At 40.6% G+C, this 269085-nt stretch overlaps 5 protein-coding genes and 1 non-coding gene across 12 annotated transcripts in view; 3 read left to right on the top strand and 3 right to left on the bottom strand.

Annotated features, from left to right (window-relative positions):
* Window positions 1-9940: 9940 nt before the first annotated feature.
* Window positions 9941-23990, bottom strand: AHCY (adenosylhomocysteinase). 2 transcript variants are annotated; one of them, XM_019458739.2, is made up of 10 exons: window positions 23854-23990; window positions 18054-18244; window positions 16848-16923; window positions 15236-15385; window positions 14217-14329; window positions 13570-13777; window positions 13391-13478; window positions 13180-13297; window positions 11918-12112; window positions 9941-10888 (listed from the first exon to the last, which is right to left on the bottom strand). In XM_019458739.2, exons 1-10 carry the CDS (start codon window positions 23879-23881, stop codon window positions 10757-10759), a joined length of 1299 nt encoding a protein of 432 aa, XP_019314284.1. In that variant the 5' UTR covers window positions 23882-23990; the 3' UTR covers window positions 9941-10756. The 2 variants fall into 2 exon arrangements, with proteins under 2 accessions (XP_019314284.1, XP_019314285.1); XM_019458740.2 differs by lacking the exon at window positions 23854-23990 and adding an exon at window positions 23372-23494.
* Window positions 23991-47016: 23026 nt separating this feature from the next.
* LOC128773546 (U6 spliceosomal RNA) lies at window positions 47017-47119 on the bottom strand. The gene has a single exon (XR_008417915.1). It is a non-coding gene; the product is annotated as a U6 spliceosomal RNA (small nuclear RNA).
* A 32314-nt stretch (window positions 47120-79433) lies between these two features.
* ITCH (itchy E3 ubiquitin protein ligase) lies at window positions 79434-221387 on the top strand. Of its 4 annotated transcripts, none has more exons than XM_019458734.2 (25): window positions 79434-79559; window positions 83519-83595; window positions 123274-123364; window positions 139868-140009; window positions 145033-145157; window positions 146226-146363; window positions 155775-155820; window positions 170682-170839; window positions 172186-172375; window positions 174912-175007; window positions 176246-176420; window positions 180764-180833; window positions 186056-186140; window positions 190441-190569; window positions 196889-196961; window positions 197854-197925; window positions 201971-202059; window positions 203803-203962; window positions 204202-204335; window positions 204666-204806; window positions 210316-210436; window positions 210888-210992; window positions 213566-213662; window positions 217169-217241; window positions 217941-221387. In XM_019458734.2, the coding sequence occupies exons 3-25, from the start codon at window positions 123295-123297 to the stop codon at window positions 218038-218040; spliced, it is 2589 nt and encodes an 862-aa protein (XP_019314279.1). In that variant the 5' UTR covers window positions 79434-79559; window positions 83519-83595; window positions 123274-123294; the 3' UTR covers window positions 218041-221387. The 4 variants fall into 4 exon arrangements, with proteins under 4 accessions (XP_019314279.1, XP_019314280.1, XP_053746306.1 ...); XM_019458735.2 differs by having other exon boundaries at window positions 123253-123364; XM_053890331.1 differs by lacking the exon at window positions 139868-140009.
* Window positions 221388-223963: 2576 nt separating this feature from the next.
* DYNLRB1 (dynein light chain roadblock-type 1) lies at window positions 223964-243890 on the top strand. 2 transcript variants are annotated; one of them, XM_053890336.1, is made up of 4 exons: window positions 223964-224078; window positions 232128-232203; window positions 238720-238887; window positions 243532-243890. In XM_053890336.1, exons 1-4 carry the CDS (start codon window positions 224076-224078, stop codon window positions 243573-243575), a joined length of 291 nt encoding a protein of 96 aa, XP_053746311.1. In that variant the 5' UTR covers window positions 223964-224075; the 3' UTR covers window positions 243576-243890. The 2 variants fall into 2 exon arrangements, with proteins under 2 accessions (XP_053746311.1, XP_019314277.1); XM_019458732.2 differs by lacking the exon at window positions 223964-224078 and adding an exon at window positions 227263-227325.
* Window positions 243891-261757: 17867 nt separating this feature from the next.
* Window positions 261758-263418, top strand: MAP1LC3A (microtubule associated protein 1 light chain 3 alpha). Its single transcript, XM_053890335.1, has 5 exons — window positions 261758-262001; window positions 262298-262353; window positions 262430-262536; window positions 262800-262969; window positions 263258-263418. Exons 1-4 carry the CDS (start codon window positions 261962-261964, stop codon window positions 262960-262962), a joined length of 366 nt encoding a protein of 121 aa, XP_053746310.1. The 5' UTR covers window positions 261758-261961; the 3' UTR covers window positions 262963-262969; window positions 263258-263418.
* A 227-nt stretch (window positions 263419-263645) lies between these two features.
* The window catches only part of PIGU (phosphatidylinositol glycan anchor biosynthesis class U), an 83492-nt gene continuing 78052 nt past the window's right edge, over window positions 263646-269085 (bottom strand). For both annotated transcript variants that reach the window (XM_019458728.2, XM_019458729.2), the window contains one exon: window positions 263646-264086. In XM_019458728.2, coding sequence (XP_019314273.1) covers window positions 263973-264086 — 114 coding nt within the window. In that variant the 3' untranslated portion in view covers window positions 263646-263972. The remainder of the gene's footprint in view (window positions 264087-269085) is intronic.

Below are 269085 nucleotides of genomic sequence, written 5' to 3'. Positions count from 1 at the left end.
GGAGCTGTCACCTATCAGTGCTCCCCAGCAACTAGAGCTCTTTCCCAAGGAATCATTATAATCAAGAAAGAAGAAGCAGCAAACAATAGTGGCCTAAGAAGATGATTTTTTAAAAGGCCTATGCACAAGAAAGATCCTAGAGAGAGGCTATGAGACAGAATAATGTGGAGCAGTTGCCTCAGTCGGGATAACTACCATGTATCTTTGTCCTTGGATGTGAGGATAGTGGGGCTCAAGGATCAGCACAGGTGAGGCCACCTCCCTGGCCCACTTGTCCATTTGCAATCTTCCATCTTTCAAATTCCTTAAAACTCCCTCCTTTCTGAGGACCTTTTCCCAACTAGAGACCCAGATTGTGCTTGTAGTGACATAGCCAGTATGGAGCAGAGGAAGCAAATCTCAAACCCTTGACTGGATAGAGCAGGAACCACCTGGACAGAGCACAAGAAAAAGGATGGACACTACAGGCAAAATTTTTGACACATTTCTTTGCACTGGGAAAGTCTCTGTGTTTCTCTGGGCTTCCATTTACTTGTGTGTAAAATGGGAAATAATCATTTCTGCTGTTCTCATTATAAATCTGAGATAATGATGCTTCTTATACCTTAAAAAGACAAGAAATACACATACACACAGAGAGAAAAGCTGTCAGTTGCTTGTTTTGTTTTGTCACTTAGGCTACAAACCCACAGGGCAAGAACCTTTTGTTCATTGTACCACAGCTGGCACCGAGTATAAGTCATCAGTAATGAGAACATTGGGAACATATTGCAGTCTCTTCTCCTGTATTTTCCAGACATTGCTCACCACCCAGGCACCATGGTTGCAAGACCAGGGATGCAAAGCCAAAGATCCAGTCCATTAGTGACAAAATCACTTGACCACTACGTGGAAGACCAACCTATTCACTCATTCATCAAATGTGTGTTGAGTACCTACTCTGTGCTAGGCATTGTGCCAAGTGCTGTGAATACTATGGTGAATCCATTGTGGATCCTCTCCTTACAGAGCTTAGGGTCCAGTGGGCCATGACCATTGTCCCTTGTTAGAGGCTAGAACCACTGTTAGCATATATGGTCTATTCCCTCAGATTCTCAGTTCTTGCTTCTAAATCATACAATAGAAACTTTATGGAGGATTTTAACTGAGAGCTAATTTCCATGTGTGAGGGAGACAGGACAGGTAAAATAATAATAATAATAATAATAATAATAATAATAATAATAATGTGATTTTAACTGAATTAACTAAATCATTTGTAGTAAATTTCAAATTAGCCTGAAATAAACTTACTGATCTCTTTCTTCTTCCATGCAACAAATATATTTACCATGGGGTATGAGATATACATGTTGAAGGGGTTGAGAGTGGGGCAGGAATGTTTTATTGATAAAAATCATCAAATGCTATGTTCACTCCAGAAAGCTTTCTAACAACGGCTTGCAGAGACAGTAGCTGTTGCAAGTTCTCCCAACTATGGGAGCTGTAGAATCTGGAAGGTGACACCATAATGATGATGATAATGATTGTGCCTTCTCGTTGGCTGGGGAACCCAGCAAATGGCTTTATTCCTGAAGCTCCTGAAGGTTTTCACACCCTCTAGGACTCCTGTTTAGAATTCCTCGACCCAGTAGCTGCATAAACTGCCAGACCAATAATAAAAACACAACTACTAGAAAAATTAATACAGGACACCTGGGTGGCTCACTCAATTGAGCAACCAACTCTTGATTTTGGCTCAGGTCATAGGATCGAGCCCAGCATGGGTCTCTGCACTGATGGCATGGAGCCTGTTTGGGATTCTCTGTCTCCCTTTCTCTCTGCCCCTTCCCTGCTCGTGCTCTCTCTCTCTAAAATAAATAAGTAAACTTAAAAAAAAAAAAAAAAGAAAAAGAAAAACTAATGATGATGATAAAAATAACTTCCCCAAGTCACTTAATTTGGTGACATCATATTTACAAGTCACTGGGTGAGCTGATGTCTCCCCAAATCAAAAAGTAGAACCTTGTGACTTTGGGGAAAAGTTTTATTTTTCTTCTCTCTCTCTCTTTTTAATAAAAATTTAATCTCAACCCAATTTATTTTTTAATTTAATTTTTTTTTAAATGTTAATTCCAGCATAGTTAACATACAGTGTTCTATTAGCTTCAGGTGTACAATACAGTGATTCAACAATTCTATATATTCCTCAGTGCTTATCAAAATAGGTGTACTCTTAATTCTTTCACCTATTTGATCCATCCTCCCATCCACCTCCCTTCTGGTGACCATCAGTTTGTTCTCTATAGTTAAGAAGCTTTTGGGGGGGGGTTGTCTCTTTTTTATTTGGCTCCTTTGTTTTTGTTTCTTAAATTCCACATATGCATGAAATCATATGGTATTTTTCTTTCTCTGGCTTTAGATCCATCCATGTTCTTGCAAAAGGCAAGATTTCATTCTTTTTTATAGCTGAGTAATATTCTGTTGTATATATTTATTCCATATCTTCTTTATCCATTCATCTATTGATGAACACTTGGGCTGATTCCATAATTTGGCTATTGTGAATCCAATAAATATAGGGGTGCAGTATCCTTTTGAATTAGTGTTTTTGTAGTCTTTGGGTACTCAGCAATGGACTTTTTTTTTTAATGTTTATTTTTTGAGAGAGCGTGAGCAGGGGAGGGACAGAGAGAGAGGGAGACACAGGACCCAACACAGGCTCTGCCCTGTCAGCACAGAGCCCAATGCAGGGCTTGAACCCATGAACTGTGAGACCATGACCTGAGCCAAAGTTGGATGCTTAACCGACTGAGCCACCCAGGCACCCCTTCTATGTTGATTATTTTTGAGGCAGAGAAGAGAGTGAGAGAGCGAGCACACAAATGGGGGAGGGGCAAAGAGAGAGGGAGATACAGAATTCAAAGCAGGCTCCAGACTCTGAGCTGTCAGCACAGAGCCCAAGGCGGGGCTCAAACCAACCAACCATGAGGCCATGATCTGAGCCAAAGCTGGACACAACCTACTAAGCCACCCCAGGTGCCCCTATGTTGAATTTTTTGAGGAACCTCCATACTGTTTTCCACAGTGGCTACACCAGTTTGCATTCCCACCAAAAGTGCGCAAGTGTTTCTTTTTTTCTACATCCTTGCCAATACTTGTTTCTTGTGTTTTTGATTTGAACCATTCTGATAGGTGTGAGGTGGTATCTCCTTGTGGTTTTGATTTGCATTCTCCTGATATGGAGCATCTGTTCATGTGTCTGTTCATGTCTTCTGCCCATTTTTTAAATTGGATTGAGGTTTTTTGGTGTTGAATTGTAGTTATATATTTTGTGGGTTTTTTTAATTTTTTTTTAATTTTTTTTTTTTTTTTAGTGTTTATTTATTCTTGAGAGAGAGAGACAGAGCATGAGAGGGGGAGGGGCAGAGAGAGAGAGGGAGACAGAACTCGAAGCAGGCTCCAGGCCCTGAGCTGTCAGCACAGAGCTTGACGTGGAGCTCAAATCCATGAACTGCAAGATCATGACTTGGGCCAAAGTCGGACACTTAACCAACTAAGCCACCCAGGCACCCCATTTTAATGTTTATTTTTGAGAGAGATAGAGCATACGTGCGCGGGAGCTGGGGAGGGGCAAAGAGAGAGGGAGACAGAATCCCAAGTAGGTTCCACACTGTCAGCACGGAGCCTGACACAGGAATTGAACCCACAAATCATGAGATCATGACCTGAACCGAAATCAAGAGTTGGACGCTCAGCCGACTGAGCCACCCTGACACCCCAGTTCTTTATATATTTTATACTAACCTTTTATAGGATATGTCATTTGCAAATATCTTCTCCCATGCAGTAGGTTGTCTCTTAGTTTTGGTGATTGTTTGCTGTGCAGCTTTTTATTTTGATGTAGTTCTAATAGTTTATTTTTGCTTTTACTTCCCTGCCTCAGGAGACATACCTAGAAAAATGTTGCTATGGCCAATGCCAGAGAAATTACTGCCTGTGCTCTTCTAGGATTTTTATGGTTTCGGGTCTCACATTTAGGTCCTTAATCCATTTAGAGTTTATTTTTGTGTATGGTGTTAGAAAGTGGTCCAGCCTCATTCTTTTGCACATAGCTGTCCAGTTTTTCCAACACCTTTGATGGAGACGGTCTTTTTTCCATTTCATTTTCTTGCCTCCTTTGTTGAAGATTGACCATATAATCATGGGTTTATTCCTGGGCTTTTTATTCTGGTCCATTGATTTATGTGTCTATTTTTGTGCCAGTACCAGTACTACTACAGCTTTGTAATATATCTTGACATCGGGGATTGTGATACCTCCAGTTTTGTTTTGTTTTTTCCAAGACTGCTTTGACTATTTGGCGTCTTTTGTGGTTCCATACTAATTTTAAGATTGCTTGTTTTAGTTCTGTGAAAAATGCTATTGGTACTTTGATAGGGACTGCATTAAATCTGTAGATTGCTTTGGGTAGTATGGACATTTTGACAATATTTGTTCTTCCAATCCATGAGCATAGAATGAATACTTTCCATTTACTTGTGTCATCTGCAATTTCTTTCATCAATGCCTTATAGTTTTCAGAGTACAGTTCTTTTATCTCCTTGGTTAAGTTTATTCCTAGGTATCTTATTCTTTTTGATTCAATTGCCAATGGGGATTGTTTTCTTAATTTCTTTCCGCCTACTTTATTGTTTTTTCTTATTTTTTCTCTATTTATCCCCGTATCTATCAACATCTGGAATTCTGCATATGTATGCATGTCAGAGGTTGCAAAGGAAAAGTAGACATGGGACCTAGGGTGAGGGGACAGACTGCTGCACCTGGGAAACTGGGAAATAAAGGGTGGGGGGAGCCTGATGAGAGGAAAGGAAGAGTCAATTCACTGATGAGCCAAGAGCTGCCCCTTGGGAATCCCAAGGCAGCCTGTTTACCAGTCTTAAATGATTTGGTAATTAGTTGACCTCCATGTGACAGAGCATCACCCCACCCCACCCTGCCCCTGAAGGCCCAATACCCCAAGTAATCTTCAGTAGTTTCACCCAAGCCAGAATCATGGAACCCCTGCACTTGTGAACATCTCTGGAGGGTCTGAGACATGCCTCCTTTCCCCAGGATGCCTCTAAGGTTGTTTCCTGACTTTTGCCACACACCCAAACCTGCTACTCACAGATTGAGGCCCTGTGATCTGCAATTATCATAATATCACGCTAACAGTGACTATTGATTGAGCAGCTACTTCGTGCCTGGATGATACCCAGCTTCCCAAATTCACTTCTTGAGGTAGGTATTGTAAATAAGGGTACTGGAGCTCAGAAAGGCTAAGTATTGTGCCTAGACTTTACACCTCCCTGCTGATTCACCTCCAGCCCACCTTAATCACTAGGCCACTGAAAGCCAGGCATAGAAGGTTCTATCTGCCTAGAGCCAACACTTTACAGCAGACTCAGCCCCAAGGTCTTTCCCCATTTTTAAATTTTCCTGCAACCTGATACCATCTGTCTTCTCTACCTCAGGAGGACTCTTGAAATTGCCAGGGACAGCAACCTAGTTCCAACAGGCTAAAAGAAAAAGGGAACTTTGTTGTTGTTCACATCACTAAAAAGTCCAGAGAGTATTTCTAGTTAGTATAAAGCCTAGATGCTGGTCCTCTGGAATGTGTCACTATGTCTCTCAATTCTGTGTGGTGTCGCCCTCAGGCAGGCTTCCCCTCATGAGGGCAAAGAAGCAGGTCTTGGTTCACATTCCTGCCAATCCTGGTAGCCCCAATGAAGAGGGCTCATTTTCTCCATTTTCAGGGAGTTCTGCAGCTGCCATCTGCTGTGCAACAGGCACAGAGGCAAATTGTATGACTGCTATACAGTGTAGGCATCACCTGGGAACTTGCTAGAAATGCAGATTATAGGGCCCAATCCCAGACCTACTGAATCAGAAGTTCTGGGGGTGGGCCCAGCAATCTGTGTTTTAACAAACTCCCTAGGTGGTTCTGATGCACACTAAGTTTTCTAACTACTGGGTTAAGGAACAGGCGTTAGTGGGGTTACACATGTCAACAGTTAGTAGAAGAGCAGGCACAGGTCCCCACGGAGAGACATGCTGAGGCAGGGGATTCTGTTGGACACACTGTAGGTGTATGTTCCCACCCACCTGTTTCTTTTCCTTGTAATAGGGCACTCACAAGTGTGAGTGTAGGCAGACCATTAGAGTGCTATGCTGGGTAGATTTGGGTACCAACTATATGGGAGTTGTCAGAAAAAGCCCACTGTCTAGCACTTGAGACCTTTGGGACTCTTTTGAGATTGTAACTCTCACAGCCTAGGAGAGGAAGCCAGTTGTCCTGGGGGAATCTGGGTCCAAGCACAGCTTTCACTGTGTCCAGGCAGCCCATGGTAAGATCCAGGGGTCACTGTTGGACAATGCTCTACATTGCACCACACCACATTTCTAGTAAAAGTCCTAAAAAGAGCCCTGCAGTTGAGTCTGGACCTATTTGAGCCATGCACCTGTCCTTGAACCAATCTGGAGAGCTGATAGATGAGGAACTGGATGAAGCTGACCCCTGGCTGCCTCCATCACTGCAAGCAGGTTTCCTAGCCTTATCCCTTAGGGTAGTCCTGAGTGGGTCTCTGGGATAAGAATCTGGATTCCTGAGGTTTCCTGAAAATTCAGTCCTGCCCAAAGCAGAGGTAAACCCTGCCTGCTGCCTCTTGTCGTCCTCACTGGTATCAATAGGCCCCCATGACCTTTCCAAGCTCATTACTTGTCCCCACCAGGACTTGATAAGGATGCCAGCAACTCTAGCCTAGCAGGGCCCTCCCATCACATGGATGTGGGCAGAGGGGCCTGGTATCCAGGAAAGAGCTGACCTGGAGGCAAGCTGGACACCTGAATCTACAGGATGACATTGTGTGTCACTTATGTTCTCTGGGCCTCCACGTGTCCATATACAAATGGTGGATTTGACTCTATAGATGCTCTAAGGCCCTTCCTAGTTCTTTTTTTTTTTTTAATAAATATTTTTTTAATTTTTATTTATTTTTCAGAGAGACAGACAGACAGAGCATGAGTGGGGGAGGGGAAGATAGAGAGGGAGATACAGAATGTGAAGCAGGCTCCAGGCTCTGAGCTGTCAGCACAGAGCCCAACGCGGGGCTCAAACTCACATACCACGAGATCATAACCTGAGCTGAAGTCGGACGCTTAACCAACTGAGCCATCCAGGCGCCCCTAGCCCTTCCTAGTTCTAAGATCCTATTATTTTTAAAGCACTGTCTAATTTTCCAAGTATTCTAAATTCTCTGCCCTCAAAAACAGCTCCCTCACACCCACTGTACTTGACACAGCACTTTAAAACTTGACATGAAACTTTCCATACATGTTACATCATTTGTCCTCAAAACAGCCACATGAGGCAGATAGGCCTATCCCTGCCTCAAGTAACATAGGGGTTAACAGCAGACCCATGTCTCCTCCTTTCAAAGACCATCCCACTGCTCCACAACACCTGCCCCCCTGCCCCCCCCGCCCAAGGGCCTTAACCTCCTTTTTACCTTTCCTGGGGAAAAAAACTTCCAGCCATGGCCAGGCTGGAGATACTACAAAACCCTTAGCCAATTCCTTCTTTAACCCATGAAGCTTTGATGGTAGAGCCCAGACATCAGGAGTGGGGCATGGGGACACATCATCTTTCATTTTGGGTACCTGGTCAGTGTCACACATGTGACAGATTAGCAGACCTGAGATCAGAGGTAAGGCTGAAACCAGATGTGAAAGGAGAGGGTTGTTTTATGGTTTCAGGTTTTGTTTTTTTTTATACAGTCTAGTTTTATTGAGTTTACCTGAGGCCATTCCCACATGCTTCTACACACAAGTATACAAACATTTATATCTTAACAAATGAAAATGTTGAAAGACACATTATACCACAGTGTAGTGTTTTTTTTAAGAACTGACAGGACATCTCCAAAGAGGAAAGGGGGGAGGTGGGGTGAGGGGAAGTCCTGAATAACAGAAACCAGATCTCAAAGGGGATGGGAGGTAGGGGACTGCATGGGATCTCCCAGGAGGGAACATCTGGAAAGGTATTTCCTATGTCTAGAAGGAGACAGACTTGAGGGATGGGAGTGAGCTTACACACAGGCAGGGGCCTCTTGGAGCAGAGCAACTGCCATATGACCTAGAGTGTTTAACCTTCCTGGCTCAGATGAACAGTGGCCTAACCCCTCTTTTCCACTAAGAAGTTATTGTCCCAAAGACTACCATGGCAGAGCTGCTGAGGTGGGTGCTGTAGGCAGTACTTTCTGGTGGAAGTCTTGCCATTAGGTGACCCTCGTAAACCTAAGCCTGTGGGTATGGATTAGGCTTGGATTGGGGACTCAGAATCCTACCCAGTACAAAAGCCAGCTCACTCTCGTGGCCCTTCTCAGAGCCTGTTTCCTGATCTGAAAAACAGGAATTCAAGTCCCTCCCAGGTTATCATGAGGAATAAATAAGCACTTACAGAGCACAATGCCTGACACACAATTAGGTATGCAAGAGACAGTGGTGGGCATGGTAATGGGATCTGTTTTGACCATTGGTATCATGATCAGTTGAGAAGTGGGTCCTATATGATTTGTTATTGGTAATTGTTGAAGTACCAAAATTTGTACAGTTATTTACGGTGGAATCGCATCATATATGCAAGTAACTTATTGTTACATCATCTTGGGTCAGGCTGCTTGGCCCCTCTGAACCTCTGTCCTCATTAGTAACATGGGAAATAATACCACCTCATAGCCAGAGGCCAAAAATACAAAAATGAACAAACCATATTTGTGGAATGTTCAGTCAAATAGGGACATTTCGGGAGTCTGTGCAGCTCAAGGATTAAAACCAGGTCTCATCTTAGTGTTTGAGGCCTATTCTGCCTGTCCCCCAGGCCACCTTTCTAGCCCCTTACCTCATATCTCCCACTATAGTATAGCCAGACAACTCTTCCCTACCCCATCCCCACAACTCACTCTTGCTTAAGCTGTTCTTCTGCCTAGAATGCCCTCACCTTCAATTCCTCCAGTTAAAAATCATCAGTTCTTTCAAAATCCATTTCAAGCATCACCTCTTCTCTGCTGCCTTTCTCCTACTGCTGCCAGAGACTGAATTCTAAAGCTGGGCAGAGAAAAAGAAGTGCCAGGAGATGGCAAAACTCTCTTGTGTGTGCATTCTCCCTCTACCTCGAGATCCCAAAAGGCTAGGGTCAGGTCTCAAACATCCCAGTATCCACAGCAGGCCCTCCATCCAGTGGATGAACCTGAGAATAGTCTCCAGTTACCCTTTCCAGGTGGGTTCTTATTTTGCTTTGATTTCCAAGACCAGCACAGAGTTCAATATATGACCACTTAGGCAAATAGGAAGAAGTTCAATTTCCTTTAAGTGGCCTCTTACAAATTTTAGGAAAGACACTTAACCTCTATGAGTCTTCACTCTTATCTATAAGATTAGGATAACATTATTACTAAGCTTGTTGTGAGAATAAAGAAAATCAACTACAAAATACCCAGCATCCAGTAGGTACTCAATAAATAATAGTCCCTCCCCCACCTACACACAGGAGACAGGAGAGGAGAACTGGATCAACCCAAAGTGTAAATGGGGAGAAAAGGAAATATGAATTGGAACAGAAAAATATAAGGTAGAGGAAAAAATATGAATAGAGATTATAATAAATATAAGTGGGCTAAATTCACCTATTAAATGATAGTCTTTAGGTTAAAAAAAGAGGCTTTTAATAAGAGACATACCTGAAGAGACAGAGTTCTCTCTTCACTTTACTCATTCTTCCAAGCCCAAGAGTTTATCTGCAGCCGTTATCACCCTACACTGCAGAACAACCCCTCGCCTTCATCAGCACAGAACTATTATTACTCCTTACTCATGCCATATATTGTTGGCTGTGGATTACCTATATAATAAAGACTCAAAATTCTTTTAGGCACCAAATTTTTAATTTACCCACTTTCTTGCTCTCTTTTAACATTATAAACATTAATTAAACATTATAAACCAAATTAATATTTTTGATCCAGGGTTGTGATAGGAGCCATCATGTTACAAAGAGGTGGCAGATCTCTGCCTGCTTTTATGATTCTCTGGCCTCTCTCAACTTCTGGCTGTCACATCTCTTGTCCTTTTTTGGTTTTCCTATAACACTATATTCTAACCTCTGTAAAATAGGAACTGAAAGTACTGACCTCACTGTTCTGAGAAACCTCTTAAACAATAGAATGTCCAGCACTAAGCCAGGCTCTCAGGGACAAACTCCCAAGAGTTCCTCCCTGCCCTTTGATATAGTTCATTCTCATCAGTCATGGGCTGAGGAACCAGTGAACCAGTAAATTAGAACATGAATATAAAGGCCATAGGTCAGGGGAGGGCCTAGATGGAAAAGTGCATGGGTTTTGTGACTACCACTGCCAACTTCTAACCTAAGTAAGGACTGACTGAGTGAGCAGTTCCAAAACCCCTCTGCTCATGGCTCCCTACGGTTATCTCCTGTGTACCTCTATCATGACCAGGGCTTCAGAAGGGGCTTCTCAATTCACGATGCCACACTTGAAGCAGTATGCGAGATACAGCAGCAGAGGTTAAAGACTGAGTGACCAGCCCCAGGAAGTCAATGGGGGACATTAGCAAACCTATTTCAAAGTTGGTGCCATTTGCTCTTGATGAAGAGAAGTGGAACCCCAGCAAGGCCAGCACCTTATAGCGAGCAACTATAAGGCAAACTACAGCCTGGTTCTCAGTAGCGGTAATGATCAGGCTTGAAAGGGCCATCACGGGACAAGCCTAGGTACTTGGCCTGCTTCTCAGTCAGCTTGGTCAGCTTCACATTCAGCTTACCCAGGTGGGCTTCAGCTACTGCTTCATCCAGCTGGAGAAAAACACAGGGAAGACCTAGAATCAGTGCCATGCTGTGTGACCCCGTACCTGCATCCAGCTACCAATAGAGACAAGAAGTATTCTGTGGGAGTTATCTGTCATATGTGTTACAAATACTACCTCATTCTATCCTCACAGCCAGTTCAGCGGATGTGTTGTTTTTGGCTGCCCGGCTCCCTTTACTCAAGAGGGAACCATGCTACATACTCCCCTCCAACTATCCCTGGTTGGACCATCAACTACATCTCTTTCCTCACCCTCCACCAACACAAGCAACTAACCAAATGCTCCTCTGGAATATATCTATGGACAGAACATATATTCTATGACAGGTAGAGACAAGGACTGTTCAATTCCTAAAAAGGGAGGGAATCTTAAACAGTGAGAATATCAGTCTCGGCTCACCAGTGGCAAGTCTATTTGACAGATGAAGTGAATGTAAAGAAGAAAACAGTCAAGGCAAAGAGAAAGACGAATCCCTGGATCCAGTGTCTGAATCTTAGACTCCTCCGTTACATAGCCAAGACTTCCTTTTTAGATTAAAATGGTTGTGACTGTTTTAAAATATATCCTTAAGTTCTTTGTCCATAAATTCATAATACCCTTTCCATCACGAGGTAGAGCCCAATTCCTCACCCTTTGAGTAGCTTACTTCTAATGAACAGAATAAAGCAGAAATGATGTCATGGGACTTGGAGACAAGGTCCTAAAAGGCACTTGCAGCTTCCTCCTTTGCTTTTCTGTTTATCATTCACTCTAGGGGGAAGACCAGCTGCCATCTCATCACGACACTTAAGCAACCCTATGCAGATAGACCCATGTGGTGAGGAATTGAGACCTGCCAACATGGACATGAAGTGGATCTTCCAACCCAGTCAAACCTTCAGATGACGACAGCGACTCACTGGGAGTCATACCCTGCTTTGGGCCTCAGTTTCCTCCTCTGTTAAATGTAGAGAATGATTTCTGCCCTGTGGAGGACACTGTGAGGACCTCTAAGAGGGTAGAGATGCAAACCCACCTTCTTGGGCAAGAAGTGGACCCCAACAGGGTACTTGTCAGGGTGAGTCCACAACTCTATCTGTGCCAGCACCTGGTTGGTGAATGAGTTGCTCATCACAAAGCTGGGGTGGCCCATGGCACAGCCCAGGTTGACCAGCCGGCCTTCAGCCAACAGGATGACACGGCGCCCATTTTTCAGCCAGTAGCGATCCACCTGCAAGTGGGCAAAGCAGCAGTGAGGGTTGGTAGGGCACTGTTGCCAATGTCCACCACTGCCTTATCCTACCCTGTTGTTCAGAAAGGCCTTCCTGCCTCCAATAGTGTCTGTGAAGGGCCTGGACTGTCCTAGAACAACCTCCAGCAAGTGGGTGGCACTCACAATTAATAAGAGCTAATATTTATTAAGCAACTCTGAGCTAGAGATCTCATGGGTCTGCTGTGAGAATTTAATGAGCTGAACAAGTAAAGTACTTGACATATGGCTTGGCAGATAGTAAGCGCTTGGTAAGTATTAGCTAATAATTATCATTAATCCCACAGGCTAAGAACATATACTATATGTTATATATACACACACACAAACTATATGTGTGTGTGTGTGTGTGTGTGTGTGTGTGTGTACTTATCACATCTGATTCTAATAACAACCCTATAAGTACTATTATTATCCCCATTTCACAGATAGAGAAACTGAAGTTAAACTAAAGAAGTTAAGAGAAACTAAAGGATTAAGTTGTGGGGCACCTTGGTGGCTCAGTTGGTTAGCATCCATCCGACTCTTGATTTCAGCTCAGATCATGATATCACAGGTCATGAGATTGAGCCCCTACACTAGGCTCAGTGCTGACAGTGCAGAGCCTGCTTGGGATTCTCTCTCCCCCTCCCCCACTCGTGTGAGTGCATGTGTGTGCATGTGCATGTGAGTGCTCTCTCAAAATAAATAAACTTTAAAAAAATCAATAAATAAAGGGTTAAGTTGCTGCAGTTTGAGCCTGGACATTTTAAGGACAGATCCCATGTTCTCAACCACCATGCTAAATAAAAGTTGAATGGAGTGGTGCTCAACATTGGCTGCCCAGCAGAATCATCTTGGGTGCTTTAAAAAATGGGGATATCTTGGTGTCACCCTAAGATTTTAAGTGGCCCTGAAACCGGGCTCTCTTCCTCCCTCATCCCACTGCCCAGGTTGCCACAGCCTGCTCATCTACCCTTCTTGGTGACTAGCCCACAGTCATGTCCCCCCACAGTCTCCCATCTGCCCACCCTGCTAAGGCTTCTCACCTGGGGCTTGATGTTCACCTTCTCCACAGCATTTTCGTTCAGCCACTTGACATCAATCTCTACATCAAAGTGTCCGATGTTACACACAATGGCATCATCTTTCATCTGCTCAAAGTGCCTATTGGGGAGTGCCAACCCATGGAAGACCATCAGGGACAAAGAGCAGCCCTAAGCCTCCTTTGCTCCCTGAGACCCCCAACCTGGCACCTACCGGCCAAGGATGATGTCAGTACAGCCCGTGGTGGTGACAAAAATGTTGCCCTCCTGACAGGCCTCATCCATAGTGGTCACCTCATAGCCTGTGCAGAGATGGTGTCCACGGGTCATCCAGGGTGGCCCTGACCCTCCTCTGGCCCCAGTGGCTGACAGCCAACCCTCGCCCTGTCATACCCTCCATGGCAGCCTGCAGTGCATTGATGGGGTCGATCTCCGTGATGATGACGCGGGCCCCAAAACCCCTCAGGGCCTGGGCACAACCTTTGCCCACATCGCCATAGCCGGCTACCACTGCCACCTTGCCTGCAATCATCACATCTGTGGCCCGCTTGATGCCATCTATAAGAGACTCCCGGCAGCCATACAGGTTGTCAAACTTGCTCTGAAAGAAGAGGGGCAAAGGGGTGATGGGGGCAGGCAAGACCCCTGGGCCTCAGACCTACTCTCAGCATCCTGGCCTAGTGGGTCTTGGACTGATCACTTTTTCCCACCAGCTAATGCACTCATATGCCCCTTGCTCTGATTAGCCCAAGACATTCTCCCTAGCCTATGCCAGTCTAGAAGGCTTCCTAAGGATCAACTGCTAGGAGAGACTTGCTTAGAACCTGCTTCACTTTCAAGCTCTTGGTGCCCAGCCCTAAAACTCACTGTACAGTTCTTTCCCTCTTTAATGGACTTATTACCCTCAGTTGTAACTCCCTTACCCCCCTCAAATGAAGGCTAAGTCCCTAGCCTGCAGCCTTCCCAGGGACCTTTCTTCAGAGGCTACTAAGCTGCAATGGGAACCAACAGCTGAACACGACACTGACGCACGGACTCACCTTGGTGACAGAGTCATTGACGTTGATGGCAGGCACCTTCAACTTCCCGTTAGCCACCATCTTGTATAGGTTGTGGACCCCTGTTGTGGTCTCTTCAGAAATGCCTCGGATGCCTGAAAAAGAACGGAGGGAATGAGCCCAAGGCCAGGAAGGGACTTCCCAAGGGATCAACGGGGTGCCTCTGGGATGAGGCCACAAGAGCCTCAGAAAACCCACACCTCAACTCACCCAAATTCCTCATCTTTACCCCCCAAAGCTGCTCCTCTTTCTGAGTTCCCATTTCCATGACTGATACCATAGTCACCCAATCCTCCAGACTAGCAGGCAAGAAGAGCCATCACCATCATCAGGCCAAAGGATTCCATCTCCCAGCAATCCCAAGCTTTCCATTCCTGCTGCCACTGCCCTAGTCCCCACCACCATCATCTCTTGCATGGTCTCCCAGCCACAACCCATTTTCTACACAGGGGCCAGCAGTCATTTTTAACGTATATATTTTCAGAGAAATCTTTTAAATACCATCCACTCACTTCTCTTTGCTCTCAGGATCAAGCCCAACTCTTCTCTCTTGGTCTGTTGAATCTGATTAAAGTTCCAGCCACATCCTGCAACTCTACCCAGTGAAGGAAGCTGCCATGCTGACTTCCTTTCTGTTTCCTGAATAGTCCATCCTTTCCTGCCTCAGGGCCTTTGCACTCACTACCTCCTCTACATTCCTCCCCACACTGCTTTTAGCAAAACTGACTCCTTCCCAGTTGTTCCCTGCCCTGGCCTATGCTTGCCCTTGAACCAGACCTTAGCCAGGCCTCCCCTCACCCCCCACCCCACCCCACCCACCACCACCTAGCCCCACACCATCAGAAATCAGGAGGCCAGGCCCCAGCATGTCTGCAGGAGCCTGCCATCCTCCCATCTTCCACAGAATCTGCTGCTCGAGGCAGTAGGGAGTCCTGCCAGGCCTGCTGCTTTCTCATGGGCAAGAACGACCAACACCCTGCCCACCCACCTGCCGCACTTACCTGACAGGAGCTGTGGGTACTTGGTGTGAATGAGGTTCGTGAGGTCACCTCCATCATCCAGAATCATGTTGAGGGGCCCGTCCTTGAAGTACAGCGTCTGCTCAATGCACCACAGGTACTCCTCATCTGTTTCACCCTTCCAAGCGTACACTGGAGTTTGAGTGGCACAGCACATCAGGGCCTGGCCTTCCCCACTGGTGCCTGCTCCAGGAAACCACCTGAGCAGGGCCACTGTAACCTACCTAATTCCCACCTCCAGCCCTTCTAAGGACTCAGGCAATGAAAAGAACACAACTTAGAACCAGATAGATCTGAGTGCAAATCTTGGTTCTACACTCATCAGCTGAGTGACTGAGCAAATCACTTCACCTCTGTGAGCCTCAGTTTCCTCACCTCCAATGGTACTGATTAAGTGAGATGGAGGTCAAGATATAGGTATCTGGAAATAATCATTTCCCTCCTACCACTTTCTGTCTGGGCCTCAGCAACTGGGACCTCAACCTAGTGACCAGGGCTCCCACCCACAATGCCTACTGCTGGGATAAAGGTGCTACAGCGTTACTGACCCACACTCAAGTGGACCCATGAGCCAAGGTCCAAGAGTCATTCTGCACTGCCCAGCAGTCTCTGTGGTAGGTTGTCCCAGGCTAAGTCTGGCCAAAAAGTGACAAATAGCAGCTACTATGCATAGAGCACTTTCTCTGTACCAGACATTATTCTGACTGCCTTATACACCATCTAGTTTTTCCTCACAGAAACACTCTGAGGCAGGCATTACTATCACCCATCATTTACAGCTCAGAGAGGAGCAAAGATGTGCCTAGGTCACGCAGCATGGGCATTCCAGAACAGACATCGGAATCCAGGACTCCTGACTGCCAGCCCAGACTGGGACACTGGTATGGGCCTCTCAAGAATCTCCTGTGAGCAAACAACAGTGGCCAAGGAGGCCCAGATGCCACTCCCCCAGACTAAAGCAGACAATGGTCTTGAAAACAAGGCTCTTCCCAAAGAAGGGTCATGGAGCCCAAATAAGGCTGAGGAGCAGGGGAAGACATGACAGTCCAGGGTCTGGAACGGTCCTCCTCCATCCATTTCCTTCTACCTATGGCTGGTTAGAAGGAATTGTGAATGTCCTATTTAATCACCATCAGAGCTAACCACTCCCCTCCCCAAGCCCTGGCAGATGTGTGCCTGTTTCTCTAGCAGCTTGTGATAGTCTTTCCTCAGGTTCCTAGACCATCAGACCCTAGGCAATGGACCTCTGAGGCTCTTTTTCTACCCAGTATCCCTCCCTGATTCTTTTGGAAATAGACCTACATCCTTCCTTTAAGGAACTTCCTCTCTGTAACATCGTGTGGTTCCCAACCATAAGATCCCACCCTTCCTGGTTACATGATTTGAGATGGGCCAGTAAGTGCATTCCATAGGATTTTAGATGATAGTGGGACAAAACAACTCTTTCCTTAAATCACTAGACTAGAATTCTACGACCATGACTTCTCTCCCCTGCCATGGGAAAACCTGCCACAGTAGGAGTCAGTGAACCAAACAGGGAGAAGCAGAGCCCCTTCATGCATTCTCACAACCCCTAGCAACAAACAAGACTCACCAGGAATGCCAGCCTTGGCAATGGCAGCCGCTGCATGGTCCTGGGTAGAGAAGATGTTGCAGCTGGACCACTGCACCTACAACAGCCAACAAGACAGGGCTGCTGGTCACAGACAGCTCAGAAGCACTGGGATCACGGGACAGGGATAAAGCAAAGCCGTGGACAGAGAAGGGAGAGGCTCAGGATCTAGTCCCAGCTGACTCTTCAACCATAGGCTAGGGACAACTGATGAGTAGATGGGAGACAGAGCATTGACAAGACCTGATTTAGGCTTTAAAACATCACGTGGTACTATGTGGAGGGTAAATGGCTCCACCGGGAAGCAAGGAGACAAGTGAAAAAGCTGCTGTAAGAATTCAGCAAGAAACGCAATGGTAGCAGTAGAGGAGAAGGTGGGTACATTCTGAAGGTTGAGAGGACAGAATTTGCTGCAGGATTAGTTGTTGGGGTGAGAGAGAAAGAGGAGTCAGGGATGATCCCAGGTTCTAGAAGGCTGGTGTTTCCATTTACTTACATGAGGAAGACTGAAGGAAGAAGAGGGGAATAGGAAATCATGAGTGTGGCCATGTTGAGGTTAAGAAGTCTACTAGATCTCTAAGTGGAGAGGACTGACACATCAGCTGCCGGATATAGAAGTCTGGAGTTTCAGGGAGAAGTCCAGGCTAACACATATATTTGGGAGTCAGCACCATACAGACAGTATCTAAGGCCACAAAATCACATCACTGGGTGTGAATGTTGAAATAAGAGGTCCAAGGAATGAGCCTTGGTGTACTCAGTTGGTTTTGGCTGCTCTTCCCTGCCCCATCTTGGGAAACCATCTTACTCCAAAACTCCCAGACAGATTGGAAGAGCTGCCAGCTGTTGGTACTTATAACCCAGGCTGAAACAATCAGAGCACACCATCCTTCCGGCACCATGTTTGGTCCATGGCAGGCACATGACCCTGGGAGGGCCAATGAGAACCAGTCCTTAGAGGACTCAGTAGGCCCTTGGTGTTGAGTTTTTCCTACCAGAGCTCCTCAATCAGGAAGATGTGAATTGAGGGAACTCAGAAACTATCTTCCCAGTCAGGGAGGAAATATGCATAACAATAGTCACCACAAAGGGTGGTGGCACTGTGACAAGCTTGGAGCCTCTGCCAACCGGAAGGGACATCACATTGGACTTCCCCTGCCCCCACACCAGAAATGCCAAGGGACTCACCTCAGCACCCAGAGCTACGAGGGTCTCAATGAGGACAGCTGTCTCCACAGTCATGTGTAGACAGCCAGCGATGCGGGCGCCCTTCAGCGGCTTGGAGGCTGAGTACATCTCCCTCATACGCATCAGACCCGGCATTTCATTCTCCGCGATGTCCAGGGCCTTGCGTCCCCAGGCGGCCAGGCTGATGTCGGCTGCAGGGCCAAGGTGGACGGGATTTCCATGAGCCGCCTCATCCCACCAACCACAAAGCACCACCACTCTCACTTATCCACTTGTGGACACAAAACACTAAATTAGGCAGCTCACAGCCTTGTGAGAGAACACATTTAATCAAAGAATCACACAGGTATGTGAAAATTACAACGCAGGTAAGTGTCCCTTAAAAATTAGCTATCGGGGTGCCTGGGTGGCTCAGTTGGTTGAGCGTCTGACTTCAGCTCAGGTCATGATCTCACGGTTCAGGAGTTCCAGCCCCACGTCGGACTCTGCACTGACAGCTCGAGCCTGGAGCCTGCTTTGGATTCTGTGTCTCTCTCTCTCTCTGTTCCTCCCCGGCTCTCACTCTCTCTCTCTCTCTCCCTCTCTCAAAAATAAAGACTTAAAAAAAATTTTTTTTAATTAGCTATCAACCTATACGTACCTCCCACTACCCTTTCTGCTGCCACCTACCAACCTCCTCATTTCCTAAAGACTGTAGCTCCTTGTGCTCCATCTTCCAAGTCATCATTCTCAGTGACTTCCTCCAACGCCTTGGGCTAAACACATTTGCTTCGTTTCCTTGACCATATGAAAATGCTGTTTCCCCAAGACTGATTTCTTTCCACTTGGAGGAAACTCACCTGTGTAACTAACACTGTTGGCCTCTCTGCCCTAAGGGAAGCAGAGTGCCTTGTCTGATTGGTAAACTTGAGAGGAACAAAGGGCATGCTCAGTTCAGCTCTCCCTTCTTCTGCAAGCAAGCAGCAGCCAGCCAGCCTACAGGAAGCAGTTTTTCCATACCTACCTAAGCTCACCTTGCCTGTACCTGGAGAGTAACTACTGAATTTGGCCTTTTGTTAGCAGGATCATCGGACTTCAACCCTAATCTACACCCTTTGGCTTTGATGCTATTAGTTATGAGGGTTAAGTTTTGGCTTCTATCTGCCACCCCAAATGTTTCAAATTTGTCCAAATTCTCAGACAGGAAGAAGGATACTATAATGCTCTCTCACCATCTCAATACTCTTCTAATAATCTCACCCTCTTTCTCTCCCAGCCACACCAACCCATTCTGTAGGTCAGTGGTTGCAAACTTCCCCGATACAGTCATCAGGCATACTTGTAACATCTCCCTGAGGAAAAAAGATTCAATAGGTCTAGGAAGAGAGCTGGGACTCCTGGTGATTTTTATTATTAGGGAAATTCGGATCCTGCCAATCGCCCAAAGAGGTGGTGGGTGGAGGGAAAGGACTGTAGAGAATTTCATAACAAATAATAAAACTAAAACAGTCTGCCCCCTACTGTAGAACTACTGTGCATTCAGAGATGAAATATTCCTCCCCCATGGGAGGGACTTACTCCCACAGTGCCTCAACACACAACCCCCTTCCCCTATCACCCTCTGGCCCCACCCCCACCCATCCACCTTGGCAGGCCATTACCAATGCTACTCTCCTTTGAAAACCTTGATTTCAAGCAAACAACTCTGGCCATGTCCCATCTTTCCAATCCTCTCTCCCTCTGGAGCCCTAACTCCAATAAGAGTACAGTCAGTCAGGTCAGAACCTCTAATGCATTAATCCTACCAATTTCCAGAGTCCCTCACCACACCACCTTCCTATTCTCAACTTCTTCCACAGGTTCAGATTCCACTGTCTCCTCTGAGAACTCCTTGGCAAAACTCCCACCCTGCTTAAACCCAACCTTCCACTGCACCCAAGCCAGAGAGTCCAGCAGGAGGAAAATCACCATATGAAGACCATAAGTCTCACGGGGACACTCCGCAATCCTAACACATTTTCATAGTAAATTCACTCTTCTTTTCCATTCTGTCCAAACCTCTAATGCCTCTCCTTATCAACTAATGACCTCACTTCACAATTCACTGAGAAGAATTCAGAGCTATGCCATGTTTCCTCCATGGAATCCATTGGTCCTCATCTGTAGCTACACACCAAGCATTCTTTTGGTACAAGAGAGTGGTCTCTGCTAGGTGGGGCTTGATCCCATGTACTCTCACCTCCTTGCAGAACTCACTACTCCAGTGAACTGTTCTTCCCAAGGTCGCCCAAAACTGGCCTAATCCTACATCTAATGGTCGACTATCTATGTTCACGTGTCTCCCTGAAGCACTGCTCCCATGAATTTTGCCCTCCTTCTGATATCCTGTCTTTTCTTGGCTTCTATGCCTATCCTTCTGTGGTTTTCTTCCTGCCTTCCAGGCTCCTTTTCCTATAACTCACTGTAATGTTTCCAAGCCCTCAGGGCTCCATCATCTCCCTCTTTCCAGAAGAGCATTACATTACAGGCTTTAAATACCTTCCCTACAGCAATGGCTCCTACCCAAACTTCAAGCCCAAACTTCTCCCCTGAATTTAGGACTCCTATAATCCAACTTATCTACTCACCATCTCTACTTGGATGACCAGCTATATGTATTATGTGTTGGGTTTGAGCCCCTGGGACTCCCGGTCCTCCTTCCCAAACTTTTACTCCCCCAACCTTCCCATTTTAGGAAATGAAACCACCATTCAACCAGCCACCCCAGACAAAACCTTAAGATTTCTTGATTCCTCTTTTCCCCTTTCGCCCCCTTCCAACCCATCTGCAATGTCCCAACACATCTTGCCACGTTGGATCACTGAAGCAGCCTCTTCACTGGTCTCCCTGCTCCCACATGCTATTCTTCCCACAGAAGCCAGAGGAAGAAGCGTTTTAAAATTTAAGTTACATCACCTCCACTCTTCTGCTTAAGTAAAAAACAAATCTCCACTGGTTTGCCCTTACTTTTGAATAAAATCCTAACTACTCACTGCCCACCCTTCTCCCCCACCTCTCCACCCTTTTTCTCCTCACCAGCTGCTCAACCACACGGCCTTCCTTCAGAGAAGCTAAATTCATTCCCACTTAAGGGCTTTAATCCAAGCAATTCTCTTAGCTTGGAAGGCTCTTCCCCAAGCACCTGATATAGTATCTGGCACAGAGTAGATATTCAACAAAAACCTAGAAACAACAAAGAACTTGGTGTATATATTCTTGCTGGAGGAACAGAGAGTGCACCAGGGTGACTCTACTGGTAGAGTGAGTAAGAGGATGAGTCAGGATTTTAGTCCCAGTGAGGTGGGAAGCTCCAAAGTTTTAAGGGGAGTATCATGACCAGATCTGTCTTTTGAAAAGACCCCTTTGGTTGCTGCATGTGTCTATGGAGCAAGAGACCAGAGAGGGAGGAGGAAGACTAGAACTGGGGAGGTGGCCATGCAGACAGATAAATGTGCAGATCTCACAAAACGGAGAAAATACCATGACATTATCCAGATCCATGTCTGTCCTATACTTATCCTCTAGTCACCTTTGTATCTCCAGTGCTCAGCAGGGCCTCGCACAGAGAAAAGCAAACATCTACTAACGATTCCTGGTTGTTAAAAAGGAATAAGAGGGGGGTCCATGAAAGGGGCTGGCACAAGACAGGGGCGGCAAGAAACAAAACAAATGGGAACCCAGTATTTGCATCTACCTATGAAGAAAGAGCCCAGAGAGGGGTTTACCCCAGGTTCCACAGCCAGTCAATGGCAGAGGTGGGGGTGGTGGCCAGGCAGAGGTGTCAGAGCTACAGACAGAGGCCCTTCTCAAGGATCAAAGATCATGGGAGGGGCCCAGCAATAGCAGACAATAGGCTTTGTCCTATCCTGCTAAGCTCCATCCCCTCAGCCACCACAGGTTCCTCCAGCTAAAAATAACTCCTTCACTTGCCCTCATGACAGGCATGCCAGCCCCTGAGTTTTCCATAGATCCTTCAACTCCAAGGGCACGGAGGAGGGTCTAGTGTTCCAAGTTCTGGGTTTTTTTGGTGCCCAGGTTGCTAAGGAATTATAGAAGTTGCAGGAGCACCTATCTAGGGCAAACCAAGAGGAAGAGCCAATACCCCTTCTGAGCCTGTTTCTTCATCTGTAAAATGGAAATAATAATCTCTAACCTTGCTATGAGCCCTGAGGATTAAAGATGTGATGTGGGGAGCACCTGGGTAGATCAGTAGGTTAAGCATCTGACTCTTGATTTCAGCTTGGGTCACGATCTCACGGTTCATGAGTTCAAGCCCTGCATGGGGCTCTGTGCTGGCAGTGTGGAGCCTGCTTAGGATTCTTTCTCCCCCTCTCTGCACCCCCCTGCTCATGTTCTCTCTCTCAAAGTAAATAAACTTAAAAAAGGAAAAAAAAAAAAATGTGATATGGGCAAGGTCTGGCATAAAATGCTTTTCCTGATGGCAGCTTCCTTCCTCCAATTCTATCCACCCAACTCCCCTACTTCCAAATGCAGCCTTACCTCCTCCCACATAACCCAATGCCCTCAACCCTGACCGGCTGATCTCTCCACAGTATGAGGAGCCCACATTCTAGCTCAGGCACTGATGTGCCCTTGACTTAACCTTTCTGTACTTCAGTTTCATGGGAACAACGGTCTATTCTGGCCACTTGATAAGCTACTATTTCTACAGAATCTTTGCAAGTCCATCCTACTAGTGCCTCAGTTTCTTTCTCTGTATAATGGGATAAAGTCCACCTCCAAAGGTTATCTTGTAAACACACAAATCAGCAGATACACTGCAAGTGCTCCATAAATACTGATGCCTTTCTCCAGGTCTAACGGTGTCTTAAATTTACTTTAAAAACTGCTAGCAGCCTGAACAAGTTTGTGCTGAGAGTTCATTAGGTTTGTTCCAGGTGTGTTCACTTATATACAGTGGTGAAAAGGTGTGCTTAGAGGCAAACAAGGCCTACATTCATATCCTGCTAGACCAACTCACAGCTGTAAGATCCTGAGCAAGGTACCTTTATTCCTGTGTCTCAGTATACTCATCGTAAAATGAGAAATAGTCCCTTCTCCAAAAAAGTCGTGAGAACAAAATGAATTAATCTACAATAAAGATAGAAGGTGGTGCCCATCCCACAGTAAACTGCCCGGTGAACATTAACTATCAGTTTAACTGATAAATTGCAAGGATTTTTCTAAGCACTCCAAGTTTTCTTAGAGATTCTCTGCACGGCTGTCACTGTCGGCCAGGAGAGTGACCCTAAAGGTTGAGTAACGAACCCAAAGTCTCCTGTGAGGGGACTAGTGCCGACCTCAGGCTCGCTCTCCAGGCCTCTCCTCCCACGCCTGAGGGACTCCACTGCCCTCGCCTTCCCTACAGGAGGCCCAGAGAGGGGTGGGCACTTGTCCGGGTCCACCCAGCTGCCAGGATCGTGGCCTCCTGGAGTAGGTCCCAGCAGGTGCCAAAGGTCCCAGGCCGTGGCCAGGTGCGCGGTCCCCGCCAGTCCCAGGCTCTTCCGAGCGCAACACGCCGCCAGTTGGCGGCTCCGCAGCCCGCGCTGCTGCACCGGGCCTCGCGCGGCACGCCGGGACTTGCAGTCCGTGGCCGCCTCTGACTACCGCCTCGCTGGGACGTGAGAACTCCAGCCCCCAGGTGGCCTCGCGCGACCACGATCGCGCCGAGCCAGCGATTCAAGGGGTCCTGAGAGCCCCGCGTCGGCCCCGCGGCCGCCTCCCCAACAGGCCCCCAGCGGGCGCGGAGTCGATCCGGCCGGCTGCACTCCTGGAAACTCACCGACTTTGTAGGGCAGTTTGTCTGACATGCTGACAGTGCTTCCGCACAGAATGGTGAACACGGGCGAAAGGGGCCAGGCCTGGGGCTACAGACTCGCACAGGAAGGGCGGCGCTGAGCAGGGACCTGTGTGTGGCGCCGGCGCCTTTAAATATCTTCCTCTAGTTTGCATATTCAGGATCCCGCTAGAGCTGAGTGGTCCGGGGCGGGGCCCAACGCAAGGGGGCGGGGCCGGGACCGGAACAGACTTCGATCCCTGCTAGGGAGAAAAACCGTTTTTTGTCCATGCTGGGTTTGGAAGGGAGCTCAGGGAGAGGCCTGAGAGCAAACCTGAGGCCGTTCTTTCTTTCATTCGTTCAGCTTGGAAATCCGAAGTCAAAACTGAATGGAACTGCCGTTCTAACCAGTTCACTTACCTGAGCCGCAATTTTCTCTTTAGTAAAATGGGCCAAATGACACCACATGGATTATACGTAAAGTTGCAATATGTCAAGTACCTAGCACACCCCAGATCTTCCACCCTGCTCCCCTCCAGGTAACCACTATCCTTAGTTTAGGTAAACTTGTATGCATTTTAGTACTTTAACTACATATGTGTAAATCAAACGTTTCATAGAATTCTTTCTGTATTTGACTTTTATATAAATGGTACCATACTGTACTTAGCCTTCTGCAACTTGCTTTTTTCTGTCAATACTATGTTTGTACAAGTCACGTATATAGCTTAAATGTATTTATTTTTGCTTTTGCTGCCGGATATTATTTCGTTGTACACATGACATGATTAATTTATCTGTTCTATTTGCTCAAGTTATATACAGTCTATCGCTATTGCATACATACTGGAGCAATGGACGTTTCTGTACTTGTTTCTTAGTGCACATGTGTGGGTGTCTCTGGCGCAGAAATGCACCTAGAGCTGGAGTTTATGGGCTGACACATTAGTAACTTTCCTAGATATTGCCAAATTGCTTTCCAAGGTAGTTTCACCGTTTACCCTCCAACTGGCAGTATCTTGAGAGGGCCTGTTTTTCCACATCTCTGTCGTCACTTGTCAGCCTAACAAATTTGTGTTGACCTGATGGGTGTGAAAATGTATCTACTTGTGATTTTAACTGGCCACCTGAAAACCCTTTCACATCTTTCAAGGAACCCCGCTCCCCCCCCCCCCACTCCATTCCCCAGCTGCCATCCATTTTCTTTCTCCCCTTCTCAAACTTTTTCAGAGTTGCCCCTTTCTGGATCTGCACTTCCACACCTCCCACTCATTTCTCAGGTGTGTGGCCTCTACCCCCAGGCCTCTGCTGAAAGTTCTGCAGCTAAGGGCATCAGGGATCCTAGCTGAATCCAACAGATGCGCCTCAGCCTGCATTCCCAGCTCCCAGCAGCACACACAACATGCCCTCGGTTTCCACTTTCCTGTCTCTCCTCCCAGTAGTTATTCTTGTTCACTTAGTTCCTTCTCTGACCTTAGCAACTTCCTTCTTCTCTAGTGCTCTCAAGGGCTGATGTTCCTTTTTCCTCTTACTCTGCTCCTTCTGCCTGTGCCATCTCACCCACACTTAAGGCTGTTGTGACCACTTCTATCAAGTTGGTCCATGTGTCCATAAAACACTGCCTTGCCCTGAAAGCCACCTGTTTCCCTTCTCAATAACAGGCCCCTGCTCCCCACCCCTGGAGTTATTACTACCATGAATTTTGTCTTATTAAATTCCTTTGCTTTTCGTAACGGGTTTTACTACCTATGTGATTATCCCTATACAGCACATTGTTTAGTTTTGACTGTTTTTGCCTTTGTGTAAGTGAAATCATGCTGTATATATTCTTCTGCAACTTGCTTTTCTCTCAACATTGTGTTTGAGTCCTTCACATAGATGCTGTAACTATGGTCTATTTATTTTGTGTATCATCCATTGTATGAATATACCACAATTTACTAATTCATCATTGTTGATGGGTGCGGCACGTGGGTGGCTCAATCGGTTGAGGATCTGACTTCGACTCAGGTCATGATCTAGCGGTTGGTGAGTTCAAGCCCCGCACAGGGCTCTGTGCTGACAGCTCAGAGCCTAGAGCCTGCTTTGGATTCTGTGTCTTCCTCTCTCTGCCCCTCCCACGCTCACATTCTGTCTTTCTCTCAAAAATAAATAAACATTAGGGGCGCCTGGGTGGCTCAGTCGATTAAGCGTCCGACTTCAGCTCAGGTCATGATCTCGCGGTCCGTGAGTTCCAGCCCCGCGTCGGGCTCTGTGCTGACAGCCCAGAGCCTGGAGCCTGTTTCAGATTCTGTGTCTCCCTCTCTCCCTGACCCTTCCCCGTTCATGCTGTCTCTCCCTGTCTCAAAAATAAATAAACGTTAACAAAAACATTAAAAAAATAATAATAAAATAAATTAATAAACATTAAAAATAATAATGAATTGTTGATGAGCATTGAGTTCTAGTTTTTTCTACTCCAAATAATACTGCTCTAACATTCTTCAGATATGCTCATGTCCAACTTAACTAGATAGTATTAATCTGTTTCTCAAAACGGTTGTATTAGTCTGTACTCCCACCAACTTTAGATAAAAATTCTTGTTCTAACTCCTTACCAGCACATCCTATTATAATATTGTTATTTTTTGCCAACCTGGCAGGTACGAAATGATCTCTCATTGTGGTTTTAATTTGTATTTCTGTGACTACTAATGAGGGTGAGCACCTATTCATATGTTATTTATTCATATGAATCCTATCATGATCGTTTCTCTGTAAAAGTTACATTCATGTCTTTGCCATTTTAAAAAAAGATGACTGTTTTTTTCTTTTCAATTAACAGGAAATCTTTGCACATTTTAACCATATGTGTTGCAGGTATCTCTCTCTGGGTTTGTGGTTTGTCTTCTCACCCTCTCTCTGTTGTTTTTTGATAAGTAAGAAATTCTTAGTTTTAATGTAATCAATTTTCTCTTTTCCTTCGGATTAGTGGGAGTTTTTGTCTTGTTCTAGGAAATCTATATGTCCCAAGGTCGTAAAGAATCTCTCCTGTACTGTCTTCCCAAAGTTGTATAATTCAAATATGTATGTAGTAAGAGGTAGAAATTCTGTTTCATTTTTTTCCCCATATGAATAAGCAGTTGTCCCAGCACCACTTATTGAATAGTGCATCTGTCATAGACTCTAAGTCTAAAGTTCTCTTTTGGTCAGCAAAAGAGCAGACGCAGGATTAAAGCAAGAAATGGCTAATGTCCAGGAAAAGACAAGAGGCCCAAACAAAGGTCCTTGCCCCGTTTTTATTAGGATCGGAAGGCTTACAAACATGGCGATGGATGTGCACAAAGAAATAATGAATCTGTGAACATTAACTTGTGGACATGAGGGAAAGGGGATCTTGAGGATATTTGGGGTTAGGGGTTTGGGTTAATAAAAAAAAAAATCCGGGTGCCAGGCAGTAGGGAAGAAGGTTGTTTACGATGGACATGAGGCGGCACCACTGTTTATATTAGAGGAAGAGACGGGGAAATAAGCTTAGGGTTGACAAGGCACGTTTTCTTTTGTTAACCATTTCCACTCTGGGCTCCTTTGCCTGCAGTGCAGCAGTCCATAGCCAATTCACCAATTTACCTAACCTGGCCCTATTCTCCTGTGAAAGCAGCTTTTCTGCTATAGTACTAAATTGGGGGTGCTTCTACCCTGAATATCTAATCTTGTTTTTTTCATATTCCTATGTATTGGGCACCTTTGTGCTATTCCTATTTTAGGCCTTTGCCTCTCCCTTTCTATTCTGGGGGCTCTGCACCCCCCCCTCTATTTTGGAGTGCCTTTGCACCTCCTTATTTCTGGTACCTTTATGCCTCCCTATTTTCGGGGTACCTTTGCACCCCCCTATTCTTGGGGTACCAATCTGGTTTACCCAAACTCAGGTTTGAGCATTTTATGACTTTGTATTTGTTTAAGCCTTGTCCACCCATTGGTGTAAGCCCGGGGGATTCCTAAGCTTATCCCCCACAGTTCCCCCTTTTTGTTTTTCTTGGTTCTTTTAGCTTCATGTTCGGGACCGTCATGATGAGCTCCTGGTCGTTCTTTTGCTTTTGGATGGCTTGGAGGGTGATTCTGCAAAGACATAAAAAGAGACACAGTAAAAGCATTCCGCTTCCCAAAATTATCCAGAATTTTAGATGGGTGCTAGCCATAAGTGAGAAAGGATTTAGGTCGCGCCACATTTCCCAGGAATCAGCCCATTCATTTTTAAGCTGATCCTCTGCATATTGTAGCTGTTGGTGCAATGCCATATCTAAAATATCTAGATCTTCTATATTGTCAGGTGGGAAGAAAAGACACTGCGAAGGTGTGTCTGGACAGCATCCCAAGCCTTTTTCAACAATGCCCACATAAATATGTTTTAACCGTGTGGATATCCATTTGGGGCATACAATGGACTGAGTTTAGTAAAACGACTCCCATGTAGCTTAGTAAAAGCCTTTCAAATATTTTCCATCCCTCGTGTGGCGTAAGCATCCATGCCTCTGCTTAACAGGAATAACACAAATGTGGAGGATTTTGAAGGCTGGCACCAAGAGAATTGCCATAATTTTCCCAGTCTTTGGATCAAAGGAGGAGGCATTTTAATCTTAACCTGTATACTTTTAAAATCCATTTATTTTAACCTTAGTCCGTTTTGACCACACATAAAATTCCTTTTTAAAGATTTTCCTTCAAGAACCTTCTACAACACTTCTTTGTATTTAGATTTTGTCCCAAGCCATTTTTCTCCAAATAACCAGTCTCATTTAGGACAAAATTACTTTATTTTACCTTTAACAATAATATATTTCCATTTCTTGTATCTTTCTTGCCTTTTACTTTCCTACATACAGAGTTGCTTTTTTATTTTTTTTTTTTAGTTTTATTTACATTTAACCAATTGTGAATTGTCTGTTACATTAGAAAAATTTTTAGGTGGTAGACTTATGAATCCATTAAGCATAAAACATGGATTAAAAAAAATTTTTTTTAATGTTTACCTGTTTTTGACAGAGAGAGAGAGACAGAGCATGAGCGGGGGAGGGGCAGAGAGAGAGGGAGATACAGAATCTGAAGCAGTCTCCAGGCTCTGAGCTGTCTGCACAGAGCCCGATGTGGGGCTCAAACCCACAGACCACGAGATCATGATCTGAGCTGAAGTCGGACACTCAACCGACTGAGCCACCCAGGCACCCCAAGCTTGGATTTAAATATTCTTAGTTTTTGTTGCCAAAAGAAGTTAGAAGCATAAACTTATGTCTAGTAAGCCGTGCTTCATCATTCCATCTGATTTAGAAAAGGTCTAAATGTCCAAAGAACTTAATTATTTTTATCATTTAATTTATTAATAAATTGATAATTCAATTTATCATTTAAGCAAAGTGTTAAAGTTTTAGGTTACCAAAGACACTGAAAGCTATCTTAACAATTACCCATGGAAACTATGAGGCAAACAAAGTTAACCATTACTTTAAGTCACCCTTTTGCTAACAAATTGGAACAGAGATAACAGGAACTTATTTGACCTTTAGTAAACCTTAGTAGAATAAAGTTTTATATTTAATACTGATAACTTTAAAGACAGAACCAACAAACTTAAATTAGTATAAACACCGAATATGTTTCATTTACCATTTAAATCCTGGGAAGTTTGTTAAAACCTTAGGAAGTTATTAAGCACATCCTAAATAGGATTACAGATCATTACAAATCTTAAAACTTTATGTATTTATTTAACCAACGTGGCAATAAAAGATCCTAAAGGCGAATGTACAGCATTATATGGTTGTTAGCAAAACCTAGTTCCTTTAACATTGAGAAGTTTTACCTAAGCAATCAAAGACCTGATGAAGATGAAACCTAAAGCCTTGGTTTTCCCACAGACAAAAGAGGAAAAAGACCTTTGTTTACATTGCTTATCAAGAGCAGAACAGTCCAAGAAAACTTTGTCTTGTTGAACAGAGAGAAAAGCAGAATTTTAACCTTATGCCAGTGTACTTTCAAAATTTTATTCATCTCAACTTTAGTAGAATAAAGTTTTATAATTTAAAAGACATGCCTATCTTAATAATATTTTATCTGTGTTTTCTTAAAAGTTTCCCATTGTTAATCTTCTCCCATGGAACCAGTGGGAAAACTTAAAGTTTAAGGAGGCGGGTTTTTGTTGTTGTTGTTGTTGTTGTTGTTGTTGTTTTTGACTTTGGACAGCGTGGGCTGAAGGAGTGCTGTCTGAGGCTTTGAAGAGTCAGATATGCAGGCTGCAGGCGCAGACTGTGCAGAAACCAGAGGAGAGGGGGAGAGAAGGCAGAAAGGGTGAGAAATCTCCAAGAGGCCTGAAGGCGAGGCAGACGGAGCCACAGAGTGCAAAGAAAAGAGTTCACGTGATCCTAAAGCCAGTCAGCTCAGATAGATGAGCAGATACCGATTTTTGTTTTGTTTTGTTTTTGTTTTCCACTAGTGGAATTAGGCAGTCCACGTTGAGAAGACAGGGAAAACAGGGAAGTTCCCTGAAACAAAAGGAGTTTTGGCAGCTGTTTGGGAATATTTCTTAAAATCTCTATCCCGAGCTAGACTAGCCAGAGACAATTGGCTCTAATCATGATAGTTATTAATCCAAGAAATGAATGAGGGAGAAGCCTTCACATATAGTTAGAGTAACCAGAGTGTATAGGAAGAAACCGTGAGAGAGAGTTAAGAGTTCCCTACATTAGGGATGCCCTCTGTAAAATCCACCACACTATTTCAGTGCATTGCTTTGCTGACGATGACGAAGCTGGGCTCGCTGCCTTGGTTGGGAATACTGCCCTGTGTCAGACAGTTGTTTAAAAGACACCGGAACAGCAGCGGCAAAGTTCTGCATAGCACCAGTCACGCAAGCATCATGAAACTCTTGGGCACAGACAGTATACTGGGCTGGGGTCCGAATGATGTTCTTAAGAGAGCCCTAGCCCCAGGCACACATGGAATGAGCGCCATGAATATTTTCTAAAATACCGATTGTAAAAGGGCTGTGATGGACCTACAGCCGAACTGATTTTTGCAATTCTTTTACTATTGGAAAGATCAGGCCTTCATGGCTCCGTTGCCCATTTTGCCTGACAACGGGAAAAAGCTGGAGTTTACTGGCCTTATGGGCTTTTCTAATATACTTTTGCATTGGGGTGAGGACTTTATCAGAGGCAGTTGGTGAGGTTTTTAGAGGCTCGACATTGTCCCACCCTTTTGGGGGAGGAGGAGTATCTTCCGGCTATAAAAGAGCAAGAGTACAGGGGGAGCGAGATTTTTCTTCCTTTTTAGATAACTCTACGTCTTTGTATGCACTGTCCCAGCTCAAGGGGGATGGGGGAATGGACTAGGTGAGGATTACTTTAGTGGGGATTTTAGCCCCTAAAGGGCCTGGCCTTCATTGTTTTTTTTTTCTACTTGTTCCCACACTTCAGGGGTTAGGGAGTGTGTGTGTGTGTGTGTGTGTGTGTGTGTGTGTGTGTGTGTGTGTGTGTGTGTGTGTTTCTTGCTAATTTAGTAGATGAAAATGATATATTGTTGAAATTTCTGTCCCATTGGGATAAAAGGTTCCTGCTCCATAATGAACCTAGTGAGAACATCCCATGGAAAGTTTCTGACAGTCTATCTGATTCTGTGCATTATAGTGTCAGATACTTTATTTTCCAGTTTGTTTCTTCAGAAGTGATTTCCATTCCCCTTTCATATTCATACATCTCTGGTGGTGATAACTTCCACCTGTCCCTGTCTCAACTTTGCCTATCAAGTCTAACACTTCATTGTTGACACTACTGCTATGAACCTGGGGGAGGCATATCACCTTTCTGAGCCTCCTTTTCCTCTACTGTAAAATGAGAATGAGAGTCTCAACTTAGAGGGTTCCTGGGAATCAGAAAGCATTTTACCTTCACATGGATACATCACTTTAGAGGTTACAAAGCACTTAGGAGTCCATTTTCCCACGTTGGAAAATTAGTAACTTTTTTCTGTTAAACAGATACATTATATGGAATGTAAAAAATATAGTAAAGTATAAAAAAGAAACTAAAACTAATTCAGAGAGATGACTATTCAGAGATTATGACTTACCATTTTGATAAATTTCCTTCTGGTCTCTGTTCATTACATATACACATTTTCTATATCTGAAATCATATTGTATATGCTTTCCTTTTTTTTTTTTTTTTTTTTTTTTTTTTTTTTTAAGCAGGCTCCATGCCCAGCATGGAGCCCAAGTTGGGGCTTGAACTCAAGAGTTGGAGTCTTAATTGACTGAGCCACCCAGACACCCCTGTATTGACTTTCTTCTGCCTCTTTTTTTCTACCTAAAATTATCACATGAGCTAGCTTCATAATACTCTCAATTTATGCCTGGTTGTATTCAAAGTCCTTTGTAAATAGTAGCGCATTTAATCCTCATAACACCATTAAGAAGTAGGTTTTCCTCATATTGCAAATGAGGAAACTGGCACAGAGAGGTTAAGTAACTTGCCCTTGTTACACAGTTAACAAGTAAAGTAACTAGAATTTCAACTCAGGTGGTCAGACTCCAGAATCTGTTCCTAATTCCTATATTATGCAGTTTCTCATATTATAGAATATTCCACCCTATGGATATATCACAATTTATGTAACCAAGCCTCTATTGTTTCAGTTTCCCTGTTACAAATAAGACATTAATGTGTCCCACCTCTGATACATTATGGCTTCAGATAAACTCACAGAAATAGAATTGCTTGCTTAAGGAATATCAATATTTGTCAAAGTCTTGATCCAACTTGCCAAATTACCCTCCAGAAATTTGGTTCCTATTTTTGATACTCTCCAAAACTGGGTATAATTATAATATTTCAAATATTTTCTGGAGCAGCTGGATGGCTGTCAGTTAAGCAACTGACTCTTGATTTCAGCTCAGGTCATGATCTCACAGTTTGTGAGTTCAAGCCCCACATTGGACTCTGCACTGACAGAGCAGATCCTGTTTGGGATTCTTCCTCTCTCTCTGCCCCTCCCCCCCTTGGGCTCTCTCTGTCTCTCAGAATAAATAAATAAAAACTTTTAAAAAATACTTTAAAATTTTAATTTAAGAAAAATATATTCTAATTTATTGAGTGAAAAAACTTGGCCATACACTCTCTAACCATAAGCATTATCCCTTTTATTTTTCTATTTTTGAGAGAGAGAGAGAGAGAGAGAGTATGAGCAGAGGAGGGGCAGAGAGAGAGAAGGAGACCCAGAGTCCAAAGCAGGCTCCAGTCTCCCAGCTGTCAACACAGAGCCTGACATGGGACCTGAACCCTTGAGCCATGAAATCATGACCTGAGGCAAAGTCAGACCCTTAACCAACTGAGCCATCCAGGTGTCCCTAGCATTACCCTTTTTTAAATGAACTTTTTATTTATTTTTTATTTTTATTTCTTAATGAACTTTTTATTTTGAGATAGTTGTAGATTCACATGCAGTTGTAAGAAATAATACAAAGAGATCCCATGGTCCCTTTACCCTGTTTCTCCCAATGGTGACATCTTGCAAAACTGTACAAAATCAAAACCAGGATATTGTCATTGATACAGTCAAGATACAGAATTTTTTTAAGTTTATTTATTTATTTTCAGAGAAGAGAGAGAGAGCGCAGGAGCGGTAGAGAGAGAGGGAGAGTGAATCCCAAGCAGGCTCCCACTGCCAGCACGAAGCCCAATGTGGGGCTCTCGAGATCATGACCTGAACCGAAATTAAGAGTCAGACTCTTAACCAACTGAGCCACCCAGGAGCATTTCAATCATCACAAGAATCCCTCATGTTGCCGCTCTATAGCCACATCCACCTCTCTCTTGCTTCTATTCCCCCAACCACTAATCTATAGTCCATTTCTATAATTTTGTCATTTCAAGAATATTATATAAATGGAATCCTATACTATATAACCTATTTGGGTGGCCTTTCCCATTCAGTTTAATTCTTTGGAGATTCATCCAGGTTACTGCATTTATCAATCGTTCATTCCTTTTTATTGCTGAGTGGTATTCCTTGGTATGGATGCACTAGCTGGTTTAACGAGTCACCCATTGAAAGACATCTGGATTGGGGCTCCTGGGTGGCTCAGTCAGTTAAGTGTGCAATGCTTGATTTTGGCTCAGACCATGATCTCAGAGCTCATGAGTTCAAGCCCCACATCGGGCTTTGCACTGTCAGCACAGAGCCTGCTTGGGATTCTCTCTCTCCCTACTCTCTCTGCCTCTACCCTGCTTGTACTTTCTCTGTCTCTCAAATAAATAAACCTGAAGACATTTTTCAAAAAAAAAAAAAAAAAAGACATCTGGGTTATTTCCAGGTTTTTTTTAAAGTTTTTCTTTCTTTATTTTTTTAACGTTTATTTATTTTTGAGACAGAGAGAGACAGAGCATGAACAGGGGAGGGGCGGAGAAACAGGGAGACACAGAATCTGAAATAGGCTCCAGGCTCTGAGTGGTCAGCACAGAGCCCGACGCGGGGCTCGAACTCACGGACCGCGAGATCATGACCTGTGCCGAAGTCGGACGCTTAACCAACTGAGCCACCCAGGCGCCCCTGTTTTTGCACTTTTGTCAAAAATTGGGCACATTTATTTCCATCTATTTCTAAGTTCCCTATTCTGTTCCACTGATCTATGGGTCTGTCCCTCTGCCAGCACTACAGTCTTGATTTCTATAACTCTACAATACGTTTTTTTTTTTTTTTTTTTTTTTTTTAATTTTTTTTTTTTTTTTTTAACGTTTATTTATTTTTGAGACAGGGAGAGACAGCATGAACGGGGGAGAGTCAGAGAGAGAGGGAGACACAGAATCTGCAACAGGCTCTGAGCTGTCAGCACAGAGCCCGACGTGGGGCTCGAACTCACGGACCGCGAGATCACGACCTGAGCCGAAGTCGGACGCTTAACCGACTGAGCCACCCAGGGGCCCCTACAATACGTTTTGAAATCGTATTCCTCTAAACTGATTCCTCTAACTTTTCTTTTTCAAATTTGTTTTAGTTATTGTAGTTTCTTTGTCTTTCCATATAAGTTTCAGAATAATCTTGTCCATATCTAAAAATTTCTTGCAGAGATTTTGATAGGAAATGCATTAAACTGTATATCGACTTGAGAACTTACACCCTTTACTGTGTTGATTCTTCCAGTCCATGAACACAGTATGTTTCTTCATTTATTTAGATCTTCTTTGATTTCCTTCCTTAGGAAGGTGTACCTGTGGTGTTAGATTTATACCTAAGTATTTCTTTCTTGTTTTTCTTTTTCTTCTACCTTCTCTCCTCCTCCTCCTCCTCCTGCTGCTGAATGATACAGCATTTTTAATTTTGGTGTCCTTGTGTTCAGTGCTAATATATAGAAATACAATTGATTTTGTGTGTTTCTTATTTATCTTGTGGATACAAGATTATCCTTGCTGAACTCACATATTATACAAACTTGGGGGTTTTTTGGTGGTTGTTGTTGATTCTTTGGAATTTTCTGTGTAGCCAATCATGTCACCTGCAAATAGGGACAGTTTTATTATTTCTTTCTGGTCTGTGTGCCTTTTATTTCCTTTTCTTGCCTTATTGTACTGCTACAACTTCCAGCACTGTGTTGAAGAAAAATGGTAAGACCAGACATCCTTGTTTTGGTCCTGATTTTAGGCAGAAAGTATTCATTTCAGTCTTTCCCCATTAAGTATGTTAGCCATAGGTTTTTTGTAGATGATTTTTATCAGGTTGAGAACATTCCACTGTATTCCTATTTCTGTTTTGTTTTTTTGTTTTTTGAGACAGATACAGACAGACGGAGTGTGAGCAAGGGAAGCAGCAGATAGTGAGGGAGACACAGAATCAGAAGCAGGCTCCAGGCTCTGAGCTGTCAGCACACAGCCCAATGTGGGACTTGAACCCACGAACCACGAGATCATGACCTGAGCCTAAGATGGATGCTCAACCAACTAAGCCACCCAGGCGCCCCTGTTTTTTTGTTTTTTTTTTTTTAAATTGAACAGATGATGAGTTCTGTCTTGTGCTTTTTCTGGTATTAATTAATATCATGAGATTTTTCTTCTTTAGATTGTTAATGTGGTAGATTACATTAATTGGTATAAAAATATCAAATCAGCTTTGTACCCTTGAAATAAGCCCAACTTGATCATGGTGTACAATTCTTTACAATTATTGCTGAATTATATTTGCTAATAGTTTGTTAAGATTTTGCCAAAAAAAAAGGAATTTTGCATTTATATTCATGAAGGATATTGGGCTGTACTTTTCTTTGTACTGACTTTGTCTAATTTTGGCATCAGGATAATATAGTTTCATAAAATGAATTGGGCTTCCTGTCTTATATTTAGGTCTTTCATCCATTTTGAGTTTATTTTTGTGTATGGTGTAAGAAAGTGGTCCAGGTTCATTTTTCTGCATGTCGCTGTCCAGTTTTCCCAGCAACATTTGCTGAAGAGACTGTCTATTCCACTGAATATTCTTTCCTGCTTTGTCAAAGATTAGTTGGCCATATGTTTGTGGGTCCATTTACAGGTTCTCTATTCTGTTCCATTTATCTGAGTATCTGTTCTTGTGCCAGTACCATACTGTCTTGATGATTACAGCTTTGTAATACAGCTTGAAGTCCGCATAAAATGAATTGGGAAGTATTCCCTAGTCTTTGATTTTCTGGAAGGGAGTGGGTAGAATTGATTTTAATTCTTCTTTAAAACTTTGATAGAATTCTTCAATGAAACCATCTAGTCCTGGAAAGTTCTTTCTTGAGAGTTTTTAAATTATGAATTTAATTTTCTTAATAGCTATAGGGCTATTCAAATGACCTATTCTACATTGAATAAATGTGGTAGTTTGTGTTTTTTGAGGAGTGAGCCATCTTGTTGAAGCTGAATTTACATATATAGTGTTATTTGTAGAATTCCCTTATTATGCTCTTGATGTCTGTATGGTCTGTAGTGATATCGCTGTTTCATTCCTGATATTGGTAATTTGTGTCTTTTCTCTCTTTTTTCTTTGTCTGCCTTCCTAGAGGTTTGTCAATTTTATGAATCTTTTCAAAGAACTGGCTCTTGGTTTCATTGAACTTCTCTATTTCCTGTTTTCAACTCATTTCTGCTCTTTATTATTTCCTTCCTTCTACTTGCTTTGGATTTATTTTGCTCTTCTTTTATGTTCTTGACGTAGGAGTTTAGATTATTGATTTGAGACTTTTCTTCCTTTCTAGTATATGCATTTAGTGCTATAAATTTCCCTCTCAGCAGTGTGTTAGCACAAATTTTAACATGTTATACTTTTATTTTCATTCAGTTCTATTTTTACTTGTTTTTTAATTTACCTTGAGACTTCCTCTTTGACATAAGGACTATTTACAAGCCTGTTATTTAATTTCTAAATGTTTGGCTACCTTCCTATTATCTTTCTGTTATTGATTTCTAAGTTTGATTGCATCGTGATCAGAACACATTCTATAGGATTTCAGTTATTTTAAATTTGTTAAGATTTGTTTTATGACTGAGAATGTAGTCAATCATGGTATGTGTTCTTTGGGCACTGGAAATGAATGTGTGTTCTACTGTTAGGTGCAGTATTCTATAGGCGTCAAGTAGATATTGTGGTTGGTGATGCTGCTGAGGTCTTCTGTGTCCTTGCTGATTTTCTGTCTACTTGTTCCTTCAATTGTTAAGAGGTATATTAAAATCTCCCAATTGCTGCGCCTGGGTGGCTCAGTTGGTTAAGCGTCCAACTTTAGCTCAGGTCGTGGTCTTGCAGTTCACAAGTTCAAGCCCTGCATCCGGCTCTGTGATGACAGCTCAGAGCCTGGAGCCTGCTTCAGATTCTGTGTCTCCCTCTCTCTGCCCATCCCCTGCTCAAGCTCTGTCTCTCTGTCTCTCTCTCAAAAATAAACATTAAAAATTTTTTTTAAATAATAAAATAACATAAAATAAAATCTCCCAACTGTAATTATGGATTTGTTTATTTCTCCTTTCAGTTCTATCAGTTTCATTTTGCATATTTTGCAGCTCTATTGTTTTGTGCGTTTGGATTCAGGACTGCTTTGTCATCTTGATGGACTGACCCCCTCATCATTATATAGTTGGGGAAAAATATTTTTAAAAATCAGGGGGGGTGATTCCTTATTAGTGCCACCTGGAGGTGGAAACTAGGTTTCCCATATGGTTTATGAGGGGAGGGTGTGATCAATTTTCTTTTTACATTTACTATCAGAATGACAAGAATTAAAAAGTGTGTTAACTGTTGGTTATCTTTTGGTGAGGTTATGGGGAAGCAGGCCCCTCATACGTTGCTTTCACTGTGATACATTGGCCCAACTTTCATGGGCAACAAGATTATAAACACACTTGCCTTTGGACCAAACAGTTCCACTTCTTAGAAATTTATCCCAAAGATGTAAGCACACGGTAAGAGCAAAAGATTAGAAACAGTCTAAATGACCTTTAGCAGACTTGTTAAATAAATAATGGACAGTCCAAATGGTGGATTACTGAGATGCCGCTGCTTTTTCAAAGGGAGGTATGGGGGCATCTGGGTGGCTCGGTTAAGTGCCAGACCCTTGATCTCAGCTCGGGTCTTGATCTCAGGGTCTTGAGTTCAAGCCCCACACTGTGTTGTGAAGCATACTTAAAAAAACGGCGAGGGAGGTGTTTATCTATTGATACAGAATAGTCAATCTTCAGGATAACACGTTAAGTGAAGAAAAAAGAAAGCAACATGCAGAACAGTGTGTCTAGTATGTCATTATTTGTTTAAATGAGAAAAAAAAAAAAACCCACAAGTATTTGCCTACATATGTTTAAAAAAAAAAAAAAATCAGGCTGAAAATACAAACAACTAACAGCGCTGCCCAGAGGGTCCCCCACAGATGCCCATTCCACTCAAGGCCACAGTGGGCAAATAATTGCCAGACAGGCCTTCTCTCAGCCCAGGCGCCAGCCTAGGGCTCTGGGAGGCTGCGGGGCACCCTAAATAATAGGCAGAAACAGGCCAGGCCCTGTGGCCATCCACATTGCCTGCCCTTTGAACCTGCCCTTTGAGTGTTTGCTTTTGTAGACACTTAGATTTCCAGCTTGGAGGGCGGAGAGTGGTGGAGAGGGAAGGAGACGGCCCCATTGGTTGAGGGGCCCTCTCAATTGCCCTCATTCCAGAGTCCAGCACTTAGACTCTGAATTAATTTGGAGGCTGCGGGGGGGGGGGGGGGGGGGGGGGCGGGGGGGGGGTGGAGATTGGGGTCCAGATCCTGAAGATGCCAATTGGTGGGGACAGGAAGAGACAGAATAATGCAGTTCTGGGAAGACCCCTCCCACTGCCCCACCCTATCCGGGTATCTCCCCACCTCCCTAACTCCTTTTAGGCCCTCTCAGATTTGTAAATGTCCCTTGGGTCCGCATTGACGTCACTGCTTGGCGTTGAGTACAGAGCTGGAGTATTTCTTGAAGAGCTGGGAATAGGGCTCCCCCAGCACCCCCCACCTCAATCATTTTCATGCTACAATGCTGTGTCAGGGGTGGTGAGGTGGCCTATGAGAGTCCCAGGAGCTGGCTGCACCCACCCGTAAACAGGCTTCTCCCCTTGGAGGAGCCCTCAGACTCAAATTAAGGGTGTGTGCAACTATATATCATTATGTTGAAATCCTCTGGTTATGTGTCTGACTGTCCCACTATTTCCAGGAGGGTCAGGAATATGTTTGTTTTTGCCCAGTGCTGTATTCCCAATGTCTAGCTCAGTGCCTGGCACACAGAAGGCACTCAATATTTATGGAATGAATTAATGCTCTCAGATGTGGTGTCTCTTGGCTTCAGCCCACAGACCTGGCTATCCTTGGGGTGGGGATCAGGAGCTCTGCAAATCCCAGTCTCTAATGTCCCTAGCTGAAGCTGGAGCCTTCCCCCTTGATGTTTTCCTGCATCAAAAAATGTTTTCTTGACTCTCGTGCACTAGAGTCTGGGCTTCCATGATGCTTTCATTCCAGCGTTTACTGAGAGCCTCATCCAGGGGTCCTAGTAATCCAGTGGTCTGGGATGCTGCCACTCCCTTTCATTTCTGAGTCTTTCATTCCTAGAGAGGGAGTCTTTCTGAGTCAAGCTGAGTCTTTCCCTCCTAGAGAGATAGACATTGTCTAAATAATTGCACAGAGGAATGCAAAATGGACACAGTTTGCTCTGAGAACTTGTAATAGGGGTGCCTGGCCCAGTCTGGCCAAGGGTCAGGAAAGCTGTCCTAAAGTGAGATCTGAGGGAGGAGGAGTTCAGACAAAGTGGGGGCTGGGGGTGAGAAGGGGAAGGCAGCTCCTGCTAGCCAGCTGCAAAATCCCCTCCCGACCTGGCTACCCCTCTGCTGGCTCTGCTAGCTGGCATTCCTGACAGCATCTGCCTGAGGTCAGCCTCTTTCTGGAGTAGCCAACCTTTACTCCATACTTCCAGGAGAGGGCACCCCGCTCCTAGGTTTGGCTTCTGCCTACTGCAGTGCTGCTATCTTCTATACGGTTTATTGCTCCCTCTTGTAGAAGAAACTAAGGCTCAGAATTGTGATGGGTATGGTTCATTGCCTGTTGACTTGTTTTGAGGGCTTTTAGTCCATGGAAGCATCCACTCTGTTGATAGTGACATTCACCATAATGATACTTGTTGACGTTTTTTAAGTGCTTCCTATGCTCCACTCTATGTTAGATGCTGCAATGATACCTATTTTACAGATGAAAACCACTGAGGCTTATAGTGGTCAATTGGCCCAAAGTTAGGAAGCACTGATGACATCTGACTCTTGGGCCCCTGCTAGTAAACGCTGTGCTCTTCTGTTTTCCCATCTTGTTCTTCCTTCTACCCAGCCACACACTGGAGAGTGCCAGATGCTGGATGCTAGGAAGACACAAAGAGGAACAGTTCAAAGACCCTTTCCCCTGGGGCTCCAACTTAGTGAACATGTGAGTGTCTACACATGAATGCAGTCATATAAACCCTCACACACATACTCATTCACACATATACGCTTTCCCCACCATCACACACAGACACACACATATTCACACAATGTCACATGCTCACATATATTCAGATACACATGCAATTAGATGTTAGATAAGGATTGATCTGTGCTTTAACTGCCAGAGCCCTGGGACCCAAGGTTTAGCCAGTGATCGTCAGCTGCTTGTAACATCCTGTCCTTCCTCTTCCCCTTTCTTCATTCGGGAAACATTGCTGGCTACCCACTTCAGGGCAGGCTACTGGAGAACACAGATGACTCAGACCTGGCTCCTGCCCTCAAGGAACTTCCTAGCCCTGGGGGAGAAAGACTCACCAAGAACTGCCGCATAGACCATCAATGCCAGGGCACATCTGAGCAGAGTGGAGGGAAGGGATGATGCACAGCCTGGAGTCTGTGGAGGTTTCTCAGAGGAAGAGGCACCCACCTGGGTCTAGAAATAGCCAGGCAGGGAAAGCGGAGAGACCTGCCCTGATGTGGGGACATTTGCAAAGTCATGGCAGAGTAAAAGAGTGGGGGGCAGATAGCAGCTAATATCATGACCTCTTTCAAACCCTCTATGTAGATTATCCTGTTTAACCCCCTCAATGATCCTATGGGATAAAAATCATTATTAACTGCATTCTATAGATAAAAATCATTGTTAACTGCATTCTATAGATAAGGAAACTGAGGGTCAGGAAAACCCAGCTTACAAGCTGCAGAATCAGGATCTGAACCCAGCTACACCTCGTTCTGAGGTGGAGGCTCATGGTCCCACGGCTCTACTGCTTTGGCTGCAGTCATTTCTGCTTCTTACACATATACACCTTTCCTCTCTCTCCTTCTGGCACTAAGGGGGATGATGACAGGTTCAACAACATAGTGTCACCCTCCCAACTCATCTAAGGACACTGGTGCCTCCTTTACCTACTGTGCCATTCTGCCCAAGAACCTCCCAGTAGTGTGCCCTTAGAGACCACGCTCTTTCGTTTTGTTTTTGGCAGACAGCTTTGTAAAGTGTGTTGTATTGCCCCTAAATTCTTCACAGAGGACTGAACGTTCAGAAGGCCTTGACTCCTCCAGGGAAGCCACCAAATCTTGGGTTTCTCCACATCCCAGCCTCCAGCTTCAAGCCTGGTCCAGCTACCTGGTTAAGGTTTTTGCACTGGAATGGTAGTCCTTGGGGTATTTGCCTCGTAGATGATGTTTCTGATATTTTGAATTAGTTGCCCCAAAAAAAGTATTAAGTATGAATTAGTTGCCAATTAAAAAAATTTTTTTATTTTTATTTTTGAGAGGGGATGGGTAGGGGCAGAGAGAGAGGGAGACGATTTGGGCCTTGAACCCACAAACTGCGAGATCATGACCTGACCCTAAGGCGGACGCTCAACCGACTGAGACACCCAGGCACCCCAGTTGCCAATATTTTTTTAATTGGAGGAGTTGAAATGAATATCCACATTTCTAGGTTCTCTTGAAAAAATGATCAGATCTGGCAACTGAGTGTATGTTGTTGTACAGCAATGGGTGGGCAAGCCAGATGTTAACTGCCCTCTTTAGATGGGGTATAAGTTCTCCAGGCCAACATACATTCCCGTTCCTGCCCTCTTCAGTTGTTCTGCTAATCTGATCTCTGACTTACTTTTCTCAATGGTCCAGAATCATCCCAATGAGCATTGGTTGACATTCTTATTTGCATAGTAACCACTGACTTGTTTGCCACTATGCTAGATGTCCCCACATTTCAGGACTTCCTGAATTCTTGTCTTGGTTATGATTTACCTATCTTCTAGTTGCCAACCAGGATCCTAAAATGTAAGCATTAATAATAACTCCTTAGGAGCACCTGGCTGGCTTAGTCTGTAGAGCATACAGCCCTCTCTCTTTTTTTAATGTTTATTTATTTATTTTTGAGAGAGACAGAGCATGCACAAGCAGGGGAGGGAGAGACAGGGAAAGAGAATACCAAGCTCAAATACCTACACGGGGCTCCAACTCACAACCATGAGATCATGACCTGAGCCAAAATCAAGAGTCAGATGCTTAACCAATTGAGCCACCCAGGTGGCCCTAGAGCATGCAACTCTTGATCTCAAGGTTGTGAGTTTGACTCCCACATTGGATATAGAGATTACTTAATAAAATATTTATTTAAAAAATTTATAACCCCTGGGACACCTGGATAGCTCAGTTGGTTGGGCATCTGATTCTTGGTTTCAGCTCAGGTCATGATCTTGTGGTTTGTGGGTGTGAGCCCTGTGTTAGGCTCTGTGCTGTGTGGAGCCTACTTGGGATTCTCTCCCTCCCTCTCCCTCTGCTCCTCCCCTGCTCACATGCACACGTGTGTGCTCTCTCTCTCTCAAAATAAATAAATAAACTTTAAATATATATATAAACTCAAGCTTACAGGATGGATCCTTGTAGTTTTTTTTTTTTTCCTTTTTTATGTTTTATTTATTTCTGAGAGAATACAAGAAGGGGAGGGGCAGAGAGAGAGGGGCGGTGATCCAGAGCAGGCTCTGCACTAACAGCAGTGGAACCTGATGTGGGGGGCTTGAACTCACAAACTGTGAGATAATGACCTGAGCTGAAGTCAGACGCTCAACTGACTGAGCCACCCAGTTGCCCCCTTGTAGCTTCCTTTTGAGGTGGGCAGGCCTGGAATTGTTACGCATTTGACAGAAAAGGAGACGGGGATGAGCGCTTACCTGAAGCATCACAGAGTCAGCCGTGAACAAGTGCCTGGGGCTTGAATAGTTCACACAGACAGGGAGTTTGATGTGCTAGTGGTCATGTGGTATGAGGATCAGATGATGAGGATTGTGCTCTGAGATCCTGGATCTTGGGGGTAGAAGAGGAGGATCCAGGGGGAGGACAAAGAGCTTGGCATCACTTCCCTATGGTGGTGTGAGGCTAAATGTGGATAATTCTCTGCCCTGGCATCCCGTTATCTATCGCTGTGTAACCAATCACCCTGCTTAGTAGCATAAAACAACGATCATTTACTATTATCTTTTGGTTTCAGGGGTTGCTTGAACTAAGCTGGGCAGTTCTTGCTCTTGATCTCTTGTGTAGTTGCAGTTAGACAGTGGCTGGATTGGTGCCATTTTGAAGGCTTCCTCACACACATGGCTGTCAGTTGATGCTGGTTGTCAGGATGAAACCTGCACATGACCTCTCCATGTGTCCTGGGCTTCCTCCTAGCATGGTAGGTGGATTCCAAGGGCAAATGTCCCCAGAGAGAGACAGGTGAAAGTTGTGTCACCTTTTATTTTTTTAACTATTCTTTTTTTTTTTTTTTTAAGTTTATTTTGAGAGAAGAGAGCATGTGAGCGAGCAGAGGAGGGACAGAGAGAGAGGGTGAGAGAGAATCCAAAGCAGGCTCTATGCTTCCTGTGTGGAGCCCAACACAGGGCTCAGTCTCAGGAACCGCGAGACCATGACCTGAGCTGAAATCAAGAGTTGGATGCTTAACCGATTGAGCCACTCAGGTGCCCCAACTATTCTTTAGAAACATTTTTTTTCTAGATTTATGTAGATAAAATTGACATAGAACATTGTTTAAGTTTAAAGTATAATGTGGGGGTGCCTGTCTGGCTCATTTGGAGGAGCATGTGACTCTAGATCTTAGAGTTGTGAGTTTGAGCCCTATGTTGGGTGTAGAGATTACTTACTAAAATTAAATAATAAATAAACTTTAAAAATATGCAAAGTATACAATGTGATGATTTGATATACATATATATTATGAAATGACGACCACAATAATAAGGTTAACCACTAACTATATGGTTACTGTTCACCTCATGTAATTATCAGTTTTTTTGCTATAATGGTAATGGTGGTGATGAGAACCTTTAAGACCTACTCTCTTAAGAGCTTTCAAGTATACAATACAGTATTGATAACTATAGTCACCATCTTGTACATTAAATCCCAGAACTTAGTTCATCTTCTAACTGGAAGTTTGTACCCTTTGACCAACATTTCCCCATTTCCTCAACCCCAGCCCCTGGCAACCACCATTCTACTCATTTTCTATGAGTTTGACTTTTTGACATTCCACATACAAGTAAGACATGCAGTATTTGCCTTTCTCTATCTGACCTATTTCAGTTATAATGCCCTTAAGTCTATACATGTTGTCCCAAGTGGCAGGATTTCCTTCTTTTTATAGCTGAATAATATTCCACTATGTGGGGGAAAGTGGCATATTGTTTCTTTATCCATTCATCCATCTATGGACACTCAGGTGTTTCCATGTCTTGTTTGTATCCTTTTATGATCTAGCCTTGGAATTTATATTGGCATCACTTCCACCATACTGTTATTTGAAGCAATCACAAAGATCCACCCAAGTTCTAGAGAAAGGGCCATAGACTCTACCATTTGATTGGAGAGTGGCAAGGTTCTTTTTTTTTTTTTTTTAATGTTTATTTTATTTTTGAGAGAAAGAGAGAGACAGCTTGAGTGGGGAAGGGGCAGGGAGAGAGGGAGACAGAGAATCTGAAGCAGGCTACGGGCTCTGAGCTGTCAGCACAGGGCCCGACGTGGGGCTCAAACTCACAAACCGTGAGATCATGACCTGAGCTGAAGTCGGATGCTCAACCGACTGAGGAGAGCGGCAAAGCTCTAGAAGAGCAGGAGGGATAGGAGATATTGATGTGATCATTTTTGAAAAATATACTCCTCCACACCAAATAGCTCTGGAGTCAGATGCCTGTGTTAGAATCCCAGTACACTTAATGGCTCTAAGTCTCAGTTTCCTCATCTGTCAAATGGGACTAATAGTAGCACCTATTTCATGTGATTGCTATGAGGATTGAATGAGACAAGATCCCAAAGTGCAGAGTAACTGGCACATGGCCAGTGCTCAGTAGCTCTCGCTATTGTTGGGACAGATCATCATGCTAAGCTCTGATGAGTGTGAGTCACCCTTCCAGGCCACCGCCTGTTTGTGTGTGTGAGGAAGCCTGGAAGTATGTTCAAAGATGTGTGCACAAGTGGGTCTATGTGCACATGCCCAGAGGAGCTGAGTGTGTGTGTGTGTGTGTGTGTGTGTGTGTGTGTGTGTGTCAGTGTGAGTACTTATTGAGATGGGAACTTGGGCGGAATCCTGTCTGTGCACCTGAGGACACATGTAGGGCTGTGGCTGTGTGTGTGTGAGTATGGGGGACAGGGGAGAGAGAATGACTGGGGCTGAGTGTGTGTCCACAGCTGTGCACGACTAGTATTGGATGTGTTAGATGGAACCATGAAAGTCCACAAGAATGTGGGATTTGGCCAAGCCTATGTGTTAGATTGTGTGTATACATGTGCATGAGTGTGTGTGTTTGCTGAAAGGTGTCTGCCCATGCGTGATGCTTGGAAAAAATGAGAAAATGTAGTAACAAAGAACGCTTTCAGACCTTCCCAGGAATGTTTGAATCAAATGAACCCTTGGGGACTGTGACCAGCTGGAAAGACAAGGCACACCAGGTGGAGAGGCGTAGAGAAAGGCTTTTCTGAGGTTCATAATCACACTTGGCTGAGAGCCAGGGGCCCTATTAGGGCCAACAGCTTCCCACACACAGTTGCCTCCTCAGCTTGGAGGACAGCTCCACATCTGGGCCCTCCTCCTCATCATCCCTATTGCTATTAATAGATAATTTGTTAATTCATTCAAAAAATTTGTTTTAGTCAACTAGTTTATTCTTTGTTAAGTTTTTGTTTTATTTTATTTTATTTTTGAGGGGGGAGGGGCGGGGGGGAGAGAGAGAGAGAGAGAGAGAGAGAGAGAGAGAGAGAGAGAATGAATCTTAAGCAGGCTCCACACTTAGTGTAGAACCTGATCTCACAACTGTGAGATCATGACCTGAGCTGAAATCAAGAGTCGATACTTAACTGACTGAGCCATCCAGGCGCCCCTTAAGTTTTTATTTTAATTCCAGTTAGTTAACACACAAAATATGAAACACTTCACAGGGCACCTGGGTGGCTCGGTCCGTTAAGTGTCTGACTTGGGCTCAGGTCATGATCTTGTGGTCCGTGAGCCCGATCCCCGGGTCAGGCTCTGTGCTTACAGCTTAGAGCCTGGAGGCTGCTTCAGATTATGTGTCTCCCTCTCTCTCTCTCTCTGCCCCTCCTCGCTCACACTCTGTCTCTCTCTCTCAAAAATAAGTAAACATTAATTTTTTTTTTCAGAATATGGAACATTTTACAAATTTGCGTGTCATCCTTGTGCAGGGGCCATGCTAGTCCTCTGCGCATCGTTACAACTTTAATATAAGTGCTGCAGGTGCGAGTCATTCATTCAAATATTTATTGAACACCTACTATGGGCCAGGAACTATGCTAGAGGCTGGGGATCAACCCATGAACAAAGCCCTGTCCTAGAGGAGCTCATGTCCTAGTTGGAGGGGGTATTATATCCATAAGCACATATTTCATGGACAAATGTCACATCAAGTGGTGGTAAGTGTCATGAAGAAAAATCAGAGGGATGGGGTGACTTGGGAGGTGGGAGATACTCTAGAAAGGAGGTCAGGGAGGCCTCTCGAGCAGAAAACCAGTGTCTAGGGGACATTTTATTTATTTATTTATTTATTTATTTATTTATCCCTAGATTTTTAAAAATGTTTATTTATTTATTTTCAATTTTATTTTTAATTTTTTTAGAATTGCTAGAAGATAGTAAATATATTTTTTAAGTTTTTATTTTAATTACCCATTGTTCATCACAAGTGCACTCCTTTATCCTTATTACCTATTTAACCCTTTCCCCACCCATTTCCCCTCTATCAGAGTTACCTATATAAAAAGTTCTCTTAGTTAAGAATCTGTTTCTTGGTTTGTCTCTTTTTTTTCCCTTTGCTTGTTTTTTTTTTTTTTATTTCACATATGAGTTAAATCATATGGTATTTGTTTTTCTCTTATTTTGCTTAGCCTTATACCCTCTGGATCCATCCATGTTGTTGCAAATGACAAGATTTCATTCTTTTTATGACTGAGTAATATTCCATTGTTCCATTTTAAAATTTACATCCAAATTAGTTAGTATATAGTGCAACAATGATTTCAGGAGTAGATTCCCCAGTGCCCCTTACCCATTTAGCCCATCCCCCCTCCCACACCCTCTCCAGCAACCCTCAGTTTGTTCTCCATATTTATGAGTCTCTTCTGTTTTGCCCCCCTCCCTGTTTTTATATTATTTTTGTTTCCCTTCCCTTATGTTCATCTGTTTTGTCTCTTAAAGTCCTCATATGAGTGAAGTCATCTGATTTTTGTCTTTCTCTGGCTGACTAATTTCACTTAGCATAATACCCTCCAACTCCATCCACGTAGTTGCAAATGGCAAGATTTCATTCTTTTTGATTGCCAGTAATACTCCATTGTATAGATATACCACATCTTCTTTATCCATTCATCTATCGATGGACATTTGGGCTCTTTCCATACTTTGGCTATTGTTGATAGTGCTGCTATAAACATGGGGGTGCCTGTGTCCCTTCAAAACAGCACATCTGTATCCCGTGGATAAATGCCTAGTAGTGCAATTGCTGGGTCGTAGGGTAGTTCTATTTTTAGTTTTTTGAGGAAACTCCATACTGTTTTCCAGAGTGGCTGTACCAGTTTGCATTCCCAATGTTTATTTATTTTTGAGAGAGAGGGAGACAGAGAGAGACAGAGCATGATTGTGGGAGGAGCAGAGAAAGAGGGAGACATAGAATCCAAAACAGGCTCCGGGCTCAGAGCTGTCAACACAGAGCCCGACACGGGGCCTGAACTCATGAACCACGAGATCTTGACCTAAGCTGAAGTTGGACGCTTAACCGACTGAGCCTCCCAGGCACCCCTAGGGGAAGACATTTTAGGCAGAGGCAACAGCAAGCACCAGGACCTTGGGTGAAACTGTGCCTGGCATATCCCAGGATCAATGAGGAGACCATTGAGGCTGCAGTGAAATGAACTGGGGGCAGAGGGGAGGAAACTGGGTCATAAAGCAGCCAGGAGACTGGGAACCATGAGCTTCAGCAGGGGTGGCTGACTCTCCTTCCTCTCCTTTGCCTTCCCCACCACCCTCATGTGTTCCTTTCCTGCCGCTGCTCTGCCAATTTACCATGGACTGGTGGCCTAAAACAACTGAAATTTATTCTCTCAGAATTATGGAGACCAGAGTCCCAAATCAAAGTGTCAGCAGGGCCACATTTCCCTCAAAGGCTCTAGTGGAGAATCCTTTCTTGCCTCTTCCAGCTTCTGCTGGCTCTGGGAGTTCACTGGTTTATGGCCACATCCCTCCAATCTCTGTCTCCATCTTTGTGTGGCCTCCTCTTCTCCTCTGTCTCTTCCCTCTTCTCTTCTCTTCTCTTCTCTTCTCTCCTCTTCTCAGAGAGCTTGTCATTGGATTTAGGATTTAAGCTCACCTTGAGATCCTTAACTGAATTGCACCTGCAAAGGCCCTTTTCCCAAATAAGGTCACAATCACAGGTTCTGGGGTTAGGATGTGAGTATATCTTTTGAGGGGCCACTGCCCAACCCACTGTACTTCATTTGTCCAGGATCTAAGGCAGAGCCAAGTAGGGCCTCTGTGGGTCTCAGCTTCTACCTTTGTAAAAGTGGACAATAGCATAGTCCTAACAGAGTTCAAGAGGGAAAGATGATGTCATGGATAAAAAAGTGTTCTATAGTGCCCCACATATGTAGGTGCTCAATTTTGAATTATTATTTGGGGGGTGTCCCCCGTGAAATTAGTCACTTTATCAAGTTTCTTGAGCTTCTATTGAGTGCAGAGCCTCTACTAGGCGCCATAGGAGTCAGAAAGGAGGGGGCAGACCCACCATCAGATCCCCCTCCTGAGGCTGCTCTGGTTGACAAAGAATACCTGCCACCCTCACCCTTTGTGATAGTTAATTTTATATGTCAACTTGATTGAGCCACAGGGTGTCCAAATTAAACATTATTTCTGGGTGCCTCTGTGTTTTTCTGGATGAGATTAGGATTTGAATCAGCAGACTCAATAAGGTAGATGGTCCTCCCCAATGTGGGTGGGCACCATCTAATCCATTGAGGGCCTAAATAGAACAAAAGGCAGAGGAAAGGAGGATTTGTTCCCTTCCTGACTTCTTGTTGAGCTGGGACATTGATCTTCTGCCCTTGAACTGAATTACACCTTCAGCTTTCCTGGGTCTCCAGGTTGAAGATCATGAGATCTTCTTAGTCTCCATAATCATGTGAGCCAATTCCTCAAAATAAATTTCTCTCTCTTTTTTAACATGTATGAATCTCAGATACTAAGTTTAATGAAAGAAGCCAAGTAAAAAAGAGCATGTGCTGTATAAGTCCACTTGTATGAAGTTCAAGAACAGGCAAAACTAATTTATGTTTATAGAAATTAGAATAGTTGTTACTTGGGGCACCTGGGTGGCTCTGTTGGTTAAGCGTCTGACTCTGGATTTCAGCTCAGGTCATGATCTCATGGTTCGTGAGTTCGGGCCCTGCATCAGGTTCCACACTGGCAGTGTGGAGACTGCTTAGGATTGTCTCTCTCTCTCTCCCTCTCTTGGCCCCTCCCCAGCACACTCTTTCTCTCTCTCTCTCAAAGTAAGTAAATAAACTTAAAAATTAAAAAAAAAAAAAGAATAGCTGTTAGTTTGGCAGAGGGATTGAGGACTCTCAACTGGGAAGGGACATGAAGGAGCCATTTAGTGGTCTGGAAATAGTCTGGGTAGAGGTTACATGGGTCGAACAAAAGTAAAAATGCAAGAAGCTGGCCACTTAGGTGTGTTTCATTTACTTAACTGTATATCACAATCGCAACTTAACAAGACTGCCAGTACCAGAGTTGACAAGGATGAGGAGTACCAGGACTTCTCATGCTTTGCTAGTAGGGGAGGAGTAAATAGCTATAACCTCTCTGGGGAGCTGTTTGGCAATAACTTGCAAAGTTGAAGTTGTGCGTGCCCTTTGACCCACCAATTCTATTCCCAAGTCTATACCTGAGAAAATATCACATGTGCACAAGAAGACATGTACAATACTGTTTATAGCATCCTTGTTTGTGAATGTGAAATATTAGAGGCAGCCTGAAGTGGGATGCCTGGGTGGTCAGTTGGTTAAGCATCTGACTCTTGGTTTTGGCTCAGGTCATATCTCATGGTTCCTGAGATAGACCCCCGTGTTGGGCTCGGCACTGATAGCACAGAGCCTGCTTGGGATTCCCTCTCTTCACTCTCTCTGCTCCTTCCCTGATTTCTTTCTCTCTCTCTCTCTCAAAATAAATAAATAAACATTTAAAAAACAAAAAAAGAAGCAGCCTGAAGGTTCGTCAACAGAATAATAACATGTGGTGCACTCATGTAATGTAATTATGCATACCAGGTGGGTTAGAGAGAAGACGAGGCAGCAAATCATAGGTAGTAGATTTATAAGGGCCTCAAAGATCAAGTCCAGGGGTGCCTGGGTGACTCAGCTGGTTAAGTGTCCTACTCTTGATTTCGGCTTAGGTCCTGACCTCACAGTTGTGAAATTGAATCCTGTGTCAGGCTCTGTGTAGAGCCTGCTTCGGATTCTCTCTCTCCCTCTTTCTCTGTCCCTCCCCTGTACTCACTTTCACTCTCGTTCTCTCTCTCTCTCTCTTTCAGAATAAATAAATTTTTTTAATAAAGAAATAAGTAAAATGATAGGATTAAAAAAATCAAGTCCGTGCTCTATTTTAGACATAATGAGACTGATGCACAGAGAGGCTGACTGATTTGTCCAAGGTCACACAGCAAATTAATGAACAAGTCAGGTTAGGCCTAGGTTTTCTTATTCCCAATCCAGTACTCATCCCTAGAGGTAGAAAGGATATTAATTATAATCCCTGTTCAGGGAACTAACTTGGGGGACCGAAACAGCCCCAACATGGGGAGGTAAGCACAATCATGTTTTGGGTGTAGGGACACACTGCCCACAGAGATGGCCTATGACCAGCTAAGGTCCAGCTGCCCCATCACAAATCTTACGAAACCTTCACCACTTCTCTGAGATCATGCCAGGGTTTCTCAGGGGCCGTCAGCAAGTGCTATGACCAAAGGGAGTTGGGGTAGAGTGAAGATATTGGTGCCAGACTCTTCCATGAAAACTCTCATCCCATCAGGATCTACCTTTGATTCCCATCCTGGGCCCACCCCTGCCCTGCCTGTAGCCCTCCTGCACTCAGCCACCCCATCATTCCTTGCTGCTTCAGGCTTCCCCATCCTTGGTCCCTGCCACTAAGGTCCCATCTTAGATGTTTCCTCTGTGGCCTCTGAACCTCTTCTTCTATAGAAAGCGTACTTCTTGACCTTCCCAGAATGTTTCCTTTCGGGGCCTCTGTACAAGGGTAAATGAGGGGCCCTGATTTGAGGTTGACTTTACTTGATGGGATGATTCTTTGTAAAATTTGTCCAGAGAGATATCCTAATCTTCACAGAGGTCATTATGGTGGCCTTGTCTCCCCTCCTGAGCCTCCTGAGACTTCCCCTAGAGCCCACTCAAGCAGAGGCCTCTAATTTCCTATCAACTCCATGCATCTTAGAACCTTCTCCACTCCCTAGTGCTCCTTGAACACTGTTGCTTCAATTTAACTGTCTGAGCCTCTCTTTCCTCAGTCGCAGAGTGGAGATGGTGAAGTATTGCCAAAGAATGCTCTTGGTTGCAAGTAATAGAAAACCCAGCCAATAGTAGATTAGGGGACTTTGTCTCACAGGAAGTCTTGACACAGGGAACTGCTTGTGTTCTTTCACTGGCTTAATGATGTCATATCCAGTGTCTCTGTGAGTCTGTTGGCCTTTTCCTCATGTTGCGGCCTCATGGAATATGTTGTTCCATAGATGACATCATTCCATGTTCCAGGTAGAAGTAGAAAGAAAAGTAAAGGAAGAATGAGCAACCTGAGTCTCTTCTTGGAAAGTCAACGTATTCCCAGAAGTTTTATCCAGTGGTCTTTCTCTTCTGTCTCATTGGCCAGAACTATGTCACAGTGCCCCCCCCCCTTAGCTAGAAGCTAGCTAGAGAGGGGAATATCGATGAAGTCAGTCACTAACAAACAGTATTCACACACACATCAACCTCTCAAGGATTACATAAGCATAGTGCCACCAGAACAGCTAAAATGTAAAAGGCTGACAATATCAAGTGTTGATTAGAATGTGGAGCAACTAGAACTCTCATACATTGTTGGTAGGAGAATAAATCGGTACAACCCTTTGGAAAACTATTTGGCGATGCATACTAAAGCTAAATGTCCAAAGTCATGCTGCAAAGGCAGCCTTCAAGCCCAGGTATGGTGACTCTAAATCCTGTGCTTCTTAGAGGAAACAGGATCTCCACCCATGGGAATATAAATTAGAAAAGCCTTCTTAGGGAGATTTGGCAGGATCATTATTAAAAATGTAATGGCCTTTGACTCAGCACGTTCATCATCACAACCTACCCTAGGACACATATCCGTGTGGCTAGAAAGAGGCATGTGCAATTCACTTCAGCATTGTTTGTAACGGGAAAATAGGAAACAATCCAAATATTCCCCAATAGGGTACTGAGGTGAGCCATTGCATTTAGTAAGGCTCTTAAGAGTGCAGTGGGTAAACGTGTGGACTCTCAGTTCAAATGTGGGTTCATTTACTTTGATAATATACTTACCCTCTCTAGGCCTCACTTTCTTCTTATTTATTTATTTACTTATTTATTTATTTGTTTAATACTTTAAAAAAATTTTTTTAATGTTTATTTATTTTTGAGACAGAGAGAGACAGAGCATGAATGGGGGAGGGTCAGAGAGAGGGGGACACAGAATCCGAAACAGGCTCCAGGCTCCGAGTGGTCAGCACAGAGCCCGACGCGGGGCTCGAACTCATGGACCGCGAGATCGTGACCTGAGCTGAAGTCAGCCGCTTAACCGACTGAGCCACCCAGGCGCCCCACTTTTTTTTTTTTAAAGTAAGCTCTACACCCAATGTGAGGCTTGAACTCACGACCCTAAGATCAAGAGTTGCACGCTCTACCGACTGAGCCAGGTGCCCCACATTCTTTCCATTTTAAAGGTAAAGAAAGTGGGGTGCCTGGCTGACTCAGTAGAGCATGTGACTCTTGATCTCAGGGCTGTGAGTTTGAGCCCCAAATTGGGTGTAGAGATTACTTAAGAAAGTGGAATCTTTGGATTCCTGACTGAGGAATCCAAAGTGGACTGAGTGGCTCAGTCAGTTGAGTGTCTGACTCTTGATTTCAGCTCAGGTCACAATCCCACAGTCATGGGATTGAGCCCTGTTTCTGGCTCCACAAAGCCTGCCTGGATTCTCTCTTTCCCTCTCTCTCTGCCCCTCCCCTGCTTCTGTGCGCAAGCATGCACATGCATGTTCTCTGTCTCTCTGTCTCTCAAAATAAATAAAAACTTAAAAAAAATTTTAAATAAATAGATTAATTAATTAATTAATTTTAAAAATGGAAAGAATGCTAGTGACCAGAAGCTGTCAGGTTGAAATAAGATACGCACAGGAAGCACAGGGGGAGGAGGGGCCTGGTCCCTCGGAGACACTTGAGCGTATTTTCACAGCATACACACTGTGGAATACAGGGCAGTGGTTAAAGAGAACTAGGATATCTCTGTGTACTCGTATAGGAAAGAAATTTCTCCTTTTTTTTTTAACGTTTATTTATTTTTGAGAGAAAGACAGAGTGTGACTGGGAGAGGGGCAGAGAGAGAGAGAGAGAGAGAGGGAGACACAGGACTCGAAGCAGGCTCCAGGCTCTGAGCTGTCAGCACAGAGCTCAACATGGGGCTCGAATTCACAAACCATGAGATCATGACCCGAGCTGAAGTCGGATGCTTAACTGACTGAACCACCCAGGTGCCCCAAGGAAAGAAATTTCTAAGTCCTAGGGTGAAGTAGGAAAAACTAGTTGCAGAACAACATGACCCCGTTGGACAGCAAAATTATTTTCTTAAGTTTATTTTTTTATTTTGAGAGAGAGAGAGAGAGAGAAAAAGCAGTCTTGCAAGCTGGGAAGGGGCAGAGAGAGAGAGGGAAAGAGAGAATCCGAAGCAGGTTCCATGCTGTCAGTGCAGAGCCCAATACAGGGCTCCATCTCAGGAACCCATGAGATCATGACCTGAGCCGAAATCAAGAGTCCATTGCTCAACCGACTGAGCCACCCAGGTGCCCCAAAATGATATTTTTCTATATGTTTATGCCACAAATCTATAGAAAACAAATTCTGGCAGTATATGTACCACATGTATGACTGTGTTACCTCTAGGGCAAAGGAAGAATTTTGCTGTTTTACCCCTGGGCTCTGCCACTTACTAGCTATGTGATCTTGGGCAAATTATAGTGCCTCTCTGTGCGTCAGTTTCCCCATCTTTAAAATGGGGATACGCTAGTAGCTACCTGATAAATGGTTGTAAGGATTAAATGAGCAAATACACATGAATCACCTAGAATAGTGCCTGTAACACAGTGTAAGACAACTCTTAGTTTTTACTTATGAAATTAAATTTCTTTTCATTCTTCTGTGCCCTTTCACTGTGCTAAAACTTCTCTGTCTTGGTCAGAAGTGGGGGACAGCTAGCCCCTCACAATTCCTTCAGGGTCTTATGCAGAGGAAAAGCTTGAAAAAGTTTAAAGGGTTGTACTGAAGACACAGGGTTAAGACAAGGACAGCAGGGTAAGGACAGGCCTGTGGGTGGTGGGAAGGAGTGGGCCTGGAGGTGGGGGAGTGGAAGAGGGGACGCAGCAGGGCTCAGCCTCCGAGAACAGGGCCTGATGACCGTATTCATCCAATTTAAGGTCCATCATTGTAATATGCACCATTATTTTATGTCATACTACGTAATTTTTACATGCACCTCAACTATTACATGTATCCCAATTTCAAAGATATTAAAAGGCAAACAGATGTGCATCGTAGAATCATTAAAATATGGGTCCTTAAAGCGCTGAAAGATTATAATGCCCTCACCCCAAATTTTTAATATCCCACTAAACTAAGTATAACAGGATTTTCCCTGTGATGATTACTTTGAAGTTTTTAAGGGGGAAATAGTAAATGTCAAATTCTTTCCTTAAAACGTATCTCATATCTCATCTTTATTCCCCTGCATGGGCTGAGTCAGCCTGTTGGGTGACCCGGGCCTGCCCTGGGGGAGGGAGGGAAGCCACACAACTGAGTTCTTTGAGCCTCCCCCCTGCCCCGAGGGTGGCAGCAGCAGCTGGAAAAGGGCCCAGCTTTATGGGGAACAATGGTGCCAGCCAGCTGCGGGTGAAGCAGGGCTGAGCAGCCTGGCCTAGCCTGGCCTGGGTCCAAAAAAGTGACCTTGCACCTAAGTGGTGCACTTCACTTGGGCAAAGGTCTGAGAGATACAGGGAAAACGGACAGGGGATCCCCTCAACATTCCTAGTGAACAACTATTGTTCCTTCTGACTCATTGAGTCCACTGTCAAGTGATGATTTGTATAATCTTTTATAAACATGCCCAGGTCATGTTGTTTTGACAGTATCTGTCTGACACATCAGATAAAGTGTCTGACCCACCTGATCATTGGAATGAGATCCACATGACTTGAAGTAAGAATATCTCCAGGACAGGGGAGATCTGTGGGCACCTGCCTGCCCCTACTCCTTCAAGCCAATCTTTACCGTGACGTAGTAACTGCGTGGGTTCAAAGCCCACCTCTAACACTTCCCATGTGCGTGATCTTGGGTGAATTACTTTGCCACTGTGGTAGCTAGCCTCCATGATGGCCCTCAGTTGTTTTCACCTCCTGATATCCAATGTGTAGTCAGTCCCCTCCTACAATGACTAGGGCTGACCTGTGTTACCACTAGGGTATTACAGAAATGACAGTGTGACTTCTGAGGCTAAGTCAGAAAACACATTTCAGCTTCCACTTTGCTGGATGGGTTGCTCTAGGAGAAGTCAGCTCCATGTTGTCAGCACACTCAAGCCTCCCAACAGAGAGATCCACAGGCAAATACCTGATATCCCAGGGCAACTGCCAGCCGCTTTGCTAACCCTGTTCCTGAGCCACCTTGGAAATGGATCCTCCAGCCCTAGGCGAGCTTTTAGATGACTGCAGCCCTGGTTCACGGCTTGCCTAGAATCTCCTGGATTGCCCCAGGCTAGAATTAAGAATGCTCTTAAATTCCTGACCCACAGAAAATGTGCGAGATAATAAATGATTATTGTAGTTTTAAGCTGTTAAGCTTTAGAGTAATTTGTTATGCCACAAGTAGATAATGAGTACAGTCCTCCTTTACCTCCCTTTCCTCATTTTTGAAATGAAGATGACAATACTACCTGCTTCAGGGATGCCTGGGTGGCTCAGTCAGTCGAGCGGCTCAGCATCCATCGGACTCTTGATTTCGGCTCAGGTCATGATCTCACCGTTTGTGAAGAGCCCTGCACTGTTAGTGCAGAGCCTGCTTGAGATTTTCTCTCTCTTTCTCTCTCTGCCCCTCCCCTGATCTCTCTCTCTTTCTCTCTCTCTCAAAAATAAATAAAAAAGCATTAAAAAAAAAATAGTACCTGCTTCAGAGAATCACAGTGAGGATTTAAAAGATTGCCAGGGAAGGGTCTGGCTCCTAGCAAACACTCATAGATAGGAGCCAATATTACTGTATTATTTTACAGCCTTTATTAATTGAGAGCAGAGATGAAGTACTGTGAGAGGAAGAGAGCCAGGAGGGAGGATGAAGTAGCAACACCCAGTATCTTCTTGATTTTCTGGGCAATTCAGTTCTACCTCTCCTCACATATCCTCTCTCGAGACAGAGACAGAAGTCCTGTGGGAACCTCAGTCTCCTCAGGAGGCAGAGTGAGGAGCCATTGCTCCTTGGAGCATCCCTCTTACAATCTCAGTCTCCACCTCTGGAGCTTATCAAGTAATTTCTTTCTCATCTGGTAGCGGGCCCTATCAACAGAATTTGCTTTATCTCACCGCTTTCGGGATGTTCCCTTACCACTGGCAGCCACATGGCTAAGGATTGCTTTGTTCTTTAATGGAACTCTGAGAACCAAGTTTAAATTTTAACTCTGCTACTGATTTGCCTTTTGTCAAGCCACTCAACCTCTTGAGGCCCATTTCCTCATCTGCCAAACAGAATTTTGCCTCAGGGCTGTTGGCAGAAGAAAAATGAAGCAAGACGGTGAGATCTGAATGCTTTAAGTGGAAATAATAAACTATAAATGCCCCAAAGTCTGTCAGGTGCTGCCCAGCTCCCCACTCTACCCCATTCTTCCCATAGTCTGGGCCACTGAATTCTCACGTGCAGGCTTTGGTCTTGCTCTGGGCTTGAGACCAACCTTGTTTTTTAATCAGAGGATTTTATTTTGTATTTAAAAATTTTTTTTAAATGTTTATTTATTTTTGAGAGAGAGAGAGAGAGACAGAGTGAGAGCTGGAGAGGGGCAGAGAGAAAGGGGAGACACAGAATCCAAAGCAGGCTCCAGGCTCTGAGCTGTCGGCACAGAACCCGACATGGGGCTCAAACTCACGGACCATGAGATCATGACCTGAGCTGAAGTCAGACGCCCGGATGACTGAGCCACCCAGCTGCCCTTTAATCAGGGGATTTTAAAGAGATTTGATTTCTTTAATCAGGGGCTCAGCTATGAGTTGAAAATGTGCCCGGCACCATGTTTCCTATGTCAAAGACTAGTTCAAAATAAACTCTTTTTAAATCAAAGTAATAAAATCACAGTATAGAATATTGACCTTAAATTTGGATGTGCATTTGAAGCAGCCTGAGCAGTTAAGGTTGACACCTGGACCCACCTCCAGAGTTTAGATTTCGTTATCTAGAGTGGGGCTTGGACATTGGGATTTTTAAAAGCTCCTCTGCCTCACTCCCCTGAATGAAACAATTGTTTTCAAGACACTGGACATCAGGTCATGAAGGACAGTGATCCCCAATAACTGCATCTCAGAACAGAGTTCAAGAATACATATAGAGTTACAAAAATATCTGGCAGCCAACGGGTAATATTCCCGATACCTGGCATTCAGTAGGAGAATGTACCAGTCGTGCCAAGCAGGAAATAATGAGAGGAAAAAAGAATGGAAACTGACTCAGGGGCACCTGGCTGCCTCATTGGGTTGAGAGTCCAACTTCGGCTCAGGTCATGATCACGTGGTTCCTGAGTTAGAGCCCCACACCAGGCTCTCTGCCTGTCAGCACAGAACCCTCTTCAGATTCTCTGTCTCCCTCTCTCTCTGCCCCTCCCTGGCTTGTGCTCTCTCTCTCCCTCTCTCAAAGAATAAATGAACATAAAAAAAATTTTTTTTAAATAATGAACAGAGCATCAGTGAGCTGTGAGGCAACATCAAGCAATCTAATACACATGTAACTGGGGTCTCTGAAGGTGAGACAGAAAAATTACTTGAAGCAATAATGGCTGAAAAGTTTCCAAATATGATGACATAATTGCCAATGTAGAGAAAAAAAAAAAAACAGGGGAATCTGCTTTTTAAAAAACTACTAGAACTAATAAAAAGGTCAATATAAAAAATAAATTGTATTTCTCTATACCAGCAATGAGTAACTAGAAATTGGAATAAAAATATTATTTATAGTAGCATCCAAAACTATGAAATACTTAGGAGTAAGTTTGGTAAAAGATATGAAGTATCTCTGTACTCCAAAAACTATAGAACACTGCTGAGAGACTTAAAGATTTAAATAAAGACTTAAATAAATGGAGAAATATACTGTGTTATGGGTCATAAGACTTAATTCTCCCCAAATTGACCTAGAGATTCAGTGCAATCCCAATTAAAAATTCCAGTGGGCTTTTTGTAGAAATTGACAGGCTGATCTTATTTATTATTATTTTTTATGCTTTTTTTTCATTTGAGAGAGAGAGAATCCCTTGGGGTGGGGCAGAGGGAGAGAGAGAAAAAGAGACAGAGAGAGAGAGAGAGAGAGAGAGAATCTTAGGTATACTCTGTGTTCAGGACAGAGCCTGACGCAGGGCTTGATCTCTTGATGGGTGATCACAACCGGAACTGGAGCTGATATCAAGAGTCTGGTGCTTAACTGATTGAACCATCCAGGTGCTCCTGATTCTTGATAATAACATATTTACGGGGCACCTGGGTGGCTCAGTCGGTTGAGCCTCTGACTTCGGCTCAGGTCATGATCTCACGGTTCGTGGGTTCGAGCCCCGTGTCGGGCTCTGTGCTGACGGCTCGGAGCCTGGAGCCTGCTTCGGATTCTGTGTCTCCCTCTCTCTCTCCCTGCCCTTCCCTCACTTGTGCTCTGTCTCTCTAAAATAAATGAACATGAAAAATTAAAAAAATGTTAAAAAAAATAACATATTTACTTATTTGCTTTATCCTATACTACACATACATTCAGTAGTTCCAAAATTACCATGCCAATATTAATAGTAACAGAATATGGTTCTGAACCAGAACCAGAATATGGTCTTCAGAATATATCTCCTTAAGTGTATAGACTCTCTGTGTTCAGAAGTCACTCTATTATTTCTCATTCATTTTAAGCCCTGGGAATGAATTATATCATTTTGATGGAGAAGAGAACCGGTCCCTGAGGACAACAGTATTTAGATGTCAGGTGAAACAGTTGGCAGGAAGAAAAGCTGGAATTTGAGGTGTCACAGGGACTCAGAGAAGACAGTTTTTCATTACCAATGGAGGGTCCACAATTGTACTGACGGCTGCTTAGAGCTCACACATGACAACGAATATATGTTTATTGGATAGTTATTTATATTCCAGTGTGAAATAATAGAATATATATATAAAAGTTTCTGCCCCGATTCCTGGCACAGAGTTTCTAAAACCCTTGTAATTTTCCAAGTGGTAGAAGCACTAGGAGCATCTTTTGCTCTAATGTTTTGTCTTTGACCCTGGTTCCCAATACAGAGCTCCTAGATCCCTTGGAATTTCCTGAGTGATAGCATCTTTTATTCTAATGAGCCGACTCGTGGTGGGCTCCTGAATAGCTTCCGAATGGGACCAAGCCATGATTAGAGGCTTAGAACTTGCAGCCCCACCCTCCAACCTCAGGGAAGGGAGAGGAGTTGGAGATTGGGTTAATGACCAAGAATCATTAACTAAGAAGAGACATCTGGCTGGCTCAGTTGATGGAGCATGTGCCTCTTGATATCGAGGTTGTAAGTTCAAACCCCATGTTGGGTGTAGAGATTACTTAAAAGTAAAATCTTTAAAAAAAAAAAAAAAGGAAGAATCATTAACTATACTATGTGATGAAACCTCCATAAAAGTCCCAAAAGTTTGGGGTGTGGGGTGCTTCTGAGTTGGAAAGCACATCCATGTGCCAGGACAGTGGTGCACCCCAAGTCCACAGGGCAGATGTTTCTAGAAGTCCACTGTGTGTATCTTCCTCTGGTTGTTCATTTGTATCTTTTCAAATATCCTTGGTAATAAATCAGCGATAGTAAATTGTTCTCCTGGGTTCTGTAAGCCACTCTAGCAAATTACCAAACTTGAGAAGGGGGTCATGGGACCCTCCAATTTGTAGCCAAGTGTGACAGAAGTTACCTTCTGGGTACCCACTCCTTGTGATTGGTGTCTGAAGTCGGTGTCTTATTAGACTGAGGGAGCCCTTAACCTGTGGGAACCATGCTAACTCCAGGCAGTTAGTGTCAGAATTGCTTGGTATGGAAAACCCCCACATCTAGTGTCAGAAATGTTGTGAGTGTGGTAGTTGCAGTGTGACAGTACAGGAAATCAGTGAATTTTTCCTAGACAGCCAGGCACTGTGTTTGGTACCTTACGCACAGCTACCCATTTAATCTTTGTAGTAAGCCTGTGGGGTCAGCATTGTTACCATGTCCATTCTCCACGTGAGGAATTGAGTTATAGAGAGATTAGACAACTTCTCCAAGGTCACACAGCAAGTGAGGAGACTTGATTTCTCACCCAGGCTGTTTACCTCTAATCACGAATGCCCACTGGATTTAGAAACATAGCAGTTGTTGGTGGCCTTAAGAAAAGCAATTTCAGGGGCGCCTGGGTGGCTCAGTCGGTTGAGCGTCCGACTTGGGCTCAGGTCATGATCTCACGGCTCATGAGTTCGAGCCCTGCATCGGGCTCTGTGCTGTGCTGGCAGCTCGGAGCCTGGAGCCTACTTCGGGTTCTGTATCTCCCTCTCTCTCTGCCCCTCTCCTGCTCGCACTCTCTCTCAGAAATAAATGAACATTAAAAAAAAAAAAAAAGCAATTTCAGAGGTGCCTGGGTGGCTCAGTGGGTTAAGTGTCTGACTCTTGATTTCAACTCAGATCATGATCTCATGGTTTCGTGAGTTTGCGCCTCAGGCATCTGTCAGTGCAGAGCCTGCTTGGGACTCTGTCTCTCTCTGCCCCTCCCCTGCTTGCACTCTCTCTGGCCCTCTCAAAATAAATAAACTTAAAATTTTTTTTTTTTTTAAAGCAATTTCAGGGGCACCTGGGTGGCTCAGTTGGTTAAGCGTCCAACTTCAGCTCAGGTCATGAACTCTCAGTTTGTGAGTTCAGGCCCCATGTCGGGCTCTGTGCTTACAGCTCAGAGCCTGGAGCCTGCTTCAGATTCTATGTCTCCCTCTCTCTCTGTTCCTCCCCTGCTCTCTCTCTCTCTCTCTCTCTCTCTCTCAAAAATAAAAGATTTTAAAAAAAAGCAATTTCAGTGGAAAAAAGGGGACAAAAGCTAGACTGGAGTACGGTAAAGAGTAGATGTGGAGGGAGAAAGCAGAGACACCGAATTGAGTTTGTTTTTTGAAGAAGTCTGGCTATGAAAGGGAACAGAGGATAGAAATACAGATAAAGGGGATGCAGAATCAAAGGAGAGTTGCTTACTTATTTTTTGATATGATAGGATCCAAAACATGTTTGTTTGCGGACAGAATAAACCAATAGAGAGGGAGAAACTAGCGAAGCAGAAAAGAGAGTAGAATTGAGAGGATGAAAGGGACTGAGACCCTGAGACCCAGAGCATCAATGGAGGAGATGGTTTTACATAGGGCGAGAGATATCTCTTCATTTGACACAGATGGGAAAGTAAAGAAGTTCTCTTGTCTTCCATTTCTTCAAGGAACTTAAGACAACATTGCCAGCTGAAAGTGGAGAGAGTTCTTGAGAGAGGTTTGAAGGAGAGGAGAATGTATGAAACAGTTGTCTGATAGAGTGAGCCAAAGGTGTTATCCTGTAAGGCTGAGACCCCACTGCAATTTATGTACTTGAATCAAAAGTAAAACAAAGCCAAGATGTATGGTTTTCTCCAGCTGTATTCAACATGGCTGCCAGAGAAGGCAGACAGATGATGGGGCTCATTCTGGGTTGGGAATTACCCAGAGGAGGATGGGGCAAGGAGTTGACCACAGTGACAGAGCAGAGAATCCATGGAAGGCACATGGAAGCAGAGGGGATGTGTGAACAGTGTATCAGGGCCACTGAATTTGTGGTCTCAGTGAGGTCAATGATGTGTAGGGAAGGAAAAACTCTTCCTCTACCCTTCAGGATCTTCCACCTGAACTAAGACGTAAATTTACATTAGACAGATTAGTAGGAAAAAGCCCCAAAGTTTTATTACGTGCACATGGAAGCCCGATGATGAAATTGAGACCTGAACAAATGACCACCACATGCAGTTTTTATACAATTTAGACAAATTGCTCCTTTGCAAACTGTAAGTTTGTAAGGAATTGACAGGATAAAGAAAACAGATGTTTGGGAGCTTTAATTAGTAAGGAATTCTAAGTGGAATTTGTGCTGAGGTAGTAGATTAGTAAAAAAAGTATAAAGGCTTATTTCTATAGCTTTCTGGGCTTTAAAGTTCCTATCTCTGGTGATAAGGATGTCTTTTTACTCCCTAGTACAGGGAGAGTTCCTTTCTTTCTTTCTTTTTTTTTTTAATGTTTATTTTTGTGACAGAGAGAGAGAGAGAGAGAGTGAGCACAAGTGGGGGAGGGGCAGAGAGAGCGAGAGAGAGAGACACAGGATCCAAAGTAGGCTCCAGGATCCGAGCTGTCAGCACAGAGCCAGATGCGGGGCTGGAACTCATGGATCACAAGATCATGATCTGAGCCAAAGTCAGCACTTAACTGACTGAGCCACCCAGGCACCCCGGGAGAGTTTTTTTTTTTTTCATATGGGAGATTTGTTTCCAGATTTCAACAGGACAGAGGAGGGTCTGAGTGTCCTTGCACTGGTCTCTTCCCAAGTAGCTTCAATTCAAAATAATCAGTACGTCATTGTGGTATGTTTTGGGTGGTCTGCCATTGGCCTCTACAGAAGAAAGGAGAGGAGGTGGTAGAGGCAAATCAAGGGTTCAGACTTGGTGTTCAGGTATGACCCTGGAAGACCAAGGTCATTGGAGGTGAGGAGGCCAAGGAAGGCTGTGATGTTGAACCAATCATCCCAGAAGGCTGTCAGGAGTAGAGGTGAGAAGTAAAACAACTAGTCTTTCTGTAGGGGAGGAAATGGAATTTAGAGGTGGTGAGGAGCATTCTTTATTATTGTTTTTTAATGTTTATTTTTGAGAGAGAGCACACACACACATGCAGACACATATATGTGTGAATGGGGGATGGGCAGAGAGAAATGGGGACAGAGGATCTGAAGCAGGTTCCATACCATCAGTGCAGAGCTTGATGTGGGGCTCGAACACACAAACTATGAGATCATGACCTGAGCTGAAGTCAGATGCTAAACTGACTGAGCCACCCAGGCGCCTCAAGGAGCATTCTTAAGGTCACACAGTGATGTTGACAGTGGAGCTGAAATTTGAGGCCAGTTCTGCCTAGCCTTGGAGCCTGGGTCAAACCTCTACTCTGTTGAATCAGCGAGTTCAGCTTCTGAGGCTGGGGGTCCTAAGTGCTTTTGTCTCCTCTCCTGCAGGGCTGGCCTCTGCCAGGCTACCACATGCCAACTGCTGGCTTACCCCAGCCACCTGCCCCATCATCTCTGAATTCTGCATTATGTTCCCTGTCATGGACTTTTTCTCTTCCCCTTTAGCTGTCTCTGTTCCAGAACCTGTTCTACCCTGGAAGGCTGAGTCAATAGCTCCAGATTTTGCTATTCATGCCACACCTTGTCCCATGACTAGGCCTTCTTCTGACATGGACTATAAGAGAAATGATAGCAATAATGAAAATAAGAGCACCTACTTCTGTTACCTTTAACAAGCACCCACTCCGTGCCAAACTTGGCATACGTCCTTTCTCATTTGGGCCTCACGACATCTAATTATTTTATCCATTTTACAGATGAGAACACAAAGGCTCTGAGAGGTAAAGTCAGTTGTCTGTGACCACACAGGCAGGAAGTTGCAGCGCTGGAGACAATCCTGAGAATGGTTAGCTCTCACAGTCCTTGTCCTTTGCGAATTATGAAAGTTAAATGAAATCACGGGCCTCATAGTATAACGCATTTTTATTAAAATAACTTTTAAAAAGAATTGCATGTTTCCTGACCCCCATCAGCCAAAGCAGGCTGGCATTTGCTGTCACATCTCCTGCAAGAATTCCTTGGAAGCTTTGGGGGTGTCTTTCCTGTGTTCCAAAACAAGTCCTGTCAGCTGCCACATGACCTTACCATTGCTAACCCTAATTGAGTAGGTACTTAAAGGGTGCCTGGCATCTGGCCTAGCATTCTATGCACGTGATTTCATGTACATGTCCTAACATACACATATTAAATATAGATAAACTAAATCCATACATTCACACACACATATATAATATATTGATTCTATTTCACAAATGAGGCACAAAGAAGTAAGGGTGGTAGCTATTGGGAGCATCCAGAGCTCAGGGCTGGCAAAGCAAGCTGTAGTATCCATCCCCACAATAGTGATCCTGGCATGTCTCCTGGCCTGAAATCTCGGGGTGATTTCAGGAGTCGTTCCTAATCGTACACCGTCCCCAAGACTGGTGCTCTGGCTCTCATGGACATTCTATGAGCTACCCAACATCCTTTATTGAATTTCTTTCCTAAACAAACTGGAGCGAGTTGGTTTCTTTTATTTGCAACTAAGATTTCTTTTCTTTTCATTTTTCTTTTTTTTGCAACTAAGATTTCTGATTGACACGCTCCATGGCAACTCTATCAGGTATGTGTATTATTTGTATTATTTTGAAAGTATTTTTGAGTTATTTAATCAATGTTTTAAAGTAATTGTATAGGTGCTTGTGAATCCACCATCCCCAAATAAAATGCAGAACCTCACAACCGTTTGCCCTCTTCCACACCCGGCCCTTTCCTGGACCACGTAACCATCCTCTTGAACACTGTGTTCATCATTCCCTCTTTTTTATTCTCAAAAATTTCTTTTGAGTTATAATATACATGTAGTGAAGTGCATAAATACCAAGTGTGCAATTCAAATTTGTATGTGTGTATAGGTTTTTATGGAACCAGATCAATATACAGAATATTACCTATGCCCCAGAAGAGGGCATGACCCCCTCATGACCCCTGCCAGCTAATTCCTGATGCTCCAGAGAAACCAGTATTCTTGCCTCTATTACCTTATGTTTGTTTTGCCTGTTCTTAAATATTAAAAGAAAATGTATACAAGTGTACTTTTTATGGGTGTATGTTCTTTTTTTTTTTTAGCTTCTTTCTTTCTCTTTTAATTTTTCTAAATGTTTTATTTTTGAGAGAGAAAGAGCGTGAGGAGGGGAGGGGCAGAGAGAGAGGGAGACACAGAATCTAAAGCAGGCTCCAGGTTCTGAGCTGTCAGTACAGCCCAATGCAGGGCTTGAACCCAGGAATGGTGAGATGACCTGAGCCAAAGTCGGATGCTTAACTGACTGAGCCACACAGGTGTCCCTTGCTTGCTTGCTTGCTTGCTTGCTTGCTTGCTTTCATGTTTATTTATTTATTTTGAGAGAGAGAGTGTGCACACAAGCAAAAGAGGGGCAGAGAGAGAGGGACAGAGAGAATACCAAGTAGGCTCCACACTATAAGCACAGAGCCCTAGGTGGGGCTCAGTCTCATGAACCGTGAGATCATGACCTGAGCCAAAATCAAGAGTCAGACACTTAACCTACTGAGCCACCCAGGTGCCCTTATTTAGCTTCTTTCGTTTATCATTATGTTTGTGCAAATTCATCTATTTTTTCCCATGTTGTGGTAGTTTGTACTTTTTATTGTTATATGTATTTCATTGTATGACTATGCCATAATTTATTTTATTCATTTTCTTATTGATAACATTTGGGTTGTTCTCTTACTTTCCTTTGTGTGTTGCTTTATTTCATCTATCCGTATTTCTAAAAGGATCATCTCCATGTTTACAACTGTGGAAACTGAGGTTCAGAGAAGTTAGGTGACTTTCCCGAGGTCACACAGCAAATAAGCAGCAGGACCAGGATTGATTCCACATCCTAAGTTCTGCATCTTGGCTATGGAAGAGTGGAAGAAAAGTCCTTCCTCTTTCTACTCTCTGGGATTGCCAGGGTGTCCAAAAGACCCAGGTGGCCTCCCTGGTGGCAGCAGGATTGTGATGAAGCTTGGTATCCGGAAGCTCTGTGTTTGGGACATGAGCTCATTCTTACCCTCTCAGGCAGCAGCCACAGGTTCCTGATAGCTCCTTTCCACATCCATTATATTGGGCAATGTTTGAAAGGCACAAGGTTCAGGTGCCCAGCCCCTGTCCCTCTCCAACACTGGGGCAGGCAGAGCTGGGTGTGGAGCCACCAGGTAGGCAGGCTTAGGCTGGCCACCCTGATGGATGGCCTTGGGTTGGCTCCCAGCTGCACTTGTCATCATGCCGCCTTAGTGGTTTGTCCTTTGCATACACTCTGCAACGTGACTTATTCATATTTTCTTTAAATCAACTCACTTAAAGAATTTTTTTAAATGTTTATTTGTGAGAGAGAGAGACAGAGTGCGAGTGAGCAAGGGGTAGAGAGAGAGAGGGAGACACAGAATCGGAAGCAGGCTCCTGGCTTGGAGCTGTCAGCACAGAGCCCAATGAGGGGCTCGAACACATGGACCGTGAAATCATGACCTGAACCAAAGTTGGATGCTTAACCGACTGAGCCACCCAGATGCCCCCAAATCAACTCACTTTTTAAAAAAAATTTTAGTTATTTTCAAAAGTTCTATTTTTCAAATAGCTAATATAAGTATTTGATACACTATTCAAAAGTATGAAAAGGTATAGAAGGCAAATGTTTTCCTCCCACCCTTATCCCCTAGCCACCCAATTCCTTTTTTTTTTTTAATTTTTTTTTTTTAACGTTTATTTATTTTTGGGACAGAGAGAGACAGAGCATGAACAGGGGAGGGGCAGAGAGAGAGGGAGACATAGAATCGGAAGCAGGCTTCAGGCTCTGAGCCATCAGCCCAGAGCCCGACGCGGGGCTTGAACTCACCAACCGCGAGATCGTGACCTGAGCCGAAGTCGGACGCTCAACCGACTGAGCCACCCAGGCGCCCCGCCACCCAATTCCTTTAAGAGATGTCATCTTTATTAATTTCCTTTGTGTCTTCCAGAGATACTCTATGCAAATACAAGCAAATGGATAGTCTACTTATTTTTATTTTTACTTTTTTTTTTTTTTACCAAACGTTTAGACTTTATTTCCTAAATAAAATAAGTTGGAGTCTATTTCCTATCAGTGTATATAGATCTCCCTTGCTTTTTTTTTTTAAGGTTGCAGAGTTTTCCATTACCATGATTTATCTCATCCCCTAACGATGGACCTTTTTTCCAGTTTTTTCCTAGTACAAACAATGTTGAGATAAATAACAAGATTCAGCTGCTATTTTGCTCATTGCATATTTATCTGTAATTCCTAGAGATGTATCTGCTGGAGCAACTGGCATATGTGGGGTTTTGTGTGTGTGTGTTTTGTTTTTGTTTTTGTTTTTGCATATGTGGTTTTTAAAACAACTTTAAAGACGTATAATTAGGGGCACCTGGGTGGCGCAGTCGGTTAAGCGTCCGACTTCAGCCAGGTCACGATCTCGCGGTCCGTGAGTTCGAGCCCCGCGTCAGGCTCTGGGCTGATGGCTCGGAGCCTGGAGCCTGTTTCCGATTCTGTGTCTCCCTCTCTCTCTGCCCCTCCCCCGTTCATGCTCTGTCTCTCTCTGTCCCAAAAATAAATAAAAACGTTGAAAAAAAAAAAATTAAAAAAAAAAAAAAGACGTATAATTAACATACCGTAAAATTCACCCATTTTAAAGGTACAGTTCAATGATTTGTAGCAAATTTATTGAGCTGTGCAACCATCATCATAATTTCTTTTTAGAATATTTTCATCACTCCAGTAAGATCCCTCATGGGCATTTACAATTAATTTCCATTCTAATACCCCAACCCAGGCAATCACTTATCTGCTCTCTGTTTCTATAGATTTGCTTTTTTCTGGACATTTCATGTACTTACCATGGAGGCATATAAGATGTGATCTCCTGTGTGCAGGGTTTTTCATTTAGCTTAATGTTTTGAGGTTCATTCATGACATAGCATGGCATGTATCAATAAGTTATTCCTTTTTATGACTGAATAGTGTTCCATTGTATGGCTATAACATTTTTTTTATTCATTCACCGATTAATGGACATTTGAATTGTTTCTTTTTATTTTCACTTTTTAGCTATTGTGAATAATGCTCCTGTGAACATTTACATGCAAGTCACTGGTGTTCATATATTTTCATTTTTCTTGGGTAGATACCTAGAAGTGGAATTGTTGGGTCATGTGATAAATTTATATTTAACTTTTTAAGAAACTAAGAAACTGTTTTCCAAAGTGTCTGTACCATTTTACATCCCTACCAGCAATGCATGAGACTTCCTGTTTCTCCACATTCTTGCCACTGTTTGTCATGGTTTGTTTTTTCATTATGATTATTATTCTTATTCTTATAACCATTCTAGTGGGTGTAAAATGGCATGTCATTGTGGTTTTAATTTGCATTTCACTAATGACTAATGATGTTGAGAATCTTTTCATGTGCTTATTAGTCAATCCTGTAGCTTCTTTGGTGAACTGGTAAAAATGCTCATTTTAAAAAATGTTTTATTTATTTTTGAGAAAGAGAGAGTGAGAGAGAGAGAGAGGATCCAAAGTGGACTCTGCGCTGACAGCAGGAAGCCCGATGCAAGGCTCAAACTCACAAACGGAGAGATCGTGACCTGAGCCAAAGTCTGACTCTCAAGCGACTGAGCTACCCAGGCACCCCCTAAAATGCTCATTTTTTAATGGGGTTGTTTATCTTATTATTGAGTTTTGAGAGTTCTTTGTATATTCTGGATACAAATCCTTTATTATTTATGTATTCTGAGAAATATTTTCTCCCAGTCTGTAGCTTATCTTTCATTTTTTTCTTTTCTTTTTTCTTTTTTTTTAAAGAGAGTGTTGACCTATTTTTATAATTTTTTTTTGAGAGAGAGAGCATGAGTGGGGGAGGTACAGAGAGAGAGGAGAAGAGAGGATCTGAAGTGGGATCTGTACTGACAGCAGAGAGCCTGATGCAGGGCTCGAACTCAAGAACCATGAGATTATGACCTGAGCTGAAGTCAGACACTTAACCGCCGAAGCCATCCAGGCACTTCTATTTTATTAATTTTTTTCAAGATTTAATTTTTTAAAGGTGATTTTTTTTTAATTTTTTTTTTTAACGTTTATTTATTTTTGAGACAGAGAGAGACAGAGCACGAACGGGGGAGGGTCAGAGAGAGAGGGAGACACAGAATCTGAAACAGGCTCCAGGCTCTGAGCAGTCAACACAGAGCCCCACGCGGGGCTGGAACTCACGGACCTCGAGATTGTGACCTGAGCCGAAGTCGGAAGCTTAACGGACTGAGCCACCCAGGCGCCCCAAGATTTAATTTTTTAAAGTAATCTCTACATCCAACGTGGGCTTGAACCCCCAACCCCGAGATCAAGAGTCGCACAGTCTACTGACTGAGCCACCCAGGCACCCCTTATATTTATTTTTTTGAGTAGGCTCCACACCTGATGTGGGGCTTGAATTCCTGATCCTGAGATCTTGAGTCATACACTCTACCGACTGAGCCAGCCAGGAACCCCTATCTTTCATTTTCTTCACAGTATCTTTGAAAAATAATTTTTTAAAAAATGTTTATTCATCTTTGAGAGACACGCATAGTGTGAGCAGGTAAAGGGCAGAGAGAGAAGGAGATACAGAATCCAAAGCAGGCTCCAGGCTCTGAGCTGTCAGCAAAGAGCCCAATGCAGGGCTCAAACCCACGAACTGCAGATCATGACCTGAGCCAAAGTTAGGCACTTAACCAAGTGAGCCACCCAGGTGCACAACCCGCCCCCCCCCCCCGGCCTTTTTTTAAGTAAAAAAATTTTTAATGTTTTTTAATGGTATCTTTAAAAAAATTTATTGAGGCAAAATTCACAAAACATAAAATCACCCATTTAACATTAAACAAGATGCTTGGTTGGTGCAGTTGGAAGAACATACAACTCTTGATCTTGGGGTCATGAGCTCAAGCTCCATGTTGGGTGTAGAGATTACATGTATCAGTCAATCAATCAATTTTTTTTGAATTTTTTTTTAACGTTTATTCATTTTTGATAAAGAAAGAGCATGAGTGGGGAGGGGCAGAGAGAGAAGGAGACGTAGAATCCGAAGCAAGCTCCAGGCTCTGGGCTGACAGCACAGAGCCCGACACGGGGGGTCGAACCCACGGACCATGAGATCATGACCTGAGCCGAAGTCCGACGCTTAACCGACGGAGCCACCCAGGCGCCCCAATCAATTAATCTTAAAAAAATAAAATTGAGGGGTGCCTGGGTGGCTCAGTCCGTTAAGCGTCCGACTTCAGCTCAGGTCATGATCTCAAAGTTCCTGGGTTCGAGCCCCATGTCGGGCTCTGTGCTGACAGCCCAGAGCCTGGAGCCTGCTTCAGATTCTGTGTCTCCCTCTCTCTCTGACCCTCCCCCATTCATGCTCTGTCTCTCTCTCTCTCTCAAAAATAAATAAACATTAAACATAATAATAGTAAAAAAAAATTGAACAATTCATTAATGGTGCCTTTTGAAACAAAAATTTTGAATTTTGATGGTCTAGTATATCAAAAATTTTGCATAGATAAATGCTGTTGTGTCATATCTAAGAAATGTTTTCCTAACCCAAGATCTGGAAGATTTTTCTCCAGTGTCTTCTAAGAGTCTTATTGTTTGACTCTTCTTTTTAGGTTTCTGATCCATTTGAGTTATTTTTTGTGTATGGTGTAAAATAGGGGTATAATTTCATCTTTTTACATATGGATATCCTGACATATGTATTTCTAATTTCTATAGATATGGCCAAATTGTCTTCCTAAAACACAACTGGCATCATGCTAACCAGCAGTGAACATGGCTGTTTTCTCACACCCTTGCTATCACAACTGAGATATCAAACTTTTTTTTTTATAAGCAAGTCTAATAATGAAAACATAGCAACTCAGGGCACCTGGGTGGCTCAGTCAGTTAAGCATCTGACTCTTGATTTTGGCTCAGGTCATGATCTCACGGTTTGTGAGTTCGAGCCCCAAATTGGTGCAGAGCCTGCTTGGGATTCTCTCTCTCTGCCCCTCCTTCACACTCACTCTCTCTCTCAAAATAAATAAATAAACTTAAAAAAAAGAAAGCATAGCATCTCATAGCTTTACTTTGCTAAATTTCTACTTCAGCCACATCCTAAGCACTATTGTGAAATATATTAGCTCAATGTATTAGCTATATATTGTTTCAGCATATATTACCATATATTACCACGAAACACAGGTGACTGGACCTGTGGGACCTCCCTTCCTTTCCTCCAACTTTAGAAGGTTCTCAAGGACTGAAAACAGTCACACTCCCCATATATCTAATTGCAACCTTTGCCAGGAGTTTGCATCAATGAAGGCTGAGTTCTAACATTCCCAGGATTGTTTCTGGTCTGATACTTTCCAGCTTGCATAAGGTGACCTGGATGCTTGTTGCCTGACTCTGTCTTTGCCTGAGGAATTGTATGCATGACTTTAATTTTTTGAAAAAGATATAACTTCTGGTTTAAGATAGACATTTCTAGTGAGTACTATAGGCAAGAAATAATTCTGATCTGCAATCTGTAGACATAGGTCAGTAGGGCTTTACTAGGAGGAGAACAAGAAAAGAGAGAACTGGGGATAATAAATAGGAGTAGAAGCTCTGACATGCTGTTTATTACCCAATGTTGTTCTTTAGTCCTGCAATCACTCATCTGAATGTCAGTTCTCCCAAAATTGCAGGAGGAGGTGCTCGGAGCTCCTTATGGGCATTTATTTTTATAACTTTTTCTCCACTTCTATATTCAGTATGGAAAATCTGAAGGACAGAGAAGCACAGAGTCTCTTTTTTACATTGATTCAAGATGAGACAGTTGTCAAGTAGATGAAAGACACAGTCCTAGGTTGAAATATCAGGTCTGTTTCTTGCATTCTCTATGCATTCTGACCTCTGTTTCCACCTCTATAAAATTAGTAATCACAATGCCTTCTACCTCATTGGGGATGAATATTGGCATATCTAGTTCAGGACACACAGTGGGCACTCAGTATGTCTCTGTCTCCTTTAACAATTGACAAATAAATTAATTTTCTTCCAAGCAGTTCCTGAGCATCCTTAAGATGTTATTATATGACAGAGGAAATACAGGGATGGATAAAACCATGCCTTTGTCCTTGAAGAACTTATGGTTGGGAAGAGAGATTAAATGGTCCAGTCTGCTGCCTTTTGATAAAATAGACATGTGACCCCAGTTTTCAGATGTCAGCAGAGGCCCAGAGATCCCAAGAAATACAGCAAGTAAATAGTAGGGAGGGGACTGGAACACAATTAAGAGGAATATTGGTATAGAAGTGATGAGAGAGGAATTTTGGAAATAAAATCATGCCAGTTTGTAGTTCAAAAGAAACAAACAGGGCTGCCTGGCTGGCTCAGTCAGTAGAGCATGTGACTCTTGATCTCAGGGTTGTGAGTTCAAGCTCCAAATTGGACATGGAGCCGATGTAAGAAAGAAAAAAAAAAAAAAAAAGAGGAACAAGTGGGAGATGGAGATGCCTGGGAATGAATCAAGGGTTACATATCTAGCCCTGAAGGTGGACTGCATTTTGTTTGTACAGAATTTTCCCCCACACCATTTTATTATGAAAATTTTCCTTTTTGTTTTTAAGTTTATTTATTTTGAAGAGAGAGCAAGGGGTGGGGAGGTGTAGAAAGAGGGAGAGACAGAATCCCAAGCAGGCTCCACTCTGCCAACACAGAGCCTGACGCTGGGCTTGAATTCACAAACTGTGAGATCATGACCTGAGCTGAGATCAAGAGTCAGGGGTTTTTAACCGACTGAGCCACCCAGATGCTCCTATTATGAAAATTTTCAAACATATAGAACAGTTGAACGAATTGTGCAGTGAACATCCATCTATCCACCACCTAGATTCTATGGTTGTTAACAGCTTGCTATATTTGCTTTGTCTTGTATTTATTTATTCATCTAGCCCTCCATCCATCTATCTTACTCTTTGATGCGATTCAAAGAAGCTGCAGAGTTCATTCTACCTCTACACATTTCAACATGCCTATTGTTAGAGCTCAATATTTGCCTTTGTTTTTAGGTTAATTTTACATACAGTGATATGCATAGATCTCAAGTATACCATCTACTAAATTGTGACAAATGCATACAACCGTGGAATCCACACCCCTAACAAGGTACTGAGAGAACATTTTCAACACCTCCAAAAATTCCCTCCTGCCAGAAGCAACCACTATTGTGATTTTTTCACCATTGATTAGGTTTTACCTATTCTAGAATATTGTACAAATAGAATTATAAATTGTACACTCTTTTATATAAGGCTTCTTTCTTTTTGCATGATGTCTGAGACATCTATTTTGTGTAATTCTTTAATTTCCTAGTAGTATTCCATTGCCATGAATGTCTAAACACAGTTTATCCATTTTCTTGTTGATGGAACACACAAAGTTTTAAACACTTTAAACTGGTTGCCAGTGTTGTAGGCTTGACCTGGCTCTGCTACTTGCTAGATGTGTGACCACGTGCTGGTTACTTTGTGTCCTTGAGACTCAGTTTCCCAGTCTCCATAATGGAAAAAATTATAGCTATTGCTTATTGAGTGCTTGCTATGTGCCTGCTTGGCACTGTTCCAAGTGTTTTACATACTCATTACTCATTTAATCCTCATAATGACCCACAAGATAGGGTATGTTACTACTCCCATTTTATAGATTTGGAAACTGAGCACCCAACCTAGGTTGCTGGGAGTATTCAGTGAGATAGTGCATGTAAAACACTTGGGACTCCATTTGGTAATTACAATGTAGAAAGTAAACATTGGCTGTTATTTTTCATCTTACCTTACTGGCCCTTAGAGGAATTTAAGTTTACTACCCCTAATGGAGAAAGTGTATAAGGCCCTGGAAATAGGCGTTTCCAGATAAAATGGAGATGTCCAGTAAAATCTGAATTTTATTTTATTTTAAAGGTCACTTATTTTGAGAGAGAGCTACTGTGGGCATGTGTGCGCACAGGTGAATGCAAGCGGGGGAAGGGCAGAGAGAGAGGATCCCAAGCAGGCTCCATGCTGTCAGCGCAGAGCCTGATACAGGTCTCAATCCCACAAACTGTGAGCTCATGACCTGAGCCAATATCAGACTCAACCAACTGAGCATCCACCCAGGCACCCCAAATTTGAATTTTAGACAATGAAAATAATTTTAGCATAACTATGTTACAACCAATATTTGTCACATATTAATGCTAAAAAGTTACTCGCTGTTTATCTGAAATTCAAATTTAATTGAGCATCCTAAATTTTTATTTTCTAAATCTGGCAACCCTACTTGGGAGGAAGTGACTAAGGTGACTAGGGGCAGAACTAGTGTACCTCATTTTGCAGATGAGGAAACAGCCTTTTTTTTTTTTTAACGTTTATTTATTTTTGAGACAGAGAGAGACAGAGCATGAACGGGGGAGGGTCAGAGAAAGGGAGACACAGAATCTGAAACAGGCTCCAGGCTCTGAGCTGTCAGCACAGAGCCCGACGCGGGGCTCGAACTCACGGACCGTGAGATCATGGCCTGAGCCGAAGTTGGCCGCCCAACCGACTGAGCCACTCAGGCGCCCCTAGCCTTTTTTTTTTTTTTTTTTAAAGATTTTATTTACTTAATTTTGAGAGAGAGAGAGAGAGAGAGTACACAAGTGAGTGAGGGGCAGAAAGAGAGAGAGAGAATGAGAGAGAGAAGCAGGGCTTACCTGAAGCAGGGCTCAAGCTCAACAGATGTGGGGCTTGAAATCATGAACCCTGAGATCATGACCTGAGCTGAAGTCAGATGCTTACTGATTGAGCCACCTAGGCACCCTTATTAATTAATTAATTAATTAATTTTAATATTTATTTTAAAAATCTCTACCCCCAACATGGGGCTCAAACTCATAACCCCAAGATCAAGAGTCACACACTCAGAAGACTGACTGAGCCAACCCCTAAAGATTTTATTTTTAAGTAATTGCTACACCCAACATGGGACTCGATCTTACAACCCCCAGATCAAGAGGCACATGCTCTACTGACTGAGGCAGCCAGGGGCTATGAGGAAACATTTTTAAAGAGGGCAAATGAGGGAGCCATGACGTCTTAAGTGGATCCAGATCTCAGGCTCACAGAGGCTTCATCTAGTGTCTTCAACACACAGCTCTGCCACTTTTCAAGTCTTCTCCTGCCTTTGGCAGTTGAATGCAGAGTGGCTTCAGGGAAGAGGGGGACAGCAACATGACTCAGTGTTCTGTAGGGAAAGCCAGTAAATGACAGGCGGCATGTGGGCTGCTGGGGTTTCTCTTCCCACTCCTTCCAGCTCTGCATCCTGCTTCCTCCCCTCCTTCTTTCCCCAGAGGCCTGGAAACTCCTTCCCTTGCTGGTAGCGACCTCCTCCAGGCTTCCTACCCCTACCCCAGCGTGGTTGAGTTTTGTCCCAGGCTGACCATGGTGTCCAAGGCAGAAGGAGGGTGTAGGTGGTTCAAGGCTTTATCAACCACAGGGTCTGCATTCTGACCAGGTCTAGACTGATTTCTGGATCAGGGAACCTGGGAACCAGAGCCACATGGCATACGAGATGAGGAAATGGCCAGACTGGGATTTTCTGCCCTCACCAAATCAGCTTCTCCTTGGAGAATCACCAACTACCTACTGTAGATTTCCCAGAATCTTCACATCTTAGGAGGTAGGATCTATTATTTCCGTTTAGAGATTTGGACACTGAGGTTAAAGGACTTGCCTAAGACCTCTAACATAAATTGTTGATAGTCAGGACTAGATTCTTGTTCCATATGCCTTTGAAAAAGCCTAAATTACTAACTACTGCTAGGTACCGGCTTCTAGATCAGAGCTAATCCACCCTGTTGGCATTAGGAAGATAGGATAGCATAGCCCACTGGTTCTCAAAATGTGATCCCTGGGCATCAATATCACCGGGAAACTTGTTAGAAATGCAAATTTTGGGTTAGATAATAGAACTTTCTGACTCAGAAATTCTGGGGCTGATACCTGGCAATCTGAGTTTTAATAAGCCCTCCAGGTGATTCTGATGTACCCTGAAGTTGGAGAATCTTTGGTGTATAGTAGAAAGAGCCATTTTTGGGGAAAAAAAGATACATATTTAAAGCACATTTGCTTTAAGTAAACTTTTATTGATATACAATATAAACAGAAAAATACACAAACCAAAAGTGTACAGCTCAATGAATTTTCACAAAGTGAGCACACTTGTGTAACCAGCACCTAGATCAAGAGACAGAACATTATCACCAACTTGGAGAAGCCCCCTTGTGTCTCCTTCCTGGTGCTACCTCTCCTCAAAGGATAATCCTGACTTCAAACACCACAGATTAGTTTTGCCTAACATTATATACTTTTAAAAATTGTAGATGAAGACAGAATCTGGAGCCAGAGGACTTTGATTGGATCCCTGGTTCTCTATGGAGTGATCTTGGACCAGTCATCTAATTTCCTTGAGACTCATTTCCTTCTCTGTATAATGGTCATAGAAAAATCTCAGACCTTAAAGGGACACTAGCTTTCTCAAACTTGTCTAGTGTTAAGAATCACCTGGGGCACTAGTTTAAAAATTCACATTCCCCAGAGCATACATTTTTAATATGACAAAAATTGGTTGTGGGTAGGAAGATTTTTTTGCTTGCTTATGTAAAAGCACATGTATACATATGATACATTAATAGATATACAGTACATTTGTGATACTGAAATTTCATGGGGATAATTAGGGGAAAATGTCTAAAAATATTCCTTAGATAATTTAAAAAAGGTTGAAAAACACTGTCCTACAGCAGTGATTCTTCAAGTGTGGTCTGTGGTTAAAAATGCAAATTCTCAGATGCCTGGGTGGCTCAGTGGGTTAAATGCCTGATTCTTGGTTTCAGTTCAGGTCATGATCTCACAGTTTTGTGAGTTCGAGCTCACATCTGGCTCTGCACTGACAGTGGGGAGGCTGCTTGGGATTCTCTCACTTTTTCTCTTCCCCTTCCCTGTTCACTTTCTCTGTCTCTTTCTCAAAATACATAAATAAACTAAAATTAAAAAATGCAAATTCTCAGGCCTGACCCCAGACCTACTGAACCAGAAATTCTGGGGGTGGGGCCCTGCAATCTATGGTTTAACAAATCCTTCAAGTGATTCTGATGGGCACTGAAGTTTGAGAACCACTGCCCTGGAGATTCTAAATGGGGTAGGGTCCCGGAATCTGTACCATTAACAAACTCTCCTAAGTCCATTGCAGGAGACACTGACATTCTTTGAACACACTTTGAGAAACAAAAGTGACTTTCCAGATGGTAAAATATCTTCATTAGAAGGAAATAGGGTAAACAATAATAGCGAAGGTCACTAATTACTAAGCACTTAGCTGGGTCTCTGAATCTGCTTGCACAGCCTTTTAATTCTCACAAACTCATGAAGAAGTTAAGCGGATGGACTCTGAAGCTAGACTGCCTGGGTTGGTACCCAGCTTGTGACTTGGTTTATGCATCTGTAAAGTGAGAATAATGTACTTTCTTCAAAGATTTGTTAGAAGGTTTAAAGATGCTTATTGGTCAGCTCTTAGAACACCTGCCACGTTGGCACCACTTACCCGTAACATGTTTTCATCATCCTTAAGCTCACCCTGTTAAAAGGAGGATTTAAACTCAATGTAACTCCCCAGTGTACTTTCTTAAGAACTAAACTATAATGCAGTGTTTTTCAAAGTGTGATTCCCCACCAGTAGCACACCAGAGTTAGAAATGCAAGTAATTAGATCCCGTCCCAGATCTGCTGAAAGAGAAACTTTGGGGGTGGGACCCCAAAGTTTCAACAAGCACTTCAGGTGATTCTGATATACACTGGCGTTTGGAAATCACAGCTACAATCTTTAGCGGTTGGGGGAAGGAGGGTGCTTTAAAAAAAAAAAAAACAAAACAAAACACCCCGAAAAACGCCTAGAGCGGTTGGGAGCAATCCCAGAGTCCCTCCCATCTAGAGGCGAGCAAACTCCGCTGTAGCTGCACTCCGCAGCTCCTGCCAACCCTTCTGGCCGGTGCGCAAGGCCTTCTGGGGCCTGTGGTCCACATCCCTGCCGAGCCGGAGCGCCTGCGCGTTGGCCGCCAACTCGCTCTAGTCGCTGTGGTCGGGGCTCGGGACCGGCTGCCATCTTAGTCGAGGGACTGAGGAGTCGTCGCCGCCCCGAATCCCGGTAAACACCGGCGGGCGGACTGGGGGCAGTTCTGGGTAGAGGGGGTAGCCCGCATGAGAGTGTCCGAGGAGAACCAGGGGTGAAGGAGTGCGGGCGCGCGGGTGGGGTCCTTAGAGCCACCACTGCTCTCACGGAGCCGGTGCCCGTGGGGGGCGCGGGGAGCTCGGGCTAGTGGCCGAGGGGTGGGTTGGCCGGAGGCGCGGAGGAGCCACTGTCTGGCCGGCGGCGTGGGGGAGCCCCTCGCCTTGCTGGCGTCAAGTCGTGAGAGGGCTGGGCCGTGGCGGGCGCCAGCAGGGTCCGGCCCCGCGCCCCTCAGCCCCGCCGGGGGCCACTCTCCCGCGGCCCGGCCTACGCTCGGGCCCGGCGGCAGCGGCCGCTCCGGCCGACGTGGCCCTGTGAGGGGCGGCGGCCGGGCCCACCTGACGCTCGGCTGGCCTTACCGAGACTTTTTGGAGCCCCTAGTCGCGAGGCTGGCCCAGCATAGCGGCTGCCTCCTCTTTCTTCCACTCCCCTCTTCCCTCCATTGTCCCCCATCGTGGTGGTCCCGGCCCCGGCGCCCTTTTCGGCGCCCGCCGCCCCGTCGGCACCTCCCGGCGTCGAGTTTTGCAGACGTGGGAGCTGTCACTGCCCTCCCCCTTGAGTGTCCTTTTCTTTAGCAGAGAAAAGAAAAAAGTAGCTGTGAACGTATTCTAAAGGTCGAAACGTGAGGAGGACGTGACTTAGGGGGAACTAAGCGGGGAACTCAAGTGTTCAGACGCAGTCCAGGGCCACGACTCAAAGAGAAACACAGGGTTTGTGCGCTGAAGGTAGACTTTGGGCCTAAAGAGGTGTAACAAGGTGAACGCGCAAACCACCCGAAATTCACGATTTCCCAGTAACAACTCAACTAGTTTGTTGGTTGTATGCGTATCTTAATCTTGTTACGTTTTCTGCCATGGTTCTACAGCTTCAGTATACCTTTTTGGGAGTGAGTGTTGAGGCAGAAGAGTGGGATTTTTTTTCTTTGAAAATTCATGAGGCACTGGTGCCAGCCACTTATCATTGCACTTAGTTAGGGTCTCCCACATCTATTACTAATATAATTCGATTTTAAGCAAGTGTAAAGGCAGTGTATTTCCACCTTCAAAATCGGCTAAGGATTTCTCAGTTGAAATAAAGTTCTCATGGCAGATTGCTGAGAGCCTGCACTGTGTATTCATAGATGTACTCGAGGTACAGTTACTTCATTCTTAAGATTAGAAATGAAGGTGGAAATTCAGCTGCTGTTTTTAAACAGAGAATGTAAGTTTTTTGGGTGTGAGTCCAAAAATAATTCCTTCATGTTCAGTATATGAATCAAGTCAGAAAGGATATGAAATAAAAAACAAGTGCAAAATACTTTTTCACAGTATTCTAGAGGGAATCATTTCTAAATTCTTTTTAAAAAATTCTTTTCATCTATTGGAAGAGACAAACAAACCAGTAGTTCCCAAATTTGCCCATTAGAATAGGAATTCCAGGATCTCCTTTCCTGAGATTGATTTAGTAGGTCTGCTTTGGCCCTGAAGAATTTTTTTTTTTTTTTTTAAAACATGCCTCAGGAAATTCCATTGATCTTGGGAACCACTGAGGCAAACGGTACTGTGGACCTACCAAGGAATTCTCAAAAAGCTTTGAGACCGAAGAGGAAGTGACCAGTTCTGTCCGGGGTTGGCCGAGGAGGTCACAGGAGGTCACGGGAACTGCTCCTGGTCCTGTTGGGTCTTAGATGATGAATAGGAGTGTGATAAGGGTGGGGAAAAGGATGGATAGGACAGTGGAAACACAATGCTGTGTGTAAATGCAGAAGATTGTAGGAGAAAAAGGGTTCAGGGAGTGGGATGGGGAAGGAGAGCATTGTGGGACATGAGGTCAGAAAGGTAAAAGGAGGTAACCATATGAAAAGTTCTAAGCATGACGCTAAAAAACTCGAATTTTATGTTAGCAGTGGATTCAGATTTTAAACGGGAAAGTGATCTCAGTACGTGTGTTGTAGAAAGATTGCTCTGGTAATGAGAGTAAAAGGATGGAAAATGGCTATTGCAGAAGTCTAGCTGAGAGGTGAAAAGGCTTGATTTTGGAGGGAGGCTGTGGGGATGATCAAGGGATTGGATTTAGTTATTTACTAATGCATTATTGTTGCCATATTTTTGGATGAGGAATTTTTAGGTCCAGACTGGGTAAAAGACTCTTGTTCTGTATAAAGAACCCATTAGCAAATCTGAATAACATTGCCAAGTTATATATATTAATGGTATGAGAACGTATTGTTCATTAGCACTTTTGAAAAGTTAGAACCAGATTGGGTGCAGTTTGGAGGGGAGCTTGGAGATTAGACTGAAATTTATGACTGTCAACACTATTGATCTAAGATTGTTTGAAGTGTTTTTCTCTCGCACTCAGAAACTTGGTATTAGAATTTTAGAGTTGGAAGAGATTGCAGGGACTATTTAGTCCATGGTGGCAAATATATGTTGGTTTATGGACCAACCAAACTTTGAAATAGCTGCCAGAAGCATGGTATTGAGAAGGATTTGGGTCATATGTATTCTCTGGGAAAGTGAGTTATGATTGATTAGTGATGCTTTCTGTGGACACAGTTATCTAGTGGGAGATGTATGTGCCAGGTATATGCCATCCTTAGACTAGTTCAACCTGTTAGTTTTCTGTTTAAAAAAAAAATCCAAAACAGGTTAAATAATTTACCTAAAGTAGTTAAGAGTTAGAGCTAGAAGTAGAACTGAGTTTGTAACTCTTAGTTTGTTATTCTCCAGTGTTATCAAGATGAATGTGTGCTGCTAAAGAGCTTTTGGTATTAGACCGAAAGAAAAAGGGTATTTCTAGCCTGTGCCTCTTGACTGTTTAGGTAAGAGTTTGACAAGGAACTTTGGCCTAGAAGTAAATTTTGTTGTATTTATTCTGACTTAAGACATTTGTTGTTAGTACTGATAGGAAGTAGTCACCTGTTTGTGGTTTTTTTGTTTTCTGCTTTTTTTTTTCACTTCCTTGTTTCTCACCATTCTCTCAGTTTTAGGTTTGGGGATTGGTTTCCTTTATGTGAGTTAAGGCGAAAGTATATAACTGACTTACTTTCTTTTTTCTTTCTTTCTTTCTTTCTTTCTTTCTTTCTTTCTTTCTTTCTTTCTTTCTTTCTTTCTTTCATACTTACAGCATTTCGCCAAATTCTAGGCTCATAATAAGCGCTTAGTAAAGTCATGTTGGTTTTTGTAGCTGTACATGAAGCTAGTTTTGAGTCAATATAAATTAGCAGGTGGGGGATTTGCAGAATTGAATTACAGTATTATCTGGTTAGTAGATCGGCCCTCAGCTAAAAATATTGGGTTGGAAACTAGCCTCACAACTAGTAGTCATTAACTAGGAGCTGTTCTTCCTTCTGTTTAGCAGTGCTCTGTATTTGGAAAAGTGCTGCCACTTCAGCTCTTTTGCATTCAGAACTGACTATACTCTGATCCTTGAAGTGCTTTTTCTTTTCCTATCCCTAGGAGCCTCCCAAGTTGCAGGGATCATCCTTACGGCGACCCCAATAGTTAGAGTATATGCTTATATTGCCATCCTCATTTTGTCATGCAGACATCATAGCCAGGTGGACTTCATCCCCATACTATGTTTGGGTCCTTTTCCCCTTGACTCACTTTATCCTGCCTGCCCTATCAAAAACTATCTATCTCCCCTCCCCCAATGATCTATCCCATGAAACTTTTATTTTATTATTTTTTTCAAGTAATCTCTGTGTCCAACATAGGGCATGAACTCATGACCCCAAGATTAAGAGTCACATGCTCTACCAAATGAGCCAGCCAGGTACCCCTTTTCCATGAAACTTAAAAAGACATTGTGTTGTCAGGTTCCCAAGGTCATTGCTAATCTGATATGTTTAACCATAGGAATAACATGTTAATGGACCCTCCTTCCCCTCTCAGGTAACATGCATTTAACAGTGGCCTTCTGGAGACAACGCCTTAACCCAAAGAAGTGACTCCAGCTGTGAGAACTTCAGGTATGGTGGCAGGCCTGTGAAAGAGATTGGGGGGCAGGAATGGTGCAGAGGGTGAGCTCTGGTCATATAACTGCTGTGGGGAGGGAGGTAGGAGAAAGAGGATGTTGAAGAAATAGGCAGTTTCCACTTGGATCTGAAACCGAGTCTCCTCTATAAGCATTAACCTGTGAGCCACACTTTGCCCTTACTTTAGGTGCTCTGACTTTTTTTTTCTTTTTTAAGTTTATTTATTTGAGAGAGAGAGAGAGAGAGAATGAATTTGCGGGGGAAGGGTAGAGAGAGAGGGAGAGAGAGAATCCCAGGCCTGCTCCAAGCTCTGCACTGAGTGTACTGTGGGGCTTGATCTCATGACCATGATGTCAGATTATGACCTGAGCAGAAATCAAGAGTTGGACATTTAACCGAATGAGCCAAACCAGGCGTCCTTGACTTCTCTGTTTTTCTAGTTTTCTTGAACATATACTTTTCCCACTTAGCGCTGTTTTAACGTTTTATTTATTTTTGAGACAGAGAGACACAGCATGAACGGGGGAGGGGCAGAGAGAGAGGGAGACACAGAATCGGAAGCAGGCTCCAGGCTCTGAGCCATCAGCCCAGAGCCCGACGCGGGGCTCGAACTCACGGACCGTGAGAGTCTACAAGTAGACAAGTCTACAAGTAGTACAAGTCTACTTGTAGACTTGAGTCTACAAGTCATTGGCAGTAATACTGAGAAGGAAAACATGAGAACAGGACAAATTCACTTTAAAGGATCAGGAGAGAGAAAAAGAAGACTACTGGATAAGAAAGAAAAGTAGAGCATGATAACAGTCAAACAGGAAGAGAATAAGGAGTGAATGAAGTAGAACTAATGAATTGGTAGGTGAGAAAGCTGAATAGGACAAAGAGTTGTCCCTTTCACTTGCCTCACTCTAACCTTGCGGCTCTTTGTTATCATTACCACTTCTCTTCATATAAATGTCCTATCCATACTTAGATTCCTTTCTTCACCGTAAACATCAGTGTTTATTCGTACCTCTGTGTGACCCTTTGTGTTTAGTTTATATTTTTGTTAATTGTCCTGTAAATGCTTAAAGACCAAGACTATGATTTGCTTGTTATGGTGTCCATGGCCATTACTATTAAAAAATGTGTGCTTACTCTGTTCTTTTTTATAATTATGGAGAGAAAGGAAGGAGATAGGGGGAGCTTTGTGAAAGATAGTAGGAAAGGAAGTGGCTAAGAGGGAAAGTAGATAAACAAGACATGGTGAGAAGAATTCTCAAAAATAATGAAAGGAAATACATGAAAATGAAAAATACATAGAGCAAAAAAAAAAGGGGGGGGGAAGGAGATGGTGTTATCTGCAGCAAAAGAACAAGGCAGCTTTCATTTCTTTAATGGTGATGTAATACCTCACAAAAAGTTATGTGTTGGGAAAGATCATTCTCCATACCAAGTATCTTTAAAATATTTCCAAAAGTATCCACTGCATCCTGAGCTCACAGAATAGTTCTTTGTGGAAAGAAAACTAGGGCAACATTCAGGAGACCTGGGTTCTATCCTTGGTATTACTTGTTACTTAGTTCTGTAGTCTTGGGCAATTCACTTAAATCCCTGGGCCTCCGCTACCTCACTTGTCTATTAAAGGTATTGAACATGATGATCTCTCAGTTTTCTTCTAGCTCACTCTTTGATTATATTTTGTGTTTCATGGGCTGACTCACTAATTTTTTAGGGCTTTCTTGATATCACAATATAAGATAGGCCTTAGAAATATCTTTTTTTTTTTTTTTTTTAAAGAAATGGAAGTCTTCTTTAAAAATTTTTTATTTTTATTAAAAAATTTTTAAATTTTTATTTTATCTTAGCACAATTTGGGGAGGAGCAGAGAGAGGGAGACACAGAATCCAAAGCAGTCTCCAGGCTCTGAGCTGTCAGCGCAGAGCCCAGCATGGTGCTCAAACCCACAAACCGTGAGATCATGACCTGAGCCAAAGTCAGACGCTTAGCTGACTGAGCCACCCAGGTCCCCCTATTCTTTTTATTTTTTAATGTTTATTTCTTTTTGAGAGGGAGAGAGAGAAAGAGAGAGCAAACAGGGGAGGGGCAGAGAGAGAGAGGGAGACACAGAATCCAAAGCAGGCTCCTGGCTCTGGGCTGTCAGCAGGAACCCATCTACCACGAGATTCTGACCTGAAGGATCGTGACCTGAAGCTTAACAGACTGAGCCACCCAGGGGCCTCACCCAGTCTTTTTTTTTTTTTTTTTTTATGTTTATTTATTTATGGAGGGGAGGGGCGGAGAGAAAGGGAGAGAGAGAGAGAATCTCAAGCCAACTCCACACCCAGCCCAGCACTGAGCCTGACATGGATCCCAGGATTGTGAGATCATGACCTGAGCCGAAGTCAGACGCTTAACCGACTGAGCCACCCAGGTGCTCCTTACGAGTAATTATTATAAAAAGCAAGGTGATAAATACTATAATGAAGATCACACTGCATTGCAGTTTAAAGTGCTAACTTTAGTCTTTTGCTTCCTTTAATATAATTGAATATGTGCTAAGTGCTGCTCTGTGCTGTGTATTGTAGAGACTCATGCTGAAAAAAAAGCAGTCCCTGCCCTCAAGAAAGTTCGAGTATTTTTTCACACCTGGAAACTGCTTACCCTAATTTTCCCTTCTGTCCCAGGAAGTTTTATACTGTATCATCACTTCATGGTTTTAATCTAAGAATTCATTTGCATATTTGAGCTTGCCACACTCCAGAAATGTTTGATAACATACTTGCTTTCTGCGAAAATGTATATTTTATTGGATCTGACGTTTTTTCTGTCAGTGACAGAGAAATTTTTCTTTTAAGATATGGAAAATATCCAAATGCCATCTGGATGGCATGTTTAGGTGGACTTTGGTTTGCTTCTTATTCATTCAGAGAAAGAGTAAGATCTATAATTTAGCCTTGATTAGTTGTTCCAGGGAATCCAGTTAGTCACAGAGGAGAGGATGCTACTCGAAAGGAATCATATTGTAGGGGTTAACAATGTGTACTGGAGTTTGGTTTTGAATTTTGGCTCTACCATGCATTGGAGGATGACTTTGGGCAAGTTCCTCATCTGTAAACTAGGAATAGTAATAGCATATTACTATATATGGTTGTGTGGATTAAATAAGATAATGTATTTTTGCTTGAACAATAGTTGGTTCAAGTATTAGTTGCTACTGTTATTATCATTCCTACCAACCTTGTCTTAAAATTATTGTCTCAATTCATTAATTCATAAAGTAAGCTTATCTAGGGTGAGCATTGTAAATTTAAATGCCTATAAGGGCTAAATGAACATTTTAAATAATAATGATCAGGTTGGGATTAAGTGAACTAGGGAATTCATGTTCCTCTAATGAGGTAGCTGTTAAGTAGCTTTGGCTTACCTTTTAATTTTTTATTTATTTTATTAAAAAATGTGTTTAACATTTACTTATTTTTGAGAGAGAGAGAGAAAGCAGGGGAGGGGCAGAAAGAAAGGGAGACAGAGTCCGAAGTGGGCTCCAGGCTCTGAGCTGTCAGCACAGAGCCTGACACGGGGCTCGAATTCACGGACAGGGAGATCATGACCTGAGCTGAAGTCGGACGCTCAACCGACTGAGCCACCCAGGCACTCCTTTGGTTTATCCTTTTAAAAAGTTAAAGGTAAAATTGACCATTTTAACCAATAAAAAATACATAATTCATGGGGTGCTTGGATGGCTCAGTTGGTTAAGCGTCCAACTTTTTTTTTTTTAAATGTTTGTTTATTTTTGAGAGAGAGAGACAAAGTGTGAGCAGGGGAGGGGCAGACAGAGAGGGAGACACAGAATCTGAAGCAGACTCCAGGCTCTGTGCTGACAGAGCCTGAAGCCTGCTTAGGATTCTCTCTCTTCCTGTCTCTTTGACTCTCCTCTGCTCATGTGTGTGCTCTCTCTCTCTCTCTCTCCCTCCCTCTCAAAATAAATAAATAAACAAACATTTAAAAAAAAGTGTAATTCAGTATCGGCTAACTATTGACCTAGTGGGGAGTACAGGACGACGTGTGGCCTGAATATCTTTTTTTTTCTAAACAGAAGCAGGGAATCTAGGTTTTGTGAGAAACCTTTTATTTATTTACTTTTTTAACATTGGCAACTTTTGAAATCATAATATAAACACTGTGGGCCAAGCAAATCACCACTGTGGGTAGGATTTGTCTTATGGGTTGCCACTTTGCAACCTCTGTTCTGGCGCTTGACTTTTTGCATCATAACCCATGTTCCCTGCCTTCTGGGAAGAAAGTCCTTACCCACATAAAGTTTTAAAACAGTTCATGCAATACCTCAGAGCAGTCTAGGGCTGAATGAGAAGTATGCAGAATAATTATTAAGGCAGAGAGGAGGAGGAAAGTTATTTAAGAGTGGAATTCAGAATGGGCAAAGGTATGGAGACCGGAATGGACTTCAGATGGTAGTAGTACAGTGAGTAGATTAGTTGGAGTTTAGATTAGTTTGAAGAGGCTGTATGTGGGCCTGGTAATACAAGAAAGCTTGGAAAAATTAAAAGACCAGACTTCTTGTTTTGGGATAACCTTAAGTCCTATTGACTGACAGGATAAAATGGTATTTTATGGCAATTTATTAGGTAATATTGAGGTCTACAGAATTTACTAGGGTTGGTAGTTTCTGGAGGCAAGGTGACGAGGCTAGGGAGGCAGGTGATAGTGGGAATGAAAAGGAAAGGACAAAAGATTGTATAAGACACAAAAGCATATATATGGGTCACCCTGTGACAGTGGGACCCTGCAGTAGATAAAGAGGGCCAATTGTGAAAGCTTTTCCCCTATTCATTCTTTTGTAAAGACTGGGATACGTGAAGATAATACTATTATCCCTCCTTTTTCATGTTATGGATCTTGCTTTATCACTCTCTCAGCCTTAGCACCCTCCTTATTGATGGATCACATACATAGTCTTATGATTTCCTGGCTTGCACAAGTAGAATAGATAAAAGAGGAAACAAAGTAGTTTAGCTGCTTATCACATTTCTAGTTTTGGATTTTTGGTGATCTCTGTTAACCTCTATTAAGTTTCATTAGACTTTATACGTGGAATTTTTGTATTTACCAAAGTTTGGAAACACTGACAAATAGCGTGCTCATGGGAAAGATATAGAATTTTGCTGCAGAAACTTGACATGATAATTAATTCATGATCTAGAATGTTTAAAGAAACTGATAAATGTTGTAGAAAGGTGGAATGTGTATCCTGTATAACTTTAGAAAGTGATTTTTAGGATTTTATTTTCACTAGGTCTTTTGGCTTGTTTATAGTTTCTCATGAAAATTTTTGTGACATGTTGCAGGGAAGTTATTCCTTGGCTAAAATGCCAAATGTAGTTATTCTAAGTAGGCTTTTTGGTAAGTAAGCTGAGTAGTATGTTAGATGTAGCCTGAGTATTAAGAATACTTGAGATGCAGCAATATTTCCCTCATTGATGAATAAAAGTACTGAACCGAACCTCTGAAAAGTACAAAAAGTTGCTGTCGTCAGAGAGATGCAGCAGTAGGGTGAATAGATTTGAGCTAAATCTAAGTCTCATTTATGGAGAAGAGATTTTTTTTGTAAGCATGGTCTAACCTAGTTTTTGGAATTCATTTATTCTGAATATTGAAAGGGATTTCCAGGTGATTCATTTAATTATAGATAGCTTTGGAAGTGGGAAGGCAAGGAACACGAGAGAGGGATTAGCTGCATTTGTTTCTGTGGAAAGTCAGTAGTCAAAAGGAAATCCCAGATTATCTTTTTCTGTTCTTAAATTTTTTTTGGAGGAAAGATATTTACTACAGGTCTTAATTAAAAACTGTATTCAATATATATATTGAAATGTGCAGAACTTAGTTACTACGGCTTTTCTTTGTCTAGAGTGTTGCTTTTATCAGCTGTTATCTCCTTGCCCTTTGTCTTTGTCCTTGAGGGTTTTATACTGTATTTCTTTATTTTGTTTTGCTGGTGTTTCAGGAGGGAATGAAACAATGGAGTGCTTATGTTCAGTCAGCCCTGTAAGTTTATTTTACCATATAAATTGATATTTTCATCTGTAGTAACAATGAAAATGATGAACTTATCCGTCCTGATTATTTTTTGTTTGTTTCTTATTGTGGTAAAATATACATGACATAAAATTGACCATTTTAACCATTTACAAAAAAATTTTTTTTAACATTTATTTGAGAGAGAGCATAAATGGGGGAGGGGCGGAGAGAGAGGGAGACACAGAATCCAAAGCAGGCTCCAGGCTGTCAGCACAGAGCCCAACACGGGACTCGAACCCACAGACTGTGAGATCATGACCTGAGCCAAAGTTGGGCGCTTAACCAACTGAGCCACCCAGGCGCCCCAACCATTTTTAAGTGTTTAGTTTAGTGACATTAAGTACATTCACTTTGTTGTGTAGCTATTACCATTGTGCATCCTCAAGAGGTTTTTCATCATCTCACTGAAACTCAGTGCATATTAAAAAATAACTCAACCATTCCCCTTCCTTCAACCCCTGGTAACCACTATGCTACTTTTTGTCTCTGTATAGAATTTGACTATTTTAGGAACCTCATGTAAGTGGAATCATACATTATTTGTCCTTTATGTTTGGCTTGTTTCACTTTGCATGTCTTCAGGTTCATGTGTTAGTATGTGTCAGAATTTCATTCCTTTTTAAGGCTAATATTCCATTTTATGTGTGTACCACATTTTATCCATTCATCTGTTCATGGACATTTAGCTTATTTTCACCTTTTGGCTATTGTGAATAATGATGTTATGAATGTGGGTGCTGTTCTGAGTCAGTATTTTTAGGTATATCCCTAGAAATGGAATTCCGGGATCGTGCGGTAATTCTGTGTTTAATTTTTTGAGGAACCACCATACTGTTTTCCATAGCAGCTATACCATTTTAAATTCCCACTGGCAGTGCACAAGAATTCCTGTTTTCCACACTTAAACCAACATTTGTTATTTTCTGTTTTGTTTTTAAATAATCATCCTAATGAGTGAATAGGTATCTCTTTGTAGTTTTGATTTTCATTTCTCTAATGATTAATGATACTGTCTTTTCATGTACTTACTAGCTGCTAGTATATTTTTTGAGAAATGTCTGCTCAAGTCCTTTGCCCATTTTTTAATTGGATTGTTTGGATTTGGTGTCTTAATTATTTTATAGGCTTCTGTCCATATCTTTTCTGTTTCTGAGTCTACTGCTCTTCTCCTTTCCTGTTGTTGGCAAAGCAACAAGAACCATTCTCTCCAATGTATAGGCCCTTAGTAAATGTTTGATGATAAAAGGTTAAAAGTAGGGCTTTCTGGAAAGGTAAAGGTTGATTGGGGCAAAGCCTTCATTATAGTTTTGGAGTTCTGTATTCTCTTTTAACAACTTACTTGGTGGGGTAAACATTTATGAAAGATTATGCTTTTAGGCAAAGAAGTCCCTGTGTTACTTAAATTTCATTTTAGAGGGGCGCCTGGGTGGCTCAGTTGGTTGAGCGTCATGACTCTGTTTCATCTCAGGTCATGATCTCACGATTTGTGAGCTTGAGCCCCTTGTGTAGCAGGCACTGCTTGGAATTCTCTCTCTCCCTCTGCCCTTCCCCCACTCACATCATTGCAGATGTGTGTGTTCTCTTTCACTCTCAAAATATAGACGTTAAAAAATTTTTCATTTTAGAGAAGGAAAATTTCTTATTAAAAGAACTTTGATTTTTGTCTAAGAGGCTTGCTGTTACTGTTTGCCTAAAAAAATACAAGTAAGCTTGAGGTATCCAAAGAAGGGTTTTACTTTTTGTAATTCCTGTTTTCATCATTTCAATCTCATTCACCTTTTAAAAAGTAACCTCCATACCCAACGTGGAGCTCGAACTCACAACCCCAAGATTGAGAGTTGCTTGCTCTACTTACTGAGCCAGCCAGGTGCCCCTCAGTGATTCTTTTTTTTTTTTTTTTTTTTTTTAAATATTTTATTTTTAAGTAATCTCTGCACCCAATGCAGAGCTTGAACTCACAACCCTGACCCAGATCAAGAGTCACATGCTCCAACAACTGAGCCAGCCAGGCACCTCTCACTTCTTAACTTTTTGTTATGTAATGATTTGGGATTACTTACTTTGAGACTGCTATTTATTAGGGTTTTTTGTTTTTGTTTTAGACAAGAGGAGGTTAGGAGTGATCCTAGACTTGATATAGATCTTAATTTTGAAAAGGACAAACCTGAGTAAGTTCAAGTGTAGCAATGACATAAGTATATTTTGTTTTCCTGTTATCTTTTTGGCACCTTTAAGGAACCATGGTTTCATTTTTATTTATTTTTTAAATGCTTATTCTGAGAGAGAGAGAGGGACAGAAACAGGGAGAGGGAGAACCCCAAGCAGGCTCCATGCTGACAACGCGGGCTTGATCTCATGAACTGTGAGAACATGACCTAAGCCCAAATCAGTAGTTGAAATCAAGAGTTGGTCACTTAACTGAGCCACCCAGGTGCCCTGGAACCATGGTTTTAAATCATGAACACTGAACAAAGCTAGAGATCTCTGGTTTGGGCCACATCTTTTGTTCTGACTTTGGACAGTCTATTTTTATTGGATTGTTGTTATTGAGTTTTAAGAGTTTTATGTAAATTCTGGATATATCCTCTCTCAGATATGTATTTTACAAATATGTTCTCCCAGCTTTTGCTTATCTTGTCATTATCTTAATAGTGTCTTTTGAAAAGTAGAAGTTCCTAATTTTGATGAGGCTTAATTTTTTTAAATTTATCGATTTATTTTTTTAAATTTACATCCAAATTAGTAAGCATCTAGTGCCACAATGATTTCAGGAGTAGATTCCCCAGTGCCCCTTACCCACTTAGCCCATCCCCCCTCCCACAACCCCTCCAGCAACCCTCAGTTTGTTTTGCATATTTATGAGTCTCCTCTGTTTTGTCCCCCTCCCTGTTTTTATATTATTTTTGTTTCCCTTCCCTTATGTTCATCTGTTTTGTCTCTTAAAGTCCTCATATGAGTGAAGTCATCTGATTTTTGTCTTTCTCTGACTAATTTCACTTAGCATAGTACCCTCCAACTCCATCCACGTAGTTGCAAATGGCAAGATTTCATTCTTTTTGATTGCCAAGTAATACTCCATTGTATAGATATACCACATCTTCTTTATCCATTCATCCATCAATGGACATTTGGGCTCTTTCCATACTTTGGCTATTGTTGATAGTGCTGCTATAAACATGGGGGTGCATGTGTCCCTTCGAAACAGCACACCTGTATCCCGTGGATAAATGCCTGGTAGTGCAATTGCTGGGTCATAGGGTAGCTCTATTTTTAGTTTTTTGAGGAATCTTACTGTTTTCCAGAGTGGCTACACCAGCTTGCATTCCCATGATGAGGCTTAATTTTTCAATTTTTTCTTTTATGGGTGGTACTTTTGTTGTCACATGTAAGAAATCTTTGCCTGACTGGGCAATCCATTTAACTTTCTTGGATTTCCATTTGCTTACTTACAAGAACAAATAAGATGTGTTTGATATTTTGACTTCTTTGAAATAGTAGTTTTATTTAGCATCTTTTTGGAGTCAAAATAGAGGCGGTAGTCTTTGGATAGAATACTAAGGTGAAAACCTACAGACCCAAATTGGAGTATAGAATTGGCTCTGCTTTTATAATTCTATTTATTTACTAATGGGTAAATGATAGTTTTCTCTTCTCCCCTCCCCCCACAATTACTTATGGCCCTTGGATGTAAATGATTCTATGTGATTTTTTTCTGGGTTTTTGATACAATTTGAGTAACAATGCTTTTTGGCTCCTTTAAATAAAAATGTGTATAAATTTGTTTATAGTGTATACATACATAATACTCAGTAACTCATTAATATTGCCTCTAGTTTACTTGATAGTTCTTAGATTATGTTTAGAAATGATCTGAGAAAGGTTTGTTGGAAGGATGAGGGATGGTGGCTATCAGGATCTTGTATTTTGAGGGCAATTCATGGGTGTTAAGAGATGGTCAGAAACCAGAGTTTCCTGGGAGCCAGGAAGTTCAACCTTATATGTAATTAGGTTGTATAATTTCACACAAGCATTGTTTGCAAAAGAGAGCAGTATTTATTGTAGCACAATGGTAGTTATATTTATTGTGGCATATCAAATCATGAAACTCTAGCAGTAGATAGTCAAAAACAGGAAATAACTTGTGATAGTAGTTAATATTAAAATATTTGTTAGCTGTTTGAGAGAACAGAGGGAAAATCACCTAAAGTAGTGGGTACAGAGTTCAAACCAGCAAATAAATGCTAAAAGTTTGATTCTGGTGCCAGTTTCCTTAGATTCTGTTGTCATACTATTGAACCTTGGAAGTTATACCTTTGGGGGTGCCTGGGTGGCTCAGTCAGTTAAGTGTCCGACTTCAGCTCAGATCATGATCTCACGGTCCGTGAGTTCAAGCCCCGCGTTGGGCTCTGTGCTGTCAGTTCAGAGCCTGGAACTTGCTTTAGATTCTGTGTCTCCCTCTCTCTCTGCCCCTCCCCTACTCACACCCTCTCTATCAAAAAATGAATAAACGTTAAAAAAAAATTTTTTTTTAAAGGAAAGTTATACCTTTGTGTTTTCTCTTTGAATAAGATAATCATCTTTTGATGCATATGCTTTAGATCCACACCCATACACTTGGTTGGAAAATGGGAAGGGAGCTTTCATTTATCTGAGATCATTCACATGATGTTCAGAGCCAAGGTGTCACTTTTGAGAGGGAGAGGGAATGGTTTACATCTCTCTCTGCTAACGTAACTTTTTCCAGTAAATAAGAAGGCAACTTTTCCCCATCATGCGTGGGTTTGAGTTCATTCCCACTTACTGAGAATGTTATGGAAATGAGTATATACCTTTTAGCCCAACCCAAAGAACTCTTACCCCCCTCTAACAATTCCTTCAGGAACTCATACACCAAGTTCAGTTCCTTTGCTATCATTAGTGGAGAATGGGTTCTAAACATTGTTCCTTCTAGTTAGTCCCTGCTACAGTGACTGCAGAGAGCAGGATCTAGTTTTCAATCCAGCTGGGTGGTGTGGCTACTGGTTGCATGCACAGGAACCATTACCACCTCCATGTTCCACTTTCAACGGAATTGAGGCTCCATTCTTCACAGTAGTGGATGGCAAATGAATACAGAATTTTTAAAACCCATGCTTTGAAACATAGCTCTTTCACTTGAGTGGTGATTTGAGAACATGGTCAAGTGGCCTTGTCCAAAGGAGACTACTCAGTATTTACAGTTGCAGTGTATACTTCTGTATTTTATTTTATGAAAAAAATTTTTTTGATGTTTATTTATTTTTGAGAGAGAGAGAAGGAGGAGGAGGAGGAGGAAAAGAGAGAGAGACACAGAGAGAGAGAGAGAGAGAGAGAGAGAGAGAGAGTGAGAGAGAGAATCTGAAAAAGGCTCCAGGCTCTGAGCTGTCAGCACAGAGCCCGAGGCGGGGCTCCAACCCATGAACCCTGAGATCATGACCTGAGTTGAAGTCGGTCACTTAACCGACTGAACCACCCAGGCACGCCTATACTTGTGTACTTCAGTAAGGCTGTTTGAGAGTTAGACTTCATTAGGTTTTAGTTCTCTGAATACCCCTGTGTACTTTAGCTCTTTGTACTTGTGCTTCAACAAGCAGTTTTTCTCCTTACTGGCTTAGTACGTTTTCTGAAATGTCTTTTTGGTGGCTTCTTTTAAGAATGATACGTCCATATAAATTATTGGAAAGTTTTCTAGGTCAAAATAGATGTGACCTATAAAAATAACTGATTATGTTGGATATGTTATTTCTGAAAACAAGCAAATTTCATAATATCCTGACTAATTATTTTTCTTTAATTAGGATACATGGTTTAAAATAAGGCTAGTTTGCTGTTTGTTGCCTATGGGACAAGATCTACTGAAATGATCTTGTGAAGTGTGCCTTTCTCCATATTTTTATTTCTACTGCCTTTCAGGAAGATGTTAAGGTTAGTTTTCACCTCTGGCAATGTTTTAACACCTCTTTTCTACATTAGACATTCTGTCACATTTTTCTAGTGTGATAGTAAACATTACTCAAATAATATAAAAGCTGACCCTATTTTAAGTTTTTTTTTTGTAACTGACAGACTAAGAGGTAATAGATAATTTTAATATTGTACTGTATCTTAGATTCAAACTGATATCTTCAGTGGTTCAAGTCACAGTGTTTTACCAGGTGAAGATATCCACATCACTGTACTTGATTGTGAAAGCTTTTTCAAAATCATGTAAAAAGTCAGTTATTTTTGATAGGAAGTTAAAGCAGAGGTATCCATCTTGTCTCTATATCTTATGAATGTTAAAGCTGTAGATAGAGGCAAAGTTGAAGATGTTTTAAAAATTGAGTGTTAGGAGAAGGAAGAGGGGGTTAACGAAGGATAGATTATAAAATAAAAGGGACATTAAAAAAGATAAGTTAATTTAGCAGTGAGATATGAAGGTAGAAGGGAGGTACTGGAAAGGAAGAATGGGTCCTCGAGAGATCTCCCCAAGATACATAGGAGAGCTAGAGTCATTTTTTTCCCCTTTATATTGTGGAAACTAGATTAGCATTTTTTTGTCATTCACAGAATACTTTTTTATTTTTTTTTTAGTTAAGTTTATTGAGATGTAACTTGCACATAGTAAAATTAATCCTTTTCTAGTAGTGTACAGGTCTTTGAATTTTGACAGACATTTGCAGTCTTGTAGTCCTTTGTGTTTGTTTGTTTGTTTGTTTGAGAGAGAGAGAGAGCGCGCGCGCGAGCAAGAGCTGGGAAGAGGGGCAGGGTGGGGGAAGAGAGAGTCTTAAGCAGGCTTCAAGCCCAGCTTGGAGCCTGATGTGGGGCACAATCCCATAACTCTGGGATCATGACCTGAGCCAAAATCAAGAATCGGACGCCCAACTGATTGAGTCACCCAGGTGCCCATATTTTTTTTTTTTTTTTTTTTTTTAAGTAGACTTCATTCCCAGCGCAGAGCCCAACATGGGGCTTAAACTCAGGACCCTGAGGTCAAGACCTGAGCTGAGATCAAGAGTCAGATGCTTAACCCACTGAGCCACCCATGCATCCCTCTAGGAAGCACTGATGTTTTCTGTCCCAACAGTTTTTCCTTTTCTAGAATGTCATTTAAATAGAGTCATAGGATGTAGCAGTTCCCTAGAATTGCTCTAACAAGTTATACACACTGGCTAGTTTTTAAAACAATGGAACCTTATTCTATCACAGTATTGGAGTCTAAAAGACCAAAATAAGGGGTCAGCAGGATTGGAATTTATCAGAAGGGAGAATCTATGCTGTGCCTCTCATAGCTTCTGATGGATGTTGGTGATCCTTGCATTCTTTGGCTTTGTATATGCTTCTTTCCAATCTCTGCCTCTGTCTTCATGTGGTATTCTGTGTGTCATCACCTTATCTTTATTCTGTGCATGTCTCTATGTCCAAATTTTCTTCTTATAAGGTCACAAGTCATTGAAATAAGGTTCTCCTCATCTTAACTTGATTACATCTGCAAAGACCCTATAAGACCAAGTAAGGTCACATTCTGAGGTTTCAGGTAGACAAATTTTGGGGGAGACACTTCTCAACATAGTACATTGGTTATGTACCCTTTTTTCTTTTTTTTTTTTTTTTTAATGTTTGAAATGTTACTTAAAAAAACAACAACATCATATAGGGGTATCTGGGTGGTTCAGTTGGTTAAGTGTCTGACTCTTGATTTCAGCTCAGGTCATGATCTCAGGGTTGGTGAGATCGAGACCCACATAGGGCTCTGTGCTGACAGTGCGGAGCCTACTTGGGATTCTCTCTCTGCCCCTCCACTGTTCATTTATACACAGGTATGCTTGCATGCTCTGTCTTTCAAAATAAATAAACTTAATAAAAATCTTAAAAAAATAATTATACAGTAAAATTGGCTTTTGTGTGTGTATGTGTACAGTTGTATGAACTTTAACATATGTGTAGGTTTTTGCAACACCACAGTCAGGATACAGAATAGTTCCATCATGCCAGAAACCTCCCTTGTACTTCATTTTGTAGTCCTATCCACCCTCCACTCTTCACAGCCACAGATTTGTTATCTATCCCTATTATTTTGTCTTTGGGAGACTGTCACATAAATGGAGTAATACATATGTAACTTTTTGAGACTTGGTTTCAATCAGTATGATTGGTGCCTTCCAGATTCATCCAAGTTGTTGCACGTATCAGTAGTTTGTTTCTTTTTGTTGCTGAGTAGTATTCCAGGGTATGAATGCACCAGTTTATCAGTTTACCTGTTGAGGGATATTGGGTTGTCTGACATTTTTTGGCAATTATGAGCAGAGTTACTATAAACATTCCTATATAAGTTTTTTAATTTTTTTTTTTTTTTTTTTTTTTTTTACTTTCGAGAGAGTGTACCCCTCCCATACAGATTTTAAGTGAATAAGTGAATATTGCTTTTATTTCTTTTGGCAGGGTTTCTTTCTTTCTTTCTTTCTTTCTTTCTTTCTTTCTTTTTAGTGTTTATTTTTGAGAGAGAGACAGAATGAGAGTGGGGAAGGGGTAGAGAGAGAGGGAAACACAGAATCTGAAGCAGGCTTTAGGCTCTGAGCTGTCAGGACAGAGCCTGACGCGGGGCTCAAACTCACAAACCATGAGATTATGACCAGAGCTGAAGTCGAACACTTAAATGACAGCTATCCAGGTGCCCCTAGGCAGTGTTTCTTAATCTTGGTGCTATGATATGTTGGGCTGGATCGTTCTTTGTTGTGGAGTGCTGCATTGTAGGATTTTCAGTAACATCCATTGCTTCTACCCACTGTTGTAGAAAACAAAACAAAACAAAACAGATCTCTGCATTATAGTAGTATACTTTTCCCTTCTGCAATTGGTAAGTAAAATGTGGGATAATACTTTGAGACCATACAAATATCCTATTTTCCAATAGCCTTTTATCCAGTGGTTTCTCTATTAGTGCATAACAAATTATCCCAAAATTTAGCAGTTAAAACAAATATTTTTTATCTGTATGGTTTCTGTGGGATAGAAATTCAGAAGTGGCTTAGCTGGATGGCTTTGACTCTGAGTTTCATTAAGACACAGTCAAGATGTTGGTTGAGGCTGCAGTTCTCTGAAGGCTTGAGTGGGGGCTGGAGGATCAGTGTCCAAGGTGTCTCACTGCTATGGTTGGTGGGTTGGTGCTAGCTGTTGGTGGGAGGCCTCAGGTCCTTGCAACATACACCTTTTTCTAGGGCTGCTGGAGTCTCCTCACAAATTGGCAGCTGGCTTCCCTGGAGCAAGTGACCTGAGAGCAAGTGGTGTCATCCTTTTTTTTTTTTTTTTTTTCAATTGTGGTACAATGTGTATAACAGTAAATTTCCCATCAAAACCATTTTCAGGGGCGTCTGTGTGGCTCAGTCAGTTGAGCGCCGACTCTTGATTTTGGCTTAGGTTATGGTCCCAAGGTTGTGGGATTGTGCCCTACATCAGGATCCTTGCTTAGTGTGGAGCCTGCTTGAGATTCTCACTCTCTCTGCCCTTCTCCCCTGCTTGCATATGTCTTCTCTCTCTCAAATAAAAAATAAAAAACCCATTTTTAAGTGTATGATTCAGTGGTACTAAGTACTAATTCATATCACTGTGCCGTCATCACCACCGTCCATCTCTAGAATTCTTTTCTTCTTGCATAGTTGAAACTCTGTATCCCATTAAGCAATAACTTCACATTCCCTCCTCCCAGAGTCCTTGGTAACTATGGCTCTACTTTCTGTCTCTGATTTGACTGCTGTAGGTACCTCACATAAGTGGAATCACCTTTTTTTTTTTTTTTTTTTAAGTTTATTTTTGAGAGAGAGAGAGTGAGAGCGGGGGAGGGGCAGAGAGAGAGGGGGACAGAGGATCCGAAGTAGCCTCTGTGCTGACAGCTGAGAGCTGATCTGATGCAGGGCTGAAAGTCACGAACTGTGAGATCATGACCTAAGCCGAAGTGAGATGCTTAACCAACTGAGCCACTCAGGCGCCCCAATGTGGAATCATCTTTTTGTGACTGGCTTATTTCATTTAGCATGTTCTCAAGGTCCATCCATGTTATAGCATGTGTCAGAATTTCCTTCCTTTTAATTTCCTTCCTAATATTATTCTATTGTGTGTATATACCACATTTTGCTTATCCATTCAACCATTGATGGACACTTGGGTTACTTCTACATTTTAGCTATTGTGAATAATGGTGCTATGAACTTGTGTGTACAGATACTTTTTTTAGATCCTACTTTCAATTGTTTTGGATATATAACAACAAGTAGAATTACTGGATCATATTGTAACTCTTTAGTTTTGAGGACCTACTATACTGCTTCCCACAGTAGCTGTATCCTTTTACATTCTTACATTAGTGCACAAGTGTTCTAATTTCTTCATATCCCTGACAACTTTTTTTTTATAGTAACCATCTTAATGGGCGTAAGTTGGTATTTCATTGTGGGTTTTTATTTGCATTTCCTTAATGATTAGGGGGGATTAAGTGTTTTTATGTACTTACTGGCCATTCTTTGGAGAAATGCCTGTCATTTCTTTGGAGAAATGTGTTCATGCACTTTGTCCTTTTTTTTTTTTTTTTTTTTTTTTTTACATTTATTTATTTATTTTGAGAGAGAGAGTGTGCCTGTGCAGACATGTGTGTGCAGAAGAGGAGCAGAGAGAGAGAATCCCAAGCAGGCTCCACACTGTTAGTGAGGCGTAGGGTTCAAACACACGAACCAGTTAGATCATTACCTGAGCCAAATTCAAGAGTCAGACAATTAACCAACTGAGCCACCCAGGCACCCCTCCATTTTTGAGTTAAGATTTTTATTGTTGTTGAGTTTTAGAAATTCTCTGTATCCTGGATATTAATCCTTTAGATGAATGATTTGCAAATATTTCCTCCCATTTTGTAGGTTGCCTTTCATTCTGTTGATAGCATCTTTTGCATAAAATTTAAAATTTTTGTGAAGTCCAGTTTGTCTATTTTTTCTTTTGTTGCCTGTATCTTTGGTGTCATATGCAAGGAATCATTGCTAAATCCAGTGTTGTGAAGCGTTTGTCCTATTTTCCTCTAAGAGTTTTTATTTTTAGTTCTTAACATTTAGGTCTTTGATCCATTTTTAATTTTTGTAAATGGTGTTAGGTAAGGGTCCAACTTTATTCTTTTGCAGGTGGATATCTGGTTTTCCCAACACCATTTATTGAGAGGACTGTCCTTTCTCCATTGAATGGTCTTGACACCCTTGTCAAAAAACATTTTACTTTATTTGTAAGAGTTTATTTTGGGGCTTTCTTTTTAGTCCAGTAGAATAAGTTTGTATGTCTTTATGCCATTATCACAGAGTTTTTGTTTTTTTTTTTTTTTTTTTTAGAAATTTTTATTGATCTATAAGCATTCTTTTTTTTTTTTTAATTTTTTTTTTTCAGCGTTTTTTATTTATTTTTGGGACAGAGAGAGACAGAGCATGAACGGGGGAGGGGCAGAAAGAGAGGGAGACACAGAATCGGAAACAGGCTCCAGGCTCTGAGCCATCAGCCCAGAGCCTGACGCGGGGCTCGAACTCACGGACTGCGAGATCGTGACCTGGCTGAAGTCGGACGCTTAACCGACTGCGCCACCCAGGCGCCCCATCACAGAGTTTTTATTATTGCAGCTTTGTATTGAATTTTGAAATCAGGAAATACAAGTCCTCTAAATTTGTTCTTTTTCAAGATTGTTTTGGTTATTTAAGGTCCCTGGAGATTTTTTTTTTTTAAGTTTATTTATTTTGTGAGGGAGAACACGTGCGTGTGCACACACACGCAGGGTAGGGGACAGAAAGAGAATCCCAAGCAGGCTCCACACTGTCAGCGCAGAGCCCAACTTGGGGCTCCATCCTGCAAACCACAAGGTAATGACCTAAACTGAAATCAAGTGTCAGAAGTTTAACCAACTGAGCCACCCAGATGCCCAAGGTCCCTGGAGATTCTATATGAATTTTAGGATGGATTTTCTATTTCTGCAAGAAACATTGGGATTTTGATAGGAGTTGCATTGACTCTGTAGACTGCTTTAGGTAGTATTAACATCTTAACAGTATTAAGACTTCTAATCCATAAACATAGGATGTCTTTCCATTTATTTGTGTCTTCTTTAATTTCTTTCAGCAATGTTTTATAGTTTTACAAGTCTTTGACTCCATTGGTTAATTCCTAAGTATCTTGCTATTTTTGATGTTATACATAAATGGGTTTGTTTTCTTAATTTCCTGTTTAGATTGTTGATTGTTTTTAATTTTTTTTTTTTTAACGTTTATTCATCTTTGAGAGACAGATCACAAGTCAGGGTGGGGCAGAGAGAGAGGAAGACAGAGAATCCAAAGCAGGCTCCAGGCTCTGAGTTGTCAGCACAGAGCCCAACATGGAGCTTGAACTCACAAACTGTGAGATCATGACCTGAGCCAAGGTCGGACACTTAACTGACTGAGCCACTCAGGCACTCCTTAGATTGTTCATTTTTAATGAATACAAATGCATTGGATTTGTGTGTGTTAATTTTTGTGTTTTGTTAATTTGCTGAATTTGTTTTAGTTTTAATAGTTTTTTTGTGTGTGTGGAATCTCTCGGGTTTTTTATATATACAATCATATCTTCAAACAGAATTCTACTTCTTCCTCTCCAATTTGGATGCCTTTTATTTATTTTTTTCTTGCCTAATTGCTTTTTTTTGGGCTTCTAGTTCTATGTTGAATGGAAATGGTGAGAATGGCCATCCTTGCTTATTGCTGATCTTCGACAAAAAGCTTTTATTTTTTCACCATTGAATGTGATGTCAGTTGGGAGTTTTTCATATATGGCCTTTATTAACATAGAGGTGGTTCCCTTCTAGTTCTACTGTGTTGAATGTTTTTATCATGAAGGGTATTAAATTTTTTCAGATGCTTTTTCTCTATCAATTGAAATAATCGTGTGTTTTTCCCCCCTTCATTCTGTTAATATGGTACGTTACATTGATGAATTTTTATTGTTGAACCATCCTTACATTCCAGGATTAAATCCCACTTGGTATACAATCCTTTCTGTAAGCTGAGAAATGTCTGTTTCTCCCTTCAAACATGTCAGTTTTTGCTTTATATGTTTTGATGATCTGTTATTAGCTGGGTAAATGTTTATAGTTGAATCTTCTTGCTGTTTCACACCTTTTATTAATATTGTAACATCTTTTGTCTTGTAACTTTTTTTTAACTTTTATTTATTTATTTTTATTGCTTTTTATTTATTTATTTTTTAACGTTTATTTATTTTTGAGACAGAGAGAGACAGAGCATGAATGGGGGAGGGGCAGAGAGAGAGGGAGATACAGAATCTGAAGCAGGCTCCAGGCTCTGAGCCATCAGCCCAGAGCCCGACGCGGGGCTCGAACTCACGGACCGTGAGATCGTGACCTGAGCCGAAGTCAGACACTTAACCGACTGAGCCACCCAGGCGCCCCTTATTTATTTATTTTTAAATGTCTACACCCAATATAGGGCTTGAAATCATTACCCCAAGATCAAGACTCTTCTGATTAAGCCAGCCAGGCGCCCCATCCGTTTTTGATTTAAAGTCTATTTTGTGTGACATTAGGATAGTCACATGGAGTATCTTTTTCTATCCTTTCACTTTTGGCCTATTTGTGTCTTTGGATCTAGACTGAGTCTCTTGTAGACAGCATATAGATGATGTTTTAAGCCATTCTGTCATTTTCTGTCTTTTGATTGGAGAGTTTAATCTTGTTTCATGTAAAGTAATTACTGGTAAAGAGGGACTTCCTCATTTTACTATTTATTTTCCATATGTCTTACAGTTTTTTCTGTCATTCGTTTCTTCATTACTGTCATTGTGTTTAGTTGATATTTTGTAGTGAAACATTTTTATTGCCTTCTTATTTCCTTTTGTGTATATTCTGTAACCATTTTCTTTGTGGTTACCACAGGGATTACATTTAAAGTCCGAAAGTTATAATACTCTAATTTGAATTTATAACACTTAATTTCAGTAACATACAAAAACTGTTCTTTTACAGCTTTGTCACCACCCATTGCAGTTATTGGTGTCACAAAATTGCATCTTTATACATTGTTGTGGCATTGCCTCTTATAACCTAGCCTTGGATGTCACATACTGCCCTTTCCTGCCACATTCTATTCAGTAGAAGAGAGTAAATCTGGCCTACATTCAAGAGGTGGGATATTAGTTTCCATCTTTTGAAGGGAGCTTGTGGATATATTTTAAAATGCCATCATCTTGGGGCGCCTGGGGGCTCAGTCGGTTAAGTGTCTGACTTTGGCTCAGGTCATGATGATCTTACGGTTCGTGAGTTCAAGCCCCACATCAAACTGTGTGCTGACAGCTCAGAACCTGGAGCCTGCTTTGGGTTCTGTCTCCCTCTCTCTCTGCCCCTCCCCTGCTCATGCTCTGTCTCTCTCAAAAATAAATAAACATTAAAAAAAAATTTGTTAAAGTGCCATCATCTGTTGATTCTTGCCTGACTCAGTTATTACATTAGGTTGCAGAATAATGATTCTTTCATTTCTTCTTCATTTATTAAGCTCAGCTAAATTTTGAGGGGAAATTCCATCCCCGTGACCAGCCTCCAAATATTACTTCCGAACCAGCTTTTTTATTACATTTTAATATTTTTTATTCTTATCCCCCAGATTTCTGGTTTATTAGATAACATTTCTGTGTTTGTCTCATCATTGGTAAAAAAGGTTGTAGTATCTACGTCACAGGGAGTGTATTCATTTCTTGTGACTGCTGTAACAAATTACCTCAAACTTGGTGACTTTATTAAAATACTTATTTTCTCACAGTCCTAGAGGCCAGAATTCTGAAGTCAAGATGTCAGAAGAGCTGCATTTGCTCTGAAAACTCTAGGGAGAATCCTTACTTACCTTTTCTAATTTCTGCTGGATGCCCGTGTTCCTTGGCTTGTGGGCTGCATAATTTCAATCTCTACCTGTCTTCACATTGCCTTTTTTTCTTCTCTCCTCTGTAGGTCTTTTAACAGGACAATTGTTGTTGGATTTTAGGTCTACCTGGATAATCCAGGATGATGTTATCTTGAAATTCTTAATTTTATCTGTAAAGATCCTTTTTCCAAGTAAGGTCATGTTTGTAGGTTTCAAAGAATAGGATGTGGATGTATCATTTTGGGAGCCACTATTCAACCCATCACAAGGAGATTGCATTAAATGAATTACTGCATGTAGAATTCTTTAAAAGTTCTCAGCACGTGACTATTCACCAAATTAGTTATTTTTTATTATGGTGATGCTTGTGTTTTATAGCAGCCTCCTAAATTTAGTATTTTATCTCTTATACCACCTTATTTTAGCAATATAAATTTCCATACCTAGCATCCATAATTAGGGTGGCTTTATGTTATGCTTTGCCTGGTATAGTTCTGGTTTATTTCCATTGACACAGTGTTCTATCATGTCCCTGTTCATACTCAAAAATAATCCAATTTGGATGAAAAATTAAATGGTTACTCTCCCATAATTCATCCTATCCTTTATTTTGCTGTTTGAGAAAAATCATTACTGAATGTAAAATAAGTATATACCCTTCTATTTGAATTGTAAGAACTTCAGGATAGATTCTAAACATGTTAGGTTAGTACTTCAGTGTAAGTTTTCTTGTTCATGTACTTTATAGCAAAGATCTTACTTTACCTTATCACTTAGCCAAAATGATACCTTGGCTTCTCTGTTAGTTTTCTGTTGCTGTGCAGTGAATTATCCCAAGGTTCAGTGGCTTAAAATAACAGTAATGTATTATCTTCTGCAGTTTCTGCAGGTGAGAAATTTGGGAGCAGCTTGGCTGAGCAGTTGTGGCTCAGGGTCTCTCTTGATATTGCAGTTAGATATCAGGCAAGTCTGCATTCATCTATAGCCTTGACTGGGACTAGAAGATCTACTTCCAAGGTGACTCACTCATGGTTAGCAAATTGGTGATGGCTCTTGGTAGGAAGCTTCATTTCCTTTTCACCTGGGCCTCTCCATAGGACCACTTGAATGTCTACATAGTATAGTGGCTGGCTTCTCCCAGAATAAGCAATCCCAGAGATCAAGGCAAAAATTGTAATGCCTTTTATGACCTAGCTTTGGATGTAATACACTGTTGTTTCTACCATATTCTGTAGAATATGTAGATACAGGCCAACTCTGTATCACTGTGTCAGGAGAATTACACAGGAGTTTTGAATATCCGGAGGTAAGGATTATTGGAGGGCATTTTTGAGGCTGGCTGCCACAGCGTCTAGACTTCTAACTGGCCAAGAATTCAAATGTTTTTATATTCTAAACTTTTAATATTTATTTATTTGTTTACAGCAAGCATGAGTGGGGGAGAGGGACAGAGGGAGAGAGAGGATCTTAAGGAGGCTCCATATTCATGGACTGAGCTACCCAGGCACCCTTTTATTTTTATTTATTCTTTTCAGATCTTTTTATATATTCTTTCTCTCTTAATTCATCTGAATTCCAAGGGTGCCAACCCAGGTTTTGTTGTTGTTGTTGTTGTTGTTTTCATTTTCTCGTGTTACCTTGTTATGAATGTTTTATGTTCACATGTTTGTATAGTTACCCCAAAATAGTTGGCTTTAAAAACATTTTTTACTTTTTTCACTTAAAGGTTTTCTGCTTTTCACTTGGTCCATGATACTGGTCAGTTTTCTAGGTTATTAGGTGTATTATGTAGAGTCTTTTGAGTTTTCTAGGAAGACATTCACACTGCTTGTGAATTATGTTTTGTTTCTTTCTACTATTTATAACAACAGAGCCCAGTTCATTGATTTTTGTAGTCCATTCTTTTTCTGTTGTATCATTTTCCCCTTTGTCCTTTGTTGGCCAATTTAAGCACATCTCCTGTTCTCTTCCTATTTTCCTTTTCATCCATAAGTGTTTCTCTTCTGTGGTGTCTTGTCCAAATTTTCCCTCCCTACAAAGTCAAAATTTATTACTACAACCTGTATTTCCTTACTTACGTTATTTGCACAGGGAGCACAGTGTCAATTTTCTATAATTCTAATTATTTATATTTGGCTCTCCCTTACATTTTAAGTTCTAGGAGGGCAGAAGCCTTATCTTTGTAAATCTGTGGTGTTTACTATTATGATGGGAAACTTTCTGCAGTGTGTGTTCATTGGTTGCTTTTGTATTGTTATTATGAACCTAAGAACAAAAACACCCTTTGTAACCTCACTTATTTACAAATAGAGGCTCTTTTGTACAGGTTACAAGTGCCCCCATTTATTTGGAAAAATGTTAGACAGTGGTGAGTCCTTTGGATCATAATAGATATTTTTAAAACTTTTAAAGATATCATAATTTCAAGTTCTTCTGAAGTGTCATAGAAAAGTACACCTTGAGTAACTTTTTCATATTTATTGATCAATTCAACAGGTATTTGAAGGTGTACTATTAATATGCTTCAGGCATTACATCTGGCTTTTCATGTAAAGATGAATGGCCCCTGATCTTAAGAAAACAGTTTGAAGGAGGAGACAGATTTGCCACAGATATTAAGGGACAGCTATTGAACACTTGTTAGCTTTAAGACTGTCTTATAGCACTTCGTGGTATTATCTCATTCTTCAAAACTATAATAAAATTGTCCCTGTTTTATGGATGAAGAAGGAATGGTTCATAGATTAAGTAATTTGTTCATGTTTGCCACAGTAAGTTACAGTGTTAGTTTGTGGATCTAAATCTGTCTGATTCCAAAGCCTGCACATTTAATTACTGTGTTGTAATATCTCCTGGATAACATGCAGCAGGGTTGATGAGAAGAACTTCATTATTTCTGCTTGGGAGTCGAGGGAGAGCTACCAGATGAAATGCTTGAGTAGAATGTTGAAGGATAAGAGAAGACCAGATGAATAGGAAGTTAAGGAAGGAGCAGAGCAAAGTTTGAACAGAAGGAACAAGTAAACCACAGAAATATTAAACAGATGGCATGGTGAGGTAGGATGAGTAATTCTATATGGTTAAAGCATGGGGTATGTATGAGAGAGTGGAAGATGAGTTAAGAGAATAGGCAAGTGAGGATCATCAGAGATGTAGGGGATTCATTTTAAAAATCCTTCTGACAACATTGTATATATGGACAGATTGAGGCTAGACAAGGACAAATGTTGAAATTAGTATGGTAGTGTAAGGAGAGCCAAATGAAGGGAGTAGTGATGGGGATAAAGAGGGAACTGTAAAAATAAATAAATAATAATTACAAGATTTTTCACTCATATCCAACTGTTTTATTTTAATGTCTCAAGGAATTTTGCCTCTTTCACATTTCCCTTTTTTTAGCCATAATGGTGATGTATGTAGGTTCTTAAATAGTACCTAGTTTTTTCACTTTGATACTTAAGAGCAGGGGGGTTAGCAAAATCATGGCCCATGGAAGCAATCTGGCTTTCTGTCTGTTTGTGTAAATAGTTTTTCTGGTACACAGTCTCATTCATTCATTTTATGTGTTGTCTATGGCTGCTGTCACACTACAAGGGAGTTGAGTAGTTGTGACAGAGATCATATGGTCTACAAGGTTTAAAATATTTACTCCCTGGCCCTTTACAGAAAAACTCCCTATTTCAGAGCATCAGATTGAAGACATTCTATTATTTAATAACTAAAGTGAATGTAATAGAGCTTACTTAATGTTATGTACTGGTCATTATTAATTAGGTGACATTGACCACATTTGTCATTCAGAATCTACATTACTTCCTTAATGTATTTGGAAATCATATTAGTTAACCTCTCCCAAATTGCAAAGTTTCTTAGGTAAAGGGGGTTTAAATGTAAAGAGATTTATGAAAATAAAGAATGGAAAACTCTTTTGTACAGTTGAGTTTTGTTAGTCCAACAAGGACCAAAAAATAGTTTAAAGCTACAAGATGATTTAAGACTACATCATACTCTGGCAACCAAATTATTTTGTCAGTCTGGCAGCAGTAGGTATTGTTTGATCCCTATTCTAGTGTTCTGACAATCTATGTACAGAGCTTGCAATTTTAGACTACTTGAGCTGACTAAAATTGGTGTAGCCTGTCTCCACAGTATAGGCTGTTCCTACTGGGGACTGTTTTCATGCAAATTCCTTTTTTTCCCTGAATGTTCCTTCTTTTCTTTTCTTTCTTTTTTTTTAATGGCATCCTATTTTTGTTTCATGCATGTAGTATCTTTTCATCTCTCTGAAGATGTTAATACATTTTAAAAAGTGTTCTTTGTTTTTCTTTGGCATTACTTCATGATAGGAGCTTCTCACATTGCCTGCTAGTATTTTATTATGTTTAAAGAGGGGAGACTAAAAATCAGGCTGGGAGCTCTGAGTGTGCATGTATGGAGGAGAAGCTTGTTAACAGAGAACCTCGCTATAGGATTTTCTGGTGGATAACCTTTTAAGAAGTTGGAGGACTTCATAAAAAGACTCATCCTATCCACTGCCTGTTTGGTTCCTTTAATTCTCCTGTTTTTGATATTGTCCATCCTTTAACTGTGGCTGGCATCTCCCATTCTAGAGATGCTCTATTTTACTGTCTCTAGAAGGAAAACCCCCAAGTCTTGTGTGAAGTAGGGGATTTAGGAATCACAGGCAGCTTTCAGGCCATCCTGCTTATATGTCTTAAATTTACTCCCTACTTCCAGAATTACCTGCTGTGTCTTGAAGACACTTCAGTGTAAAACAACTTAGTTCTTGGCTTTTCCCTATTACCAACATAGGAACTGACTTTCTTGAGTGTGCTGTTACTTAGCATTGCTCTGTTTTGTAGTTGACTGTAGTTAGTTGCTTGCTGTTACCTCCACTTCTATTTTTCCTGACATTTACTATAGTTACTTTTTTAATTTTTAAAATTTCTTTGGTAGATTTGAAAGGGGAATTTGAAAGGGGATTCAGATGTGCATGTGTAATCTATCATCTTTTTGTAAAAGACCTTTTTCCACATATTTACTTTTTGTTTACATTCTACAGCCTTTTGGGTTCACACATTTTTTTTTCTCTCAAATATTTTTTCTCCATACTGGTTTGGAATTTGTTCATTCTGTTTTTAATTTTTTACTGCTTCCCATTGAAATTTTAACTTGCATATTAACCTCACTGAAGTTAATCAGTATCTTTGCCTTGCTTAGCAATACAAAGATCTTGGAACTTGACTCCAGCTATCTCCATTCCTGATTTTAATTCTGTTATTCAGTATTTTAGCTTTATACATATATTTTTAATTTTTTAAATTTTTCTAATGTTTATTTGAGGGAGAGAGAGTCAGTGTCAGTGGGGGAGGGTCAGAGAGACACAGAACTTGAAGCAGGCTCCAGGCTCTGAGCTGTCAGCTGTCGTTGACTTGAACCCACAAACTGTGAGATCATGACCTGAGCCGAAGTCGGAAGCTTAACCAACTGAGCCACCCAGAGCCCCCTATACGTATATTTTTAAATGTTTATTTATTTTGAGGGGAGTGAGTGTGTGCCTGTATGTGCACTTGCACGCTTGCACAGGTTGGGGAGGGGCAGAGAGAGAGTCCCAAGCTCTTCACTGACAGATGCAGGGCTCCATCTCACAAACTGTGAGATCATGACCTGAGCCAAAATCAGGAGTTGGACGTTTAACTGACTGAGCTACCCATATGCCCTTAGCTTTATATTTTTAAATGCCCAAGTTAGACATTCTTTCATGTATTTTGTATTTATCTAATTTTACCACTTTCTTAGTCACTTTCGTATCTTGAGTTGCAGAACTTTCTTTCACAATCATTGTCTTTATTCCTGAAATATATCCTTTGGAATTTCCCCTAGTGATGGTCCATTGATAGTAAAATATTTTAGCTTAAAAATAAAAAATGTCCCCTAATTTTTTTGTCTTAAAGAGGTTTGTTGATATGTAGTTCACATCCCATACAGTATACCCATTTAAAATGTACAATTCAATGGCTTTTAGTATATTCAGTGTTGTGCAATGATCACAACATTCAGTTTTAAAACATCATTACCCCAAAAATCGCTCTGTCAGTGAATTCTCACCCCAAATCCCACATCTGCTCAGCCCTAGGCAACCAATAATCAATTTACTGTCTCTATAGATCAGTTTACTCTGACATTTCATGCATATGGAATCATACAATATCTGGTCCTTTATGACTGGCTTCTGAGATTTAGCATAGTATTTTCAGGGTTTATCCACGATACAGGTTTTACCAGTGCTTCATTTCTTTTTATTGCCGAACAATAGTCGATTGTATGGATACACCACATTTAAAAAATCCATTTATTAGTTTATGGGCATTTGGGTTGTTTCTATTTTCTGACTATTACGAATAATGCCGTTGTGAATCATGTTCAGGTTTTTGTGTGGACATATGTTTTCATTTCTCTTGGGTATATACCTAGAGAAGAATTGCTGTATCATATGGTAATTCAGTGTTTAACTTTTTGAGGGACCACAAAATGTATTCCATTGTAGCTGTACCGTTTTACATTCCCATTAGCAATCTATGAAGGTTCTAGCTTCTCTATATCCTCATTAATACTTGTTATCAGTCATTTTGATAATACCCATCCTAGTAGGTGTGAAGTGGTATCTCATTTTGGTTTTGATTTGCATGCCCCAGATGATTAATGATGTTGAGTATCTTTTCATGTGTTTATTGGCCATTTGTGTATCTTCTTTGGAGAAATGTCTAGGTATTTTGCCAATTTTTCAGTCATTGTCTTTTTGTGTTGTGAGAGTTTTTTTTATATATTCTGGATACTTTTATCAGATATACATGATTTACAGAAATTTTATTGCATTTTGTGGGTTGACTTCTCACTTCTTGATGGTGTTTTTGAAGCACCAAAGTTTTAGCTTTTGATTTATATCCACTTTATTTCGCTTTTGCTTTTGGTGTTATATCTGATTCTATTTGAATTTTAGGGGTTTTTTTCCTTTTTAAAAAAAATGCCATTAGGATTTTGATAGGGATTGCTCTGAATCTGTAAATCTTCCAACCCATGAAAATGGATATCTTTCCATTTATTTGTGTCTTCTTTAATTTCTTTCAGCCGTGTTTTGTAGTTTTCATCTCCTTGGTTAAGTTTATTCCTAAGTATTTTATTCTTTTTGATGCTATTGTAAGTGGGATTGTTTTATTTATTTATTTTTTTCTGACTTGATTGCTCTGGCTAGTACTGTAGTACTGTGTTGAATAGAAGTGGTGGGAGTTGGCATTCTGTCTTATTCCTAGTATTAGAGGAAAAGCTTTCAATTTTTCACCATTGAGTGTGATATTAGTTGTGGGCTTTTCATATATACTCTTTATTTTGTTGAGGTAATTTTCTTCTATTCCTAGTTTGACAGTTTTTATCATGAAAGACTATTGAATTTCTTCAAATGCTTTTTTTTTTTTTTAAACATCTATAGTGGTGATAATGTGATTTTAGCCTTAATTCTTTTAATGTATAATGCATTGATTTCCATATGTTGATCCATCTTTGCAACCCAGGGATAAATCCCACTTGGTCATAGTGTATTAAGTCTTTTAATGTGCTGTTGAATTTGGTTTGCTAGTATGAAAAACTGAAAATTTTGAATTGTTAAAATGTGGCAACTCTGGAAATCAGATTCTTCTTCCACTTCATGGTTTCTTATTGCTACTCATTATGGTGGTTGTTTGCTTGTTTGGTGACATTTCCAAACTAATTTTTTGTGTAGTCTGTATTCTTTGTCATGTATGGCCACTGTCTTAGACTTCACTTCCTGCTTGCGTGGAGCCTGAAGGTCAACCAGAGTTAAGAGCCAGGATCTTCTGTCCTTCCTGAACAAGCATCCACACCTGGGCATGTTCCTGGACTTCTAGATTTAACATAATACCCAGGAGTTTTTCAAAGCTCTCATTCCCCCAAATGTCTCCTTCTCCAGTCTCTTCCTTCCCAGTCTTTTCTAAATTTTTTTTTTAACATGTATTTATTTTTGAGACAGAGAGAGACAGAGCATGAACGGGGGAGGGCCAGAGAGAGGGAGACACAGAATCTGAAACAGGCTCCAGGCTCTGAGCTGTCAGCACAGAGCCCGACGCGGGGCTCAAACTCACGGACTGCGAGATCATGACCTGAGCCGAAGTCGGCCGCTTAACCGACTGAGCCACCCAGGTGCCCCCTTCCCAGTCTTTTCAATATATCTGTTGTGTGTCCCATCTATTATCCCTTGCCCCAAGTGGCAGTGGTTAATATATTTGATTTTAAATGCTTTTGACAGGCACTGCCTGGGAAAGTATCTCAGCCCCAAGGAGGCTCCCTGGCAGGGAAAACAAAGGCAAGAGAAGTTCTGAGCCAATCCTTCATGTAACTTACAGACAGTTAAAACATGCGCCGACGGTTCTTTTGTAGGGGTCTAACTTAATTTTTTTTTACATATGGTTGTGCAGTTGTTCCAGCACCATTTGTTGAAGAGATAGCAATTGATGAGGGAAACAAAGGCAAAAGAAAAAAAATTAAATTTCCCTATTACTTAGAGCCCATTGACAAGTCCTTGAAACAGGCAGAATGACCTTCCTCTGGTAGCTCAGTGGCCTCAATGTTGACACTTTGCTAAGGACAAAAGGCAGTCTTAGCCTGACCCCCTAGGAACCTGTAAGTCTACTTTAACATATAAAAATTCCTATTGAAACTCCTTTTTCTCTACCTCCCCTCCCCCTGCCAAGATACATGTTGGTAATCATACTCCAAGCTCATGGCCCACTGATAATACATCTGAAGGGTCTTTTGACTGAGGAGTTATTAGACAGTAGTAAATGACGTTTACCTAACAATAGCTAGGCACCTCAAGGTCTTGGAAATCTTGCTTCCAAAATTCCTTAGAGACTTAGGCTATCCCTAACCCCCTCCCAACTTGAAAGTCACAACCCCATGCAGCTTTTTCTGCCCATGGCTTGTCCCTCCCCCCCCCCCCCCCCCCCCCCGTGCTTAAAACAAACAAACAAAACCAAAAAACAAAAAAAACCCTTTTTGCACTGAAGATGTTTCAAGAATTCTTTCTTGGCTGTTGGCTCTGAACCCCAACATTTTCTATATCAGCAATGGTTACTATTTATTTATTGCATATTTTTATTTATTAAAGTAATTTCTACACCAAGTGTGGTGCTCGACCGCACACTGCCGCTCACCAGCGGAGCCGCCTTGGTGCTCCAGCAATGAGTGACACCAAAAGATTTGACATAGTTAGATATGACACCAAAATACAATCCATGAAAGACAAAATTAGAAATTGGACTTTATTAAAGTTAAATCCCTTGGTTCACAAAGGCACTATTTATTTATTTTTTAATGTCTTTATTTTTGAGAGAGAGATAGAAAGAGAGTGCAAGTGGGGGAGGGGCAGAGAGAGAGGGAGACACAGAATCTGAAACAGGCTCCAGGCTCTGAGCTGTCAGTACAGAGTACGACATGGGGCTCAAACTCATGAACTGTGAGATCCTGACCTGAGCTGTGTAGTTGGACGCTTAACCGACTAAGCCACCCAGGTGCCCTGTACAATCTACCAATTAAGCCACCCAGGTGCCCTGTACAATCTGGTTTTCGATCCTATTCCTGGCACAATGCTCCTAAAACCCTTGAAATTTTCTAAGTGATGAGAATGATAAAGGTGTCTTTTGTTATATTATTGAGGTAACTTTTAGACCTTGTCTTAAGAATGGAGACTGGTTGCTAGTGGAGCCAACCATGTGATTGGAGGTTGTAACTTTCAGTCTTACCCCCCAAAACCTCTGGAGAGGGGAGGGGGGCTGGAGATGGAGTTCAGTTGCTAATGACTAATGATTTAATCATCCACACCTGTGTAATAGCGTCCATTAAAAAATGTAAAAGGATGAGTTTCAGAGAGTTTCCAGGTTGCTGAATGCAGGAGGATTTGGGGAGAGTGGTACGCTGGCTGAGGACATGGAAGCTTCACACCTTTTCCCCATACCTTGCCCTATGCACCTCTTTCATCTGGCTGTTACTGAGTGATATCCTTTTATAATAAACCAGTAACCTAGGAGATGATAATAATAAGTTTGAGTTCTGTGAGCCACTCTAGCAAATTAATCAAACCCAAGTAGATAATCATTGGAACCTCCAATCTATAGCTGGTTAGTCAGAAGCACAAGGGACAACCTGGACTTGCATATAGCATTTGAAGTGTGGTGGGGAGCTTGTAGAACTGATCATTTAACCTGTGGGATCTGACACTATCTCTGAAGTTGTAGGACACCCAGCTGGTGTCAGAGAATTGCTTGTTGGTGTGAATGATGCGGTTTGAAGTGTTGCAACGGGTGTGGAGTCCACGGCCAAGAAAGAATTCTTGAGATGTTTTTGGTGCAAAAAGGTGTTTTTATTATAGCATAGGGACGGGACCCATGGGCAGAAACACCTGCAATGGGGTTGTGAGGAGTGACTGATTATATAAGATCTTCTATCCTATGGAGGGTAGGGTGATGTTAAGTTTCCAGAAAATTGAGTCTATAGGTTTCTGGAGATTATGTTTTTCTTATGAATCATTAAGACCGTTGCAAAATGATGTAGACACATGTCCTGCATAACTGTGATCTCTTTTAGTTAACCATTTGTTTTTCCCTTTTCTTTGTTCTTGGGTAGCCCTGAGTGCCTGAGGAATGTCACATATCCCTTGATGGGGAAGTGTTGCGGGGGTGTTAGCTTGTGCTTTGCCCTCAGCTTGCCTTTTGCTCCCGCATTATGAGGAAACCATAATGGAGGGAATTATGGGAAACCATGTGGGAGGAAACCATCCCCCACGTAACACCCACATTTTGGACCCTCTGCACTGTTAAGAGAGTGAAAAGAGAAGCCATAGTTTGCAAGAAAATATTTGTGAAACACATATCTGGTAAAAGACTTGATTCTAAAATACATAAAGAACTCTTAAAATGTAATAATGTGAAAACAAGTAAAAAGTGAGTAAAAGATCTGAAGAAATACCTTACCATATGTCAGATAAGCATGTGAAAAGATGCTCAACATCATGTCATATGGGAATTGCAAATTAAACCATCAGTGACATATCACTGTACATCTGTTAGATTGGCAAAATTCTGAAAAGCTAATAATACCAAATGCTGGTGAAGGTATGGAACAAAAAGAATTCTCCTTCAATCCTAGTAGGAATGCAAAATGGTGCACAACTTTGGAAGACCGTTTGGCAGTTTCTTACTGGGTTAAAACTCAATTGAATTGAAAACCTAAGGCCACAAATAACTTATACATGAATATTTATAGCAGCTTTTTTCATAATTGTCCCAGACTGGAAGCAAGCAAAATGTCCTTTAATAGGAGAATGGATAAACTGTGGTACAAACACACAATTGATATTATTCAGCAATTAAAAAAAAAAATAGGGGCACCTGGGTGGCTCAGTTGGTTAAGCGTCCAACTCTTGATTTTGGCTCATGTCATGATTTCATGTTCATGAGTTCCAGCCCTGCATAGGGCTCTGTGTTGGCAGTGTGGAGGCTGCTTGGGATTCTCCTCCCATCCCCCCACCCCCCCACCACGCCCCTCCTCAGCTTGCATGCACTGTCTCTCTCTCAGTAAATAAATAAGCTTTAAAAAAAAAAAAAAAAAGCTGTCAAGCCATGAAAAAGTATGGAAGAACCTTAATAGTATTGCTAAATGAAAGAAGCCAATCTGAAAAGGCCTCAAATTGTATGATTCCACCTACCTGACATTCTGGAGGAGAGAAAAACTACAGATAAAAAGATCAGTGGTCATCAGGGGGTTCTCAGTGTGGAGGGAGGAATGGATAGGTAAAGCTTGGATGGTGAGATTATTCTGTGTGAAACTAATCGTGGACCCATGGCGTTATGCATTTGTCAAAATCCATAGAACTGTACAACACAAAGAGTGGATGTGAATATAAATTGTGGGGCTTGAGCTTACAATCCCCAAATGCCTACTGACTGCTCAAGCATGTTCTACCAACTGAGCCAGTCAGGCCTCCCTGAATTTTATTTGTGTATCTATTTTTAATTTTTTAAACATTTTATTAATTTTTTAAAAAAGATTTTATTTTTAAGTAATTCCTACACCCAACGTGAAGCTCAAACTCACAACCCTGAGATCAAGAATTGCATGCTTAGGGGTGCCTAGGTGGCTCAGTTGGTTGAACATCCGACTGCGGCTCAGGACATGAGCTCACAGTCCGTGAGTTCAAGCCCCGCATTGGGCCCTGTGCTGACAGCTTGGAGCCTGGAGGCTGCTTCAGATTCTGTGTTTCCCTCTCTCTTTGCCCTTCCCCCACTCATGCTCTGTCTCTCTCACTCTCAAAAATGAATAAATGTTAAAAAAAAAAAAAAGAATTGCATGCTTTACCAACTGAGGAAGCTGGGCCCCCCGGGCTTTTAATTTTTTTTTTTTTTCAATTGAAATGTAGTTGACACACAATGTTACATTTGTTTCAGGTAAACAACATAGAGATTTGACAGCTCTACATACTATGTTATGCACACCACAAGTGTAGTTGCCATCTGTCACCATACATCACTATTAAATTACCATTGACTGTGTTCCCTGTGCTGTACCTTTCATCCCCATGACTTATTCATTCCATATCTGGAAGTCTCCCACTTCTCTTCACCCATTTTACCTCTTTACCCCTCCCTTTTGGCAATCACCAGTTTGTTCTCTGTATATATTGGTCTGTTACACTTTGTTCATTTGTTTTGTGTTTTAGATTACATATAAGTGAAATCATATGGTATTTGTCTTTCTCTGTCTGATTTATTTCACTTAGCATAATACCCTGTAGGACCATCCATGCTGTTATAAATGACAAGATCTTATTATTTTTTTTTTATGGCTAATACTCCATTGTATTTTTATATACCACATCTTTATCCATTCATCTACCGGTGAGCATTTAGGTTGTTTCCATATTTTATCTGTTGTAAATGCTGCAATAAACATAAGGGTGCATATATATTTTCAAGTTAATATTCTCAGTTTTCTTGGGGAAATATTCAGTGGTGGAATTACTGGATCATATGGTATTTCTATTTTTAATATTTTTTTTTAATTTTTTTTAACGTTTTATTTATTTTTGAGACAGGGAGAGACAGAGCATGAACAGGGGAGGGTCAGAGAGAGGGAGACACAGAATCTGAAACAGGCTCCAGGCTCTGAGCTGTCAGCACAGAGCCCGACGCGGGGCTCAAACTCACGGACCACGAGATCATGACCTGAGCCGAAGTTGGCCGCTTAACCGACTGAGCCACCCAGGCACCCCTATTTTTAATATTTTGAGGAACCTCCATACTGCCTTCCACAGTGGCTGCACCAATTTATATTCTCATTAACAATGCACAAAGGTTCCCTTTTCTCCACATCCTTGCCAATACTTGTTATTTCTTGGCTTTTTAAAAAATGTTTATTTTGAGAGAGAGGGAAAGCATATGCGTATAGGAAAGGGGCAGAGAGGGAGAAAGAGAATCCCAAGCAGGCTCACGCTGTCAGTGCAGAGCCTAATGTGGGTCTTGATCCTAGGAACTGTGAGCTCAAGACCTGAGCTGATATGAAGAATCTGGATGCTCAACGGCTGAGCCACCTAGGCACCCCACTTGTCTTTTTGATATTAGGTATTTTGACAGTTGAAATTGTAGACTTAAAAAAAAACAATAAAAAACTTCCAGTGTATTCCTCGCACTGATTAACAAGGTGGATAAAGTGCCTACTTTTGTGGACTTTAGAGTCAATAAATCAGAAAATTTTCAGTGATGTCATAGAAAGTAATAGGATGGTTAACTTCAGATTGGATAAGTCTGGACAGATCTCTGAGGAGGTGATATTTAACTGAGGCCTGACTACAAGAACATGTTAGCTATTTAAAGATACAGAAAAAAGCATTCTTAGCAGAGGGAACAGTTAGTACAAAAGCTGTAAGGCTAGGATGAAATAGTGTGTTTGAGAAATAGAAAGCAAGCTAGAATGGGTGAAGGGAAGAATGATAAGAGGTAAAGTCAGAGAGTTAGCATGGGTAGTATGGACTTGGGGGCATCTATAAGCCAGGGTAAGGAGTTTGGATTCTATTTTAACTGAGATAGGAGGTTATTGAGTATTTAAGCAGAGTAGAGTATGATCTAATTTTTATTTTTCAAAGAGGACTCCAGTTGCTGTGTGGAGGATGATGGGAGGGAGAAGGAGCCAGGAGCAAGTACAGAAGCAGGGAGACCAGTTTAATGACTTCTAGTAATTTGTTGTCAGGGAAGGGATGGATGTTTGTAGCTTAGACTAGGATGGTTAAGAGAAGGAGTAATGTGGCTATATAGTAGGGTATGTTTTACAGGTAGAATCATTAGAACTTGTTGAGGGAAAGATCATGCCCATATGTTTGGCTTGAGCAGCTGGGTGGATGGTGGTGCCGTTGAGGCCAAGATGAGTGTGTCCAGGTATAGAGAGTTTTAATTTAGTCATTTTAACTGTGTACGTAGGCAGTTGTAAGTAATGGTCAAGATGAAAAGTGTGGAGCTCAGGAGAAAACATGGGACTGGAAGTATAGGTTATCTATTATATCTAGTCTCTTGCCTGTTTTTTATTTTGTTTATTTATTTATGTATTTATTTAGAGAGCACATATGAGCAGGAGAGGGAGGGAGAGAGAGAGAGAGACAGAGAGAGAGACATTATCCCAAGCAGCTCCACACTGTTAGCGCAGAGCCCGATGCAGGGCTCAAACCCGTGAACTGTGAGATCATGACCTGAGCCAAAACCAAGAGTCAGATGCTCAACCAGCCAAGCCACCCAGGTGTCCTCTTGCCTGTTTTTTAACTTGTACAAATCATCAATGATAAATGTTTTCTTTTAAAAACCTCAAACAATACATATAAAACCAAAGTTCCCCATGACCACCTTCTTTACTATATATACTCCTCTCCTCCACAAAGTTAACCACTGTGACCAGTGTCAGATGTGTACTTTTCCCTGCATTTATTTATATGTATCTATAGGAATAGATAGTTTACTTTTGTTTGCAAAAATGACATCATAATGTATATATTGTATAACTTAAATGTTCTTGGAATCATTTCATTTTGGTCATTAGTAAGTTACTTGTTTTAATGTCTGCATTGTATTCTGTTCTATGCTATGAATGTTACTTATTTAACTGGTTACCAATTGATACTTACGTGGTTTCTTTAGTTTTTCTTTTTTTACTATTATACATAACAGTAATTTTTTATTCTTCTTAAGAATTTAAAGTATTTAGAGATATATAAAAGTAATATGTGTAAGTACATGCATTATTACAATTACCAGCATGTTTTTGCAGAGCAACTCATTCTACCACAGTGATTATCTGTAATTATCTGGAGAGAATCACTGTTCCTAAAAATGTGTTTAATCCGTACGTTCATTAGTCTTTTCTATATGAAGTTAATTTGAAATTTAAAATATATTTTATTTCTATAGAGATCTTTATTTACTTTGTAACTTTGTAATTAATGCTAATTTAGAATAATAATGTACACTATACTATTAAAAAGGTTATTTTTCCAGCAATAAATTGTTGATATAGATCAGCAGCTAGAATAGTACCTTATCATGCATAATAAGATCAGCACGGGATATTCGCTTGCTCTCTCTTGATTTACTTGTCTTGATGTCATAGTACTGTTGCATACAGTCTTTTGGGTGTTGAGGAGAAGGTAATAACTATACAGAATGTGGTAATGATGTCTTTGGAAGGCCCTTTGTATAACAAGCACTTTGAACCAGAATATCCTGTACAAAACAGTGTTAAGGCTTTTGTGTTATAATTCATTTCTTTTATATTTTGGGTGACTACTAATGACATTATTTATGGTGTATGCCTTCCCTGTTTAAAATAAAAGGTCTCTTTTAATAAATTGTAGGTTATAAAACATCTGAAGTGGGCAATTTAAATAAAGAAGATGAAGTGGGAAAAATGCACACACTGACACACACACTCACTCACCCGCACACATACACATACCAGGCCACAGAGAACGAGCTAGTTTCTATAGTGAAGACCAAAATTTTAGCTTTGAGCGTTTTCATAAGGCAAGGAATAAAACATTAGATTTTGTAGAGTTGGTCTCAGTGGGAATTATTGTTCCATTTCATTTTGGCAGATTTGAGAAGATACCAGAATTGTTTGATACTAAATTAAAAAAATTCCGTGAACAGGGGAGAGGGGCAGAGGGAGAGAGAGAGAATCCCAAGCAGGCTCCATGCTCAATGTGGAGCCCGACGTAGGGCTTGACCCCACAACCCTGGGATCGTGACTTGAGCCGAAATCAAGAGTTGGATGCTCAACTGAGTGAGCCACTCAGGTGCCCCTGATATTTAAAAATTTTAATGGAAGTCTAAAATTGTATGAAAATTTAAGACAATAGGTACAGTATCAAGATATTTTGTCTTACTGTATATTATGGTTCTTACATAGTACTTGGTAAAAAAGTGCTAAGTAAATTTCATTTCACTTTAATCTTTACATTGACCCAGTTGAAATATTTCTAATATTGTTATCCAGTCCCCAAAAGCCTAAGAACAGATTTTTATTGTAAAGATATTTAAACACTATTAATGATAAATAACATTTACAGAGCATTTTTTAAATATACATAATCATCTTTGCAACAACTCTGTGAGGTAGACGTGGTGTTATACTCATTTTTCTGATAGAAAACTGGGACCTAGAGAGGTTATATAACTTAAGTAGTATCATATAAGTGTCATAGACAGGAATTGAGCCCAAATGTTCTGACTTTGTTATAATATCTTTGTTATATTAATCATGCTGTTTCCACATGGGGTTACCTTTTCCATGATTGGAGACTGAAGAAGATATGTGAGACTTAATCATTTAGTGTAGTTCGAAGTCTTTGTTGTTGTTGTTGTTAAATTTATTTTGAGAGAGAAGACTGTGAGCAGGGGTGGGGCAGAGAGTGAAAGAGGGAGAGAGAAGATCCCAAGCAGGCTCATCGCTGTCAGCACAGAGCCCAGTGCAGGGCTCAGACTCATGAAATTGAGATCATGACCTGAGCCAAAATTAAGAGGTGGACTGCTCACCCGACTGAGCCACCCAGGTGCCCCTCAAAAGCCATTTTTTAATTCATTTCATCAAACAGATATTTAAGTGTTTGCTATGTGTCAGGCACTATTTTTGGGCTTCTGGCTTTTATCAATGAACAAAACAAAGATCCCTGCTCACATGGAGTTTATATTCTAGCCTAGAGATTCAAAACAATAAATATGGGGCGCCTGGGTGGCTCAGTCGGTTGAACGTTCAACTTCGGCTCAGGTCATGATCTTGTGGTTTGTGAGTTCAAGCCCCACGTCGAGCTCTGACAACTCAGAACTTGGAGGCTGCTTTGGATTCTGTGTCTCCCTCTCTCTCTGCCCCTCCCATGCTCCTGCTCATGCTCTGTCTCTCAATAATAAATAAATGTTAAAAAAAATCCACTTGGATATGAAAAAAAACAATAAACATAATTACCAAGTGAATTACTTAGTATGTCAGAAGGTGATCTGTTCTGTAGAAGAAAAAAAAAATGACCAGGGAATTGGAGCAGACTGTAATATTGTCAAGAGAACAAGTAAGATGAAAGTCCTAGTGCTAGAATGTGCTAGCATATTTGATGTATAACAGGGAGGTAGGTACTTGAGTAGATTAGGAGAATAGAAGGAGATAAGATCAGGAAGTTGGGAGCATGCATCTTATATAGTCTTTTAAGGTCATGGTATGGATCTAAGCTTTTACCCTGAGTAAAATGGGAAGCTTTTGCAGGATTTTGAACACTTTAAAAGTCATCCTGATTGTGTTCAGAATAGGCACTGAAGCCAGACACAGCTAGAAACAGGGAGACCTAATCCAGGGGGGAAAAAGGTGGCTCTGAACAGATTGATAGTAGAGGTGGTGAGAAATGGTTGGATTCTGGACATATTTTGCAAATGGAGACAACAGAATTTGCTGGCAGATAGTAAGGAAAATAAAAAAAGGCAGGATGACTTCAAGGTTTTTAGCCTGAGCGTCTGAAAGGATGGAGTTGTTACCAACTGAGATAATTTACAGGGAAAATCAGGAGTTCAGTTTGATTTGTTAAGTTTGGGGGTTTTTTCACATACCCCCAAGTAAAGTTGTTCAGAGTTTAGGAATGAAGTCTGGGATAGAAATATAAAGTTGGGACTCATTGGTATATAGATGACATTTAAAGTCACAACACTGAATGATATCTTTGAGGAAATGTGTACAGAGAGATAAGAGAGAACTGAACCCTAGGATACTCCCAACATTAAGAGGGGAGAAAACAGAAGAGATTGTCAAAGGAGCCTAAGAACAATCAGTGAGGTAGGACTTAAACCTAGAGAATGTTCCTTGGGAGCCCAAGGAAAGAAAGTAAACCATGGAAGATAGAATGATTAGCCATGTAATTTTGCTGACAGGTTAGGCAGGATGAATACTAGAATTAAAAATTTAATTTAGCAATATGAAGGCCACTGTTATTGTGCAGTCTTCAGTGAGATATGAAAATGGCCTGGTTAGCACCATACATATTTTTTTTAATGGGACTTTTTGATGTTTACAGTGTGTCCTTTGCCATGTTCAGGTTTGCCGTCCTGTTGGTGGTATGTCTGGCAGTGGATCGCAGCTTGGTTCAATGGGTAGCCTGACCATGAAATCACAACTTCAGATCACTGGTAAGTCTTAAACAGATCTACTAGTATACTTTTTTTTTCTTCCTAAGATAAAAAATATAATCCTTTTTTTTTTTTTTTTTTTTTTTTGAGGGAGAGAGAGAGAGAGAGAGAGGGCACAAGTGAGTAAAGGGCAGAGAGAGTGAGAATCCCATAAGGGGCAGAGAGAGAGAGAGAGAGAGAGAGAGAGAAGGAGGTAGGGAGAGAGAGAGAGAAGCGGGACTCACCCAAAGTGGGGCTTGAGCTCATCTTATACGGGGCTTGTACTCACCTGAAGTGGGGCTCTAGCTTACCTGATGTGGACTTGAACTCCCAAACTGTGAGATCGTGACCTGAGCCCAAGTCAGATGCTTCGCTACTGAGCCACCCAAGCACCCCAAAAAATAATCTTAAGAGAAGAAAATCTTCAGTGGCTATTATATATCAGGTGCTGTTTGAAGTAATATTTGCCTAATGAATGAAAGAACAGATGGTTAGATGTATAAAAATTACATTTTTATTTCAGGATATTCTTGGGTATTCTGTAGGGTTTTTTTCCCCCTCTCCCATTAAACATTGGTGTCTGGGGCAGTTGCTATTGTTTTTTGTTTTGTATTACATTAACAGCCTTGAGAGATAATTCACATACACACAGTTTACCCATTAAGAGGTCAATGATTGTTAGTATATTCACAGTGTTGTACAGTTGTCAACACTGTCAGTTTTAGAAAACCTCTACCCATTAGTAGAAGACTTTCCATGTCCCCCAGCCACCATCAACCCTGGGCAATCACTAATCTACTTCCTGTCTGTAGGTTTTTCTATTCTGGATATCTCATATAAATGGGATCCTAAAATGTGTATGGCTTTTTGTTTCTGACTTTTTCTACTTGGCATGTTTTCAAGGTTCATTCTTATTGTAGCATGCATTAGTATTTCATTTTATTGCCAAATAATATTGCAGGCATGAACATGCCACATTTTCTTTATCCTTTTATCAGTTGATGTATGTTTGAGTTGTTTCTACTTTTGGCTATTAGGAATAATGCTATGAACATTTGTGTACAAGTTTTTGTAAAGATGTGTGTTTTCACTTCTCTTGAGTACCTACCTAGGAGTGGAGTCACTGGTCATATATATGTTTCACTTTGTGAGGAATTCCAAATTGCTTTTCATTTTTTAAATTTTTTTATTTTTCATTTTTTTAAATGTTTATTTTTGAGAGAGAGAGGGAGAGGGAGATGGTGAGCAGGGTAGGGGCAGAGAGAGAGGGAGATGGAGAACTCCAAGCAGGCTCTGCACTGCCAGTACAGAGCCTGATATGAGTTTGAACTCACAAACCACAAATTATGACCTGAGCCTAAGTCAAGAGTCAGATGATTAACCGACTAAGCCCCCCATGCGCCTCTCCAAATTGTTTTTCAAAGCATTCACACTATTTGTATTCCCATCAGCCATGTATGAGGGTTCCACTTTCTCCACATCCTTGACAGTGCGTGTTGTCTTTTTGATTATAGACATCCTAGTGGGTGTGAAGTGGTATGTCATTGTGGGTTTGATTTGCATTTCTCTGGTGGTTAATGATGTTGAACATCTTTTCATGTGCTAAATGGCCATTTGTATATATCTTTTTTGGAGAAATGTCTATTTAAATCCTTTGGTTGCTATTATTATTTAACTACTATCTCTGTCTTTCTCTCTCTAACCATATGAACCAAGTATATCACTTTCAGATTGATATTCCTAATGTTCTAATATGCCACTTACGTTACATTCCTGCTCAAAAATCTTTAATGCTTCTGTTTGGCTATAGTTTGGAATTTCGTTAGCCGGGGCTGAGAGCTTTCACAGTCTGGCTCCATATGGTCTTTTTGTAGATATTTATACATGAACTATTTGGTGAGTCACTGGATTTTCTTCAGATATGCATGTGTCTGTATCACACAGTGAAACCTCAGTCTCTAACCTTTTAATGGCATTTATTTCTTCTAGAACAATTACCATCCTCTGTATGGTATTTTATCTTTTATTACACCTATCTCACATCCACCTCTAGATGATGACTATTAGGCTACAAACCATGTCCTTATTATTATCTTCCTCAAAACCTAAAAATGATTGAATTATATTTAAAAAACACTTTCATAATGTGACAGCATCTTAGAATTTATTTTTGGAAATTCCTTCACTATAGTCTCTTTCCTTAGCAATGTCTGATTCTCAATGAAAGATACTGATATTTCTTTGTTAAGCAAGATTCTGATTATTTTCCTCTGCTCCCCATCCTGAAGCTAGCCTGAGTAGCTGATTTAAATTGAGCCAGCTTCTTAGGACTTTTTCTGGGCTGCTTAACATTAAACCTTTGATTGGAGTAATCTTTAAAAAAATCTTTACTTTTTCAGGTTATATAAGTAATACACATGTTTTTTATTTTTAAAAACGTAGTAAAATAGGGGTGCCTGGGTGGCTCAATCAGTTAAGTGTCTTACTCTTCATCTCAGCTCAGGTCTTGATCTCAGGGCTGTGAGTTCAAGCCCCACACTGGGCTCTGTGCTGGGCATGGAGCCTACTTACAAAAACAAACAATAACCAAAAAAAAACTTTAAAAAAACCTCAGTAAAAGAATGAAGTGAAGGGTCCTATTTATCATCTCAATCCTGAGAGGTGATACTGTTATTCCTTTAGGTTTAGGTTTATATTCCTTTATACTTTTTTCTGTGCATAAACCACTTATCTTGTTTGCTACCATCATTATTCTTACAGTAAGAAAAGAAAAATATTTGATAAATGCCTAAATGCATCTCAAGAAGACATAATTCTTGCCATGTTTAAGTTTTTAATCTTGGTTCTAATAATTCTGAGACTGCACAAATACAAGGCAAAAGCAATTTAATAAAAACAAATACCATGAATAATGGATAAAAGTTATATATTTAGCAAATATATTATTATATATGAGACAAATGGAAAGCATAAGTTTATAAAGAGTAAAGTGCCAAGTTGAGTAGAATCAAATGCCTTTCATAATTCATTGTTTACTTCTATGCTTTTGATGCTAGAAACCTAACTAAGCTTTTTGCACAATTTCCTTTAATGACATTGTATTTTTTATTCTATGTTAATGGATCAGTTATAGTATTGGTTGCTTTTATTATTTTTTTGTAAGCTGCCTCAACATCTTTCTAGATAGAATCAAGATGGGCATAAAAATTGAAGTGTAAAAAATAAATGCCATTGTATATGGTAACGGCAAAAAGAGATAACAACTTTGGTTGGGAAAGCAAGATCAGTGTTTGACCAGAGCTTCTGTGAAAGGAAGTGGTACTTGAAGCATTGTTACCATTTAAATATAGGAAATTATTTAAAAAATATATAGGGAAGTAGAAAGGATCCTTTTAGGAGAGAATACGAGCAGAACACTTGAAGCAGAGAAACGAACAAGGCTTTGCTAAAACCCCTGTGGGCCACTGCTGCAGAGTTGGAACCTTGAGAACTTAATGGGAGTGGGTCATCTCCTTCAGGTGTGTGTCAGGGCTACAAAAATATCATTGCTGGCAGACATGGAAAGAAATCAGGGCTTTTAACAAAGAACAGTCAATTTTACTTTTTAGAAAGTTAGTATGAAAGACCAATAGGAGAATTGAGTGTCAAAAGTTAAAAAATCCTACTCTGTGGTTTTACTCAAATTTCTTGTCTTTAAAAAAATTTTAAAGTAGTAAGTTAATTTTGAGAGAGAGTGGGGGAGGAGCAGAGAGAGAGAGAGAGAGAGAGAGAGAGAGAGAGAGAGAACCCCAAGCAGGGTCCGTGCTGTCAGCGCAGAGCCCAACATGTGGCTTCATCTCCTGAACTATGAGATCATGACCTGAGCCAAAATCAAGAGTTGGACGCTTAACCCACTGAGCCACCCAGGCACCTCTTGTCTTTTGTTTTGTTTAAATTTTTTTAGTATTTATTTATTTTGGAGCGAGACAGAGAGTGAGTGGGGGAGGAGCAGAAAGAGGGAGACACAGACTCTGAAGCAGGCTCCAGGCTCTGAGCTGTCAGCACAGAGCCCAACATGGGGCTCAAACTCACAAACTGTGAGATCGTGACCTGAACCAAAGTCGGACACTTAACCGACTGAGCCACCCAGGAGCCCCTACCCCTTGTCTTTTTTTGTTTGTTTGTGTTTTCAATCCAGTTATTCCAGCAGCATTTCCTGAAAAGACTGTTTTTTTATCCATTGAATTTTCTTGGTTCCTTTGTCAAATATTAGTTGACCTTATATGTTTGGGTTTATTTCTGGGCTCTCAATTCTGTTCCATTGATCTATTTGTCAGTTTTTATGTCAGTACAATACTGTTTTGATTACTATAGCTTTATAGGATAGCTTGAAATCAGGAAGTACAATGCCTCCTGCATTGATTTCTTTGGATATTGGGGTCTTGTGGTTCCATATAAATTTTAGGAGTGTTTTTCCTACTTTAATCAAAAATGCCCGTGGAATCTTGATAGGTAGTGCATTGAACATGCAGATGGCTTCTTACCCTCTTGTTATTTTCTTACCTCTTTCATATTTATTTGTTTGTTTGTTTATTTACCATTTTTTAAGTAGGCTCCACAACCATCATGGGGCTTGAACCCATGACCCTGAGATCCAGAGTCTCATTCTCTATCACCTGAGCCAGCCAGGTGCCCCTATTTTCTTACCTCCTTCTATCATACATACAGAGACAGACATACATTCCTGTTAATTATTCATTTACAGTGTATATTGGCTAATTGATTTCCTTACCCGATTAAGTGAGGGCAAATAGAAAATTTATTTCAGAGAAATGGTACCTTTTGTAAGCTGTAGCAAAAAAGTTTAAAAAAATAATTCATAGTGCGGTTTGTTGATAATTGGATTGTTTAGAGAACTTGGATGTATGTTTTAATTTCACTGAATCCTTTTTTTTTTTTTAATTTAACTTAATTTACTTTTTTTTTTATTTTAGAGAGAGAGTGAGCAGGAAAGGGGCAGAGGGAGAGAGAATCTTAAGCAGGCACCATGCTCAGTGTAAAGCCTTTTGAGGAGCTCAGTTCCACTACCCTGGGATCATGACCTGAGCCAAAATCAAGACTCAACCAGTGGAGCTACCCAGGTGCCTCTCACTGAGTTCTTTATAAGAGTATCAAAGGAGGGATGCCTGGGTGGCTCTATCAGTTAAGTGAATGGCTCTTGATTTTGGCTCAGGTCATGATCCTCACAGTTCATGAGTTTGAGCCCCGCATTAGTCTCTGTGCTGACAGTGCCAAGCCTGCTTGGGATTCTCTCTCCCTTCTCTCTGCCCCTCCCCTGCTTGCACTCTTTCTCTCAAAATAAATAAATAAAGTTAAAAAAAAAAAAGTATCAAAGGAAAGGCAACGTCACCTTTCCTTTTCAGCATTTACATAAAATAAAAAAGTATACTGCTGGTGTATTAGTTATATTTTCTTTCTTTCTTTCTTTCTTTCTTTCTTTCTTTCTTTCTTTCTTTCTTTCTATATAATATCAGGTTAGCTAACACACAGTGTATATACAGTGTGCTCTTGGTTTTGGGGGTAGATTCCCGTGATTCATCACTTACATACAACACCCAGTGCTCATCCCAATAAGTGCTCTTCTCATTGCCCATCACCCATTTCCCTTCACCTGTGCCCACCTATCAACCCTTAGTTTGTTCTGTGTATTTAAGAGTCTTTTATGGTTTGCTCCCTCTTTGTTTGAAATTATATTTTCCCCTTCCCTTCCCCTATGGTCTTCTGTTAAGCTTCTCAAGTTCCACATATGAGTGAAAACATATTCTCTCTTTGATTGACTTATTTAACTTAGTATAATACTCTCCACTTCCATCCACATTGTTGCAAAATGGCAGGATTTCATTCTTTCTCATTGCCAAGTAGTGTTCCATTGTATATATAAACCACATCTTTATCCATTCATCAGTTGATGGACATTTCATTTGGGCTCTTTCCATAATTTGGCTACTGTCCAAAGCGCTGCTATAAACATTGGGGTACATGTGCCCCTTCAAATCAGCACTCCTTTATCCTTTGGATAAATTCCTAGTAGTGCTATTGCTGGGTCATAGGGTAGTTCTATTTTTAGTTTTTTGAGGAACCTCCATACTGTCTTCCAGAGTGGCTGCACCAGTTTGTATTCCCACCAGCAGTGCAAAAGGGTTCCTCTTTCTCTGATCCTCGCCAACATCTGTTGTTTCCTAAGTTGTTAATTTTAGCCACTCTGACTGGTGTGAGGTAGTATCTCATTGTGGGTTTTCATTTATATTTCCCTGATGATGAGCGATGTTGAGCGTTTTTTCATGTGTCTGTTGGCCATCTGGACGTTTTCTTTGGAAAAGTGTCTTTTGAAGTGTCTAATTTCTTCACTGAATTATTTGTTTTTTGGGTGTTGAGTTTGGTAAGTTCTTTATAGATCTTGGATGCTAACCCTTTACCTGATATGTCATTCGCACATATCTTCTCCCATTTCATTGGTCGCCTTTTAATTTTGTTGATTGTTTCTTTTGCAGTGCAGAAGCTTTTTATCTTGATAAGGTCCCAATAGTTCATTTTTGCTTTTATTTCCCTTTCCTTCGGAGACATGCCAAGCAAGAAATTGCTGCTGCTGAAGTCAAAGAGGTTGTTGCCTGTTTTCTCCACTAGGGTTTTGATGGTTTCCTGTCTCACATGTAGGTCTTTCATCCATTTTGAGTTTATTTTTGTGTATGGTGTAAGAAAGTGGTCCAGTTTCATTCTTCTGCATGTTTCTGTCCAGTTCTTCCAGCACCATTTGCTAAAGAGACTGTCTTTTTTCCATTGGATACTCTTTCCTGCTTTGTCAGAGATTAGTTGGCCATACATTTGTGGGTCCAATTCTGGGTTCTCTATTCTATTCCATTGGTCTATGTGTCTGTTTTTGTGCCAATACCATACTGTCTTGATTACAACCTTGTAGTAGAGGCTGAAGTTTGGGATTATGATGCCTTTCGCTTTGGTTTTCTTTTTCAATGTAACTTTGATTATTTGGGGTCTTTTGTGGTTCTATACACATTTTAGGATTGTTTATTCTAGCTTTGAGAAGAATGCCGATACAATTTTGATTGGGATTGCATTGAATGTATAGATTGCTTTGGGTAGTATTGACATTTTAACAATATTTATCCTTCCAATCCATGAGCATGGAATGTTTTTCCATTTCTTTGTGTCTTCTTCAATTTCCTTCATAAATTTTCTATAGTTTTTGGCGTACATATCTTTTACATCTTTGGTTAGGTTTAATCCAAGGTATGGTTCTTGGCGTAATTGTAAATGGGATTGATTTCTTGATTTCTCTTTCTGTTGTTTCATTATTGGTGTACAGAAATGCAACTGATTTCTATACATTTATTTTGTATCCTGCGACTTACCTGAATTCATGTTATCAGTTCTAGCAGCTTTTGGGTGGAGTCTTTTGGGTTTTCCATGTAGAGTATCATGTCGTCTGCAAAAAGTGAAAGTTTGACTTATTCTTTGCCAGTTTTGGATGCCTTTTATTTCGTTTTGTTGTCTGATTGCTGAGGCTGGGACTTCCAACACTATGTTAAACAACAGTGGTGTCAGTGGACATCCCTGCTGTGTTCCTGATCTCATGGGGAAAGCTCTCAGTTTTTTCCCATTGAGGATGATATCAGCTGTGGGCTTTTCATATATGGCTTTTATGGTGTTAAGTTATGTTCCTTCTATTCCGACTTTCTTGGGGGTTCTTATTAAGAAAGGATGCTGCTGTATTTTGTCAAATGCTTCTTCTGCATTTATTGACAGGATCATATGGTTCTTATCCTTTCTTCTATTAATGGGATGTATTACATTGATTGATTTGCGAATATTGAACTAGCCCTGCAGCCCAGGAATGAATCCTACTTGATCGTGGTGAATAATTCTTTTGATATACTGTTGAATTCAATTTGCTAGTATCTTGTTGAGAATTTTTGCATCTGTGTTCATCAGGGATATTTCACCTTTTTAGGTAAATTATCAAAAAGGTAATTGTCCTTTTTAGTGGGGTCACTGTCTGGTTTGGGAATCAAGTTAATGTTGGCTTCATAGAGGGGCGCCTGAGTGGCTCAGTCGGTTGAGCATCCGACTTCGGCTCAGGTCATGATCTCAGGGTCTGTGAGTTCAAGCCCTGCGTTGGGCTCTGTGCCGACAGCTCAGAGCCTGGAGCCTGTTTCGGATTCTGTGTCTCCCTCTCTCTCTGACCCTCCCCCATTCATGCTCTGTCTCAAAAAAATAAATAAAGGTTAAAAAAAAAATGGAAAAAAAAATGTTGGCTTCATAGAATGAATCTGGAATCTTTATTTCTGTTTCTGTTTTTTGGAACAGGTTGAGAAGAATAGGTATTAACTCTGCTTTAAATGTCTGTTAGAATTCCCCTGGGAAGCCATCTGGCCCAGGACTCTTATTTGTTGGGAGATTTTTGATAACTGTGATTCAATTTCTTCACTGGTTATGGGTCTGTTCAATTTTCTGTTTCTTCCCATTTGAGTTTTGATAGTGTGTGGGTGTCTAGGAATTTGTCCATTTCCTCCAGGTTGTCTAGTTTGTTGGCATATAATTTTTCATAGTATTCTCTGATAATTGTTTATATTTCTGTGATACTGGTTGTGGTCTGTCCTCTTTCATTTGTGATTTTATTTATTTGGGTCCTTTCTCTTTTTGAGAAGTCTGGCTAGCAGTTTAAAAATTTTGTTTTATTTTTTCAAAAAAATAGCTCTTAGATTCATTGATCTGTTCTGGGTTTTTTGTTTTTGTTTTTTAATTCTATATTATTTCTGCTCTGATCTTTATTATTTCTCTTCTGCTGCTGGTTTTGGGATTTCTTTGCTGTTCTGCTTCTAATTCCTTTAGATGTGCTGTTAGATTTTGTATTTGGGATTTTTCTTGGTTTTTGAGATAGGCCCGGATTGCATTGTGTTTCCCCTTAGGACTGCCTTTGCTGCATCCCAAAGGATTTGGACTGTCACGTTTTCATTTTCATTTGCTTCCATGTATCTTTTAATTTCTTCTTTAATTGCCTGGTTGACCCGTTCATTCTTTATTAGAATGTTCTTTAACTTCTGTGCATTTGGAAGCTTTCCAAATTTTTTTCTTCTGGTTGATTTCAAGTTTCATAGCATTGTGATTAGAAAATATGCATGGTATGATCTCAATCCTTTTATATTTATTGAGGGCTGTTTCATGACCCAGTATGTGATCCATCTTAGAGAATGTTCCATGTACACTCAAAAAGAATGTGTATTCTGCTTTTGGATGAAAAGTTCTGAATGTATCTATCATGTCCATCTGGTCCAGTGTATCATTCAAGGCCCTTGTATCTTTATTGATATTTTGCCCAGATGATCTGTCAATTGTTGTGAGTATTAAAGTCCCCTGCAATTACAGTATTCCTGTCAGTAAGATTGCTTATGTTTGTGATTAATTGACTTATGTATTTGGGTGCTACCAAGTTGGGAGTGTAAGCATTTACAATTGTTAGCTCTTCTTGATGGATAGACCTCGTAATTGTGACATACTGCCCTTCTTCATCCCTTGTTACAGCCTTTAGTTTAAAATCTAGTTTGTCTGATATAAGTATGGCTACTCCAGCTTTCTTTTGACTTCCAGTAGCATGATAGGTGGTTCTTCATCCCCTTACCTTCAATCTGAAAGTGCCGTCAGGTCTAAAATGGGTCTTTGGTAGACAGCATATAGATGGATCTTGTTTTTTGTTTTTGTTTTTGTTTTTTAATCCATTCTGATACCCTATGTCTTTTGATTAGAGCATTTAGTCCATGTACATTCAGAGTTATTGAAAGATATGGATTTAGTGTCGTTGTGTTATCTGTAGATGTCATGCTTGTGCTTATGTCTCTGGTGCTTTTTAGTGTTTGCAGCATTCCACTCACAGAGTCCCCCTTTAGGATCTCTTGCAGGGCTGGTTTAGTGGTGATGAACTCCTTCAGTTTTTGTTTGGGAAAGCCTTTATCTCTCCTTCTATTCTGAATGACAATCTTGCTAGATAAAAAGTCTTCTTAGCTGCATATTTTTCCTGTTCAGCACATTGAATATTTCCTGTCATTCCCTTCTGGCTTGCCAAGTTTCAGTGGACAGGTCTGCTGCTACCCTTATATGTCTATCTTGTAGGTTAAGGCCCATTTGTCTCTAGCTGCTTTCAGAATTCTGTATCTTTGTATTTTGCCAGTTTCATAATGATATGCCATGGAGAAGATCTATTCTTGTTAAATCTAAAGGGAGTTCTCTGAGCCTCCTGGATTTGGATGTCTATTTCCTTCCCCAGATTAGGGAAGTTCTCAGCTATAATTTGTTCAAGTAAACCTCTGCCTCTTTCTCCTTCTTCTGGAGCTCGTATGATATGGATATTATTACATTTCCATCAAGTCACTTAGTTCTGTAATTCTCCCCTTGTGGTCTAATATTTTCTTACCTCTCTTTTTCTAAGCTTCATTATTTTCCATAATTTTATCTTCTATTTCACTTAATCTCCCCTCTGCCTCTTCCATCCTTGCTGTCAATGCATCTAGTTTATTTAGCACCTCATTTCTTAATTTGTTGTGACTGTTTCTTAGTTCCTTGATCTCTGCAGCAGTAGATTCTCTGCCATCTTCTAAGCTTTTTTTCTTCCTTCTATGCTTTTTTCCAAGCCCAGCTATTAATCTTATGACTATTATTCTAAATTCTTGCTCAGTTATATTGTTCATTTCTGTTCTGAGCAATTCTCTAGCTGTCATTCCTTCCTGGAATTTCTTTTGAGGAGAATTCTTCTATTTTGTCATACTGGCTTGTTTTCTGTCCCTTATGTGTTTTAATAGGTTGTTATGAGTCTTGCTGCTGTGAGCACTATTATATTAAAAAGGGGTCATAACACTGTCCAGGGCCTGGCCCTTCAGGAGGTGTTTTTGGAGTGTGTTTCATGCTCTCTGTTGTTGAGGCTCTGGTTGCTTTATCTCCCTACTCATAGTGGTGGTTTGGATCTTTCACTAGGTGTGCTTTGATTTGTTCGTTGAAGTGTCCCTGGAAAAAATTTTAAAAAGGGGTGTGTATGGTGGTGGAAGAGGCCTTATCCCATAGAGAGAGAGAAGTGATGGGTGGGGAAAAGGAAAAGAAAAAAAAATTGACCAGGCAGAGAATCAGAGAAACTATACAGCTTAGTCCAGAGACCGGGGGGTGGGGGGGGTGGGGGGGGGGTAAAGGAGAGACAGAAGAGATGTAAAAAGAATAGATTGAAAATGTGTGCTTAAACCAACAACCAGAATAACCAGACTAGAGAAGGGAAGAAATAAGAGGGAGAAAAGGGGGGATATATATATCCCCCCACACACACACAAAATAAGAATTGATCAAGAATCAAATCAAAGAATACAAAAACCACTGGACCAATATCTGATGGGGCCTTGGAACCAGTGCCTGCAATGATCTGGAAGAGGGACTGTTTGGTTAAGTCAGTGTCAATCTTGCTCTGTTACATATGCAGTTACCAGGTACAGAGGGATGTGGTTTGGTGTATGTGGGTCCCACCTCCACTGTGGGCCCGTTGTCTGTTCCCTGAAACCCCACCTTGTTGGTGATGGGGAGAAAACTGGCAACACCCCAGCCTCTCCTCCGTGGACCAGGTGTCCCAAACCACTTTGTTCAGGCCATCCTGACAGTGCCACACGGGCGCGAGCAGGCCACTTTGTTCTGCTCCACAGTCTCCGGCACCTTCCAGGTGCTTGGGTGGGATTAAAACCCGGATCCTGCTCCACGCACCCTGGTTCCTGGGAAGTGCCACTCCACCCAGCCTGTCAACTGAGGGCCTCTGGCTCCTCACAGTGCTGAGTGGGTGCGAGTGCAAGCAGCCACCTATGTCCCCCTCCACCATCTCCTGTGCCTTCCAGGCACGTGGCTGGGATTCAAACCCCAATGTCTTACAGGATCCCTTGTCCCAGTTCCTGGATACTGTCACTCTGGGGTACTGTCAGGTACAAAGGACCTCTGGCTGGTGCGGGGGAGGGGGGGGGCAAGGGGTTCATGGGCCTACAGGGTCTTTTGTCCTTGGAATGGCTATTTGTCTTCTCATAGCACTCAAGGGAAAGGGTTGTTCTCTCTGCTCCTGAGAGGTAGCTACCTAGCTCAGGGCTGGCTCCCCACCTCCCACAGTTAGAAATTGGTTCTTTCTCCATTTTTTTCCATTCCCCGGTCCATGGTTTTTCTCTTATCCAAATACAGTCCTACATTTCCACAGCCTGTCTTTCTCTTCCTTTTGTCTCTTCACAGAAGGGGATCCCTCCCTTCTGTTCCTATGCCACCTGTTTTATCTCTCCCAGTTTGCAGTCATGCACCTATGGCCTGCTACGTTGTCCCTGTGGGCCCCTGGAGATGTTTCTGTCACTCTGTAACCCGGATTCCTAGAATTCCAAGTCTTCTGGCCTCAATACTGCTGTGTTTGAGGGACACGGGAACTTCGGGTCCCCCTGCTTCTCCACCATGTTGACCACTCTCCAGTAACATTTTCTGTAATTTGAATCTAATTTATGGAAATAACTTGAGTAGCCATTTAGCTTCAAGTTTGAGTTGAATAAGAAAGGTTGTCTTTTGTGCTACTCTTTCACATAGATCTAGATAATTCATTGAAGCAGTTGCTTTGGGAATTTCTGTTGGCATTTAACTGATTTGTTCACATTTTACTGGAATATTGTTAGTGAATGTCCCTGTATTTTTCATATTGGGCAATAACTTTCTTGTATAGTTTATCAGATAGATGCAAAAATTATAGTAGAAAATAATAAATACTGTCAAATGTTTTGACCTGTGTACCATTAAAGTTTCTATCGTTAAACTCTTGGGGAGGTCATTTCGCCCCTGACCCCAAGTTTTAGTTAAGAAATGTATATTAGACTAATGATTCCCATCTCCAGAGAAGCTAATGTCTGGTCTTGGTTCTGATACTTAGTAGTTATGTAACCTTGTGCATGTCACTAATACCTTTGAGCCTCAGTTTCCTTAGCTGTGAACTGAGGTAAACAACAATGTGAAATGCCCAGAAGAGTTTAAATTTCATCATGCAGGCATTAGAGAAGTATTTGAAAAGTACTGACATGAGCACATCTGTTTTAGGAAGATAATCCTAGAAGTTGAGGGGTTGCTGAAGTGAGGTTAAAAACAATTGTTGGAGACCTTTGCGGTAGCCCAGGTGATGTGATACTGAGATTTTTCAGTTTCCTGTCTTACAGTTTACCATTTTTATTCTTTTAATTTACTATAGTAAATTAAGTTTCAGGAAGTAGTGCAGTGATCTATTTTTTAATATTGGGACTGTAACAAAAGTTTTATGCAATGTAAACTAAGATTTGAGCACTTAATTTCTCCTGTTCAGGCTTCGCAAGTGACCCTCATGCAAACTTTTAAGTTCTGTTGAATTTGTCTTTTTATGTATAAAAATTAAGATGATAATTCCTATCTCACAGGATAGTCTTTTGAGTATTAAAATGAAAATGTTTTGGGGTGCCTGGGGGCTTGGTTAAGCATCCGACTTCCACTCAGGTCATGATCTCATGGCTCATGAGTTGGAGCCCTGTGTCAGGCTCTGCTGACAGCTCAGACCCTGGGGCCTGCTTGGGATTCTGTGTGTCCCTCTTTCTCTGCCCCTCCCTTGCCTCACGCTCTCTGTCTCTTTCTCTCAAAAAATAAACATTAGAAAAAAAAATTTTTTAATGAAAATGTTTATGTAGCAGACACATAGCCAACACTAACTGTTAGTGTTAGTTTCACTTACCTCTTTTATTTCCACATTTAAAGTTTCCTACAATGTCTCTAGTGGGGTTGGGTGGGATTATACGGCAAAATAACTTTGAAAAGTTTGAATCCTGAAATGCCACTGAGGGCAGATGGTTTCCTTCCTGTCAGGCCTACGTTGCTTTGTTCTAGATTTAATCAGTTTCAGAGGTCCATAAGAGCCTCTGAAGTACAATGGTGGTCTTTGCAAAATTGTTTAGGCTTTTTTCACCTTTTCTCAGGCCAGAAATGTGTTAAAAATAAGGGTTTTATATTTTTCTGTGGCAATCCTGTGATTAAATATTGCTCTGTATTAAGTACTTGAGCTTTATCGTACATATTAATCAGAGATAGGTCTGTGCCCCGCTTGATTGTTTTCTTTTCTGAAAAAGACTTTTTAGTGTTTACACTTAGATGTCTCACAAACATCTCAAATTTTATACATTCATTATAATACTCTTGATTTCCTGCCTATGCCACCCCCCCTCAGGCTTTTATCCCAGATCTTTCCATCTTACTAAATGGCATATTCTTCCATTCAGTTATTCATACCGAAAACCTGTGAATTATCCTTGCTTCTTCTTTTTTCCAACTTCCTCATGTAATCTAATCATGTTGGTTCTCCTTAGAAAATATTTATCCCCCCCCGTATTCATGTTCACCATCCAAACCACTGTCATCTCTTGATTAGATGACTCTAGTAGTCTCTTAACCCCCACTTTTGTCTCCCTATCAATTTATTTTTCCCACAGCAGAATTATCTTTGAGTATTAATCTGATTATCACTGTATTCTCAGTGCCCCAAATAATATCTGATATATATAGTAGGCACTCAGTAAATTTGTTGAATAGCACTCTTTTTTTTTTAAATGTTTGTTTATTTATTTTTGAGAGAGAGAGAGCGCGTGTGAGTGGGCTGTGTAGGGGCATAAAGAGAGGGAGACACAGAATCAGAAGTAGGCTCCAGGTTCCAACCTGTCAGCACAGAGCCAGACACGAGGACTCCAACTCACGAACCACGAGATCATGAGCTGAACTAAAGTTGGACGCTCAACCCAGGTGCCCCAGAATAGCACTCTTACTTAAAGTTCCTCAGAGGCTCCTTGTTGCCTACTTCAGTAACATCTCTTGCAGTTTTTTTTTTTCTTTCTTTGACAGATACTTTTTTTGATACTGCATATTGATATGAAATCTCATCAAACTTTATTATACCAAATGTTCCAAAATAATGATGAAGTTTTGGTTTATAGAATGTGCATACATTGTTGGGAGTACTAACCCAGCAGCTGGCTTGCATGCTACCAAAAAGGCATATAAGTATCAAAGGAAAGAAGTGATGTTTGTGAAGTCAGGCGATTCATAGCTGCCACCTGGGACTGGACCTGCTAGGATGCCCAGACTGTGTATGCTTTGGACTGTATATTGAGTTTCTTGGGTAGCTGCTATACAGACTCGTGTAGCAATACCAAACGTCCCTTAATCTTGGTGGGCACTGACATTCTCTGTGCTTAGCTGCTAGAATAGATATTTAGGTAGTAGAATGTTTCCATGGCTGTGATCACCTCATTTATAGGGGAGCAACGAGTTGTCAACTTGTGGGAACCATTATTAGGTGCTCTACTAGATTTGAATCTACTTGTTGCACCTTCCAAGGGTCTTGGACAAGGCTATTTTTTGGCAAAGGTAACTAACTCAAGGGTGAAGATGAAGGAATCAGTCAGTATCTTAAGATGTACTTTGTAGGAAGCTCTTGCTAATAAGAGATAGGAGACGCTAAAAACAATCCTAGTTTGCAACTGTCTTCCTCTGGTGACTTTCCAGCATGCTTAGAATAAAATCCAAATTCCTTATCTGGGCTTGTAAAGCTGAATGTGATCTCACCTCATTTACCATTCTTCCCTGTTTGCTATATTTCCTCCAGATATGCCAAGCCTTTTTGCTTCTCTACAGATGCTCTCTTCCCACTTCCAATCTTCTCAGAGCAAACTCCCTGTCATTTAGATGTTTGCTTAAAACTGTTTCTTCAGAGATTACCAAATTATATTCTGCCACATTAGCCTGTTTTTCAGCACAAGGACTTATCTCTAACTAGGGTATTATCTCCCTGAGAGTCAGGGCCTTTTCTATACTGTAAACTGCACTATTTACAGTTGAGAGCAATTACCTGGTACATGTTAGGGATTCAAATATTTGTTGACTGAGTTTGTTGATGTGCTTTATAAAAAAAAAAAATTAGAGCACGAGAGCATGTGAGTGAGGGCAGAAGGGGAGAGACAGAGAGAGAAAGAGAAGGAGAGAGAAAGAGAGAAAAAGAATATCCCAAGCAAGCTCCATGCTCAGCACAGAGCCCAATGCTGGGGTCATTTCCACAACCCTGGGATCATGACCTGATCTGAAATCAAGAGTCAGATGCTCAACTGACTGAGCCATCCAGATGCCCCTGATGGTGTATTTTTTAATTGACTTCAGAGTACTGAGACTATTGATACTGACATTGGGGAGTCTATTAATAGTAATTTGGGTGAGTGATGTGGGGGAAGTCCTATGTTCATTTACTAGGATGGAAGGAAATACAAAGGTTATGAGTGAATAAAATTAGTAAGTATTTTAGACTAAAACTTATGTTTCTCTGAGTAAAAGTAATAATGTTCTATGTAACCTTTATGAAATTAAATGGATTTGAAGGATGAACTAACATCTCAAATATTTAAATATTTTCTCCTTTATTTTGCCTAGTCATTTCAGCAAAACTTAAAGAAAATAAAAAGAATTGGTTTGGACCAAGTCCTTATGTGGAAGTCACAGTTGATGGACAGTCAAAGAAGACAGAAAAATGCAACAATACGAACAGTCCCAAATGGAAGCAACCCCTTACAGTGTAGGTTTGAAAGTATTTTCTACAGTGTATTTAGTTTAATAAGTGAATAGCAGTGAAGCTTTAAAAGTTTCTCACTTGTTTTCTTTGCTCCTCTTCTCATGTTTTTGTTTTTCTTTCTCATCTATTCCTAGGACTCCTTTCTCTAGTCCCTTTTTTGTTTCTCTTTAGATATTTCTGTTTTTCCAATCTCTCCTTTACCTTCTCCAGTTTAATTGATGGTGGTATCATTATTGCTACCGAACAGCATCTGGAGAGCCCGTGGTTATGGGCCTAGAAAGATTCTTAACAGCTCTTTCCTTAAATTAGGGTTGAAGTACAGGGCTATGAATAATTTTTAAAAATAATTTTTTTGATGTGTGTTTGTCTTGTCCTTTTTCTCCTCCTCCTCCTCCTCCTCCTCCTCCTCTTCCTCCTCCTCCTCCTCTTCCTCCTCCTCCTCCTCTTCCTCCTCCTCTTCCTCCTCCTCCTCCTCCTCCTCTTCCTCCTCCTCTTCCTCCTCCTCCTCCTCCTCCTCCTCCTCCTCCTCCTCCTCCTCCTCCTCCTCCTCCTCTTCCTCCTCCTCCTCTTCCTCCTCCTCTTCCTCCTCCTCCTCCTCTTCCTCCTCCTCCTCCTCTTCCTCCTCCTCCTCTTCCTCCTCCTCCTCCTCTTCCTCCTCCTCCTCCTCTTCCTCCTCCTCCTCCTCTTCCTCCTCCTCCTCCTCTTCCTCCTCCTCCTCCTCTTCCTCCTCCTCCTCCTCTTCCTCCTCCTCCTCCTCTTCCTCCTCCTCCTCCTCTTCCTCCTCCTCCTCCTCTTCCTCCTCCTCCTCCTCTTCCTCCTCCTCCTCCTCTTCCTCCTCCTCCTCCTCTTCCTCCTCCTCCTCCTCTTCCTCCTCCTCCTCCTCTTCCTCCTCCTCCTCCTCCTCCTCCTCCTCCTCCTCCTCCTCCTCTCTTCCTCCTCCTCCTCCTCTTCCTCCTCCTCCTCCTCTTCCTCCTCCTCCTCCTCCTCCTCCTCCTCCTCCTCCTCCTCCTCCTCCTCTTCCTCCTCCTCCTCCTCTTCCTCCTCCTCCTCCTCTCTCCTCCTCCTTCTCCTCTTCCTCCTCCTTCTCCTCTTCCTCCTCCTTCTCCTCTTCCTCCTCCTCCTCCTTCTCCTCCTCCTCCTCCTTCTCCTCCTCCCTCCTCCTCCTCCTCCTCCTCCTCCTCCTCCTCCTCCTCCTCCTCCTCCTCCTCCCTCCTCCTCCTCCTCCTCCTCCTCCTCCTCTTCCTCTTCCTCTTCCTCTTCCTTTTCCTTTTCCTTTTCCTTTTCCTTTTCCTTTTCCTTTTTGTTTCTTTTTCAAGTAGGTTGCATGCCCAGCCTGGGGCCCAGCATGGGGCTTGACCTCATCACTGTGAAATCAAAACCTGAGCTGAGATCAAGAGTTGGATGCTTAACCAACTGAGCTACCCAGGCAGCCCTTGTTTTTGTGTTTTTAATCATGATGCCCACACAGAACCTACACAGGGGTTTTCTTCCTTTAAAAAAAATTCTGTAACTCTGTTTTTATGTATGTATGTATGTATGTATGTATGTATGTATGTTTATTTTTGAGAGCGAAAGAGAGAGAGCTAGCAAGGAAGGGGCAGAGAGAGAGAGAGGGAGACACAGAATCTGAAGCAGGCTCCAGGCTCCGAGCTGCCAGCACAGACCCCCACGCAGGGCTCGAACTCACAAGCCGTGAGATCATGACCTGAGCCTAAGTCAGACACTTAACCAACTGTGCCACCCAGGTGCCCTATAACTCTGTTTTTATACTTTACATAGCATGGTTATCTCTCTAGCTGCATACATATAGATCTAGCATACCTTATATAGTTTAATAATATCCCTTAATATGAATGGACTATCGTGTAGTTTATAAGTTCCCTGTAAATCCGTTGGTTTCTTGAAGTTTATTTATTTTTGAGAGAGAGAAAGTACAAGTGGGGTTGGGGCAGAGAGAAGGAAAGAGTGAGAATCCCAAGCAGGCTCCATACTGTCAGCACGGAGCTTGATGCAGGGCTTGAACCCATGAACCGTGAGATCATGACCTGAGCTGAAGTCGTACCTTAACCTACTGAGCCACCCAGGTGCCCCTAATTAGTTGGTTTCTAATGTTGTGTTATTACGCAGCATTGCAGTATATACATCCATGTGCCTGTCTATATGTTGGTGTTATTTATTTTTTTTAATTTTTAAAAAATATTTATTTTGAGAGAGAGAGCAGGGAAGGGGCAGAGAGTGAGAATCCTAAGCAGGCTCCGTACTGTCAGCACAGAACCCCAAATGGGGATTGAACTCACAAACTGTGAGATCATGACCTGAGCTGAAACCAAGAGTCATGCACTATATGTTGGTGTTTTTATCTGTAGGATGAATTCATAGAAGTAGCATATAGCTCATTTTTAACACTAAATGACAAATCACCACATGTTGGTACTGAGCACTCATTGAAGACAATTATAGATTAATTTTAGTGTTTTTACTAAAATGGAAGAGAACATGATTTATCAACAAATGGATTTCAAGATAATATAGCATATTTAGTTTGGGGACCAAATGTATATTAAAATGGAGCTCAAAATATAACTGGTTGTCACCACATCAAATATACAAAAATTCTTTTTATTACATAACATTTGGAATTCTTTTTTTTCATTTTTAAATTTTTTAAAACATTCTTTTTTTTCTTAAGTTTATTTTTAAGAGAGAGAGAGAGAGTATGAATAGAGAGAGTGTGAGTGGGGCAGGGGCAGAGAAAGAGGGGGACAGAGGATCTGAAGCAGGCTCTTGACTGGCAGCTGAGAGCCCAATGTGGGGCTTGAACTAGTGAACTGTGAGATCATGACCTGAGCCAAAGGCAGACACTTAACCGACTGAGCCACATAGGCGCCTCCTAACATTTGGAATTCTTGAATTTTCTTCCCTTAGAGAAATAAACCAGTGACTAAGGAAAAGTTTCATTTCTAAATGGTGAGATATTTGAAACTATAAGCTGTTCACATAGTACATGCTGATGTGTATTGTATTTATTCCTAATAAATGACAAAACAAATTGGATATACCTAAATTGTTTTTTAACATGACTTTTATTTTTATTTTTTTAACATGACTTTTGGATTTCTAGGGTATCTGGATGTACTTTATGATGATTTTGAGCAAATAAGTGAAATTTGAGAAGTATCCTAATGCTTATCTGTATTTATTTCAACAAAGTTTCTTAGACTTTGTTTTTAATTAGAGGTCTATTAGAGATTGAATCTACATTTAAAAATATATGAGCAGATGTTTTTTTAAAGCAAATGAAATCTGTAAAAGATCACCAGTCTCTGTAATGATGAGAGATATTTAGCAGAATAACTGAGTATTGACTGAATACTCATCAAGTTTCTCCCAACTGCTGGCTCTGCTCACTAGATGTGCACCTTGAGGCTCTTTAAGCTGATAATGATATGAACTCCTTAGTGGTTTAAAAGTTAAGAAAAAAGAAACATCTCCTTGTAGCCTCTTAAGGTAATACTATTGTTGATCCTAGATGTTTGGGGGAACTCAGCTCAAGTTCTGAATTTTTAAGTTGTAGCAGATTGGTCTGCAATGTTTACATGGCTTGTGTTGTGGGCATTCTCTCTAGAATTGAATTAATTTCGATAAGACCATCTTTGAGAGTATACTTTATCCTCTTTCAAATGAAAGTAAAATTAATAATTCCTTACATTCCATCCCCATTTAGTTTGTTTAAACTTAAAATGGTGGTGAAAATATGATAATGAGGGTAATAGACATAGGTAGCCTTCTGAGAAAGAGTTTATTTGTCCCCCCAAATTTCATCACCTTTTAGAATGAAGTATAGAGAAATTCAAATATTTCTAGAATTTTTCTTTCATTTTCAATTTTTTAAAATGTTTTATTTATTTTTGAGAGAGAGAGACAGAAGGTGTACAAGTGGGGGAGGAGCAGAGAGAGAGAGGGAGACAGAATCCAAAATAGGCTCCCAGTTCTGAGCTGTCTGCACAGAGCCCAACATGGGGCTTGAACCCACAAACCGTGAGATCATGACCTGAGCTGAAGTTGGATGCTTACCTGACAGAGCCACCCAGGCGTCCCTAGAATTTTTCTTTATAGCATTGAACCATACCATGGCAGATAATAACAGTGTTCCTGTTTTTCTAATTGGTGACTTTGAGAACACTTTGTATGCAGTTTAGTGCAAGTTCAGATTTCCCAAAATTTGTTTTGGAAATTACCATTACAGATAGTATTCTTCTCCTCCTCCTCCTCCTCCTCCTCCTCCTCCTCCTCCTCCTCCCCCCCCCTCCCCCCTCCTCCCCCCTCCTCCTCCTCCTCCCCCTCCTCCCCCCTCCTCCTCCCCCCTCCCCCTTCCTCCTCCCCCCTCCTCCTTCCTCCTCCCCCCCTCCTCCTTCCTCCTCCCCCCTCCTCCCCCTCTCCTCCTCCTCCTCCTCCTCCTCCTCCTCCTCCTCCTCCTCCTCCTCTTCCTCCTCCTCCTCTGTTTTCAGACCTTTGTTCAAATTACAGCCTGCCACTCACTAGCTGTGGAATGCTGGGCAACTTGCTTAATTAACTTCTCTGAATAGTGGTTTCTATATCTGAAGATGCGGGTGGTAATTCCCATCTCTTAGGGTTGCCATGAAGATGAAATGAAATCACCTCAGGCTCACTATACTACCTGACATAAAGTAAAGATTTAATTTATAAATTAACTTTTTATACTACTAAAGTAAGACAAGTTTTCTAACAGTTTGTAGCATGATGAGCAGTTTTACTTGTGTTGGTGATATATGCATGAAGTTGCCCCTGTAGTTCAGCCACAAATGAAAATGACAATGTAAGCATGTAGCATTCAGATGTTTTCTGTAAGATTACAAAATAGGGGCAATATTGATTGTACAATAAACTGTAAGAGATACAGTCAGAAGATTTTAGACATTAAAATTTAATTGTAATTTATTTAGAATCCCACTGTGATATTTTAATGAAAATAATAATTTTTTTTTTAACCTTTCTTCACTTTTAGTATTGTCACCCCTGTGAGTAAATTGCATTTTCGCGTGTGGAGTCATCAGACACTGAAATCTGATGTTTTGTTGGGAACTGCAGCATTGGATATCTTTGAAACCTTAAAGTCAAACAACATGAAACGTATGTATGTAAAAGTAACAGAAATTGTGTTAGGCTATTTGTTTTTCTGCAAGAAATACATGTGCAAGACGTGCAGAATGACTATGTTCACTATTTGTTTTTAAGTTTGCTTGGTTATAATATTAATGAGGAGAACAATCTTTAGCTTTTTTAAAATGTATGTTTATTTATTTTGAGAGAGAAAGAGAGAACCAATGTGTGCATGCGTGTGCACTTGCAAGCCTGAGTAGGGGAGGGGCAGAGAGAATCCCAAGCAAGCTTTGCATTCTGAGCCCTTGAGATCATGACCTGAGCTGAAATCAAAGGTCAGATGTTTAACTGAACCACCCAGGTGCCTCGAATTTTGAATTATTTAAAGCATTCTGAGCAACCTTGGTTTAGCCATTCATTTTTGACCCAATATTTTTTAGTAAATTTAGTAAATAGGTACTTATTAAAATATTATAACTCAATTATGGAAAACTAAAGAATATAGAGATGAAAAATGTAATTCTATTTCAAAGACATATATGATTAATATTTTGACATTGTCTTTTCAAATGCTTTTTTTAAATTTCCTAATTTTAGATGGCTGTGGTTTTATTTGCATGTATATATATTTATATGAAGATATATAAAAACTTGAAACGTGCTTGTTTTGATTAATATATCATGATTTTAAAACATAGATGTTTTTCTACCCCTTGACTGTCTAAAACATACTTTCTAAATCTCATTTAGGATTTAAGAGATGCAGTCCATTCTTAACTTATATGTTTTCACTCAGTAAAATTCAGGCATATATTGCTGAATAATCCCGCTGGCTTATTTTCTGCAAGGATGGAATGAATATAACAAATGAGATGATTGAGCTATTTAGTATTTTACATTATGGATATTAAACATTAGCAAATTTTGTTGTTTTTTTAAATGTTTGTGTCAAAAGTCCTGAAACCTCAGAGAAGTATACTAAAAACAATTTATATACACAAAAATGTAAATTTTTTCTGACATTCATTGTTTTTAACAGTTAAGATGGCTTAAAGAAAAAAAAGTGACTATTTGTTCTGTAATTATATTCTCTTACAGTTGAGGAAGTAGTTGTGACTTTACAGCTTGTAGGTGACAAAGAGCCAACAGAGACAATGGGAGACTTGTCAGTTTGTCTTGATGGGCTGCAGTTAGAGTCTGAAGTTGTTACCAATGGTGAAACTACATGTTCAGAAAGTAAGTAATCACTTTTTATATAGGCTCTTTAATGATTCTTTCTAATGTTAGCCACCATAGATGCTGTATGTAATTATTGCTATTCTTTTTCACCTTAAAGAAATTATTTCTTTTTTTAAAAAGAGACATTGAGGGGCGCCTGGGTGGCGCAGTCGGTTAAGCGTCCGACTTCAGCCAGGTCACGATCTCGCGGTCCGTGAGTTCGAGCCCCGCGTCGGGCTCTGGGCTGATGGCTCGGAGCCTGGAGCCTGTTTCCGATTCTGTGTCTCCCTCTCTCTCTGCCCCTCCCCCGTTCATGCTCTGTCTCTCTCTGTCCCAAAAATAAATAAAAAACGTTGAAAAAAAATAATAATAATAAAAATAAAAAGAGACATTGATTATTTTAAACATTTTCCTTTTAGTGCATTGTTTCTATGAATAAAACATTTTTCTATAAGTTGAAAAGTTGCAAATCAAAGTTGAATCACAGTTGATTCTGTGTAATGAATTGATTTGTAAACTATTTATTTTGTAGACCAATGATGATAATTATTATGGCAAATGATGCCATACCCTCTCCATTGCCAATGGCAGACATAGTTTGTCTGTAGTAGTATCTAGTTGAGTTTAAATTTGACTTGAAATCCTTCTTAGTACTGTATTAGCCTACCAATACAAGCTGAAATCCATTTGTCATTCCTTTTCCATTTCTGTAGGCTACATTTACAGAGGTATCTTTGTGTTATAATAATGACAAAACCAATTCATTATACGTATACCAGCATAGCTTACAATTTATGACCCACTAGTTTTTGTTAAAGGAAATAATAAACATGAACTAATTGAAAGAAGTTTGGCACCCGGATTAGTGCCTATATAGCTAGCATGCTTAATAAAAGTACTTCTTAGTGGATTCCTTTTAGATTTTTCCATTACTTACAAATGTGCTAAGCAAATTTTCACTTGAAATGTCGATTTAAGAGTCCCCAAGACAAAGAGCAGATTAGTGGTTTTCTTGATTAGTCTGACAAAGTTCTTTTTGTTTACTTAGAAACTACATTATGAAACCTTTTGCAGTTGTCAGATGCTATTCTTCTGTTTCTGCTTTGGAAGACTTCCTACTTCCTCTTTAACTCATGATCTTTTTTAATAGCAGGACCTTCAACACAGTCCTGGTGTATCTTCCAGATTGTTTCTTTGAGGTTAGTGAGGGTGGAGAGAAATTTCTGAAATGGTCATACTGCTTCAGAGTTGACAAGTTCATTTTAATTGACTACTATTCATAGGAACTCTGTAATAGTCAAATTTTTCCATAAATTGAAATACTAGAAAATAATACACAAGTTAAATTTCATTTTTATATTGCTCTACACTCTGCATTTATCGCTGCTAAAGTTTTTTACCCCCTACAAGTTGAAACTGTTACTAATGAAAAATACTTAATAATTAACAAAGCATATCCATTTTCATATTTTAAAGTAGAATCTAAATTGTATATTTATACTTACAACTTTATTGTTTATTGCCCACAAAAGTGAGTATTTCTGTTACCAGTTTTCCACTCAGGTAAGAAAATAATTGATAGAATTTAACATAATTATTTGAAGTAGAGATTTTAATTGGAAAGTCACAGTGTATTTTAGGATTGGAGTTGCCAGATAAAATAGCTGCCATTTTTTTAATGCTTGCCATGTGCCAGCCACTATGGCGATGTGTTTACATATATACTCATTTAACCATCGTAGCTTTAGTAAGGCACAACTTGCATTTTGCATATAAGGAAATTGAGACTCTGATAATTGAAATAATAAGTCCAATATCACACCAATTAGTATCATGCAGAGTCAAGATTGAAATACAAATATTTGTTGATGTTTCCTATTCTTTCCAATTGATTCACACTTAGAAACCGAGAAACTTTGAATCAAGTCATGAGTTGTAAGCGGACAAAATCTGGTCTAGTTCACAAGCATGCATGATGGGAACTACACTTAGATTGTTCTTTGGTTCCATTTCTGTAACTTTAATTGTAAACCAGAAATGAAAATAAGAGTTTACCACTAAAATTGAATTTCTAGCACCTGGCATAGGTTGGTTGGATAAGAACTGGGGAGGTAGGGGGGGTGAGGGGGATTGCTTTTGTATTTTAATAATTTTCTACTGTTAAAGATTTTTAGATTATTTTTTTCCCCTGAGAATGTTAGAGGTAATGTTTTGTTTTAAAAAATTTTTTTAAGATTTTGTTCTTAAGTAATCTCTATACCCAACGTGGGGCTCAAACTTACAACCCCAAGATCACACATGTTCTACTTACTGAGCCAGCCGGGCATCCCAGTCAAGTTTTTTTGTGGAAGAACATGTAGAATGGTTCTTAGAAGAAATTTGTTCTTGTAGACTTAAATATTTTTGGTTAATTTTTAAATAATGTTTATGAAAAGAAATCACTGAATTTTAGTATTAAAAGTCACCAAATAATAGCTTGCTATAAATGTAGATTTAGTGGGAATGTTGGATTTTCCTGATGAGACAGTATTATCTCTTTGGGTACTTAGACATTTTTGGCTCATTGTTTTTGGTGGATAAATTTTTTTTAAATGACAGTTAAATAAGTAAACCTTTTTCAAGTGAAACAAAATTTACTCAACGTGTTTGTTTTTTCTTCATGCTTATCTTCAGGCTTTATTTGAAAACTAGAGAGCTTTATATCCTCACCCCCACCTTCCCAACCCCATGCTGGCTCAGAGAACAAGTTTAATATGCAACTGAGCATCTTAGTTGTAGTTGTCACATTTTCTTTGATATTCTTTCTTACTTCTCTGATTTAGAAAATAACTTCATAATTTGTCCTGGTGTTTTCCTCTCTTTAAGTACAGAGTTGCCTTTTATGAATCTCTAGGAAGAATCCTTTATTTAATTAGTTACACAGATTTACTGCTTTAGCACTCAGATCTAAAGTCAGTCAACAAATCGAGTGTGGGCAGTTCATATCTGCAAGAACTTCCCATTCATCTGTTTTTACCTCTTGGGCTGCTGGTAGTGGTAGATCATTAGTTTAATACCTGTCTTCCTAAATATGACCTCCAGTAGGAAACACTGAAAACCATTACTGTCAAAGACATTTTTACTAAAGACAAATAAAAATCTATTTTACTTTTAAATTTATGATTATAAAATAAGAACATATTCTTGTAAAGATCTTTATTCTTTACCATGCATACTCTGGATGTATTTAAAATTAAATTGGAGATAGGTTTTGGCATATGTGACCTTTGGTTCTTAATATGTATGTTCCATTCCATTTTGACTGTATCTCATTCTTTCTTTCATTAGACTCTAGTTTTTGTGGTTCCTTTTAATTTTAATGTAAATCGCCATTTTATATGAATGTATCTATAATGTTTTCTTATCAGTATAATAAACTCTAAGAAACTAGCTTAAATTTTTTGCTTTACCAAATATTACTTGAAATTACTGATATCAACTGGATCTGGGTACCAACTAATTATTTTATGGAGATAAACTTATTTGACTTATCTTTGAATGTTTTTGTATATATGTTCAAATATTAACTAGTTTACCCTCCTCAAAAAGCCAGGAAAACTTTATTTCCACTAGTTCTACTTTAAAAATCCAAATATTAAGGCTGTAATACAGTCATTGGTTTAGAGTAAGACTTTGCTGAATTCTTCATCCATTTATACAATTTACAAAGTATTTTGACTTATATTCTCATATATATTATATATATTCTTATATTTAACATGTGTAATACATAAACCAGCATAAATTATTCACCCATAACTGCTACACACCTTAGAAATTAGAGCATTAACAATCATTATATACTCCTGTATTTTCCTCCCTAGAAATCTGTGTCTTTCCCCTACAGATAATCACTACTCTAAATTTTGAATTTATCATTTCCTTGCTTAAACATTTTTTTATCACCTGTGCATGTCCCTAAGCAGTCTGTTACTTGCACTTTTTCTTGAGCTCTATGAAAATAGATTTTTGCCTTTTAAAATTTATCCATAGTACTTCTCTGTAATTCATTTATTTTTGTTGCTATATGATAATCTGTTAGGTGAATATACCACAGTTTATCCATTTTTATGTCAAAAGACAATCTGATTTCTTTTCAGGTTTTGCCATTAAGAACATACAGTCATAATTGAATATTTTTGCGTTTAGTCATTTATATGTCTCCTGGTACAGTTTGAAGAGTCTATGTGGGATATATACTTGAGAATGGAATTTCTCCTATATATTGATATGATGCACTTTCAGTTTTACAGCATTTATTGTTTCTCAAATATGTCCTTTTTTGTTGTGATTCTTTTGAGGTACAATTTACATAACATACAACTAACCTTATAAAGTGTACAATTCAGTGGCATTTAGTATATACATAATGATAGTATCTACCACCTCTGATTTCAAAACATTTTCATCACCCCAGAAAAACAAACCATTGTCCATTATATAATCACTCCCCATTCCCCACCCCCAACCCTTGGTAATCTCTAATATGCTTTTTGCCTTTAGGGATTTGCCTATTCTGGATATATCATAAAAAAGGAATCATATAGTACATGACCTTTTGTGTCTGGATTCTTGGCATATTGTTTTCGAGGTTTATCAAAGTTGAAGCATGTATCAGTACTTCCTTTTTTGTGGCTGAATAATATTCCACTGTATGATTCTGCCACAGTTTGTTTATGCATTCATCTTCTGGTGGACACATGACTTACTTTCCCACCTTTTGGTTATTAATGAATCACAAATAATGCTGCTACAAACATTTGTGTGCAAGTTTCTTTGTGCACATGTTTTTAATTTATCTTGGGTATATTCCTAGGAATGCAATTGCTGGAGCTTATTTGATAATTTCTTGTTTTTTCTTGTTCATTTTCTTTTGATAAGTTTTTTTAATATTCCCCATTTGAAAATTTCAATATCAAACAAAAAAGGAAAATTCCAATATCAGAGATCTTTGGGGGTATATTTTTATTTTTTATTTTTATTTAAAAAATTTTTTTAATGTTTATTTATTTTTGAGAGAGAGACACACATAAAGAGCGTGAGCAGGGAAGAGGCAAAGAGATGAAGACACAGAATCCAAAGCTGACTCCAGGCTCTGAGCTGTCAGCAGAGAGCCTGATGTGGAAAGTGAATCCACAAGCCGTGAGATTATGACCTGAGCCAAAGTCGGATGCTTAGCTGACTGAGCCACCCAGATGCCCCCGGGGATATATTTTTATGTCTGTCCTTCATTGAGACTTGTTTTCTTATGTGTTTGCTGCTCTTTGATTGCCAGTTTATTTTTAATCATAGTCTGTGGGAATTTTAGGGGCCTAAATTGGGGATTAATTGTCTAAGAGAAAGTTTCTTTTGCTTCTGCTAGTGTAGGGTGTGCCACATACCTAGAAACACCTCATCTCCTTTCAAGTCCCTAGCCTAATGTGGCTATCTCTGGTTCAGTTCTTTCACTTGGTGCTAACCCAAGCCTTCTTTTCTGATTCATCTTAGAGCTGATAATAGCCATCAGGATAACCTTTTTTTTTTTTTTTTTTTTTCAAATTTGCTTCACCTTGTTCCTGCTCTAGTATCAGTTCACTTGTTTGTTTTGCTTTGAGATTGCTAGGCACCAGGAAATAGAACAGTGTGTTAAATTGCTTCATCTACCAGTTAGTTATTTTATGGCAGGGAACCCCTTTTGAGTAGTTCACTGAATAGAAGAGATCTTTATAGATCTTCCAAAGGGTCCTGTGGGTAAAATGTGTGCATTTAGAAATCTGATCATTTTTTCTTACGGAAATTGGCAGTAGGAATACTTCTAAAGAACAATACATTTATAAAATGCAAACTTTAAGATCACTGTTCTCTTCTTGGACATTCATTGTATAAGTATCAGATATTTTGTGCCTTTTTTAAAAACTATTCTCTGGAAGCACAGAATTAGGTCTGTATAATTTATGCCATTGAGGCACCTGGGTGGCTCAGTTGGTTACGCGTCCAATTTCAGCTCAGGTCATGATCTCTCAGTTTGTGAGTTTGAGCCCCATGTTGGACTCTGTGCTGACAGCTCAGAACCTGGAGCCTGCTTCAGATTCCATGTCTCCCTCTCTCTCTGCCCCTCCCCCACTCTGACTCTGTCTCTCTCCCTCTCTCAAAAAATGAATAAACATTTAAAAAAATTTCAGTCATGACCTCACCTCTGTATTGAGTGGATGAAAATGGCCTTTGTACTTATAAATGAAATGTAATTTTGAGAAACAGTAATAGCTAATATTCATGGAGTGCTTATGTGCTGGGCACTGTTCTAAATCTTTATGTGTAATCCTCACAACTATTCTGTGAAGTAGGTATCATTATTGTCCCCATTTTATAAGTGGTAAAAGGCACAGGAAAGGCAAGTGTAGTTTTCTGAAGTCACAATGTTAGTACATGATGAAGCTACAATATAAAGTCAGGCAGTTTGGCCTCAGAGTCTGTGATTAAATACTGTGCTTTTTGTAATAAATGAAAAAGTTTAGAAGTGTCACTTATTGGTAGATTTAAATGGAATGTTCCAGATTTTTTTTTTAAGTTTATTTATTTATTTTGAGAGAGAGCATGAGAGCATGAGCATGTGCATGCTGGGCAGGGGAGATGGAGAATCCCAAGCAGGCTTTGTGCTGTCAGCACAGAGCCCAGTGCAGGGCTCGATTTCACAAACCATGGTATCATGACCTGAGCCAAAACCAAGAGTTGGATGCTTAAGCAACTGAGCCACTCTGATGCACTCCCCCTGAAAGTGGTTTTCTTAATTTTTGAGAAAAGTGGGATACTAATTGATTAATTTTAGTAACTTGTGCTGGATTTTTAAATTTCATTTCCTGATTTCATTTATGTCTCATCAGCTATTTGAGGCAATATATTCCATATAAAAATAATTCTTGTAGGGGCTCCTGGGTAGCTCGGCCAGTTAAGCGTCTGACTTTGGCTCAGGTCATGATCTCGTGGTTAGTGGAATCGAGCCCCGCATCAGGCTCTGTGCTGACAGCTCAGGGTCTGGAGCCTGCTTCATATTCTGTCTCCTGGTCTCTTAGCCCCTTCCCTGCTCATGCTCTGTCTCTCTCTGTCTCTCTCTCTTTTGTTTCTTTCTCTCTCTCCCAAAATAAATAAACATTAAAAAATTAAAAATTCTTGTAAAACTGAAATGTACTCTTTTCAGGGGTGCCTGTGTGGCTGTCAGTTAAATGTTCGACTCTTGATTTCAGCTCAGGTCATGTTCAGCTTAGGTCATGATCTCACAGTTGGTGGGATTGAGCCCACAAGTCAGGCTCTGCACTGATAGTATGGAACCTGCTTGGGATTCTCTCTCTCCCTCTCTTTCTCTACCCCTTCCCCACTTGTGCTCTTTCTCTCTTTCAAAAATAAACATTAAAAAAATTTTTTTAGGGACTCCTGGGTGGCTCAGTCAGCTAAGTGGCCGACTTTGGCTCAGGTCATGATCTCACAGCTCATGGGTTTGAGCCATTTTTAACAGCTTTATTGAGATTTATATTTCATAAAATTCACTCATTGCTAATATCCAGTTTAATACTTCTTAGTAATTTAACTGAGTGACCTAACCATTACTGTAAATCAGGATTAGAACATTTTCATCCCCCTGGTAAGATCCTCTTATTTACAGGAAATTCTATTCCCACCTCTAGCCCTTGGCAACCACTAATCTATTTTTTTTTTCCAAAAATTTGTGTTTTCTGGACATTTCCTATAAATGGGAATGGTACAATGTGTGCGGTCTTTTGTGTCAGACTTCTTTTACTTATTAGCACAGGGTTTTTCGGGTTCATCCACGACATAGCACGATTCAGTTATTTGTTCCTTTTTATTACTGATAGTTTCCCATTGCATACGTATACCATATTGTCTGGTTATCCACTTGTACTTTTTTTTTTTTGGTAAACTTTTTGTTTTAATTGAAGGATTGTTGATGCACAAAGTTACATTAGTTTCAGGTGTACAACCTATTGATTGGACAAATCTGTATATTATGCTTTGCTCACTGCAAGTATAGCTACAGTCAGTCACCAAACAACACTATTAAAATATTATTGACTATATTCCTTATGCTGTACCTTTTATGCCCCCTACTTTTTTTAATGTAATATTTTTAGACAAGATGATATTCCTGGCAACCTTGCTGAGTATGGTATAGTGTAGTCGTGATTCAGCATTTTTTAAATGAAATTAATCTGTTAATTATGGTTTGGAGTAATGTAGTGATGATTTTACTGTTTAAAACTATGTATTTGGGGACTTAAAAAAAATTTTTTTTTACATTTATTTATTTTTGAGAAACAGTGAGACAAAGCGTGAGTGGGGGAGGGGCAGAGAGAGGAGACACAGAATCTGAAGCAGGCTCCAGGCTCTGAGCAAGCGGTCAGCACAGAGCCTGATGTGGAGCTCGAACCCACGAACTGTGAGATCATGACCTGAGCTGAAGTCGGACGCTCAACCGACTGAGCCACCCAGGTGCCCCGGAGCCTTTTTTTTTTTAATGTTTATTTTTGAGAGAGAGAGACAGACAGACAGAGCACGAGTGGGGGAAGGGCAGAGAGAGAGGGAGACACAGAAGCAGGCTCCGGGCTTTGAGCTGTCAACACAGAGCCCAATGTAGGGCTTGAACCCATGAACCATGAGATCATGACCTGAGCTAAAGTCAGATGCTTAACTGACTGAGCCACCCAGACGCCCTAGGGACTATTTATTATTCTTTAACTAACTTAAAATAGACTGATAAACTGGAGTTCTTGTTTCTGCATTTTACAGTATTTCCTTCTCTGTCTGCTATTTTTGCTGCAATCAGTGTGCCTACCGTCTAATGTTTTTATAGTGCACAGGCCCTTACTGAATCCTCAGGTTATTTTGCATGAATGAAATTTGAAGAAAGTGTGAAATTTGTGGCATTAATTTGCCACTTGAGATTAGTTGGTACCTTTCCTTTTCTTGAAGTTATTTGCCAAGCCCTTGCATAAGAGAGATGTTACTGGTTTTTCTGTTTTCAGAATCTGTTTTATTCCTTATCCTGCTGGTTATCAGTATTTTGTGTGAGGTATTTGGAATATAAAAGATGGCTAAAATATTAGATTTGAATTAGAACCAAGCACATATATATTTTAAAAGGCAGAAGTAGGACATCAGTAATAATACCTTGACTAATTAGCATCTCCTAGACCTAAAAAGCATTTGCACAAAATTTTGGTAAACATTTTTTAATTTCAATCATATGAACATTTTATCACATTTTTCCTTTAAATATCATGTTGGAATTTAAGTTATAGTGTGTTCTACAAGATTTAATAAAATGCTTTGCCTGTTAGGAAAAAGGTGAAAATCACTTTTTGAAACTCATTTTCTGTGTAAATTTTATTGACGTTCAAGGTGCTTCACAGAATGATGATGGCTCTAGACCCAAGGATGAAGCAAGGTAAGATTTCACTTGTTCACCAAAGAATATAAGAAGAGACCAGGGAGAATAAATAACCATTTTAGTCAGAACTTTAGTTTGACTAAAGCAAAAGTTTAGACTGATACAAGAATAAAGAAATGTCAAAAAAATTTAGGGTTCACAAATGTCCATCGGCGGATGAATGGATAAAGAAGATGTGGTATATATATATACAATGGAGTGTTACTCGGCAATCAAAAAGAATGAAGTCTTGCCATTTGCAACTATGTGGATTGAACCAGAGGGTATTTATGCGAAGCGAAATTAGAGAAAGATGAATATCCTATGACATCACTCATATGAGGACTTTAAGACACAGAACACATGAACACAAGGGAAGGGAAGCAATATAAAAACAGGGAGGGGGACAAAACAGAAGAGACTCTTAAATATGGAGAACAAACAGAGGGTTACTGGAGGGGTTGTGGGAGGGGGGGGTGGGCTAAATGGGTAAGGGGCACTAAGGAATCTACTGAAATCATTGTTGCACTATATGCTAACTAATTTGGATGTAAATTAAAAAAAAAAAAAATTCAGGACTCAGTGGCACCTGGCTGGCTCGGTTGGTGGAGCATACAACTCTGGATCGTGGGGTTGTGAGTTTGAGCCCATGTTGGGTATAGAGATTACTTAAATAATAAAATCTTTAAAAAGAAATTTAGGGCTCAAGGTAAGAAAGGAAATATTTATGAATGTTTCAAAATACTTAGCTTATTTGACTGCAGTTCTTTGGAGTAGCCCAGGGATACCCAAATTGCTAATATTTCCTTCAGCTTGTTGAAAGTGAATATATTTGCACTTTTTCAAAGACAAGGAGTTCAGAATCCCAGGGCCATCACTGGACTGTTAAATTTTTTTTTCTAGAAAAGCTGGGTTATAAGCTTTGGGTATATGGGAAGATCGTCACCATCTATGGTATCTTCTGAGCCTTTGTTGAAAGGAGCAGTGATTTGTACCAGTTGTTCACTCTAACCCTAGATTCAGCACTTTTTTTTTTTTTTAAGTTTATTTATTTCTTTTAGTTATCTCTATACCCAGTGTGGGGCTCAGACTCACAATCCTGAGATCAAGAGTCATATACTCTTCTGACTGAGGCAGCCAGGTGCCAGTGGATTCACCACTTTCATGGGCTTATCTGCCTTGACATCTAGGGCCTAAAAAGTGTTGAATGCCTTGAGTGTTAACTGATTTAAACATTTAGGTGTTTAGTGTTATGCTAGAAAACTGGTAATGAGAGATAAATTTAGAAAAGGAGATGTTCCTAGTCTTAAGGCAGTAAGTAACATATCTTAGAGAGTTACAAAATCCCATTGGATTCCTCCTTTTTCCCAAACTGAGTAAACAGTGGGTAGGAAAATGATGAACCACAGAAGTAATGATCAGAAGAGGAGAAGTGTAGAAGTATCACAGGACATAAGGGAAAATACCCTGAAAGATGGGGTATTACCGTGTTAGGTGGTGGCAGGAGAGGAGAGGTGGAGCAAGTAGAACAAAATGTTAATGGTTGTTGAAACTGAGTTGATAGGGTATTTGTGCTACTAGTTTGTCTACTTTTGTGATTTATGGAAAATTTTATAATAAAGTTAAAGACAACTCACCAAGATCTTTGGGAAAATTAAAGTGTGTAAAGCTATTCTCTTTTATCTAATAGAGATCTCCTTTCAGAGTCACTCCTGTGACAAAAACTCATCTCTTATACTAATCTCTGAAGAGGTGGAATATTAAGGACTAGTAACATCTTGTCCACGGAATAATAACTGCTTTTATTCTCAGTGTGATTAAAAAGCAATAGAAAAGAAATATACATATCTCTGTAGACGGGGAGACAACTCTAGCCTCTTGTGCCTCCCCTTAGTTTTATGTTTAATTAGAGTTTTGAATTCCTGAAATTTTCTCCATAATGTTTTAATATTTCAGTTTGTGTTCATCAGGTAACTCCTATTTTATATAATAAACCCATATTTTTCCATTAATAAGTGAGAATGTCATAGAATTTTGTATGCTCATTGAAAGGTTCAGTTAAGGAGCGCCTGGGTGGCTCAGTTGGCTGACTCTTGATTTCAGCTCAGGTCATGATCTCACGGTTTATGGGATCAAGTCCTGCCTTGTTGCGCTCCATGCTGACAGTATTGAACCTGTTTGGGATTTTCTCTCCCTCTCTCTCTTCTCTCCCTCTCTCCCTCCCTTTCCCTCCCTCCCTCCCTCCCTCCCTCCCTCCCTCCCTCCCTCTCTCTCTCTTGTTCTCTCAAAATAAATACAATTTAAAAACAAGAAAGGTTCATTTAAGTCACTATTTTTACAAATCTCATTATTTTTAATTTTTCTATTTTTTTTTTTTTTAAAGTACTCTCTATACCCAACGTGGGGCTCAAACTTAGAATCCCAAGATCAAGAGTCGCATGCTCTACTGACTGAGCTAGCTAGTTACTCCTACAAGTCTCATTCTTAAAGTGCTTTATGAAACCACTCTAGTCAACTGTAAATGTCTTACAAAGGCATTCCTGGAGCCCTAGCTTCATGCCATTTATTTAATCAATGCTTCTACCCAAGTGAAGTAGTAATCTGAGGAATAGTGTCTTTTAGGTTTCTGAGACTGCCAGAATAATCTTTAAGCATGTCTTTTGTGTTAAGTATGAATTCCTTTATGTTAGCTTTTACTCCAGAGAGTGTATCTCTGAGATGATGGGTTTGAAAAGCATTTTGTAAACTGTCAAATGCTGTTAAATGTTACTACACAATGATCATGGCCATGACTGGCTTTTTCCCTTTGCTTTTATTTGCTTACTTCATAACTATAAGACTAAAAAGCAGGGCAGTATATACCCAGTGAACAAGGGTTTTGTGCCCCTCCCCTCCAATTTCTTGCCCAGTTATCATTTAGGAAGAATACTAAACAACTTTAGGTTACATTACCTTTTTGTCCTAATTCAGGCCCTGTTGTATACTGTGAATATAGTCTTGTTAGTCTGCTTTCCTCTGTAGCATGTCTGGATGTCCTATATTATTCAACATTGTCTTCTGTCATTTTTATGAAGTTCAAGATGATTGGCACCTAGTATTTAAGATTTTGTTGTTAGAAGTACTTTATTGGCTGTTAGGACCTTACTGTATTAGCATCTTGGTTCTCCAGGGTTCTTTATCCTGTCCATAAACATCTGGGCTTATGTATAAGTTAGATATATATGCATGGTGAGATAAGCAGAGGTTTATAAGAATGTGGAGCAGAGGAACAAAGCCATAGTAGCATGTAATTAGTAGCTAATTCCTTTTAAAGATAATGGAGGTGGTGAGTTCACACTGACAATTCTATACAGTGTATAGGTTTCCATGTTTTCAAAATCCATTTCAAGTTTTAGTTTCACACCCATTTACTAAAAGAACTAAAACCACCAGTGCTCTTTTAGTATGGCTATGTTTTTCAAACTTCAGAGTGTATCAGAATCACTTGGAAGACTCGTTCAACCACAGATTATGGTCTTATCTCCAGTTCCTAATTTGTTAGGTCTACGTTTGGGCCTAAGATTGGCACTTCTCAGAAGTTTCCAGGTGATGCCTATAGTGTTAGATCACGCCATACACTTTGAGAAACACTATGGTTAGACTTACAGGTATTTCTTAGATTACAACAAACTGTTTTGGGAAATTTTTTCAGTTATATAATGAAGTCTATTTCTTGAAAATCTAGGCTTACAGAATTGTCATTCTGCCTTAATCTCATACTCTTTTACTTCAGAACTAGTTTGAATTTTGTTTCTTCTCGAACTGTTTTTATTATTAGAAAATAATACATGATGGTTTTAAAAAATGTAAATCAGGGGGCGCCTGGGTGGCTCATTTGGTTGAGCATCCGACTTCAGCTCAGGTCATGATCTCACAGTCTGTGAGTTCGAGCCCCACGTCGGGCTCTGTGCTGATAGCTCAGAGCCTGGAGCCTGCTTTGGATTCTGTGTCCCCCTCTCTCTCTGCCCCTCCCCTGCTCATGCTCTGTCTCTCTCTGTCTCAAAAATAAATAAAATTTTTTAAAAAATGTAAATCAGTATATAAACCAAAATTATAAAAGCTTCATGGAAGAAATAGCATTTGACCTAAGACCATAAAGCGTAGTTGTAATTTGGTTTTGCATGCCTTGGGAAATTGGACGGGAAGGGGTTCTAGGTGGAAGGAAGAAAAACAGTTATAGAGATGGGGAACAACATAGGGTGTGTTGTTAGAAATCTTCACTCACAGTGTCTAGCTAAAAATAGGGTAATTGAAAGGGGAAAATGGTAGGTGGTGAATTTGAGAGTAGAATCCATTAGTTAATATTTATTGTCTCTTCTGTGTCAGGCAGTATGAGCATGTTTCCTGTCATTTCACTTAAACACTTTTGTGAGGTAGGTAGGTATGGATCATTTTTATGGGTGATAAGAAAACTAAGCCTAAGAAAGGGAAAGGAACTTGCCTGAGTTAATAGTATAGTGGCACAGTTGAACCTGCAATTGCCTTACCTTCAGAGCCTGAACTCATAATTGTCATGCTTTACTGTGACCTAAAGTGTTAGTTATTTTTAGTGTTACATAGTTTGGGGCCAGATGGAGGTTTTGGTTTGTAAATATAGGTATCCCTCATTTTGTGCTTTGCAGATACTTTGATTTTTTTTTTTTAAACAAACTAAAGGTTTGTGGGAACCGTGCATTGAGCAAATCTGTCAGTGCCGTTATTTTTAATAACATTCACTTGTGTCTCTCTCACATTTTGGTAATTCTTGCTCTGTTTCAAACTTTGTCATTATTGTGTTTGTAATGGTAATCTGTGGTCAGTGATCTTTGATGTTACTATTGTAATTGTTTGGGGGCATCACAGACTCTGCCCATATACAACAGTGAACTTAATTGATAAATGTTGTGGGTGTTTTAACTGCTCCACTGATAGGCTGTTCCCCATCCCTCTCCTTGGGCCTCCTTGTTCCCTGAGTCACAACCGTTAGGCCAGTTAATAACCCTACAGTGGTCTTTAAGTGCTCAAGTGAAAGGAAGAATAGTATGTCTCTCACTTGAAATGAAAAGCTAGAAATGATTAATCTTAGTGAGGAAAGCATGTTGAGAGCCTAGATAGGCCAGAAGCTAGGCTTCTTGTGCCAAACAGCTAGCCAAGTTGTGAGTACAAAGGAAAAGTTCTTGAAATTTAAAGTGCTATTTCAGTGAACACACAAATGGTAAGAAAGCAAAACAGACTTACTGTTGATATGGAGACTGTTTCAGTGGTCTGGATAGAAGATCAAACCAGCTACAACATTCCCTTAAGCCAAAACCTAATCCAGAGCAAGACTCTAATTCTCTTCAATTCTGTGAAGGCTGAGAGAGGTGAGGAAACTGCAGAAGAAAAGTTTGAAGCCAGTAGTGGTTGGTTCATGAGGTTTAAGGAAGGAAACAATCTCCGTTTACATAAAAGCACAAGATGAAGCAGCAAGTTATTCAGAAGATGTAGCTAATTAATGAAGGTGGCTACACTAAACAACAGATTTTCAGTGTAGATGAAACAGCCTTCTATTGGAAGAAGATGCCATCTAAGACTTTCATAGCTGGAGAGGAGAAGGTTAATGCCTGGCTTCAAAGGATAGGCTGACTGGCTTGCTAGGGCCTATTGCAGCTGCTGACTTTAAGTTGAAGCCAGTGCTCAGTGACCATTCCAGAAATCCTAGGGCCCTTAAGAATTATGCTAAATCTACTCTGCCTGTGCTCTGTAAACAGAACGACAAAGCCTGGATGATAGCACATCTGTTTACAAGGTTTATTGAATATTTTAAGCCCCCTGTTGAGACTTACTACTCAGAAAAAAGATTCTTGGAAATGTTACTGCTAATTGGCAATGCGTCTGGTCACCTAGAGCTCTGATGCTGATGTGTAACAAGGTTAAGGTTTTCATGCCTGCTAATACAGCATCCATTCTGCAGCCCATGGATCAAGGGATAATTTTGTCTCTCAAGTTTTATTATTTAAGAAATACATTTCTTAAGGCTATGATTGCTGTAGGTAGTGATTTCTCTCATGGATCTGGGCAAAGTAATAACTTTCTGGAAAGGATTAACCATTCTAGATGCCATTAAGAGCATTTGTGATTCATGGGAGGAGGTCACAATATCAACATTATCAGGAGTTGGAAAAAAATTTTTTCCAGTTCTCATGGATGACTTTGAGGGGTTTGAGACTTCAGTGGAGGAAGTAATTGCAGATGTGGCAAAAATAGCGAGAGCCAGAATTAGTGGAACCTGAAGATATGACTGAATTGCTGCAATCTCATGTCAAAACTTAAATGGATGAGGAGTTGTTTCTTATGGATGAGTTCAAGAAAGGGGTTTCTTAGGATCAAATCTATTCCTAGTAAAGAAGCTGTGCAGATTGTCGAAATGACAAAAAGGATTTGGAATATTACACAAACTCAATTGATTAAACAGCAGCAGGTTTTAGGAGAATGGACTCCAATTTTGAAAGAAGTTCTACTTCAGTAAAATGCTATCAAACAGCATTGCTACAGAGAAATCTTTTGTGAAAGGAGGAATCAGTTGTTGTGGCTGACTTCATTGTTTTCTTAAGAAATTGCCACAGCCACCCCAACCTTCAGCAACCACCACCACCCTGATCAGTCGGCAGCCATCAATATCAAGGCAAGACCCTCCACTAGCAAGGAGATTAAGACTTGAATCTCATTCAGTGTGGACGATGGGTAGGATTTTTTTAGTAACAAAGTATTTTTACATTAAGGTAAGTAAAAATTTTTTTAAACATAATGCTATTGCACATTTAATAGACTGCAGTATAGTGTAAACATAACTTATATGCACTGGGAAACAAAAATATTGACTTTATTGCAGTGGTCTAGAACTGATACTGCTGAGGTATGCCTGTATAGGCTCATAGAATCCTTCTGTGGAGAGGAAGATCTCTAAAAGTATTTGGGGCATTGGCATGATCAAAACTCCATAGGAAAAAGTATTTTATTTTATTTGGTAATCGTGTATAGCTTGTATTATCTGGTGGTGAGTGAAGGTGGGGGAGACCTATGTGGGAAGTTGTTAATAGTAATACAGTGAGAGATAAGGAGGGTTAGAACTGGGGCAATGGTGGTAGAAGAGTAGGGAGAGAATGTGGAAGTGAAATCAGTGAGACTTAGGTATTAAGCGTCAAGAGGAACAGGAGAGAAGGAAAGTCAAGTTGCCTGGGAGGATAGCAGTGCCACCCATAGAATCAGACCATGAGAGGAATACTAGCCTTACAACTGGAGAGTTATTCTAGATCTCCTGCATTCAGTTGATAATTTGGTACCAGAGGATGGGAATGCAACAAGGATAAGTGATTCGATTTGGGAACTATTTTAGAGATGATCTTTGAAATCATAAAATTTGAGACTCTAGGGAAAAATTCAGAACAGAACCATAGGAACCTATATTTAGTGAATGGGAGGAAGAAGACAAATTGAAGAAGAGATGGTTAGAAGTGGGCATACAAGATTAACTCAAAGAAGTTAAGAGAAAATGGTTTTAAAAGATGAGGTAATTGGGGCACCTGGGTGGCTCAGTTGGTTAAGCTTCTGACTCTTGATTTTGGCTCAGGTCATGATCTCACAGTTCGTGAGAGAGAGCCTCACAATGGACTCTGTGCAGACAGCTCTGAATCTGCTTGGAATTCTCTCTGCCCCTCTCTTTCTCTGCCCCTTCCCCCCTTGCACACGCACTCTCCCAAAATAAGTAAACCATCTTAAAAGATGGAGTATTTAATGCTGTCAAATACTGCAGAAGAGAATGAGATACTAGACTAATTAAGCCAAGGAAAACTGGCTATATATGGAAAAAGAAAAAATCAAGTTAGAGCTTTATCTTGTCCAAGATCAGAGTAGATTCCAGGTTGACTTTAAAATTGAGTTCAGGGTTGCCTGGGTGGCTCAGTCAGTTAAGTGCCCAGCTCGTGGTTTTGGCTCAGGTCATGATCTCACGGCTTCATGGGTTTGAGCCCCACATCGGGCTCTGTGCTGACAGCGCGGAACCAGCTTGGGATTCTCTCTCGCTGCCCCTCCCCCCACTCATGCTGTCTCTGTCTCAAAATAAACTTAAAAAATTTAAAAGAAAATTGAGTTCAAAAAAATTAAATTATAAAACCTTTAGGAGAAAATGTGAATAGTGAACTTATTTCTGAATAAATTTGATTATATAGGAATATAAAACTTCTGTGCATTTTATGTCCCAGTATGTGATCTATTCTGGAGAATGTTCCATGTGCACAGAAGAAGAATGTGTATTTTGCTGCTTTAGGATGAAATGTTCTGTATATATCTGTTAAGTCCATCCAGTCCAGTGTGTCATTCAAAGCCATTGTTTCCTTGTTGATTTTCATTTAGATGATCTGTCCATTGCTCTAAGTGGGGTGTTGAAGTCCCCTACTATTATGGTGTTATTATCAATGAGTTTCTTTATGTTTGTGATTAATTGATGTATATATTTGGGTGCTTTCACATTTGGAGCATAAATGTTTACAATTGTTACATCTTGTTGGATAGACCCCTTAATTATGATATAATTCCCTTTTTCATCTCTTGTTAACAGCCTTTGTTTTAAAACCTAGATTGTCTGATATAAGTATGGCTACTCCGGCTTTCTTTTGGCGACCATTAGCATGATAGATGGTTCTCTATCCCCTTACTTTCAATCTGAAGGTGTCTTTAGGTCTAAAATGGGTCTCTTGTAAACAGCGTATAGATGGATCTTGTTTTCTTTTCCGTTTTATTACCCTGTGTCTTTTGATTGGAGCATTTAGTCCATTGACATTTAGAGTGAGTACTGAAAGGTATGAATTTATTGCCATTACGTTGCCTGTAGAGTTAGAGTTTCTGGTGGTGGTCTCTGGTCCTTTCTAGTCTTTGTTGCTTTTGGTCTTTTTAGGGTTTTTTTTGTTTTTTTTTTCTCCAATCTTTACTACCCTGAGAGAATCCCTGTTAAAATTTCTTGCAGAGCTGGTTTAGTGGTCATGAACTCATTTAGTTTTTGTTTGTCTGGGAAACTTTTATCTCTCCTATTTTGAATGACAGTCTTGCTGGGTAAAGAATTCTTGGCTGCACATTTTCCCAATTCAGCATATTGAATATATCCTACCACTCCTTTCTGGGCTGCCAAGTTTCTGTGGATAGGTCTGCTGTGAACCTGATCTGTCTTCTCTTGTAGGTTAAGGACTTTTTTTCCCTTGCTGCTTTCATGATTCTTTTCCTTTTCCTGTTTTGTGAATTTGACTATAATATGCCTTGATGATAGTCGGTTTTTGTTGAATCTAATGGGAGTTCTCTGTGTCTCCTGGGTTTTGATGTCTGTGTCTTTTCCCAAGTTAGGAAAGTTTTCCACTATGATTTGCTCACATAAACCATCTACCCCTTTTTCTCTCTCTTCATCTTCTGGGACTCTTATGATTCTGATGTTATTCTTTCTTAATGAGTCACTAAATTCCCTAATTCTTATATCATCCTCTTTTGCCTTAGTCTCCCTCTTTTTTTCTGCTTCATTATTCTCCATAAGTTTGTCCTCCATATCACTGATTCGCTGCTCTGCTTCATCCATCCTTCCCACCATGGCATCCATTCAAGATTGCAGCTCAGTTACAGTATTTTTAATTTCATCCTGACTAGCTTTTACTTCTTTTGTCTCCACAGAAAGGGATTCTAATCTGTTTTCAACCCCAGCTAGTTCTTCTGTGTATTTTCAAATATAGAATTAGAAGCGGATGACAGATACTTAACCAATATGAAAAGCGATAAATTGATATCCTCAGATTATAAAAGGATCTTACAAATAATAAGTAGAACTATTCTCTTATAACAGAAAAATGTATAAAAGATGTATACAATTCATGGAAGAAGAAACTCTAATGGCTTATAAATGAAATATTGTTGAACATAACATTTTTATTTACCAAATTAGTAAAGACTTCAAAATATTTAAATACTTTATGGTGAAGTGGACATTTTCATAACTAGCTGATGGGAGAACAGATTAATTATTATCTTTGAAAATATTTTTAGTAATATTAAATTAAATATTAAATATTAAAATATCTTCAAGATATTTGTATACTTTAACCCCGGTGTTCTATTCTGACTTTCTATAGGAAATAGCAATTACCTCCTCTTCCCCCACCAAAAGAAAAGAAAATGACTAGATGGTATTTCTATGTATTAGAATTTTCTATATTCATTAGATATTATAAATGTTTTTTAATAATTTGGGGGAAATGCCCAGTATATAATGAGTAATAAAACAAACATTTGCTCAAGATAGGAAACATTGTATGGTTACATACAGAGCCGGTGAAATAGGACTGGCAAGAGATAGTCCCATGTCTTAATGGTAATGATCTCCAGAAGGCAGGACTGAAGGTGATTTTTATTTTATGATTAGAAGTTGTTTTTCACTTTGAAAAGTGAAAGTCTTTGAAAAACTAAAATATACTAAGTTCTTTAATAGCATAAATACAAAAAGTTATAATGAAGAAAAAGAGAAAGAACTGTTTTGAAGAGCAGTTAGGATTGAGGAAGTGTTTTAGGTTGAGGGGTTTGATTGTGTTTATGAACCAAGAGAAAAGATCTGGAAGAAGGAAGATGATGGAAGATAGAAGAAAGGTGTTAAATGATGATGGAAAGTCCTAGAAGATACAGGCTGAAATCAAAAACACAAAGACAAATTAGCCTTGAAGTAGTGAAGAGACATTTTTCCCCCAAGAGGGGAAACAAATAAATGAAGATGATAAGAGCACAGAGAAATTTTTTTTGATTGATTTTTCCTTTTTTTAATGAAAGTTTATTCTTAAATGTACAATAGGAACTAAGACAGCACTTCATCCTAGCTATAGTTGGCAATAGATGCTGTAACAGACAGGGAATTCAGATGTTTAAACAGGAATAGTATTAAGGAACACCATTGCCTCAGGCACAAGAACAGGTTACTTTTTGTCAGGTTTCTTTCTTTCCTTTTTTTCCCTTTTTTGTTTAAGACAGTTCAGGCAGGGGAGAAGGTTGTGGGGGGGAGGGAAGGAAGGCGGAAGGATCTCAAGCAGGCTTCACGCTGAGCGTGGAGTCCTATATGGGGCTCAATCCCACAACCCTGTGATCATTGACCTGAGCCAAAATCAGGAGTTGGAACTCAACTGACTAAGCCATTCAGGCTTAGAAATCTTTTCAGATTTCTTAATTCCTCCTGTAGGCCCTTCCCTGCAGCCTTTGATGTTAGTTCCTTGAGTTTCTTTTCTTCTTCCTGTTTCTGCTTGAGTGTTTTATCTTCCTTGTTCATCTTCTTGGGCTGTTTCAGGGGCTTCTGCCACCTTCTCAGCTGGACATGGCACCTACCTCCCCTTTGAAACAGAGAAAGCTTAAGGTAGATGAGACAATTGAAGGATTGCAGATAATCATCATATTAGGGAAGAGGCAGGATGACGGTCATCTACAGATTGGAAATGTGGTCAAAAGTAGATTTAATATGTAGAAAATTGTTGATTTCCAAGCAGTATGTATAGTCCAGTTGAAGTTGTTAAATAAGGTCAACTGTAGCTTTTGTCTCAGTCTCTAAAATGAGCAAGCTTTAGGAAACTGATGCCTGCCAGTATAAAAAGATGGAGACTGAAGAAACACAGTTTTAATTTCTTTTTGTCTTTTGCCTAAGTCTCTTTAATTGTACAGCACCTAGTAAAAGTCCTTTGCCCTACCAAATTACTATTAATTTTTATTAGTATTAATTTTAATATTAATACACCAATCCCAATGAACCTGTGGCCTAGGCTGTCATAGTCCTCTGTCATTTCTAGTTTTTTAGCTCCTAAGAGATTTGAGCTGTGATTTCTTCTTTTTAACAGGAAAAAAGGTGCTCACTTTGGCAGCACATACACTAACAGGAGGGAAGTAAAGACTTTATCTTATTAGACATTGGTAGTGAAAATCTACAGACTTTTCTTTCTTTCTTTCTTTTTTTTTTTTTTTATTTTTTAATGTTTACTCAGTTTTGAGAGACAGAGAGCAAGCAGGGGTGGGGCAGAGAGAGAGAGGGAGATACAGAATCTGAAGCAGGCTCCAGGCTCCGAGCTGTCAGCACAGAGCCCGATGCAGGGCTTGAACTCACAAGCTGTGAGATCATGACCTGAGCCAAAGTCAGATGCCTAACTGACTGAGCCACCCAGGCACCCCTACAGACTTTTCTTTATTGGGCACAGTGGGAAATTTATGAGGACCTTTTATAGAACAGTCTACCCCTTTAATTTGGTATTTTACCTAGTTTATTTACTCTGCTAAAATAGACCTGATTTTGCACCTGGAACATTATTTATTATTACTTGTTGGCCCCTGAGAATAGTAGTAGAAAAAGTAAATGAAGGATTAGTTGCAATGATTGCTTGGGGTTAGGGGATGTTGGACTATAGTGAAGGAATGAAAGGTACTAGGAGAAGTAGTACCCTGGGATGGAACCCAAGTGGGACTTGAAGGGAGCTGATGGACTGTGAATATAGAGTGGGTTAAAGGCCATGATGAGACTGAATCAAAGATACGGTGGGAGGCAGGTAGAAGTAGAACGTTGTAGGTAGAGAGATTTGTGAGTTTAAGACCTAGGAAGGAGGAACAATTTCTAAGTATCAAGGACATTTAAGGAGTCATCCTACTACCCAGATTGTCAGATAACTATATTGAGAAACTGAGGCCAAGGTGTTAGAAGAGTAAACAGCATGGATGTTGAAATCTCCAAAATTTTAATCCTCAACCCCAGGATATTGCATTTTTGAATCCAGTTTCTGGATTTCCCCTTTGTCATAGCAGATTTACCTCATGTCCCGAATGTTTCTCCTTCCTCACATACACCTGAAACTTGACTAGCACTGACGTGCATGGAGATTTAAGTACCTTTTCTTTGGTCAAATAACTTCTTAATAGCAGAGCCAGAGCTAGAAACCTCAATTTCCCACTTTTGGTCCATTCTGCCATTTGTTGTGTACCTTCTAAAAGGCATTAAGAACCTTAATTAGTTCTTAATATTTTTTAAGAACTAACTAGTAAAGTGTTGAAATAGTATGGAGAGGCAATACTCAGAGTCTTAAAGGGGTATGCTACTCAAAAATGGGTTTGGAACTCAGCACCTAGGGGTAGAGGAGCAGTGTCAAAGCTGACTCTTCCTGCATTCAGTTCATATTCTGGGGTGACTTGGCCTTCCTGTAGGAGTCAACACTAACCAGGTGCTGACTGCCAGTTACTGAGCTGTTCCTTTTATTCAAAATAAGCATTTGAGGCACCCGCAAGGCAGTCTTGTCATATCTTACTATTCACACAGATCGCCTGGGGATCTTATTAAAATTCTAGTTCTGATATAGTGGCTCCTGGGAGAGGAGTGCAAGATTGTGTATTTCTTTTTTTTTTTTTTTTAACGTTTTTGAAATGTTTATTTATTTTGAGAGAGAGAGAGAGAGAGAGAGAGAGTGAAGAGGGGCAAAGAAAGAAGAGAAAGAATCCCAAGCAGGCTCCTCACTGTCAGCATGAGCCCGATGCAGGGCTTGATCCCACAAGACATGAGGTCATGACCTGAGCCAAAATCAAGAGTCAGTCACCCAACCAGCTGAGCCACCTGGGCACCTCAAGATTGTGCTTTTCTCATAAGCCTCCTGTGTATTGCCTTTGCTTCTTTTCCATATTTTGAGTTCCATACTTTGAGTAGAAAAACCCTAAAGAACTTTAGGGGAGGGACACCTGGGTGGCTCAGTCAGTTAAGCAACCGACTTCTCAGGTCATGATCTTGCGGTTCGTGAGTTTGAGCCCCGCATCGGGCTCTGTGCTGACAGCTCAGACCCTGGAGCCTGCTTTGGATTCTGTGTCTCCCTCTCTCTCTGCCTCTCCCCTGGTTGCGCTCTCTCTCTCTCTCTCTCTCTCTCTCTCTCTCTCAGGAAATGAATCAACATTAAAAAATTAAAAAAACTTTAGGGGAACATAGTTTGAATATGATTTAATATGTGGTCATGCCTCTCAATATTAATTTCTTGAATTGATTAGATATTACTTTGTTCAGGCTTATTCTGAATAATTAATACTGTAGTATGGATTGATACTGCATAGTGGTTTGCTGCTTACCAGATAGTAGATAGCAGAGCCTTAGCTGAAGCTTCTTCAAACTGTCTAAACTAACGCTGTGCTGTCTAATTCATGGCTAGGTTTCCCTGGGAAAAGTAATCAAGTATATTTAGCTGACAGTGGTAAAAACTTTCAATCTGACATTACTGTCCTCCCCTCTCTCTTCTTTCTTTCAATTTATGTCATTGCTTTGAAGAAATAACACCTCCCTTTTAAAAAAGGTCTGATCTAATCGCTAATTTTCAACATTTTGTATACCGTTTTCTGGGATGGAAAGAAAACACCTTGTCTCTGGAAAATAAGTATACTTCTTTCTTCTGCCATAAAACAGTCAACCCTACCCTAAAACTGAAGAATATTAAGGGCCAATGGAAACCAGGAAAATTATGGTGACATTATCTGGGCTTGAAATAAAATAGTGCCCTTTCTAAGGCATTGGGATTTTGAGAATTTGACTCTGTTCCTGCTTATACAGGGCCTCCAAAGACTTAATTTGAAATCTGAACCAGCATACCTAATAGTTTTGAAGAGTCCCACATGTTTCTGTTGCCCTTAGGCAACTCCTCACTCTTGCTGCTGGGTGGGCTCTGAGGGTTACATATAAGACTCTACCCAAGGGCTATTCACATACTTGATAAGGCCGGCCAGAAATTTTAAGTTTTGGTCTTGTTTTTTATTAAATTCAGTGAACATTAATTTTCCCCTCCCTTTCCCCGCTTCTTACCCAGAACAAATCCAAATGGATCAGATGAACCTGAGGATTCAGGGGCTGGTGAAAATAGGAAGGTCAATGGGAATAATTCTCCATCACTCTCAAATGGCGGTTTTAAACCTTCTAGGCCTCCAAGACCTTCACGACCACCTCCACCTACCCCACGTAGACCAGGTGTGTATTCCAGCCACACACTAGGGATGTAACTGTCAGTACTGTGATTATAAATAACGTTCTGTTTGGGAATTGATCCTCAGATAAGAATCAGGAGACTCTTTCAGGTTGGTTTTCTAGCAGTATTTTTATATTTAAGATTTTGGCCCAGAATGATCTTTCTGTAGGTAGACAAAGGTATGCTTTTCCATAAGTTTTTTCTCTAGGGAAAATCTATTGAGGCAAGTGGTTTATTGAAAATGAGAAATAAAATGAGAACCCTATGTGCATTATTCATATTGTCAGGGATCTGGTTGCTTTTCTCATTGTATCCTTTAAAAAGACAATTAGTAAATGGTGAGTAACCCAACAATGCTAAATGATATTCAGATTTTGAAGCAAAAATTATACAACCAATGAACACATTTTGTGTAGTAAAAATGTTAACAGCTCTAGGTAGAATATCCACTTTCCCTGATTAGCCAGAATAGAATCTTTAATCATTTATTATTTCCCTCTGCTAGTATGTGGACAGGGAATGTATAAAAAATTAAACCAAATATTATTAAAAAGTAAATTAGTTGTCTACAAATAATTTTCTTTTTAATGTTTATTTATTTTTGAGAGAGAGACAGAGCATTAGTTGGGGAGGGGCAGAGAGAGAGGGAGACACAGAATCAGAAGCAGGCTGCAGGCTCTGAGCTGTCAGCACAGAGCCCAATATGGGGCTCGAACTCATGAAATGCGAGATCATGACCTGAGCCAAAGTCAGATGCTCAACTGACTGAGCCACCCAGGTGCCCCTACAAATCATTTTATTAAAAACTTTGTTTTTAATTATACATCTTCCCCTGTTTGGGGTAAAAAATGTGTTAATAATATATTCCCAGTCTTTAAAATCATATACTACTTTGTCAAAATATTGGTGACTTCTCCCGGAAATTGTTTTGTCAGGTATTTCTTGAAGATGTACTATGTACAGTGCTATTGCTTAATAGTCATAACATCAAAAATTGGTCTTTGATATGTCTTTTCATAGAAAAGACAGTTTTAAGTATCTGAAAAATTACTAAATGAATTTATAACACCAAGGGATACCAATGCTTTCCTATTCTAAAAGTTTTTATTTCTGTGGCATCAGGAAATCAGAATTTGCATGTGCTTCATAATTAGTAAAGAGACATGGAGTAGATAGAACCCAAAAAGTTATTTTTAAAAGTTGATTTTATTTAAGTTATTTTTACCTACATGTCCACATCTTAAATTTTCTGTGTCATCTGCCTTTTAATTTTTTTTAAGTTAAAATTCTATCCTGAATTTAGATTTCTGAAAATAAAAGATTGTTGTTTTCCACAAATCTTTTATAGCATCTGTCAATGGTTCACCATCTGCTACTTCTGAAAGTGATGGATCCAGTACAGGCTCTCTGCCACCAACAAATATAAATTCAAATACATCTGAAGGAGCAACATCTGGATTAATAATTCCTCTTACTATATCTGGAGGCTCAGGCCCTAGGCCATTAAATACTGTACCTCAAGCTCCCCTACCACCTGGGTAAGTAGCTGTTTTTTGTTAACATTTGTTTGCTTTAGGCTTCTGCATATACTTATTAATAAGGAACATAATACTGAACTTCATTCTTTAAAAAAGCATCTTCAAGCAGTGGTAACTGGTTTTGGTGGGTGGGGGGTTATATCTAGAGTCAGACTGGACAAAAAAACCTCACCACATTAGCAGTCATCCTCCTCCTCATTTCCAAGGCATACTTTTTTATTTTTATTATATTTTTTTTATTGAAGGACTCTAAACCATAGAAAGTTAACTAGTGCCAAGTAATAGTCCCCAAATTCAGATTGCTTTCTCTTTGACAGGGGAAAAAAAACCCACTTCTTAAAATACTTTTCGACCATCATAAAGTCATTATGGCAAAGTAGTAATAATTTAGGAAACTGATGGGAATACAAGCTGGTGCAGCCACTCTGGAAAACAGTATGGAGGTTCCTCAAACTAAAAATAGAACTACCCTACTACCCAGCAATTGTACTACTAGGCATTTATCCAAGGGATACAGGTGTGCGTTTTGAAGGGACACATGCACCCCCCCCATGTTTATAGCAGCACTGTCAACAGTAGCCAAAGTATGGAAAGAGCCCAAATGTCCATCAGTGGATGAATGGATAAAGAAGACATGGTGTACCTATACAATGGAGTATTACTCAGCAATCAAAAAGAATGAAATCTTGCCACTTGCAACTACGTGGATGGAGCTGGAGGGTATTATGCTAAGTGAAATTAGTCAGAGAGAGACAAAAATCATATGACTTCACTCATATGAGGACTTTAAAAGACAAAACAGATGAACATAAGGGAAGGGAAACAAAAATAATATAACAACAGGGAGGGGGACAAAACAGGAGACTCATAAATATGGAGAACAAACTGAGGGTTACTGGAGGGGTTGTGGGAGGGGAGATGGGCTAAATAGGTAAGGGGCACTAAGGAATCTACTCCTGAGATCACTGTTGCACTATATGCTAACTAATTTGGATGTAAATTTTAAAAAATAAAAAATAAAATTTCAAAGTAAATAAATAAATGGCTTATGGAAAAAAATAATTTAGGAAACTGATAAAATTAGTACTCAACCCCATTTTAATCTCCACTAATTATTTGACTTTTTTTATAATTTTTTTTTTTTTAACGTTTATTTATTTTTGAGACAGAGAGAGAGCATGAACGGGGGAGGGGCAGAGAGAGAGGGAGACACAGAATCGGAAGCAGGCTCCAGGCTCTGAGCCATCAGCCCAGAGCCCGACGCGGGGCTCGAACTCACAGACCGCGAGATCGTGACCTGAGCTGAAGTCGGATGCTTAACCGACTGAGCCACCCAGGCGCCCCACCACTAATTATTTTAAAAATTAATAATACTCTAGTAATTTACGTACATATATACATTGTGACATTCACATTAATCCAGAGCTTGGAATCTAATTAAAATTAATTGGCTGATAAATTAATAAACCCTTATGAAATTTTTAATTGCTAAACATATTATTTGTCTGCATAGTTGGGCCATTTTCCTTTTGCAAAACCTACACGGGAAGCCAAATTAGAAAGTTATTTGTGCAAGGGATTACCATACAGAAACTGGTACTCTCCAAAGTAATTGGTACTTTTTTTTTTCCTTTTAAGTTTATTTATTTTGAGTGTGCACACTTAAGCAGAAGAGGGGCAGAGAGAGTGGAAGAAAGAATCCCAAGCAGGCTCCATGCTGTCAGCCTAAACCAAGAGTTGGACACTTAACCAACTGAGCCATCGAGGTGCCCCTAATGTGATTGGTACTTCTAAGCTGTGATGGCTTATTCCTGTCTTCCTCACTTTGGGGATTAACATACCAAGGAGACTAGAATACCCAGATTGACTTTGTCTGTTAAACTATGCAGAGATATATCTGATAAAGTCTTAGTTTTTGATTTCAGTTCTTCTGGAATGCAAATAGTGCTTTGCCCTTGGCTCAGTCTTTCTTCAGATTTCATAACATTAATTACAAGCATTTTTCCCCACTAAGTTTTGCACATGCCATGATCAGATTGAGATAGACTTTATCTCCTGAGTGCATCTACCTCAGACCTCTTTAGAAATACAAGAATATGGGGCGTCTGGGTGGCTCAGTCGGTTAAGCATCCGGCTTCAGCTCATGTCATGATCTCGCGGTCTGTGGGTTCGAGCCCCACGTCAGGCTCTGTGCTGACAGCTCAGAGCCTGGAGCCTGTTTCAGATTCTATGTCTCCCTCTTCCTTGACCCTCCCCTGTTCATGCTCTCTCTCTCTCTGTCTCAAAAATAAATAAATGTTAAAAAAAAATTTTTTTTTTAAAGAAATACAAGGAATATCTTGAGCAGATACTTCTGCAGAAGAAAGCTTACTTACTCTGTCATCCTCAGGATACCAGTCTTGCCTTTATTCATAAATTCTTTTGGTATCTTCTTTATATATTGACATACTTATTTTTCTCAGTTCTTTAATGTGGTCATATAAGAGAAAAAAGCAAAGACAAGTGCTATAGCAGCCTTTTAAATTTTGTGCTTAAGTTGGGAGCAGAGAGTGGACCAGCATGGGCGAGTTTACTACGTAGATCATATTGAAAAAAGAACAACGTGGGACAGACCAGAACCTCTACCTCCTGGGTAAGTATCTGAATTAAGGAAGAAGAAAAGTATTTATTTAGAACTATGGATATATCTGTGCAAAATCTTCCTTGTATTCCTACTTTTCCTCTTCCTTTCAGCCTTTTCTGTATCCTCTTTGTGTTGTGGTAGGTGCAACTAGAAAGAAGAGAGAGAATTGACTGAGCATGATGATGGGCAATGAATTGATTTTCATTCATTTCTGACCTCAAGATTCTATAGGTCTTGCTATTTCCAAGTTTTCCTTTCTATACTTCATTCAAATCACAGGGTTTTAGAATTAGTTTCATCAAGAGTAATTATTTAACTGAATAAGAATTATATCCCCTATCATATATATGAAGATAAAGTCTATTAGTACATAATAGTGAAGTAATTGTAGAATAGTTGGAGCAATAAAAGGATATATTAATACATGATGTTAAGCATTTATCATTTACATTCTAGAAAGTGGAAGAAAATACTTGTGTTCAAGGGAAGTCAGTAGCAAACTTGGGGACATGTTTAATCTTGCTAGTAATCTCAAGTACACACATGAAAGGTATTGTTTCACTTGTTAAATTAGCAGATAGTATCCAGTATTGATGAGATTGTAGAGAAACTTTACCACATAACATTGCGAGTGGTAGTATAAATTAGTTACAACTCTTGCAGGAGGTATCTATAACTATAGTAATGGACTATAGTAATCCTCTCCAGGAAATTTATCCTAAGAGGTAAATGCAAGGAAGAAAAAAAATTGGTGTATTAAACATATTTATTATTTTACTTTTTGTAATATGAGAATATTAGAAACAACCATAAATAACAAAGTAGAAATCACCAAGTTATTGTATTAATGTTTACTTAATATTATGCACCCATTTGAAATGATCAGTAGTTGTAATCTTATAGAAAAAGTTGTGTCCCTATTAGAATTGCAACAGTGAGAAGAACATTGGAAAGAAAATGAGAACTTTTTTCTTAATTACTGTTTGAGACTTACTCACTGAATATACATTGTTGTTTTTAAAACCTGGTACATATTAAGAACTTTTAAGAGAAATTTTTAGAAACTTCCTTTTATATTCACTTAAAGACCATTAAAAATATATATAAAATAAAAGAGTTCAGGTAAATGAAAAGTAGTTTAAGGTAAAATCTTACCAATCCTGCACCAGGGCCAAGATGAAGTCCTGTTCAGTTCATATCTGTATCACAAATAATTGTTGAATTAGGTTGTTTTTGTCCTGATTTAGCTGGGAACGGCGGGTTGACAACATGGGACGTATTTATTATGTTGACCATTTCACAAGAACAACAACGTGGCAGAGGCCGACATTGGAATCTGTCCGGAACTATGAACAGTGGCAACTCCAACGTAGTCAGCTTCAAGGAGCAATGCAGCAGTTTAACCAGAGATTCATTTATGGGGTAAGCAGCCTGCTACACTATAAATTTAAGAGTACTAGACTTTAACCTTTCTTTTTTTCTTCATATGAAATGTTAAGTACTAAAAAGACAAGTAAGATGGCACCCAGTTGTTGCTGTTGATAAATATATATTTAGACCTTGTCTCGAGTATTCTGTGCCTGTGATCTATTCTTACCTCTTTGAAACTTCTGAAATTCAACTTCCTTTGCTTTGTTAATATCAAAACTAAAAAGTAATTAGGAAAACTTAAAATTCATGGATAAAAGAATAATAAAAATAAACCCAAGCAGTGTGAAGAGAATTAAAACAGTTTTAAATTTCATATTGCCTCGCTTATCAGAATATTTGAAGGTTTTGCCTCTAAGAGCACTTGACTGTTAAGTGGCTATATAGAACTGATGACAGAATTGAATCATTTTGTAACATATGAAAATAAAGTTAACCTAATACATTGGTGCTCTAGGAGACTAAAGAAATTGGATTCCTTGTATGATTATTCTAAATACATTTTTCTGGTTTCAAAATTGTATTAACTTTCGTATGCAAACATCTCCTTTCTGGAAATGGTTTAAGTTTTACATATTTTCCTTTAGAGTAATATTGCAATAATAGCAAAAAGTTCACCAAAGTGTATTAACATTTTATTACGTAGTCTTTGATGCTAGGAATTTTATAGTCTCTCAAATCATAAAGTATTACAGATCTTTTCTCTGAAGAAAGGAAAATGGTTCTTGGAGAAATTTGATTCTGTGTGCCAAACAAGAAGGATTTATTTGAGTAATACATAGAACTTAAACAGGAGAAAATCTCTCCAAGAGTTCAGGAGAAGCTGACCTCCTCCGTTACCATTTCTTCCCTTTCACCAACATTGGTAGCATCCCTGTTAGAATACATCAGAGTAAAAGCCTGTCCTCTGTAGGCATTATTTTTCCCTCTTTTCTCCATATTCCTATCTATTTCTTGGACCTCATCACCATAATAGTTTTCATTCACTGATAGAGACAAATTCATCTTTTTTTTTTTTTTAATGTTTATTTATTTATTTTGAGAGAAAGAGAGAGACAGCACAAGTGGGGCAGGGGCAGAGGGAGAGGGGGAGAGAGAATCCCAAGCAGGCTCCATGCTGTCAGCGCAGAGCCCGACATGAGTCTTGATCTCACAAACTGTGACATCATGACCTGAGCTGAAATCAAGAGTCGGATGCTTAACCAACCGACTGAGCAACCCAGGTGCTCAGACAAATTCATCTTTATCAGCAGCCTTCCCTTCGCTACCTGGTTTTGATTAAGATACTTTATCTCATATGACAATTTTTCCTTCCACCTTCTATAGGCAACTGTTACTGTATTTCTCCCCAGTGGTTTTAGATGTGAAATTAATTTGTCTTTTGTCTACCTTACCCTTTTCATTTTTTTTTTTCCCTGTACTGTTTTACATCTTCCTTTCTTTCTAAATTATAATCACCTTTGGTATGCCTGGCCGAATTTCTTCTAGGTTTGAATGCCTAGCTTGCCTGCCTTCTTTAAAGCAATTTTCCACATGGGTGTCCAGTGGAAAGAGCATGGGCTTCAGAGTCAGACATATGGGTTCGAATCCTGGTTCCACAGTTACTTTCTCTATATGACTTTGAGTAAGTTACTTAATCTCATCAAGACTCATTTACTTTATTAATGTATGAAGATACTTCAGAGGGTTTTTTTGTTTTTTTGAGGTTTCTGTAAAATAAGGTTCCTAATATGGTTAGGACATATTAGATGCATAAAAATGTTAGTTTTCATTTTTTCTTTCCCTCATATCCACATTGTATATGTGTGCTTTAGCTTACTTTTACAGTACTTCATCTTTTTTTTTTTTTTTTAAGTTTATTTATTTTGAGAGAGAGAGAGTATGAGCAGGGGAGGGGCAGATAGAGGGGGAGAATTTCAAACAGACTCCAGGCTGTCAGCTCAGAGTCCAATGCAGGTCTTGAACCCACAAAAACTGTGAGATCATGACCTGAGCCGAAATCAAGAGTCAGATGATCAACCAGTGAGCCACCCAGGTGCCCCAACAGTACATGATCTTTTAAGACATTCTTTTTAGAGACTGATTTAGCATATTTCCAGAACACCAACAATGTACATTGCTTCATTGTAAACTTCACCAGTTTGATACTTGGAATCTTTGGAACTTTTCTTGAATTGCATCTTTTACCTCATTGTGCATGTTCTATTTTTTTTCTTTTCTTTTTCCCCCCTCTTATCCAAAAGAATCTGACCATCTTCCTGAAATTTTCCTCTTGTTACAGAATACTTTTAAATCCTAACTTAAACAGCCTATTTTAGTTACCCTTAACATAGCTAGCAGTAACTGAATAGCTAGCAGTAACTGAATTGAATGAATTGAACATTCTTAATATCAACTACTTAAAAAGGGGTGGGGTGATTGGTGACATATTGCTGAGAAAGTCTGTTTTATTAAATGGCCTTTGTTCCAGGTCAATAGACTGTTATACACCTAGCTTCTTTTTTTTTTTTTTTTTTTTTTTTTTTGAGAGAGAGAGAGAGAGAGAGAGAGAGAATGTGTGAGCGGAGGGGTCTCAGGGAGGGGAGAGAATCTTAACCAGGCTTCACACTCACTGGAGAGCCCAACATGGTGCTCAATCCCGTGACCCTGGGATCATGACCTGAAACTGAAATTAAGAGTCAGAATCTCAACTGACTGAGCCACCCAGACACTCTGCATTTTTTTAAAAGTAGGCTGCACACCCAACTCATTACCCCAAGATCAAGAGTCACACGCTCTACTGACTGAGCCAGCCAGGCATGCCCCTACACCTAGTATGTTTAACCTCAGAATGGAAATGATTGATGATGGAACATTGTATAATGGCTCTTCCTGGCCACAGGTTTCTTCCTGGCCTGTGGTTTCAACATGTATGTCCCCAACTTATTTAACCAGGGAGAGCCAGTGGAATGGGCTAGGGTCTTAGAAAGTTATCAAAATAGTTTGTCATATGCCAGACTTTTCAGACATGTTCCATAACCAGGGTTCAGACCTTTTATGGTGTTTCTTCCTGGCCTCTCTGCGCTCACCCCTTTTCGTAATTGTGTCTGTCTGGAGGAGCAAGGCCAATTCTTGACAGGTCTGTCTTCCAAGAGCTATTAAATCAGAAATAGAGTATCTCATGTGCTTTAAAACTTTGACAGTTAATCCAGTTTCTATAATAAGTCAATGACAAGGAGAAAAAAAAAAAAAAAACAGACAGTAGGGGGAACTGCTATAGATCAAGACTTAAGAGATTTGGCCAAATGTAATGTGAGGACTTAATTAGTGATTGGGTATTAGAAAATAAAATTAACATAAATTCTTTGTTAGGTGTGATAAAAATATTATGGTATGTAAGATGTCCACAAATTTTAGAAAGACATAGGGGTAAAATGACTCAATGATTCAGCAAAGAAGAGAGGGATAAAAAGAAAATTTGGCAAAGTCTTGATAGTTGTTGAATCTTCATGCTGGACATATGGGGTTCACTTTCCTTATTTTACTTGTATATTTTTTTCTATTAATAATTTTTGTTTGAAAAGCAGTCTATTTGCTTTTATCTTACTAAAGGAGAAAGGTTTTAACCAAATCTTCCTCTGAGAGACCATATATTATCTTCACTTTATTATACATTTAAACCAGAACATACCCATTAACCCTGCATAGAGTCACTATGGCTTTGGCTTCTCTCTTACCAGTGGTTGACTCCTTTTTCCATATAATTTCCTTTTATCTAACCAAACTTCTCTGTCTCCACCAATGTGGTCATTGGAAATAGAAATTTAAGAAGTCTTCTATACAGATCTAGGCTTGTTGACTTTCAAACTGGAATTCTTTCTTTTTACTCATCTGACAGCTTGTTCTTCCTGCTCCCCGACTCCCATGGTATATGCAAATATACCATGTTTTGTATTTAATTCTGAGTTAGAAATACAAGGTTATTGTCAGCCATCCAGTGATTCTGAGTACTGTTTATAAATGACTCTTTGGGGATTTATATATTTCTCTAATTACTCATTTGTAGCTGAAGAAGAAGAAAATGGTCCTTTGGGGTTGAGGATTATGTATTTGTAATATTTAAATTTCAAGTAATTTCAAGTATTAATGTTTGCAAAGATTTTCTTTCTTTACCAGAGTGTATTGGCATTTATCCACTGACCATGTGACACATCTCTTAAGATGTGAACTCTGTAAGAGTGTGTTATGTTACATATGGCCGGAGAAGGACATACTAGAACTCATAACCTTGCTTTCAGGTTATCTGATTAAGTTGTTCATTATTTCACCTTTTTGTTGTTGTTGTTATTCTTTTTTAGAATCAGGATTTGTTTACTACATCGCAAAATAAAGAATTTGATCCCCTTGGTCCCCTGCCTCCTGGATGGGGTAAGTGACATGATTCTTTTTAATTGCATTTGGTCATTTTAAAAATCAGGTATTTATGGATGGTAGCCTGTTCTTGCCTGAATGAATGTCTGGAGGCTTTTTGGGTGTGTTAGTTTAATTCAGAGTGCCAAGTGGGTATTAAATTGCCCAAAAAGGCATTAAAGTTCAAGTTGACTTTCTTATTATAATTAACTTATATTGGAATTCAGAATTATTTTACTCTTTTAAAGGTTAAAAATATTTTGCTCACTTAGCAATAAAAAGAAATGGATTATTGATACAGCAATCTGAATGGACCTCAAAGGCATTATGCTTAGTGAAAAAAACTCAATCTTAAAAGATTACATACTGTATGATTCATTTTATGTAATATTTTCAAAATGGCAAAATTACACAAGTGGAAAGCAGATTAGTAGTTGTCAGGAGCAAGAGCCAGTTGTAGGTGGGTGCAAATATAGGAGTTAATAATATAAGTAGTTCTTACGTGGTGGTGAAATAGTTCTGTATCTTAATCGTGGTAGTAATTACACGAGTCTATATATATGGGTTAAAAGTGCACAGAACTATACATTCGTATTAATGAATTCAGCTTAAAAATTGGTGAAAATGGAATAAAGTCTAGAGTTAACAGTAACATACCAGTGTCAGTTGCCTGATTTCAATACCGTACTATGGTTATATAAGATATTACCATGGGGAAAAACTGGTGAAGGATCTGTGAGATTCTTGGAATGATTTATGCAACATCCTGTAATAATTATCTCAAAATAAAAAGCTTAAATATTTTGACCACATTTATGCTTCTAAAACACTGTTCATGGGTGCCTGGGTGGCTCAGTCTGTTGAGCGTCCGACTCTTCATTTCAGCTCAGGTCATGATCTCATGATGGTATCAAGCCCCTGCACTGACAGCAGGGAGTCTGCTTGGGATTCTCTCTCCCCCACCTGTGTGTGCGTGTGTGTGCATGCACGCATGTGCTTTCTCTCTTTCTCAAAATAAATAAACTAAAAAAATAAAAACACTGTTCAGAGTGGGTGAGTTGATGTAATCTTGAAAGAAAGTGAAAAAGGGAACATCTTATGCTGGTGACATTGTGCCTTGCACTGGTGGACATGGCATGTTCTATTAATTCAACTTTGTTAATAGATTTTAAGATGGGCCTACTCTACCAATTTTGTTTTATAGTATTATATAAGTCATAGCATAGTAGCAAGGTTCCAGAATAAACATGGCTTCATAGTTTTGCATGGAAGCTGAAGAGAGTTTAGAAAGTAGAAAACAGCAAACCCATTTATGGAACTACTTGAAGTTTTATCTTTAAGAGCCACAGATATTTCATAATTTGGGGGCTAAATTCCAAAATTAATATTTCTAGATAGTCTTGTTGGGAGGCACTGGCCTTTAAAATACATTGCTCTAGCATTACTTTATTGAGGAATGGAGAAAAAAAATAATGTGTCAACATCACATGAATCTGGACAGTAAATGATACTGAATACTGTGAGAAGCCCCATTGCTCTTAGAGTTATTTATCTTTAACACTCTTGTGAGACAGATAAAAAATGTAATAGATCATACTTATAACTGTTATTGCTATTATCGTGTAACAAAGGGAGGGCATATGAAAGTGAACTGTGAATTTCTGTTTCACCAAAGCCTGGCAGTATGATAAGGAGTCTTGTGTGTGAGTTTCAGAGTGGAGAATACATGGTTGGTATGAAGTACTTTAGAAAAGGGGATGTTGCCTTTATGAAGCATATTGAACTAGACCTGTCAGATTGCATTCCTACACATGGATGATTTTCCCAGCTTTATTTCTAGAATTGTCATATGTCCATGTTACAGAGGAGAAATTGATGCACTGAAAGGATATATCTGAAGGTCGTGTGTTATCCTCTTGATTTTATTGCAAATAAACCATGACCCAATTAGCTTTTGTCAGAAGCACAGACCATTTTACTCCTTCTCCAGAGCAGCTGTAGGAAAAAATGGCCCGTTGCCCATAGAAGCATGAATTGTTGGCTATGTTGCCTTTATTCAAAAAAGCTTTTCCTGCAGGTTGGTGCCTTTTGTATTTATTATCTTCATCACTAGGATCTTTCTCATTTTCACTTTAGCCAACAACACTTCCCTAAAATACTGCCTCTAAAGACCCAATCCCAGGTTACCCAAGTTATCAGAATCTTGGCTTGCTTATTTTACATTCTGCTTATTTTTATGTTTCACACTTCAGAAATTGAGGTATACCCCTCCTCCTAAATGAGTTTATGATCACCCTGTTACTTAGAACACTGCTTCATGACTCTCTGCCTTTGGGGCACATGCCTTATTTGTGGAACCAGTGACAACATTGGTATATTGTAACAGATGAAACTCTACCTGACATATCCTCAGGAGTGACCTAGGAAATAAAACCCCAACTTACAGCCTGTGTTTACATTCTGAAATTGACAGCATTATTTTTGTGACACAACATGTATTTTATTTTATTTTACTTTTTTAATTATTTTATCTTGAGAGAGCGAGCAAGGTGCCCCGACATAATATGTATTTGAAATCCAGCCTCCTCACCCTTTCAGACTTTTTTGTGCTTGGACTAGACATTACTGCCTCACAAGCTGACAGTGAAGAATTTTTAATACATGCAAACTAAAGAGGCTGGAGTACAAAGAATGCTTTGGTTCAACAATGTAGTCTAATAGGGCTTTGTATAACTGGTTTTACCCATCAAGTCTAAAGATATTTTCTTATTTTGAGACTTGCTGTGGAAGAATATGTAGAACAGCAATAAGCTTCTGTTTTTTACTATTTTATTCAAGTCAAGAAGTACTCTGATCTGCATTCAGGTTTGATGTTCAGTAATCTCACTATTGTTTATCATGTGACTTCTTTCAACAAAGGAAGAAATCAACTCTGTAGCCCAGTACTCTCATTAAAAGCAGATGAGCCTTCAGTTTGCAAGTACATCCACCTTTTTGAATTTTGTTTTTCACAGTTTGTTCCAAGAATTGCTGGTATCAGCAGTGTATACTTAGAACATAGAAAATCAGTTTTCTATTAAATTTATCCTGCCTCATGTTAACTTTTGAAGAGAAAATTGCTCATCCTGAAATCTGAACTTATATGGCAGCTATACATTTAGGGTATTACTTTTAGATTTAAAAAAATTACTTCAAAATTATATGAATACAAAAAAGTACAGATTTTGCAAATATATTTAAAATTTTTAAATTTAATATGTCTGCCAAGAATATTAACTAATATTATCGTGTAGCCAGCTATAGCACTGTGGATGCTTCTTTTTGCTTCAGAGACAGACTTAAAGTTGGTTACATTTTACACTGAAAATGCCATGAGCAGCAAGGCCAGTATTAATATTCACAATGTATCACAAGATGCAGAATCCCGTTTGTCTGTATATTATGCACACTTGGGGTTCTATTTCCATTTTAGGCTCAAATGATGTAGAAAGTACCTGAGATGTCAGGATGGGGTTCATGATACTCACCAGCATACCCCTTCTAACCTCACATATCCTTACTCTACTCAAAATCATGAAATTAGTGCTGGAGATATAGTTAAAAGTTACCAAATACTAACTTGACATAGCTGTATAATTTGGCCTAAGATTTGTCCTGCAATAACTTGCTTAGAGAATGATTCAAGGGACCTAAATGTTACTTGAAAAATAGATATCAATTTTTCAAACCATATGAAATTAAAAATGGCTTTATCAGCTTGGGATTAACCTTAAAATTTTGTTTGAAATTGTTAACTTTTAGAAACTATGTTTTTTTAATGTTGGAATCCATTCTATATTCTTTACTACTTCACTTAATTCATTTTGAGACATCAAAAAAAAATTCAGGTACAGGAATTATCTTTTGATGAAGAATTAATTAGTAATAGAACAGAGAAGTCAATAGTTCAAAACAACAGAGCTTAAAAATTTTTAAACTATTTGGTTATTAAAAGAGAAAATGATATCTGCATGTCTTCTAAGCCCTAATGAGAAAGCTCAGGGATACAGGGAAAATTTTGTAGGACGGGATAAGAAAACAAGAAGAATCCTAAATAAAGCAAGAGGCAGACAGGGAAAGAAGTAGCAGTTTCAAAGTCAATATATTAAAGAACTGAGCACTCTGTCCAGCCTTTGTGTAGACAGTAGGATTTGGAAACTGAGTGTATTAACGAACAGAGTATATTTTGGAACACTGTCTTCCCTAGTTGAATAATGCCTAGCAATTAACAAAGAAACAAGTTGTGTCCCCCAACCATTATTATTTTAAGAATGAGTTGATGGGGTATGCAAAAAAAATCCCTGAATAGAGACCTGAGTTTCCATTCTCTCACTGCTACTTAGTTCTGAGATTTGGGGCAGATCACTTAACCTATCCAAGTTTCCTTATCTTCCAGATAAACTGAAACCGTCTACTCCTGGGACTGTTAAGGATAAAATGAGGTCATGTATGAAAAGTTAAAACGTTAATTATTCTTGCTGCCTTTGGTTAGATTGAACAGAAAGGTCCTGGGGGCAGGACATTGTGAATCAAATCTATTCAGTTTCTAGACTGTAATGATATTTTTATGACTCTAGCAAGTATATGAATTTAATACTCAAAGAATAAATCAAATCTTTTAAAGTTGTTATTTAAAAACTGCAGGGGCCCCTGGGTGGCTTAGTCAGTTAAGTGTCCATCCAACTTTTGGTTTCAGCTCAGGTCATGATCTCACAGTTTGTGAGTTAGAGCCCTATGTCCAGCTCTGTGCTGAGTGTGGAGCCTGCTTGGGATTCTTTCTCTCTGCCCCTTCCCTTCTTTCGTACTTTCTCTCAAAAATAAACAAACATTAAAAATTAAAAAAAAAATTTTTTTTTAATGCTTATTTATTTTTGAGAGAGAGAGACAGAGCATGAGCAGGGGAGGGGCAGAGACACACACACACACACACACACACACACAATCTGAAGCAGGCTCCAGGCTCTCAGCTGTCATCACAGAATCTGACACGGGGCTTGAACTCACGAGCTGTGAGATCATGACCTGAGCCAGACCTGAGCCTGAAGTCAGACGCTTTACCGACTGAGCCACCCAGGTGCCTCCCCGCCCCCATTTAAACTACAAAATCCATGCAATGACAAATGGGCAAATTCAGCACATTTTATTTTACTTTGTAGAAGACTATGCCAACTCTAACACTCGCTTTTTTTTTTTTTTTTAAGAGAAGAGAACAGACAGCAATGGTAGAGTATATTTTGTCAACCACAACACTCGTATTACACAATGGGAGGACCCCAGAAGTCAAGGGTAAGAAACTTTCAGTTACTAGTATATAGATAACCTCTTAAATATCGTACCGTTTCTGACTCAGTTATGAGAAAAATCAAGTTATGTGTTCTTTCCTCAAAGTTCTTAAACATTGCTCACCCATATACTTTAGAAAGAGAAAAAATTATATGATTTCATGTAATGAATGTGGCTTTCTTGAGAGTAGGGGAAAGAGCTTTCTGGTATATATAAATATACTGTGTATTCAAAGATTCTTATTTATAATTAGTAAGACTAGATTACTAATTCTAAAGCAGGGTTTTGCAACCTGGGATCACTGGACAGAATTCAGGGAATATGTGACTTAGGAGGGAATAAATACAGATTCAGTTTTACTAACCTTTACCTGAAATCAAGTGTTTCCTTCTGTTGTGATTGTAAACTGTAACCCTAGTAGAATTAGCAATGCCTAGGATTTTGCCATCATAGAAATCCTAGGTTTTTAATACCATATTGCAGTTGTTATAGTTATCTCAGAATACTGTTTACATAGATCATTGCAGGAACTTGCTAGTCAATATAGTAATGAAGAGACACATACTATTATTACAAGTTTGTCTTCTGTTATTGAAGTACGGTTGACATAAAATATTCTCTTAGTTTCAGGTGTAGAACATAGTCATTTGACATTTATATACATTATGAAATTATTACCACAATAAATCTCGTTATCCTCCTTCACCATACAAAGTTATTACGACATTACTGACTATATTCCCTTTGCTGTACTTGACATCCCTGTGACTTATTTTATAACTGGAAATTTGTATCTCAAAGATGAATTTCTTTTTAAAGTTTTGGTAACTGTGTATATACTTGCTTTTTTCTTTGTAGCATTATGTAACAGTATACGTATTAGTTTGCTAGAGCTGCCTTAACAAAGTACCACAAATTAAGTGGCTTCAACAATAGAAGTTAGTATCATAGTCCAGGAAGCAGGGTGTAGGCAGAGCTTTCCTCCCTCTGAAGGTACTAGAGAAGGATTTGTTCCAGACCCTTCTCCTAGTTTCTGATAGTTTGGTTTGTGGCAGCACAGCTGGAGTTTTCACATAGCATTCTTCAGGTCTGCATGTTTCAGTGTCCAAATTTCCCCTTTTTATAAGGATACCAGCCGTATTGGATAATGGCCCACTGTACTCCAGTATGATCTCATCTTAACTAATTATGTCTGCGATGACCCTGTTTCCAAATAAGGTCACATTCTGAGGTACTGAGGGTTAGTACTTCAATGTAGGAATTTGCAGGTGGACACAGTTCAGCTTATAATAAAATCTAATGTGCATTTATCAGACCACCTGAGGGTTCCACTCTGCAAGGAATGGAGGTTCTATAAATGGAACTTCTATAAAGTCAGAGAGCAGTCTCCACAAGATTGTTCTTACTTCACACCAACCGGGTACGAATTCAGGGGTTCCCACAACCACTTTCAGGTTTGATAACTCACTTGAGAGACTAGAACTCACTGAAGCTTGTTATACTCACAGGTACATTTATTGCAGGGAAAGGGTACAAATTACAGCCAACAGAAGGAAGAGATATAAGGGCAGAATGGGAGAGGATTCCAAACACCCAGAATTGATGTGAAACAGTATGCATGGAGTATTGCCAACCAGGGAATCTGAGTCTCTGATATCCAGAGTTTTTATTGGGACTCCCATCACATACTGCCTGCTTAGCTAACCTTTAGTCTCCAGCCCTTCCCCAGAGTTTGAGCTAATATAGTATCTTCGGTTTCTAGTTACTCCAGAGGTTGGAACTGATAAGGGGTGTCCCAAAGCCTCCATCATAAATCACATTGTTGACGGTCTGGTGTTCACAGTTCCCAAGCAAACAAAGATACTCATGACAGGCAGGACATTCCAGAGGCCTGGAGATCACCAGTAGTGGAGCACAGAGGCCAGATCTCTCTTTTGGTCTAATTTATTCTTCACACATTCTCTTCCTGAAAGTTTTAAGAAAAACTATTTCTGGATACTAACAAATCAACATTTTTTTATATTGTTGTGATATTTAACTTAAATATTTCAATTTCCCAAAAAGGAATAATTAAGAATTTCAAAGGTAACATTTTAAATTGCTCTTTAAAATTCTCTCTTGAAGGACAGAATAGACCATGTAACCTTTCTGTAATTTGCTACCATATTTTGTTCTTCCTTGGACCTTTAAAATTTTAGAACTAAAGTGAGAATCATATTTTAATAAATAATACAAATGACCCAGTTCTATCCAGCTTGTTTTGTTTTCAAGACAACTTGTTACTGAGCCTATCTTGCAAATATAATTCTAACAAATAAGTGTTACCTTTAAAAAATTCTTGGTAGTCTATTTTATCTGACATTTCTATTCAGTTCTGTGAATAAAGCGAAATGTTCTTAACCCTTTGACATAGTTTACAAAATACTGTTCTAGAGAGTGGTTCTCGGCCTTTGTTTTTCTGAAGTACACTTGATGAAAATGACAGTCCTGCAGTAATAGTGGCTCTCTAAAACCAGTCAGCTTAAATACTTCCAACCCCTCCCTTTCTTCCTTTCTGATGAGAAGTTGAACATTTCTAGTTTTTTCTCTCTCACTAAACCCAACAGATGAGAAAATTGGAGCTATTACATCTAACTAGCAAAAAAGACTGGCTGCCATTAGGACAATACACAAACAACAAAGGAAGTGTTCACTAGTTCCCTACCCATTGTAGTGTAATATTAAAATTTTTTTCAATGTTTTTTTTTTATTTTAGAGACAGAGCATGAGCAGGAGATGGGCAGAGAGAGAGAGAGAGAGGGAGACACAGAATCTGAGGCAGGTGACAGGCTCTCAGCTGTCAGCACAGAGCCCAACACAGGGCTCAAACCCATGAACCATGAGATCATGACCTGAGCTGAAATTGGATGCTTAACCGACTGAGCCACCCAGGCGCCCCTAGTATAATACTTTAAAATGTAAACATTTCTGGGGTGCCTTGGTGGCTCAATTGGTTGGGTGTATGACTCTTGATTTCGGCTTAGGTCATCATCCTAGGGTCGTGGGATCAAGCCCCGCATTGGGCTTCATGCTGAGGGTAGAGCCTCCTTGGGTTCTATCTCCCTCTGCCCCTCTCCCCTACTCACGTGCTTGCTCTCTCCAAAAAATAAGAATGTAAAAATTTCTTAGGTTCACTAGTAAGCAGTTTTGAATATTTATGCTAATGGCTTGATTATTTTAATGTGTAACAAATAAAAATTCACTGTTGCCTTCTAATCTGGTTTCTGTTTTAAAACATGTGGTATTGCAGGGTGGGAAGTTGTTACCAGACACATAAACTGAAAAAGTTGATAAATGCTATGCTAGCAGTATGAAGGAAGTACTTTGAGAGACCCAAAGATAATGAGTAGTATATAGTAAGAGGAATACTCATAGTTAACAATTTGAAGGCTTACTATGTGCCAACACTTTTTACTTGTATTGTCTCATTTATTCCTCTTACAGTCTTATTACACAGACGTTCTTAACAAACTGAAGTTTAGACAGATTAAGCGAAGTCTAATGATAGGTATCAAAGAAGTGGTTAGAAATACTTAAAGAACAGTTGAGTTGCCTTAACAAAGGGATAATTAAGATATTCTGGACAAGGGGAAAGGCTTCACTTGGAGGTGTGACTGATCATGTCTTATTTAGGGAAATGGTGCATAGCACTACACTGAAATCACAGGGTTTGTGAAAGGGAGTTGGAGGTAGAATGCAGGGTTAAACCTGAAAGGGAATGTTGAGGGCCGAGTGAGTGCCAGGTGGAGTTCAGGGCTCCTTGCTAGTGGTGAACAATGGATATAACTTTAAGGAGAGAACTAATTTGATCGGATCTCTGTTTTAGTATTCTGTCAGCAATATGAAGTATGTGTAGGACCAGAGTGAGACTAGAGGCAGGAAAACCAGTTTGGTGGCTACTGTGAAAGTTGAGAAGAGAGATGAATAATGCCGAGATAAGGATGTTCTTGGGGATTGAAAACAGTAATGAATATGAGGCTTCAAAAGCAGAATGGGCAGAACTTGGCTACCAAAAGATGTTTAGGTGGCTTATTGGAATATAGGCTAATTAGATAGCTGAAAACTGAGTAGTGGTTCCATGAACCCATTGACAGGTTTAACATGCTTGTAGGATATCTAGATAGAGAAGTCTAGTAAACTACGGGGAACACTGGACTAAATGATCTGAATGATGCTCCATTTATGGATAATTTTTGTTTTGTGTACTTGAGAAACAAACAGCTCTTCAACACTTTTTATTTGTATTTTTTCCTACGTTTTGTAGTCAATTAAATGAAAAGCCCTTACCTGAAGGCTGGGAAATGAGATTCACAGTAGATGGAATTCCATATTTTGTGGACCACAATAGAAGAACAACCACCTATATTGATCCCCGCACTGGAAAATCTGCTCTGTAAGTTTTCTAAACATCGTAGATTAAAAGTAAAACTGATTACTGAGATTTTGTTGTAAAGATTTTAATTAGCAAGGAGCGCAGATCTTACTGTTTCTTGAGTTGGCTTGCCCACAGGCCATTGTCCACTAAATATTTTGTATTTTTATTGTCCTCTTGAATAATTTCTCCTAGAGACCTTTCATATTTGTTATCGGTTCACACAGCACTAAAAAGACTATTTAAAAATTATCAGTACAATACTGCTCACCAATTAATCCCTGATATCTGATGCCTGCTTTCTTTCATTTCCATTACCTCTAACTTAAAAGTTCCTGTTACTTTGTTCTTTTCTTTTCCTTTTTTGAAAAGTAACTTTGTGTTTAGTTCTGCTTAATGTGTTTTGTTTAAGGTATTTTTGTGTGTGTGGCAAAGTACATTCACTTTGTTGCACAACCATCAATACCGTCCACCTCCAGAACATTTTTATTACTCCATACTGGAACTCTGTACCCATTAAACCATAACTTTCCCGTCTTCTTCGTCCCTCAGCCCCTGATAACTCCTGTTATACTTTCTGCCTCTATGAATTTGACTACTCATATAAGTGGAATCATGGTATACGTGCTTTGTGACTGACTTATTTCACTTAGTATTGTCTCCAGGGTTCATCTGCGTTACCGTTTGTATCAGAATTTCACTACTTTTTAATGCAGAATAATATTTTATTATGTGTGTATACCACATTTTATTTATCCATCTGTTCATGGACTTTTGGGTTGTTTCCATCTTTTGACAATGTGAGTAATGCAGCAATGAATGTGAGTGTACAAATAATCTGTTCAGTTTATTGCTTTCACTTCTTTTGTGTATATATTCAGAAGTGGAATTACTGGGTCAATGGTAATTCTGGGTTTTTGTTTGTTTGTTTTTGATTTTGGGTTTTTTTTTTTCTTTTGAGGCACTTCCAGACTGTTTTCCAAAGTGGGTACACCATTTTGCATTGCCACCAAAAGTGCACACAGGTTCCAGTTTTTCCACATCCACACCAACAGTTGTTACTTTCTGTTTGCTTGATTTTTAAAAATGTCAACTTCAGGGAATGAAGTAGCTCATGTGCTGATTGACCAAATATTTGTGTATCTTCTTTGAAGAAATGTCTATTCAACTTCTTTGCCCATTTTTTGAATCCGGTTGTTTGGTTTTTTTATTGTTGCATTTCAGAAGTTCTTTATATTCTGGCTATTAATCCCTTGTCACATATATCATTTGCAAATATTTTCCCTATTCTGTGCATTCACTAAAGTGTTAGCTCTTAGATGTAGGTTTTGGGTCCATTTTTAGTTAATTTTTATTCATGGTGTTAGCAAAGGGTCTGACTTCTCTTTTTTAGCAAGTAGATATCCAATTTTCCCAACACCATTTGTTGAAAAGACCATCTTTTTCCCCATTGAATGGTCTTGGCACCCTTGTCAAGAATCTTTTGCCATGTATACGCAAACGTTTATTTCTGGACTTTCTATTCCATTGGTCAGTATGTCTGTCTTTATCCTAGTACCATATTGTTTTGATTACTATAGGTTTTACTAAATTTTGAACTCATCCAAATTCTTTTTTGATACTGCTTTGGCTTTTCAGGATCCCTTTAGATTTCATATGATTTTAGGATAGATTTTTCTGTTGTTGCAAAAAAAATGTCACTGTGATTGAGATTGCATTGAATTTGTAGTTCTCTTGGGTTTGTTTTGACATCTTAACAGTAGTACATCTTCTAAGCCATGAACATAGGGTGTCTTCACATTTATTTGTTTTCTTTAATTTCTTTCACCAATGTTTTTGTAGTTTTCCAGTGTCCAAGTCTTTTACCTCCTAGGTTTAGTTTATTTGTGAGTGAGTTGTTTTTTTTTTTTATGCTATTTGTAAATGGAATGGTTTTCTTAACTTTCTTTTCAGATTATTGATAGGGTATAGAAATGCAACTGATTTTTGTGTTGTTTTGTATTCTACTTTGCTCAGTGTACCTACTCTAGTAGTTTTTTTTTTTGTCTGGAATCTTTAGATTTTCTTAATATAAGATTATACAATCTTCAAACAAAGATAATTTTTACTTCTTCCTTTACAATTTGGATGTCTTTTGTTTCTTTTTCTTGCCTTTCTTCAGGGCAAGAAACTCTGGCTAGAACTTCTAATATTATGTTGAATGGAAGGGAAAGCAGGCATCCTTGCCTTGTTCCTGACCTTTGAGGGAAAGCTTTCATTTGATGTCAACTGTGGGATTTTCATATATGGCCCTTATATTGAGGTAGTTTCCTTCTAGTCCTAGTTTGTTGAGTATTTTTTACCATAAAAGGATGTTAATTTTTGTCAAATGATTTTTGGAGTTTTTTTTGCCTCGAGATGATCATGTGAGGTTTTTTTTTTTTTTTTTTTTTTGGTGTTTGTTACTAATGTATGCTGTATAGGATTGATTTTTCACATGTTGAACCATCCTTGCATCCCAAGAGCAAATCCCACTTGGTCAAAGAGATTAAAATATTAATCCTTTTAATATACTAGTGAATTCAGTTCGGTAATATTTTGTTGAGGACTCTTACATCAGTGTTTGTAAGAAGTACTGGTCAGTAGTTTTCTTGTAGTGTCTCTGGGCACAGTTAGTCTCTCATTACTTCTTAATTTTATAATTTTTGCTTATTAAAAACCTTCATGTTTAAAGCAAAAACCAGAAATTCAGGCCAATTGGGTATTAACAAAATTGAAATTTATTTAGATATGTTAAGTAAATAATAGATACTTTTTGTATCATTCATTTTTAGTTTCAGTTAAGTTTGGGTACATATAACAAAAGCATAAAACCATAGTGTTTTATTTAGGATAGAAATATTTCTTTCCATCATTAAGCACACTGTTAATAATCCATGGCTCAATGAAGTCATGAGAAATTAGAAAACATATTGTACTTAATGATAATAAAAACACAACATATCACAATTGATGGGGTTTAAAAAAATCATCCTCAGGGCACCTGGGTGGCTTAGTCAGTTAAGCATCCGACTTCAGCTCAGTTCATGATCTCACACTCCGTGAGTTCGAGCCGTGCATCAGGCTCCGTGCTGACAGCTCAAAGCCTGGAGCCTGCTTCGGATTCTGTGTCTCCCTCTCTCTCTGCCCCTCCCCTGCTCATGCTCTGTCTCTCTCTGTCTCAAAAATAAAAAATAAAAACATTTAAAAAAAAAATCATCCTCAGAGGAAAATATATTGCTTTATATAGGATTAGATTATAAATAAGAAAGGTATAAAATCAGTGATCACTGCTTTCACCTTAAGAAACTAGAAAAAAAAATTAAGCCCCAAATAAGCACAAGAAAGGAAATAAGCATAAAAGCAGATATTAATGAAATGAAAACGAAACAGTAGAGAAGTCAAAGCTACAAGTTGGATCTTGGAGAAGATTAATAATAATCCCAGGATGCCTGCGTGGCTCAGTTGGTTGGGTGTCCAACTCTTGGTTTCTGCTCAGGTCATAATCTCATGGTTCATGAGTGTGAGCCACGTGTTCAGGCTCTGTACTGACAGCAGAGAGCCTGCTTGGGATTCTCTCTCCCTCTCTCTCTGCTCCTCCCCTACTTTCTCAAATAAATATATAAACATTAAAAAATAATATCAGTAACCCCTAGTACACCTGAGGATGAAAAAAAAAACACAAATTACTAATATGAAAGTGAAAGGACGTCACTACCTATCCTACACACATTGAAAGATAACTAAGTGTGTACTTGAACAACTTTATGCCAAGAAATTAGATATTTTAGGTCAAATGGGCAAATTCCTGGAAAGATACAAGTTACCAAAATGAACACAAGAAGAAATAGTAAATCTAAATAACCCTATATCTAGTAAAGAAATTGAATTCATAATTAAACAGTTTCCCACAAAGAAAGGTCTGAGCTAGATGGCTTCTACTGGTAAGTTTTATCAAAACTATGAGTAATAAATAATATCAATCCTATTCAAATTTTTTTCATAAAATATAAGCAATTGGAACACTTCCCAACTCATTTTATGAGGCTCCTATAAGTCCTGATGGCAAAATCAAACAAGAATAGTATAAAAAAATTACTGGCTAATATTTCTATGAACATAGGTATAAAAATCTTTAACAAAATAATGGCAAATTAAATCCAGCAAACTATAAAAAGGATATTACATTATCATCATATCAGATTTATTCCAGGATAGCAAGATTGGTTTAATATACAAAAACCAATTGATATAATTCACTACATAAACATATTAAAGGAGAAAAATCATCATTTCAAGAAAGCACTTGAGAAAATAAAATACCAGTTTATGATAAACTCTCAGCTGCCTTGGAAACTTTGATACATCATCTCAATGATAAAATACCTCTTAAGAGCAAGAATAAGACAATAGCTACTGTCACTACTTCTTTCACCATTGAATTGGTAGTTCTATGAATTAAGAGAAAGAAATACAAGATAGATTGGGGGCACCTGGATGGCTTAGGTAAGCATCTGACTTGATTTTGGCTCATTGAGCCTGGTGTCGTGCTCTGCACTGAGTGGGGAGCCTGCCTGGGATTCTCTCCCTCTCTCTCTCTTCCCCCCACCCCCGAAAATACATAAGTAAACCTTTTTTTTAATAATTTTTTTTAAAGTTTATTTATTTATTTTGAGAGAGTGCACACGTGAGCAGGGTTGGGGCAGAGAGAGAGAATCCCAAGCAGGCTCCATACTGTCAGCGCAGAGCCCAGTTGGGGCTCGAACTCATAAACCCTGAGATCATGACATGAGGTGAAATCAAGAGTCGGATGCTTTACCAACTGAGCCACCCAGGCGCCCCATATAAGTAAAATTTTGGGGGGGGGGTGCGCCTGGGTGGCTCAGTCAGTTGGGTGTCCGACTTTGGCTTAGGTCATGATCTCGCAGCTGGTGAGTTCGAGCCCCATGTCGGGCTCTGTGCTGACAGCTCAGAGCCTGGAGCCTGCTTTGGATTCTGTGTCTCCCTCTCTCTCTGCTCCTCCCCCACTCGTTCTCTGTCTCTCAAAAATAAGTAAACATTTTTAAAAAATTTTTTAAATAAGTAAATATATATTTTTTAAAGATAGATAGGGGGCACCTAGGTGGCTCACTCAGTTGAGTGTCCAACTTCAGCTAAGGTCATGATCTCGCAGTTCATGAGTTTGAGCCCACGTCAGGCTCTGTGCTGACAGCTCAGAGCCTGGAGCCTACTTTGGATTCTATGTCTCCCTCTCTCTCTCTGCCCCTCCCCCATTCATGCTCTGCCCCTATGTCTCTCAAAAATAAACGTTAAAAAACAATTTTTTTTAAGATATATAGATTAGAAAGGAAGAAGTAAAGCTATTTTTTTTCATAGAGATAGCATAACTGTGTACCTAGAAAATCATAAGGAATCTAGAAAAAACTAGTAGAACTAGTAAGTGAATTTAATAGTGTTACTGGATACAAAGTCAATAGACAAAATCAGTTGCATTTTTTTTTAAGATTTTATTTTTAGGTAATGTTATACCTAGTGCGGGGATCAAACTCACAACCCCAAGATCAAAAGTCACATGCTCTACCAACTGAGCCATCAGGTGCCCCTAGAATCAAGTATTTCTACATTGAACATTTAGAAAATGAAATTAAAAGAATTCTAGGGCTTGCTTGGAAGCTCCATGGTGTCATTAGTGATCTAGGCTTCTTTCTTTGTGTTCTACCATTCCACACCGTGGGCTCTTTTCTCAAGGTTACCTCATAGTGTGTGATAGCTGCTAAAACTTCAGCTATCATAGTCGCACTGCAGCCTGGAATATGGAGGAAGAACAAACTGGAGCAAGAAAAAAATCCCTTTCCAGCTTTCTTTGCTCTCTGTAAAAGAGCCTTCCTAGAAGTCCTATATAACATTTACAGTTCTTTAGCCATGGTTAAGTCACACAACCATTCTGGGAAATGTGTCTTTATTCTAGGTAGCAGTCTGCCCAGGTAGATACCAGGAGTCTGATTTAAGGACAAAGGAAAGAAGGGATTTGGGGATAGGCAACTTTCCCAGATACAACCTCCTTTATTTAGTCCTGTTGGATTTTTCTCTATATTAAAGAAAATCCCACAACAATGTCTTTAAAAAGATCTGAATTTCTGTCTCTTTCTTAAAACTAGTCCTGGGAAATTTTTTTTTTTTTTTAAGGTGGTGTTAAGAGTATGCTGTGCTACGTTATTTTTATATTTGACTCAGTACTGAAGGGGTGTGGTATTTTGCTTTCCTTCAATATATCATCTTACAGGCTGCTATATATGTATGTCATATTAACATTCCTCCTCAGAGACAATGGACCACAGATAGCCTACGTACGGGACTTCAAGGCAAAGGTTCAGTATTTCCGGTTCTGGTGTCAGGTTAGTTTCAGAACTTTTCTATACCCCCTTTTCTTTGTTATGTTGCTTACATTACACAGTGATTGTGAAAATAATTAACTCCTAGAAGAACTGGGAAAATAGAAAGCATTGGAATCTCTCTTCTCTATTTTTAGGGCAAAGAAATAGATTTATCAGATTATTTGTGGCTTCTGTTGTCCAGAAGAATAAATTTGAAATAGTTTGAGTAAAAAAACTGTTCTCCTTTCAGTATCCATAATTTTCAGATGGCAGCAATCTTCAAACAAATGAGTTAAAACATTTTGTGATTTATAGATTGTAACCATCCCCTTTCATATTTAACATTTGGTATAAATGATTTTGATATATATAATTAAGAGGGGAGAAGACTTTGTTTTTTTGTTTTTTAATTTTAATTTTTTTAATTTATATCCAAATTAGTTGGCATATAGTGCAACAATGATTTCATTACATTCTATTTCGTTACATTCTATTTTTCCTGGGTATGGTCAATTATTTCTGATATATAAATAAATACTTGCTGAATTAATGATTTCTTTATGGGCTCTTAAAATGTACTAGTCAAAGTGTTACTATAATGAATATTTATAAACTTCAAACTTGTAATTAACAGGGCCCATACAAGCAAGAATAATCTAAATTAGCTTTTTGAAAATATTTATTTGACCCATTAAGCACTGCATCTGAGATCTTTTCTTTTATTTCTTATTAAATGATCTTAATTAGCATGAATGCTCACAAATGCATGGTTAAACATTATTGAAATAAATTCATATTCATAGTCTACTTTTTTCTGTAAACAAAGATAAAAAGTAAATAAAACTTTACCCTTTTAGTTTTTCAACAGGCCATTTTAAGGTGAGAGTTGACTTAAGTCATTCTTATGTTTCAGCAACTGGCAATGCCACAGCACATAAAGATTACAGTGACAAGAAAAACATTGTTTGAAGATTCCTTTCAGCAGGTACTTTTTGTTTGTTTGTTTGTTCATTTTTAAATTGTTTAATGTTTATTTTTGAGAGAGACAGAGAGAAAGTGCAATCAGGGGAGGGACAGGGAGAGGGGGAGACACAGAATCCGAAGCAGGCTCCAGGCTCTGAGCTGTCAGCACAGAGCCCAATGTCGGGCTTGAACTCATAACCCATGAGATCATGACCTGAGTCAAAGTCGGTCGCTTAACCAACTGAGCCACCCAGGTGCCCCTACAGGTACTGGTTTTTATCCACTCGAGGGTTTGCCCCATGGCTGCCAGCCCAGAGCCACTTTTGGTTCCAAATCTAAACAGTTTGAACTTTTTGAATTGGAGTCCTTAAATTAAGTATTGCCAGCTGCATTAGTACTTAAGATTTAGGAACATGTAGATAGATCTGTATGTGTATATGTCCTGTACTTTTGAAATGTCAGAGTAATTTTTTTTTTTTTTAACATTTATTTATTTTTGAGAGACAGAGTGAGACAAAGCGTGAGCAGGGGAGGGGCAGAGAGAGAAGGAGACACAGAATCCGAAGCAGGCTCCAGGCTCTGAGCAAGCAGTTAGCACAGAGCCTGACACGGGGCTCGAACCGACAAACTGTGAGATCATGACCTGAGCTGAAGTCGGACACTCAACCGACTGAGCCACCCAGGCACCCCAATATTTAATGTTTATTTATTTTTGAGAGAGAGAGCAGGGGAGGGGCAGAGAGGTAAGGAGACATAGAATCCGAAGCAGGCTCCAGGCTCTGAGCTGTCAGCACAGAGCCCAGGTGGGGTTTGAACTCATGAACCATGAGATCATGACCTGAGTCAAAGTTCAATGCTTAACCACTGAGCCACCCAGGCGCCCCCGAAATGTCAGAGTAATTACAAGCGATGAGTTTCAGGTCTTTAAGCTATGTGTTTGGTTTGAAATAGATATTTGAGTAAGAAAATAGGCTTTTGGTAGACAAAAAGTCTGGAAATATCCATATGAACATTATCGGATGGGTAGAAAGGAAGAGGGGAGAAGACTTTGTTTTTTTGTTTTTTTAATTTTAATTTTTTAAATTTATATCCAAATTAGTTAGTATATAGTGCAACAATGATTTCAGGAGTAGATTCCTTAATTCCCCTTACCCATTTAGCCCCTCCTCCCTCCTACAACCCCTCCAGTAACCCTCTGTTTGTTCTCCATATTTAAGAGTTTCTTATGTTTTTGTCCCCTTCGCCATTTTTATATTATTTTTGCTTCCCTTCCCTTATGTTCATCTGTTTTGTATATTTTTACAATACCCATTTGTTATTCACAATTAAAAAACATTTTTTATGTAGGAAAGAAATTGGTCTTTGGTTACAATACCAAAATAAAAAGTATTTTTTCAGAAGTAGTCAACAAATTTTTTTATTGCCCTCAGAACCCAAGTCAGTTTACTCTTACCTTTATCTTGCAACTTAACACCAACTGCAAATAAATGTTAAGTGATTTGGTTGTAAGGAAGATTAAAATGACTAATGAAAAACTATCTTAAAACACAAACATCTACTTAGTCCTAATTTTATAGCCAGATATGGATGTGATTTTTTTAATGTTTATTTATTTATTTTGAGAGGAGAGAGAGCAAGCTAGTGAGCACAAGTGAGGGAGGGGCAGAGAGAAAGGGAGAGAGAGATTTCCAAGCAAGCTCCATGCTGTCAGTACAGAACACAACACAGGGCTCAAACTCACAGACCATGAGTTCATGACCTGAGCCGAAATCCAGAGTCAAGTGCTTAACCGACTGAGCCATCCTGGCACTCCTGGACATAATTTTTTATTATCAAGCCCATGTGATAATTGTGGCAGTTACAGCTTCAAAATGAATGCAGAGGGAAAAGAGATTATCTGAGATGGTTGACAGATTGGCTGAGGTACCTGGCTACTTGGTTTCAGAAACAGTAATGTACATTTCCTAATGGAACCTCAATAATTATCATTGAAGGGTAAAGCCAATTGGCATACTCCTAAGTGGGAACAGATAACTTTTTAGCAGCAGAGCTTGACTAAGAGCATTTTGAGAATTATGAATGATTCTCTTGATCTGATGTAGGTTTCCAAGGCCATTCCCCACCCTAGTCATTACCTACTTCTGATTTTCATATTCATAACAACTGTGTAGTCAATCTCTGGTGGGCTGGTTTCTTGTAACATAACTTACTATTGTAGTGTTAAAAAGATGCAAAACGTCTTTAAATGTTTTAAATGATTAAATGTCCCTTAATTTTTTGACTTTTGAAACCTAAAGACTATTGCAGAATGACAGACCAGGTGGTACTAAACAGTTGTTTAAAATTGTCACTATAGGAACACCTGAGTGGCTCAGTCGGTTAAGCATCCAACTTTTGATTTCGGTTCAGGTCAGGATCTCATGGTACATGTGTTCAGGCTCCACACAGAGCTCTGCACTGGCAGCATGGAGCCTGCTTAGGATCTCTCTCCCTCTCTCTCTGCCCCTCCGCTGCTCATGCTCTCTCTGTCTCTCAAAATAAATAAACATTTAAAAATAAAATTGTCACCCTAGATTTGACATCCATCAAATAAATGTCCAAAGTTTGGGAAAAATTTGATTGCTTTGGAAGAAAGACAAATCTGATAGCAAAATTAGCATCAAATGTTCTTTCTAAGTGGTAAAGTTGTTTTGCAGTAGTGTTTTTGCTCATGGGGGAAAATTTTTTTACTTAAAAAATTTTTTTAATATCAGTCATTTATTAAAAGTTACTACTTAAAAGTAGTTTTTCCAGGGAACAGCAAGTCTTCAGGTATCAGACACAGGACAAAAAGAACAACCAGAATTTCCAGGGGAACAGTCTCAGATTTGGGGGAATAACAAGAGAAATCAGTAACAGCCATAGGTTTGGGGGAGCAGCCACAGGGACAAGGAATAGCCCAAGGGACCAAGAAACAAACAAACCAATAAAAAGAAATGTTTTAACCTTTAATATCTTTCATTTGCAGTGCTATATAGCTAATATACTATTTGTAGAATATTTGTCATAAGCATTGAATTTTTTTTGCTACATCAGGGATTTTTTTTTTTTTTTAGTGGGATATGAATTCATGTAACTAATGTATATGTTTTGTGGGAACTGAGCCCTGGCATAAGCAGGTTACTTACTGAGCCTCTCTGGATATTTAAATGTAAGAGTTCATTCTACTTTCATAAAATAGAGATATTAAATCCTCTTTTTGTCCAGGTCCGGTTACTTTTATTCTAAGAGTAATACTTATAATGTTCTGTTGGCCCAATTTTAGTCAAGTAATTACATAGTTTTACAAAGAAAAAACCCAAATGATCTATCTATTCATTATAGTTCAGTAATGGTGCTGCCCTTCAAATATGAAGATGATCTTATTAACCACTATAGTAGGACACAGAATTTGAGTATTTTTCCAGGTATTTATAAGTTTCCATTTCCAAAGTTAACTATATTCTTTCTTCAGCCACTGGTTTTCATTTCCAGGTTAGCCAGTTGCTAACATGTGTACCTTTTAGCTGTAAAACAAACCCAAACTTAACCAAACCAAGTGGTTTTTCCACTTGGACCATGCCCATGGTTACTCTGCTCTAAGCAAGTGACAGAAGCAACTTTGTAAGTCAAAAGTAAGATTTTTTAGGGGAGCCTGGGTGGCTCAGTCGGTTAAGCATCTGACTTTGGCCCAGGTCATGATCTTGCAGTCCGTGGGTTCGAGCCCCACATCGGGCTCTGTGCTGACAACTCAGAGCCTGGAGCCTGCTTCAGATTTTGTGTCTCCCTCTTTCTTTGTCCCTCCCCCACTTACCTGTGCGTTCATGCTCTGTATCTATAAAGTATATTAAAGTATAGAGGTGTATAATACATAAAACATAAAACTTTAATTTATTTTCTGTATATGTGGTATTGACTAAACCACAAACATCCTTCTATGTCGTGGGGAATTTAAGTTACCTATAATGAAGAACATTTCAAACCTGGAAGTGGTAGAATGGTGTGTCAACAACTGCTTTTACCAATTCTTTTACTTTATTGTTTTGTAGATAATGAGCTTCAATCCCCAAGATCTGCGAAGACGTTTGTGGGTGATTTTTCCAGGAGAAGAAGGTTTAGATTATGGAGGTGTAGCAAGGTAGTGATAATATGAATACTCAGAACTTAGTTCCTTTCTTCCAAAGGTATCATTACACTTTGCTTGCAAGTATTTTCTCAATCTTGTATTTCAGGAAAACGAAATGTAGCAAATTATTGTACCTTTATTATGCTGTAGCTATAGAATTTCAGCAAATGCTAATTCAGCACTTTCTAAGGTGCTGCAAGTTGATTTCCCCCACATCATTCATTTTAATCCTCAGGATAACCCTGTGAGATAGACTTTTACAAGTAATAATGAAGTTTAGAGACTCACCTAAGGCATATAACTAAGCTCTAGAACCTGGATGTAAGCTTTGAATCATCAAACCAGAAGCCAGTGTTCAGTCTAGCACTTCGTGTCTGTTCCACAGAGCATACAAGGTCCTGTAGCAATCAGGTTATTTTCCCCATCACAGATTACTGATACAGATAATGGCCCTTCAATTCCCAACTGAGATTAATATATTTGTTTTAAGAATACAGAGGGCTATGTAAAATAGTTAAAATTTTTAAATTCAGCTCTCTTAATATTGGAGCTTCTAATCAAACCCTAGAAGATTGACTCAAGTAAGAAATTCCTTTGCTTATTCATAACATAACAATCTAGCACATCAGGTTAAATATCTGTATAGCAGTGGCAGTGTGGAAAGCAAGGACTTGGAGTCAAAACTGGATTTGAATCCTTTTTCTGCACTTAGTAGTACAACCTAGGGCAAGTATCTTCATCTGTAAAATGAGAATAGTCATATCTACTTTTCTAGGATTATTGTGAAGAGTAAAAATAGTGTTTATTAATGACTTAGTTCAGACCCTCTGTTTTTGTATGTTTACTGAATGATGGCTACATTTTAGTAGTTCTTATTTATGAATATATTAAAGTTCACATTTAAGAATGTGTGAAGTAATCACTGGGAAATAATAAATGAGTAGAAACATTTAATTTTGTACAAGTTAAAGCTATTTCAGGAGGAGGGCAATCATTTATTCTTAATTAGAAAATCAAATAGTGTTAATAAGTAGAAGTAGCATTATCATCAGAGGCCATGAACTTTCCTACAGGAAAAGAAATCTCAGACACACCTGTATTGTCCCAAATCGATTCTGCCTACTGTTATATTAGGCCCATCCAAGTTACATAGTCACTATAATCTTACGTTAATATCGGTTGGTATTTTCACAACACTTGAATTAGAGCTTCTCAGAGCATTTTTCTAACGAATGAGTGTCTTGAATTAAGTGTTTTATTGTCTTTGTGAAATTGGAAGTTTTTCCGTATTTATCTAAGATTTAGAGAGCTGTGGCACTTGAGGAACACCATGAGGTTTAGGAACAGGTGGGAGTACTATTAGACTTCTTTCAGCTGCTCCAACGACATGGATTAATAGTGAATTTTAAACTTGACTCTGTATAGTATTTCATTGATTCTAAGACTAACATTTTCAGATTTAATGTCTCTGACATTGGGCTGTGTAATACAATTATAATTAGAAAAATTTTTAGTGGTTCATCAAGTAATGATGTCTTTTAAGTCGATGATGTCTTAGATTCTTTGAAATATAATAATATGCAGTGTGTAAATATCCTCTCTCTAAAATGGTTGTTTGAACTGAAGCAGTAAAAATCAACAAGGAATTAGGAAACTGTCACCAGCTGAGGAATGTAGATTCCTGAGAACTTTGTAGCTCTGCTCTTTGATTTCTTGGCATGGTTTTTTTCACCCTAAATTTTCTTTTGTTTTCAGAGAATGGTTCTTTCTTTTGTCACACGAGGTGTTGAACCCCATGTATTGCCTGTTTGAATATGCAGGAAAGGATAACTACTGCCTGCAGATTAATCCTGCTTCTTACATCAATCCAGATCACCTGAAATATTTTCGTTTTATTGGCAGGTTTATTGCCATGGTAAGTACAGATAGAGAACTGTGCTTACTTTGCTAATTCAACAATACTAAAGCATTATTTCTTTAACTCTCTCATTTGGAATTTTCTCATCACTAAGACATTTTTTAAGATTAGTTTGTTACATTTGCCCTTTTCCCAAAAATGTGCCCTAATAGATGACAAGGGAGCTTTAAGTGAAGAATTAATCTAACGTTCTATTATAAAATTATCATAAATGGTATTATTTTCTTCTTATATAGGCTTTGTTCCATGGGAAATTCATAGACACAGGTTTTTCTTTGCCATTCTATAAGCGTATATTGAACAAACCAGTTGGACTCAAGGATTTAGAATCTATTGATCCAGAATTTTACAATTCTCTCATCTGGGTTAAGTAAGTTTGTTTCCATTTAATTTATCAAAATAGAGTCTATATGCTTTCATTATGGTGCTGATAACTTACCTCAACTGAAAGCTTGTAATTGGTTTATTGAATTTAAATAATCTGTATTAGACTTGTCTCATTATTCAATATGATAAATTTTGCAGAATGTACCCAAGATCTTAGGCAAAAATGTGATGATTTAGAGCATAATCTTTCCAGTTTTCTTATTATTTTGATGGTATAGTTTTATAGTGATTATTGAAGAACACAATCCTTTACTTAAATACTTTTTATATGATTGAATTTGTATAACAAATAATGTTAATTTCATTTGTGCAGAGAAAACAATATTGAGGAATGTGGTTTGGAAATGTACTTCTCTGTCGATAAAGAAATTTTAGGTGAAATCAAGAGTCATGATTTGAAACCTAATGGTGGCAATATTCTTGTGACAGAAGAAAATAAAGAGGAATATATCAGGTGAGAGAGAATGTTCCTTTTGATATAATGTAGCCTTTCTGTTGGGCTACAGCACATTGATAATTGCCTAGTGGTACTAATGGACAGTATTTCAAAAAATATTGTTGGCCTTTTTACTAATCATTAAGAGAACTGATCATGTATAATTAAGGACATGATTGATCACTTTCTACCTTACGAGTATGTTGAGAGAGGAATAAGAAAAGTGCTGTAGTAAGTCAAAGGAGGGAGACATCATTTCATCTGGTTGTAACCATGGAGGTTGGGGAACCTTGAAGGTTGGGGAAGATTGAGTTGTGCAGAAATTAGAACAAGTTAAGAACAGAGATATGAAGGCTGGAAAGCACAAGTCACAAATAGTAAAAAGGGAAGCATGACGTGTGGTGGTGCTGTCAGGCAGCTCAGAGTTGATATCCCATTCTGCCATATCCTGCATTTCAGAGGCCAAGGAAAATAAGGAATCTTTAAAAGATGTGGAGGCTAATAAATTTAATAACCCTTAAGACAACAGTTAGAACTACATCCACGTGGTAGATACAGAAGCCAGATTACAAGAAATTAAGGACCAAATTCAGTAGACAATCAATCTAAATTTCTCTTTTAACAAGTCTAGCAGCAAAATAATGAGAGAACAGATTCTTATGGAGGCAGCAGAGTAGAGAGACTATCCTGCAGGTTAACTCAAACTGAACTTTACACAGAATTAATCTAATGGATACTGATAGGTTTTATACCCACTTTCTTGGTATATTTTCAGTTTAGCCACAATTTTTAATATTTATAAAGTGATAGAAAAAAATTTTGGTCATATAGAACTTTTACTTTTTCTCCAAAAGTGGGAGTTTTAAGGGTAGAAATAGTGCTAGATCTCTTTTAAATACCGGTTCTATAACCACTATGCTATCTAACACCAAGTCATTGAAAATAATCTCCAGTTTATATGCAGATATGTTTGTGGGGAATATTGTAAGATCAGATAAAATTTATAAGTAAAATAATTTATTATGTATCCTCTTATGCTTTGCATTCATTCATACTTTAGTCTCAAGGGTCATTAGTTTATCCACATATTCTCAACACCAGTTATGTCACATCAGGATTAGTTTTGACCTATCTGCTGCTTCTTGAGTGCCAGCTTCTGTCTCTTGCTTGCTTTTCTACTTTTTAAATATTAACATATTCACTCCAGCCTTCTGTGATTAGTATTTGCATAACAGATCTTCCTCTCTCCTTTACTTTTCAGTCCTGTCTGTGTCTGTGTTTAAAGTGTGTTTCTCGGGATGCCTGGGTAGCTCAGTCAGTTAAGAATCCAGCTTCAGCTCAGGTCATGGTCTCACAGTTTGTGAGTTCAAGCACCACATCAGGCTCTGCGCTGACCGTGTGGAGCCTGCTTGAGATTCTCTCTCTCTCTCCTTCTCTCTCTGTCCCTCCCCCACTCATGCTTTCTATCAAAATAAATAAGGGGCGCCTGGGTGGCTTGGTCGGTTAAGCGTCCGACTTCGGCTCAGGTCATGATCTCACGGTCTGTGAGTTCAAGCCCCGCATCGGGCTCTGTGCTGACAGCTCAGAGCCTGGAGCCTGCTTCCGATTCTGTGTCTCCCTCTCTCTCTGACCCTCCCCCATTCATGCTCTGTCTCTCTCTGTCTCAAAAATAAATAAACGTTAAAATAAATAAATAAATAAAAATAAATAAATAATAAACTTAAAAAAAATAAAGTATTTCTTACAAGCAGCATATTCTTGGGTCTTAACTATTGTTATCCAGTCTGATAATCTTTGCTTTTTAAATGCAGTGTTTAGTGTATTTACATTTAATATGATTACTGATATGGTTGGACTTAAGTCTGTCACCTTGCTATATGTTTCTTATTTATCCTAATTTCCTTTGTTCCTCCTTTCCTGCCTTTAATAGAGTAAATTTTAGGTTTTATAATCTGTTCTGTTGGATTTTTTTTTTTAAGCTATCCCTCTTTAATTTTTTTAGTGACTGCTCTGATTATAATCTATATCCTGAATTTCTCACTTAAGACTATATAACTTATGATTGATATTATATTACTACTTGTATAATGTAAAAGGCTTATAATAGTGTAATTTTAGTTATCTCTAGCCGTTTGTGCAATTGTTGTCATATTTCTTACCTTACAAACCACATAATACTTTATTACCTCTTGCTTTAAGCAATTACTCTATTTTTTTTAGTTTTTATTTAAATTCCAGTTAGTTAACATACAATGTAATATTACAGTTTAGTGATTCACCACTTCCATACAACACCCAATGTTTCTCACAAGTGTACTCCTTAATACCCATCACTTGTTTCACCCATTCCCACACCCAGCTCCCCTCTGGTAACCATCAATTTGTTCTCTGTAGTTAAGAGTCTATTTCTTGGTTTGCCTCTCTTTTTCCCCTCCATGGTTTGTTTTTTTTTTTTTTTAAGTCCACATATGAGTGAAATCATGTAGGTATTTTGTCTTTCTCTGACTTATTTCACTTAGCATTATATACTCTCTTAGTTCCACCTACATCATTGCACAATTACTAGATTTTTTTTTAATGTTATTTATTTATTTTGAGAGAGAGAGTATGAGCAGGGGAGGGTTACAGAGAGAGAAGGAGAGAGAGAATCCCAAGCAGGCTCTGTTCATTGTCAGCGTAGAGCCCAATGTGGGGCTTGATCCTACAAACTGCAAGATCATGACCTGAGATGAAGTCTGTTTAACCAACTGAGCTACCCAGGTACCCCCAATTACTAGATTTTTTTAAGAAATTAAGAAAAAGTAGTCTTTTACATTACTCACATTATCATTTCTGGTTGTCTTCATTTCTTCCCACAGATCTATTTTTCCATCTGGGATCAGTTTTAAAAACTTTCTGTATAATTTTTCTCTGTGCAATCGCTGGCAATAAATTCTTTCAGCTTTTATCTGAAGGCATCTTTATACCACTTTCAGTTTTAAAGGATATTTTCATCAGATTTAGAATTCTAAGTTTATAGGGGTTTTTTTTCCCTTATTTTTAGCACTTTCTTTCAATAATGTCATTCTGTTATTTCTATTATTTTTGATATGTGAGCCATTGGGGTTTTTTTTTTTATGTTTTTTTCTGAATGTCTGTTTTCTATGGTTTTTCAAAGCATTTCTCTTTAATTTTGCTTTTTTGCATTTGACTCTGCTGTACCTAATTATGATTGCTTTTATATTTATCCTACTTGGCATTTGCTGAGCTTCCTGTATCTGTGATTGATGCCATTTAGGCCATTTTGGAAAATTCAGGGACTTGATCTTTATGGATGTTCCTTTTGCTTCATTCCTTCTCTACACACTTCAGACTTCACTTAGATGCATGTTTAACCTTTGATACCATCCCATGGTTCTCAGATACTCTATATATTTTTTATCTTTTTTTCTGCCCTTTTAGTTTGCACCATTTTGATTGACCTACTTTTGAATTCACTGCTCGTAAGTCCATTCAATAAAATTTTCGTTACAGACAGATATTTTGTAATTTTCGTTTGGTTCTTTTAAGAGTTTCTTTGATGAGAATCCCCATCTCTTTACCCATTTTGTCCATCTTATCCTATAAATTTTTTAATACATATTTTAATAGCCTTTTAAAAGTCTCTGGTGGGGCACCTGGATGGCTCAGTTGGTTGAGCGTCTGATTCTTGATTTTGGCTCAGGCCATCATCATCCCATGGTCATTGGATAGATCCCTGCATCAGGCTCCCCAATGAGCATGGAGCCTGCTTGGGATTCTCTCTCTCTCCCTCTGCCTCTCCCTTGCTCAACTCTCAAAAAACAAAAAGAAAAAAGTCTCTGCTAACTTCAACATTAGGCTGTCTGTGGGCCTAATTCTATAAACTTTTTTCTTTTATTATTCACATTTTCCTGCTTCTTTGCAGGCTTTTTTTTTTTTTTTTTTTTTTTTTTAATTGTGGATGATACATGGTAGACTCTGGATTCTTTTTTCTTCCTCTGAAGAATATTGACTGTTTTGACAGGCAGTTAAATGAAGGACAGATCACATTGATCCTTTGGAAGCTTGCTAGAGCTGGTCTATTTCCATTTTCCCTTTATTCCTAAAACATGGTCCTTACTTCTTACAAGGAAAAGCCTAAAGTGTTTACCATGTAACTTTGTGAGATGTAAACTCTAACATTCTATCTCTCTGGTACTATGTAACTGCTGAAATTTCTGCTTGGGTCTTTGGCTTTTCGGTTTTTGCTTTGCACAGGGTTCCTTGGAGTCTCATCATGCTACACACGTGTATTTAACAATCAGCTAAGGATTTGAAGTAAATTCCTGTGCAGATTTGGATGGGAGTGCCTTCTCTTTGTGTTCTTTCTTTCTGGGATTTTTACGTAACTGTTGACAGCTTGAAGCTCCCATCCTCAGGTTTCCTCAGCCCAATAAGACTGTTGCCTTTTATTTGAGCTTCATTCTCTTGTGCTCCAGGTAAACTGGGAAGTGCCCTCAGGAGAAAAGCCTATTCATAATGCAAATCCTTCAAGAATCTAATCCCCAGCAATTTTTGCCTGCCTTTGATTTCTCTCTGATGCTTTCAAATAGTTGTTCTATTATAATATGCCCAGAGTTTATCATTATAATCACCAGGCACATTAATCCACTACAGCCTATACTGCCATTTCCCAAAATTTCAGAGGCTTCACAGTAAACTTTAGGACTTTAGTTATCATAAGTTATCATCAAGTGATCAAATGCCTAAAATACCCATATTTGTTTGCTCATTAAAATTGTTAAAAAAGGGGGCACCTGGGTGGCTCAGTTGGTTAAGCATCCAACTTTGGCTCAGGTCATGATCTGGTTCATGGGCTCAAGCCCCGTGTCAGGCTCTGCTGACAGCTCAGGGCCTGGAGCCTGCTTCAGAATGTCTCCCTCTCTCTCTGCCCCTCCCTCGCTTGCATTCTCTCTCTCTCTCCCTCTCCCTCCCTCTCTCTCTCTCTCAAAAATAAATGTTAAAAAAATTTTTTTTTAAGTAAGTTGAAATCTAGAGTATCTACTAGAGAATTTTCATTAAAAAGTATTTTCATTGAAAAAAATTGCAAAGGGAAAACCTCTAAAAGAAGCTTAAGAGATGTTTGCAATGTATGAACCCTTTTTAGATTTTGATTGAAGCAGTATGTTAAAAAAAAAAAAAACTGAGTCAGTCAGAATTTGAGCACCGAATACTTGGCTATAAAAGAATTACTATTCACTTTTTTGTATGATAATAGAATTGTAGTTATTTTCAAAAAGAGACTTATAGAGATACGTGCTGAATTATTTGTGTTTAAAATGAAAGTATAGGATATCTAGGGTATGGGTAGGGGCATGATGAAATAATATTGGTGGCGTGTTGAAGCTGGGATATAGGGTTCATTATATCCTACTTTTATAAATATTTGAAATTTTTCATAATAAAGTTTATAAAAACTATTTTTACACTCGGAATTCAAAGGTAAAATCTAAACTTCCTGATAGCTCTTTTAATATTTATTCACCAGAATGGTAGCTGAATGGAGGTTGTCTCGAGGTGTTGAAGAACAGACACAAGCTTTCTTTGAGGGCTTTAATGAAATTCTTCCCCAGCAGTATTTGCAATACTTTGATGCAAAGGAATTAGAGGTAATGAGTTTTTCTTACTTCCTCTGCAGCATGCTGGTAAATAATGCCTTCAGGTGTCTGCTTTCAGCTCACTTTCTCATCTTTGTGTTAGAAGTAGTATTTTTTATGCTGGCAGGATGTTTTGAAGCTCGCTGGTGGTTAAAAAAGTCCATAATTTATCCAAGTATATGAAAGTGTTACCCCCAAGAAAAGTATTGCTATCAAAACCTCTCTACAGTGAGTGACTAATTTACCAGAGTATGTATATATATAACACCATCTGTGGAAACTTAACCTTCATAAGCAATGTCAACAGCATTCCTGACGCACAGGTTATAAGCTAAAGCTTCCTGATTAATTTTTTGAGAGTTGCTGAATAGTAGTCTTTTCTTCTATATATCAAGAATTTTTATATAGGTTTGTACAGTTACCTAAAGAAATCTTTTTTTTTTTTTTTTTTTAATCTCCAAAGGTCCTTTTATGTGGAATGCAAGAGATTGATTTGAATGACTGGCAAAGACATGCCATCTACCGTCATTACACTAGGACAAGCAAACAAATCATGTGGTTTTGGCAGGTTTGTCTCAGTTTATTTCTGTTGGCAGACACATTATAATTTTTTAGAAATTGCTTACCACGTATGGAAAAAGTCACAAAACAAAATGTCTTACTGTATTCAGGCCCTCATTCCATCCTATGCATTATAGTAAATGAATATATTACATAATAGCCAAATTATGGAAGCAGCCCAAGTGTCCACTGATAGATGAATGGATAAAGAAAAAATTTGTGTGTGTATGTGTGTGTGCATATATATGTGGAATATTACTCAGCCATGAAAAGAATGAAATCTTAAAAAAATGAAATCTTGCCGTTTGCAACAACATGGATGGATCTAGAGGGTGTAATACTAAGTGAAATAAGTCGTTCTGAGAAAGACAAATACCATATAATTTCACTCATGGAATTTAAGAAACAAATGGACAAAGAAAAAGATAACCCCAAAAACAGACTCTTAACTAGAGAAAACAAACTGATGGGTACCAGAGGGGAGATGGATGGGATATGAGTGAAAGAAGTGAAGGGGTTTAAGTATACACTTATCGTGATGAGTACTGAGTAATGTATAGAATTGAATCACATATTGTACACCTGAAACTAATATAACACTGTATGTTGATTATACTGGAATTAAAATTAAAAAAAAAAAAAAAAAAAGATTACAACAGCATTTTTAAAAGACTATTTCTGAGTAAGCAACACACACTTTGCACCTTTGCCCAGAGTATAAGACCTCTCTGTATGATGGTTCCCCCGCATTTGATCTAAATGCTTTTGGAATGTTCTAGAACAGCCTAAAGTATGATTTTCATCATTCATACCTTATTAAGAATTATATAATTCAGAAGGCAAAACTTAAGAGGGTGAACTGGTTTGGAATCGTAATGGTGTCTTCAAAAGTCTGCTATAAGGACATGAGAAGATGCTCAAATCACTAATCATTAGGGAAGTGCAAGTCAAAAGCATAATGAAGTACCATTTCATATCCATTACTAGCATGGCTATTATCAGAAAATAGAAAATAATCATCCTTGTTGAGGATGTTGAGAGATTGGAACTCTTACATATTGCTGATGGGAATGTAAAATGGCGCTCCACTTTGGAAAACATTTTAATGGCTCTTTGAAAAGTTAAACATAGAAATTAACATGACTGGCAGTTCTCCTAAGTATACCCAAAGAAGTGAAAGCAAGGACTCAAATACTTATATACCTATGGCCACAACAGCATTATTCACAATGGCCAAAAGGTGAAAGCAACTTAAGTGTCCATCAACAGATGAATGGATAAACAAAATGTGATATACATATACAATGGAATGTTATCCAGTCTTAAAGAAAAAGGAAATTCTGGCAGGTTACAACAGAGTGACCCTTAAGGATATAATGCTGAGTGAAATAAGCCAATCACAAAAGGACAAATACTGTATGATTCCAAGATTCCATTTATATGAGGTATCTAAAATAGGCAAATTCATAGAGATACAAAGTAGAATAGAGGTTAACAGAGGCTGTTGGGGTTGGGCAGAATGAGGAGGTAACAGTTTTTGTTAAGGATGATAAAGTTCTAGAAATTGTGGGAGTGGTTACACAACAGTGTGAACATACTTAATGCCATTGAATTCTTGCTTAAAATGATAAATTTTGTGTTATATATACTTTACCACATTAAAAAAAATGCCTCAGGGGCACCTGGGTGGCTCAGTCAGTTAAGCATCCGACTTCGGCTCAGGTCATGATCTAACGGTTTGTGAGTTCAAGCCCTGCGTTGGGCTCTGTGCTGACAGCTCAGAGCCTGGAGCCTGCTTCAGATTCTGTATCTCCTTCTGTCTGCCCCTCCGCCACTTGCACTCTGTCTCTCGCATTGTCTTAAAAATAAGTAAGCGCTAAAAAAAAAATTTTTTTAAATGCCTCTTACTTATGTAAAGAAATTCCTAAGAAACTCAAATGAACCAAACTTCTATAGCAAATAGGATTAGAATTTTAAAATATTTGACAAAAAAAATATCTACAAAAAAAATAATTTGGACCAAAATACTTGTGCTACAGGCTAGAAAGCATCCTCCAGAAACCTAATGTTTTGAGTCAGAGTTGCAGGAGTTGAAAGGCACCTGATTGTGGCAGTGTATAGCTGCACCAAAACCTAGAGAACATTGAGAGAGAGAGGTTATTGGGAAATATCTGGGTCAGAATTCTATGAACTTGATTTCATTTGTTCATAAAACCAAAAAGCTCATACTGACTCAGGCTCTGTGTCCTTATGTAACCACATGAATATCCTATAGGACAGATCTGTGGGGAAAAAGAACGGGCTGCTCTGGAAGAGCTAATCTTGAGACTTCATGAGTAGGGAACTCTTAGACCCAGGGCACCTTTCTTTTTCCTATCTCCTTAAAAGGATGTGGTCCTAAGATTTATATAGGGGAAAGTTGATAGGGCTTTGACAAACATGGACACGGTAGTGGGTATAGTCATTATCTAGTGCATCTAACACTGGGAGTTCATTTGAAATGATTGTTTTTCATTCTTGTGTATGCTAAATGTAACATAAGACCTATATATCTCTTTACATGTGTGTTTTTTGAAACAGTTTGTTAAAGAAATTGATAATGAGAAGAGAATGAGACTTCTGCAGTTTGTTACTGGAACTTGTCGATTGCCAGTTGGAGGATTTGCTGACCTCATGGGTATGTGAGACAGGATCACTTTTCCTATACAGACAATTGTTTATCACACTGCTGTTACATTCAGATCAGTGTGGATAGCTCAGGAATAACAAAGAAAAGAATAGCCCTTTTCCTAACTAGTCATAGTTAACCTGTATTTGTGTAAACTTTTAAATCACTTTGTAATCCTTACCTTTAGAAGTTTTTTATCTTAAGACTAGATCCCACATTTTAACTTCATAGAATAGTGATCTTACTGATCTTCTATATGTAAATCTGTTTGGTCATTCAGTCATTTGGCAAACATTTTAGTGTCTCCTATGAGCCTGGCACTGTTGGTTGTACTATACTATATTTTAATGATGTGTTTAACATTCTTCTCTATTATACCTGGAGCTCCATGAGATACAGAGCTCTATCTTTTTATTTCTGGTGTCTTGCATAGTGCTTGTCACATAGTAGTTACTGATCAAAATGTATGTTGTTTGGAAATGAATGACCATGGAAATACTTTTGTGACTGATAATAACTTAAGTAAATTCAAATCTTTAACACCAGCATAATGCCACGTACCATAGGAGAAAAGAAGTTGTGATCCCTAAGCCTGCTTCAGCTGAAGCAGAGAGTCAGAATTGAAGAACTAAGTAGGCAGCGTTGGATACAGTTACTTTAAAAGCTAGACCAGAAGAATTTGGACATTATTCTGAGGGTATTGGAAGCTATGAAACTTTTTGAAGAGCAGAAAACTTGCTGAAGCTGCATATTATGAAAATTTGATAGCAAGGTATACCATGCATAGGAAGAAAATATTGGAGCAATGGTGAGAACCTGATCTTAGGAGATGGAAATAGAGATGGAAAAGAAGGGATAAATGCTAGAGAGGTTCCAAAGTTAGAAAAGGACTTGAACAGAAGATGAGCTAATAAAGGAAGAATGTCCAGGATAAAACCATGTTTTGAAAAATGAAGAAATAGAGTTGTGAAGTGTAAAGAACATGGTTTAGAGGTATTGAGGGAGGATAATGATTGGCTTAGAACCTCTTGAGTTCAAAGCAACTGCCAGACAACCAAGTGGAAAACCAGGGAGCAGAGGGGCAGTTTAACAGGTGTTGCTCATATGAGTTTAGAGGTAAAAGTAGAGAAGGAAAGTAGAGTCATGGGAGCAGTGATGCTTGAAGCTATTAGAATAAGTTGGTTTATGCAGAAATCGAATTCAGAGATGCTTAGAAACACCTGTGTTTAGGGATGAGCTAGAAATAGCCTAGAGGCAAACTTAAAGGCGAGTCCAGAGAGTGAAGAGGAGAAAGAAATATTCTGGTTTCTCAGAAGCAATATGGAAGAAGGTTTTTAATCCAGTGCTAGCAAGGTCTCAGAGAAGGATTATTACTAAGTAAGTTTTTGGAGAGGGGCACCTTTGAGAATGGTCTCTAGATTGAAAAAGAAAAACCATGTTGGTGGTTGGGGAAGTAAGGTAATGACCAAAATAAGGAGAAAATTGGTACCAGTTTCAGTGTAAGCTAGATTTAATCATTAAAGAGATGAGAACTAGGTCTGCTCTTAGAAGTAATATTTGGAGTTAGGTGGAGCTGTTTAAAACAACATAGGAGGATACCTGTGGAAGGCAGAGACGAGATTGTGCTTCATACAATTTTAGAGGTCATCTGGTTGAATCTTCCATTCAGTGTAGGAAGAGAAAGTTGTAAGAGTAAAGTATATAATTTAATGTGATAGTTCTCAACCCTTGCCAGATCTGACATCCCATTTCTACAACAAATATTTATAATCTCCTCTTTAATATTCTGGAATGAAATTGGTAGGTATGAAATAAAAGTGTCTACAATCTCTAAAAAATATACATAAACTTAAGCACCAACTAAAATTTTTAAAAAGTGACTCATAATGAAATAATATTTATTTTGATACATATGTATTTGGGAACAACTGTTAGAAGACACTAATTAGTAAATACTTGTTCCTACTTAAAAAGACTTGGGTTTAAGATAAGATCAGAGAAACCTTTCTGTATAAGAAACACTAGAATATGAAAAAAGAGAACAAGAAATAATTGACTTAAATAAATATGATAAGAAAAAGAGGGAAATAATCTAAATGGAATAAGGATAATAGACCTGCCAAAATAAATTACAGATGATCAAAGTGGAGAAAAATGAGGTAGTGTCTGTGATGAGGTTCCACCACAGGCCAAGGCTCTGATTGATTAAAAAGTCCTCAGAGATCATACTATTTGAAAGTAGAAATGGGTTGAAAATAGGAACATAGGTACAAGAGTCCACATAGAACTTGTTTGGTTTAGGGACAGTGTTAGAAGAAGATTGAAAACAACAGGCAACCCAAAATAATTTCAGTGTATATAATGTATACAACTTGATGTCTTAACATTCCATAAAGTTTTAGAAACTTTCAGGATGATATGACATATTTGTAAAATAGCCTTTATTAGTGAAATTCACTAAAATTCCTTCATTTGCTATTTCTCTGTTTTAATTTTTGACTCTGTGTCTATTGAATGTAATCTGGACTCTTCTGTTAAGTATTAATTAGTACTATTAAAACATTCCATCTTTGTGGTTAGAAATGCTGTAGTATATCGAAAAGAGAAGGTTTAGAGTAAATTAACATAATTTTGAGGTTAATTATTGAATAATTTTAACAGCCTTTTGCACAATAACCATTTCTTATCTTTACTAGGCTTTTAGCATAACTGTGCAAACACTTTGATACTATAAATCAAAAGTACTGCCAATTCATATATGTACTGGGTTTAGTTGAGTGGGTCATAAGAAAATTCATTGAGTATGACTGTCTCACACATTATAGAACATTTATTTTGCCTGGCACCCTATAATTAAAGAAGTCGAGTAGCACCACTAATCATTGTGACTACAAATGATTATTTCTAGGGCTTGGTAGTGACCTTTTAGAAAACCAGCGCTTATAAGGTCCCCATTCACTCTGTCTACAACAAAAGATAAATGAGAGGCAAGAACTGAGTGTAAGTTTGTAAGGGTATGTTCTATAGGACCTATAAGCACAAGCATTGTTAATACTGAATTAACTAGGTTGTTTACATTTTATAAAGTTTTAACAATTTAATGTTTAAACCAAGTTTTATTGTGTAAGACAGTGGATTGTAGTTTCCCTGTTGTGTTTAAAGCTAAAATTGAGCTTTTTAGGTGTTCTGTTATTATTTATAGCATTCTATTATTCTGGCAAAAGAAAGCTAGATAAAATTGCAATTTCTTTTAAAAAAAACTGCATTTTCTTCTCTTGGGCATACATTGACAAATTGGTTCTCAAACATTAGCACTCATCAGAATCATCTGGAAGCTTGTTCAGACACACACTGCTGAGCCTTATCCCAAAGTTTCTGATTCCATTTAGTAGGCTTTGGGTGGGGCCTATGGATTTGTGGTTCTAATAACTTCCCTGGTGATGCTGATGCTGCTGAACGGAGAAGGTCACAATTTGAACCACTTGAGTATCAGACTGTTGATTTCACTGTTTTAGGGAGCAATGGACCACAGAAATTCTGCATTGAAAAAGTTGGGAAAGAAAACTGGTTACCCAGAAGTCATACCTGGTAAGTAAAATCAGAAAGAGTTGAAAAAATAGCCTTTTCCCAGTTACCTTGTAGATATTAAAGCCTCTTGGAAATTGGAAATGAAATATTTTCCCCATGGTGTTGAGTTATTTTTAACAGCTTTATCAAGGTATAATTTATATACCATAAAACTACTAAAGATTATAAGGTTATTCATTTAAACTCAGTGATATTTAGTAGATTTACAGAGTAGTAACAGTTAACCAGTTTTAAGTTATTTGTCACTCCAAAATGATCCCTTATGCCCACTTGCAGTCAGTCCCATTTCCCACCCCTGAATTTTGTTTGTTTGTTTGTTTATTTTTGAGAGAGAAACAGGGCTCGAGCAGGGGAGGGGCAGAGAGAGAGAGAGAGAGAGAGAGAGACACACACACACAGAATCCGAAGCAGGCTCCAGGCTCTGAGCTGTCAGCACAGACCCTGAAGTACTTGGCCATGTGTTGTACGTATACTTGTTACTCTGTCCCTCTACCCTGAAGAGTAAATATTGTTATTCCCAAGTTATCAAAGAAGAATCCAAAATTCAGAAAGGTAAAAGCACTTGTTCAAAGCCCAATGACAGAGCTGGGATTTGAACCCAGTTTTGCTTTACTTTAAAACCAGTGGTGTTATATGCTATACTGGTCATATGATTCTTTATATATTTCCTTTTCTCAAGCTAACAATTCTTACTTTTAGTTTTAACCGCCTGGACCTGCCACCCTACAAGAGCTATGAGCAACTGAAGGAAAAGCTGTTATTTGCCATTGAAGAAACAGAAGGATTTGGACAAGAGTAACTTCCAAGAACTTGTGCCACCAAAGGACAAGAACTTATTTACAATGTTTGTCCTTTTCCTTCTCTGCTTGTTGCACATCTTGTTGTAAAATTGGGCTGTGACTGTTTAGAGAGTTATTTGAGTATAAGTAAGTTAATGTTATCATGAGATTTATCTCCCAGTGATTCTGGATTTCTACTCCATGTTTCCAGAAATCAGATTGCAAATGACTAGTCGAACCTTACTTAACATGAGATTTAACAGCAATGAAATCTGCCTTGTCTTATTCCACTAGATTGTTACTTTAACAACAGTTTTGTATACATGTGTCAAAAGTCTCGCTTGGGAGTAGATTTTTTCTTTTAGAGACTTCTGCAGATATGCAGGGAAGTCCCTTGGTAAATGAAATATGTAAGATCTTCCTATTAAGCCTCTTGGTAAGAGGTATTGGTTAAAAGTGCAAACTTAACCCAGCTTCTGGGGATGTGAGCAAACTTCTGGCTTGTGCTCTCCCTCTCATTTCAGCCTGGCCTGACTGTTTTTTCTTCCCAGAGCATGAATCCATGCATCATTTTGCTGTTATCCCTGGAAAGTGATGCAAAACTCTTGCATCTCTCTACAAAGTAGTTTTGTTCATTTGAATTCAGGGAGAAGTTGGTCCCAGCCTGCAAATGTCCATATAACTCTCTTCATTTGGAAGTTTGATTGTTTTAATCGCCTTGCAAATACTAAACTTTATAAAAAATATTAACACTGTGCTTCCTTCACGGTGGTAGCTAAATTCATCAAAGGCCATCATTGGCAATTTTTGTATGTTATTATATATAAATTCCATCTATAATTTTATCATAATCCAACAACTTCAGTTTATTAGTTATTGCTAGGGAGTTCAAGTTGTAACTAGAGTACTTTCCAGTCCAAAGAGGGAGGTCAGTGAAACATCCTCTACATTACATTTACATAGGGAGGGAGAGCTGTGGTACTGGCTAAAAAGATGGGAGTAGTACATTTAATAGCAATACATTTCTAGTAATCACAGAAATGTATTCTGTGTGTGGATTAAAAGTCTTCAAATTTAATCATTTCTCTGACACCTTGGAGTAATCTTTTCCATTCTTTACATTGTCCTGAGTTGGATATCCTCTTCACTCATAAAGTTTTAACAGGTTTTTCCTTGTTTTCCCATGACTATTTAATTTCAGACTGCTCCATTAGTATCTGATTAAATGCACTTTGAATGTCTCTGTAGTTAATTCTTTCAACTTGGCCTAGCTTAGACTCTGTCAGGGTGGCTGCTGTCAGAGGTTTGACTTTATGGACAGTGGGATGAAGCCTCAGCCAGCTGAGTGCCTATCACACACAGCTGAACCCTGAGGACAGCCTCATATAATTCATGAAACAGGGCTTTGGTAGGTTTTGGTAGCATAGCAGGAACAAGTAGTACTGAGCCAAAAATAAGCAGAGAGTAGCAAACCCCTGGTCCATATGGAAAGAAAATGGTTTTTTCTTTGTCCCTAACTATTTGTCCTTTCACATCCTGGAAGCAACAAAAACATTTTAAAACTTGTGTATCTGTACTCTAAAACACTGCCATCATAAAGCAGACCTAAGTGAGTAAAAGGGTTGCCTCATCTAGAAATTGTTAGTGTAAAGGTGGGGGAAATTAGGTTCTCCCCAACCCTATCTTTGTTTTTTTATTCCATATACTCCAGGAAATGTATGATCTCTAAAAGCCCTGGTTTCCAAAGTAGGGACTCTGCCTTTTTGTTGGTAGGGGGGAAAATGCTATTGCTTTGTCTTACAGAGCGAATGTCTGCCAACTATCCATTCATTATATAAATCTGAACTTTGGTAATATATGGCTGTGGAGATTAAGCCTTCTATAAAGACTTACTATTGAGGCGAATTCTCATTAAAATGTAGTTATCTACAATATTTACTAGAGATTTATAAGATTAAATTAAATAATGTAAGAAAGTAGACTTGTTTTTGTTCTACGTAATGCTTGATGATTCATTTAGGGACCTAGAAATATTGTGTGAAAATGTATAAATATCACCCAAAAGGCTTTCTGCCCTATATTTTTAAAATACAGAATAGTTATATTTGAAGTAGCCCTGGCCCTAGTTCTATAGGGCTTGGCTATTTAATATTTTTATGGAAGAAACGTTTAGTTCTGGAAAAGGTAAATGCTTGTATATATTTTTGCAGCCTGGGATCTCCCTTACTCCATTTCTTCCTTTAATTTAAGTGGCCACATGTATATGTCTTCCCTGCTGTGTTAGGAAAATGGGGGCTGGATATCCCAAGAATCAGAGGTTATATAAAAATACTACAAATAAGCAGCAGACATAATTTACCTGCCAAATGCTATTTTAAATTTTGGTCCAAACTGAACATTTGGAAATAGATTTATTGTAAGTGTTCAATTAGAGCAATTTCTTAAATCTGAACTAAATTGCTTTTAGAGTCCTTTTTCTTTGTAAGCATTGTAAATGCTAATAAATCCTGGTTTTTTGGGGGTTTTTTTGTTTTTGTTTTGTTTTTTTTTTACTGCATGTTATGTTGAAATAAAAACAAAGTAAAATGAGCAATTGCCTTATTCTTCTGCTCTTTTGGGAGATTGGGGAAGGCAGCATTTCACAGCCTGGGTCAGGAGGGAAGGACCTCACTTGTTTCAGATAGAGTGGTTTAAAACTGATCCAGCAGCTCATAATAATGAATTCCTGCTCTTTTATGAACTTAAATCAGAGTGCAGAAGAATCTAATTTCATAAGACTTACAATAACTCTATTTAAAATTCAGGTACTAATTTTTCATCAAGAGATTGACATACCAATGTCAAATCATCAGAAATTTAAGTGAAAAATGACTCACTTGCTCACAAAGATTGCATCCTAAATGAACTATTTCAGTCAAGCCCACTCTGCCACTTTTTATTTATCTGATTAATAATCTAAAATGTTAAAAGGGATGACTCATGGAATTAGACTTCTCTATTTCTATATCCCTCCTTGTTTTGGCTGTAACTGTATCTGAACTTCTTTAGGTTTATTACTTCTACTTAATATTGTTGGTATCTCCAGCCCCCTTATTTTTTGTTTTTCTTTTAGAGTTATTTACAAAATGGTCTGTATATATGCTATGCTTTCATTTACTAAAAACAGAGAATGGCAGCACTGGATTGTATATTACTGTATTGGAGTTCCTTTGTTTTCTTGAACTGTAATTTCAAATACTCAGGTAACTCTACAAATATCACAGGGAGTCAAGTGCTCTTACAAAGGTCCTTCAGGGGGCTGCCTCACTTGCATTTCCTTAAAAGATGTAAGACTGTGTTTATAATTAAACTCTTTTGGTCCTTTGCACACTGCTATGTTAGTCTTGAGTAAGAAGGTTTTCCTCACCTGCAGCAAAAAAAAAAGCCTTCTTTCTGTGTGAGTTGTATAGATTTCTGCCTCTCTGTCTTTGTAAGTGCACAAGTTGTAGCTGGTCTGTACTGTGGAGTAGGTAGAAAAAAAATGGAAAGACCCACTGAGGTGAGATTGGATTTGTTGCCTATGTTAAAAAGAACCAAGATGAAGACCTCTCCTTTTCTAAAACAAGTAAAGGTGCTCTAAGACAGGACCCAAGCATGGGTGCTGAATAGAAAACCACCAGCTAGTTATCAAGACTGACCTCAATGAGTTATCCTGCTCAATAGATTCAGTAGACTCTTTTCTTATTAGGAAACCAGGTGATCATACTCTCATTTAAAATAGAACCAGTGGCGAGAGGCTAAGAGGAATGGGATTTTAATATTTTTAAGAAATATTTGTTTATTTTGAAAGAGAGAGCAGGAGAGGGGCAGAGAGGGAGAGAGAGAATCCCAAGCAGGCTGTGTGCTGTCAGTGCAGAGCCAGATGCAGGGCTTGTACTCATGAACCATAAGATCATGACCTGAGCCAAGATGAAGAGTCAGACGCTTGACTGATTGAGCCACACAGGAGTCCCAGGATTTTTTTTATTTTTTTTATTTTTTTTTTTTAAATAATTCTGAACTGGCAGGGACTAGAGGACAGAAACTGCAGGTCCCTTCCAGGTCCTGAGAAGTAGACACTATCCTGTTCATTGTTTCATACAAGCAGCTAGAAAGATCTAGCTTCAGTGTGACTAAGAAAAAGGGAGACCTGTCCCTCCCAGCATGAGGAAATCTTCTATGGGAAGTTAATTGTTCTTAACCATTTGGCTTACTGGCCCCAATCCCTACAAAGAACATCAAACAAAACTCAGCTGTGGCTGATGGGCTGCTGTTATCTGGACTTTTAAGAAATGTCTCCTAGTGTGTAATTCTAGAACAGAAATTGCTGTCACTCCCAGCCTATTTCAGTTATCAGTGTTTGTAAAGCTCCTTTGTCGGGGTTGACAAGGAGAGGAGGGTCTTCAGTGGAGACCTCAGAAGGACAATGTTGGTCCCTTACTAACAGATTCCCATTAAGCAAAGCTGCTGTGGGCAAGAGGGTTTCCTCAAGGCACCCTACAGGGCAGGCAGGACCTTGAGAATTTGTGGTTATACCTACAGATCTGAAAACCTCCATACTGTTCCTTTTCATCATTTCTAATTAAGACCTGCTCTTCTATTTGTCTTCCCTATCCTAGCAACCAATACCATACCTACATTCACTTAGTCCCAGGACAACTATCATTTATTACTATGTCCCAAACATTGTTGGATATGCCACATGCAACTGTCATTTTGTCTTCCTGGCCACTCTCAGGGATGATTTCTATTTTACAGATAATAAAATGAAGGCTTAAAGTGATTAACTTGAGGTTATTCAGTGGCAAGAGTGCAAACTGGAAAGGACTGACTCCAAAGCCTGTGTTTACCTAAACGTTTATATCCCATTACTAGTAACGTTAACCTTGATCCTCTGATTAAGATGTTGTCTGCCCAGTTTCCTCACTGTAAAGGCACTATCCGATCCTCTTAACATGCAGACACCCCTGAAAGGAGCACCAAATCCTTTCCCAGTTAAGAGAGGCTACAGTGGAATGAAAAATTGAAATTAGGTTATCTGTGTTGAATTGAGCACCTTCCCCAAGTATGTTACCTTTTACTGGTCAACATGGAATTTCCCAGTGAATACTGGGAAATTTACTAATAGGCCCCCTCCTCTTCCCTTAGGAGGGCCTAAACAATTCGTTCCTTGCGAATAAATTGTTTTCTTCTCTCTCTCTTTTTATTCCCTCTCTATGTAAAATCTTTGTATAGCTCGGTAGAGCTTCCCTCTACTTGTTTATGTGGGATGTTGACCCATTCATGACTCGTGTAATAAAACCAATTAGATCTTCAAATTTATTCCATCGAATGTTTTCTAATAAAGGCTAAAGAACAGAAAATAGGACAAACGTAGGGCTCTGCAAAGAAGGCTCCCCCCTTATAAAGGTGAGAAAATGAGAAAACAGAGATGTAAAGTGGCTTCTCCAAGGTAACCCAGGGGGTGGGGCTGAGCTTGGAGTCCTAAACCTGCATACTCCCAGCTCAGCCCTGACCACTCCATCTGAGAACCTGCCTGGAATATTTCCAAGGGGGTCGCTCTGAAGACCCCAAAGACACCTGACTCCAGTCCCACTCCCCGACTTTACCATGCGTTGGGCGCATTTTGGCTCAGCGACTCACTTTGCCTTAATCAGGGCACAAATGAGGTCTCAGCAACACCCCTTCCTTGCCTTCACACTCGCCGACAACCGTCCACCCAGGATTTCCGGCGCCATCTCAGACCTCGGTGGAGAGTTGAAAACCTCTTCTGACACCACTAAACAGCATCTTTCGGCACAGGAGTTGGGAATTTTCCACAGCTGAAGCGTTCCTCTGCTTTTCACTATGGGACAGGGCCTGGCAAATTCCTTATGAGCCCTGGGGGAGCTGACTAGACCCGCCCGGCCGTCAGTCCCACGCTGGGTCCTGGTAGGCTCTCGGAGCTGTCCGTTTTGACAGGGTGCTGTGCGCAGGCGCGAAAGGTGCCGGGACTGGGCTGAGTGCTGGGGTCGCAGAGCTACTGGATCGGTCGGAGATGGTGAGTGTCCGCCTGGAGCTTGTGGTTGGTGGCCGCAGGGTGGTCGAGTACGACCGCCCACCACCCTGCGTCTAGCCTTCCATTCTCCGGGGTCGTCTCGGAGTGCCGGGCTGGGAATCCGCGGGCCGGGGCGGGGCCGGACCCCAACTGACTGGAGGACGGAACCCGGGCAGCGCGGGCCTCGAGACCCGGACTGGGGACCGAGGGGACCGAGGCGGGGCCACCGGTCTCGCAGGCCCTTGACCGGAAGCGGGAGCTCGGACCTCGGCAAGGGTCTGAGAGAGAGGGGGAGGCCGGCCGAGAGGCCCTTACAGTTTAGAGTCCTGGGCCTTGTAGCGCGATAACAATAACGATAAGGTTTCCTGGAAGCTTAATTTGTGTTCGGCGCTGCTCAGCGCTTTACGTATTTTGGCTTTCCTCCCACCACCGTTCTGTGAGGTAGGTACGACCATTATCCCCATTTGACATACTTGAAAGCTAAAGCCGAGTGAAACTAAATGCCTTCTCTTAGGAAATGGCGGAGGTTGATTTGAACCCCAGAAGCTTGATTGACACCTTTCTGTCCCTGTGGTTCTTTCGAGCGTCTGGGATTTGGTGCGTGAATCAGAAACCGGCGGGGTCCACCCTTGGGCATCCCAAAGCGTTGCTGGCGGGAACTGTGTGGGCTCTTTATGCCTTTATTGGTTTGTTTTCTCGTGTTTTTAATCCTCCCGACTTGGGGAAACTTGAAAAGACTTATTAAATGTGAAATCAAAAATCTTATTTAAAAACCGTAAAACCCACAGGAAAAATTGAAAAGGAGAAAAGAACAGTGCCAGGACCTAAAGGCAAGCACTTATAACTAGACATATTCTAGTCTTCCCGTCTTCAGCTTTCCTTTAATATAGTTTAGCTCCTACTAAATATACAGTTGTGGTCTCGGCTTTTTTCATTTATTATTACACCACAAAGAATATGATTACATCACTAAAAACATGTAATGTTTCAAACATCTGTAACTTTAAAACTGTAAAGAAAAATTTTAACAGATAATACCCGCAACACAGTAAAAACAATAATCTGGAAGGATCTAACTGAAAAATAAATCTTCCACCCAACCCTGACCCCTAGCCTTTGTCTCCAGAGTTGAAAGTTCTTTATATATCAACAGGCATGTATATGCTCCCTCTTTTTCTGACACAAATGGTGGCTTACTGCAACCTGTACCATGCTATTGTGTGTTTATACTCATGAAAACAAAACATATTTAGATGCACATTTTAACCAATTCAGGCGTATCAAGTATATTGAAGCATGTACTGCAAAAAGTACGTGAAGTACCTATCTCACACCCCTATGATGTGTGCCAACAACTGTTGACATTTGGCTGTTTTCTTCTAGGTTTGATTAGTGCATAACCACATGTACATATAAGCTTGTTTATCACATGAAACTGGAACATACATGTTTCTACATATTAAGTTTACTTTAGGCTGTATAGAGAGAGAGCTCCTGCAGCTTACTCTGTTCACTTAAAAATATCAAACATTTTTCCATGGCAATATATATAAATCTTTATTCTTTTTAAGGATTGTATGATATTCCATTGCAGTATATATACATTTAGGTGATTTACAGTTTTCCACTCTAGACAGTTTTGCAGTAACTATTGTCTTTTTGTGTATGTGTGTGTGCTCATGCTAGTGTTTTATGGAGGATATAGGGTAGATTCCTAGAAGTGCTACTTCTGGCATCCATAGTTTAGTTTGGTAGAAACTGCCAAATTGCCCTTTTTATGGTGATATAAAAGTCATCCATAATTCTCTCTAGTCTTACTCCACCACACAACTATTTTCAACTCTGTATGTTCTCCTTCCTCTTGGTTCACATACGCATATTTTTCAAGATGTACATTCTATTCTTTTTTGTTTTAGTATCCAAAGACATTGAACCTTGTTGCTACATCATCTTTGTGATGAATTCTTTTTAGTGACTGCATAATAGTAAAATAGTTGTACCATAATTTGACAAACCATTCCCCCTGGCATATGTTTGGGTTGCTTCTGACTCTTCATTAGTAGAGGTAATGATGTGATGAGTACTTCTGTATATGTAGAGTTTTTCTTATTTTATTTTATTTTATTTTATTTTATTTTATTTTATTTTATTTTATTTTATTTTTATTTATGTTATGTTATTTTAGAGAGCACAAGGCAGGGGAGGGGCAGAGGGGTAGAGAGAATCTTAAGCAGGCTCCACATTCCAACATGGAGCCAGATGGATGGCTTGATCCCACAACCCTGCGATGGGGACCTGAGCCGAAATCAAGAGTCAGACACTTAAATGACTGAGTCACCCAGGTGCCCCTATTTTTCTTTTTGAAAAATTTAGATTATTTCCTTAGGAGAAATTCTCAGGAAAAGAATTTCTGCGGCCACTGGACCAACACACTTACGGGTCTTGCAGTAGTGTTGTCCTGTGGCTTTACCAAAAGGTCAGATTGCCTTTGTACCAGGTTTGCCATAACTGCCAGCATTTAAAAAGATACTTCAGCATTGCTATAATTTTTCATTTTTTTATTTATAGGAAACAGTGAATATTTTTCTGTATGGTTGTATTTTCTCTTAGGTGTATTTTTTACTAGTATCCTTTTGGCCCACTTAACTTTTAACAACACCCAGTGCTCATCACAAGTGCCCACTTAACTTTTAGACTTTTTTTTTTTTTTTCAGCTTATTTATTTACTGTGAGAGAGAGAGAGCATGAGCAGGGGAGGGGCAGAGAAAGAGCGAGAGAGGGAATCCCAAGCAGATAGTGCAGAGCCCTATACAGAGCTCAATCTCATGAACCATGAGACCATGACCTGAGCCGAGATCGAGTCGATGCTCAACTGACCGAGCCATCCAGGCGCTAGACTTTCTATTTTTCTTAGTCATTTTGTATGATATTTTGGAATTACTCTTTTGTTATATCAGATGCACATGTTTTTCTGTCCTTTTGATTCACTTTTGTTTTATACAAATTAAAATGTTTATGCTTAGTAGTCAGATTGGTCACGGTTTCTTTGTTAACTATTTGCTTCAGATAGTTATTGCTACCATGCTGAACTAACAAGTAATCCTGGAGTTTTACTGCTATTTGTTTTTCCATCTGTCAGCAACATGCACCTGGGAACTAAAGAACATACAGACACCCATGTTAGTAGTACCTACTACCCAGGATGCTGAGGATACCAGTTGGGCTCTCTCTAGGACAGGAAGTTGGAGATGTAAGTCAACCCTGGGGGACTGCATATCCAATCAGATATTTCTGATACCAGTTGGCTAGCTCTGCAGAAACAACAAACTTTGAGCTAGAGGTGGCATGACTGGGATGCCTGCCTAGGACTATCCTTTCACATCTGTAAATGTCCCTGTTTCTGCTTGTGGCTTTGGGGCATCATTTGTTTTTCTTCTTCGCTCTTTTAGGGGTGAACTTGTGGTGTGTTTTAAGCAGTTTCTCCTGAACCCAGGTAGGTAGTTGGTACCCTTTGTCTCCTGGAGACCCCTCTAGACCTCATGGTCCCCACACATCCAGGCCTAGCCCCATCCTGGTGGTTGGGGTCAAGTTGGAAAAGCTTTTCTCTAGTCTTACAGAAAACTATTTTTATTTAATTTGACTAGGTAAAAATTTTTAAACTTCTGATTATTGAAGAAAATCAGAAGATTAAGTGAAAAAGGGAGGGAAGTGTAATTTATGTGATGGACAAAAGTCTAATGTTTCTAACATACGAAGTTTTTGAAAATCAGTAGAAATGTGGAAAAAATCAGAAGACTCAAAATGGAGAGATGTAAACAGTAAAGTTCATTTCAACTTCACTGATAATTCTTAAAAATGAAAATAAGTTGACTTTCTGTTATATGATTTGTGCATATCAGATTAGTAAAGAGTCAGAAAACATTGGCAATACCAGTCCTCTCTATTCCTTGAACGTGCCAAACTTGTTCCCTGCACTGCTTTTGCTTTCAGTCCTTTGCCTGGAGTGCTCTTCTTTCTCATCATTTAGTTCTTGGCTTAAAGATTACATCCTCAGGTGTTCCTGGTACTAGCCAAAGTAGCATTCTCCTGCACCCTGCCCAGCCCTGTCCCTCTACCCTGCAGTAATCTTGGTTACTTGTTTTTTGAACATCTTTTCGCCAGAATGTGAGCTCCCTGAGGGCAAGGACCTTATCAGTTGTGGTCAGTGGTATATTCAGCTCTTCTCTTGACCTGCTACAGATCTTTGGGCAAAACTCTTCTTTCTGAATCTCCATTTCCTCATTGTAAAATGAAGATCATACTAACCACGAAAGGTTCAGATGAGAGAGGTGTCTGAAAACATTTATCCCAGTATCTGACCTACTGAGCAGGTCAATGCATAATTGGTGTGTTTACTTTTTAAAAAGCCAGATCCCAGTGGCAGGTTCTCATTAAACTTAGGACCACCTAAACCCTAGCTCTTGTTTACCTTGGGTACTGTAAGGCCATGTCTCCCCTCCTATACTTAAAAAGGTTGATTTTTGTAAAACGTAGTTGTAGAAGTGATTTTTATTTGCTCATTAAGTATTTATTGAGTCTTTATGGTGCTGAATAGTGGGATTATAAAGTCTAGGTCCCTGTTCCTGGGGTGCTTTGGGTTTAGCACATAGATAGTTACATCCCATTGTGGTAAGTGCTGTGAAGGTGGGGTGCCAAGGGTGCCCAGAAGAGGGGCAGGAGGCTCATGAGTCCAGAGAGCTGGGAGTTAGTTACATCAAGCAGTGAGTCAGGGAGAAAAGGTTGCTTCCTTCAGAGAGAGCAGCACAGGCCAGGGCCCAGACAGGCCGTGCTTGCCCCCTGCAGTCTTTTCTCCACATAGCAACCGGAGCCATTCTTTTGAAACAGATCTTATCATTCCTCATGTCAGAGCCTGCTATTGGCTCCCCATATCATCCTCATTAAAAACCATTCATTGCTGTGGTCTACCAAGCCCACTGAAATCTAATCTGACCATGGCTACCTCTCTGATCTCTCTCATCTGGTCACCTGCCGCTCACTGCACTTCAGCCACACTGGTTCCTTTGAGCCCTGGAACATGCTATCTCAGGGCTCTTGTATTTGCTCTTCACATTGCCTGGAACACTCTCCCTAGAAATCCACATTAGCTCCCTCATTTTCTTCAGATCTCAACTATCACCTTAGTGAGGACTTTGCTGACACTTATTTAAAATTGCCATCAGTCCTTGCATTCCAGATGCCCCTTCCCTACTATATCTGACATTTATACTTCACTTATTTCTTTGTTTAATGTCTGCTCTTCCCTCCATGTCAGCTTCATGAAGGCATCAGTTTTTGTTAGATTTTGTTCACTACAGCATCCCCAGACCTAAAACAATGTCTAGCACATGGAAGGTACCCATATACCTGAGGTGGGGCTGAAGTATAACAGTCATGAAATAATTCATCTTTTTCATTTCAGCCCCACTTTGTAGTCTCCAGGGGATATTTCAGACCTCTATTCTGACATCTTTGATTTTAGCTTTCTTTGCGTTCTCTAGGTTGATTGAAGATTGGCTGGGCTGTCAATGTTGAGTATGTCAGAGCCCTGTGGTCTCCATGTTAGAGATCTCTTTCTTGGATGCACGGAGAAGGGTTAAAAACTGTTTTTAAGTAGAAACAACATATTAGAAGAAAAAGAGTCTGTTTTGAAAAAAAAAAAGAAGAAAGAAAGAAAACCTTATCTATAATTTCCTGCTCTCAATGTGGCTCTTATTTTTTTCAAAGTCCTAACTCTCTGATTTTTTTTAATGTTTTTGTTTATTTTTGAGAGAAAGAGAACGAGCTAGGGAGGGGCAGAGAGAGAGAGGGAGACACAGAATCCAAAGCAGGCTCCAGGCTCTGAGCTGTCAGCACAGAGCCCAACGTGGGGCTTGAACTCACGAATGGTGAGATGACAACTTGAGCCGAAGTCGGACGTTTAACCAACTGAGCCACCCAGGCGCCCCCTAACTCTCTTATTTTCATATGGTTGCCATCATCAAGCACTTCATTTTTGCATTTTAGCTGCTTTCACTTAATGTTATGTCATACTTTTGTGGTGGTATAAATATTCTGATCACCATTGTTATTTTTGTGTGTTAAATTCGTATGAATGGACATTCCATTGTTTATTTGGCTTTTTTTCCTAATGATTGGGCATTTCTGGCTCTTTCTACTTTTTGCTACTGCAAGGTGTCACTGCAGTATTGTTGTATTCTTCCTTTAAGTTATTTCCTTAGGATGAATTTCAGGAAAGTTACCAGGTCAGGTTGAGTACTGTGTAATATTTACCACTATCACACTTTACCCCTCCTCTCCAGAATAGCACTTAATAGGAGCTCAGTGAAAGTCTGTTGAATGAATTATGACCTCATACATGCATGACCCATTACATTGTACTCAAATCCACAGAGCTAGCCCTGTCCTTTTACCCAGGCTCCAGATTTATGAGGCTTCAGGCTATTTGCCATTTTGTAGGAAGAACTTGTTTGCCCTTCTCTCCAGCATTTGAGTATTCTTATATCATTGGGGAGTGGGTGGTAGTGACTGGATTGTCAGTCTTATGCCTACTAGAAAAACAATACTTCATTGTGCTATGTCCATCTACTGTTTAGAAGCTCCTCTCTTCAGGCCAACCCATTAGCCCTTGGGGGTGGGGAACCACTTTTTTTAGGCGGATGGAGCCTGTTTTCAACATAGTCCCAACTCAGCCTTTGAGTAGCTTCTGACTGGATTCTGGACCTGTCTGGAAGGAGCCTCCTAAAAACAAGCACACTTGAAGGCCTGTTTCCATCCACAGAAACAGGCGCGCAGTTCAGTTAAGCAGCTGTTTATTGAGCACCTAACTCTGCAGAGCATTGTAGAAACTCTAAGTAAACCAGTACCTAACGCATTTCTAGTCAAGAGCTTGGGGAGTCAGAAATGGGCAGACTCCCCTGAGTTGAGGATCAGTAAAAGCTTCATGGATGAGGTGATGTCTTAAATGGCCTAGAAGAATTCGTTGGATTTCTTTGTTAGGGTAAAAAAGATGTAGAGATAGGTATGGGAATGGAGATGGAGAGTTGAAAGAAGGGTAAAAGAGATAGGAGTGATCATATAGAAGGCCTGGCATGGCAGGGTGAAGACCCAAATGCCATGTGCTAGTTTCTGGAGAATCAGGATTAATGAGCCCCTTCCCCAGGCTGTGTGCCATGTGTTACACTCTCAGATGCTAGCTTATTAAGTCACTGAATTTATCCTCATGGTGTTAGAGCAAATACTTGGTGCCCTGGAAGAGACAAGCGACATGCGCTCAGGGAATCAGAAAAGACTGTTTATTTCGCACCGGTGCCAGCCCAGCAGAGTCACCTCCAAAGCCTGAGCCCTGAACTTTGGCATCGGCCTTCTTTTATTGTTGGGATGGTAGGAGGTTGAGAGACAAAAGAAAAAGGGGAGGGGGCACTTATCAGTGGTGCTCTGCAGGCAGTTGGTGGAGGCAGAAGGCAAGTAAGATCATGGAAGCCAAAAGCATGCAAAGGGAGTATCCAGCCACAGACATCTGACTGGCCCTTTGTATCTTGTTTTTACTAGCTTTTCTTCTCAATGGAGTCACTTTTCTTCTTTAGAATGTTTTCAGTTGTGCTGTTTGGGCCACAAGTGACAACTTAGTCCTCTTCCTGTTAAGACACCACTGTTTGGGTTTTTTTTCAAATCATCAGAGTCCTTTCCTAAGGTGTACCAAATATGTGAGTCATGGATGCCTCTATACTCCAAGAATGGTATTTATATTCTGCTCCCAAACAGCTAAGCAGGGAGGGAAAATAGTGCCTGGTAGGCAAAGGGCCTGGAGTAGCCCCGCCCCATGCTGGGGTTTAAGTGCTGGAAATGGCCTAGGGACCACTCCGAACAAGCCTGAGGGCTTTGAGGAGGTGCCTAGTGCCTGGGTGTTGTTTGTTATTGGAAGACAAATATATGATTCATTTGCCAGGAGTGTGAGGGAATTATTAATCCAGTCTTACTGGCCCTTCTTAACTTTGGTCTTGTTCTCTCTGGCAGGCAGAGGTGGAAGAGACACTGAAGCGACTTCAGAGCCAGAAGGGAGTACAGGGAATCATCGTGGTGAACACAGAAGGTACCCCCTCCCTTTGGCTATGACCTGCACGCAGGCAGACCCCCAGAAAACAGCCCAAATAACAGCCTGACACTGTTTACTAAGCCCCTTCATATATGGGATCTAATTTTTACCCTTTTAAAACATTTCCAGTGTCCCAGCACTATAGTTGGAATTCCAAAGTTTAAAAAAGTAAAAATTTACTCAGTCCCACTGCCCTAACAGATCATACTTTTTAATGTGCCATGCTTTTTTTTAGCCCTTGTACAGGTATGTCTTCTCTTACTCTTTTGCATGTTTATTCATGAGGTTGTTTTTTGGCTTTTTTCCTTCATGATTTACATGACCAAATTTTTTAACTACCAGTTCAATGTTTATCAGACATCCCCCATTTATATTGTTTCTACTTTTTAAAAAAGTTTTTTATTTATTTTGTGTGTGAGAGACAGAGAAAAAAAACACAAGTTGAGGAGGGGCAGAGAGGGAGAGAGAAAATCCCAAGCAGTCTCTGCACCATCAGCACAGAGATAGATGTGGGGCTCGAACCCACAAAAACTGTGAGATCATGACCTGAGCCGAAATCAAGAGTCGGATGCTCAACCAACTGAGCCATTTAAGTGCCAGGCGCCCCACTACTTTTTTTTTTTTTTTTTTTTTTTTTTTAAGTAAACTCTACCCATAGTGTGGGGCTCAAACTCATGACCCAGAGATCAAGGGTCACATGCTCTACCGACTGAGCCAGCCAGGCACCCCTGTTTCTGCTTTTTTGCTAGATAATACTCTGGCCTATAGCTTTTCCCTCCTCTTCTATAGCATTTTTTTTTAAACATCCCAAAGAGTACAGTTACTAATTTTCCCATGCTACGATGGACTAACATTTATCACACATTTGTTTCATGCCAGGCCACAGGCTGGTGCTTTATAAACATATTGTTTCATTTGTTCCGTAAGGCAGCCCTGTTGTCTCCATTTTGTAGTGGAGAACATGGAGTCTAGACATTTAATTGATTTGCCTGCCATTACAGAGCCAAGGTTTCATTCCAAGTCTGTCTGAATGTACTTGCATTCTCACACACTGTACTGTGAAGGATCAGAGTAGCTGCTGGTCTGTGGCCCAGGCCATGCCCAGGGTCAGCCCAGCTGGGCTCCCCCGATCAGCGTTTAGTCAACTCTGATTTGTTTGGGACTTCTTGAGAGCCCTGCGTGGATACGTTATCATTCTAGGCCTTGTTTTTACAAAGGGGAGAATTCTCAATAATGCCTACGTAATAGAGCAAAATGAAAGTCATCAAGAATGAAAAAGTGAAAGTGGCATGTCCTCAGTTAGAATATTGTTTTCCAGGGGTGTCTGGGTGGCTCAGTTGGTTAGGTGTCCAACTTCGGCTCAGGTCATGGTCTCGCGATTTGTGGGTTCGAGCCCTACATGAGGCTCTGTGCTGACAGTTCAGAGCCTGGAGCCTGCTTTGGATTCTCTCTCTCTCTCTCTCTCTCTCTCCGCTCTCGCTCTCTCTCTCTCAAAAATTAATAAACACTAAAAATTAAAAAAAGAAAATAAAAGAATATTGTTTTCCAGGGTACCTGGGTGGCTCAGTTGGTTGAGGATCTGACTCTTGATTTCGGCTCAGGTCATGATCCCAGGGTTGTCGTATCGAGCCCCGCCTCATGCTCCATGCTGCTCGTGGAGCCTGCTTTGGGGTTCTCTCTCTCCCTCTGCCCCTCTCCCCCACTCACACTCAGGCTTCTGTGTTCTTTTTCTCTAAAATAAAAGTTAAAAAAAAAAAAAAAGAATGTTGTTTTCCAAGTTGTCAGACCCTGGCCAGCCTAGAACTAGGCATTACATGCTCTCCAGCTTTGTCAGATTCTAATTACACCCTGCAATCGAAGCAGGCAGCATGGTGGGAGCCCTCAGGACATTGTGGAAGCAGGTGCAGGTCCCAGTTCAAGTTTGCCACTGATCAGCTGGAGGACCTGGCACTTCCTCTTCCCCTCTTCAGACCTCAACTGCCATAAGTGGAATGGTTGATCCAGGTAGTTTCTTCTGGGTGTTTCTTACTCTAAGACCTAAAAGACCATTTGTGTATCACCCAGAGAGAGACTTTCTTCTTTCTTGGACTGGACATTTTTTTTAAGTTTACTTATTTTTGCGAAAGAGAGCGAGAGCGAACATGCACGCTCAGTGGCAGGGCAGAGAGAGGAGACAGAGGATCCAAAGCAGGCTCCATGCTGACAGCAGAGATCCCAATTCAGGGCTCAAACTCACGAACCATGAGATCATGACCTGAGCCAAAGGCAGACACTTAACTGACTGAGCCTCCCAGGTGCCCCTTGGACTGGACATTTTTGACCCCAAATGGGTAGGGAACAGCTCCCGGGGTTGTTCCCCAAATGGGGAGGGAACAGGCCTCCATCAGTATTTGCAAACCACAACCTTCATTCTTACCTTAAAATGGTCTCAAAACTTGAGCTTTTTCATTGGGAAAATAGAGCCTCAACTGCTTACCTTTTGGATACTAATGAGCACTTCTTTTTCATAAACGAATGTGGCAGTATTGCCTAGTGACTAAGAATATAGAACATAGAACCAGACTGCCTAGGTTTGAATCCTGACTCTACTTATCAGATGTGTGATCTTGGGCTAGTCATTTAACCTTTCTGTTCCAGTTTCCTCATCTGTAAAATGTGGATAATTATACTACCTTCCAGGGAAGCTTTTAGAACAGTACCTGATGTATAGTAAATGCCATATAAATGTTAAAATTATCATGTGTATGTATTTATTTATTTTTAATTTGTGTCCCATTCACAGAGCTCCCACTTTAGTCCTCATTTACATTTCACACAGTGCCCCTGCTAGGCAGGGGTATTGCCCATTTTTCATATGAGAAACCCAGAGCTGATGACCTGCCCAAGGTCAGCCAACTGTGAATGGAGATGGTCAGAACTCACTGCTCTATAGAGCCTTTAAGCTTTCTGGAAGCTTCCATTAAGGATGATTAGTTAGGGGGGTGTCTGGGTAGCTCAGTCAGTTGAGCATCTGACTTCAGCTCAGGTCATGATCTCGCCGATCCCAAGTTCGAGCCCCGCGTTGGGCTCTGTGCTGACAGCTCAGAGCCTGGAGCCTGTTTCGGATTCTGTCTCTCTCTCTCTCAAAAATAAACAGTTAAAAAAAAAAAAAAAAAAAAAAAAGGATGATTAGTTAGGGATTCCTATTATCCCCTGTAGGGTTTTCCTACCCCCATAATTCAACTCAGGGGCCTCTTGCAGGATGCCTTTCCTGATCACTCCAGTCCAGACTGATTGCTTTTGGCCCTGAACTCATGACACACCCTTATCCTAGTCACTTGCCAAACACCTGCCACTACCTTTTGACTTCTCTGAGTTGGCCATATTTAACTGTTTCACAATAAAAGTGTGAATTTAAGCAAAATTGCCAAGAACTTAAGGAATATTTCATTCCCTTTGTACCTGGTCAGACCACCTGCCATCTTCTGCTGCTACCCACACGGGGCAACATAAAAGACTCAAATGTATAAGCTTCATGAGGTTAGAAATTTGTCTCTTGTGTTCACTACTGTATCCCCAGCACCTAGAACAATGTTGACATGTAGTTGGTGCTTAATAAATAGTAGTCCCCCCACACACCTTGTCTGTGGTTGGGGGGGGTACATTCCAAAACCCCCAGTGGATGCCTAAAACCGGGATAGTACCCAACCCTATGTACACTGTGGTTTTTTCCTACATGTACACACTTGTGATAAAGTTAAATTAGTAAATTAGGCACAGTAAGAGGTTAACAATAACTAATAGTAAACAACTATAACACTATACTGTAATAAAATTTAGGTGAATATGGTCTCTCTCAAAATATCGTATTATACTGTATTCACCCTTCTTGGGATGATGTGAGATGATAAAATTGCCTACGTGATGAAGTGAAGTCAGGTGAATGACATACAGGCATTGTGACGTAGTGGTAGGCCACTGTTGACCTGATCAGGAGAATCATCTGCTTTCAGACCAGAGTTGATGCAGGTAACCAAAACCATGGAAAGTGATACCGCAGATAAGGTGAGGGGCTACTGCCTCTGTTAAATATTGTTAATGTTCTTTATTGTTGATTGATGAGGCTGGGTTTGGTGGGAATATCTGGTTATACAACTTTGGTCTTGACAGATCTGAGCCCCAGGTTAGAAATCCTGCTCCCTTGTGACCAGCTACTTCTGCAGAGTGCACAGTCCCAATTTGTAAAGGAAGAAGCTTGAAGCAGGCGACCTAATCATTAGGCTATCTTTGAGATGTCCGCAGTTCTGACACTGTCTGAATCTGGACTTAATCTCTTATCCTTATTTGAAATTCTCCCCAGTTTTGGTCCCTGTTCTGCCCCCTCACCACCTCTAATGTTTTCTTTTGTTTTTAAAGTGAGCCATCAAGTAGTTAGTTTCTTGTCTCCTTCATACACCTCTCACTTAGTAGAAATGTGATAAAAATCATGACGGTATTTGAATTGCTGAAAGAAGCCCTTGAGAGCACTCATTTGTCACCAGCAATAAATGCTTAATGGAGTCTCTTTAAGGACAATGGTGAGTGTAGCAGACCTGGTCCTGACCCCCAGGAAGCTTATAGTCATAATGATCACTTCCATAATGGTGAGGTGTCAAACTCCAAAGAAAACTGCTCCAAAGGAAAATCATGTGGGGATGGTAAAATGGGGGCATTGACCACATCTGGGGCTGGGTAGATACACCAGAAAATGGAAACCTGAGGAATCAGTGGGAATCACAAAAGAATGAGGAAGGAAGGAAAGTTCCAGGCAGAGAAACCTGAAAGAAGGTGGCCTTGTGGTATATAAGAAGAGAAGGATAAGAGGTTTGATCATGCAGACTTTGCCAGGCCTTGATACAGGCCCTTCAAGTACCCTGGGTGGGGATGGGATTTATTGTGTGGTGATATTGATAACAAATCAGCATTTATTACATTCATACTCTCTTTCCTAAATATTCTTAAATGAATTAGCCATATTTAATCCTCACAGCACAAGTATCATTTTACAGATGAAGAAATAGAGGTTTAGGTTAAGTCACATGTCTGAGGCCACATAGCTATGAAGAGACAGAGCCCAGGGTATTTGTCCAGGTCAGAGTTTCTACTCAGTCATCACCGTAGCTGCTCATAGGCCATCCTCAGGAAAGTCTGCTATGAAGTGAGGTCTCCAGGTGCCCTGGTGGGCACATTGTTGTCATCCAGGATCCAGTAGCAGCTCTAGTGATCTAGTCCTCTTGTCCCTTAGCATACGTGCTGCCGAAGCAAGCACCCTCTCATCCCTTAAAGGCAAGTGATCACTATGGTCTGTCTTCATGATTTCACTTCGCTCAAAGCAGTCTCTCTGACTCAGCTGCCTCTCTTGCCACTATGTCCTCTTCTGCCCAATCTCGTGTTCCTGCTCCCTAAGAAGAAAAGATTGGGCCAGTTTCTTGCCACCTGTGAGAAGGCCTGAGGGTGATTGCCTTTGGCCAGTCTTTAAGCTGGTCACTTGTGGGCCAGATCAGCAGGGTTGTCAGCCCCCAAATCTAGCCACTTACATGTGAGGAGCCACTTGTGCCATATTTCCCACAAGTGCCTGTCAGCTGTGGGTACATAAGGCCTCTTCATTGGAACCTGCTAATATGTCACGGTGATTCACAGATACCTGATGATTTAGTTGTGTCCTGAGGTGGCTCAGGCTGAGCCTGATTCTTCACCTCCATGACAATAGGCACTGTCTAGTAAGAGAGGTCCATTTAATAGTTCATTGCAAGGAAACAATCCTTAAAACAGAAAAGGCTTCGTACACAATGGTGTTCACTGCTTAGTAATTAAGTAAAAAAATCCAGCCTACGTACCAACAATAGAGGAATGATTAACTCTGTGGAAGGTCCATTTGTGGGCTCTTTGAAAGCAATAGCAATGCTGTTTTACAAGTGTATATGCAGACAGAGAAACAGGATTAAATTTGAGGGGCACAATCATGTGTATAGACAATGTGTTTACAACTGGGCCCAAAGCCTCCATTGGTGGGAACTGGATCAAAACACTAGAGATGGTAATGTCTTGGCACAAGCTGACCTTTTTCTTCTTCCTACTTTCCAATATTTACCAATTTGTAAGAGCTGCCCTCCTTGTTCAGGTTCTAAATGTTTGAATGATAGTCTCTCCTTTTATTGCTAGAAGCCAGTCAAGACAGTGCCAAGAAAAGAGGAACCCAGCAGCAGAGCCCACAGGCCTACATTTGAATCCTAGCCCCACTGCTTATCTGCTGTGTGACCGCTCAAAGCTTCTGTTGCTTCATTGGCGAGTGAAGATGGTGATACCACCCCCAGAGTAGTTCTGGGGACTGGCACTGCCATAGTTAAAGTGCTCAGCACTGTGCCTGTCAAGCCCTCAGTAAATAGTGGCATTGATTGTTAACTGTCAGTCCAGTACTCTTGAATTAAGGGTGCAGTGTTGGGAGCTGGGCAGAAAAGGGCTTCAACATCCTGTTCAGTCTCTGCTCTCCCTCAGGCATTCCCATCAAGAGCACCATGGACAATCCCACCACCACACAGTATGCCAACCTCATGCACAACTTCATCTTGAAGGCCCGGAGCACCGTGCGTGAAATCGACCCCCAGAATGACCTCACCTTTCTTCGAATTCGCTCCAAGAAAAATGAAATTATGGTTGCACCAGGTGAGAGGTCTTCCGTATTCCCACTTGGGAGCAGACTGTCACAGCATATTCTGTGCCGCTTATCAGGAAGGCTTGGCACATTGGTGTCTCCACAGGTGCCATGGAAAGGACTGAAGAGTTGAAGGTTCAGAGGTAATATGCCTCACTGCCTGGCCAGTCTCTGGTTGGCATCCCCAACAAATACTTATTCACTGTGACTCTAGACCAGACCCTGTACTAGATTCTAGGACACAGAGGGGAATCATGATCTCATGAAACATAGAGGAAGGTATGATTAGGTCTTCCCAGAAGAGGGAACATTCGAGCTAAATCTAGAAGGCACAAGAAAGAGTGTAAGCAAGTTGGAGGGGTGGGAAAGCTGTGTTTGAAGGAAAAAGAATTTAGTGATTTAAAATTCAAAGCATAAGGTAAAAATACATACAGTCATTTTATCCTTGAAAAAAAGTTAAATTGCCCACTTCTAAAGTATAGTCCTAGGATGCCAGGGTGGCTCAGTAGGTTAAGCATCGACTTTGGCTCAGGTCATGATCTCACGGTTCATGAGTTCAAGCCCTGCATCGCGCTCCCTGCTGTCAGCACAGAGCCTGCTTTGGATCCTCTGTCTCCCTCTCTTTCTGCCCCTCCCCCTCTCTTGCTCACTCTTTCTCAAAAATAAACATTAAATAAAGTCAGTCCATCCGTCAGTCCTGTCTCTCTGGGCCCCGTATGGTCAGCTTTTCCCCCAGCATTGGAACAGATTGCTGCTTTTGTTTCTCATGCAGTGCTTGGTCTGCATTTAGGAGCTGTGCGTACAAACAGTACCTGTGCCTTGAGGATCATTTGCACATGATGAGATGCTCCTCCTGGGAGAAGCCCACAAGGACTGGGACCGCAGGAGGGAATATCAGGGCCACCTGTCCTGGCCTACATCACCTCACTCACATTTACAGACTGGGGTGGTAGACAGATTGATTTTCCAGAACTATTTTTATATTGTTTCTTCTCTCCCTCCCTCTGTCTTTTTTGGGTGAGCCACATAGTTGTGAGTGTGCAGGAGTTAGGTGTGCACGTGATGATGCTTGTATAGCTCATCTAGGCCATCAGTATATGTGTAGGAAGAAAGAGAGGTAGGACATTTGGTCAAAAGGTGTCAAACACCAAACTCAGCTGTGTGGACTTGACCCTGTGAGAGTTCTAAAGGCAAGAAGGTGGTATGATTGTGACTGGGTTCTAGATGAAAGAGGGAAATAGGGAGGCTAGGGATGCTGAAGGTCCTTGGGCTTGGCTTGGCAACACAGGTGGCAGGGAGGCTGGCTGCAGAATTCTGGAGTAACTTGATGTGGGGTCAGCCACCCAAGTAGTAGAGCAATGTTGGTTCTGTTCCCAAGCCTGTTCTGGCCCAGTTCTGCTACTTGAAAGGATACAAAGGAGAGAACCATTGACCGAGTCACAGGGGCCCACAGTCTCCCTGGGACCCTCCCTAGAGGGGTGGGGACAGAGCTGGTTTATAACAGAGAACATAAGATCACTTCAGTGGCATTTATTCCAAAAACATGCCATACACTGTGTATCAGTTTAATCAGTGTCTAATGCATCACTTGCCAACCTATTATGATGCTCTGGTTCTGTGAGGAAAACCAGATTGCAGCAGACAGAAGCTATTTCCCCTTGAGTGTGACTTTACATCAACCAAAGTCTGAACCCCGATTTCCACATCTGTAAAGCATCAAGTAGAGTATTATACTGCTCTCGTCCCCTGAGACACCCCATTGATTGAGGGGTCGGCTTTGGGTGAGGCAGAAAGGCTCAGAAATATTTGAACTCAGATCCGTCCCAAGATTTCATGTTGTATGGCTACACAAACCTCCACATCCCTAAAAGTTAGGCTAGGAATGGTCTCTGTTGACCCTGTGTGTCAGAGGAGACTTTGTGCCCACATGAGGGCACACGTTGTGAGGCAAAGACAAATGATGTGGTTTCCAAATTCGATTCTCCATGGACAATTTCTCTTGACTTAAAGCTTCTGAGAATGTCTCCTCTGGACCCACAGAGTCATCTGGAAGCTCCTGACTGTCCATTCTCAGCTTGGCTGCAAAGGCATCTTCAACTTGCCCTTAAGGACCCAAAGGCATTCAGAGTTAACGGGTGTAGTTGCTACTTGAGTCCAGGGTTGCAACTCCCACGTTAGAGGTTCTTCTTGGGGTTCACAGGCCCAGAAGCCTCTCAGCCCTGTCAGTGGAGGTGAGGATGGAGTGGCTGGACCCTTCCTAAGCGACACACAGAGGCCTGCAGGGAGGATGCGCACACCCTCTCACTCTCACTTGCTCGCTCACTCTGTCTGACACTCACACTCTGACAGTGCCTCACATTCCTTTATACTGGAGAGGTGTGTGACTTCTTAAGGTTGCCTTAAACACAGTGAAAGTTCCTTCTGAACACCCTCACCACCTCTCCAGCCGTCCTGCTGCTCCCAGTGCTCCATCTTGCCTTTTCATTTAGCCAACCAGCCTGCTTATCTGTATTTTAAGTCTGTCTCCCCGCCTACACAGTTCCAAGAGGACAGAGATTTGTAAGCACATAGTATACATTTAACACATATTTGATTAATAAATATATGAATGACTCCCTAGATCTCCCTCCATTGTTGACATCCCACTGTGGGAGTAAGAGGTGGGGTCACCAGTGGGGGATGAGGGTCAGGAATGTCTGTGGGACATGGTCTTTAGGATGAAAACCAATGATTTGATACCTTGACACACCCACTTTGATATGGCAAAAATACGTGGGGGGGAGGGCAGGGCAGGAGCCTCTAAAGCATTAGGGCCAGATTGCCTTAGGATTTCCGCAGAGCACAAGCCCCACAGGGACAGCCCCCAGCCTAGAACAGGCCTAGTTGCCGCATGTTTGAGGTGGGTCCTTCTGAGACTGTAATTAGCACCCCACCCCACACCTTGGGAACAACTTAGAGGAGCACTGCCCAGGAAGGAAGTACACTATCCCCTTCTTCCACCTCATCTTTCTCGTTGATCAGACTGAGAAGCTGCCTCCCAGACCACAAATAGCAGAGATAGTTGCAGACCGTCTGGCCCTCCATATGTGTACCAAATTTCATCCCATCCTGGCCAAGAATAGCCCATGTGAAAAGACTAAAAAAACAGACTTTGGTTTTCATTTATTAACCTCACTAATATAAAGCCGAGTTAATGCAGCATAATCAAGCTTTAACACTCTGCTTCCCACAAAGCTCTTATAGTGATAGTATTGAATTTAGAGTTTGATTATTTGGAAAAAAGACTCTAGTATTGCTAATTGTGTCTCTTTCTCTTGGTGACTTGTTAATTATTTCTGTTTATATTTTAAGTGATTTAACTTATACAGATTACTTAGACATGAAATTATTAATCTTGTAAAATCTGTTTCCTCCTATCTGCAACAGTCTGTTGTCATGGGAAGAAGCAAACTTTAGGCTTGAATCAGCACACACAAAGCAAACAAGGCCAAGGTCCTGCCATTTCTCCCTTGTTCATTCAGCAGAGGGCAGATCAGAAGCGTTCAGTGTTATCTGGGTCAAACCCAGCTAGCTACCTAGCTACCCAGCTCTGCATTGTTGCCTTGGCTTGGGCAAGTCATTTCACTCTCTGAGCCTCAGTGAAATGGAAAACACTAGTATCTGTCTCACAGAGTGAATTACTGAGGTACCATATGAGAAGGGGTTGGCCTGGGGCTAGGCACATGGAAGCCTTAGTAAATGTTTGTGGTTTGGTTAAGTGGGCAATGTTGAAACACCCTGCTTCTCCAATTTTTGTTTCTATGATATGAAGAGCAGTCAGGCTCACCCCTGAGAGCTTGGACTAGCTGTGATTTCATGTGGACATTCTTCCTTGCCGGGCTGGATCCCCAGAACTAGAATTGAGATACCTTTGGCTCCATTTGACCTGGTGCCCTTGAAATTTTCCTCATCCAGAAGACTCTTGAAGGCCAGCAGCTGAGCTTGTGACAGAACTGACATTAACCCAAAACCAGTAGGGTTGAGTTTGGAATTCCATTTTTGACACTAACTAGCTGCGTATTCTTAAACCAGTGGTTGTCCCAGAACTTGCGGCATCAGCATCACCTGGGAACTTGTTAAAAATGCAAATTATTTTAACCATCCTGTAATTAAAATTAAAAACCTAATTAAAATTAAAAACCTAATTAAAAATGCAAATTCTTGGGCTCCACTCCAGATCTACTGAATCCAAAGGGCTAGGGATGGGGCCCAGCCCTGCCAGTGATTCAGATGCCCTTTCTTTTGAGAACCACTGCCATAAGCAATTCATTTAGTCTTTGAACCTGAGTTTTCCTACCCAGAAAACAGAGGTGATAATCCTACCTCCCTGTCAGTACTGTGAAGATTAGAAAAGAGAATACACTGCAAGGCCCTGCTGCCAGGTAGGAGGAGGGGCTTGCTCTCCAGCAGCCACACCTACCGGAGCCCTACCCCCACCCTCAGGGAAACTTGCAAGTTCATCTTCTGTTTTCCCAGCAGTTGGAAGTAGCCTGAGCATTGATGCTTTTTATTGTTCCCCTCCCCTTTTATGGTTGGTGATTGGATGATTTCCTTTCTAGTGTGTTTTCTCCCATTTTACATTTAGTGACTTATTTTTTCATTTTTCTCTTTTGCAGATAAAGACTATTTCCTGATTGTGATTCAGAATCCAACTGAATAAGCCACTCTCTTGGCTCCGTGCATCATTCCTTAATTTAATAGCCCCCAAGAATAATAATGTTAAGCATGTCAACCAACTGGCAGGTGGAAATCACCTTCGAGCCTACTTAGACCAGTCCAGTGACCAAAGTCATCAAAGTCGTCCCTCTGCTGGCCAGTCACCCTTGAGTTCTTGGGTGGGCCTTCTTTCCTCATCTCCAGATTTTGGAGCAAGAGCTTTGAGCAGTCCACACCCTGCTTCCTTCTGACCTTCAGCTCACTTTGTCACCCTTGGAAAAGGCTGTTTTTCTTTAACTAAAAATAACTGAAATGCTTACCTGCTGTGTGTCTTTAAACACTGGGTTGAAAAGGCCTCTCTGCCTCTCTCTTCCTGTGTAATCACGTGGTCTAATTGCTGAGCCCCAGTGCTGCCTCTAGCCTCGATGGCAGATTGTGCCCATGGTTCAGAGAGACCTGCTCCTTACTGCACCTGTGGCCACACATGCTGAACTGAGTCTTGTTTATAACTGGTACCCTGGTTTCTGGGCCTCTTGTCCTTAGCCATCCCTCTCAACATTTCCCACTGCCACCAATGTTTTAAAAGATTATTTTTTTCTACTATACTGGGGATAGGAAAGGAGTGATATTTGTTGAGTACCCAGAATGCACCAGGTATGTTACATACCTTGGCTTATATCATCCTCACAAAACGCTACAGACAGTGTGAAAGCCATATTAAAGATGAGGAAATTGGGGTCTAGAGAATGACTTGCCTTAGGTCTCACAACTGTGACAGAGTCTCAGACTCCAGAAACTGTTTTTTCTGCACCTTCTTCCCAGAAATCCCCACTGGTCCTGTTTACCTGAGTGACCACATCCTGGGTAGATGTGTGCCTTCCCTCAGACTCGTGTGTGGGTCCCAGAACATGCCTGCTACTCTGTGAGGCTCTGGGCCCCATCATCCAGTAGCACTCTGGGATTTTTCCCCCCAGAAACCACATGTATTTATTTTTTATTAGGTTTTTCTTTTTGTCTTTTTTGTTACCTTGGAAACAAGAGGGAAAAGATTGATAACTGTGTAGTATAAACTTTGAAATCCCCCTTCATTGTCCTTCATTCACCAAAAGTAACCTTTGTCTACAGTGGGTTCTTCCATCTAGCAAAAATATCTCTCTGAATTTTCCAGTGAAGTTTCCTTAATGGTGTCAGGGGAGTAAAAGAGGTACCCTTGGGAGCCCAGGGGTGTAGTTCATAAGGGTTCAGCAAAATTTCTTCAGACACTCCCTTTTTAGTGAAAGATAACAGGGATTTTCCACTCCATAATATATCCATATTTGTCTTAATACGGCAGTAATCCTTTCAGATAGTTTTCCCCAAATCTCCAAGGAAAACTGATTTTCTAGGAAACCACCGCATGTTTGCCCTGTCCCTGTGGACTATGGAAGAACACCTGAGGAGAGGGTGATTATAGGACCAGAGCAAAATGACCTTGGATCAGTATTGATTGATTTAAAGAAAGTGAGGTATAGTCACTGGTATCTTCTCTTTGTTCTCAGGCTTTTTTAGGCTGGAATTTAAGTCTAAGTTTCCTGTGTCCTGGCTTGAGTTTCTCCAAAAAGGATAATGGGGAAGACGGTCTGGTCAACTTAGATTATCCAGTGGCACAGTCTGATTTCTAGAAGAGGGAAGGGGCCCTGTCCCTAGGGAAGGAGGTGGTCTGGCTCCAGAGCAGGTCTTGAAGACCTCCTCCTCCTTTCTTCCCTTAGTCCTTCTCACACACCCTCTTGTTTGCCTTAAAGGATCCCCCAAGATCCTAAGGAAGGTTTAGGCTCAGTCTGGCTTTAGGGAAAACAAGATGACTCATGAACATAAAGATACTCTGCCTCTGAGTCCCCTCGGCAATGGGATTTCTTTACACATGGGAAGCCTGCATTGGATGCACTCCAGTTTGTGATAACAATGTGTAGAACTCCCTGAACTCATCTTAAGATGTAAAAACTCTGATTTTTAATTAAAAATTTAAATGATGGTGGGGGCGCCTGGGTGGCTCAGTCGGTTAAGCATCTGACTCGGTTTCAGCTCAGGTCATGATCTCATGGTTCATGGTTTTGAGCCCCTCGTCAGGCTCTGCACTGATGGTATGGAGCCTACTTGGGATTCTCTCTCCCTCTCTCCCTCCCCCTCCCCCACCCATGCTAAATAAATAAACAAACTTAAGAAAAAAAAATTTTTTTTAAATGATGGTAGAACATATGTAAATAGCCTGGAGTTTCTGTACTTAAAGTAGCAAGTGTATGGGAATATAATACCTACTAAGGTTGGAAACTGACAACTACCCTGGGTGTGGAGGGAAGAACATCACTTCTGGGTTTCAGAAGTACATTGGCCAGTATAATATATGGATGTGCCCACTGCTAGCATTATGATTTTCAAAGATACAGAGAAGTTGAAATAATTATATACCTCCATTTAATTCTACAATTAACATTCTGCTACATTTCTATTATAACTACCCATTCCTTTATTCATCCTATTTTTTGATGCATTTCAAAGGACAGCGGCAGACAGTACACACTCCTAAACACTTCAACGTGTGTGCCAGTAACCAGTTTACCTTTTCTGGAGGGGGGGTAAGATTTACTTACAGTAAACGGCATATGACAAGGGCTTACACCAGCCAGCTGAGCCCCCTATTCGAGATCACCTCACCCTGAATGCTGTCCTGCTTCCCAGCCAGTCTCCACCCCTACTCCCCAGAGGCAACCCCTGTTCAGACTCCTTCAGGTATGATCTTCACGCTCCAAGGTGCAGCTCCATCCATCATTCAACCATCCACCTCAGCACTTGGCACTGTGCCTGGAAATTCTGATGTTCCTCTGTGAGCCAGTATTGCCTTTCTCCAAAAATGTGTTTTTAAAGCACTGCAGGAATTACAGGCTTTCTCCTGTTAACGTATGTTGGACTCAAACCAACTACTTTTGTACATTTTTTCACTGAGAATCCCAAACCATCTTTCCACACCAAATTCAGTTTCCGGTGAATTACCAGAGGGTGAAAAGAGAAATGCAGATCTCATAAATTCAATCATTACGGCAGGTAGAAATCATGAAGTTGCCAAACATGTCAAATCAGTAGAGCCACAATCCAGTGTCCATGAACTTAAACTGATCAATCATATTCAACTGAGAAGGAAAGTAACACCAAACACAAAGTGCTAGTTTGTTCAACTGTTGTGTTAAACAAGCTCAGTTGGATCAAAAGGCAACTTTATTATGGTCTCCCACTGTCTTTACATTGATTCTCTGGGGCTTGTGCTTCCCTTGCCCCTGGATGGGATGTCAGGCAAGTCTCGAGGCTTCTCCTCATTCCCAGGGCCTTGAAGGCCCACTGGAGATGATGTGCCCAGTCTGGTGTGACGACAAAATTTTGAACCGAATATGGAGATGGAGACTGCCCCTCACCTACCAGGTGCTTGACCCTGTTTCCCCACTTGATGCTGTCCCCTCTTTGGCCCCATGTTGCCATAAGGAGAGTGAGATGGAAAGTGTGTACTTTACCAGGACTGTTGTGAACGAGTTCTGGCTCTCTAAGCCTGGAGTGTGTTTAAAGCTGAAATTTGTCCTTCTGGCTCATCTGTCGTTAGTTTTCAAGACCTGTCTTGTCCTACCTGCCACTCCCTTACTTTGGACGATGCGCTCTCCCTGGCTGGCCCCTCATAACTGTGCTTTTGGCCTCTGGTTCTCAGGATCCCCTCTACACACTTTCCATCTGTCGACTCAAGATGAAGCAGAAGCTTCCACCTCTTTTACAGGCAGAAGTCTGGACTCACTTTGGGGCCCCTTGTTTTGCAGTCCTGCACTGGTCCTGCTCCTCTCCTCAGCATAGGCCACTATTGCCTTGGGGCTTCAGCAGAAACAGATGAAAATTATTAGACTTTAACTTCCTAGTTCACAAGAAATATGTTATTAAAAACTTGTCTAAAAGGCAAGAAGAAATAGGAATTTCATGATTTTTTAAAACCTCTGGATTTCAAATACTTTTTTTGTCCTACAAGACTTGTTTGGTTTTCATGTATTATTAGGTTTTCAAATATATTTAGAGAAAACATTATAGACAAAGTAGCATATTGCCTGGAATTTGTTCTTATTTTACAATCTTCCTTTACAAAGCAGTACTTTGTTCATTCATTCAGCAGTTATTTAGTGGTGCCTACTATGCGCCAGGCCCGTCTAGACGTAAAGGAATAGTAACAGCTTATTTCTAGTGGAGATGAGACAACAGTTAAAAAAAATAAAACAAAATTGTGTTTGGGATCCATCTTTGGATCAATTAAAGCGTAATCCCTGAACATCATTAGTTTGTAAAAGCTTCCCAGGTTTTTTGACATGCACCTAGAGTGGAAAAACACCGACCTATACAGCCTTACACATACATACCAGGGTTGTGAGTTCAAGAGGCTATAACAATATCCAGAGACAAGGAAAAACTCTTGAAAGATTAAAAATATGAGGGGAATAATTTCAACAGAAGAGTTGCAAGATAAAGTTGAGGAAATCTCCCTAAAAGTGGAAAAAAGGAAGAGAAAATGGAAAAGTTAAGAAAATTAAGGGATTGGTCTGGGATATTCAACATCTGATTAACAGTTCCAGAAAGAGAAAACAGAGGGTTGAAAATACCAGCAAGAGACTGTAAGAAAAGTTTCCAAGACTAAGGACCTAAGTTTCCAGATCAAAAGATCTGAATGTCCAGAGTAATTAATTTTATTTTTTTTTAATTTTTTTAATTTATTTTTTATTTTTTCATAGTGATTTTATTTTTTAAATTTTTTTTAACGTTTATTTATTTTTGAGACAGAGAGAGACAGAGCATGAACGGGGGAGGATCAGAGAGAGGGAGACACAGAATCGGAAGCAGGCTTCAGGCTCTGAGCCATCAGCCCAGAGCCCGACGCGGGGCTCGAACTCACGGACCGAACTCACGGACAGTGAGATCGTGACCCGAGCTGAAGTTGGACGCTTAACCGACTGAGCCACCCAGGCGCCCCCAGAGTAATTAATTTTAAAAAGACCCACGCCAGGCCCCATCATCATGAGATCTCAGAACATTTTGGACAGACACAATCCAGAGAGAGAAGAAACCATGTACGAAGGATTAGAAATTACAACAGCATTGGACCCATAGCATCACTAGAAACAAAGAGAGTGCAGCAATGCCTTTAAAATTTTGCTTAAAAAAATTGTTTACAACCTAAAGTCCTATTCCAGCCAAACTATTAGTTAAGTGTGAGAGTAAGGTAAATATTTTCTGACATATAAGGTCACATATTTTTCCACCACGCACCCTTCCTCAGGAAGCTATGGAAGAATATACATCAAAACAAGGGCATGGAGCAAAGAAAGTAAGACATGGGGTTCGGGCAACTTGAGACTCCAACACAAGAAAGACAAAAGGGATATCTCAGGATAATGGTGAAGGGCCTGGGGCAGTAAACCTAGAGAGAAGTCCTAAACAGGAGAAGGATGTTCCCAAAAAGAAAAGAACTGCTAGAGTATTATATGTATTTGAATGGATTCAGAGAGATTTTTAGTTGTGCAAAAAAATTTAGGGATAATCTAATATTGGGGCACGAAAAACAAAATGAAAACTTAAGCCCAAACCCCAGAAAATAAAAAAATTGTACAATAAAAAGCAAATCTAGGACATATCGTGTGGCTCAGCTATGCATAGTTTTGTAGGCAAAATACAATACACCCTAAATGGTGCTATAGCTGCTGGACGTTGGGAAGGGTGAGGGAGGCAAGAGTCAAATCCCCTTCTGTGGTAAGAACTACAGAAATAACAGGACAACTATAGTGTTTAGAAACATGAAGGCAGGGGCACCCAGGTGGCTCAGTCGGCTGAACATCCAACTTTGGCTCAGATCATGATTTCATGGTTCATGAGTTCATGTGGTCCAGGATGGAATGGTGGCTCCACAAAGTCATCAGGGACCCAGGCTCTTGAAACTTTCTGCCCCACCATTCCCAGGGTGTAGCCCTTGTCCTTATGATCCAAGATTAGCTACTAGAGCCCCAGCTGTCACAAGTTTCAGGCACCTGATGGAGGGCGGGGCTGCAGAAGGATGTCCTCTTTCCCTTTAAGGAGATTTCCCACAAGTCCCATCGAGCACTTTCCACTTTTTTTCCCCCCTCAGAGCAGCCTGTGCCTTTATAACAGCTAAGCAGGCTACTTGAGGGGGATGAACTCGCCCAGGTGGCGACTGAGCATCTCAGACTTGATTTCCACCCGGTTGAAGGTCTTGCTGTTTTCGACACCCACCGTGTCCTGTAGGATGATCTTGTCCCATAACACTTATGTTTTACTGACAAAAGTGTAGTCGTCTTGCCACTTTTAGCTGGAGTGGAAGCTGGGAAATCAAGCTGGGTGCATGGCTGCCCTAAGAGACATTCAGGGTTCTGTTCCACGGGGGGAGAGCACAATTGTTGCTGAAGGTAACAACAGTCTCCACCACAGAAGGCAAGAGAAGAAAGAATTTCAAGGAGAAAGTGGTCATAGCAGGTGGGCTGTGAAGGAAGAAGTTGGGTGGGAGATGGAGGGGGGTGCGAGTTACCAGAACGTGACTGTTTGCTGGTGAGAGACGAGGGGCCTCCTGGAGGAGCAAACAAGGGGAAGGGTGGCCCGGGGCACAGAGTGAAGGGCTGGCTGAGGCTAGAGCAGGGCCCGCTGGTCCACTGCACCTGAGGGAAGGCGGGGTGAGGGCCCAGAGGACGACGAGGGAAGGCGAGCCGGAGCTGCCCGGAGAGGAGGACTGGAGCTTGCCAGGTAAGTGACTCGGGATGGGTGGGCAGGGCCCAGCTGAGCTGTGTTGCAATCAGCAATTTTGCATCATATTTGCAGCCAGGGGCGCAGCTGCGAAACAAGCTGTCAGCTGGCTTTAACCAGGACTGGGATGTTCCCAGGTTAATTCAGCAGAATGAGGGAGTTCTGCACTTTGGGAAGAATTGTGGTGGGCTGTGGAATGTGTGCTGGGCAAGAGGAAGTGGAGACAGGTAGGGACTGGCAACCGAAGAGGGCGAAGCAGAAACCTTGTCTTGTTAGAAGGGTGGTGGTGAAGTGTGGTCTAGGCTGAGACCTGGGAAGTGGGAGGCAAAGCTGGCCTGGTGGAGTGACAGAGGGAGGGTTGGGAGAGGACAGATGGGTCTGAGAGCGACTTGGGGTGGACCTGAGAGGACTCAGACAGTGACTGGATCGGTAGCAAAGGGGAGAGCCCAGCTGAAGCCTGGGTCAGGCTGGAGTGATGGGACGTGAGGGGAGAAGCTGGAGCTGCAGGTATTAGGGAAGATGGGGCTTCACTTGCACGTGTTGAGTTTGAGAAGCCTAAACATTCTGAGGCAAACTGTTCAGGAGGCAGGACTCAGACCTGAGGCTGACGTTGAAGGCACTGATGGATGTGAACGGGCCGAGCAGGCTGAGGAGAGCTGGGGCCCATGGCAGGATGAGATCTTTTAGGCACAGCCAGAGGCTGGAAAGGCCAAGGGGAGGCAACCTCGCCAGGTGACTGGCCAGCTCTGAGGGCCAGGGTCTAGGAGGGCAGGGACCGTGAGGACATAGGAGGGAGGGTAAGAGGGTAGCAACCTGGGCCTTGTCATTCAGGGAGGCGGGTGGTTAGGGGTGAGCATGCCCCTGGTTAGAGGGAAAGGAGGGAACAGAGGGAGTGAGGCCCCATATGGGCAGTGGGTTTGATGGTCATGGCCTATACTTCCCAGTGAAGCCAGAGAGACTTTGAAGAGCGAGGGTGGGGTGCCCCAGCCAGAGGCTAGGGGACCCCTGGGAAGATTTCAGTCCTTCCAGTCTTTGGGAAAATTCCAATTGGAGTCTATAAACAGGAACAACCAATCCTTACTCAGAGATAATGACCCTGACTCAGACTGCATTCCTCCTGGGTCCTCCCAAAGTGAGGCCCATTTTACAAGTGAGCTCATTGCCTTAAATAAGATGGGTGCTGAATGAAGTTCCAGGCCCTGTTCCCCCAGAACTCCATGCCCTCCTGGTCATTCACTGATGCTGATCCTTGACCTCAGAGGTAGGTTCTGTTACTGGCTCCAGGGGGAAAGAATTTGTTCAAAGGTATCCAGTAAGTAGTAAAGCTACTTTAAAATTTTTTATAATATTTATTTATTTTTGAGAGAGAGACAGACTGCGAGCAGGGGAGGGGCAGAGAGAGAGGAAGACACAGAATCCGAAGCAGCTCCAGGCTCTGAGCTGTCAGCACAGAGCCCGATGCGGGGCTCGAACTTGGGATCGGCGGGATCATGACCTGAGCCGAAGTCGGACATTTAACCAACCGAGCCACCCAGGCACCCCATTAGTAAAGCTACTTTGGACCCAACATCTGTCTGCCACTGTGTAAGGGAGCAGACAGAGGCTCCGAGAAGGAACCTGCCGTGGTCACACAGTAATTGGTGGCCATTCAGGCAGGGTTGCTCCACTTTGATGTGATGGGCCAGTCAAGGCCAGTTCTCTGCCTTTTCTGAGGCCTATGAGTCCTAGTCAGAAGAGGGCACCTCTTCTCAGATGGGCAGTCCACACATTCCAGAGAAATGACACTGTGAAGGTCCAGAGGACAGGTCCTCATCCAGCAAATATTTACTGAGCACCTGCCATGTGCCACACTCTATCTAGGTGCTGGGATAGAGAAATAAAATAATTTTTATAACAATTATATATCATATTAAATTTAAACCCACAATTAGATCCCACTGTATACCCACCAGAGTGGCTAAAATTAAAATTTGGCATCACCAAATACTGGCAAGGATACAGAGCTACAGGAGCTCCCACACACAGATGTGTGTACAGCGTTGACAGGAATCTAAAATGGAACCACTACTTTAGAAAAAGATCCAGGGTGTCTGGGTGGCTCAGTCAGTTAAGCACGCGACCTAATTTCAGCTCCGGTCATGATCTCACAGTTTGTGAGTTCAAGCCCCACATCAGGCTCCTCACACTGACAGTGCGGAGCCTGCTTGGGATTCTTGCTCTCTGCCTCTCTCTTTGCCCCTCCTGCACACACACTCTCTCTCAAAATAACTAAACTTAAAGGAGAAAAAAAATCAGTAATTTCTTCTAAAACCAAACACACATCTACTCTATAAGCCAGCAATTCCACTCCTAGGTATTTGTCCAAGTGAAATAAAATGAGTGTGTCCACACAAAGACTGTTACAGGAATATTCATGGCATCTTTATTTACAATCGCCAAAACCTGGACCACCCAGGTGTCCATCAGTAGAAGAATGGATAACCAAACTGTGGTTCACCCATCCAATGGAAGCTCTCTACAACATAAAGAAATGGTCTACTGATATCTGCAAGAACGTGAACTTCAAAATGCTTATACTGAAGTAAAGAAGCCAGAAACAAAAGCATGTACTGTGTGTGGTTCTATTTATATGACGTTCTAGATGAGCTCATATTAATCTATGGTGAAAATCTCAGAATGGTGGTTGCCTCTGGAGGTGAGGGTGGATATGGACTGAGAAGGGGCAAGAGGGAACTTTCTAAAGAGGTGATGGTAGTGTTCTGTATCTTGGTAGGAGTTTGGATTACACAGGTGTGTGTACTTGTGAAAATTCATCAGACACACGCTTAACATCTATGCTTAGTTATATGTAAATTTTATCCCTGTAAAAAAATTAAAAACAAATATTGATATGGATATAAAGGGTTTGAGGATAAAGTGAATTGATGTCTGCAACTTACTGTTTTTTTTTTCCTCTTTTTATTGAGACATAATTGACATATAACATGTTAGTTTTGGGTGTACAACATAATGATTCAATATTTGTATATATTGTGAAATGATCGCCGCAATAAGTCTGATTAAAAACCATCAGCATACATAGTTACAAAATTTTTTTTCTTTTAAGATCTACTCTTTAGCAACATTTAAATATATACTACAACATTACTAATCATAGTCACCATGCTGTACATTACATCCCCTTGACTTATTTATAACTGAAACTTTGTGATTTTTAACCCCTTTCACTCATTTTGCCCCACCCCACTCTCTAGCCTATGGCAACCATCAATCTGTTCTCTGTATCTCTGAGCTTGTTTGTTTTTTAGATTCCACATATCAGTGAGATCATGGCCCATCCATGTTGTCACAAATGGCAAGGTTCCATTCTTTATGGACTAATAATATTCCATATCGTGTGTGTGTGCATGCACATGTGTGTGTGTGACATTTTCTTTATCCATTCATTTACCAGTGGTCACTTAGATTGTTTCCATATCTTGGCTATTGTAAATAATGCTGCAATAAACATAGGGGTACATATATCTTTTCTAGAGATTTCGTTTCCTTCAAATAAATATTCAGAGGTGGAATTGCTAGATTTCTATCTTTAATTTTTGGAGGAACCTCCATACTGTTTTCCACAGCAGCAGAACAAATTCACATTACCACTGTTAGTGGGTTCCCTTTTCTCCACATCCTTGTCAATACTTGTTATTTCTTGTCATGCTGGTGATAGATAGCCAGGTGTGAGGTGATATCTCATTGTGGTTTTGATTTATATTTCCCTGATGATTAGTAATGTTGAGCATCTTTTCATTTGTCTGTTGGCCATCTGTACATCTTCTATCTTCTATGGAAAAATGTCTGTTCAGGTCTTCTAATGATTTTTTAATCAGATTGGTTGGGTTTTTTTGTTTGTTTGTTTTGTTTGCTATTGAGTTGTAGGAGTTCTTTATATACTTTGGATATTAACCCCTTATCAAATATATGACTTGCAAATATTTTAATTCATTGTCTTTTCATCGTGCCGGTGGTTTCCTTTGTTGTGCAGAAGCTTTTTAGTTCAATGTGGTCCCACTTGTTTGTTTTTACTGTTGTTGTCTTTGCTTTTGGTATCAAATCCCCAAATCATCACCAACACCAATGTCAAGGAGCTTACCACATATGCTTTCTTATAGGAGTTTTATGGTTTCGGGTCTTGCATTCAGTCTTCAATCCATTTTGAATTAGTTTTCATTATGGTATAAGTCATGGTCCAGTTTCCCCAAAATCATTTACTGAAGAGACTGTCCTTTCTGCCACTGTGTATTCTTGGCTTCTTGATTATAAATTAATTGATCATATATGCATGGGTTTATTTCTGGGATCTCTATTCTCCACTGATTTTTTTTTTAAGTTTATTTATTCTGAGAGAGCAAGCACGTGCATGGGAGGGCAGAGAGAGAGAGAGTGGGAGAGAGAATCTCAAGTAGGCTCCACACTGGCAGTGTGGAGCCCAATGCAGGGCTTGAACCCACTGAGCCACCCAGGCACCCATGATCTTTGTGTTTTTATGCTAATGCCATACTATTTTGATTACTATAACTTTGTGATATAGTTTGCCTCCAGCTTTGTTCTTTCTCAAGGCTGCTTTGGCTTTTCCAGATAATTTGTGGTGCCATACAAATTTTAGGATCATTTGTTCTATTTCTGTGAAAAATGCCATTGGAATTTTAATAGGGATTGCATTGAATCTGTAGATTGCTTTGGGTATAGAGACATTTTAACAATATTAATTCTTCCAGTTCATGAGTACAGAATATCCATTTATTCGTGTCTTCAATTTCTTTCATCAATGTCTTACGGTTTTAGTATACAAGACTTTCCCCTCCTTTGTTAAATGTATTCCTAGGTATCTTATTCATTTTGATGCAATTTTTTTTTTTTTTTTTTTTTTTTTTTTTTTTTTTAGAGAGTAGGGCAGAGGCAGAGGGAGAGAGAGAATCTCAAGCAGGCTCCATGATATCAGGGCACAGCCTAATTTGGGGCTCGATCCCATGACCTTGATCATGACCTGAGCCGAAATCAAGAGTCAGATTCAACCAACTAAGCCACACAGGTGCCCCTTATTTTTTATTTTTATTTATTTTTTTAGAGAGTGCAGGGGAGTGATGCAATTTTAAATGGTATTTTAATTGCTTTTTTAAAATAATTTTTTAAGCTCATTTATTTATTTTTGAGAGAGAGAGAGAGTGAGTGGGGGAGCAGCAGAGAGAGAATCCCCATTGTCAGCACAGAGCCCAATGTGGGGCTCAAGCCCACAAAACTGTGAGATCATGACCTGAGCTGAAACCGAGTGAGACACTTAACCAACTGAGCCACCCAGGCGTCCCTTAATTTCTCTTTCTGATAGTTCATTATTAGCATATAGAAACACAACAGATTTGGGGCACCTGGGTGCCTCAGTCAGTTTAGTGTGCCACTATCTTGATCTCAATTCAGGTCTTAATCTCAGCTCAGGTCTTGATCTCAAGGTCATGAATTCAAGCCCTGTGTTGGGCCCCACACTGGGCATGGAGCCTACTTAAAAAAAAAACAAAAAAACAAAAAAACAAAAAAAAAAACAGGGTGCTCAGGTGGCTCAGTCAGTTAAGCATCAGACCCTTGACTTTGGCTCACATCATGATCTCAAGGTTCGTGAGATTGAGCCCTGCATCAGAATCTGCGCTGAGTGTGGAGCCTGCTTGGGATTCTCCCTCTCTCTGTCCCTCCCCTGCTTGCTCACTCACTCTCAAAAATAAATTAATTGAAAAAAAAAAAAAAAACCCAGACTTTTGTATATTGATTTTGTATCTTGCAACTTTACCGAATTTATGAGTTCTAACAGTTTTTTGGTGGAGTCTTTAGGGTTTCTATAATATCCTGTCATCTGCAAACAGCGACAGTTTTACTTCTTCCTTTCCAATTAAAATTTTTTTTTTAACGTTTATTTATTATTGAGAGACAGAAACAGAGATGAGCATGGGAGGGGCAGAGAGAGGAGGAGACACAGAATCTGAAGGAGGCTCCAGGCTCTGAGCTGTTAGCACAGAGCCCAACGCGGGGCTCGAACTCACAAACCCAGCGAGATCCTGACCTGAGCGGAAGTCAGACGCTTAACCGACTGAGCCACCTTCATCTTCCTTTCCAATTTAGATGCCTTTTATTTCTTGCCTAATTGCTCTGGCTAGAATTTCCAAGATGGTGTTGAATAAAAATGGCAAGAGGGGGCATCTTTGTCTTGTTCCTGATCTTAAAGGAAAAGCTTTCAACTTTTTATTATTGAGTATGTTAGCTGTCGGCTTGTCATACATGTGGCCTTTATTATGTTGGGATAGGTTTCCTCTATACCCATTTTGTTGAGAGTTTTTATCACAAATGGATATTGGAGGGGCAACTGGGTGGCTCAGTTGGTTGAGCATCTCTGACTTCTCCTCACGTCATGATCTTGTGGTTTGTGAGTTCAAGCCCCACATGGGGGCTTACTGCTGTCAGCCTGTCAGCGCAAAGCCTACTTCAGATCCTCTGTTCCCCTCTCTCTGCCCAAGCCCTGCTTGCACTCTCCCAAAATAAACATTTTTTTAAGTTAATAAAAATAAATGCATATTGGATTGCAATTGAAATGTATAAAAAAGATTGGGTGGGTGGATGTACAGATGATAAAGCAAATAGGGCAAGCATTAAGTATAGAATGTAACTGGTGTGTATATTGGTGATTGCTGAACAATCATTTCAAGTGTTCTGTATGCCTGAAGATTTTTGTAATGCTTAGAAAAATTATATAGTATATTAGAAGGGGCTAACTATTCTGTCAAAAAAATAAGGCACTGGAGGGAGGATAGGGAGTAACCGGGGTGGGGACTGCAACATTAAATAAGATCATTCAGGAAAGCCTCCCTGAGGAGACCTGAGAGCCACACAGAGATCTTGAGGAAGAACGCTCCAGGCAAAGGGGAGAGTAAGTACTGAAAGGCCCTGGGGCACAAGTGTGTCTGATTCTGGAAGAGTGAGAAGATCAGTGTAGCTGAAGCCTAGGGGGCAAGGAGTAGATGAGGCCAGGAGAGAGTAGGAGAGAGTAAGAAGCAAGATCTCACAAGCCTCTTGGGCCACTGTTCAGCCTTTGACTTTTGCTCTGAACGTGTGGGGTACAGAATCAGCTGACCCGACTTCCGTGCACAGGAAAGCTGCTGTCAGCGTAGTGGGACCCAAATGAGGCGGGCAAAGCCAAAGAGAGGAGACCAGATGGGAGATGCTGACAGTAGTCAGGCAAGAGATGATGGCAGCTCTGGCCCGAGGGCAGTGGTGGAAGTGGTAAGAATTGGTTAGATTGTCGAGGTATTTTGAAATGTGAACCAGCAGGGTTTGGGCATGGACTGGATATGTGGGTGGTGAAGGAAAGAAAGGGGTCCAAGATGACACGGATGGAGACAGGGAAGATTACAACTGGTGCACATTTTAGGGAAAGAGCATGGGTTGATTTGGGGGAAGCTAAATTTCAAATGTCTGCTAGGCTTTCAAGTAGAGACACGGAGTAGACCGGGCCTTGGATTCTGTGGAGATGAGGGAAAGGAGGAACAGTGGGAGAGAAACCAGAGCTGGAGGTGGAGTGTCAGTCCTGCTGACTGGTCAGGTAAGAGCAAGAGTGAGCACAGACCTTGGGATTTGGGGGATGGGCCCTCCCCCACCATAGCCTCAGCCTAGGGCTTAGTGGAGCAAGGAGAGGTGTAACAACTTCCCCCAAGGCCTTGGCCGACCTAGTTCTTTCAGCTGCGCTTAATGGCTCTGATTATACTCTGCTGCAACTTTGTGTTTGTGAGATTTGTCCATTTTGACACAGCTCTAGATCAAGAGTCAGCAAATTAAAGCCTCAGGCCAAATCTGTTTTAGCAAATAAAGTTTTATTGGGATACAACCATGCCCTTTCGGGGTAAGGGCTGCTTCCACAAGCCAACAGCAACAAAGGAGTAGTTGCAGAGAGCCATTTGGCCTGAAAGCCAAACCTATTTACTGTCTGGCCTTTTAAAGGGAAAGTTTGCTGAGCCCTTCTCTCACCATGTGTTGCTATGTTATAGGAATACCCAACATCTTCAGTAGGACATATAGGTGGTCCCAATTTTTTGCTGTTAGGAAAATGCTCCAATGAACATACTTAACTGTGTTCCCTTGAGCTCACATGGGACACAGCAAGTGGGATTCCTGGTTTGTAGGATATGGGCATCTTCAGTTTGGGTAGATTCTGCCAAATCACTCTTCAGTATGGCTGAAAGGCTTTACACTCCCTTCAGCAGTGTAGAGAGTTCCCATTTCCCATTTCCCATCTTCCTCTAAAACATGGTATGCTGTGTTGTCAGACTTCATGTTAGTTAGCAGTCTTCTATTGTTTGTGGATTCCTCTGCATCTTCTTGCTGTGAGTGGTAGTTATGCTCCTGCTGCTTCTTGGCCTGGTGTTCTGGCTGGGACCTCAATACAATGTTGCATTATATTCAGTGAATTCATTTCACTGAAATGAATATACCATAGAATTCACCATACCATAGAGTATGGTGTTTTACCATTAAGTACGATGTTTGTTGCAGGTTTGTTTTCGTTTGTTTGGTTGGTCTTGGGGTGGCAGGGAGAACTCCCCTCAAAAACCCTCTGGATCAATTTTTTGAGGTATATTGCTACTCACTTTGTCTATTTCTTTTTGAAATAGTTTTGGCAAATTTCTTTTTCTAGAAAATTGTCCATCTTATCTAAGTTTTAAATTTACTGGCATAAAGTTTATAACATTCTTATTTTTATCATTTCTGCTAGAAATGATAGCAGGTCTATTTGGCACATTAATGTTTATTCTGTGTGTCTTTTCAAAGATCCAGCTTTGCTTTGTGGTCTATCTTAGTATTTTTGTTTTCTATTTCATCAATTTCTGCTCTTCTTTCCACTTTCTTTGGGTTGACCCTGTTACTTTTTTATAATTCTTTAATACTCTGCTTGTAGATTTTCTGTACTTCTTACCTACTATAATTAATAAGGCTATAAATCTTCTATAGGCTGCTTTAGTTGTATTCCCCCAACCCTGAGTTTTTAAGTGTATTCTCATTTTTTTTGATCTAAATAGTTTTCATTTCAATAGGATTTCATCTTTGAGTAAAATGTTTTTTAGATGTTTATGTGTCCAAACATTTAGAATTTATTTGGGTCTGGTCTGTGGTCACAGAATATGGTCTTTATGAAACTATTCGATACCTGTTGAGATTCAAGTTGGGGCCATTTTTTATGTCATTTTTTGGTAAATGTTTCTTGTGTGCTTGAAAGTAGCAATACTGGGTTCAGGGTTCCATCAGGGTTCATTGATCAGGATTATTAATATCTTTCTATATCTTTTTTTGGCTGTTGGGTCTATCAGTTACTGAAAGAAGTCTTAAATCTCTCACTATGATGGAAGATCTGGCCATTTCTCCTTGTATCCTATCACTTTTGTTTTATACATTCAGCCTTTTAGACCTCTAACTTGTATGTTTTATAAGAATTGTTGTCTTCCTACAAGTTGTACTTTTCATCATTTATTGGTCATCCTCTGGATCTCTAATGATGCTTTTTACCTTAAGGCCTTTTCTGTCTGATTTTGCTATAGCTATACCTTCTGGTTAGCTTTTCTCTAGTATACCTTTTCCCATCATTTTACTTTTGGTGCCCTTAAGTTTTAAATGTCCTCTTGTAAACAGCATATAGAGCTGCATTTATTTTTCTTGGCCAGTCTGATCATGTTTTATTTATTTATTTTTAATTTTTTTAATGTTCTTTATTTTTTTAATGTTTTTATTTATTTTTGAGACAGAGACAGAGCATGAGCAGGGGAGGGGCAGAGAGAGAGGGAGACACAGAATCCAAAGCAGGCTCCAGGCTCTGAGCTGTCAGCACAGAGCCTGACGCAGGGCTCAAACTCACGGACTGTGAGATCATGACCTGAGCTGAAGCCGGACACTTAACCAACTGAGCCACCCAGGCGCCCCAATGTTATTTATTTTTGAGACAGAGAGAGAGCATGAGCCAGGAGACAGGCAGAGAGAGGGGAAGACACGGAATCTGAAGCAGGCTCCAGGCTCTGAGCTGTCAGCACAGAGCCCAAGGTGGGGCTCGTGTGTGAGTATGAGATCATGACCTGAGCTGAAGTCAGACGCTCAACCGACTGAGCCACCCAGGCGCCCCTGATCATGTTTTTAATAAGTGAATGTAAAACATTTTTACTCATGTTTTACATTTACTCTGGTTTTGCATCATTTATATACCATTCTTTTTACTTTTTTTTCTCCTTTTCTCTATTGGCAGTTACACTTGCTATTCTTTTAGTGATCCCTTGTAAGTGTCTGAAATACACACTTCCTGAATTCACAATGCTTTGTAAATTATCAGTATCTTTATCCTGTGCCCCTCAAATATATCAAGCCTCTTAGAACACTTGAACTGATTACTCTCTCCAGTCTTCCGGTTGTGTCCTGTGCTCCTTTTGTAACTCCCCAGATTAATCATCACTGTTCATGTTCCACTGTTTATTTACCTACATGTTTACCAGCTTAGTTGCTCACCATTTTTCTTCTTCTCTTTAGAGTTCTGCAAACTCATTACAAAGTGCCACGATGCTACTTTTATTTATCCTGCTCTGGATTTTATGTAAGGATCCTGGTCTTTAATCAAGTCTGGAAGCTCTTCAAGAACTGCCTCTCCCACTTCTTTTTTCTCCTTTTGGAATTCTGACTGGACCTGTGGGTCTTCTCACGTCCCTATTCCTATCACCTCCCCTTTTAGAAGGTCTATCACCTTGTTTCTCTGGTTGCTTCCTTTCAATCCTCCAGTTGCGTGACTTATCTTCTGCTGTGTCCCATCTACTTTCTTGCCTGATCCTTTCAGACTTGAATTTCAAATAGCTTTTTCAATTCTAGAAATTCCTTTGAAAACCTGTGTTCCTTTTTAGCATCTTGTTTTCAAGTTGTAATCCCCCCGACCCTAGCTTTCTTTCTCTAACCATGAGCTCCATGGAGGCGAGGTTTTTGGGTTTACTGCCATCGTCACCTCCAGCGCCTCACACCATCGCTTGAAGGGAACGGCCTCCCAGTGTGCTGTGGGATGACTTAGCACCAGGGGGAACGGAAAATGCTGAGCCCCAGACTGGCCCGCGCGCTCTCCCGCTGTCAGAGCTGCGAGTCAGCTCTCTCAACTCCCGGCAGGCTTGCCAGTCTCTCAGCCCCTGCCTCGGGGAGATGGGCCGGCAGCTCATGACGTCACAGGACTGTGACGCGACCTGGGAGCCCCGCCCCACCCCTCCGCGGTGCTGGCTTGGAGCCCAGCTCTCTGCGCCATGACGTCACAGGCCCAGGCGGGCGGGTTTTGCGTCGGCCCAATGGGAGCAGTGCGCCGGCCTCCCCTTTAAGGAATGTTGTGACCTGACGTCACCCGGGCGAGTTACCTCCCCGAGCCACCGCCGCCAGGCTCAGCTCGAGAACCGGAGCCCTTGAGCGCGAGGCGCGGAGCCCCCGAATCTCAGCCAGAGCCCCCAAGCCGCGCGTCCCGGAGCCCCGGCCTGCGCGCCCCGCCGGGCCCGCGCGATGCCCTCAGACCGGCCTTTCAAGCAGCGGCGGACCTTCGGTGAGGCCCTGCGGGCAGTCTGCGGGTGTGGAGCGGGGACACGGGGTGGGGGGGAGGTGGGAACCACGACTGACCCTGACTGCCGCAGGCGACGTCAGCCCCGTGACGTCAGACTCAGGCTGGACCCCCTGGGCCGGGAGGCAGGTTCTGGCCTGGGCCGGGGCCTCGCCTCCCAGTCCAGCCGGTGCCAGGCCCTGGGGCCTGACGGCCCCGGGGGCGGGAGCCTGGGGGGCGGGGCCGGCGACGGGCGGGGCAAGCGGGACCTCTTGGCCTTACTGCCTGTCTCCTGTCCGCAGCCGACCGCTGTAAGGAGGTGCAGCAGATCCGCGACCAGCACCCCAGCAAGATCCCGGTGAGTCCCACCGCCCCCTCCCATCCCTGTGGCTCCAGGCCCCGCCCATCTCACGCATCCCCTGCCCCACCCCTAGGTGATCATCGAGCGCTACAAGGGTGAGAAGCAGCTGCCAGTCCTGGACAAGACCAAGTTCCTGGTGCCAGACCATGTCAACATGAGCGAGTTGGTCAAGATCATCCGGTGCGTGGGCAGCAGCAGTCAGAAGGGGCTTGGGGCCTTCTGGGGGAGGGTGGGACTTGGGCCCGGGCTTTGGATCCCAGTCCTAGGTAGGTTGGGAAAGGTCAGGGCTGGGGTCTATGTCAGGTCAGAGGTGAGTGCCTCCAGAAAGGGCTGGGATGTTTGTGGTCTCAGAATCATTGGGGATGGGGCGGGGGGTGTGGTCAGGGCACCACCCACCCAGGAGCCTGGCCCCTCACAGTTGACATGCCCTTCTGCCACCCCAGGCGCCGCCTGCAGCTGAACCCCACGCAGGCCTTCTTCCTGCTGGTGAACCAGCACAGCATGGTGAGCGTGTCTACACCCATCGCCGACATCTACGAGCAGGAGAAGGATGACGATGGCTTCCTCTACATGGTCTACGCCTCCCAGGAAACCTTCGGCTTCTGAAGCAGCAGTAGGGGGGGGGAGGGGTTGGCCTGGGAATGGGGGAGGGGGGGGGGCCCTGTCAGGCTCTACCCAGGGAGCTCCTGGCTCCTGAACTTAACGGTCTCTGCCCTGGGTGGGCTGGGCAGGGATGCCGCCTCCTAGCCAGGGCGCACCAACCATACCTACTCTGCCCTTGGGTGGGTCCTGGGCCAGTCATTGTTAGGGTTACCCCTCTGGGTGCTGGCTGGGATGCGGGAGGATAGGGAAGAGCTCCCAGCACCCCTGCTCCTTGTGGTTTGTCTTTTTCTTTTTTTAGGCCCCTGCCCATCTGCCCCTCCCTCACCTGAGGCGCTGCCCCCCTGCCTGGACCTGCCCACCCCTGAAAGACTGGCCCCTGGCTCACCTGGTCTTGACAAGGTGTACGGATCTGTGGTCATTGTCCCTCTGCAGAATAAAGATTGCTCAGGCCTGCCTGGCCCTTTGCCTCCAGCTGCTTGGGGAATGGGGGGGGTGGGAGCTGCTGGCGGGTGGGGTGGGAGTAGGCTGCCCTACAGCAGTCTCAGCTGGCCAGGGCACAAACTTGTGTGTTGTGGACTTGGGGCTCATTCTAGAAACCCACACCAGTATGTAGTATACCTGTAGTATACCACGGTGGTGTTAGGGGCCAAGCCCACCCCTTCCAGGAGTGCAGTGTGGGCCCAGGATCGATTTCTTTGTAACAAAAAAACCATTTATTAAGTAGTCACAACCTAACAAACCCTGCTCACCTGCTTCTTCCCCTTTCGAGCCTCGGAGGGGGCTCCCCGGTGTGCAGAACCACAAAGTGGGGGTCCAAGTGGAGGAGCTCCTGGCTATTCCCCATTGGCCTTGCTGCCAGCCATGGCTCCTCTCTGGTGCCAGAGATTTGTAACCCTGGACTCGAACCTCATCTGCCGGAGGCCTCCTCTGCTGGCAACTCTGGCTAGGGGGCTTGGCCCAGCTTCTGACCCTTCCACCCCCTGAAGTCCATGCAGCCCTGTGCCCAGCCAGGCCTACTTGAGCACAAGCATGGCCTCCGTGCCGTCCTTGGCAGTCAAGTAGAGACCATGTGTGAGGTAGTACTCCCGCCGCAGGAAGGCATAGAAGTAATCAGAGATGAGCAGGATCTGGGGGGAGAGAGAAGGTGTGAGAAGCTCTGCGGAACCTACCCCTGAACCTTGGGTCTCTGAGAGGGTAGGCGGGTGTTGGGGTGACCCTGCCCAGGGACTCCTACCTCAGGGCCTAAACTGACCCCACAAGGTCTTGCATTGCCCCTCTCCACCCCTGTGCCCCTGTATTGCCCCTCTCCACCCCTGTGGGGTTCACGCCACCTTCCCAGGCCCTGGCCTCTGCACTCCAGAATGTACCTCTGCAGCCAGTGGCCCTTCCAACCTCACCTCTTGGGTGCCCACAGGCTCCTCCATGGTACAGCTGAGCCCCCGGTCAAAGCTGCTGCTCCCATGGTGAACCCATGCCCCCATCTTCCCTCCAGGTTCTTAGGCCACAGAATAACCTGATACTTCTCCTGGACACAAGGCCACTAAGTCCTGGCAGTTTTATCTCCCAAACTCTCAGATCCACCCATTTCTACCTGTTCTTACAGCTACCACCCTGGACGAAGCCACTGTCATCGAAACAACAGCAATCTCTGCTCTGGGCTCCTTGGTCTCAGGCCTCCCGCACCCTTGACCCCACCAATCCATTCTCCCTCGCAGCCAGAGGTTGCTTTTCAAAATAAATCTAGGCCTATTACTTCCCAGCTAAAAGTCCTCCAAAGGCTTCCTGGGGCTCCTAGGATGAAGATCAGACTCTTTTGGGGCTCTGAGGCCTTGTACCTGGTCCCTGCCCCATGTGCATGCCTCACCCTCTCACCTGCTCCACCTCACTCAGCTCCAGCCACGCTGGCTTCTTTCCTTTTGCTGCAGGATCTCTGCTGTTTCCTCTGCCTGCAATGTTCTCTTCCCTTTCATCCAGCCAACATCTGCTTACCCTTCAGGTCTCAGGAAAGATCACTTCCTTAGAGAAGCCCTCCCACACCCCCAGATTGGGTCTTGGCCCCATTAACCTCTACTTGGTAACACAAACTCATCCAAATTGCAGTTTTTCTTTCATCTGTGTGACTGCCTGATGATTGTGCCTCCTCCCCTGGACTGGGCAGGGTCCCTGAGGCGTTCTACCACCATGGTATCCGTGACCAGCTCAGTTGGCCTTTCCTGGATAGGCCACAGAATCCAAAGGGCCCCAGAAGCTCAGTACTATCCCCCTCACAGAAGCCCAGAGAGGAATAAGGACTTGTGCTGTTTTACAATCCCATTCATCCCAAGACTCCCAGTGCCCGGGGCAGGAGGAGCAGAGCCCTGCTGCATGGCAGGATGTGGGGAAAGGGGCTCACAGCCCCATTTCTCAGCTACTTAGAGGCCTCTTAGACCATTAGTATCAACCACCTTGTTGGCATAGATGGGAAGATGGAAGCCCAGTGGAGGAGTGGAGGGGGAACACCCAGCTAGGGTCTTAGAACAGGTCAGAGGTTGAGCTGAGCCTGGGATCTTGGCCTCTGACCTCCGGAGACCCCTGTCCTGGACAGCTTCATACTGTGGGCAGGAAGGAGAACACAGAGGGGCCTGAAGGAAAAGCTGAGGACCTACACCAGAGGAAACTGAGGCACAAAAGGTTCAATAGTTGGCCTGAGACTACACATGAGAGCTGGCCTAGTGGCCGTGACGCTGCAGCAAGGTGATCTACCTGGGGCCCAGTCTGCCACAGGGCAGAGAACTCGCAGCTGAGGGTATCCGTGGAGCTAACAGTCCAGGGACCCCCCAAGGCTTTGCTCCACAGCTGCCCGTGGCGGGCAGTTACCACAGCAAAGGCTGACCTCACATCCTGCAGCCCCTTTCTCACCTAGGCCCAAGGTGTCTGGTCTGGAGCTGTGGCTAAGCTGGGAGCCAGATGTGATGAGGATCAAATGCAAAGTCACAATTCACAATAAAACAAATGAACCAACTCCAGTGTCACACAAAATCAGCAGCACAAGGATTAGAAAGTCAAAATACAAGGTATTAGGTTGAACCATATGAAATGGCCATTTTTGCAGATCAAAAATGGTTGCATATTGGAAAGTTCATATAGTTCAATTTAATATAAAATGGGGGAAAAAACCAGAGTATGTATGTTATTTACAAGTAACAAAACAAATAACTAAGCCCTTAGGGAACCATTCTTTTTCCTTATAATCCTTAACATTGTAAATTATGTATATGTATTATATTGATTAAAGAAATAAATTAAAAGCAACCAGCTCATACATGACTGAATAAATGAGAGAGAATTGCTTTTGGAACCGTTACAGAAGAATTCCAAATAACATACCTCACCCAGGAGGTGCAGCTTAGTTCTTCCTACTCCCCACCCTCTGCCCCCAAGGGTGGGCTAGGAGAGGTAACTTACTTCCAAAGAACAGAGCAGGGAAAGAGAAAATAGTAATTCTATCCTGAAGCAGCCCTGCAAACACTATCTTGAACAAATGAAGGGTAACATCATTATGAAATCAGGTGGCTAGCATGTACCGACTGAGCATTCCAAAAATCCAAACCCCCAACTTATGAAAAGAAAAGCGTAAGAAGTCCAAAATGGGGACACTCTATAAGATACTTGGCCAGCGCTCCTCAAGACTGTCCAGGTCATGAGAAATTAGGAAAGATTGAGAAAGCAGGCAGAGGACATGGGGAAGACAGGACACTTAAATGTAATGTAGTTCCCTGGCTTAGATCATGGGTGTGGAGCATATGGGAACTTTCTATATCTAAAGTTATTCTGGAATTTAAAAGTTTATTTTAAAAAAGCAATATGTTATTATCTGCAGCTATATAAGTGAATCTCAAAAATATTTTGCTGCTGGGGTACCTGGGTGGCTGAATCAGTTAAGTGTCCAACTCTTGATTTCAGCTCAGGTCATGATCTCACAGTTCATGGGACTGAGCCCCACATTGGGCTCTGAGCTGACAGCATGGAACCTGCTTAGGATTTTCTCTCCCCCTTCTCTCTCTTTCCTTTCCCCACTCACACTTGTGTGTGCATGTTCTCTCTCAAAATAAATAAATTTAAAATTTTTGCTGAATGAAAGGCAGCTTCAGAAAGTGTACATGTTATGGGTATTGAGGAGGGCACCTTTTGGGATGAGCACTGGGTGTTGTATGGAAACCAATTTGACAATAAACTTCATATACTGAAAAAATAAAAAAAATTATAAAAAAAAGAAAATGTACATGTTAAGATTTGTGTTTTTCACCTTATATAAATTTCATATAAGAAAAACATAAGTATTGAGCTCTGGTTAATAATATACATGCTAAGATATTTAGCAGGAAATATAGTGATATCTATACTTTGTGGGGTTTTTTAAAATTTTATTTAAATCCAGGGGCGCCTGGGTGGTTCAGTCGGTTAAGCGTCCGACTTCGGCTCAGGTCACGATCTCACGGTCCGTGAGTTCGAGCCCCGCGTCGGGCTCTCTGCTGACAGCTCAGAGCCTGGAGCCTGTTTCAGATTCTGTGTCTCCCTCTCTCTGACCCTCCCCCATTCATGCTCTGTCTCTCTCTGTCTCAAAAATAAATAAACATTAAAAAAAAAATTTTTAATTTTATTTAAATCCAAATTAGTTAACATATAGTGTAATAATGATTAAAATAAGGGATTGAGGGATGGATAATTTGTGATCACAAAAGTATAGTAAAATGTTAACGGTAGAGTCTAGGTGGTAGGTATATGGGCGTTCAATGTTAAATCTTTCAACTTTGCTGTGTCTGTGAAAATTTTCATGATAAAGTGTAAGGGGAGGGTGGTATGGAGGGAAGAGTCCTGTGTGCCGGCTTGATCTGTCTGGAACCAAAGGTCAGTGTTCCCGATTGGGTGACCTGACCCTGGCCTATGGGGAAGGCATCTTGGGGACACCAGGCTGGCCTGGAGGCTTGGCTCTTTGAGACACCCCTAGCTAGTAACAGGCTGGCCAAGACAACCTCCCTCTTCTGACCTTGGGGCTTTCCATTTGGGCTAAGGAGCAGGGATTTCAGGCCCTGGGATTCAAGCTATACAGCAGCTACAGATCCAGAGCCCCTCTGCCCAGTCTAGGTGGGGGAAGTTGGGCAAGGAGCAATGGAAAGAGCATGGACAAGTTACTGGTTGTGTGACCCTATGTAAGTCACTTTCCCAAATCTAAGCTGCATTTTCCTCATCTGTAAAGTGAGTGATAAAACTAGTTTACTCACAATGGTGGCTCCCCCAGTCTTTGCTCTGTCCTGTGTGTTTTCAGAGACCTGAAGAACAGCCCATTCTTTATTTTTATTTATTTTTTATTTTAAGAAGATTCCATGCCCAATGTGGGGCTCGAACACATGACCCTGAGATCTAGGGTCACATGCTGTACTGACTGAGCTGGCCAGGCGCCTGAGAAGCCCATTCTTTTTTTTTTTTTTTTTTTAATTTTTTTTTTTTAACGTTTATTTATTTTTGAGACAGAGAGAGACAGAGCATGAACGGGGGAAGGTCAGAGAGAGAGGGAGACACAGAATCGGAAACAGGCTCCAGGCTCTGAGCCATCAGCCCAGAGCCTGACGCGGGGCTCGAACTCACGGACTGCGAGATCGTGACCTGAGCTGAAGTCGGACGCTTAACCGACTGAGCCACCCAGGTGCCCCAAGAAGCCCATTCTTTAAAGTGGCCCTTAAGAGCTGTGGCTGGACTCCTTAGCTTCTCTCTTGCCATCAACCAAGTCCTGCCAATCCCCTTCCTCAGACTTCCACCTCAGCCTCCTTTTATCCCTCCCACTGCCACCTCTTTCCAGAAGGCCTCCTGCATCCTCCTGGCCCCTGAGGGATCTCTCTCAGGTTCTCAGTGTCTATCTGTCTGTCTGTCTCTCTCCCTCTCATACACACACACACACACACGAACGAACCCTTCACTTGTCTGCTCAGAAGCCTCCAGTGCCCCACTCTGCCCCGCACCACACCCACATGCCCAAGGAGCCCTGAACACAGCCTGGTCCTGAAAACACTTTGTGGCCACACCTCACTGCCTCAGCTGGAATGGCTCTTCCCACAAAGGGCTCCTGCTTATCCCTAGAGAGGAATCATC

This window comes from Panthera pardus, unplaced genomic scaffold, assembly GCF_024362965.1.
Source record: "Panthera pardus isolate Hobbes unplaced genomic scaffold, ASM2436296v1 HiC_scaffold_25, whole genome shotgun sequence".
Classification (NCBI taxonomy): Eukaryota; Metazoa; Chordata; class Mammalia; order Carnivora; family Felidae; genus Panthera; species Panthera pardus.
Note: the sequence above shows the minus strand (reverse complement) of the source record. Positions and strands in the feature narration are given on the sequence as shown.

Bases quoted from the DNA above. Each gene is read 5' to 3' on its own strand.
- MAP1LC3A (XM_053890335.1), top strand. From the start codon at position 261,962: ATGCCCTCAGACCGGCCTTTCAAGCAGCGGCGGACCTTCG. The intron at 262,002-262,297 runs GTGAGGCCCTGC...TCCTGTCCGCAG, and splicing joins CAAGCAGCGGCGGACCTTCG to CCGACCGCTGTAAGGAGGTG. The intron at 262,537-262,799 runs GTGCGTGGGCAG...CTGCCACCCCAG, and splicing joins GAGTTGGTCAAGATCATCCG to GCGCCGCCTGCAGCTGAACC.
- ITCH (XM_019458734.2), top strand. From the start codon at position 123,295: ATGTCTGGCAGTGGATCGCAGCTTGGTTCAATGGGTAGCCTGACCATG. The intron at 196,962-197,853 runs GTTAGTTTCAGA...CTTATGTTTCAG, and splicing joins ATTTCCGGTTCTGGTGTCAG to CAACTGGCAATGCCACAGCA. The intron at 204,336-204,665 runs GTAAGTTTGTTT...TCATTTGTGCAG, and splicing joins AATTCTCTCATCTGGGTTAA to AGAAAACAATATTGAGGAAT.
- DYNLRB1 (XM_019458732.2), top strand. From the start codon at position 227,278: ATGCTGAGGATACCAGTTGGGCTCTCTCTAGGACAGGAAGTTGGAGAT. The intron at 232,204-238,719 runs GTACCCCCTCCC...GCTCTCCCTCAG, and splicing joins CATCGTGGTGAACACAGAAG to GCATTCCCATCAAGAGCACC. The intron at 238,888-243,531 runs GTGAGAGGTCTT...TCTCTTTTGCAG, and splicing joins TGAAATTATGGTTGCACCAG to ATAAAGACTATTTCCTGATT.
- AHCY (XM_019458739.2), bottom strand. From the start codon at position 23,881: ATGTCAGACAAACTGCCCTACAAAGTCG. The intron at 13,479-13,569 runs GTATGACAGGGC...ATCTCTGCACAG, and splicing joins ACTGCAGGCTGCCATGGAGG to GCTATGAGGTGACCACTATG. The intron at 13,298-13,390 runs GTAGGTGCCAGG...ACTCCCCAATAG, and splicing joins ACTGACATCATCCTTGGCCG to GCACTTTGAGCAGATGAAAG.